General features: G+C 40.0%; 2 protein-coding genes across 2 annotated transcripts; both read right to left on the minus strand.

Annotated features, from left to right (window-relative positions):
- Nucleotides 1-27,012: 27,012 nt before the first annotated feature.
- Nucleotides 27,013-27,949, minus strand: LOC138432942 (mRNA turnover protein 4 homolog). The gene has a single exon (XM_069574690.1). The coding sequence runs from the start codon at nt 27,890-27,892 to the stop codon at nt 27,173-27,175; it is 720 nt and encodes a 239-aa protein (XP_069430791.1). The 5' UTR covers nt 27,893-27,949; the 3' UTR covers nt 27,013-27,172.
- A 5,095-nt stretch (nt 27,950-33,044) lies between these two features.
- On the minus strand, nt 33,045-223,111 carry SPHKAP (SPHK1 interactor, AKAP domain containing). The gene is made up of 12 exons (XM_069578388.1): nt 222,291-223,111; nt 169,233-169,338; nt 143,387-143,494; nt 75,249-75,308; nt 72,862-72,996; nt 67,430-67,685; nt 61,415-65,186; nt 51,437-51,622; nt 49,570-49,656; nt 47,339-47,391; nt 47,067-47,251; nt 33,045-34,923 (listed from the first exon to the last, which is right to left on the minus strand). The coding sequence occupies exons 1-12, from the start codon at nt 222,770-222,772 to the stop codon at nt 34,780-34,782; spliced, it is 5,574 nt and encodes a 1,857-aa protein (XP_069434489.1). The 5' UTR covers nt 222,773-223,111; the 3' UTR covers nt 33,045-34,779.
- Nucleotides 223,112-288,358: the final 65,247 nt, after the last annotated feature.

The raw sequence follows: 288,358 nt of genomic DNA on the forward strand, positions 1-288,358 counted from the left end.
CAGAACTGTCATATAACCCAGCAACCCCACTGCTGGGCATACACACCAAGGAAACTAGGATTGAAAGAGACACATGTACCCCAATGTTCATCGCAGCACTGTTTACAATAGCTAGGACATGGAAGCCACCTAGATGTCCATTGGCAGACAAAGGATAAGAAAGCTGTGGTACATACACACAATGGAATATTACTCAGCTATTAAAAAGAATGCATTTGAATCGGTTCTAATGAGGTGGATGAAACTGGAGCCTATTATACAGAGTGAAGTAAGTCAGGAAGAAAAACACCAATACAGTCTATTCATGCATATATATGGAATTTAGAAAGATGGTAACGATGACCCTATATGCGAGACAACAGAAGGGGCACAGATGTAAAGAACACTTTTGGACTCTGTGGGAGAATGTGAGTGTGGGATGAGTTGAGAGAATAGCATTGAAACATGTATATTACCATATGTGAAATAGATCGTCAGCCCAGATTTGATGGATGAGACAGGGAGCTCATGGCCGGTGCTTCTGGGATGACCCTGAGGGATGGGATGGGGAGGGAGAGTCAGGATGGGGAACACATGTACACTCATGGCTGATTCATGTCAGTGTATGGCAAAAACTACTACAATATTATAAAGTAATTAGCCTCCAATTAAAGTTAAAAAAAAAAAAAGAATCCGCCTACCAGTGCAGGAGATGCAGATTCAATACCTGGGTTGGAAGATCCCCTGGAGAAGAAAATGGCAACCCACTCTAGTATTCTTGGATAATCTCACAGACAGAAGAGTCTGGTGGGCTATAATCCATGAGGTCATAAAAGAGTCAGACATGACTTAGGGACTAAACAACAATTAAGGCTCCAGCATTTAAACTTCTTGTAGCATCATCAAATAAGTAAATTACTGTTGCTTATTATGCTTCTTTCTCTCTCTTTCTTCTATCTTGTATTCATCAAAATATAGTCACATGTGTAAGTAAAATATATATATGTATAAAATTCCTGTTACAAAAAAAAAAAAAAAACCAAAACCCTTTTGGCAAAACACATCCTGAGCACAGAGTGGCCTTTTCCAGTGCTGACGTTCTGTGAAGTTGTTTATGAGAACACCAAGGCCTGGCTGTGAGTATCAGGCAGTAGCAACACCAAGTCGTTGATATCAATGCCTAACAACTTTGGTTCCTGTAGGGCATCTGCAGAGAATGCAGTGCTTAGAGACTGAGATGGATGTTGATGATCTTTTTTCGATAATTACTGAAGAGAATCACAAAGGGATGATGAGCAACACTGAAAACCACGGATTTGCTGTAGTCATTTGCATTGGGCTTGTGTGACTCTCATCCCTGGTGCTTGGCCACCCAGCACAGGTATGAAGAAGGGACATTCCGACACTGGTCCTGGCCTGGGGTTTTCAGAGAGACCAGGATAAAAGAACAGGAGTTCAAACTTGAGAGTGAAGGTGAGAAGAATTCCGTTGGTTTGCTGTGAGATATGGGCAATGCAATGAATAACGACAGACGATGAAGGAATTAACCACCAAGAGAAATGGGAAACTGAAAGTCATTTAGAGGACTTTCTGAGTAGAAATTCTTCTGGGTTGTGAGACAGTCTTTGGCTGGAAAGAATTCAGGACATTGGAAATGAAGGGGTTGGGAAACACGAAAGCTGAAAGCCTGCAATGCAAAAGAAACTAAGCAAAAGGACTTTAAAGTCTCCCTGGGCCATTTTGGATTTGTCAGAACTCCTGCCTCTTTCAAGCCGGGATGCAGGCACAGTGACAAGTATTCTGCCACCATGACCCTCACCTTTCCCTCATCTGATAGAGGATATTCTCTCATATCCCATTTTAGAATCTGTTCCGCTTCACGTGAAGATGATACCTTTTGGCACGGCCTCCGTGTTGCGGTTTGCAGCATGGTTTCTGAAGCAGCTCTGCCATTGCCCTGTGTTTCAGATATTTTTATGTTGGACAACTTTATTTTTGCTTCTTCTCCCTAGGGCTCTAGTACAAGTTCAAGGACGGGGAAAATCTAGTAAGCACATACTCACAGTTTTTACAAAACTCTGTCTCCTCTATCAGAAACAGATTGTCTTTGGAATAAACCTCAAAGCCCTTGGAAAGCCGACTGTTAGGAACTTAGTCATGCCTAGAATGATTTGCAACCTCAGGAGAGCATCTCACAGCCTCTCAAGCTGGTTCCACTTTCAGAAGAAGGTTTCTCTTCAACTCTGAGCTTCTCCAAAATGTGCTGTGGTGAACGTGTTAGTCGCTTAGTTGTGTCTGAGTGTTTGCAACTCCATGGACTTTGTATCCCACTAGGCCCCGCTGTCCATGGGATTCTCCAGGCAAGAATACTGGAGTGGGTTGCCATTCCCTTCTCCAGGGGATCTTACCGACCTGGAGACTGAACCTGGGTCTCCTGCATTGCAGGCAGATTCTTTATGGTCTGAGCCACCAGGGAAGCCCTGCTATGGTAGATTGCTCTAAATAGGTAATGATTGATTGATTATTGAGCCATGAAATTAAAAGACGCTTATCCTTGGAAGGAAAGTTATGACCAACCTAAACAGCATATTAAAAAGCAGAGACATTACCTTGTCAACAAAGGTCCGTCTAGTCAAGGCTATGGTTTTTCCAGTGATCATGTATGGATGTGAGAGTTGGACTATAAGGAAAGTTTAGCTCCGAAGAATTGATGCTTTTGAACTGTGGTGTTGGAGAAGATTCTTGAGAGTCCCTTGGACTGCGAGGAGATCCAACCAGTCTATCCTAAAGGAGATCAGTCCTGGGCGTTCATTGGAAGGACTGATGTTGAAGCTGAAGCTCCAATACTTCGGCTACCTGATACGAAGGACTGATTCATTTGAAAAGACCTTGATGCTGGGAAAGATTGAGGGCAGGAGAAGAAGGGGATGACAGAGGATTACACAGTTGGATGGCATTACCGACTCAATGGACATGGGTTTGGGTAGACTCCGGGAGTTGGTGATAGACAGGGAGGCCTGGCTTGTAGCAGTTCATGGGGTCGCAAAGAGTTGGACACGACTGAGCGACTGAACTGAACTGATTGATTAATAGAGTGAATGAAGACTGCTATGGCTAATTACTTTAATGCTGATTTTCAAATGATGCTTTGTGGGACATTAACTGTTCTTTAGAGGAGGAAGCCAGAGGCTGAACACACAGAACTGTGTCCTCTGCATATTTCTTTAACCAGAGGAGCTTTGTTAAAAAATAGGATCATACAAAGAACAGACTTATGGTTGCAAAAGGGGAGGCCAGAGGAGGTAGGGAAGGTTTGGGAGTTTGGGATTAGTATTGTATAGAGGATAGATAAACAACAAGGTCTTACTATATAACACAAGGAACTATATTTAATATCCTGTAATAAACCTTAATGGAGAAGGAAATGGCAACCCACTCCAGTATTCTTGCCTGGAGAATTCCATGGACAGAGGAGCCCGGTGGCTACAATCCATGGAGTTACCAGAGTTGGACATGACTTAGCTACTAAATCATCATCATCAATAAACCATAAAGTAAAATAATTTTATAAAATACTTTCTTCCTGATTTTCACCTACAAGTAAAGTATATTTGGGGAAGTGAAGTGAAGTGAAAGTCGTTCAGTTGTGTCCAACTCTTTGTGACCCCATGGACTGTACAGTCCATGGAATTCTCCAGGCCAGAATACTAGAGTGGGTAGCCGTTCCCTTCTCCAGGGGATCTTCCTAACCCAGGAATCAATCCAGGGTCTCCTGCATTGCAGGTGGATTCTTTACCAATTGAGCTATCAGGGAAGCATTTGGAGAAAGGTTTTATAATCGCTAAGGGAGAGAGAGATCATCAGGTGAAGAATACAGTTCTTCATTTAATCATGAAAGACTGGTCATGATCTATTGTTTAACTCACATAGATCTGATGCATTTGAACTGCAGTGTTGGAGAAGACTCTTGAGAGTCCCTTGGACTGCAAAGAGATCCAACCAGTTTGTTCTAAAGGAGATCAGCCCTGGGATTTCTTTGGAAGGAATGATGCTAAAGCTGAAACTCCAGTACTTTGGCCACCTCATGCGAAGAGTTGACTCACTGGAAAAAGACTCTGATGCTGGGAGGGATTGGGGGCAGGAGGAGAAGGGGATGACCGAGGATGAGATGGCTGGATGGCATCACTGACTCGATGTACGTGAGTCTGAGTGAACTCCGGGAGATGGTGATGGACAAGGAGGCCTGGCGTGCTGCGATTCATGGGGTTGCAAAGAGTCGGACATGACTGAGCAACTGAACTGACTGAACTGAACTGATCTGTTTGCTTACATGATTTCTTTATCTAGTTCAACTGATCTAATATGCCATACAGCTGATCTCAGTATGCCACTTCCAATCTTTATATTATTTTCCCTGATCTCAAACCTTCAAAATCAGCTCATTTCACACCTTCCTTAATCTCCATGGGGGGATGTGCTTGTTCCTTGTGCGGAATTTCACAGGATTTACTGAGTTTCGTGGTCCACTCTTTAGGTTGCATGTTTATTTCCTCACCATATTATTCATTCATTCAAGTGCTCACTGATGCCTGTTACGCACCAAACATGTTGTCAGGTTCAGTTCAGTTCAGTCCAGTCACTCCGTTGTGTCCCACTCTTTGCTACCCCATGGACTGCAGCACTCCAGGCTTCCCTGTCCATCACCAACTCCTGGAACTTACTCAAATTCATGTTCATCGAGTCTGTGATGCCATCCAACCATCTGATCCTCTGTCGTCCCCTTCTCCTCCTGCCTTCAATCTTTTCCAGCATCAGGGTCTTTTCCAATGAGTCAGTTCTTCGCATCAGGGAGCCAAAGTACTGGAGTTTTATATGTCAGGTACTGAGATTCATAATGAATAACATGGATACCTCTGCCTTCAGAACATACAGTTTAATTGGACTTGAGGAGTGTATTTGATTTCCGAGGAGGCTCAGTGGTAGAGAATCCACTTGTCAATGCAGGAGACACAAGAGATGTAGATTTGATCCCTTGGTTGGGAAGATCCCCTGGAGGAGTAAATGGCAACCCACTCCAGTATTCCTGCAAAGAGTTGGGCATAACTGAGCAACCAAGCACTCACAAACACAGGGACCATATCAGTCAAAGTTCAACCAGAGAAATAGAATCAGCAGGAGATACACTGTGAGATTTACTACAAGGGACTGGCTTATATGACTGGTGAATCTGAAATTCTCAGGACAGGCTATCAGGATGATCAGGGTGAAACGCTCAGGCACAAGCTGAAGCTGCTGTCCACAGGTCAAAATTCTTCTGCTGGCAGCAGCAGTTCTGATCTTAGGGGCTTTAACTGATTGAATCAGGCACATTCGATTATTTAGCAAACTATTCCATACTTAATGTCAGCTGATTAGACCTGTAATCCCCACTACAAAGTACCTTCACAGCAACTGCTATGTAATGTATGATTCAATAACTGGGGACTGTAGCCCAGTCAAGCTGACACATAAAACTGACCATCACAGGAAAGAACACTAAACAAACCACACAAAAATATCACAATAAGATTCAAGAAAGAGGAGAAAATATTTCTATATGCTTTTGTCTAGTTGGAAGCTTAAAGATAAATTTAATGGTTAAAGACTGAACTTTAAGAATTTAATGCAACTATTGAATTAATTGAATGTCAAACGAGGTATCTTTGAAAAATAACAATGACTTGACCCTTCTCTGGACCAATTAAATCAAAACTTCTGGAGATTAGTGCCCTGGAACTTGTGCTTTGAAAATGTTCTGCCAGGCAGATCTAATACGCAGCTAGAGTTAAGAACAGCTGCTCTAAAGAGATTGGATTTTTTTTAGTTGTCCTGGTTTATATGTGTTCTGATATTGAAATGATCTTTTCATCATCTTCAGTTCAGTTCAGCTGCTCAGTTGTGTCTGATTCATTGTGACCCCATGGACTGCAGCATGCCAGGCTTCCCTGCCCATCACCAACTCTTGGAACTTACTCAAATTCATGTTCATCGAATCAGTGATGCCATCCAACCATCTGATCCTCTGTCGTCCCCTTCTCCTCCTGCCTTTAATCTTTCCCAGTATCAAGGTCTTTTCCAGTAAGTCAGTTCTTTGCATCAGGTGGCCAAAGTATTAGAGTTTCAGCCTCAGCATCAGTCCTTCCGTGAATATTCAGGACTGATTTCCTTTAGGATAGACTGGTTGGATCTCCTTGCAGTCCAAGAGACTCTCAAGAGTCTTCTCCAACACCACAGTTCAAAATCATCAATTTCTCAGCACTCAGCTTTCTTTGTAGTCCAACTCTCACATCCATACATGACTACTGGAAAAACCATAGCTTTGACTAGACAGACTTTTGTTGGCAAAGCAATGTCTTTGTTTTTTAACATGCTGTTTGGGTTTGTCATAGCTTTTCTTCCAAGGAGCTACCATCATTTAATTTCATGGTTGCAGTCACCATCTGCACGATTTTCAGTTCAGTTCAGTTCAGTCACTCAGTCGTGTCCGATTCTTTGTGACCCCATGAATCGCAGCACACCAGGCCTCCCCGTCCATCACCAACTCCTGGAGTTCACTCAGACTCATGTCCATTGAGTCAGTGATGCCATCCAGCCATCTCATCCTCTGTCGTCCCCTTCTCTTCCTGCCTCCAATCCCTCCCAGCATCAGAGTCTTTTCCAATGAGTCAACTCTTCACATGAGGTGGCCAAAGTACTGGAGTTTCAGCTTCAGCATCATTCCTTCCAAAGAAATCCCAGGGCTGATCTCCTCCAGAATGGACTGGCAGTGATTTTAGAGACCCCCGAAATAAAATCTCTCACTGTTTCCTTTGTTTCCCCATCTATTTGCCATGAAGTGATGGGACCAGGTGCCATGATCTTTGTTTTCTGAATGTTGACTTTTAAGCCAACAGTTTTCACTCTCCTCTTTCACTTTCATCAAGACGCTCCTTAGTTCTTCTTCATTTTCTGCCATAACGTGGTGTCATCTGCATATCTGAGGTTACTGATATTTCTCCTGGCAATCTTGATTCCAGCTTGTGCTTCATCGAGCCTGGCATTTCACATGATGTACTCTGCATATAAGGTAAATAAGCAGAGTGACAATATACAGCCTTGATGTACTCCTTTCCCGACTTGGAACCAGTCTGTTGTTCCATGTCCAGTTCTAACTGTTACTTCTTGACCTGTATACAGATTTCTCAGGAGGCAAGTCAGGTGGTGTGGTTTTCCCATCTCTTGAAGAATTTTCCGCAGTTTGTGGTGATCCACACAGTCAAGGCTTTGGCATAGTCAATAAAGCAGAAGTAGATGTTTTTTCTGGGACTCTCTTGCATTTTCGATGATCCAGTGGATGCTGACAATTTGATCTCTGGTTCCTCTGCCTTTTCTAAATCCAGCTTGAACATCCGGAAGTTGATGGTTCACATACTTTTGAAGCCTGGCTTGGAGAATTTTGAAGCATTACTTTGCAAGTGTGTGAGATGAGTGCAGTTGTGCAGTAGTTTGAACATTTTTTGCCATTGCCTTTCTTTGGGATTGGAATGAAACGTGACCTTTTCCAGTCCTGTGGCCACTGCTGAGTTTTCCAAATTTTCTGGCATATTGAGTACAGCACTTTCACAGCATCATCTTTTAGGATTTGAAAGAGCTCAACTGGAATTCCATGACCTCCACTAGCTTTATTTGTAGTGAAGCTTCCTGAGGCCCACTTGACTTCACATTCCAGGATGTCTGGCTCTAGGTGAATGATCACACCATCTTGGTTATTTGAGTCATGAAGATCTTTTTTGTATAGTTCTTCTGTATATTCTTGCCACCTCTTCTTAATAGCTTCTGCTTCTGTTAGGTCCATACCATTTCTGTCCTTAATTGAGCCCATCTTTGCATGAAATGTTCCCTTGATATCTCTAGTCTTTCCCATTCTGTTGTTTTCCTCTATTTCTTTGCACTGATCACTCAGGAAGGCTTCTTATCTTTCCTTGTTATTCTTTGGAACTCTGCATTCAAATGGGTACATCTTTCCTTTTCTCCTTTGCCTTTTGCATCTTTTCTTTTCTTGGCTATTTGTAAGGTCTCCTCAGACAACCATATGGCCTTTTTGTGTTTCTTTTTCTTGGGGATGGTCTTGATCACTGCTTCCTGCACAAAGTCATGAACCAACATCCATAGTTCATCAGGCACTCTGTCTATCAGATCTAATCCCTTGAATCTATTTCTCACTTCCACTGTATAATCGTAGGGGATTTGATTTAGGTCATACCTGAATGGTCTGGTGGTTTTCCCTACTTTCTTCAATTTTAGTCTGAATCTGGCAATAAGGAATTCATGATCTGAGCTACAGTCAGCTCCTGGTCTTGTTTTTTTCTGACTCTATAGAGCTTCTCCATCTTTGGCCACAAAGAATATAATCAATCTGATTTCGGTATTGACCGTCTGGTGATGTCCATGTACATATGGACAAGAGTCTTCTCTTGTGTTGTTGGAAGAGGGTGTTTTCTATGACCAGTGCATTCTCTTGGCAAAACTCTGTTAGCCTTTGACTTGCTTCATTTTGTACTCCAAGGCCAAATTTGCCTGTTATTGCAGGTGTTTCTTGACTTCCTACTTTTGCATTCCAGTCCCCTATAATGAAAAGGACATCTTTTTGGGGTGTTAATTCTAGAAGGTCTTGTATGTAAACCTAAAGAACTAGAAGTTCTTGAACTAGAACTGTTCAGCTTCTTCAGCATTACTGGTTGGGGCATAGACTTGGACTACTTTGATATTGAATGGTTTGCCTTGGAAACAAACAAAGATCATTCTGTTGTTTTTGAAATTGCATCCAAGTACTGCGTTTTGGACTCTTTTGTTGGCTATGATGGCTACTCCACTTCTTCTAAGGGATTCTTGCCCACAGTAGTAGATATAATGGTCATCTGAGTTAAATTCACCCATTCCAGTCCATTGGAGTTTGCTGATTCCTAGAATGTCAATGTTCACTCATGCCATCTCCTCTGACCATCTTAGAAACTAAAAATACATAAATTAGAAAGAAATAATTATTTTCGTTTAAAAAATGGGTTCTTTTTAAAGCCACTGAAATGCTTGAAGTCACCTTCCTGAACAGTAAGTCTAATGAAGGCAAGTAGGTGGTTCAAACAGTAAAGAATCTGCCTGTAATGCAGGATACCCAGTTTCAATTCCTGGGTTTGGGAAGATCCCCTGGATAAGGGCATGGCTACCCACTCCAGTATTCTTGCCTGAAGAACTCCATGGACAGAGGAGCCTGGTAGGTTACAGTCCATATGGTTGCAAAGAGTGGGACATGACTGAGTGACTAACATGCTTACTTTTCACTATCAGTTAGAATTGATACCAGTGTGCTCCAATTAAATAAAACCCCTAATTTCTCAGGAAGTTAAAAAAAGAGATTTATTTGTCACTTATTAAGGTCTGCCTTATATGAGTCTAGGTGACTCTCCAGGGCAGCTGTTCCCTCTGGGTGGCTCATTAATAAGATCTAGTCGATTTGGTTTCATATCTCTGCATTGAGCCGAATAACTGGCTCATAGTGAGGACTTGTTAAATATTCTGAGACTTCACATTCTTTGTTCTTTGATATGTGTGTGTATGTATGTGTGTGTGTTTGTGTGTAGTGGTTGAATCCTTCTCTGTGGAGAGGTGTTTCTCAGCTCATTAGCTCTGCAAGTCTACCTCTCCACAGATTTGCAACTTCATATCTGTTGCCCTGAGACATTTGTGATCCCAACCACAATGATCGCACCAGTAAAGGAAAGTTCCCTTGATACCACAGACTACCACTGACCCTCACCTCCTCAGACCCAATAAAAGACAAAGAGAGCTTTCAGATATTACCCAGTTAAAGAAGTCTGTTTGCAATGAACCTGGCTAAACTCTGGAGAGAATCAGCAATGCCATTCCCTGGTCAGATTAATGTCACTATCCTGCACTGTCCCCAGCAGTTTCCCAGTCTTCACAGCTCTGAAGAATGGAGGCTTCCCTGGGAAAGAGAAGCTAGACCTGAGGTCAAATCTTTTCTAGACCATGCAAGCTTCTGCATGTCTCAGACCCAGCTGTGTGAGATGTCACTTAATAGTAAGTTTTGGGGACATCCCTGGTGCCCATTGACTAAGACTCTGTGCTCCCAATGTGGGAGGCCCAGGTTTGGTCCCTGGCTATGGAACTAGATCTTATATGCCATAACTAAAAATCCTGCGTGCCACAACTAAGAGCTGATGCAGCCAAATAAATAAATAAATATTTTAAAAAGTAGCCATGGTGTTTTCATTTCAGGATAAGCTCTTTATCTTCCTAAACTGCCCATCCTGTATGGGAATGCTGGTGTTAAAGATATGTGTATACTCAACTGAGTATCTGTTACAAAAGACAATTTTCCTAAGCCTACGTGAACGATTTCCAATATAAAAAAAGCAATCTTCTTTGATTTCAGTTTCATTAATTGAGGGCATTTGCAGAGGGTAATCTGAAAATGTATTTTTCAGGTTTTAAAATAGATCCCAATTTTAAACTTACCATGTTGATGCTGTATAATTATTCTTCAGGGTTGCCCAGTGAGCAACAGCATGTGGTACTGGGGAGGTAAATAAAAGCACTCTTGTTCTAGGAAGATTTGTTTTGTGAATTATGCTTTCACAAGTTATTATGAATAAATATGTCTGAACAAGTTAGAGAGGGGATATAGAAGTATTTCTATTTTGGCCTTTGGAAAAGAGTAAAGCTTTTGATCAATTATGCTTACCACTTTGCCATCAAAAAGAATCTGAGAAATGATCTACTTTGAGGATATGCAAGGATTATCTTTTCCCTTGGTTATTAAGTAAGAAAAAAATTTGTTAGTCAATTATTCCAAGTCTGTTTGCCTCAGCTTTGAAATGGTGTGACCAAATAAGTCATCGCTCTTGGCCTGGTACGTCAGTTTTCTAAAACTGGAGTGAGGAGTAGAGGACTTAGTCTCCAATTGCTTTGAATTCTTATACAATAGTGTTGTTGATGAGCATCTCTTGTGCAAATATTCCAGATTTTCTAGCATCACAGTCCTAACTGGATAAAGCTGTGTTTGGGATGCAGATATATTTTTAAGTTATTGGTAATAAGGGAAGGAAAAATAAAGATATGTACATTTTTTTTTTTAATTGTACATTTGTTTTTAAGTATCTAATGTGTCGCAAGTAATTTGTAAAGCCGGTTGCTTTTCATCTTCACAGACTTCCTGAATTTAAGAAGGTAAGTTCAGTTCAGTCGCTCAGTCATGTCCGACTCTTTGCGACCCCATGAATCGCAGCATGCCAGGCCTCCCTGCCCATCACCAACTCCCGGAGTTCACCCAGGCTCAACTGGCCCCAAACAACCCCGCTTGTGATGACAGCGGAGATTTGAACCCGAAAATGTCTGCTTAAAAATCTTGCACATTTTCCAATACATCATACTGCCTAAACTAGTTAAGAATTACCCCCTTATTAAAAGAAAATTACTTATTTGGCTGTGCTGGGTCTTAATTGCAGAACTTTAGCTGCAGCCTGAGGACCTTAAGTTGCTGCATGTAGCATCTACTTTCTTAAGGAAGGATTGAACCTGGGCCCCTGCTTTGGGAGTGCAGAGTCTTAGCCACTGGACAAGGAAGTCCCTATCCCTTCATTTTGAAATTTAATCTATATGGCCCCTAGATGCTAAAAAAGGATTCATAGAGCCTTTATATTACACATCATAAGGTCAACATTCATAGTTGTAAATAATAGTATCCCCAACTCAATGGCTATGAATTTGTAAAGCCACTATCAGGAGATAGTGGAGGACAGAGGACCTGGCGTGTTGCAGTCTATGGGATAGCAAAGAGTCGTATACAACTCAGAGACTAAACAACAAACAGTAGTTATTTAAACTCCACTGCATTTTTATATTCATTTGTATCCTGAATGACTCTCATTTAAAAGCTATCCTAATTATTTCTAGGAGTTCCTGTGTTTCTTGCCAGCTGAATTTACTCACAGTGTTTTGTTCTGGACTGCCTTGAATATGCCCTTGAACTTGAGGGTAATCATCCACTCTGCACATCTGCCTGTGTGTGTTAAGTCACATCAGTGGTGTCTGACTCTGTGACCCTATGGACTGTAGCCTGCCAGGCTCTTCTGTCCATGGGATTCTCCAGGTGAGAATACTGGATTGGGTTGCCATGCCCTCCTTGCAAATCTGCCTAGTGGGTACCAATTAGTGAAGACAAGTCACAGGTTGGCTTCCCTGAATTTCCCAAGCTGCCAGACCTAATGATGATAAACGACCTTTTGCTTACAGCCCTATGCCTCACCTCATTCCCTGCAAAAACACTTCCTTCAACTTTTGTCTGCAGACTCACCTATCACAGGGCATGGGGGTAGATGTCATACTCCTTTCTGTTCTCTTTCACAGTCTAACTCATAAACTCCTCACTTCTTGCAGATTATCTTTACTGAAATAAGAGTACTGCTGAGAGGCCCACTTGGCAGGTACTGTCAGACATGCCCCCCAATATCTATATATGCATATATATATATATATATATATATACATATATTACAGAGGAAAGGTTCAAGCATGTTTGATTTTGAGCAGCATATTATTTTAAAAAATATACTTGGGATATTCTATCATGACTTTTAATCTTCCCAACTCCCACTCAATATTCCTAACTAGCTTTACACATGAATCTTTTTTTTTTTTTAATTCAAATGTTAGCATTTCCATCATCTGGGAGCTTGTTACAATGTAGACTTCTGGTCTTCACCCTAGACCTACTGAATCAGAATCTTCATTCCTGTTGACAATACCACCATTTAACAAGGCACCAGGTGAACTGTGTGTGTCTTAAAATTTGAGAACACTGGTCTCTGTTACTCTGCCATTCCCTGATTTAGGTAATGGTGAGTTGGGTAGTTTAGGCCACACTACCACTGACATAAATAAATAAAAAGGTCAGGATAAAATACAAAGTAGCAGTCTGGACTGAAAGACTTAAATGCCAGGCAGAGCAAGAAAAAAATTCTCACTCATGGAAGGTTCACCATCATATGCCTAAAATTATTTATACAATAGTTTTCCAAACAGAATACACAGGTTGCTATAAAAAATATCAGATGTATAAGGAACCAGGATGACATGAATGAGAACCAACAGAACAGTGGACAAGCCCAACGTGACTTCAGATCTAGGAAGAGGTTGCTTATAACAAGCAACCTAGTGGCACAATACATTTTTACTGTGCTATAAAATCCTGTGGGTTAGGAATTTAGACAGTACGCAGCAGAGATGATCTGCCCCTGCTCCACGGCATGCGGTTCTTGGTCTGGGTGACCTGAAGGCTACACTCACTGGGATTGACAGCAGGGTGCCTGCACTTGGTCTGACCAGCCTGGTAGTTTTTGACTAGTTTGATTTTTTATTTGACAGCTGGATTCTCTCATAGTGAGTACTCAAGAGCACCAGGCAGAAACTGCTTGTCATTTAATTATCTAGCCTTATCAATGACATGGCATTGTTTTACTAAGCACTTTTTGCGTGAAAGTGTCAGCTCCATGCTCAGATTCAAGTACAGGACATAGACACTGCCCAATGGTTGTTTTGAAAAAAAAAAAAAAATCACCTTATCAAATGACAAAAAGCTGGATATAAACTAAGGACAACTCTTCTTAGAGTCATAAATTATTGCATTTACTTAAACAAAATTGGTCTGATATGTCCTTCAAGGTGCTTTATTGGGCATCTATCATAATCGGCTTATAAGGCTACTGCTTACCAGAAAAGAGATGCCCAGGCCTAAGTACATCTTGTTCCACAGAAAGATATCATGGGAACTCTTTAAAGACATATTTAATGAATTTCTTGACCACTGGGTTTCTATAACAATTAAACTGTTTCTAAAATATTGTCAGAATGATCCTGCCATGTTTAGAAAGGAATACATGCCAAGAAACATCAGTTTAATATGTAATACCAAGAATCCATTGGCCCGTGCAGGAGATGCAAGAGATGTGTATTCGATCCCTGAGTCAGGCACTGGAGAAGGAAATGGCAACCCATTCCAGTATTCTTGCCTGGGAAATCCCATGACAGAGGAGCCTGGCAGGCTATAGTCCATGGGATCTCAAAAAGAGTCAGACACAACTGAGCACGCACACACACACACACATACACACACACACACACTACAAATGTTTAATGAACATGTTAGAAAAATGGAAAAGTAAAAACAAACAAGCCCGTTTTTCCTGATACATCTATTTAGTAGACTTAAAGAGTCACTTTAATGAAAACGAAGATCATGGCATCTGGTCCCATCACTTCATGGGAAATAGATGGGGAAACAGTAGAAACAGTGTCAGACTTTATTTTTTTGGGCTCCAAAATCACTGCAGATGATGACTGCAGCCATGAAATTAAAAGACACTTACTCCTTGGAAGAAAAGTTATGATCAACCTGGATAGTATATTCAAAAGCAGAGACATTACTTTGCTGACTAAGGTCCACCTAGTCAAGGCTATGGTTTTTCCAGTGGTCATGTATGGATGTGAGAGCTGGACTGTGAAGAAGGCTGAGCGCCTAAGAATTGATGCGTTTGAACTGTGGCGTTGGAGAAGACTCTTGAGGGTCCCTTGGACTGCAAGGAGATCTGAAGGAGATCAGCCCTGGGATTTCTTTGGAAGGAATGATGCTAAAGCTGAAGCTCCAATACTTTGGACACCTCATGCGAACAGCTGACTCATTGGAAAAAACTCTGATGCTGGGAGAGATTGGGGGCAGGAGGAGAAGGGGATGACCGAGGATGAGATGGCTGGATGGCATCACGGACTTGATGGACGTGAGTCTGAGTGCTCTCCGGAAGATGGTAATGGACAGGGAGGCCTGGCCTGCTTCGATTCATGGGGTTGCAAAGAGTCAAATATGACTGAGCGACTGAACTGAACTGAACTGAACTGAACTGAAGAGTCACTCAACCCTTGATTAACACTCTAGGCTCAGTTGTATGTCCACCCCTGAATCAACCACTGGGGCCAATGAAATAGAAAGCAGTGATTGGGTTAGCCTAGCCTGTGTCAGCCCCTGGGGGCTTGGCAGGTATCTGTTTCCCTTTAAGCAAGCAGATACAAGGGTGGAAATTAGAAGTCATTGGCATGGGAAAAACTGATGCTTGAAGATCCACTATCTATGATGGGAGAATGTATAGTCCAAACAATAGAAAAAATAGCTTGTGTAAGTTTCTCTATGATCATGTATTGCTTGTGGGTAATGGCAAGGAACTGTATGGCTGGAGTAAGTAGTACCTAATATCTCTGCCCACAAAAATACAGGAACCAGGCTATAATTATGTCACACTGAAGGATGATTACATAATTGATTCATTATCAACACTTTCAAAATAAAACAGAAACATGCATTTTCATGGAGCTGAGATATGAGACTTGGAAAATATAGGGAATAGGCAAATATAAATGCAGAAATTTTACATAAAAGTTTCATTAAAGAAAAAAACACTTATGTTCTCCAAGATCTTAGCAACTGTTCTTTAAGCTAAAGTTGACTACCCTCAATTATAGGTTCTATTCATGGGCTCATGAACTTGACACTTGAAAGCTTCCCCTGAGAATCATCTGTCAAAAGTATGCTTTGCCCAGCTGCAAACTAGATTTACAAATACTTTAGCCTGTTTTAACTCTGTCTCAGTAGACTTATATGTCATTTATAAGCAGGCATCAATTGATGTGACCTTTCCAAAGGAGTCAAGGATTCAGGAATCACATTGACACTGTACCTTGGATAGTGCCTTTTACTTACAAAGCATACTTGTAAACGTAGTCATATCGAATATTTACAAGTGTGTAATGAATATATATATTTGATCATTTTTATTAATATATTTATCTTTTATTGGAGTATAATTGCTTTACAATGTTGTGTTAATTTCTGCTGTACAACAACATGAATCACTTATATGTATACATATATTCTCTCTCTCTTGGACTTTCCTTCTTCCTCTTCCTACGGGCCCCCTCCCACCACCCCACCCATCTAGGTCATCACAGAGCGCCAAACTGAGCTCCCTGTGCTATACAGCAAATTTCCACTAGCTATCTATTTGATACATAACAGTGCATTTATCAAACCTAATTCCCCAGTTCATCCCACCCTCCCCTTCTCTGCCTGTGCTCACGTGTTCTTTCCCTATATTTGCATTTCTCTTCCTGCCCTGGAACCAGGTTCATTTGTACCATTTTCCTAGATTCCACATACATACATGTGTTTGTATACGATATTTGTTTTTCTCTTTCTGATTTATTTCACTCTGTGTGATACAACATTTGATCCAACAATCCCACTATTGGGCATATACCCTGAGAAAACCATAATTCAAAAAGATACATGTACCCCAGTGCCCATTGCAGGACTATTTACAATAGCCAGGACATGGAAGCAACCTAGATGTTCACTGACAGATAAATGGATAAAGAAGATGAGGTACATATACACAATGGAATATTGTGTGGCCATATAAAGGAGTGAAATTGGGTTATTTGTAAGACAAATGTATGTTGATACCCATTTTACAGATGAATAAACTGAAGTTCAGGAAGGTTGGTGATTTTCCCAAAGTTATACAGATAGTCAGTGGCAAATGAATCTCAAGCCTAGACTCGCTTATTCCAAAGCCAGCATTCTAACGGCTGTCACTTTTTCCTATCATGGATAAAGCAGGCATTATCAGAAGCTTCTCCCTTATTAAAGTATGACTTGAATCACAGAGTATGTATGTTTTAACCTATTCCACATAACTGGAATTATAGCAATAATTTGCCTATAATCAGCATATTAGGATAATAGAAAATGCAAGTAACATACTTTAAGAAAAAGCTTCCCAGGTGACACTAGTGGTAAAGAGCTGCCCTGCCTACACAGGAGACATAAGAGGTTCGGATTCTATCCCTGAGCTGGGATGATCCCCTGGAGGAGGGCATGGCAACCCACTCCAGTATTCTTGCTTGAAGAATCCCAGTAGACAGAGGAGCCTGGCGGGCTACAGTCTGTAGGGTCTCACAGAGTCGGGCATGACTGAAGAGACTTGGCATGCATGCACACACTTTGAGAACAAATGCATATAAAACACCATACTGCTTAGATGAAGTTGTGTATTCAAGACCTTCCAAGTTTTGTCTCCAACCTCTTCCAAATCATAGTTTCCCATTCTCCCATCTGTATTGTTTGTATCCTGTATTGTCTTGGCTTTGATACCCATCCTATTGCCTACTCTCTTCCTTTTGCTTAACATTTTCTTCCCAACATGTCTTCCATTTCTGCTTTTCCAAATCTGATTTGGGATTTGAGGAACAACCACATGGAACTTGAAAGTCTCTATTCCCCAGCTAACCCCTCAAGTTATCCCACTGTAATTCTTCTCCTGTCCAACACCATCCCTCTGTCTCAATATATGTGTGTGTGCACACGCATGGGCACACGTGTGTGTGTGTGTATGTGTGTGTGTGTGTGTGTGTGTGTAATAGCAGGAAGGTTGATGGGAAAATCACTGAAATCTGAAATCATCTTGGTCAGTTTGGGCTGTTGCACCAGAATCCCATAGGCTGTAAGTCTGATATCAAGGCACCAAATGATCTTGTGTCTGTTGAGGGAATGCTTCCTGTTTGCAGATGGCCATCTTCCTTCTGTATCCACTTGTGGTAGACAGAGAGAGAGAGAGATGATCTCTCCCACAGTTCTCCTTATAAAAGGCACTAATCCCCCTTTGAGTGAACTCCGGGAGTTGGTGATGGACAGGGAGACCTGGCATGCAGCGATTCATGGGGTCGCAAAGAGTCGGACACGACTGAGCGACTGAACTGAACTGAACTGAATCCCACTTAGGAAAGATTCACCCTCATGACCTAATTAGCTACCAAAATCTCTGCTTGCAAACACTATCTCATTGGGGATCAAGGCTTCAATATATGAATTTTGGAAGGACAGATATGCAACCTGTAGCATTTTGCCTCTAGCTTCCCCTAATTTATGTCCATGAAAGACATCTATTCCATCCCAGGAGACCTAGACATCTTAGCTCATTTCAATAGCAACTTAAAATCTAAAGTCTCATCTGAATGCCACCTAAATCAGATATGAATGAGACCGGAGGTAAAATTAATCCTGAGGCAAAATTCCTCTCCAGCTGGGAATCTGAAACCAGACAAGTCAAATGGTTCTAAAACACAGTGGCGAATAGGATAGACATTTCTATTCCTGACGTGCTCAGTTGCGTCTGACTCTTTGCGACCCCATGGATTGTAGCCTGCCAGGCTCCTCTGCCCATGGAATTTTTCAGGCAAAAATACTGGAGTGGGTTGCTATGACTTCCTCCAGGGGATCTTCCTGACTCAGGGATAGTACCCGCATTGGCAGGAGGATTCTTTACCTCTATCGCCACCTAGAGGTATGAAAAAGAAGGACGACACGGGTTTGCTTGCTGGGTCCCAAGCAAACCCAGTACCTAACAAGGTAATCAGTCCTGAATATTCATTGGAAGGACTGATGCTGAAGCTGAAACGCCAATACTTTGGCCACCTGATGCGAAGAACTGACTTATTTGAAAAGACTTTGATTCTGGGAAAGATTGAAGGCAGGAGGAGAAGGGGATGACAGAGGATGAAATGGCTGGACTCAATGGACATGAGTTTGAGTAAACTCCGGGAGTTGGTGATGGATGGGAGGCCTGGCATGCTGCAGTCCACGGGGTCGCAAAGAGTGGGACGTGACTGAGAGACTGAATTGAACTGAACTGAACAAGGCTAACTCCATGAGCCGTTAAGGCTCAAGAATTGTCCTTTTTGGCTTGCTGCTCTACGTTCTGGACTCAGTGGGTCATGTAACCTGGGCCTCACACTTAGGAAAGACTTGCACTTGGTTTAAGGTTCTGTTGTTGCAATCTGGAAAAATCTTAACAATTTTCACTTTGCACTGAAGCTTGCAAATTTTGCAGCTCTTCCTGCTTCCTTGATTTTAATTATTCCAACAAGTTGTCATGGAAGGGAGGGAGAAGGAAAGAAACAGTCATCTCTTGTTTAACTGGCCAATTTTGAAATCCCCTCTCTCTTGGTTGGCACTGTTTCTCCGCCCAAAACTGTTTTCTAGAAACAAGACAGGCAAGGCTGCACAGCTGTATTGCTCCAGCCACTTCAGCCACCCTGGTTTGTTGTCAGCTGCATGACTAGTGGGTCATCAACCTGGGCTCTCCTCTGTCTCGCCCTTGTGCGGATGGTATTTTTGTTTCTCTTTCCTTGAAATCCCAGGAAGGGGCATCAAGATGAACCAAGATCCACCAGGAAGGCAGGGATTCTGATTTACTTACTTTTGATTGGCTGCCTGTTTGGACAGCCAACTTGATGATTTCATTTTCACACATCTGAGTGGAGAAGAACATTCCAGAGAGAAGACCCAGCTTGGATGAGGGAGAAAGAGGAACAGCTTTGGTGCAGATAAGATTCTTCCTATTCAGTGTCATGCATTTGCCAAAGTTCATTGCAGACATAGGGGTATGTGACTGTGTTTGAACTATTCTGATGGTACGCACCCATGAAGTTGTCTATTAAATATTGGAAACCAGGTGCAAGAGGCTTGGATGGGGCAGGGAAGAGAGAGAGAGAGGGGTCATATGAGTGTGGGCCATATGAAGAAAAAGTAAAACTGGAGTTAAACTTGTGTCTTCTGTTGTTTTTTTTTTTAAATTTTAACCTCTTTATTCTTTTCATCTTTTTATTTTTTTAACTTTTTATTTTATATTGGAGTATAGCCAATTATTAACAACAGAGGAGGAAATGGAACCCATTCCAGTAGTCTTGCTTGAAAAAATCCTATGGAGAGAGGAGACTGGCAGGCTACAGTACATGGGGTTGCAAAGAGTTGGACACCACTGAGCGTCTGAACACACATAGCCGATAAACAATGTTGTGACGGTTTCAGGTGGACAGCAAAGGGACTCAGCCATACATATACATGTGTTCATTTTCCCCCAGACTCTCTTCCCACCCAGGCTGCCACATAATATTGAGTAGAGTTCACTGTACTATACAATAGGTCCTTGTTGGTTATCCATTTTAAATATAGCAGGGTATCCATGGCCTTCCCAAAGTCCCTAACTATCCCTCTCCCCAGTCTTTCCCTCTGGCAACCATAAGTTCATTCTCTAAGTCTGTGAGTCTGGATCTGTTTTGTAAATAAATTTATTTATATAATTTCTTTTTAGATTCTGCATATTAAGGGTGTCATATGATATTTCTTCTTGTCTGACTTACTTCACTCAGTATGACAATCTCTAGGTCCATTCATGAGGCTGCAAATGGCGTTATTGCATTTGTTGTTAAGGCTGAGCAATATTCCACTGTATATATGTACCACAGCTTCTTTATATATTATTCTGTTGATGGACATTTACACAGCTTCCATATCTTGGCTATTGTAAACAGTGTTGCAATGACGGCTGGGGAGACTGTGTCCTTTCAGATCGTATTTTTCTCCTCATATATACCCAAAAGTGGGATTGTAGGGTCATATGATAGCTTTCCTCCAGGGAAGATGCCTTGGAGGAGGGCATGGTAACCCACTCCAGTATTCTTGCCTGGAGAATTGCCATGGACGGATGGCACAGAGATGGACATGGCTGAAGCAACTTCTGCTTCTGTTAGGTCCATACCATTTCTGTCCTTTATCAAGCCCATCTTTGCATGAAATGTTCCCTTGGTATCTCTAATTTTCTTGAAGAGATCGCTAGCCTTTCCCATTCTGTTGTTTTCCTCTATTTCTTTGCACTGATAGCTGAGGAAGGCTTTCTTATCTCTCCTTGCTATTCTTTGGAACTCTGCATTCAGATGCTTATATCTTTCCTTTTCTCCTTTGCTTTTTGCTTCTCTTCTTTTAACAGCTATTTGTAAGGCCTTCTCTGACAGCCATTTTGCTTTTTTTTGCATTTCTTTTCCATGGGGATGGTCTTGATCCCTGTCTCCTGTACAATGTCATGAACCTCCATCCATAGTTCATCAGGTACTCTGTCTAGCAATACATGAACCATGAACTTCCAGATGTTCAAGCTGGTTTTAGGAAAGGCAGAGGAACCAGAGATCAAATTGCCAACATCCGCTGGATCATGGAAAAAGCAAGAGAGTTCCAGAAAAACATCTATTTCTGCTTTATTGACTATGCCAAAGCCTTTGACTGGGTGGATCACAACAAACTGGAAAACTCTGAAAGAGATGGGAATACCAGACCACCTGACCTGCCTCTTGAGAAACCTGTATGCAGGTCAGGAAGCAATAGTTAGAACTGAACATGGAACAACAGACTGGTTCCATACAGGAAAAGGAGTACGTCAAGGCTGTATATTGTCACCCTGCTTATTTAACTTCTATGCAGAGTACATCATGAGAAATGCTGGGCTGGAAGAGCACAAGCTGGAATCAAGATTGCCGAGAGAAATATCAATAACCTCAGATATGCAGATGACACCACCCTTGTGGCAGAAAGTGAAGAGGAACTAAAAAGTCTCTTGATGAAAGTGAAAGAGGAGAGTGAAAAAGTTGGCTTAAAGCTCAACATTCAGAAACGAAGATCATGGCATCCAGTCCCATCACTTCATGGGAAATAGATGGGGAAACAGTGAAAACAGTGTCAGATTGTATTTTTTGGGCTCCAAAATCACTGCAGATGGTGACTGCAGCCATGAAATGAAAAGACGCTTACTCCTTGGAAGGAAAGTTATGACCAACCTAGATAGCATATTCAAAAGCAGAGACATTACTTTGCCAACAAAGGTCCATCTAGTCAAGGCTATGGTTTTTCCTGTGGTCATGTATGGATGTGAGAGTTTGACTGTGAAGAAAGCTGAGGGTCAAAGAATTGACGCTTTTGAACTGTGGTGTTGGAGAAGACTCTTGAGAGTCCCTTGGACTGCAAGGAGATCCAACCAGTCCATCCTAAAGGAGATCAGTCCTGGGTGTTCATTAGAAGGACTGATGCTGAAGCTGAAACTCCAGTACTTTGGCCACATCATGCAAAGAGTTGACTCATTGGAAAAGACTGATGCTGGGAGGGATTGAGGGCAGGAGGAGAAGGGGAGGACAGGGGATGAGAAGGCTGGATGGCATCACGACTCAATGGACATGAGTTTGGATAAACTCCGGGAGTTGGTGTTGGACAGGGAGGCTTGGCGTGCTGCGATTCATGGGGTTGCAAAGAGTCGGACACGGCTGAGCGACTGAACTTAATTGAACTGAACTGAAGTGACTTAGCACATGTAGCACACAGTAGTTTTATTTTTAGTTTTTAAAGCAATATCAAAACTGTTCTCAGTAGTGGCTCTACCAATTCGTATTCCCACCAGCAGTGCAGAAGGGTTCCTTTCTCTCCACACCTTCTCCAGTGTTTATTGTTTGTGAATTTTTTGATGATGGCCATTCTGACTGGAGTCAAGTACTTGTGTCTTCTATTCAGAAAAATATGTTCACCATGATCCAACAAGGCCTTCTAAAACACATGTATCCCATGGGGAGAGCAGATATTAGCGTTCCTGCTCCAAGAAGTGCATCACCAGTGGAGTGACATTAACAAAATAAGCAATCACATTCAACAGAGAATTGCAGTTCAATTTCCAGGTAAAATGAGAAACGTCTGTCCTGCTTCCTTTCCTTCCCCTACTGCCTAACACTGACCAGGATGGAACCAGACAAGGTTGGGGAGGAAGAACAAAAAAACAGCAGACACTGTCCCTTTTCCAAATTCAAGCTCCTCAGGCTGAAGCCTAGCTGGTGCTTAGCAGACGGAAATAAGAACTTTAAATCACACACCAGAGCCAGGCTACAAATTGGATTAGACTGGCTGGGGAGTTTAGTAATGAAAGAGAACAGAAACTATGGGATCTGCCCTAGATTTATCATAGGATGGCAAAAATATATTTGACAGAACACAGTTGGCCCAGTAGTTGAAGGAACTTAAAAAAATGCATCATGTTTTGTTTGCCTCATGTAATTCAGGTCGTTTAATAAACATTTGCAGTTTACTTCCAGAAGTAGCCAGAGAAATACTTTTCTGTTCACTTTTTCTCAAGAGCTGGAGAAAGATACATAAAATCTTCTATATAATTTCTTCCCTTTGGCTTGGGAAATTTAGGTCCCAAATTTACTCCTGATCTGATAAGGATTCTAACAAGGGAAGACTGGCTCCAATGGGCTTAGTCTAGCCTGTATCCATCCACGCTTTGAGATGGAATTAGTTTCTCCTACATTATATGGGTTATGTGGAGGAACCTGAATTCCTTCACATCATCAGGTAAGGAGGAGGGAGATGCTGCTGCCTAGGCCACCAAAACTCTCCACTGCGTGGGGCCACCATATGTGATAATCATCTGCCTCCATTTGGTGGTGACCCAGTTGCCCTGGCCCGTTTCCTGCGGGCTGCTCCATGTCAAGGATCGCTCCATTCCTCACAGTCAGTGGGAGTTGCTCATGCCGATAAAGGAAAGCCGGGTGTATCACTTCCAGCAGGTAATTGCCGACCAAAGGCCTGTGTGCCCTGGTCAGTTAATCACCCTCACTCTTCTCCCCATTGACTGGCCTTCAGAACGGTTGTTCTACCTCCCAGATCCATCATGAGTCAGCCTTGGCATTTGTTTCTTTGAAAACACTCTTCTTTTAATTTGTTTTCTTTTTTCTTGCTATCTTCCGGAGTCATGCTCTAAAAACAGAATTAAAAATTCATCTCCCAGTGTGTCTCTGTGATGTTCATTCTCCCCATGCTGAATATTTGGCTGGCACTCACTTCCTCTGTGCTTCGTAGAACAATTCTACTCTTTAGTTCACTAACTTATTTTGAATAGATGAAAGGTATGTCATTATTGGTTTCGAATGTTTAATATAACATTTTAAAAAATGACCTATCACTTAATATCTTAAAAACATTTCTGGAAGCATTATGAGAGGAGCCAAATACTTATTATTTTTTTTTCTTTTTGATGATTTAAAAAGAAAATTTTATTGTGATTTTAAACTTTTGGGAAACCTCTTGTAACCTGGTGTTTATCCAGGTTGAGGACATCTTTACATTTTGCAGTTAAGTGAAGTGTTTATCTGGAGGGAGGTTATGTGAATAATCTAGAAGTGCGGTCTCTTTGCATGGAGATATTCTAAATAAGGAGTCCCCAGTCCCAAGACCATGAACTGGTACTGGCCCCTGGTCTGTAAGGAAGCGGGCCACAGAGCAGAAGGTGAGTGGCGGGTGACCAAGGGGAGCTCTGTCTATATTTACACTTACTCCCCATCACTTGCCTAAGCTCTGCCTCCTGTCAGATCAGCAGTGACATTAGATTCTCATAATAGTGCAAACCCTACTGTGAATTATGCAAGTGAGGGGTCTAGGTTGAGCACTCATGAGAATCATCGTGAAACCACCCCCAACCCCCTCGTCTGTAGAAAATTGTTTTCCACGAAACCAGTCCCTGGTGCCAAAAAAGGTTGGGGACCACAGCTCTAAAGAATTAACCCAAACTTTTAGTCGTCATCTCCACTTTCCCAGCCTTAACTGCTGTCAATGTCAAGTAAGTAACACAGAGCTCTGTTCATCTTTTCTCTCTATTTGGGGAGCATAACGGTAGCTGAGAAAGGATGCGATTGAACCAATAAGGGTGATTTGTGGTTTGTGACTGCTTCTTCTCCTGTCTGCCTTGTACCTCCTTTGACCCGGCTCACTTCTCATTCCTCTAAGTTATACTAATTTAAAAACCTTGCAGCAGAAGTTCAGAGTCCAGGCTCTGATCTGTCTGGGGGTAAATCCTGCTCTACCCGTTTCTAGGTCTGTGATTATAAGCAAGCTACTTCTTACCATGTTCCAGATTCTTCAATAATGAAATGATAATAATAATACTTTATTAATTCAGAGGGCTGCTGGGGGGATTAAATAAGTTAATATATGCAGAACACTTCACATGTGTCTGGTTCGTGGATCAAATGCTCAGTAAATCTTAGTTGCCAGTTATTTTTCTTATTATTCTTTGAAACCTTGATTAAGTTCTCTTTCACCCCTGAATCTCTACTTTTTCACCTGCAAAACTGGAGCCATATTTTTTTTTCCTTACTCAGAAGGCTTCTATGGACCTGAACGAGGAGCACAGAGGGAGTGGTCCTTAGTAAAGTGTTGGTGAATTAACACCAGGAAGCTTCATACCAGGGCTGTCCTCTGTTTTCAGAATCATCAGAAGTTGACGAGGGTCGAACTTCAGTTAGACGCTAGCAGATGTCACCATCTTCCAACTCAAGGGCTTGCCCAAACCTCTAATGCTGAGTATGGAAAATTAATTTTCTCCCAGGATGAAACTCATTTATTTTAAAATGTTACTTATTCTTTAGCCAGAGGAATTCTGATGATGACAGTATTGCCCTTGACATTCGAAAAGATGAGGTTCCAAACCTCAGACAACAGTGTACTCAAGGAGCCATCAACCCATGCATTCCTGCAGGGCAAGGAAATATACAACCTGATGAGGATGGGGCAGCAAGAGTTAGAGATAGTTCAGAAAATGTCAGGAGAGAATGTATTGGGATCTTAGCTGAAAGTGGGAAAATATACTTTCTGAGAAACGTGGGGATGAGAGGGAAAACTACCCAAAGAATAAGGACGTATTGGCTCTTGCAGATTTCTGTTCTTTTTAAAAATTAAAGAAAATGTTTAAATTTTTATTGAAACATAATTGATTTACAGTGTTCAGGTTGGGAAGATTCCCTGAAGGAGGAAATGGCAGCCCACTCCAGTATTCTTGCCTGTTCAATCCCATGGACAAAGGAGCCTGGTGGGCTGTTTTCCATAGGGTTGCAAAGAGTCAGACATGACAAGTGACTTAACAAGCATAGTTTCAAGTGTACAGAAAAGTGATTAAGTTATACACATATATATGTATATTTTTTAAAATTACATTAAATAATTTAATTAAAAAATTTTTGACCACACTGTACAACTTGTGGGATTTTAGTTCCCCAACCAGGGATCGAACCTTTGTTGTCAGTGGCGAGATAGCAGAGTCCCAGCCCCTGGACTGCCAGGAAATTCCCTATATATTCTTTTTTAGATTCTTTTCCATTATAGGTTATTACAGGATACTGAGTATAGTTCTCTGTGCTATACAGCAGGACCTTGTTGCTTACCTTTTTCATATATAGTAGTGTCTATATGTTAACTCCAAGCTCCTGATTTATCTCCCCTCTTTTTTGGATTTCTTTCTCATTTAGGCCAATACAGAGCGTTAAGTAGAGTTCCGTGTGCTCTACTGTCAGCTCTCATTTGTCATCTATTTTACACATGGTATCAATAGTATATTTATATGTCAATCCCAATCTCCCATTCATCCCACCCCTTCTCCCTTGGCGTCCATACATCTGAGAACACCAGACATTCTGCCAGGTTTCTTTTCTTGGCTTTCTTTCCTGTGAGTTGAATACTAGTTGGATTCTGGGCCTAGGAAGTCCTGTGATGGAATACTGAGAAATGTTTAGTCAGATACTAACAGGCTCTTATGGACTTCCCAGGTGGTGCTAGAGGTAAAGAACCCGCCCACCAATGTAGGAGACATAGGAGACTCAGGTTTGATCCCTGGATTGGGAAGATGCCCTGGAAGAAGGCATGGCAACACACTCCAGTATTCTTGCCTGGACAGGGGAGCCTGGCTGACTACATTCCATAGGGTCAGAAAGAGTCAGACATGACTGAAACAACCTATCACGCACACATGCAACAGGCTATTATGGGCCCAAGAAGTTGGTGGTAGTGGTTTGGTCATGTCTGACTCTTGCGATCCCACAGGCTGTAGCCTGCCAGGCTCCTCTGTCCATGGGGGTTCTCCAGGAAAGAATATTGGGCTGGGTTGCCTGTTTCCTTCTCCAGCACAAGTAGTTATGACTTCCTGTTTTTTCAGAGCTGTGTATAGGAGTTCTGTTTTAACTGATGCATTTTTTTTTTTTTCTGAATGACAAAGTCTCATTATTTACAGGAAAGTCACCTGTGCTCGCCCCCCTCGCCCGTGCTCCTCCACAGCAGACACACAGCCGCTCGAGGACAGCGCTGGCAGTGCCTGCCGTCAGTCCTGATGGACTCGGAGGCCCTGGCCCCTCAGCTGTCGTCGTCTTCCTCCGACTCGCATTCTGACTGAGGCGCGCTCTCTGGCAAGTCATCTCCCATCTGCTGGAACCTTCCGGACTGCGCGTCCCACATGTATTTGATGCTCACCTTGAATTCAGCCATCTCATACCCGAAAAGCTTCAGGACGCGGGCCTGCTCCGGGGTCAGCACATCACCCTCTTTGCACACCTCGTAGTCGGACAGCAGGGTCACCACACCTTTCTTGAGGGCCGTGGGCAGGCCCAGCTGCCTCAGCTGGGGCTCCATGGAGTGGGGGAACTGCTCCAGGGGTCCCGGATCCAGGTTCACAGTGAAAGTGGCTTTGTTCCCCGCTCGGGCATAGTCCATTTCCGTGTACTTTGTGAACCACTCGTCCACTTCCTCCTTAGTGCGATTGGTGAAAAGGAGGCCAACTTCACCCCTCAACTTCTTGCTGACCTGGTGCAGGTTGTCTTTGTACTCGTCAGACGGGCTTCGGCCCAGCGCCACCATCATCACTTTGTTTTTGCCAAAGAACATCCGACTGTGCTTCCAGGCGTTGCGGATGTCCTTCAGCTTGCTGTTCCTCATGTTGGCCACGGAGAAGATAAAGAGGTACTTGTACGTGTCCACACATTTCCGAAGCTCTTCTATCAAGTTCTGCTTCAGTTCCAAGCCTTTCTTGGCAGTTTTGGTTAGGGAGACTTTCTTGTCGCGCTTGGACTTGGGCATCTCGCCGCGGCCACGTGGGCGGAAGACGCTGCTGCCGGTCAGGCCCTCCGCGCGCGGGGGCCTAACTGATGCATTTTTGAATGATGTTTTTTATTATGGTGAAAAACATGGAATTTACTGTCTTAACCATTGCAATTGGTGCATTTTTAATGACAAGTAATACACTTCATCTACTTTGAGTGGCAGGTGGTTAAAATTGTGATCATTGTTTTTCAACAAACCTGGATGAAAGAACGAAAGTGAAAGTGATGGTTGCTCAGCTGTGTCAGGCTCTTTGCGACCCCACGGACTATACAGTACCTGGAATTTTCCAGGCCAGAATACTTGGGTAGCCTTTTCCTTCTTCACGGGATCTTCCCAACCCAGGTACTGAACCCAGGTCTCCTGCATTGCAGATGGGTTATTTACCAGTTGAGCCACAAGGGAAGCCCAAGAATACTCTTCCCAACCCTGGAATCCGACCAGGGTCTCCTGCATTGCAGGCAGATTCTTTACCCACTGAGCTATCAGGGAAGCCCTAATGAGGGGCTTTCTAAGTGGCGCTAATGGTAGAGAACCTGCCTGTCAGTGAAGGAGACGTAAGACGTGTAGGTTCGATTCCTGGGTTGGGAAGATGCACTAGAGGAGAGTATGGCAGCCCACTCTAGCATTTTTGCCTGGAGAATCCCATGGACAGAGGAGCCTGATGGGCTAGAGTCCATCAGGTTTGCAAGAGTCAGACAGGACTTAGCATGCACTCAGATGAAAGAACAGATTCTCATGGCATGATTGGGGGAGTAGCAGGCCCTCAATCCCTAGGATTTGAAGAGAAACTAGAAGTTCTTGGAGCTGAATGGAAACCTCTTTAGGAACCATGAATTATTTTCCTGAGACACTGAATTCCACAGAAGTGTTGGTATCATCTTTACATTTACATTTCTCTCTGCCAAATAGCAATCTGTAGAATGTTGTAGTTTGAACTGTTCTCATATATTGCCTTATCTGCATCCTTTATTTGTTATGTTAAAAAACAAAACAAAAATGTTTCAGAAACATTTAGTCCTGTGCTAGAGGGTACATGCAGCTGGGATTTAAGTTATTGATTTTTCTATTGTATCTTTGCCCTTAAATTTTAGAAGGAGATCCTGATGTCAAACATGAGGAAAGAAGGAAATAAGTGAACTAATCTGATGAAGCTTTATTAGATATTTCTATGAGTTTCACAAAAAGCCGATATGTGGTCTACTGTCTCTTTCACTGAAAATGTTGCTAGGTGTAAAATAACTGTCCTGTTATTTGAAACAGTCGGCAAGAGTAACCTTCACAGATGGAACATGTGACAATGGAGGAGAATCCAGTGCGCTGGAAACTAGAGGCTCTCCTGGTAGCATCCATCTTTATTCTGTCTTAACAAATGGCAATTTGATTGGAAATTGCCAAAAGGAAAACAGTGCTTGCTCCTACTTTATCTGTGCCACATGCTACTGTTTGTGACATGATAAGAGAGAAAAATGTTGCATGTGTATAAGTATTTGGACCAGGTGTTCAGCCCAGACACAACACAATCTGCTGTAAGACAATCTTTGTACCTGGGTTTTGTGGTGCTCAGAGCATCATGGTAGAATCTGGAGTCCTTGCTACATTCTGGACCAGAAACAGGCAGAGCAGAGAGTAAAGTGGCAGATGGGACAGAATTCAACAATGCAGAGGGAATCTCCCAAAGGCAAACAAATAATTGTTGATATCAACTACAAATTGGCACTTGCCATCTTCCTCTACAAGGATTAAACATGTGCTGTTGCAGTTGTTGATTTTCAACACCCCCTGAAAGGAGTTCAGGTTGGAGAGCAAAAATAAGGCACTACTGTGTTTTGGGAAAAACTGGCATAACAAGTCTTCGGATACGGTTAGGAGCTGATTTTATGAGCTCAATTCTTATAGCTCTTCATATACAGACAAGCACTGAAATCATGGTGACAATTGCTCCTTTTGATGAACAGAAATCTGCAAAAATAGGTGCTTGATTGCATGTATTCCCCCTTCACCAAAATCACATGTAATACTGACCTTTCTTTCTAATTCTTTGGAGCAGTTTCTCAGAGCTATCTGAGGTGCTATCCCCAGGCTATAGTCCTCATTTTGCCCCCAAATAAAACTTGACTCCCAACTTTCACATGCATTTTTTTAAGTCAACATTGATAAGCTTTAATGAAAGGCTGTTTTTAAGGACAAAAGCGGAAGAAATGGGAAGGAGATATGAAACTGAGAAGAAGTGAAACTGGATATGGGGCTTTGCAAGGGTATTTTTGAGAGGATTATTTCAGGAAAAGAAAAACTTAGGTGGTCAAAGGATTCTTACATCAGTAACAGTGGATTAGCATTTTGTTCATTTGTTTGAGCACAGAAAATCTTTACTGATAGGAAGGGAGAATCAAATGATTCTTCCCTTTGTCCATCTTGTTCAGACCTAATCTGCACCCAACTGGCCTCTAAGTCTTGCTGATAATGTCCTGGATATCACTTAAATTCATCCCAGTACCATGAAGACATTCTCCTTTCTGTGACTGAATGTTCTAATGCAACTAAAATAAAAGGCAAGTATTTTTAGAAAGTTTCACTTACGTAAGTAAAAATGTAACTTTATACAAGGTCTTGAGACATTTAATACGGACATTTAATACGGCAGGTCTTTGGAAAACTAAGGAGAACTTTAGAGTAAAATTGTGTTTCTCAAATTAATGGTTGACCATCATTAGATGTAAATCAAAGCCTCAATTATCCAAGGTCCATTAGCTTTATCAGTTCAATTCAACATCTACCATGGACAAGGCATTGTGCTAGAGATGATGAGCACGTCCATACATGAGTTAAAGATGGCTCCATCCTCAAGAAGCTTACAATCTGTGATGGAGACATAGATATTCAACTTCTCATGCTAGACGGCAGACTGAGATGGTTAACCTAGAAGGCCTTGGAACTCACACATAGCTCTTCCTAAAAGAGGTCTGATTTCAGGTCTTGCCCTTGACTGGCTCCTAGGAGCTGAGCTCTGAGCCTTGAACCCATGGAAGCCCCCTTGTTCACAAGGACCCTCCAAATTTCCATTCTTGGTCTCATAAATCATTAGCTGAACTATTTGTACTCACTGATCAACTAGAGGAATATACTTGTTAACCAAACTTTAGTTAAGCTTCTCGACTTTCTCCAGGCTCCTTAACTTTGATCCATCCTTGTTGGCAGGATCCAGTAGATAGTGTCTCCTTAAAGAATCCCTCCTGAGAATAGACTGAGCCCAGCATAAAGCATTCTCTCATCTACTCCCCATCATAACACCTGCACTGGCTAGTCTCATTCTCCACACCTGGCTCTTTCTAGTCCTTTTCTCTCTGAAATAAAACTTCTTTTTTGGCCCAGAACACTTGTAGATCTCACAGTTGGAGCGTTCTTACTTTGCAATAGAAAGAGTCCCCCTTCCTTCTCATTGTAACAGTCCTTTTCCCCTTCTTGTAGTAATCCTTTCAAATAAAGTCATTCCTTACTAATGCCTAGAGTTTATTTTTATTTGACATTGTCCTCTGGTAGATGGAGAATTCTTTACATAAGCATATCCAAGCCTCTTTATTAGTGAATAAAGTAAAATGCTCAGATATCTCAATACTTTCTTTCTATAAATCTAATAATTTTTGATGTTGAATATGTTTTTATTTATGTGGGCTGGTGTTCATGGTGAGTGTTTTTTTCAAACATAATTAACTTATAGAAAAAGAAAATGTTTTGTTTCATTAGTCTAAATATCTGAATAGTCAGAACACACACACACGCTGTCTCATACATAAATTAACCTCAATGAAATAATTTTGATTATAAGAGATGCATTATAAATTTTTACTAAATATGGCTTTGCAGTTGGAAAACATCAGACTGTAATTAAAATCTTGATACAACTGTCTAGCTATTTCTATACAATCTTTCCAGTTTTCATACAGGTATTAGGAAAACAGGTTTTGTTTTAAAAAATTTTAGATCTTATTTCATTTACTCAAGTTATAAAAATAGCACATGCTCACAGCCAGAAGTATGGTACAGTGGTTCAGATTTGCAGTCAGACTGCTTGTGCTCAAATTCTTCATAGTTGTGGGAGCTGGAAAAAATTAGCTCACCTCTTTCAGTTTTATCAGACCCCACTTTTGCCCCTCATTGTTTTTAAGCATTGTACAGATCATTTAGGTTCTCTATATTTTAGCTTTCCACTTTTGGAAAATCATCATAAAAATGTCAACTAACAAAACTGTTGAGAATAGTAGATATGTTATCCTTATTTTTAATTACCTAAATAATCTTTTTTTTCCTTTGCTATATATCTGCATCACAATAAATCCTAATGAGTTCAAAGAGCACCAGTCCATTTGTCTCTAAGACTGAACATTTACCTCTAGCTTACTTGCTTCTAGGTTGGATTAGCCCCAGGTCTGGAGATGCCTGGTTGCCTTGTGCCTCTCTCTCTTATCGCCAAGACTTTCTGTAAAGGCCACAGCCCAGTCAGTCCTGGGAGGGTGTGGTGAAAGTGAAAAGTGAAAGTCACTCAGTCTTGTCCAACTCTTTGCGACCCCATGGAATCCTCCAGGCCAGAACACTGGAATGGGTAGCCTTTCCCTTCTCCAGGGGATCTTCCCAAAGCCTGTTTCTCAGGTTCCTACTGGGGTTCTCCAGACTAGGGGCTATACAGGGCCCTCCTTTACCCTAATGCCTCCTAGAGCCTCAGGCTCTGCCTTTTCAAGGCATTATTTACACCAAAGATCCTCAACCAATGGCGATTTTGCCCCCCAGGATCTACTTTTTTGGTTGTCGTAACTGGGGGTAGACAGTCACCGACATCTGTAGGCGGAAGTCGGGGGAAGGGGCGCCACTAAACATCCAACAACATGAAGGACAGTGTCCCCGCCCCCCCAACAAAGACATCCAGCCTTACCTGACAGCGGTGCTAAGCCTGAGAAGTGCAGGTTTATGTAAATACTCCTGATCCCAACAACTCAGTCAAAGAGTATCTGCTTATTCAAAAATTGAAAGTGGACAGTGAAGTTGTATAAAAGATAAATCTACCTTCATCCAATCACACTGTGACTACTTTTCCTATGAGGCACTTAAGCTCTGGGAGAAAAAAATGATCAACCAGTTGGCAACAAAAATTTATTGATTAGTTTGCAACTTTAGATACAACATATATTTCATCACATGGTTATAATTCAGTATTTGTGCTTTGTAGGATAAGTAAACATTCGAGCACAACAAAAGTCTACACACAATATTACAATCTTCTGGGGTTGTTTAAAAAATAAACATATCCTTTTCCATCTAGTATCACAAAGAACTTTCACTTTGAGAGGATGGATAAATGTTTAAGTTTGGTATTTGTATAACATATCAATTAAATATATAACCCAAATTTGGACTATTTTTCTATAGTAAATGCCTAATGAGTCCTGGAAAGGATTCTGGGGGTGGGTGGTAGGGAGGATGACTTCCAATAAAGTTTTTTTTTGACATTTCAAGAAATGTCAATTTCTTGTCAACGTGGATGACACAGAAAGCTGGCATCGATGGCATGGGACTTTGTTCACATTTAAAATTACTTGACAATCTTAAAAATAGTGTAAAATCATAGCATTTCAAGAAATCTTTAATAAACACTTCTTTGATTCAAGAAAATAAAAGCCAGTCTAGCTCATTTAGCTGAAGGGGAAAAAGACCTATTAGGGAGAAGTTAAATACCTTTATCTTTCAAAAAAGTAAATCTCTGTTTTTAAAATACTTCAATGTGATAATATTTTATTTTTCAGAAATTAAATCCCAGTATCCTTAAATTAGGAAGTATATGATCCTATCTGGAAATGTCAAACCCTGTTATAAATGTCATCTGACTAGCAGGTCTGCCATACGGGGAACCAGCGTGTTTATAATGAAATCATAGGGCTCAAGTGTCAATATACAACTTAATAATCTCTTTATATTTTATGAACCTCTAAGGCTAACTTGATATATTATTTATGATAGTCTCTTCATAATTTACAATAAAAATCAAAGTTTATATTTTATATAATTTAATATACAAGCAGATTTTCTCTCCAAAGACTCTCTTTAGTAGGAAAGCTTTCCCATAGAGTAAGAGTTCTGTAACCATGTCACTCATGTAATAAACAGATGGAAATAAGACAGTCTTCCACTTTTCTCTCTGTCAGCTGAACACCAAGAGTCTTTTGATTAGCTGGGAACTCAAGACATTGCTGGGGAGATACGAAATACTTATCAGTGGGCTAGAGTGAGCAAATGAACTCACCTCTATGGGCAACACTGATATATCCTTGCATCTCTGTTAATATCCACTGATAATGGTCTAAAACTGAAAAGCTTTTATATTAAAATTTTGGAAATTTCTCACCTGTATCTTAAATCTTTACCTGGGCTGATAGACCCTTTAAGCTGCTCAAAAGAGTAAAACAAAGATTACAGCAGAGTTTATAAAATGATTTTGACCAGTGATGTTGTTTCCACTTGATTCACATAATTGGAGATATTACATGACATTTTATGTTATTAAAAATATGCAAGTGCAACTTCCTGGAGTTTAGGCCTAGCCCTAAGTTTTCCATTTGGGCCCATTACAATTTCTGTTTCTCCAGCCATTCTAACACAAGCTCTTTTAAACTCACCTACAGGTTGTGTTGATTTGTACAGACCTATATTTTGCTTTCCCTCAGATTTATTCCGTGTGCAACAGACTTGAGGAGCAGATTTTTTCCTGGCTCTGTTAATGTGATGTGATGTTTTGAGAAAGTTTAGAGCATTTAGAGCAAACCACTGTAATCTAAGCTGGAAAGAAGGAAAGGGACACTCTGCAGGAGACTGCTGCCTTATCCCAGTTCCAAGAGCCAGTCAAAGAGACTTGGGGTCCCATCCCTCTGCTCCTCGTGTATCTTGCAGTACTGAACCACTGCATGGAAGATATCCCCCACCTTCCAGGACTTCTGATGGACCAGCCGCACGACATCTAGAAACTAGAGACAAGCAGAGAGTCAGGACTCACATATCACAGAGGATGCTCAAAGTCATCTCATTCAACCATTCCACCAGAGCCAATGGCTCTCCAGGCTACTTTTGAATACCTCTAGTGGCAGGGAACTATATTTCAGGGCAGTCTACTTTCTTTGTAGACAGTCCAGATTATTAGAGGGTTCTTTCAACTGAACTGAGATTTTCCTCACAGCAGTCGCCATCCACCAATTTTGAGAGTCTACATGGAATTCTTCTTTCAACATCTTATCTTTTAGGTATTTGAAGAGTTCCCTCAGATCCACCTTTCTCTGGGTTAGACTCTGTCTAATGGTTCTGTATAGCATGGTTCCCAGTCCCTTCTGTCAGTGTCATACACAATCTTTCATAGGATGTACCATTTAGGCCAAATAAATTGTATTAAAATTTTGGGTGCTGGAGAAGATTCTTGAGAGTCCCTTGAACCGCAAGGAGATCAAACCAGTGAATCCTAAAGGAAATAAACTCTGAATATTCATCGGAAGGACTGATGTTGAAGCTCCAGGACAATACTTTGGCCACCTGATGTGAAAAGCCAACTCATCGGAAAAGACCCTGATGCTGGGAAAGCCTGAGGACAGGAGGAGAAGGGGGCGACAGAGGATGAGATGGTTAGATATCATCATTGACTTAGTGAATATGAATCTGAGCAAACTCCAGGAGACAGTGAATGAAAGGAAAGCCTAGCATGCTGCAGTCCATGGGCTCGCAAAGAGTAGGGCATGACTTTAGCGACTGAACAACAAACTTTTGGGTAGTTTTACTTACTGGTTCCTCATTCCACTTTGAAAAGTTCCCTCCTCAAGAGACACTGTCTTTCCATTGGAACAGGAAAAGGAAAGATTGAGGAAACATCCTAGACTCATCACCTGGCTAATGGTATCATTTTCAATTGGCCAGAACTTAGAAAGTGTCTGACTGCAGGTTGAGTTGGAGCACTGGAAGACGGGAAAATCATTACAGATGGTCCCCTGCATGAAACTGTAGCCTAAAGCTCAGCATGAAGTCCTGTCAAACTCCTTAGTCAGATACGTATAAAGAAAAGTAACAACTAGTAACCAAAACCTGTAGGAAGTACCTTTCAAGCATGTAATCTCATTTAATTCCATCAACAACCCTGCAAAGCAGGTGTTTAAAGATGAAATATTGTGGGTTTGTGAGATGAAAAGTTGGCAGTAAGATGGTCTTCATTTTTTAATGTGGATCATTTTAAAAGTCTTTATCAAATTTGTCATAATTTTGCTTCTGTTGTCTACATTTTGTCTTTTTGATCACAAGCTATGTGGGGTCTTGACCAGAGACAGAACCCACATTGGAAAGTGTAGTCTTAACCACTGAACCACCAGGGAAGTCCCAGGATGCACGGTCTTTTGCAGCCCAAAGCTCTTTTTGCTACAGTACCCCATGCCTTTTGGTGGTAGGAGAATACGCTAAGTCACTGCAGTCGTGTTCGACTCTTTGCAACCCTATGGACTGTAGCCTGCCAGGCTCCTCTCTCCATGGGATTTTCCAGGCAAGAAAACTGGAGTGGGTTGCCATTTCCTTCTCCAAGGTAGGATAACAAGACACTAATATTTATTTGGAACATTGGGATAAAGGAAAGGCTGGGACTCTAGTCTCATTTATTGAGGAAGAAAAATCTATTTCTTAAAAAGATGAGAGATGTGCTTTAGTTACTATTTCTTCAATGTTTCCTTCTAGAATTTCTTTGCCCTGCTCATTTCACATTTGCTCAGACTTTGAAGATGAGCCAGAAATTGGAATGCTATTTTTTTTCTGATCTTCCCCCGCCCCCTTCAGTTTGAATTTGCTAATTCATTTCAATTACTGAGAAATTGTTTCCCAGAGAGCTACTATTAAATTATGTTTCTTCTTCCAGTTGCTGTGACAGCACCAGCTTCTGCAGTTACAGAAATCAGTGCTTTTTTGTACTCATTTGCCTTGTGTTGGCTTAATCAGAATAAAGAGGCTGGAAAATAAAATGCTTAACTTTTAATACACGGAAACATAAACATCATCTCAAAGAGTTTTAGGAAGATGCAAAAAGGGAGACCAGTGGGAAGCTGATGGCAACAGTATTATAGACTGCAATCTCCCTGGGAAAGGACACCATCTCAACTACCTCTCACATTTTTTTTTTTTTTGGCTTTACCAGGTTTTTGTTGCTGCACGTGGGCTTTCTCTAGTTGAAGTGAGCAGGGGCTACTCTGTTGTAGTGAGAGGGCTTGTCATTGCAATAGCTTCTCTTGTTGGGGATCACGGGCTCTGGAGTACAGGCTCAGTAGTTACGGTGTACCAACTGAGTTGCTCTGCAATCTGTGGGATCTTCCCAGACCAGGGATTGAACCCATGTCCCCTGCATTGGCAGGTGGATTCTTAACCACTGAAAGTTAACCAGGGAAGTCCTTAATCACTTAATATTGGTAACATCTTATGGAAAAAACATGAATGAACTGTTTGCCCAACCCAATATCTTGTGCCTGCACCTACTAGGGACTCAATAAATATCTGCAGAAGGCAGAACACCCAAATGTGAGTCAAATATATCAAATGCATTCAAAATGATCAATAAGACTACTTGAAATATGGAGTGACACCCAGAACCACTGAAGCTGAACCTTGTCTAAATATTCATTCTTGAGTTTTACACATTTGCACATACACCATTAAAAAATTACCAGGCACATCTTGGGGCTGCTTACTCAATAATTTCCTACTGATAGGATGCTCCAAAAAATGAGTCAAGGCTGAGAATCTAAGCAAAGGCAGAGCCTCAACTGGTGCCATGGTAGTGGCAAAGAGCAAAGTCAGAGAAGGTCATGGGGCAGGTGTCTCATCACCTGCAACTGGGAGTGGGCATGCATGCTGTGGAGGTGGGGTGCCAGGACCCCTCTTCACTGGTCATTACAACAGCCCTGGAAGGTTGGCTCCAATCAGTTCCATCAGGCTCAGTGACAGAATTTCAGACTGTTAGTTGTCCGGTATCCCTCACAATTCTGTTGAGCTTTCTGTCTGTCAGACTCCTGAAATTTTAGAGAACTTAATCCTTTAGGTTAAGACTTTGCTCAGAACACAAACACTGTCAGAAAGAGGAACACTCTAGGTGATTACTAGTAAATTCATGGAGCTGCATAAAAATAATTTTGTGAGCTGTTACTTGTATGTTGGTGTGTATGAAAGATAACAGGCATGCATGTTTGTCTATTGGACTAGGTGGCAAAAACACGCAGCCTCAGGAAAAAGGGGAGAAAGGCTAGGATGTCTTTGCATGATTTTGTTAATCAGACTTTTCCAGTTCTTACTGGAGAAAGGTGCTCCCAGTGCAGAAGGTTTGAACATCAAGTTTCTGAGGTCTCACTGAGAGAGGCTCATATTAATAATTCATTGACTTCTTGTCAAGATTTTCCTCCTGGGTCTTCAGTGGTCTTAGACCAGACTTATCCCTTGAGGGTGTTTTCTTTAGCATGTTTTATAAAGATGTAGTATAAAGTACAAAGAAATATAAACAGTCTCAGCACTTTTTTTTTTTTCATTCTGTACACTCTAGTTTTCTGGGCCACCATCTTATCCTCAACTTTCATCTCAGTCATTGCTTTGAGAGAGAATGAAAATTACAGAGCAGAGGTCAATATTGGCTACACTCTTCCCAGAAGGCTGTCTGCTTCAGACCTTTCTGGAAGGTGTTAGCTACTTTCCAATATTAGCTACTTTCCATCTATTTTGGGCCTGCTGAACCAGGGTTTCCCACTGTGGTCTGTGATGATGACCACAGGCTGTTGTGAACTGACCCAAAATTGTCAAAATGTCCTACCAACTAGGATACTCTACCAGTAGTTTGTGAAATGGCCACATGCTAGAATCTGTCTCATGACTTCTAAAGTCAGGTTGATATCCCAATAAACTGGAAAAGGAAATGGAAACCCACTCCAGTATTCCTGCCTGGAGAATCCCCATGGACAGAGGAGCCTGGTGGGCTACAGCCCATGGGGTTGCAAAGAGTTAGACACGACTGAACGGCTAAGCACATCCCAATAAAGTGATTTTTAAAAATGTTCTGGTCCCACTAAATATAGCATGCTTTTAGTCTGTGATGGGTTCATCTCAGACATTAAGACCTTGAAACATCGGTGGGGTTGATGAGTAAGGAAGGTCTTACACTTTCTTTTCTTTCTTTATTTAAAAAAAATTCTAGACAAAAATGAAGCTAAGATTGTAAATAAACCAGAAAAGGACACTTGCAGTTCATTACTACAGTCTTTAAAAACTGTGTTCTATTTAGCAGCTGTCCCTATATCTTTCACTGTGTCTGTCCACGCTATGGACTCGTTAATCAGCTTTAGGATGTCAGGGATCTGAGTTTTCCTTTCCAACGCACTGACAAAAGTAAACAATTTTCATTTTCTATCATTTCACAATTAATAACAATTAGTTTCCCTTCCTATGTATCATAGTTGCCATTTCCTTGAACAAATGTTTCGTTTTAGGAAGCTAGAAGAATTTACATCCTGTGATGGTATGTTGTAGACCTGTTTGAAGGAAAGTATCACATGGTAGGTACCTTTTATATTCTCAGGTGCATTTACTCAATTAGATTACTCGTTTATAAAATCATATGGTGGGATCTACGGGTTGTTGTTGTTTAGTTGCTAAGTTGTGTCTGACTCTTGGTGACCCCATGAACTGTAGCCCCTCAGTCTCATTTGTCCACGGGATTTTCCAGGCAAGAATACTGAAGTCGGTTGCCATTTCCTTCTCCAGGAGATTTTCCTGATCCAGGGATCAAAAGGAATCTATTGGAGTTGTTGCAAATTGTTTAGATTTTTTGGGAAACACTCAATGTAGATTTCTGAAAGCAGCTACCTTCTTTTGTTCTAAGGCGGTCCATTTCATTAAGCACAAGTGAGCTGGTCTTTATATTGCTCCCGCAACTATGGCCTGTAGGAGTCGAGATTCTCAGCCTTGGCTGTACCCTGGGACTCTCCAGGGATCTTGAGAAAACCCCAAAGCCTGGTTCATCCCAAGAGAAGAGTTTGATTTGATTGGCTCGAGCACTGGGCCATAAAAGCATCCCCCAGGTCAAGGGGATGGGGCTCCCAGGATGGAATTCATGCCCATCTGAGAAGATGAAGAGATAACAGAGCTGGCTCTCTGCCATGTGACAGCACAGAAAGGAAGCTGTCCCTCATCAGGAAATGCACCTACTGGCACTTTGATCTCACACTTTCTAGCCTCTAGAACTCTAAGAAATAAATGTCTGCTGTTCAAGCCACTGCCTGTGTTATTTTATTAGAGCAGCTCAAGCGGACTAAGACAATATTTAATTCTTTATTTTTCCTTTGTCATGTAGCGTTTTCAAAACTGAGACTTTAAGTGTAGTATTTTGGGGAAAGTTGACTTGACAGTAAACGCCATCAGTATTTTCCCTCTCATTCTCTTTCCTCTACTTTGCTTGCGGAAAAGAGTAAGACGTTAAAGGAGAAGCGAGTCTTCTTCTGACACCCACTTTCTTAGGAAGGTACGTATACATCTATTTCCTCTTAGGACATTCTGTTCTATGCACTGCCCTCAAGAGAAGGATGTAATTCCCCAAATGAGCTTAATGATGAGGAAGAAAATCTAAAATACAGTTTATAAATTTAATTCACAGTGACCTTGACATCAATTAAATTTAATTGACTTAAATCATGGAGGGGAAAAATCATGAGAGCCATTTTTTTAAAAAAAGGATATCAATTAACTAATTGTTCTGCTTTGTGGAGGCAATGTATTATTGTTCTCCAGCTCTTTTAGTTCTATTTAAATTCAATAATTGGGGAGCCGGAATGAGCTGATGACTGGCCTCATAGTAAATCAGTTACAACTGATGTCAAGGTCACTGTGAACTAATAAACTGTATTTTAGATTTTCAAGTGCTATGATTCTCAGCAATCTTTCCTTTGGAATTTAGCGTACTTAAAAGCCACCTCAAATCCTGCCACTCCTTCAAGATATTTCTTATGTAAGTGTTAGTTTCTCAGTCATGTCTGACTCTGCGACTCCATGGACGGGAGCCCTCCAGGCTCCTCTGTCCATGGGATTCTCCAGGCAAGAATACTGCAGTGGGTTTCTATGCTCTTCTCCAGGGGATCTTCCCCATCCACGGATCGAACCCACATCTCTTAATGTTTCTTGCACTGGCAGGTAGCTTCTTCACCAGTAGAGCGACCTGGAAAGCCCATTTCTTACGGAAGGGAGTCTCAAACTTTAGTGTTCATCAGAATCATCATACTTGAACAAATATGTTAAAAAAGCATATATCTAGGCCCCACTCGTAGAAAGGGAGCTCCAAGAAGGGGCCTAAGATGTGAGTTGTAAGTTAGTGTCCCAGGTGACTCTTTGCATTTGGCTCATGGTTTGCAGGGCATAAAGCACTGTTTCAGTGTGTTTCTCATCTTTCCTTATTCAGAATAAGCTCCCATTACATTTCAAGTTTGGTCTTTACAAGCTGAGCCTCCTTTGGTTTACCGTCTCCCTGCCCTGGGCCCTTCCTAACCTGGAATATGAACTCCCAGAGGGTAGAACATCTTGCCTCTTTTGTTCCCTGTGTCCCCAGAGCCTCGAACAATGTTGGCATGTTGTACATATTCGATAAACTTTTGATGAATGTCCTGAATGTATGATGTTCAAGTGCACTTAGAATTTTAATAATTAGATGGAACACTAAAAGAGAAAGCCTGAGAATAAAGGTGTCATTTACTGGAGAGGAGTGACAGTACTTTGGGCACCCAGAATGTTTGGAATTCATCTTTTGAATTGAAATAAGATTGCAGGTAGTTATAAGCTGATATTAGGTGTCCTTCCACTCCAAGGCCAAGTTCACAAGCAGTGGTGAGACAGATAAGATGCTTCTGTATTCAATCATGACATCTCTCAGAACTTGCTCAAACTCATGTCCATTGAGTCAGTGATGCCATCCAACCATCTCATCCTCTGCCGTCCCCTTCTCCTCCCGCCTTCAATCTTCCCCAGCATCAGGGTCTTTTCCAAGGATTCGGCTCTTAGCATATCAGGTGGCCAAAGTATTGAAGTTTCAGCTTCAGCATCAGTCCTTCCAACGAATATTCAGGACTGATTTCCTTTAGGATTGACTGGTTTGATTTTCTGGCAGTCCAAGGGACTCTCAAGAGTTTTCTCCAACACCACAGTTCAAAAGCATCAATTTTTCAGTGCTCAGCTTTCTTTATGGTCTAACTCTCACATCCATACATGACTATTGGAAAAACCATAGCTTTGACTAGACAGACCTTTGTTGGCTCTGCTTTTTAATACTCTGTCTTGGTTTGTCAAAGATTTTACTCCAAGGAGTAAGTGTCTTTTAATATCACGGCTGCAGTCACCATCTGCAGTGATTTTGGAGCACAAGAAAATAAAGTCTCTTGTTGTTTCCATTGTTTCCCCATCTATTTGCCAGGAAGTGATGGGACCAGATGCCATGATCTTAGTTTTTTGAATGTTGAGTTTTTAGCTGGAGTTTTTACTCTTAAAGGCTCTTTAGTTCTTCTTTACTTTCTGCCATAAGGGTGGTGTCATCTGCACATCTGAGGTTACTGATACTTCTCCCCGCAATTTTGATGCTGGCTTGTGCTTCATCCAGCCTGCCATTACTCATGATGGCATTATAAGTTAAATAAGGAGGTGACAATATACAGCCTTGACATACTCTTTTCCCAATTTGGAATCAGTTTGTTGTTTCACGTCTGGTTCTAACTGTTGCTTCTTGACCTGCATAAAGGTTTCTCAGGAGTCAGGTAAGGTGGTCTGGTATTCCCAATTCTTTAAGAACTTTCCACAGTTCCACAGAACTTTCCACAGTTGTGATCCATAGAGTCAAAGGTTTTAGCGTAGTAAATGAAGCAGAAGTAGATGTTTTTCTGGAATTCTCTTGCTTTTCTATGATCCAACAGATGTTGGATCAATTTGATCTCTGGTTTCTCTGCCTTTTCTAAAATCAGCTTGAACATCTGGAAGTTCCTGGTTCACATACTATTGAAGCCTAGCTTAGAGAATTTTGAGCATTACTTTGCTAGTGTATGAGATGAGTGCAATTGTGTGGTGTTTGAACATTCTTTGGCATTGCCTTTCTTTGGGATTGGAATGAAAACTGACCTTTTTCAGTCCTGTGGCCACTGCTGAGTTTTCCAAATTTGCTGACATATTGAGTGCAGCACTTTAACAGAATCGTCTTTTGGGATTTGAAATAACTCAGCTGGAATTCCATCACCTCCACTAGCTTTGTTCATAGTGATGCTTTCTAAGGTCCACTTGACTTTTCACTTCAGGATGTCTGGCTCTAGTTGAGTGATCACACCTTCGTGGTTATCTGGGTCATTAAGATCCCTTTTGTATAGTTCTTCTGCGTACTCTTGCCACCTCTTCGTAATATCTTCTGCTTCTGTTAGGTCCATACCATTTCTGTCGTTTACTGTGCCCATCTTTGCATGAAGTGTTCCCCTGGTATCTCTGATTTTCTTGAAGAGATCGCTAGTCTTTCCCATTCTATTGTTTTCCTCTATTGTTTTGCACTGACCACTGAGGACGGCTTTCTTACCTCTCCTTGCTGTTCTCTGGAACTCTGCGTTCAGATGCTTGTATCTTTCCTTTTCTCCTTTGCCTTTTGCTTGCTGAACTTAGCAGAGACACTTTTGTCACCTTTTCCAAGCTGATGGGGAGCTAATGAGACACCGCTGCTTTCAAGTGACACAGCCTCCTGGGTGGGAAGCCACAGTCTCTCTTTCATACCACCTGAAAATGGACACTTAACTCCCTGACCAATTAAAAGACAGTCAGAATGAGGGCTCCAAATAAAAGACAGGATATCAAAATTCTACATAAGGGTTGGCTTTATTTCAGCAGTTCTGTCACAGAACTGGGCACAGGCAGTGCCCTTTTATGGAGAAGCCATTACCTGTAGAGAATTTTAACTGACTCAGAAAAAAAAGATGATTCAGTCCCTAAAATTATATTACTTAGAAATAAGTCCCTTGAGGTAATGCTAAATAGGAGTGAAACATCATTTAATGTATCTTGACATACTAATGGAACATTTATTCTTACAGAAAAATTGTTATGAGCAAAGACAGGTATCCCCTTTGATAACTGGAAATCACTGGGCAGAAATAAATATGTCAAAGCATTATTTACGTAATTAAGGTGTTAGCGACATATTCCTTGTCCTTTCATCTAAACAAAAATTTATTAGACCTATATTCACATAGAGTGTTACACTGTTTCTTCAAAATGGACTGTATAAAAATCAGTGGGACAGGAATGTGAGCAAACTCTGGGAGAGAGTAGAAGATGGAGGAGCCTAGCATGCTGCACTCCATGGGGTCCCAAAGAGCTGGACACAGAGCAACTGAACAACATAAAAATCTGTTTCATTAAGAAATCATCTAAAATACACCATGCAATGCTTTTATTCAGGAAGAGGCTGGGGATAAAACTAGAACCCAACCTGCCTTTCGTTTTTCCAGGAAACCAAGGACTCTGGCTAAAAGTGTCTTTGTTCTCCTCCCTCCACAGGGGATCTTGGGATTATGTGTGTCAGGAGGGAGGGGGCAAAACTGAAGCACTCTGTCACTGCACCCTCTGCACTGGCTGGCCGGATGGTAAGGTGGGAGGGGAATTTATAGTGAACCATTACAGTGAACCACTCATCACCTTGAAAATAAAGGTGTGCCAAGTATGGGGTAGTATCTAGATTTAGAGAAGACAGAACTGTAGGCAGTCCTAGGCATAAACAGAAACACAAATCACTGGCTAGAAAGAGAAGCTGAAGTGGACAAGTGTATGGAAAATAAACGAAGTCTTCTCAATTTTTCCAGTAGCCAAGACCATTGTCTGGGGAGGCAGAGACAGAGAGAAAGAGAGAGAGATGCTAGTCTAACTACCGTGTACCTAAGCCTGAGCCAGAGAGTAAAGGACCTCTCATCTCAGGATGTTTCAAGATGCTAGATTTTGGCAATAAAAATTAAAATGCAGTTACACCTTTTAAGAAAATCTAGATTGTAACTCCAAGGCAATTTAACTTGAGAGAGATAAACTATCGAGAAGTATATGTAGAAATAGTGAGGTTCTAGGACTAGGCTCAGCCATCACTATCTGAGGACTCTCATGGACCAGCCTCTCTGAGTCCTTACTTGTTCATCAGTATAAAAGGAATGATAATATCCATTCTGCTCTTCTCACAGGGATGTTGAGAAACAAGTATAATGAGTATGTGGAAATACTTTATAATAATAAGACATTTGACGACCCTGTATGCAAGACAGGGAAAGAGACACAGATGTGTATAACGGACTTTTGGACTCAGAGGGAGAGGGAGAGGGTGGGATGATTTGGGAGAATGACATTCTAACATGTATAATATTATGTGAATTGAATCGCCAGTCTATGTCTGACGCAGGATGCAGCATGCTTGGGGCTGGTGCATGGGGATGACCCAGAACGATGTTATGGGGAGGGAGGTGGGAGGGGGGTTCATGTTTGGGAATGCATGTAAGAATTAAAGATTTTAAAATTAAAAAAATAAAAAACTAAAAAAAAAAAATAATAAGACATTTAAAAAATGCACAGTGGTAATGATAGGCAGTATCCTAAATTAGCTCCCCAAATTTTCTGCCTAATCCTCAGTACCATGAATAGGATGAGACAATTAATGCCCTTATTAGGGCATATCTTAAATGTTATCTTAAATGGAAAAAGGGATTCTTCGGTTACTTTTGAGTTAGTCAAAAGGCAGACTATCTGGTGAACTTAATGTGTGTAATTTGATGGAATGAACCCATTAAAAGCAGAGTTTTCTCTGGCTAGTGCAGAAGAAGCAATGGAAACTAACAGCATGGGGGCACAAAGGGACCACATTACAGGAAACTGTACAACTCCAGAAGCTGAGAGTGGGCTTCAGCAAGGAAATGGACTTCAGTCCTACAACCCCAAGGCACTGAGTCAGGACAACAACCCTAACAAGTGTGGAAGCTTATTTCTCTCTGCGGCTTCCAGATAAGTGCCAAGTCAGGCTGGCAAGTTGATTTCTGCCTTGTAAGTCCCTCAGTAGAGAGAATGGAATTCACCCAAACTTCTAACAACAGACCTGGGTGTTGCTGTTTTAAGTTAGTAAATTTGTAACACAGAAATAGAAAACCAATAGAGCAACATTATTTTTAATTATTTTAAAAGTATACTTTTAAATTATGGAAATTGATCTTGAAAACATTGGTGTGCGTGATTAATAGTTCAGTCATATCCAGTTCTCTGTGCCCCCCTGGACCCCCTGGACCATAGTCTGCTAGGCTTCTCTGTCCAGGCAAGAATGCTGGACTGGGTTTCCATTCCCTTCTCCAGGCGACCTTCCTGACCCAAGGATGGAATCCGTGTCTCTCGCATCTCCTGCATTCTTTACTACTGAGATTTACTACTGAGGTAGGCAGGTTCTTTACTACTGAGCCACCTGGGAAGTCGTTGGTAGTTGAATCCTTGTTTTAAACTTTAATAACTGATATTCTATAACAGTAAGTGATTGGTCTTAGAGAATAGGAATTAGAGTGACAGTTGCTGTTAATTTTGATGTTGGCCAAAGATCTATTCCTTAGCTTTATATATTTGGTAGGTGGAGAATAATAATAAGAAAATCCATCCAATGCAAATCTGTTCCATAAGGAATGAAAAATGCCTTCTCTTTGACACCATGACAGTTTGTTTTGATTATCAGTGTGACCTCACTTTGGTCTAGTATATATCAAATCTTTGCTTCTCTACTTTTAATTTAAATGAATATAGGAAGAGGTCAGTTCAAGAGCAAGGAAACACACCTAAAGATAACAGACTCTTTGAAAATATTCCGTCTCCTCAGTTTACTTTCTCATCATCCCCAACTAGTGGAAACAAACTGCCAGTCAGAGAGTTGTCATGATTACATTTATGCAGGTGGAAGGCCGCAAAGTTCTAATCAAAATTCTAAGGTGAAAAGTCAAGAACAAAAACATTCAAATGGGCCAGCTGGACATTTACTCAGTTTCAAGCAGGGATAAAAACACAAAGCCTTATGACATCCAAACAGGGGTCAAGGTACCTTTTCGATTCTGTTTTCTTGAGATTTCTTAAAGTAGATGGTGGGGATACCAAGTTCAGACGCAGCTATCCACTGCAGAGTGGCTCGCAGCTCAGTGTCAGGACACTCTGGCTCCAGGTCAAAGTTGATCACCAGCAGGCTCCCCTGGCGGCTGGCTGTTCCCACTGGTGTTCCAGAGGCATGTTCTGAACACAGACATAACCACCTTACTCCACTTTCCATAGGAAGATCACAGGCAAATTGCGTCTCAAAATTTTGGGAAAGTGGCTTACCCTCCATGGTTTCTGCCTGTCCTTTAAGAATCTCCTTTTCTTCTACCAATTCACTTTGGGAGAAAACAACAGTATATGGTTGGTAATGTTTAGGAAGAACAAGCTGTAAATGGAAGATGAAGTGATGGGTCTTATTGATATAAAAGCTCTTGAAATATGTTTATGGTTTTTGTGGAATAAACGAATACTAGAGAAGTACTAACATGGCTGTTATGTCGGACTACTGGGTCTGAAATAGATATTCTCGCCCCTAAAAAGAGGGCCAGATAAACTGCATGGTTTTAGTTGAGATGATAGGTGTGGGAGAAAATTTTCAATTCTTCTCAACCTCCCTTCTATAAACCCTCACAGGTTTGAATAGTCAAGAAAATATTTAGTAGGTAACTAGATCCGATTGGAGGATTTATCCTTCTGCATTTTATTTGTCATTTAAAGGACCTTGTATTTCCATCTCAAGATTGATTATTTTTCTATAGCATGATAGCAACATAAATTTGCATTTTAGTCTGAGAAAATATTTTTCTACATATATCTGGTTCTTTGACCTGAAATGAGAAAAAACACAATCACAAACTTTCGATCTTAAGTTGTATGACAAAATATCTCAATTAGTTGAAAATTTTCTTTTTCTTTTTATTGGGAATTGTTAGCAGGCTGAGGCTTGTGTAGAACTAGAGACTCATAACCGAAGTGAGTTCAGTTCAGTCGCTCAGTCGTGTCCGACTTTGAAAACCGAAGTAAGGATCTCATTAATATAGGCGTGTTGAATATCTGAGGTATTCTCATTATAGTCAGTACTTATTAGGGAGCCTTGCAAATAGTGGGAAGATTTAGTAAATGATTTTAAAATTAGAGTATATGTTCCAACAGCTGAAAGCAAGTGGCCATCTTGAGAAACTCATCATTGTCCCGTATTTTTGTCCTGTCTAGAAATTAAACAGCAGGTGCTCTTAAAAATGTGTCTCTTTATGCGGGAGGATTCTTCCTTATATTCTGTTACCGCTAAAATCTGGCTAGTAAATTCCATTGTATTCCTAACGTCCAGAGAAAGTACAATTGTTCTTTCACGAACACCTATTTATTTGTGGAAGAATGGCCAATTTCCCAAAGGGTCTGTATTTTTCGGTAGCTCTCTATCCAAGGAACATAAGTGAAATGATCTACTAGATACAGTTTTTGCTGTTATGAAGCTGCAGGATGCTAACAGGGGTAGTAAAGATGGTCTGGTTTGCTCTTTCTGTTTTCTGTGGGGTCCTAGACTCATACTGGGGAGAAAGATGGACAACTAAACAAATGTCTGAAGGAGAAAAATAAATTTACCCCAAAGTAGTTTTGTTTGTTTTGTCTCCTTTCAAAATCAAAACAGACCCCCAGATAATGTTTATGTTCATCTCTACCTGCGAGTTATGGCTGTGCGGCACAGGAAAGGATGCCCTGCAGCTTACAATCACTGAGGAATATTCCTGCAGGCAGGATACTGATTAAACAGTGAAATAAAAGTGCTTTCGCTATGGATAATAATAATAATAATAAAAAATCGAACAGGGAGAAGCTTTAGCCCTATATCTCATTTTTATTTTTCTGAAATTTCAGAAATCTCCAAATAATGTCATAATGGTCAAAAATAGCTTTTGGTTCATTTAATTTTCCAGAACAATCACAAATTCTAGATGAAGTCCTGACCTTATGTTGCTCTCCCTTTATATACCATATTTCATGCCTTACTTATTGTACTTTTTTCCCTTGGTATTTTAGAAGGGCCTCATAATGTGGGGAGCAGATGATGTTATCTCCATCATAGTGCCGTTTGGTATTAGACTCATTAATGGCAATAATCCCAGGTTTCTACAAGAAAAGGAAAAGCCTCTCACAGTATATTCTATTGAACAATAGTCTTTGTTGGTTGGTATGGTACAATTTAAATGGATTTTTGGTTCTCTGTATCCATCTAGGTAAAATGACATATATATCTGAATATATGGATAAGCTTTATCCAAAACGATTATAGTATAAGGGATAGACTTGAAATATAGAAAGCGGTTGATGGTAGGGTGAGGCTACGGCACGCCTGAGTTCTTACTCCAGTGACATGAAACCACACGTCTCCAGGAACCTTGGTAGGACAGACATGATGAAGCCGGTGGTCGGGCACAACCTGAATGATCAAAATGGATTGCCAGATGGAATCAGAGTAGTGGGCTCACAATCACTGCATCTCAGCGGCTACTTACTTAATCATGGGAGAAGATGGCATGCTTTCCTGATAAATGTCCAGGTCCATAATGCCAAGACTGCTAGTGGCACTACTGTTGCCATTGCTGACAAAGCAAAAGTTTACATATTAATGCCAGTCTCCGCCTCCTGGCCACACTGCTGACACTGACGTTCCACCATTCTAAGAGGTCCTTTCTTTGATCCCCAGGAGATCACTGCTTTGTGTCTAGGACCCCTAAATTGATGTTTATTTCTGACCAAATCAGGGGGAAACACAATAAAAGACTCTTTTGACTCACCACCATCATCCTCATCATCAGTATTTTGTAATTTCTGCAGTGGGCTCAGACTTGGTGGATCACACCTGGTGGGTGACAATCAGCATAACCCCTTTCTTCCCCATTCTAGTAACAGTGAGGATGTTTATCCATCAGCAACAGGCTTCTTGGGTATACCTCCAGACACTAAGAGACTTCTGAGAATGCTAGCTTGGGGGAGATCTTCCTGCTTCTTGGCTTTTGACAGAAACCAGAGGGTTTTCCCTTTGCCATTCAGGGGATTTTTCTGAGGCACATTCCATAGGATATGCACTTGTCTCATTTTTTTGTTTTTCCTAAGGGGCTACAGAATTTGTAAGTACAAAGTTGGGTAATGCCACAGTTTTATAGCTCCTTTATCTTAAAATCTTTGAGAAGGAGCCACATCTGATACTTCCTGTAGAGCAGGGGGAATTATATATCATATCATTTTTTGTGGGTTGCACAATCAACATATGGTCTAGTTACTAGCCTGGAATCTATTTACTGAAACACAGAAGAGTTGAGCCCATTTTTAGGTTGTCTGTACTCGCACAATGGAATGTATCCAGTTTCACCAAACTCACCATGTGTCCTCGTACCTTCTCTAATTTCCGATGACTTCTCTTGCAAGTACGGTTTCCTAAGGATGTGTGCTGGAGTGTTGTGTAACGGAATGGTCTTCCCTCTGGAGTTCTATGAATAAACAACTGAACCCCCTCATTTCCAATTCTTGTCTTGGGTTTCACGTGGGGGGTACTGAATGTATTCACTGATTGAAATTTGATGACTCAGACATTATGCTGGAGGTAATTAACTGTATAAACTTATGGTAAACCCAAAGATTCAAATTCTCTTTGCTTTTTATCATTATACTGCAACATTTCCACCAGTGTTTGAAATTTTCGATAAATCATTTAACACTGTGACATTTTCCAAGTCTAAACAGACGGAACTGCAGGAAAAAAAGAAAAACCTTTCCAGCAGGCATACACTCAGCTGCAACTGAAGCCACTTTCCAATTGATTTTTCTGGAAAGTCTTTAGACTTGCTGGCCTGGTATCAAACAAGATTTGGGATAGAAACGTGAAGATTTTTTCATTTTCACCTCACTGAGGACTAGTTTTTAGTTTATGTCTCCCGAGTGGCTTAGGTTCTCCTAAATCTAATCTCTCTAAGGTCCTGTCTAGTTTTCTAAAGCAACAATACAGAGGGCAGGGCAGAGAAAGGGAGAACAGTCAGTCCAAAAAACACAACACAGTGTGAAAACACTTGCTTCATGTAAACCCAGCCTGTCTCGCATCTGAAACACAAATGAACCAGAAAGAAGGTATCACAGTTGTCACATAATTGAATGCACTAGCAGAGAAGGGAACACGGATGACTCTCAACCTTGGTCGAGCTAATTGAAACCGTAACTGGATATTAAGAGCTCTCAGCACAAATCATGACAGGCAGGCACTTGGTCCTAGCAGGAGCTATCCTTTTTGCTCTTATTAGGGATCCTTTGAAGAGAATGATTTAAAATGCATTTCTGGAATTTGCGCTGAGACTTATTTCCCTGGGAAGTCAATTAAAGAGCAGGTACCTCATGGATCGCTCACTGAGCTGCAGGAAGCTGCTTGTGTCGTCTGGGTTGTCCTCCTCGTTGGCGAGCTGGGACCAACTGTCCATGCTCTCCCCACTGCTGCCGGGAGGACTGCAGAACTCATCCAGGGCTCTGCCTTCTTTTGAGACTTCAGCCTCCGGTACATCTCTGACATCAAGGGTTTCACTGTAGATGGTAAGACATTACTAAGAGTGTAGGCATAAGTCTGAACTTTTCCAGGGAACTTCACTGCCCCTAGTGTATATCCCATGGACTGTAGCCTGCCAGGCTCCTCTGTCCATGGGATTTCTCAGGAAAGAATACTAGAGTGGGCTGCCATACCCTCCTCCAGCGGATCTTCCCAACCCAGGAACTGAACACAGGTCTCCTGCATTGCAGGTTCTTTACTGTCTGAGCGACCAGGGAAGCCATGAATGAATATGCTATTGTTAAAACTTCCTAGTTCATAATTAGATGCATACTCTCAATTTAGGTAGCCCTACCTGTAAAGTCCCAAGTGGAACGATCTGGATAACTACAGTATGGAGATACGGCAGTTTCTATCACACTCTAGGCAGAAGAGTTGGGCACAACGCACTGACTAAAAAACAACTGCTGCTAACACTTGGTGAAAGAGGGTTCTTGACAAGCTTGGCTTTCCATTTGTTTGCCTGGCAGTTATATACACACATACACAGGTGCTCTTGATTAGGGATCAGACCATTTCTTTGCATCCATTTCCTCAGCCTGCGCCAATTTCCTAATACACACTGCAGATGTAGTGAGGTTTGCACCACAGGAGAGGAGGCTCAAAATTAAGATGCTAGGACACATCTGCCTCCTTTTCTTCAGGGAGAGAGGGGAGAGAGAGAGACAGAAGAGAGAGAACTTTGCTCTAGATTATAAATAAATTGAAATCTTCTCTGCGGAGAGGAGTTGGTGTCACCATCCTGGAACGTAAACAACTAGCTCTAGGAAAATGAAGCTCTGTATCTCTCTAGAATTCTTTTAACTTGAGGGTTTGTAACTGATCAACCATCAATCCAGGTGCCAGGGCTCTTTGCTCAGAGAGCCAAATGTATAGAAATGGGGAGAGACTCATGCAAACATTTCTCCATAGGCTCATCGAAAACTAACAACATGGAAGAGAAGGGCTTTAATGACTGTAAACAAAAAGCAAGAGTGTATTTCTCAGTTGACGATGAAGAATAAGGTAACTCAGTGAGTGGATACTGGAATGCTTCCCTTGGCCATCGTGCACTGGCTGTAGAGAGTATTGAGGGCTTCCAGTGAGGACTGTCCTCAGGTCTGAAATTGTCTTGCCCAGGTTATACCCTTTCCCAGTGAGTACCCCAAGGATGCGATGATGAAGAGCTACAAAAACCTACGCATTGGTTCCCTTTGCACCAAGCCTGACAGACTATCCCAGCTTCAGGGTTTCCTGTAGACAGCTCTCAGTTGCAAACACATTTGGGAGGGGACCATCTCCCTCTGTCTAATCTCGTCGTCCCCTGCTCCTTACACATGGCTGTCGACTTTTCTCTGGAGAGCACTCTAAAAATTCTCTGTCTGCTGCTCTCTTCAAGGTCTGTTCTCTGGGAAATACAATTTAAGATACTTGATCAATTTCATTCAAAATTCTTGTGTTAGGTAGGAAGTTAGGCATGAGCAGCAAGGGTGGCCTATGGGAAAAGGTTGCAATCTGATCTCTAAACCTAGACTTGCCCAGGAGAGCACACAGTGGATACACACTAACTACAGGGGCTTCCCCAAGTAAACTTAGGCAGCTAGAAGCCCATTAAGGGTTCATGAATATTCTATACTGATTATAACAGACCGAATTATCGGAAGACACGCACAACAGAGCAACTGTCAGTCGACCATGAGCATATGACCATCTGCATTCCCTTTCTTGATTGGTAGTGGGTACAAGCCCTAAAAGTCTACATAATTTTCCTCAATCTTAGAATGAGCACTGTTATTCTTTTTCCAAAAATGATTGTATTAAAAAAAAAACAAACTCAGTTGGTAAAGAATCTGCCTGTAATGCAGGAGACCCTGGTTTGATTCCTGGGTCAGGAAGATCCACTGGAGAAGGGATAGGCTACCCACACCAGTATTCTTGGGCTTCCCTTGTGGCTCAGCTGGTAAAGAATCTGCCTGCAATGTGGGAGACCTGGGTTCGATCTCTGTGTTGGAAAGATCCCCTGGAGAAGGGAAAGGCTACCCACTCCAGTATTCTGGCCTGGAGAATTCCATGGACTCTATAGTCCATGGGGCCGCAAAGAGACAGACATGACGGAGCGACTTTCACTTCATTTCACTTCACAGAATTTCAAGTGCTTAATTTTGGGGGTGTGATTAAATACCACCTCTCAAATGTGAACGTGTCACCTTGGTAGTTTCACACAAGATCTCAGATTCCTCGCAGCATCTGGACAAGTGCGGTGTTGGGGTGTGGCTGCTTCTAGTGCAATCTGCTGCTAACATTTGGTGCAAAGAGACCATATAAACTTGATCTTTCTTTCAAAAATGTTGAGATTTTCTAAACTGAGCAAGGAAAAGGGGTGGGGGAGGAATACATGCAGCCAAAGAAACATTTACTGAATTTAACTAAATTCAAATGAAAGAGAAGTCCATTGATGACAAATGGAAATAATATACATGTTCCCCCAAGTGGAAATGAGCCAAGTGTTGAGCACAAAGGAGAGAGAGCCTAAGCCAATTGTTCATTTGGTTAAAAAATAATTTCCTAGACCAATTCCTTACTGAGTTAGGACCTTATATTATTAACAAAATTCATTCCAGGACATTTCTTACTAAAGCAGAAGTTAAATCTCAGTGATTGACATTAAACATTCAGGTTAAAAAATGAAGCTGTCAGAATATTTTATTTTATCTCAATTTCACACTCTATTTACAGTAAACTTCATATCCCATGTTACATAACCAGGAATTCAGAATGAATAATGATTATCTAAAATAGTAGTGTTTATTTTCTTTTGAGAGAAATTTATAGCTTTGCTCATTTATTTATGAATAATGCACATATGTGTTTTGCAGATGTATGTGTTGGCTTTTTTCCCTACTCCTGATCTTATAGTTCACACACAGTACTTTAAAGGACCATACTTGATCTGACATCAAATTGAACTGTAGAATTTCTGAGTTGGCAGGGACCTCAGAGACCACCTAGTTCAGAGTTCCTCCAACTTCATTTGCTAGCAAACCGTTGTCATAATTTTTGCCATATTTGCCTTACCCTTTATAATAATAATAAAAATTTTAAAATTAGTTTATATAACCAAAATATGTTTATTTTAGAAAGAAAATTTGAGTCATTACTATAAATAGAAAGCAGAAATCACTTGCCATAGGTAGACAGGAACAATAATCCTAATGTAAGTGATGGAGTCTGGGTGAAAATGATGTATTATGTCAGCTTATTAGCTGTAACAAGTGAACCACTGGTATATGATGGTGATAGTGGGGGAGGCTATGCTTATGTGGGGGCAGCGGACATGGAAAATTCTCTGTTCTATCTACTTTACTGTGAATCTAAAACTGCTCTTAAAAAATTAAGCCTATTTTTAAAAAATGAAAAAATAAGGCTATCAATAAATAGCAATTTTTATTTAACAAAATGTCACTAGGAATTTTGCACAGTAAGAAGTGCAGTGCAAGTCCTTAGGCGGAAGGAAAATAATACTGATTGGAACTTGGATACACAGAAACAAAGAACACCACAAATAGTAGATAATTTTCAAGATGATAATTGAAACTCAGGCATGCTGATAAGTGCATTAATTTTTTAATGGTCAAAACACTCTAACAAGAAGCAGAGATTGTCATTTTGGTTTCAGATCCTTCCATTTTCTGCCTCTGAGATTGTCATATGATTATGATTATTAAGTTCAGCCCTAGATTTAAAAAGATGTTTATTATACTCAGTCTAGGATTTCTAGGTGATTCATCCTGGGACAATTTTTGTCTGTCTAGAACACAATGATGTTAAAGATTCAGTTCAATTCAATTCTTCATATCACTGGTATCATTTTTCTCTTTTTTCACATTTTGTCTCAAATGCCAACATTCCATCTTAAGAAGCCACTCCCCCCAACTAGTTATTTTCTATCATATTACTCTTCTTATTTTCCTCTCATCACACTCTACAGTAATCTTTTTCAAAAGGGTTTTTCCATGCACACTGTCTTTATCTCCTACTGGTGTGCAAGGTAACCCTCCAAGCTCCTCTGTCCATGGGATTTCCCAGGCAAGAATACTGAAGTGGGTAGCCATTTCCTTCTCCAGGGGATCTTCCCGACCCAGGGATCAAACCCAGGTCTCCTCCATTTCAGGAAGATGATTTACTGCTTGAGTCACCAGGGAAGCCCAAGAGCCATGGGTGCAGGCACTAAATCTTTATGTTCTCTTGTTTTTGCAGCTCCAGTGGCAATGTGTATCACAGATGAGCATGCAAATATTCGTCGGGTGAAAATTTTTTTTCTTGAAGCAAACAAATGAATATACAATATATTTCTAAAAAATTATATAAGGTGAGTGCAACATGTGAATGATCAAAATTTTCAGTTTGGTGTTTATACCTTGGTCTCCAATTATCAAAAAGTTAGATAATTGCTTTTCAATAATCTCAAAGAAGGTTGTTGAGTTAAGAACACATTGTTGTTCACCAATAGGATAATATTTTCCCAGAAATCAAGAACTGAGCTATCCTAAATCACTTAAGCTGTTTAAAATTGATATAATTCTGTACGTGGACAAATGTGATGGCCTGAAATACAATAGCAGCAGTAGTAGCGTAAGTTGCTCAGTCGTGTCCGACTTTTTGCAACCCCATGGACTGTGGCCCACCAGGCTCCTCTGTCCATGGAATTCTCCAGGCAAGAATGCTGGAGTGGATTGCCATTCCCTTCTCCAGAGGATCTTCCCAATCCAGGGAAAGAACCTGGGTCTCCTGCATTGCAGGCAGATTCATTACTGTCTGAGCTATAGTATTTCTATTTGGGTCTGATGGCCATGATGAATTCTGGTTTTACATAACAAAAAAGTAAGAATGTGATTTTTATTTCATTATGTTGAGCTTTTATGAAGCTTTTAGTAAGAATTATGAAAATGTCCCTCAGAGAATAACCTAAAAAATATCTTCAGGACATGACACCTCCCCACTTCCAAACAATCTAATGTGTGCCTATGTCATTTCCCTCCCTCTTGTGTATAAGTGGGTAGGAAGCCTTTCATAGGGAACTGAGCTCCATATTTAGGTATTTTGACATGTTAAATCCCCTGATAACAACCCTGAACTTAGAAAATGTGATCTAAGTATGACTAATTTCCCTCTTGCAAATCCTGAGAATTCTCTAGTTTTAATAAAATTCTCACACTGTTCATAACAGGTTTCTCTTGGGAAAAAGATCTTCTGGAATAAAAGCAACCATGTACCTTAAGCCCAAACAACAACTATAGAGTAAACATTTATTGAGTGTTTATAATAGACTAGGTGCTGAGTTAAGAGCCTGTCTACTTTTCTTTATGTAAAACTTCAGAATCTTCTGATGATGTAGTTCTTACTATTATTACCCCCTACAGGTGAGACAGAGTGCCTGAAGAATGATGGATGGAGGTTCATAACATTGTACAGGAGGCAATGATCAAAACTATCCCCAAGAAAGAGAAATGCAAAAAGGAAAAATGGTTGTCTGAGGAGGACTTATAAATAGGTGGGAAAAGAAGAGAAGCAAAGGCAAAGGGGAAAAGGAAAGATATACCCATCTGAATACAGAGTTCCAAAGAACAGCAAAGAGAGATGAGAGAGAATTCCTAAGTGATCAACGCAAAGAAATAGAGGAAAACAATAGAATGGGAAAGACTAGAGATCTCTTCAAGAAAATCAGAGATACCAAGGGAATATTTCATGCAAAGATGGGCACAATAAAGGATAGAAATGGTATGGACCTAACAGAAGCAGAAGATATTAAGAAGAGGTGGCAAGAATACATAGAAGAATTATACAAAAAAGATCTTCACGACCCAGATAACCATGATGGTGTGATCAGTCACCTAGAGCCAGACATCCTGGAGTGAGAAGGCAAGGGGGCCTTTGGAAGCATCACTATGAACATAGCTAGTGGAGGTGATGGAATTCCAGCTGAGCTATTTCAAATCCTAGAAGATGATGCTGTGAAAGTGCTGCACTCAATATGCCAGAAAATTTGAAAAATCCAGGCCACAGAACTGGAAAAGATCAGTTTTCATTCCAATGCCAAAGAAAGTCAATGCCAAAGAATGTTCAAACTACTGCACAATTGCACTCATCTCATATGCTAGCAAAGTAATGCTCAAAATTCTCCAAATTAGGCTTTAACAGGACATGAACCATGAACTTCTAGATGTTCAAGCTGGATTTAGAAAAGGCAGAGAAACCAGAGATAAAATTGCCAAAATCTGTTGGATCATAGAAAAAGCAGAGAATTCTAGAAAAACATCTACTTCTGCTTCATTGACTATGCCAAAGTCTTTGACTGTGTGGATCACAACAAACTGTGGAAAGTTCTTAGAGATGGGAATACCAGACCACCTTACCTGCCTCCTGAGAAACCTGTATGCAAGTCAAGAAGCAACAGTCAGAACCGGACATGGAACAACAGACTCAGGGCTATATATTGTCACCCTGCTTATTTAACTTTTATGCAGAGAACATCATGAGAAATGCCAGGCTGGATGGAGCACAGGCTGGAATTAAGATTGCTGGGAGAAATATCAATAACCTCAGATATGCAGATGATACCACCCTTAAGGCAGAAAGTGAAGAAGAACTAAAGAGCCTTTTGATGAAAGTGAAAGAGGAGAGTGAAAAAGCTGGCTTAAAACTCAACATTCAAGAAACAAAGATTACCTCATCCAGTCCCCTCAGTTCCTGGGAAACAGATGGGGAAACAATGGAAACAGTGATAGACTTTATTTTCTTGGGCTCCAAAACCACTGCAAATTGGTGACTGCAGCCATGAAATTAAAAGACACTTGCTTCTTGGAAGAAAAGCTATGACAAACAAACCTAGACAGTGTATTAAAAAGCAGAGACATTGCCAAGAAAGGTCTGTATAAAAGCTGTGGTTTTTCCAGTAGTCATGTGCGGATGTGAGAGTTGGACCATAAAGGTGAATGCCGAAGAATTGATGCCTTTGAGCTGTGTTGTTGAAGATTCTTGAGAGTCCCTTGGACTGCAAGAAAATCAAACCAGTTCATCCTAAAGGAAATCAGTCCTGAATATTCATTGGAAGGACTGATGCTGAAAGCTGAAACTCCAGTACTTTGGCCACCTGATGCAAAGAGCCAACTCATTAGAAAAGTCCCTGATGCTGGGAAAGATTGAAGGCAGGAAGAGAAGAGGATGACAGAGAACGAGGTGGTTTGATTGCATCACCAACTCAATGGACATGAGTTTGTGCAAGCTCCAGGAGCTGGGGAAGCACAGGGGAACCTGGAGTGTTGCAGTCCATGGGGTTGAAAAGAGTCTGACATGACTGAGTGACTGAACAACAGCAGGTGAGTCAGGTCTTTCCTGGTGCCTGAGTGGTGAAGAATTTGCCAGTGAAGGAGACATGGTTTGATCCCTGGGTTGGGAAGATCCACTGGAGAAGGAAATGGCAACCCATTCCAGTATTTTTGCTGGAAAATCCTAGGGACAGATTTGCCTGGTGGGCTATCATGCCCCCTGCACTGAAAGCACTTGGCCTATAGTCTAACCCCTGGACCACAAGGGAAGTTCCTATAATTCTTTTATATTGTGCCACAAAGAAAAATATATTAAATGCTTAGTCTGGATGCTTTGAGAAAAGATTTAGCTCTCGAATTTCTAAGGCTGATGATTCTACCACGTTTTTTTCTCTTTCACTGTTGGAAAATTGAATCAGAAATCCACATCATGAGATAGTATGTGTTTGGGTCATTTATTGGGAACACAAACTAATTCAGTTGGAAGTGTTATTCATGCCTATTTCCCAACCTTTTGGAATGTTCCTAGGTTGTACCTATTTTGAGTATCATTTGTGACATTTAACTCAAAATTGTAGAATGCATGGTATCTAATTTCAGTGACTGCCACTATTAGATCTGAGCCTACAACTATGAACCTTGTTGAACTACTGGCTCAAGAATGCTCCCTAGCTAGGTGATCCTCTTTTACTAAGAATCTCAGCTGGAGTTTTCATCCAAAACAAGTCTTTAATCACAATTGATAACTTGTCATGCATCATATTTCCCGGAGGTGATGAACACTATGGTAAGGTATGGTACTTCTGGAAGATTTTGACAAGTATTGTCTGGAGAATTACAGATATGTAAGAACTGGTCTTCTTAGTCAGTCTGGCCTGTACTTCATTTGGTTTATGTTCTTTTGCTTGTAGGTTTTCATGCTTTTGTCCCTCGGCATTCTTCTAGGATTTAATCCAACTGGAAAGCTAAGTTTTTAGCACTAAGTAGCTAAGAAAGTACAACTGGAGCACCCACTGCCCATAACTTGTCAAGATGCTTTATAAAGATGGTGAGCTTTAGTACCTGAAGATGGATCCATTTGGGGGATTTCTCATTCTTGGTGGGGGTGTGAATGTCCTAGGGATTTTCCAGAGCGGACAAAATTTGAGGAAGCCTGTGTTCAACTGGTTAATTGCAGCTAAACACTTAAAAATCATAAGCTGTCTGAATGATAGATGTATGTCTCTGAAAAGATAATGCAAGCTATTTCTCAATTTATGTTTCCCAATGCCAGTAGATTAATTTTTGTCTTTGTTTACTTCTGTACCTTAAAAAAAAACTTTAAGTATATATCAAATTTTTAAATGCTACAATAGTTTCATATTCAAGAATCCTATGAATTTGCTACAGAAAACAGGAGCTGTAAAGGGAACTGATATTTCTTGAAGGTGCCTGAGAGAAATAATCACCTTCTCTCAAATTAAAAATCACTGTCACCTGCATTATGATTTTCTGGAAAAAGAACTATTGAAACAACATTCCAGTGGTTTTTTTTTTGCATTTATCCTACCATGATTATGTTGAAATTTAGTCGCTAAGTCATGTCTGATTCTCTTGCAACCCCATGGTCTGTAGCCTGCCAGGCTTCTCTGATCACAGAATTTTCCAGGCACAAAAACTGGAGTGAACTGCCATTTTCTTCTTCAGGGAATCTTTCCCACCCAGGGATCAACCCGTCTCATGGATTGGCAGGTATTCTTTACCACATGCATGGAAGCCTGTATTATACTATGAATCTAAAGAGTCAGCACTGTGGGACATGGTGTCCTTACAAAGATCTTTAGAGTAAGACAAGAAAGAAAAACTCAAGAGAACCTGGGGGAAAATTATACCAAAATATTTAATGTCAGATTCCAATATTAAAACTTATTTAAATTTAGCTTTTTTTCAAGTGAACAAGTTGATGTGTTTTCTTTTTTGCTTGAAAGTTGCCATGAATTAGTTTCAAAAAGTAGCTTACTACAGGAGATTAATTTTAATGGGGAGAATGATATCTCATTTCTTTTATTATACACAGAAATCTAATTTGTTTTAGAAATTAAAAAAAATTTACTTCCACCTTTCTATTATATACATGCTAAGTCACTTCGTGTCTGACTCTTTGCCACCCTCTGGACTGTAGCTCACCAGGCTCTTCTGTCCATAGGATTCTCCAGGCATGAATACTGGAGCGGTTGCCATGCCTCCTCCAGGGGATCTTCCCAACCCAGGTCTGAACCCATATTTCTTATGTTTCCTGCATTGGCAGGAGGGTTCTTCACCAACCAGCACCACATGGGAAAGTGTCTATTAACTCAGGGAGGCCAATGACTACCTCAGGAATTCAGTTCCTGCACCATTAAGTTCCTAAGATTTAGAATAAATACTGATTAAGGTGCAAACTGCAGTCCCATGCACCCTAGTTCGTCTAAGAGATCACTCACTCACCTGGGGTTCTGGCAGGCACTCAGGGCAGCGTCTTCACCCTTCCCTGCCTCTGGGACCTTTTCTTCTTCCAAACACCTTTCTTTTTCCTCTAGGGGGCTGCATTCGGAAATAACGTGTTCAGGTTCTCCCACACATTCTTCTCTCTGATCTGTTTCGATCTGGATTAAAGGGACTTCCCTTGAGCAAAGTGATCGCTGGGTGTGGCTTAGAGGGACCGCATGGTGGCATGAGGGAGTTTCCTTTTTAAAATCTAAACTGCTGTGACTTGTAAGAGGAGCAGCTTTGTTTGGGGACGACCCTGGGAGATGGCTGCTTTCTGTGATTGAGTTTTTCCTCGGATAATCCACGGACTCCTGCACAAGCAGAGCTGGCCCACTTTGCACCCTGCCCGAAGCTAACCTGCCTGCACACTTTTCCACTTGCAAGGAGGGGCCCCCTGAAGCAGGTTCAGCGTCAGCCGCGCCGGCATCATCCACTATAATTTTGTTCTTCCGCATGAGAGCCTCGATTGAGTTTGCCCACGTCTCGTGAATTAACATGTTTGTGATGTGGTCAGCCCCACCTCTGCGATACAGGCAAGAGTCAGATTTGCAGAGACCCGAGGAGGAAGCGCCGCCAACTGGCTGGACGCTGAGGAAGTCTTGCTGGCTGTGTTGAGAAAAGCCGTCTAAGGAGTTGGCTTTGATGGGCACGTTCACCGTGAGCCTGCCGCCCGGGGATCTGCCGTCGGGCACAGACGACTGTCTATAGTACAAGGGGGATCGCAGAGAAGGAGAGAGCAAGCCAGTGGTCCAGTCCTGGCTGCCTCGCCTGGAGGAGGGGCCGTCTTTGCCCTCTCGTTCAATGTCCCTCAGCATGTACCTGTAGAACTCCTCGGTGATGCTCTCGGTGCTGGACTGCTTCGAGGGACAGCTTGGCTTCACACTCAGGTGGTCATTTTTCCGGCAGGCCTGTTGCACAGCTGAGTTCAGGATGCTGCTGGCATTCTTGCCTGCGTAGTAATCCAGCAGTAACTCGAAGCCTCTTCCTTCATTTTCCATCTGGTTCACCATGAACCTGGAAAACTCATCGGTGATGCTCTCGCAGCTTGACTGCTTGGAGACAGAGCTGGCCCGGCTAACTGGCTGACTCAGGGTACTCATTAAACCCAGGCTGTTCACATAGGCCCGGGTGTTAGAGTCCTCCTCTGGAATGCTCTCGCAGCTGGAGGCCTTCAGGCGGTTCCACCTGTCCCCACCCAGTAACCGACTCCGGGGGTAGCCCTGGGCTTGCCAGACACCGTCCACCAAAGAGAACTCTGTGAGGTTCATGATCTTGGCTGCCACTTCGTTTGCAAAAATACTGACAGAGTCTGGGATGTCCTCGAGGTTCATGGGCTCGTCCACCACCCTGTTCATCAGCTTCTCTTTCAGTTCCGGGTGCTCATCGGTTTTCCTCTTGATCTCGCTGAGTCGCGGGGGCTTGTGTTTCCTCACAGTGGCCCCGCTGGCCTGGCTCTCTTTCTTCCTCTTCAAGGATCGGCAGGAGATGTTGGGGGTAACCAGAAACTCATTCCCTCTTTTCCATGCACAGAACCAGGGTTGTTTTCCATTGGAGTTGTCAAGGCAAATCGCTGCGATTTCCGTTGCCATGGAGACGATCGTCTCTGCTAATTCTTCTGCGAAGTCTGCAATGCAGTATATGTCTGGGTCTTTTTCTGGTAGTGTGGATTGAGCAGGAAGCAGCAAATCATCCCCCAACAAAGACGGGCAAACTTGAACTTCATTGTTTAGAGGCAAGGCGCCGTTGTACTTTTCTTGAGCATTTGCAATGATGCTGTCCTCAGTGTCCTGAGAACTGGTGCTGTACTTGCCAACTGTTGGTGTCATTTCTTCCTCTGGAGGGGCTCTGCATTCATTCTCATTATCACTGGGTGGTGGAGGAGAGTTTTTCATATCCTCCACCACCGATCCTTTCAGATATATTTCCTCTGGGGGTGTTTTAGCAGACATGGTGGTACTGCAGGATAATTCAGATTGCTGTGTGGGGATCTGGGAAAGACCTAACTGTGCTGAACCCTTGCTATCTTGCTTCAGATGTCCAGCATCTACGAGATCATTGATAACAGGACTGCTGATATGCAGGTTGTTAAGTGGATGGCAACTGGAGTATTCAGTGGCTTTTGTCCATGCTGGACAAATGGCTTGATCAGTTGGCTGGAAGTCTGGTTCGGTTTCCCTCCATTTCATGGTCTCTTTAGAAAGGACAGGGGGACATCCCCCAAGCTGTACAAGGTGGCTTATCTTCTTGAACGTGAAGTGTATCACATTGAAGAGCAGCTGATTTACACTTCCCATTAAGGATTCCAAGGTTTCAGATGAGTCCCTGTCATCACTGGGCTCTATTATTTTATTTTTCTGGTGAATTTCATCAATGGAATGCTTCAGGATAACATTAGACAGGGTCTGTGCCAGTTCATTCCCAAGGGCATTTTCTGAGCACAAGGTCTGAGACTTTGAAACAGCTTCTACGATCCTCCTATTCACTGACTCCATGAGGTCTCCGATGCTGCTGTAGGCATTAGGTCTTGTTAAGACCAAGGCAACCTCCTTGAGCAAGGCCTCTGCAATGGCTTCATTCCCCAGCTCCATGCTCTTCTCTGTCACCAAACCACAAAGTGAGGGGATGGCTGCAGGGGCCTCCACTGCAGACAGGAAGCCACCGGAAGCCACTGGGCACTTCACCTCTCCCGTTTCCCCCAGGCCACAGACAGCAACAGCACTGGCCACCTGAGTCATGCCGCATAAAGCAGACGGAAACGAGTATTCACTGAGGGAGGGATCCTTGAGTACTTGAGAGGCCTGAGTGTGCACTGGCTCATCACCTCCCGGTGGATGGTGTGAAACCAGGGGTTCTTGCTCCATTTTGAATCTTTCTGTGGCTTGGGGGCTGGAAATGGTTCCAATAACAGTGGCTGCACAAGCTAATGCTACTTCTAGAGCACTCTGGGGGTGTCTGCTGGAGTTCTCTCCAGAAGGGACGCCTGAAGTTTCACTGGAGACTTTTGTCTCGGGCCACGAGGGGATGCCTGGCTCAGGGCCAGCATCACTGCCTTCTGGACTCTGGACAATGACGATTTTGGGGAGCTCGTTCCATGACTGAGGTACCACGATATCTTCTGTGGAAGAGCCGCTGGGGAGCAGAGGACTTCCTACAGAAACACTGACTGCAGATTCCTGGGGGAGGGCAGGCTGAGACTTAGAGAGTCGAATAAATGCATCTTGCAGCACAGATTCCGCTAAATTCGTGGCATACTCGCCTGTGGTGGCTTCTCCATCCTGTAAGGAAAGAAGAGAGCTTGTGTGGCCTTCATGGTCTCCTGGGTCTAAATTGCTGTCATGCTCAGAGAAAGTCCCACATGCAGAAGGTCCGTCCCTCTTAACCATCTTTGAGAAATAAGCATTGCCTGGAATACATAGTGCCTGTGGTTTTTCCTCTTGACTTTTATACTTTTCTGAATAATAATCCTTTGTGGCTGACTGCTCATTCCCCACAGCTTCACCTTTCCACTTTGGTATCTCGGCTGAAGGATCTACACTCTGCAGACTTGTGTATTCTGCCACTCTTTCCAGTGATCCTTCTGTTTTAACCAGTGGTGTATGATATTTGCTAACATACTTGTCTTCCAATGTATAAAGTAATTTTTCCTTGCTGTAATTCCATTCCTCCTTAGTGGTTTCCTTTTGCTTTTTATTTTCCAAGATACTGGTTGAGACATTTATATTTTCATAACCTGGTGAAGAGAAAATGGTACTACTTATTTATTTCATTTAAGTAAAAATATTATTTATTTTTTCACTTTTGATCATCTGCTTTTATTCCATTTTTTGCAATTCTGAATACTTTTTTTTTATTGGAGTACAGTTGATTTACATTGCTGTGTTAGTTTTAGGTACACAGAAAAGTGAATCAATTATATATATATATATATATATCTATATCTATATCTATATCTATATCTATATCTCCAGTCATTTTTAGATTTTTTCCCATGTAGGTCATTACAAAGTATTGAATATAGTTCCCTGTGCTATCCAGTAGGTTCTTATTAGTTATCTATTTTATATACAGTAGTGTGTACATGGGGCTTCCCGGGTGGCTCAGCTGGTAAAGAATCCACCTGCAATGCAGGAGACCCTGGTTCAATTCCTGAGTTGGGAAGTTCCCCTGAAGAAGGGAGAGGCCACCCACTCCAGCATTTTTGGGCCTACCTGGTGACTCAGATGGTAAAGAGCCCAATTGCAATGCGGGAAACCTAGGTTCGATCCCTGGGTTGGGAAGATCCTCTGGAGGAGGGCACAGAAACCTACTCCAGTATTCTTCCCTGGAGAATCCTGAGGACAGAGGAGCCTGGCTGGCTACAGCTCATGGGGTTGCAAAGAGTTGGACATGCCTGAGAGACTATGTACAGCACAGCACAGTGTGTATACATCTCTCCCGATCTCCCAGCCCGCCCCCCGACCACTTCTACCTGGTAATCATGAATCTGTTTTCTACATCTGTGACTCTATTTCTGTTTTATAAATAAGTTCATTTGTACTATTTTTTTAGAGAAAGGAGAACAAACAAAACCCACAGTTAGTAGAAGGAAAGAAATCATAAAGATCAGAGCAGATATAAATGGAACAGAGACAAAAAGAAAAAAAAAACATAAAAAGCCATAATTCGAGAAGTTACATGCACCATTACTTTTTAGACAGCAGGTTCACATGAGTCTAAAATAATCTTTATTTCCAAAAATGCCTTAAAGGATTAGTTATCTTTTTTTTTCTGTTTTTTGTTAAAATAGTATTTTGAATATTTCTTCAAGAAATATGAATCTGAAAAAGCTTTCGAGTTTCATTGTGGACTGCCCTCAACAGACTGGCTTTCAATGTGGAGAACAAATGCCAGTGGCTAGAGTGGAAGAGGGCATTTGGGAGCTGAGGGCTGGTCACCGTGCTTTGGTGAGAAAGTAACCAAGACAACTGTGTCTTGCAGCTGCCCAGTGGGTACAGAGGGAGAAGGCAGGATATGCAGGATATCATGGGCCTTGTTGAGAGAGTTTCTCTGAAGCTGGCATAGGACGTGCCCCAAGGACAGTGAGAACAAAATCTGGAGTAGCCCTTTCTCTTTGGGGAAGAGTAACTCATTGTTCACTGAGCTCTATCAATGAGTCAAAAGAAAAAATTAATAAACACATGCTAAGCACTTTTCTGGGTTACTTCCTCCTGCCCTGGAAAAATAACCATGCTGGCTGTCATGTCCGAATCTTTTGTGACCCCACGGACTGCAGCCTGTCAGGCTCTTCTGTCCATGGGATTTCCCAGGCAAGAATACTGGACTGGGTTGCCGTTTCCTCCTCCAGGGGATCTTTCCAACCCAGGGATCTAACACGCATCTCCTGTGGCTCCTGCATAGGTAGGCAGATTCTTTACCACTGAGCCACTTGGAAAGCCCAGAAATGTAACAAATATGTATTTTAAATGGCTAAATATAATACATATAATAGTTCTAGGGGCACTGTTATACTCCCAAATTATGGATAAGGAAACTGGAGCTCAGAAAGACTTAGATCACTGGCCCCAGCTTTCACAGCCTCAAAGAGGCAGCGCTCGGATTCAGGCCAATCTCACTCAGCCTCAGCTAACAGATGGCTTTAATGGAAATCTTAGGGAAATTAACTTTCCTCCAAGTGATAGTCTCCATCTTTTGGCAGGCAGGAAGATTTTGTTTTAAAACAGAGATTTCCTTCAGCATCCCTAAGGCATCTTTACGGAGAATGGGGCCATCTAACCATTAAATCTGTTAAAGTGCCTCCATCAGCATCCTCACTAGTGTTTTCTTATTCTCTCTCCCTCCTGAAACTTCTTACATGAAGATTGTGATGCGTCAGCCAAACTGATGTGGCCTGAAACTTTTCTGAAATGTAACCAAGACATTTTTATAGGGTGACTAATTTCAGGATGCACATTCATTTTACAGGAAAGTTCTCACCGTTCCTATACTCTTCCACTTCACTTTCCTCCTCCAAGTGCTCGGATGCAGTGAGAAAGTCTTCTTCAATTGAAGACAAGGAACAGTTCGTGTCATCCTCCACTTTCAAGATGTTTGTCTCAAGGTGGAGCTGCCGCTCCTGTACCAGTTCCAGACCAATCAAAAATTTGTTGATTTCAAAGATGATGCAGTTGGTACTGTTTGGTCTGTTCCCTCTTGCACACTGGACCAAGCAGACATCTGACATCCAAGGACACTGCAAGTAGAGAGAGAAAAAGGCATTTGTTAAAAACAACAACAAAAAAAAAACCACGGAGATTCTTGGGGGACGCTAGTGGTAAAGGATCCACCTGCCAATGCATGAGATGTAAGAGACGCGAGTTTGATCCCTGGGTCAGGAAGATCCCCTGGAGAAAGAAATGGCAACTCACTCCAGTGTTCTTGTCTGGAGAATCCCTTGGACAGAGGAGCCTGGTGGGCTACAGTCTGTGGGGTTGCAAAGAGTCTGACACAACACCACACACACACACACACACACACACACAAGAAAATATAAAATCTGACCTTTCTTCTATTAGTCTCTCCCATTAGAAGGAATGGTGACCTTTAAAATACTTGGAATAACTTCAGGGCGTATATTGATGAACTGCTTGAAAAAATTCAAATGGTGCTTTGGAACACAGGGCATCTAGGAGAAAAGTTGACTAGTCGTATCCCATATTTTTGTTCTCTCCTGTCTAGGTGAAAATTGCACTGGGCAAAATTCAGCAGGCACAGAAGACCTCACTCAGAGCTTTTAAAATAAGAGAAGGAGGCCAGAACTGAGTGGGATCACAACTCCAATGAAATAAAAAAAAAAAAGGCAATAGGGTTTTGAAGAGCTGGTGCAGGAGGACTGAAGTCCATCTCTGTTTGCTTAGGAAGAGGAAACTTCTCTCTTCTTGGCTGGAGGTAGTTTTGTAAATTGGAGCAAAGTGCCTGCAGAAGTTAGCCTCCCATCCTTCCAAAGACATAGGGACACTAACTCCTTTGATGACATTTCCAAGAGATGGGTCCAAGGTCCTTGAGAAAGACATTCTTGGGTGGTACAGTGTCAAAAGGCTTTTAAAAAATGATTTATATCTCATTGGGGCAGAGAAGCAATTTATAAAAATAAGTTCTCTAAAATCAATATTGTAAGAAAAGGGAAGTTTAGGGCCCAGAGTTAGGAATAAGGCTGCCTAAAATTTAATAAAGCTGAGGGGAAAGTTAAGACTGTCTTGGGTGCTCCTTTTGATTAAATGATTTCCAGGTTCTCAGACCAATATTTTTTCTGCCTTGGTGATATTCAATACAACCTCTCTGCTAGTATTTCACACAGATGGAAAGTGTTCTATCAACTATGGTTACATTTTATAATTTGTAGTGTTCATTTGAAGAAGCGGCCAAAATGAGATGTAAGAAAATCCACTGAAAGTGATCAGATTCTCTCTAAAGGCCAGGTTTATGGGCCAGCAGTGAGGGAGGCAGGGACATTGGAGAGTGTCCCACGGAGACCTGCTAATTCTCCTCAGTTCCAAGGCTACAGGCTGCCTCCCCATTCTCCACCCCACATTTTCACCACTCACAATGTCGTTCGTTAGAATTACAGTACAAAGTCTCAGTGGCCCTTGCACAGGTTACTAGTAAGTCCCAGATATGTCTTGTGCGTTGGGGTTTTCATCTTTGTAAGAGGAACAATATAATGATTTCTAGCAATTTTTAAGAGAAAGTTATTTGCATAGAAACAACAGTGGGCAAAGGGAAGCTAAATAAACTTATCTCAAGATGGAATTTAAAATGCTTGGGAGTATTTTATGTCTACATGTTCCTCTTATAAAAAGAGATTATTTAAAACACATGCTTATCTCTGGTTGGAGGTAATTAGGTCTCATCCTAGTTATCTTGCCAGCTTGAAATGCTTGAGTTTGAACGTAGATATCTGAATGTATTATATATATGTATGTGAGTATATATACGTGTGTGTGCGAGTGGTGAGGATGCATACATGCAGAAGAACACATACACACAGATATTTATTTGTATCTCTGAAAGCAGTACATCTTTTTTTGTGTAAATATCATTTATCAATCTCTTTGATTGAATACTATATATAATTAGAGTAATTCTAGGACAGATGATTATAAAATGAAAAATTCAATCATTCTCTGAGTCTAGGGGTCCCTAGGAGGCTCAAAAATAAGATTTATCTATGTGCTTAAGTGACTGGGTCTTTTCTCAAGGAAGGTGGCCCATAACTTTGCTTTTCAAAATGCGGTTTGTGTACTACCAGCCTTAGTATCACATGGGAGCCTGACAGAAATATATAATCTCAGACTCCACCCAGATCTACCACATCAGAATCTACATTTTCAAGAAAACTTTTGGTGATTCCTACATGCATTAACTTTTGAGAAGTACTGGTCTATAGATTCTGTGAAATTCACAAAGAATCTGCGATCCCCCAAATGGTGAGGACCCACTGCTACAGAGTAATGGTGGCTAACTTGATTACTTTTCTTTCCACTGAATTCAGAAGTAAGACAATATAGTAAAATTTGCCAGATATTTTCTGAGTGCCTATTATATGCAAGATATGCTGAGAAGTACAAGTTCTGTTCAGTTCAGTTGCTTAGTCTTGTCCGACTCTTTGCGACTGCATGGACTGCAGCACACCAGGCTTCCCTGTCCATCACCAACTCCCAGAGCTTGCTCAAACTCATTCCCATAGACTTGGTGATGCCATCTAACCATCTCATCCTCTGTCATCCCCTTCTCCTCCCACCTTCAATCTTTCCCAGCATCAGGGTCTTTTCCAGTGAGTTGGCTCTTTGCATCAGGTGGCCGAAGTATCAGTCCTTCCAATGAATATTCAGGACTGATTTCCTTTAGGACTGACTGGTTTGATCTCCTTGCAGTCCAAGGGACTCTCAAGAGTCTTCTCCAACACCACAATTCAAAAGCATCAGTGCTTCAACTCTCAGCTTTCTTTATGGTCCAACTCTCATATCCATACATGACCACTGAAATAACCCTAACTTTGACTAGATGGACCTTTGTCAGCGAAGTAATGTCTCTGCTTTTTAATATGTTGTCTAGGTTTGTCATAGATTTTTTTCTATGAAAAGGCGGTACAAACATGAATCAAATAATTACTCTAGGGAATATGGTACAATAGATTCCCAGTAGATCACACAGGAATAAAAATCATTACAAAGTTGAACCATATGAAATTGTCACATATACAGATTAAAAGGATTGGTTATTTTATATCATTTAGACTAAATATAAATAATACAAGGTGAAATGGGACAGAAATCAAAAGGAATGTTAACAAAGTAATATAAGCAGTTAAGTCATACTTCAAGACAGATTTAGGGAAAGGGTGTTACTAAACATGCGATGTTACACAGATGTGGTACCCTTAGGAAGAAACTCTATTTTGTTTACAATCTTCTTGAAAGTAAATAAACATCCTGGATGTCTTAGGTACATGATGGCAAACAGTAGAGGCTGGAAAATAATGGGAGATACACCAAGGGGAAAAGGGCTATGGGTAGGAGGAATTGGGAGATTGGGATTGACACATATACACTACTGATACTATGTATAAAATAGATTACTAAGAAGAATACGCTGAATAGCACAGGGAACGCTATTCAATGCATTGTGGTGACCTAAATGGAAAGGAAATCCAAAAGAGAGGGGATACAGGTATTAACATTTGTATGACTGATTCACTTTGCTGTACAGTAGAAACTAATAACAGCAGGGTAAAGAAACTATACTCCAATAAAAATTAATTTAAAATAGTGGCAGATATTAGTATATGATTTTCATAATAGTCTAGTAGGTGCTTTGTATATCTTATTGCCTCTAACATTAACCACTTTCTACAAGGTTGCTGGTGCTACTGCTCTATTACAGATAGAGGCACAGGAAGGCCAACTGATTCTTTTTATACAAAATTTTTTACTGGAGTCTAGTTGCTTTACAGTGTTGTGTTAGCTGCTGCTGTACAGCCGAGTGAGTCAAGTTATGCATACATATATCCGCTCTGTTTTGGATTTCCTTCCCATTCAGGTCACCACAGAGACCTGAGTAGAGTTCTCATTAGTTATCGATTTTATACATAGCATCAATTGTGTATATGTGTCAATCTCTGTCTCTCCATTCATCCAAGTCACAGGAATATAAAGGGGAAGAACCACCGCTGCAGTTCAGGTCTGCTGGACTCCAGTTCCTGTGTTTTTTCCAACTCTCCTCATGGAGAGTTTAATTAGAAATCATAACTAATAAGTCTGGTGCAGAAACCACTCTTAAAACTCAGGTTTGAAAAAATACGTTTGGTTATCATGGCTTTGCCTAATATAAATAGACAGCACTTAGGTCCACTTCCATATTCTCTTTTCAAACAATTAATTTTCTCACCAAAGAAATGTGTTATTAGATTGACTGGGAATAATCTTGTTCTAATCTTGAGGAGCAAATTGTAACAGGCTGTGTGTAGATTTTCACTGAGCATCTGAAGTATGGAAAGAAATAGTGGGTGGCCCACTAAACGTTTTTTGATATTTTGAAGGATTAAAGAATAAAAGAAGATTTAAAAACTTTCCAGCAAAACTAAAACACAGGAAGAACAATTTATAGAGGAAGATAAATGCTCATTATTTTAGTCTGTAGTTATCAATCACTATTCACGTATCTTATGCGAGAACATTCACAGTCTTTTATACAGTATGTCTTGAGAAATTTTATGTAAATTGATTAAAAATTTAAAATGTTAAAGTTTTCTTCAGCATTATAATTATTTATTTAATAACAATGAACATTAGTTTAATAGATTGAATGATAATAGTATTTTAAACTCTATTTTCAGTAACATTCTTTTCTTCTGGGAACTTTATTTTGGGCCTAGGAAGCTCCATTTTCATCTTTGGGACTGCTATCCTGTATTTATTAGCTTGGCGGGTTTGATATAGCCTAAAAAATAAATAGCATCCAGAAAGAAGAAATTATGCCATTTTGGCATCACATGGTATGAATTAGAATTTTGCTATTTTTTCCTGAAACAGAAGACAATTCTGGTTTTGATGACTCAGTAGATTAGTAGAAAACCAAGCTAACCAACCAATGCCTGGTGTCTCTGCTCTAGTTAAAGTGCAACTTAGTACCATAAACTTGAGAAGATAATATATGTTGGAAATCAGTGTAAGGGAAACTCTGTCAAACTTTAAGGGGTAATATTTAAAAGAAGTACAAGTAAAGTCTATTATAGGATACAAAGACGTTTAGATTCACATGCTATGGGAGTCTACATACTGCATTCATTTGGGCCTCTTACTGGTTTGTGCCAAGAGCAGAACACAGATAACTTACTAGTGAATTGCTTATCAAGAGCTACTATTTCTTACCTGTGAAACTTCAAAATCTGCCCGTAGGTTTCCAGATGTTAACCCACTTAGGAGGACAATTTCATTTTCTTTTGGCTGTTGGACATTCATGGAGCTTATAAGTTTTGGAAGATCTGGTGAAACACTGACCAACTTCTGTAGAACAAGAATCTTTATTAGTTGAGATAATTTATTTTCACTTCCAAAATACTACCTCAAAATTATTTTACTTGCAAAACTAATATACTCATATAACTATTCATAATATAGATGACTGAATCTACTAAGATTATTACGAAAAGAGATTGTATAAAATTGAAGCATAAAGGTTTAGATTGGAATAGAAAATTTCCTAAATATAAAGATTTAACAATTTTTAGCTTGAAGTCTCCCTAAGTAAACACTTAATGATTTTATTGTGACACCACAGGCATCCGTGGTAGTTTGGGAATTTTCTTCCCTTTTAAGTCCTTGAATAAGAGATTCATTGACTAATAATCATGTGTTCTAATGAAGCTAATAATAATAAAACTGCATGGTAAATCGCTTCAGTCATGTCTGACTCTGTGCGACCCTGTGGACTGTAGTCTGCCAGGCTCTTCTGTCCCTGGGATTCTCCAAGCAGGAATACTGGAGTAGGTTGTCATGCCTTCCTCCAGGGGATCTTCCCAACTCAGAGAACAAACCCGAGTCTCCTAGGTCTCCTGCATTGGCAGGTAGGTTCTTTACCACTAGCGCCAGCTGGAAAGCCCCCAGTAATAATATTAATAACAAAATAATTACTGGCATTGATTTTTCTCTATATGTGAGGTACCATATTAAGGACTGCATGTATGTTACATTGCTACACTCAGTCACTGCAATACCCCTAAATGAATTAGGTAGCACTATCACTTTATTTTCACACATAAGTATCCTGAAATCCAGAAAGATGAGATGAACAACTTTATGTAGCTAAATCAGCTTATGTACGCCCTTAGGCAATAGCCAAAGACTGTCTCAAATCAGTCATAAATTTGTTAAATACAGTCTTTTATTTTTGCTTTAGTCTTTTATTGTGCTCGACATATATACTTTTTTTTTTTCATATCAAACAAAAGAATGTTTATTTGATACAAAAAAATAATCAAAACCTGAGAACACAGAGAATACTAAGAGATTCATATACAACAGATTAATTAGAAATACACATCTACATATTTATTTTATACTCTGAAAATGTAATTTTCATAATATTACCAAATTTTCATTTCACATATAAAAATCTCATTAAAAATTAATATCTATCATCTATTTGCATATTTAAATACTGCAATAGCTGTCCCAAAGATCACTGCTGAAACATTTTTGTTTCCATGAAGATCATGTTAATTGGGGAAATAAAAGTGGGGAAAATGCTGTTAAGTTATAATGCATATTTTCTATATCATAAAGTTTGATGGAAACACACAGTTCTTAAGATGATAGCTTGCTTGTTCCTTCCTGCTCTCTCTGGTGGACTTAGCACCACAATTCTATAAAATGAAATTATTTGTATAATTTCTTTTGAAAATCTCTATAGTACTATACAGATGAGGGATATTTGGGGCTCAGTGGAAATCTGTAATAAATAATCTGTATGGACAATTACATTTGAAAATCTTCAGGTGCAGCACTGTCAAGAAAAAAAAGTTACAGGAGTAACTGAGTAATTTCAGATCCACCGTCCTATGGCAATCAAGATGCAAATGGTATACTATTATACATTAAAGAATGTTGTACCAAACAGTCAAATCAAACCATCTTCAGCTTTGGGCATGAAATGATAAATCATATCACACTAATGAACCCTTCCCCTTGTACCTACAGGCTCTGGTTCCAAAGGATTGAGTGAATCTTCAAGTTTTTGGATATTGTCAAGGATTTACATCAGAAATCTCACAACCTTGGATAAGTCTGGAATATTTATCTGCCATAGAATGCAAAAAATGTGAGTCCCAGATGAGTGTGGGGCTGAGAAACTGAGGTTAGATACAGAACATTTGATGAGAGCAGCAAGAAGGAGGAAGCCAGAGGGAAGGGCTAGCTGGTATCAAGCAGGTTTTGGAAAAACTTTGGAAAAGTCATCACAGAAAGAGTGCTTGAGTGCACAGAGAGGGGCAGTAGAAAAGTCACTCCTAGGCACTGGGGGTGCAGGAGAAAGAGACTGCTTAGGAAACAGCCTAGTCTACTTGGGAAAGCAATTCTCAAATGTAAGGAGAGCAAACTGTGTAGAAAAATGTCAGGAAGAGGTCAGGGAGATGGGCTGTGATGAAATCATCTAATTAATGAGTCTCCTACAAAGCATCACTGAGGCAGAGTCATGGTAGGTCTCCCATCAGTGAGCCAGCCCTTGAAGGGAGCTCCCGGAGTTCAGTTCCCCGAGTTACCTGCTGCAGGCGCTCCGTGCTGCAAGCATCCTTGTTCACATCCAGGTTCACAAAGCAGACCTGGGGAAAGGGCAACAACTGTCAATTAAGTGAAAACCAGGACAGTCCTTTTGAAGAAAGCAGGAATTAGTTGGGCGCAAATGATTCACGAGTCAAGTATTTTCGTATAGTTGATCTGGCATAGAAACAGCCGTCTTACCTTTGAGCTTCTGCGTGGGTCTCTAATATCCTACTCATGATTCTCACTGATTCCACTGAATGCCCTCTGCCTTTCATGACCCAGCAAACAAAACAAAACCACTTTGTACAGAACCAGTGTAACAGTCTCAACAAAATCTTCAGGTTTTCAGAGGGCTGTTAAATCTCATGAAACAGAAAAAAAGCTTTTAATAGTTGCAAACTCTTTATAATTGCAGCAAATATTTCTTGCTGGTTCTCCCTTTTCTCTTATTTCCTGCTCCCTTTCTCCACCTACTTTTCATACCATGTACTATCAATGGAGTTCTCCATGTCTCATTATTTTAGTTAATTTTTAATGTATTTAATCTTGTTGTAAACTCTGACACTTTTGTAGCTATCTTAAATAAGTGTCTGGATAAATAAGAGTGTAAAAACAATAGTTATAAGATTAAATAGTAATTCAGAGCAACAGTCAAAGAATTGTTTTAATTTAAAACCATCACATGCAGACTTGGAATAACAGACTGGTTCCAAACTAGGAAAGGAGTTATGTCAAAACTGTTTATTTCCACCCTGCTTATTGAACTTCTAGGAAGAGTACATCATACGAAATGCAGGGCTGGATGTAGCACAAGCCAGAATCAAGACTGCAGGAATAAATAACAACCTCAGATTTGTAGATGATACCACTCTAATGGCAGATAGTGAAGAGGAAATAAAGAGCATCTTAATGAAGGTGAAAGAGGAAAGTGAAAAAGCTGGCTTAAAATTCAGCATTTAAAAACTAAGATCATGGCATCTGGTCCCATCACTTCATGTCAAATAGATGGGGAGAAAGTGGAAACAGTGACAGATTTCATTTTCTTGGGCTTTAAAATCACTGTGGATGGTGACTGCAGCCATGAAATTAAAAGACACTTGCTCCTTAGAAGAAAAACTACCTAGACAGCATATTGAAAAAGCAGAGACATCACTTTGCTGGCAAAGATCTGTAGAGTCAAAGCTATGGTATTTACAGTAGTCATGTACGGAAGTGAGAGTTGGACCATAAAGAAGGCTGAGCACCGAAGAATTGATGCTTTTGACCTGTGGTGTTGGAGGAGACTCTTGAGACTCCCCTGAACTGTAAGGAAATCAAAGCTGTCAATCCTAAAGGTAATCAACCCTGAATATTCATTGGAAGGACTGATGCTGAAGCTGAAGCTTCAATACTCTGACCACCTGATGTGGAGAACCAACTCTTTGGAAAAGACCCTGATGCTGGGAAAGATTTAGGGAAAGAGGAGAAGAGGGCTACAGAGGATGAGATGGTTGGATGGCATCACCGACTCAATGGACATGAGTCCAAACAAACTTCAGGAGATACTGAAGGACAGAGAAGCCTGGCGTACTGCAGTTCATGGGTTCACAAAGAGTTGGGCACGACTTAGCAACTGAACACAGCCACAACCACATCACATTCATTAAAATGAACTACCATGGGTATTACTATACATGAAATAGATAACTAATAAGGACCTACTTAATAGCACAGGGAACTCTACTTGGTGCTCTGTGGTGACCTAAATGGGAAGGAAATCCAAGGAAAAGGGGACATATGTGTGTGAGTGGCGGGTTCACTTTGCTATACAGCAAGAAATTCACACAACGTGGTAAAGCAACTATACTCTAATTTAAAAAAAAATAAAGGAACAAAAACAGTAGGACCATAAAAAACTGGATGAGAATATTAATTACCTGAAGAGTTAGTGAGATATTTGGACTTAAGCAGATACCTGAAAGCATACAGGGGTTTCTGATTTCAGTTAGTTGTCTGGGGGCATGCTTTCTTAGAGTCCATCATTTTTCTTTTTGGGGTTGGAAAAGAACCATAAGGGAAAGATTTTGGGAAAGGCCTTAAAAATTAAAATAGTTATATATTGATGAAGTATAAAGCTCACTATTGTTTTAATCCTAATTATTGAGAGATTTCTTCGAGTTTCCTGGGCTCACAATATCATTGCAGTACATTTCTTGGATACAGTATTTGCTTCTTAAGAATAACTTGATGGACATTTGGAATAAGGAAGGGTGTGAAATGCCACCCACACTCTCAATCTTTTGGTTAATAGGGAGGATTTGGGCATGAGACCTTTTGCATACAGAGCAAATGGAAGCATAAAGAATAGGTTCTTCCTGGTTTACAATCTAGAGCAGTTTGAGAATATTCATATAATAACAGTAACTCTGCCCTTGGATAGCTGGTTCAGTATCCATTAGTACTCAGGGACTTTTCATTACAGGCAGCTGGGATGGCAGTTATTGAATTGATTAGACAATTTTTCATTCACCTTAAAGAAAGGTGCATTACCTGGCCCCTGGGCGTCACAAAGCTCTATTATCCTATTTTACAATGAAAGAGGGCAAAGCAGAGAGACCCAAGAAAAGCATCTATAATAACCATTTCTCTGCCCTCTGATACTGTATTTCGTTTCTGAAGATGAACAGTTTTTAGAATTAATTTTGTGTTATAATGTGAAACTCTGCCTGTGTTTGGAGGAGGAAACTCTCCATACTTGCTGGCTGGACTAAGACTGGAACAAAGCAAGACATAAGCCAGTTGCTTGCTTATATTGTATTGAGTCCACACATCTTTCTGGATGTTGGTGGTAGGGGAAGTTTTTAGGGCCTGATATACATACAATTTTGGGAGACATTCCTTTAGAAAAAGAATGATAAAATCGAAAAGTTTAAATTAGATGTGAAAGTGACTATTTATTTAGAAAGAGAGAGGAAATCACAACAAATCTCAAATTTAAAAAGACTGACAAATACCATAAACACAAGAACTTTCTGAAAAATGCTATTTTTATTAATAAACAGCCTGGTACACCTACATAATATTTTCCCCTACAGTGCTGGCTCAATACTCTGATTATCTCTTCATATAAAAGCAGTTTTATAATATCATTTTCTCTAGCAAGAATAGAAAGATAATTCAGCCCCAATACTGTTGATTTTCATTTTTTCAGCTTCACAAACTTATATTGATAACGTCTTGCACATTTTCCAGGTTGTTGTCAAATCCAGTGAGAAATCACTAAATAATTTCTTTCACATATAAATGGCTATAGGTATATTCATTCATTTTAATACTATTAAAGCTTATATTCTACAAACTAACATTTGGATAAATTCTCTTTTGATTCCTACTGAAAAAGAAAGACAAGGACATGGTACATTTATAATTTTCAATGCTATGTTACTGAATTTTCCACTGGGGAGAACGTCTGTGTTGTCTAGACACCAATGGAACCCAATCTTGTATTTGTAATTTTACATGTTTGGGACTAGAATTCTTCACAGACTAGCTCCTGGTATGTAAGCCTTGTTTACTATTTTATATTTCTGGTATTGGGGATGGTAGGACACATTCAACTGGAAAACTGTCTCTCATCTGAAATCTTGTTGGTGCAGTTCTGGCTGGGTTACCCTCTGTCCATGACAGGAGAATTCAGGAAGGCATTCCTACATTCCTACATGGATGTGATCTCAAACTACATAAACATATCTCAAGGAAATACAAAGCCACTCATTTTCTCTTGAGCCAGACCCCACACATGTCTGGGGTCACTCTGATGACCCTCCACATGAGAAGAGGTAAGATGCAGGGAGTCTGAATGGAAAGAGACAACTGCAGTTTAAATATCTTCAATCTGAAAATCACAAAAACATATAACTTTGTGAATACCTACGAGGGGATCCTATGTACCCGAGGAGCCCTGAATTTGAAGCTTTGATAGTTTTACTTTAAGTGCAGTTCACAGTGAAATGGTCTCTGTGATGGAAATGCTCTTAGGATATGCTCACTCTCTGTGACTGTGGACTGTTTACTTGAGATTCAGCCATCCTCTGATGCTGAACTCTGAGTGGAAAGTGTAAGACAAGCCTCTGTCCAGTAGGACTGGGGAATGGTCGCTATGGAGTGGAGATTGTATAGGTTGTATAGGAGACTGTAAGGGCCCTACACATCCGAGGTTCATGGCTTGGTGCTGGGTGCTGAGAAGACAAACAGATGTTTTTCTCGCTCTCAGAAAGTTTTGGTCTGCTGAAGACTGAACGCATCCCTGCAAGGATGACCATGCAGTGTTACAGAAGTAACAGGCACACGTACTGGTGGAGGAAGCTGGGAAAAGGGATTCATCACAAATGGCATCTCTGAGAAGACAGATTTGAGGTGAGCTTGGCAGGCAGGCAGGCAGGACCCATTTAATTAGCAGAAGAGGGAAAATGGTACAAAACAATGAGTGGATGGTTTTCCCCTGACCAGCTGTTGAGAAATGAATGATAAGAATCTCTGTATTAAGCACAGTCTGACGAGAAGGAGAAGACAGAGGTTGTGAAATCCAAGGCAAGGAAAACTTTCTAGAGGAACTCGAGAGTCCTTCTTTCTGAACAATAAAAGACTCTGGGAATAATTCAGCAGACTTTTAAAAGATGAATGAAAGGGGAACTCATAACTTTGTGATACACTTCCTGTGCAACAAGAACTGGGTTAGAATTAGGTATTTCCATTCCTGCAAGTGAGACTGCTCCCATGTTATTACAGGAAGAAACTTAAACAGGAGGATATTATATAAGGAAACTTGGTAATAGGAAGTTAAAGTTTCTAACAGCTTAGGGTGAGAGTAATGTATGACCAACATTAAAGCCTGGGAGATTATTCATTATGGTTTAATGGGCTGCATGGAGGCTGAGTCTGTATGTCTGAGACATCATCCAATTAGGAATAGGTGTAACTGCTCTGTGTTGACACTTTATCTCAATCTGGAGTGATGTTACTGTTCAGTTCGGTCATTCAGTCACGTCCGACTCTTTGTGACCCCTTGGACTGCAGCACACCTGGCTTCCCTGTCCATCACCAACTCCTGGAGCTTGTTCAAACTCATGTCCATTGAGTAAGTGGTGCCATCCAACCATCTCATCTTCTGTTGCCCCCTTCTCAATCTTTCCCAGCATCAGGGTCTTTTCCAATGATTCAGCTGTTTACATCAGGTGGCCAGTGTATTGGAGCTTCGGCTTCATTATCAGTCCTTCCAGTGAATATTCAAGACTGATTTCCTTTAGGACTGACTGGATGGATCTCCTCGCAGTCCAAAGGACTCTCACTGAGTTATCTGTCAAATGACTGTATGTGCAAATCCAAATACAGTAAGTCCTCGAAATATAAACTTTAATTTGCAGACCTTCAAAGATGTGAACATGCCATCCATGATGAGAAAAAGAGAGCTACTACCCAGACATCACCGGATCATTTTTTCCAAAAGGTAGATAGATTTGAATCCAGCAAGGAATCAGAACCTGTGTCATTAATGTCAGAGGTGAATGAAATTGCAGCTTGCCCTCCATCTGCTATTGCTGACAACCCCTCATGTCTACCTTCTCCTCACCTTCTCTCCCTCCTCCAGTCAGTAACTCTTCCTGCCTGTTCACTCAATGCCAGCCCTTGCTTACCAGCTGTTGCACTACACTACTGTGCTTTATTTTTTTGTATTTCATTTTTGTGTATTATTTGTGTGAGAAGTATTATAAACCTACTATTGTACAGTACTATATAGTCAACTGTGTTAGTTGGGTACCTAGGCTAACTTTGTTGGACTTACAAACAAAGGGGACTTAGAAATGTGCTCTTGGAATGGAACTTGTTTTTTTGTAGGAGGCTTACTGTATGTCAAGTGATATGGGGAAAATTTTTTTAAATTAATTTATGTATTTTAATTAGAGGCTAATTATTTTATAATATTATGGTAGTTTTTGCCATACATTGACATGAAATAAAGTATTGGTGTTTACTTAATTACCTTTGTTCTTGAGCACAGTTTATTTCCTTCAGCCTGGACTATTCATTCATGAGGTCAGAGTCTGGTCATCACTGTATTCTTAAGTGCTTACAATAGCCTGGCATTTCACAGATGCTCAGTGAATCCTTGTTGATAAATGTATATGTGTGAAGTGAAAGTAGTGTCACAGGTGATAGGTGTAATAATCATCAATTTAACTAAATATTTTCCTTATTTTCTGCATAGTTTACTTCTAACAAGAATGTAAGAAATTAAACACAGAAGTTATAGGATGATTAACTGTGCTAATATGAATTAGGCTGTTGATATTGCTTAAAGTGCTTAAAAATTGGCTTCTTTATCCCCTAATAAGGATTTGCTAAAAAAGAGAAACAGGCAAAAAGTTGAGAACCATAATCAGTTCAGTTCAATCGCTCAGTCGTGTCCGACTCTTTGCGACCCCGTGAATCGCAGCACACCAGGCCTCCCTGTCCATCACCAACTCCCGGAGTTCACTCAGACTCACGGCCATTGAGTCCGTGATGCCATCTAGCCATCTCATCCTCGGTTGTCCCCTTCTCCTCCTGCCCCCAATCCCTCCCAGCATCAGAGTCTTTTCCAATGAGTCAACTCTTCACATGAGGTGGCCAAAGTATTGGAGTTTCAGCTTTAGCACCATTCCTTCCAAAGAAATCCCAGGGTTGATCTCCTTCAGAATGGACTGGTTGGATCTCCTTGCAGTCCAAGGGACTCTCAAGGGTCTTCTCCAACACCACAGTTCAAAAGCATCAATTCTTCGGTGCTCAGCCTTCTTCACAGTCCAACTCTCACATCCATACATGACCAAAGGAAAAACCAGAGCCTTGAATAGATGGACCTTAGTCAGCAAAGTTATGTCTCTGCTTTTGAATCATAATAAATACACATAAAATGTACTAGCCTTTTTTTGGACTCAAGGCTCCTTGTTCTTTACATAAAATGCATTCCACATTGTGTCTACATTTGTCCTTGTTTAGAGCATCTGCAGATACATTCAGTTAAAGCAGATGGAAACACAGTATCATCAAGAGAACACAAACAACTTTTCTTGCTAATTTTATGGTTGTGCATAACTTTTAAATTCAAAGGTTCTCTTCTGTCATTATTATGGTTTTAAAATGAAACATTGTAGGAATAAGTATCACAGAAAATTATGCCACTTTATGATTTCAACTTTTAAATAATCTAATAAAGTATTCTTCAAAGGTACTCACACGTAGTAAACAGCTGCCATCTATGGAGCTGCACAGAGTCAGACACAACTGAAGCAACTTAGCAGCAGCAGCAGCAGGTGATATACTGTTTTCTCTGGATTATTAAGTCAAGCATTTTACCTATAAGTCTACTTTCATAAATGGAGGATGTAGGCATGTAAAAATAAAATTTTACTATATTTTATTAGATAGTGATTTAAGTTATTTGGATGAAAGCTACTATGAGAAAAGTTTAACCTTAAACTATATTAAGATAAGAAAATATAAATAATTTTAAGTAGATTGTAATTCATAACATGTGAAGTCAAGTAGGCAGATGATACCACTCTAATGGCAGAAATTGAAGAGGAACTAAAGAGTCTTTTAATGAGGGTGAAGGAGGAGAGTGAATGAGCCAGCTTAAGACTAAATATTAAAAAATACTAAGATCATAGCATCTGGCCCCATTCAGTTCAGCTCCGTTCAGTCGCTCTGTCGTGTCCAACTCTTTGTGACCCCATGAATTGCAGTACGCCAGGCCTCCCTGTCCATCACCAACTCCCGGAGTTCACTTAAAATCACGTCCATCGAGTTGATGATGCCATCCAGCCATTTCATCCTCGGTCGTCCCCTTCTCCTCCTGCCCCAAATCCCTCCCAGCATCAGAGTCTTTTCCAATGAGTCAACTCTTCGCATGAGGTGGCCAAAGTATTGGAGTTTCAGCTTTAGCATCAGTCCTTCCAATGAATACTTAGGACTGGTCTCCTTTAGAATGGACTGGTTGGATCTCCTTGCAGTCCAAGGGACTCTCACAAGTCTTCTCCAACACCACAGTTCATAAGCACCAATTCTTTGGTGCTCAGCTTTCTTCACAGTCCAACTCTCACATCCATACATGACCACAGGAAAAATCATAGCCTTGACTAGACGGACCTTTGTTGGCAAAGTAATATCTCTGCTTTTGAATATGCTATCTAGGCTGGTGATAACTTTCCTTCCAAGGAGTAAGCGCTTTTAATTTCATGGCTGCAATCACCATCTGCAGTGATTTTGGAGCCCCCCAAAATAAAGTCTGACACTGTGTCCACTGTCTCCCCATCTATTTGCCATGAAGTGATGGGACCAGATGCCATGATCTTCGTTTTCTGAATGTTGAGCTTTGAGCCAACTTTTTCACTCTCCTCTTTCACTGTCATCAAGAGGCTTTTTAGTTCCTCTTCACTATCTGCCATAAGGGAGGTGTCATCTGCATATCTGAGGTGATTGATATTTCTTCTGGCAATCTTGATTCCAGCTTGTGCTTCTTTCAGCCCAGCGTTTCTCATGATGTACTCTGCATAGAAGTTAAATAAGCAGGGTGCCAATATACGGCCTTGACGTACTCATTTTCCTATTTGGAACCAGTTTGTTGTTCCATGTCCAGTTCTAACTGTTGCTTCTTGACCTGCATATAGATTTCTCAAGAGACAGGTTAGGTGGTCTGGTATTCCTATCTCTTGAAGAAATTTTCACAGTTTATTGTGATCCACATAGTCAAAGGCTTTGGCATAGTCAATAAAGCAGAAATAGATGTTTTTCTGGAACTCTCTTGCTTTTTTGATTATCCAGCAGATGTTGGCAATTTGATCTCTGCTTCCTCTGCCTTTTCTAAAACCAGCTTGAACATCTGGAAGTTCTGCATGGCAAATAGAAGGAGAAAATGTGGAACTAGTGACCAATTTCCTCTTCTCGGGCTCCAAAATCACTGAGGATGATGACTGCAGCCATGAAATCAGAAGACGATTGCTTCTTGGCAGGAAAGTGATGACAAACCTAGGCAGTGTCTTGAGAAGCAGAGACGTGCCTCTGCCAACAAAGGTCCCTATAGTTAAGGCTATGGTCTTCCCAGTGATCATGCACAGCTGTGACAGCTGGACTGTAAAGAAGGCAGAAGGTCAAAGAATCGATGCTTTTGAAATGTAGTGCTGGATAAGACTCCTGAAAGTCCTTTGGACAGCAAGGAGATCAAACCAGTTAATCTTAAGGAAATTCAACCCTGAATATTCACTGGAAGGACTGATGCTGAAGCTGAAGCTTCAGTATTTTGGTCACCTGATATGAACAGACGACTCACTGAAAAAGTCCCTGATACTGGGTAAGACTGAGTGCAGAAGGAGAAGAGGGTGTCAGAGTATGAGATGGCTGGATGGCATCCCTGATGTGATGAACATGAACTTGGGCAAACTTTGGGAGATGGTGAGGGAGATGGAGGCCTTGTGTGTTGCAGTCTATGGGTTGCAAAGAGTTGGACACAAAACAACTACAAAGAAACAATCCATAACAGCTTTTCTAAGTTGAGTGATTGTGATTGATTGAAGTCGCTCAGGCGTGTCCGACTCTTTGTGATCCCATGGACTGTAGCCTACAAGGCTCCTCTAATAAAGAGTGAAAAAGTTGGCTTACAGCTCAATATTCAGAAAACTAAGATCAAGGCATCTGGTCCCATCACTTCATGGGAAATAGATGGGGAAACAGTGAAAACAGTGTCAGACTTTATTTTGGGGGGCTCCAAAATCACTGCAGATGGTGATTGCAGCCATGAAATTAAAAGACGTTTACTACTTGGAAGGAAAGTTTTGACCAACCTAGATAGCATATTCAAAAGCAGAGATATTACTTTGCCAACAAAGGTCCGTCTAGTCAAGGCTATGGTTTTTCCCATGGTCATGTATGGATGTGAGAGTTGGACTGTGAAGAAAGCTGAGGGTCGAAGAATTGATGCTTTTGAACTGTGGTGTTGGAGGAGACTCTTGAGAGTCCCTTGGACTGCAAGGAGATCCAACCAGTCCATTCTAAAGGAGATCGGTCCTGGGTGTTCTTTGGAAGGGCTGATGCTAAAGCTGAAACTCCAATACTTTGGCCACCTCATGCAAAGAGTTGACTCATTGGAAAAGACTCTGATGCTGGGAGGGATTGGGGGCAGGAGGAGAAGGGGACCACAGAGGATGAGATGGCTGGATGGCATCACCGACTCGAGGGACATGGGTTTGAGTGAACTCCGGGAGTTGGTGATGGACAGAGAGGCCTGGTATGCTACAGTTCATGGGGTCGCAAAGAGTTGGACACGACTGAGCAACTGAACTGAACTGAACTCAACTGAATAAATAGTTTTATTTCAATGCAAATTAAGTCAGATAAAAACAATACTAATGTGTGAAGTAAAGAATTCAGATTTCAGTCTTTGAACTGATCCACTGTACGTGGACAGTTTTATTTTTTCACGTATTCATTTTAGTCAACATTTTGGATTGTTCAGATAGTCAAATGGAACAGTTGAGAAATGCCAGTACATAATGCACCCAGCATAAGGAAATCGCTGTGCAAGAGGATATATGACAAGTGGGTTTTAGCCCAGAATGTGGGAACTATGCTTTTCTTTCCTGGATATGTTTTCATCTCTCCTGAAGTCAGCTAAAATCTATTTCTATTCTTATGGAGATTCTGCTTAGAAAATGTTAACAAAGATCATGATGTCAAATTGCTTTGGAAATCTAGGCATTTGAATGTGTACTCTGACCAAATATATACTTAGGCTTTATCTTAGAAGAAACCCAATTCCTTTTTTCTGCAGCTTCTAACAATACAGCCATCTGGCCATGTGGTGATGAGAGGATCTCTTAATTTGGTGGTTTAAAATGCTGATCAACAAATCTTTCAAAATAAAAATTGCCTCCTCTCTTCCTCAAACAAGATTTCTGCTAGATTCAGGATCCAGGACCACGGTTACCTTTTAAAGAAGGTGCCTTTTCCCCTGGTTAGTCCTTTCGGTTGATGATAACTAAAACGGAAATTTATATATCAATGTTGTCAAGCCACAGAGCTGTCAGACATTCTAGAACATACTTGACTGTTTGGAATGACACTGCACGTGTATTCAGTTATTGTTTTGAAATGATTACAGCAATCACACAAAATAAAATAAGAAGTTTTATTTACACTTGAGACTGTCAAATTTTCCTTTATTTTCATTGTCAATTTTTATTTTAAATAACTTTGAAAGCTGTTGGGGGATAGCTATTCAATTAAAGAGCATAGACTTCCAAGCAATGACAGGCATTTTAACTAGCCATACGTCAGGCCAATTTTATTGCTAACCTAAAAAATAAAGGAAAAATAAGGATGCTACTCTAGAGTAGTTATTCATTGTCCCAAAATTTTTGTTGTTTTAAAGACAATTCTTTTGGAGTATGAGGATAAATTTAAATATAATGTCTGATATACATTTACCAGATAAAGAAGACATGATATTTATTTTAGATTTCCACTTAAAATATGCTTTACTGAGATATAAATGGATATGACTTATCCATGTAGAATGGATGCTTCTATGGTTTTTATATATTCACAGAGTCGTGCAATCATCACCACAGTAAATTTTAGAATATTTTTACCATCCACGAAAGGAAATGTACTATTAGCAGTCAATCTTTATTTCTCCCCAGGTACCCTCTCTCTAGCCCTATACAATCACTCATATACTTTATATCTCTACATATTTGCCTGTTTCGGACATTTCAGTTCAGTTCAGTTCAGTCGCTCAGTCGTGTCCGACTCTTTGTGACCCCATGAATCGCAGCACGCCAGGCCTCCCTGTCCATCACCAACTCCCAGAGTTCACTCAGACTCATGGCCATCGAGTCAGTGATGCCATCCAGCCATCTCATCCTCTGTCGTCCCCTTCTCCTCCTGTCCCCAATCCCTCTCACCATCAGAGTCTTTTCCAGTGAGTCAAATCTTCACATGAGGTGGCCAAAGTACTGGAGTTTCAGCTTCAGCATCATTCCTTCCAAAGAAATCCCAGGGTTGATCTCCTTCAGAATGTATTGGTTGGATCACCTTGCAGTCCAAGGGACTCTCAAGAGTCTTCTCCAACACCACAGTTCAAAAGCATCAATTCTTCGACCCTCAGCTTTCTTCATAGTCCAACTCTCACATCCATACATGACCACTGGAAAAACCACAGCCTTGACTAGATGGACCTTTTTTGGCAAAGTAATATCTCTGCTTTTCAATATGCTATATAGGTTGGTCATCACTTTTCTTCCAAGGAGTAATCATCTTTAAATTTAATGGCTGCAGTCATCTGCAGTGATTTGGCAGCCCCCCAAAATAAAGTCTGACACTGTTTCCACTGTTTTCCCATCTATTTCCCATGAAGTGATGGGACCAGATGCCATGATCTTCGTTTTCTGAATGTTGAGTTTTAAACCAACTTTTTCACTCTCCTCTTTCACTTTCATCAAGAGGCTTTTTAGTTCCTCTTTACTTTCTGCCATAAGGGTGGTGTCATATGCATATCTGAGGTTATTGATATTCCTCCCGGCAATCTTGATTCCAGCTTGTACTTCTTCCAGCCCAGCGTTTCTCATGATGTACTCTGCATATATAAGTTAAATATGCAGGGTGACAATATACAGCTGTGACGTACTTCTTTCCCTATTTGGAACCAGTCTGTTGTTCCATGTCCAGTTCTAACTGTTGCTTCCTGACCTGCATAGAGGTTTCTCAAGAGGCAGGTTAGGTGGTCTGGTATTCCCATCTCTTTCAGAATTTTCCACAGTTTATTGTGATCCACATAGTCAAAGGCTTTGGCATAGTCAATAAAGCAGAAACAGATGTTTTTCTAGAATGCTCTTGCTTTTTCAATGATCCAGCAGATGTTTGAAATTTGATCTCGGGTTCCTCTGCCTTTTCTAAAACCAGCTTGAACATCTGGAAGTTCACGGTTCACGTATTGCTGAAGCCTGGCTTGGAGAATTTTGAGCATTACTTTACTAGCGTGTGAGGTGAGTGCAATTGTGCGGTAGTTTGAGCATTCTTTGCAGCCAAAGATGGAGAAGTAGAGGCACAGAAGTTGAGAATAAACGTATGAACACCAAGGGGGTGGGGGTGGGATGAATCCAGAGATTGGGATTGACATATACACACTATTGATACTGTGTGTAAAGTAGATTGCTAATAAGAACCTACTGCATAGATTAGGGAACTCTACTCAATACCCGGTGGTGACCTAAATGGGAAGGAGTTCCAAAACAGAGGGAATATATGTATACATATAGTTGATTCACTTTGCTGTACAGTAGAAACTAACACAACATTGTAAAGCAACTATAAGGCAATAATTTTTCTAATTAGTGAAAGAAAATGCATGAGATTAAAAAATCATATTATTAATAAAAAAGTCATTCTTAGAGTCCCAGAAATTTTTCCTAAAGAATTTCTTCTCTGGAGTTTTGATATAGCAGAACAAATACTTGTGATTAAAGAAAGAATAACATTAAATTTTTTAAAATAAACTTTTACTTCTCTATTTGGAATCGAATATATACAAGAACTGTGTGTTACCGTATTTTTCAAGTTATAAAACATTTTATTAGGAAATGCCTTCATTCTTTTTCTCAGGGGCATTTATGACTTATTCATCTAAATACCTGCAAGTGCTATGGATGATACTGTTATCACATGCCATAAAACCAGTGGGTGATTGCAACAGAGATGAAATTGGGAAACAACTACACGTAAGGAGAGTAAAAAGATGATAATTTGCAGAAGAAATGTAGACATGTTAAAAACATCAACCACTGCTTAACCAGCATCACTTACTAAGTTCCTTAACATGAATAGTGCTGTTTGAGGGAACTTATATGGATCTGCAGGCAAAACAGACTCTATTCTTAGAAATAAATATCTTTGATGAGAATGAGAAAACATAAACTGTTATACATACATATCACCCCATTGAATCCAATGCATGATTTCAATTTCTCAATATAGCAAATGAAAGCATATACAGGGTAGCTTTACTTTAAAACATTTAAAAAACCAGCTGAGAATGCACTTTTCATCAATGTTGAAAAGCTGATCAGTTAATTGACAAAAATCTTCCTTTAGGCATGATAAGAATATTGAGTTTTGACTATGGCATGAAATGAATGCAATCAAAATGCATTAGATGATGCACGTTAGAACAAAATGCAATAGATAAACTGAGCATAAACTGAACAAAAATACTGCATGGCTTTAAATTTTGTAGAATTTTATGTTTTAACTCTTTAAAATTCTATTAAAGTTATTTCTAATTTTCACCTGTAAAGTGACAAAGTCACATTTTCCTCTTCTCAGAGTCATAAATATTTATACAAAGAAATGTAAAAAGTGTAGAATCTGGATGTTTGTAGCCTTAGCAGCTCAATTATGTTAGAGTGGATGAAAGGCCTTTTAAATACTTACAATCACTGGGAATAAATGATAGTGAACCTAGTTTTAAAATACAAATAATTCATCTAAACTAGATCTCTAACTAGCATCTCTCATATTATGTGACAGCCAAACTAACAAATAACTCCAAGCTTTACTTCTCCCGAATGCCTTAGGCATATTTGAGCAAACACTGTGTGCCTGCCAATATTTAAGGGATGCTGTCATTCCACTGCTATACGTAAAAAGAAAAAAAAGTATAAAAAACAAAAATTCAACAGCAACTGCTGAATGTGCATCCTGGTTGATGCCACACAGAAAAGTTAATTATTTAGATAATTTAGTCTCAAATCAAGCTGCTAATGGTACAGATGCACTTTTCCTTCCTTTGAAAAGAACTGTTCAGATTCACTATCTGCATTGAAAGTTGTTCTCAATTCTATTTCATTGGGTTTGTAAGAACTACTTTGTTTGGCCTGCTCTGTGGCTACGTATTAAGTCATTAGCTCCAAGCATGTATCTGAATTACTGCTCCCTATAGCTTGGATTCCTAGAGCTCTTCAGAGACTCATTAAAGTAAAATGTTCTAACAGACTGGCAAGTGCTTAGATGTAACTTGCTTTTCAAATAAATGGCCATTAAAGCCAAGTCTTTGAAAATTGGAATTCTGAAGTCTGTCATTTTCACACAATGAATAAATAATCAGACAGATAGATAAGGCAATTAGAAACAAAAAGATACCAAAGGGGATTATCTGTTGTTCTGAAGAGGATAAAAACTAGTCTTTCACATTTGTTTCCTTTGACAATGATTTTGATTAATTATTAAAATATTCATGTTTCAGAAAGACTTTCTGCATGATGAATGCTGTGGTTTTTTTTTTTCCTTTGTTGGATTTTTGTCTCTGTTGGTAAAACTGACATACATCCTAATTCTGGCTTATTTTCCAATTTACTTTCTTGAACTTTATTCATTTAAGGCAATGACTTCTGGAAAAATGACTTTCTTAATGGAGGTGTTAATTCAAGTTAGCTCTAGGCTTGCTATTAACAAGACATGACCAATAAACTTCTGAATTTAAGCTTTGATTATGGGATCAAGTGTTTGAAATAGATAGGTGACTCAGATGCTCTTCAAACACTTCATATTCTCTGACCTCTCCAGAAATCATTGACAGCAATAGAGCAGGAAAGTGTTTTTTTGTTTGTTTTGTTTCATTTTGTGTTTAGACTAATATTTCATGGTTTCTGACTTCAATCATTGAAGCATTCATCAAGAATTAAAAAAAATTTTATTATAGTTTCTGTCTGAGATTCCAAATGTCAGCTTTTAACTGAAGGGTTCTATGAATTGTCTACTTTTGTGGAGTTGGAGAAGACTCTTGAGAGTCCCCTGGACTGCAAGATGATCAAACTAGTCAATCCTAAATATTCATTGGAAGGACTGATGCTGAAGCTGAAGCTCCAATATTTTGGCCACTTGATGCAAAGAACTGACTCACTGGAAAAGACCCTGATGCTGGAAAAGATTGAAGGCAGGAAGAGAAGGTGACAACAGAGGATGAGAAGGTTGGATGGCATCACGAACTTGACGGACCTGAGTTTGAGTAAGCTCTGGGAGTTGCTGATGGATGGGGAAGCCTGGCATGCTGCAGTCCATGAGGTTGCAAAGAGTCGGACATGACTGAGCAACTGAACTGAATTGAGCTTTTGGAAAGATTAAAAAATGCACCCTTCTCTGTGCAAAATAAGAGATAGTAGTGTCTGGGTGAGGACAGCTGGAGCCCTGATTTTTGTTCCTTTGTAATGTCCACACCTCATCATCATGCTTTGTCTGTTGCCAGCTAACATTTTCTTACTTGAAAGGAAAGAAGAGAGCACAAAAAATATTCCTGGGTTTCAAATCAGTCTTGTCAAATAAATTTTTATTTTACTAGGAGTAAATAAATAAAAATTTGAAATTCCAAGTTGAAAAATCATTTCACTCAAAAATTTGAAGACATTGCTCTGTTGTTTTCTAGCTCCCTTGCAAGCTATGTCTGACTCTTTGCAACCCCATAGACTGAAGCCCGCCAGCCTCCTTTATCTATGGGATTCTCCAGGCAAGAATACTAGAGTGGGTTGCTATACCTTCCTCTAGGGGATCTTCCCAATCCAGGAATCGAACCCACTTCTCTTAAGTCTCCTGAATTGGCAGGCTGGTTCTTTACCACTAGCGCCACCTGGTAAAGCCTCTCACAAGCTGTACTCTATGGCAAATCTTGGTCTCTTGCAAACACCAACAGTAGTATTTAAGGACTTAAGTACAGTTCTTAGAGATTCCAGGATCCTAAGTTGTTACTCCAGTTCCTTGGGGCACCTTGCTGCCAGTGTCTTCAACAGTCCAGAGACCCCAGATGTGAGAAACAGCCAATGGGAGTTTGACAAAATAGTTCTTATGTTGCTCACAGATGGAGTTTTCTATTTTTGTGTACTTGATCTCCACATTCAGTCTTGAAGAGTGGGGTGAGGGTCAGATTTCTTCATATCTCTCAGACCTCCTTACAAACTACCTTGTCACAGTGAATTTTTCTGACGATTCTGCTTTTTGCTTATAGCACCATACAATTCTCCTTCACAGCAGTCATTACAATTTGCATAAACATTTTAAAATTATTCCTGTCTTTTCCCCCAAATATGTGTGTGTGTGTGTTAGTCACTCAGTTGTGTCCAGCTCCTTGCAACCCCATGGACTGTAGCCCTTCAGGCTCCTCTGTCTATGGAATTTTCCAGACAAGAATACTGGAGTGGGTTGCCAGTTTCTTCAGGGGATCTTCCTGACCCAGGGATCAAACATGCTTCATTTATGTCTCCTGCATTGGCAGGCAGGTTGTTGACCACTGGTGCCACCTTGGAAGCCCTTTTCCCAAACAGAAGGTAGGCTAGTGAAGAGTGGGACCACTGTCTTGTCAGTGTGAACTGTGCATCTCCCCAAGTGCACGGCACAGCAGATGTCCAGCCAACAGCTGCTAAGTAAATGAAGAATGACCAGGTCACAGATGAAGATATGGAGATCTTGAATTGGCCATATCAGTGGCCTATTTTAGCCCCAATCTGTGTTTCACTGGACTATCACTTCCAGCCCAACTTGATTTGGAACTATGTGATAGTGAATCTTGGCCTAATCTAGGGGGACCTGTTTTCCCTAAGCACTGAGAGAGCAATTCTTATTCTTTATGACTTAAGAGGTTCTTTAAATGTTTATTTTTCCCTTTAAATGTGAAGAGAGTAAAATAAATAAAAGCTAATATCTCTGATCTTTATTACATATGAGCATGAGCCACAGGAAATCATATCTGCACAGGGAGTAAACAGTGGATAAAAACTTGCTTATGAAGTATTGGCAATTGTACTTTTAAGTCAGTTGTCAGGCAGCTTTGAAGTCGAAGGAGGCATAATTACCTTCATATTCCCTGCAGCTTGCACTACAGGGGCCTTGTTTACTTTGAATGACTGTATGTGTGAATGTCTAGGAAGAGTTTGAGATGGGCTGGTCTAGTAGTATTTCTGAGAGTAGCTTAGATGGCTCCCATGGTTAAGAAAGGAATAAATCATAAATCATCAGTGCTCAAAAGCATGTCTGACTTGTTCAGTGGACTAAGGCAGTTGCATCAAACATCTGTATTTGACAGAGGCATACATTCTTAAATGCCACTGTATGATTAGGAAGGGAGACATGATTGAAAGTAGAAATTGACTTGACTTGACATGCTGCTTTTTTCTTTAAAATTATCTTATATACCATACATGTAGAAAATGTTCTGATGTTCTTCACAAGTATTCTAGATTATTTTTAAAGAGAATACTATTGAAAAGTATACTAGAAATCTTGCCATAGGAAATAAATATTAAATAAGTCTTTTTATTCATGTAACACCTATTATTCACTCAAAATACCTTGACACGTATCATTGAAGGTACATTATTTTTATTGAGCTTGTAGGCAAAAAATTCTCAAATGCAAAGAAAAGTTGTCTCGCTCAAAGTGTATCTTTCCCAGTGTTCCTCCATTTCCACCTGTGTATCTGAAGCATAAGCTGGAGTCAAGATTGCCAGGAGATATATCAATAACCTTAGATATGCAGATGACACCACCCTTATGGCAGAAAGCAAAGAAGAACTAAAGAATCTCCTGATGAAGATGAGAGGAGAGTGAAAAAGCTGGCTTAAAACTCGACAATCAAAAAACGAAGATCATGGCATCTGGTCCCATCACTTGACAGTAAATAGATGGAGAAACAATGGAAACAGTGATAGACTTAATTTTCTTGGACTCCAAAATCCAGATGGTGACTGCAGCCATAATAGTAAAAGACACTTGCTCCATGGATGAAAAGCTATGACCAACCTAGACAGCATATTAAAAAACAGGCATTACTTTGCCAATTATTACTTTGTCTGTATAGTCAAAGTTATTGCTTTTCCAGTAGTCATGTATGGATGTGAGAGCTGGACCATAAAGAAGGCTGAGCATCGAGGAATTGATGCTTTTGAACTGTGGTGTTGGAGAAGACTCTTGAGAGTCCCCTGGACTGCAAGGAGTTCCAACCAGTCCATCCTAAAGGAAATCAATCCTGAATATTCATTGGAAGGACTGATGCTGAAGCTCCAATACTTTGGCCACCTGATGTGAACAGCTGAGTCATTGGAAAAGACCCTGATGCTGGGAAAGATTGAAGATAGGAGGAGAAGGGAACAACAGAGGATGAGACGGTTAGATATCATCACTGACTTGATGGTCATGAGTTTGAGCAAGTTCTAGGAGATGGTGAAGGACAGGGAAGCCTGGTGTGCAGCAGTTTATGGGGTCACAAAGAGTTGGACATGACTGAGCAGCTGAACAAGAACAATTTGAAGTTCAAACTTATGAGATGTTTCATTCATCCCTTGAGAAAATATTTGAGTCCCTATGAAAGTAATAACTGTAAAATGAAAACTGCAAGGAAGAGTCCACAGATTGTGTGCCAGATGATACAGAACAGATAAAGGAGGGAGGGGAAGGCTTCCTGAGGAGGTGAAGTTTGAAGGAAGATCTGAAAGTCTTAGAGGTGAAGTCAAGGCATAGATGGAAGATGAGTGGAAAGGCGGTAAGCTAGGAGAGGATTCTGGATAGACAAGTAACATATGTCAAGTTTTTAAAAACATAATGCATTTAAGAAGTGGTAAGGAAGATTGGTGGAATGTAGGGAGTGAGCAGATAAATGGGACACTCTGAGGCCAGAGGAATAAGGTTTTGGAGTATGGGGAATTTGGAGGGAATTTTAAAGACTTTGTCTTTATCTTGAATGCAATGGAACATCAGTAAAGAGAAAGACTTTGAGATGAGAGGAGACATAACTATATCTTTGTCTGTAATGCAGGAGAACCAGGTTCAGTCCCTGGGTTGGGAAGATCCCCTGGAGGAGGAAATGGCAACCCATTCCACCATTTTTGCCTAGAAAATCCCACAGACAGAGGAGCCTGGTGGGCCAGAGTTCATGGAGTGGCAAAGAGCTGGACATGACTGAGTGACTAATACTTTCACTTTCAAATATATCTTAGCTTGTCAAAGCTGTAACAAAACCTGTAAACTGGACAGCTTATCAACAAGAGAAATCTATTATATTTCTTGCAGTTCTGGAGGCTGGAAGTATGAGATCAGGGAGGCACAATGGCCAGACCCTGATAAGAACCGCCTTCCAGACTGCAGACTGCTGACTTCTCATTGCACCCTCACAAGGCAGAGGGTCTTAAGATTCTCCTAAGGGGTTAATCCCATGCAGAAGGACTTCACATTCATGATTTTATCAGATCCTAATCACCTCTCAAAGGCCCCACCTCCTAAGGCTGCTGTCACACTGTGGTGATAGGATTTCAACACATGAATTCTGGAAGGACACATTTATTCTATGACATCATGTTTCTGTTTTGGAAAGACCACTCTGTGGGCAGTTTCTTTCCCCTGAGCTCTACATTGCTCCACAATTCTAAAGATCAGATTAAAAATTAGTTTCATTCCTTGAACAATCTAGAGTTGCAGACACAAGTCTACATTCTGTTTTGTTCTTGCTGCCATTGCCCGATTCAGAACATTTCTCTGTAACCAGGAGCAAAAGCCTTTAATTAGGATCCCCAACAGTAGCTCCCTCAGATCTAGCCCATTCTGTGTCCTGCTGCTCCCAGCCTAAGAAACTTCCATTTCCCTTTAATGTCTAGAGAAATCTCAGTAAGTGCTATGAGTCACTCCATGTCTTAAGTGCTTAACCATACATTATACAGACATTATATTACATTTTACACCCCTTAATCTTCACATATATTATACCACTGTACATGCATTATATCATTATATCATTTAAACCTCACCACCCCCAGGCAAGGTAGGCACTATCATTTCAGTGCACTTCACTTGTCAACCCTGTTTTCTAAGCTCCAGGCAAATGCCACCAATGTTTGCTGAATATACCGAGTCTTCTTCCCTCTGTACTTACTCTCATACCTTTAGCACTGCTGGAATGGGGAGATGTTACCTCTGCTCTGCTCCCCAACCCCTCAAAAGAACATCCATTCAGACATGAACTAATATGCTACCTTCTTCAATACCTCCACTTGCAGATTTTCTGAAGTGTTCCTCTTAGCATTTGTTTTTAAGAACTCCTATGTAGCATTCACATCAATAAATAGAAAGGTTTTCTTTTAGTAGTTCATCACCTCCCTATTAGAAGGGTCTGCTTATTTACTTTCTTAATTCTTAAATTTATGTAGAGTAAAATTTACAGACAATAAAGATGACACCACCCTTATGGCAGAAAATGAAGAGGAGCTAAAAAGCCTCTTGATGAAAGTGACAGAGGAGAGTGAAAAAGTTGGCTTAAAGCTCAACATTCAGAAAACGAAGATCATGGCATCTGGTCCCATCACTTCATGGGAAATAGATGGGGAAACAGTAGAGACAGTGTCAGACTTTATTTTTTTGGGCTCCAGAATCACTGCAGATGGTGACTGCAGCCACGAAATTAAAAGACACTTACTCCTTGGAAGGAAAGTTATGACCAACCTAGATAGTATATTCAAAAGCAGAGACATTACTTTGCCGACTAAGGTCCATCTAGTCAAGGCTATGGTTTTTCCTGTGGTCATGTATGGATGTGAGAGTTGGACTGTGAAGAAGGCTGAGTGCTGAAGAATTGATGCTTTTGAACTGTGGTGCTGGAGAAGACTCTTGAGGGTCCCTTGGACTGCAAGGAGATCCAACCAGTCCATTCTGAAGATCAACCCTGGGATTTCTTTGGAAGGAATGATGCTAAAGCTGAAGCTCCAGTACTTTGGACACCTCATGCGAAAAGTTGACTCATTGGAAAAGACTCTGATGCTGGGAGAGATTGGGGGCAGGAGGAGAAGGGGACGACCCAGGATGAGATGGCTGGATGGCATCACGGACTCAATGGACGTGAGTCTGAGTGAACTCCGGGAGATGGTGATGGACAGGGAGGCCTGGTGTGCTGCGATTCATGGGGTCGCAAAAAGTCGGACACGACTGAGCGACTGAACTGAACTGAAAGTTCATTTTTTTATGTGTACATATCTACGCAGTCTTACACATGCATACATTCCTGCAACCTTGAGAAGATATAGAACACTTTCAACATCCCCAAAGAATTCCCCTGTGCTGCTCTTTTATAGGCAGGCCCTCTTTCCCTCCTTAATCCTTACAATCACTGACCTGTTGTTTATTCCTATAGTATTGCTTTTTCTAAAATGTTGTGATAGTGGAATCATATAGTATATAACCATTTATATACCTGATGGGAAGAGCTGATCATTGGAAAAAACCCTGATGATGGGAAAGATCGAGGGCAGGAGCAGAAGGGGGCCACAGAGGATGAGATGGTTGGATGGCATCACCGACTCAAGGGACATGAGTTTGAGCAAACTCCAGGAAGTAGTGAAGGACAGGATAGCCTGGCATGCTGCAGTCCATGGGGTTGCAAAGAGTTAGTCACGACTTAGCAACTGAACAACAATGACAACTACATAATCATTTGAGACTAGGTTCTTTTGCTCAGCAAGCTGCATTTGAGATTTCTCCATGTTATGTGTATTTACTGTTTGTTTCTTTTTATTGCTGGATAGGATGCTATTGTTTAGATGCATCATGGTTTATGTCTTCATCTGCTCAGTCACTGACTACAGGTTTGCATATAAATATAAGTTTTCATTCAATTTGGGCAATACCTATGAATGGGATTACTTGGTTTTGTCGTAAGTGTATGTTTAACTTCTAAGAAGAGGCCAAATTCTTTTCCAGAGTGACTGTATTTTATCCCCTGCTTATTCACTTTTGTAATTTTTTAATGTGGATGAAAAAATCATCTTCCCCAATCATTTTGTTAACTGACTTATACAAGTTGCAAGACTGAATTGCAGTCATGGTGTTGAAGAAGAAACTGCATGTGCTGGCTAAATATTCCATCCAGGGAGTGCAAAGGCTGACTGAGAGGAAAACAATTCTCTGAAAAACAGAATCTGAAACATGAGCTCATTATTTGTTACCGTATCCTCCAATTCTTGCTTTTAGATTATGTGAAACTTAAAATATAGCAAACAGCTTTCAGGTATTCCTATATGGAACTGATGGTAAATTTTATCTTACAGAAACCAAGCAGGAACCACCCACCTCCTTGTGACCTGCAACCTGATTGTAGAAAACCTTTTAGGCTTTTCAGAGTTTCAAAGAGAAAATTTAATCAGAAAACTGAAAAAAATGCAGAAACAAAGGAAAACAGTCAAGCAAGATAAAATAATAACAGTTTCATCATAAAACAAAGTCAAAGACCTTTAGTTTCTCCTCAAGGGTTACAGATAACATCCTGAGCCATATTCTCGTGTTGCTTTACAGATATTAAAACCCCTACCAGATAGAAGAAGAAGTTAACTGCATGCTGACCACAAGCCTATTGATATCAACACAATATACCACATTAATACATTTAAGAATAAAAATCATATCATCATCTCAAAAGATGTGGAAAAGTTTTTGGCATTAGTTAATATCCACTCAAATAGATGGGGATACCAGACTACCTTACCTGCCTCCTGAGAAACCTGTATGCAGGTCAAGAAGCAACAGTTAGAACCCAACATGAAACAATAAACTGGTTCCAAATCGGGAAAGGAATATGTCAAGGCTGTATATTGTCACCTTGCTTATTTAACTTATATGCAGAATACATCATGAGTAATGGCAGGCTGGATGAAGCACAAACCAGAATAAAAATTGCCAGGAGAAATATCAATAACCTCAGATATGCAGATGATACCACCCTTATGGCAGAAAGCAAAGAGGAACTAAAGGGTCTCCTGATGAAGATGAAAGAGGAGAATGAAAAAGCTAAGATTCAAAAAACTAAAATCATGGCATCTGGTCCCATCACTTAATGGCAAATAGATGGGGAAACAATTGAAATAGTGACAGACTTCATTTTTTTGGGCTCCAAAATCACTGTGAATGGTAACTGCAGCCATGATATTAAAAGATGTCTGCTCCTTGGAAGAAAAGCTATGACAAACCTAGGCACCATATTAAAAAGCTGGGACATCACTTTTCTGACAAAGGTCTGTGTAGTCAAAGCTATGGTTTTTCCAGTAGTCAAGTATGGATGTGAGAACTGGACTATAAAGAAGGCCGGGCACCAAAGAATTGATGCTTTCAAACTGTGGTGTTGGAGAAGATTCTTTGAGAGTCCCTTGGACAGCAAGGAGATCCAAGCAGTCAATCCTAAAGGAAATCAACCTTGAATATTCACTGGAAGGACTGATGTTAAAGCTTATTAAAGCTAAAGCTGTAATACTTTGGTGACCTGATGTGAAGAGCTGACTCACTGGAAAAGACCTGGATCTGGGAAAGACTGAAGACAGGCGGAGACGGGGGCATCGGAGAATGGGATAGTTAGATGGCATCATTAACTCAACAGATGTGAGTTTAAGCAAACTCTGGAAATTGGTGATGGACAGGGAAGCCTGGCATGCTGCAGTCTATGGGGTTGCAAAGAGTAGGGCTGGATATAACTGAGCTACTAAAAAACAACAATATCCACTTAGGATTAAAAACTCTCAACAAAGTGGGTATAGAGGAAACACACCTCTACATAATAAAGACCATATAAGACAAACATACAGACAGCATCATACTCAACGGTGAAAAGCTGAAAGCGTTTCCTTTAAGATCAGAATGAACAAGGATGTCCACTCTTGCCACTTTAATTCAACATAATATGAGGCCTTGGGATGAAGGTTAATTAAATGTCTACAGAAATTCAAACATTGATAGTTAGACATAAGTTAATTAGAAAAAGTTTTCAGGCAATTTATACAGGAGACATAAGAGATATGGGTTCAATCCCTGGTTCAGGAAGGTCCCCTGGAGAAGGAAATTCCAACCCACTCCAGTATTCTTGCCTGGAGAATCCCATGGACAGAGGAGCCTGGCAGGCTATAGTCTGTAGGGTCACAAAGAGTCGGACATAGCTGAAGTGACTTAGCATGCACGCATACAGGTGCCCATTTTAGACCTTCAGAACTAATGTGATAGCAGATACTTTCATTATGCATCTTCTCAGGCAGACATTTGGTCCTCACAAAAATCCTATAAAGATGCCATTATGATTCTCATGTCAGGAATCTAAGACACAGAAAAGTTAAGTAACTTGTGCAGAGTCACAGAGCTGCTGAGTGGTAGGGTTCATTTGCAAGTAGTCTGTCTCAGAGGTCTGAGACATGTTATATTATCTTTTTAACATAGTATTTATTATATGCTCTATCATAATTATATAATATATGATGTTACACATGTTGTGTGACATACTATATTATATATATTTTTTACTATGTTGTTTTTAAAAGATGAATTGGATAGACTGCTAAGGGTTCTAGTTCAATTAAAAATTGCATATATTCTCAACATTTCATTTTAGTAGTCTAAGATGGTCTTTCTTTAAAAAAAAACCATGGGTTAGTGATTGGAATGTGATGTTTACTTCCAGGTCTTTTATATATTTATGATTGAAGCCATGATGGTTGCTAAGAATTTTTTTCTGCATGCGGCATCTCTTGTCAATCTCAACTGTGATTTGGTTAATCCCAAAGAGCTTGAAATAGGAGCCAAGATGTATGGCAGAACTTGGGAGAGGTATTCCCCAGGGAGAGGGTGACAGCTCTCAGGAAGTATTCTGAGTTTGATGGTTGATGGAGAAAGGACCAAGGGAAGAAGAGACACCACCAAGAGCAGCCCATGAGAGGGGAAGGCAGAGGCTTCATCTCTAAGGGCAGAGCCCAGGGTGAAGCGGGAGGCTTCATTAACCACACTGGATTTAGCACTAAACTTGGACAACTTTTGGTGAATCTTGAAGTTCTCCATTTTCATGTATGTGCTTCAAATATGTGTGCGTCCGACTCTGCAACCCTATGGACTGTGGCATGCTAGGCTTTCCTGTCTTTCACTATCTCCCAGAGTTTGTTCAAACTTATATCTATTGACTAACCAACCAGCTCATCCTCTGTTGCCCCTTTCTCCTCCTGCCCTCAATCCTTCCCAACATCAGGGTGATATTTGGACCAAGGGAATTATACTCCTGTAATTCAGGAGATCCAGGTTCGATCCCTGGGTCGGGAAGGTCCCCTGGAGAAGGGAATGGCAACCCACTCCTCTTTTCTTGCCTGGAGAATTCCGTGGACAGGAGAACCTTGTGAGCTATAGTCCATGGCAGTCTCAAAGAATTGGATATGAATGAGCTACTAACACACGCATTTATACTCTGAATATCCAGGACATGGATTTTCTTGGAAAAGAGCATTAGCTGTAGCATCTACATGCACCCTTTGCAACTCTTTGCAACCCCATGGACTATACAGTTCATGGAATTCTCCAGGCCAGAAAACTGGAGTGGGTAGCCTTTCCCTTCTCCAGGGGATCTTCCCAACCCAGGGATTGAACCCAGGTCTACCGCATTGCAGGCAGATTCTTCACCAGCTGGGCCATGAGGGAAGCCCACAAAAAAGACAAAAAATTCTTTTCCTTGAAAAATTAATGGATCTTATAGTGACTGAATCTAGACTCCAGCCTTATTAGCCCTGATAGAATGAGTATCACTCAATTCCTTTCACATGTTGCAAACTGGCATTTTCACTCCAAAATCAGTTGATATTCAGCCTAGAAAATGTGTAGTGTGCATAGGTAGTGTTTTAAGTAAAATCAAGGTAACATTAAACAGCTGAGTGATTTTTCATAAAAGTTTTGAATTTCCAACCTCTAGAGAAACTCTGGGACAAAACCCTTCATTTCCATATGACAACTGTCCCCAGATCCTTTTAAGAGTGTCACGTCCTCCACCAGTTCCTATTGTATTCTGGACTCTGAAGTTGCATGGTAAATGCCATGTCATTGGTTTCTGCATTGGTCATTTTTTTTAAGGACAGAGAAATATGTCTCTGTACCCAAGTGGAGAAATAAAAATGCCAAGATCGTGAGTTTAAAGAAAAATGGTACTGAGCCTATTTCTTTGTGAAAGTGAGTGCTGGATCCACATGTCTGATATGCAAAGTGTATCTGTGTTTAAAGGAAACAAGACAAAATCATTAAATAATATTATGAAATCATTCATCATAAAGAACCACACAGGTATAAAGAAAAGATGCGTGATGAAACAATTGGTGATCTGTTGAAAAGGACTGAACATTTAAAAGCGTTTGTTTTGGATGTGAGTAAAATAACTGATGCTCCTGTGGAATTAGTTATGCATTAGGGGAAATAATTTGTCTGTGCAATTGCTTTTTACAGATGACAGGTTTATTAAACAAATGGTACCCCACTCCAGTACTCTTGCCTGGAAAATCCCATGGACGGAGGAGCCTGGTAGTCGTGAAGAGTCGGACACGACTGAACGACTTCACTTTGACTTTTCACTTTCATGCACTGGAGAAGGAAATGGCAACCCACTCCAGTGTTCTTGCCTAGAGAATCCCAGGGATGGGGGAGCCTGGTGGGCTGCTGTCTATGGGGTCGCACAGAGTCGGACACGACTGAAGCGACTTAGCAGCAGCATTGAGTATAACAGAAATCATCTGTTCTGAACAGAAACAAGTTTTACAAATAAAATTCTAGCTGGAAATAATGCTGCTTGGCATACTGAAGCTACTATTAAGATTTTACTGCATACTTTACTTGGAAAATGTTATTTGTGGGCTCAGCTCAAAGCACAGATTGATTCCTAGCTATCTATAAATCATATCCATCTATCTGTCTATGTAGTACCAGCCAGTTATTTATATTTGTTCTTCGTATTTTGATGATTTTGATTTTACTGAGAACCTTTGGATATAGTGTCCCTCATGGCATAATATCAGGAAATGAGCTACTTTACCTAGAGAAGTCGAATAACTTATTGTAGACTGGTCAAAATTGGTTGAGTGGTATTGCTGCTGTGGTTGGTATTAAAGTTAGACATTAGGGAACTAACATATATACAGGGTAGTAATAGTTTCCAAGAATGTAGAATTTTAATTCATGTAGTACATTATGAACTAGTATTTCTTTTGGTTAAAAAGTTAATACTACACAATACTATGAACATTGTCATTAACTCCATTAACTCAATAAACTCCTATAGCTTGAGCCAAAGTGAGATTTCTGGATGAACTGGACAGGTAGTAAGACATAGTTTTTTAATAGCTTCATATGACAAAATACTGAGCAGAGTTTTAACTGTTCAAACATTGACTTATTCATGGAACCTTGACTGTATTAAGGATCTGGCTGTTGAATTTGCTGGTACAACTCACTTAATCACTGAATATTTATCAAAATGCATGATTTCACTGCACCAGTAATCCTGAGATGATGTGTTTGGAGATACCATCTGGGAAGAAATTATCTGGTCCACTTTTATATGCTAAAGTCAGTCTCCCTAATGAAATGGAACCACATATTCCACACTATGATTTTGAAGTTTGATGTTTAAAAAGATTTCTCTGGCTGATGTTAAACTGCAAGTAAAATTAATTAACATCATTCAGTTTCTATCTCTTAATATTTCCACTTGTGAAGTAAGAACTACTGTTGGATACTACAGAAATACAGGATCTTAAAAATCATTAAGTACTAGCATCTAACATATCAATGTATGGCAAAACCAATACAGTATTGTAAACTAAAATAAAGTAAAAAAAAAAATAAAAAAATAAAAACGATGACATTGGGACACAGTAATTCCATCTCTCCCAGATGGAATTACCTAAAATACAAAAATTTACAGGTCTATATGTCTGGGAACAGTTGTTTTCCATTATGGAAAGCAATAAAAGTAAATATCACACCCAGCTAGAGGAACCATGACTGAATCTGATATCACACATTGTAAACTGAAATAAGAAACCTGCTATTGACATGGTGTGTAGAAGAAAAAGTTTCCGACGTTTGTTTTTTTTTTTTAGTTTCAGAACAAGTTCTACTAACTTACAACACAAAAATGTAATAATGGGACGTTTCTATTTTTTAGAGTATATAGTTTAAATGTTGGCTTTAAAATTATTTTCAGTATCCATCCATACTATGTTAGGTATTTTTGTCTTTGCTCAGTAAAAATGAATGGCAGATGATTCTGTTTCTGGCAGATGCTGGTGTGTTTCTTCCTGGTGTGTGTCACTCATTTCAGTACTTGCTTCACCCCTGTAGGTATCTGAGGTCGTGTTCCCTGATACAGATGTGAATTAAAGCACAAGATTATGAAGAGAAAGAGTATGTAGAACAAGAGGAGAGGAGGAGTCAACACAAAATTCATTAAAATGCTCACATAGGGGCAGAGTAAGAGAACAGACAGAGGACAGCAGGAGAATGTGGGGCTGCAGGGCTTGAGGGAAGACATTGTTGGCAGAGCAGAAGCTATCTACCATGAGCCCTGCGCATGTCTGTCCATGCTGGGTACACCAAAAATGCAGGGTCTGAATTCTCTTTCCTAGGGCCATTTCTCAGCCTTGTGCCTGCAGAGAGCAGTCTTAAAGGATGAGGTTAATGTCTTCCTTCCCCACCGACAGAGTGCAGTCGCTCCTGGTTCATTATGAAAGCAGCAGATGCCGCACACTCAGCATTCCTTTATTGCAGTGCAAACTCACTTTATGCATGGCGTCACGTGGGACCCACCCGAGTCATCCCCATGGCTCTTGGGAGGCAAGGGAAACTGACGCGAACATACTGACTCTGGCTACTGCTGTGCTGTGCGTAATAAAGCACTTTTTCTCTGACCCGGAAATCTCATGTCTTTTCCAAGCATTCACCTAACAGTAACTAAGCCAGCTTGAAAGTAGGGCAAAATCTCAGCTCTTTCACAGTCCTAGACACTCATTCAGGAGAAGAGCTACCAATGCTGCCAAGTGTTCAGAAGCACAGGAGGCTCAGCTTGGTGCTCTGTAAGGACCTAGATGGGTGGGATGGGAGGGAGGTGGGAGGGGAGGGAGGTGGGAGGGAGGTCCAAGAGGGAGGGTATAAATGCATACATACAGCTGACTCACTTCACTGTACAGCAGAAACTAACACAACATTGTTAAGCAATTACACTTCAACAGAAAGGAAACAAATGATAAGTAATTTAAAAAAAAAGAAAGGTAGACATCAAAAAGGGTCTATTGGTCCTTAATAAATTTGGCAAGGAACAGTTTCCATGGAGTGCTGAGGGCCAAAGAGACGAGTCTAACTATTGTAATATGTTTGGCTATACATGAGAGTACAGAAGGTAACTGCTAAAAGATGATATAGGGTCAAAGGGAGGATTCTAATTCCTGGCAGCAAGTTTCCAGTTATTTAATGATTTTGTTTGGGATTCTTGCTAAGACAGCTGGTCTGGTTGTGCAACTGTGCTTTGTAGTATAATTCCAAGAGGCCAAGGGGTACCATTTACTTTCTAGTTACAATGCAGTTGTAGGGTTATTATAATAGTTTTCTGAAGAGAAGCATTATATTAAATTGAGGAAGGAAACCCCTTTGCATTTGTGGTGAGGCTGCCTCTGGGGGACACTCAGGAGGAATCTGTCCCCAAGTAAACCATCCCTGGACTATAGAGGTGACTTCCTTGCCTGCACTCAACATTCTTATTGTGAGTCACCTAAGTACCAAGAATAGTACTGGGTGACGATACTGGGGTGTAGAAGATGATACAGTTCCAGTCTTTAGAGTTCCAGAAGCCTTCAGAGAGATGCTGCCTAAGATGAGCTGTGAAAATGAAGAGCTATTAGTCACCAAAGTAGGGAATAGAGGGTCTGGAGAAGTGTGAATAGTTTCTGTAAAGACTTTGAGTCAGAATGATCCATGTAGGATGGGCTAAAGAGCAGAGAGGTGGAAACTTCAAAAAGCATCCTTTATCCCAGGAGGCTCCTGTTTAGGTTTTGTTGCTGTTTAGTCCCTAAGGAATGACCGACTCTTTGCGACCCTATGGACTGTAGCCTGCCAGGCTCCTCTGTCCATGGAAATCTCCCAGGAAAGAATACTGGAGTGGATTGCCATTTGCCTCCTCCAGGGGATTTTTCTGACTCAGGAATCGAACCACTGTCTTCTGTATTGGCAGGTGCGTTTTGCATTAGTGAGCCACCAGTTGAAACCCACCGTTTCTGTTGGAAGGGAATAATTTACAGTGGAATGTAAAAATGCCCTTAGGAGCTAAAGTGAAAGTGTTAGTGGCTCAGTCGTGTCCGACTCTTTGTGATCCTAGGCCACCAGGATTCTCTGTCGATGGAATTCTCCAGGCAAGAATACTGGAGTGGTTTTGAGTGCCCCATTTCATGCATTGAACTTGGACTGGTGATCTATCTCACATATGTTAATGTAAGTGTTTCAATGCTATTCTCTCAAATCTTGATGGACATGGAGGCCTGGCATGCTGCAATTTATGGGGTCGCAAAGAGTCGGACATGACTGAGCGACTGAACTGAACTGAACTGACCACCTGATCTGCCTCTTGAGAAATCTGTATGCAGGTCAGGAAGCAACAGTTAGAACTGGACATGGAACAACAGACTGGTTTCAATTAGGAAAAGGAGTATGTCAAGGCTGTATATTGTCACCCTGCTTATTTAACTTGTATGTTGAGTACATCATGAGAAACGCTGGGCTGGAAGAAACACAAACTGGAATCAAGATTGCCAGGAGAAATATCAATCACCTCAGATATGCAGATGACACCTCCCTTATGGCAGAAAGTGAAGAGGAACTAAAAAGCCTCTTGATGAAAGTGAAAGAGGAGAGTGAAAAGGTTGGCTTAAAGCTCAACATTCAGAGAACAAAGATCATGGCATCCAGTCCCTTCACTTCATGCGAAATAGATGGGGAAACAGTGGAAACAGTGTCAGACTTCATTTTTTTGGGCTCCCAAATCACTGCAGATGGTGACTGCAGCCATGAAATTAAAAGATGATTACTCCTTGGAAGGAAAGTCATGACCAACCTAGATAGCATATTCAAAGCAGAGACATTACTTTGCCGACTAAGGTCCGTCTAGTCAAGGCTATGGTTTTTCCTGTGGTCATGTATGGATGTGAGAGTTGGACTGTGAAGAAGGCTGAGCGCCTAAGAATTGATGTGTTTGAACTGTGGTGTTGGAGAAGACTCTTGAGCGTCCCTTGGACTGCAAGGAGATCCAACCAGTCTATTCTGAAGGAGATCAGCCCTGGGATTTCTTTGGAAGGACTGATGCTAAAGCTGAAATTCCAGTACTTTGGCCACCTCATGCGCAGAGTTGACTCATTGGAAAAGACTTTGATGCTGGGAGGGATTGGGGGCAGGAGGAGAAGGGGATGACTGAGGATGAGATGGCTGGATGGCATCACGGACTCGATGGACGTGAATCTGAGTGAACTCCAGGAGATGGTGATGGACAGGGAGGCCTGGCGTGCTGCGATTCATGGGGTCGCAAAAAGTCGGACACGACTGAGCGACTGAACTGAACTAAATATACATGTTTCAATGCTATTCTCTCAAATTATCCCACCCTTGCCTTCTCCCACAGAGTCCAAAAGTCTGTTCTTTATATCTGTGTCTCTTGCTGTCTCACCTATAGGGTCATTGTTACCATCTTTCTAAATTCCATATATATGCGTTAATATACTGAATTGTGTTTTTCTTTCTGACTTACTTCACTCTGTATCAGATCAGATCAGATCAGATCAGTCGCTCAGTCATGCCCGACTCCTTGCGACCCCGTGAATCACAGCATGCCAGGCCTCCCTGTCCATCACCATCTCCCAGAGTTCACTCAGACTCACGTCCATCGAGTCCGTGATGCCATCCAGCCATCTCATCCTGAGTCATTCCCTTCTCCTCCTGCCCCCAATCCCACCTTGCATCAGAGTCTTTTCCAATGAGTCAACTCTTCGCATGAGGTGGCCAAAGTACTGAAGTTTCAGCTTTAGCATCATTCCTTCCAAAGAAATCCCAGGGCTGATCTCCTTCAGAATGGACTGGTTGGATCTCCTTGCAGTCCAAGGGACTCTCAAGAGTCTTCTCCAACACCACAGTTCAAAAGCATCAATTCTTCGGCGCTCAGCCTTCTTCACAGTCCAACTCTCACATCCATACATGACCACAGGAAAAACCATAGCCTTGACTAGACGGACCTTAGTCGGCCAAGTAATGTTTCTGCCTTTGAATATACTATCTAGGTTGGTCATAACTTTTCTTCCAAGGAGTAAACGTCTTTTAATTTCATGGCTGCAGTCACCATCTACAGTGATTTTGGAGTCCAAAACATATAATAGGCTCATTTCATCCCCCTAATTAGATGGGATGGGGAGGGAGGTGGAAGGGGGGTTCAGGATGGGGGACACATGTACACCCGTGGCTGATGCATGTCAATGTATGTCAAAAAATCAACACAATATTGTAGAGTAGTGAAGTTGCTCAGTTGTATCCGACTCTTTGCAATCCCATGGACTGTAGCCCACCAGGCTGCTCTGTCCATGGGACTCTCCAGGCAAGAATACTGGAGTGGGTTGCCATTTCCTTCTCCAGGGGATCTTCCCAATCCAGGGATTGAACCCAGGTCTCCTGCATTGCAGGCAGATGCTTTAACCTCTGAGCCACCAGGGAAGCCCACTGTAAAGTAGTTAGCCTCCAATTAAAAGAAATAATATAATTAAAAAAATAAAAAAGAATGCTGGAGTGGGTAGCCATTCCCTTCTCAAAGGAATCTTCCTGACCTAGGGATCAAACTCAGGTCTCCCACATTGCAGGCAGATTCTTTATTGTGTGCCACCAGGAAAGAACAAAACAGAAACCTGTAGCAGTACAAGAAAGTAGGAAAGAATTTTGCTTAACTTTTTCCCCCCTAATAATCAGGCAATTAAATAAAAGCCAGAGAAGCTCCAAGTGGTTTTTTGTTTGTTTGTTTCATATTTTCTCTTAACTTTGGTCTCCGATTGATTTTCCAATGAAATGGGCATTATCCTACAGCTGAAATACGCCTGTGTTCAGAAACTCCAGGCTTGGCATCCCATCACACCTGACCTCATCATTAGCCAGAGGTCGCATCTTTTTTGCACCTTCCACTCAACCCTCTCCTGTGGGTTTCACCCCGACACAAGGTAATTAATTTTCTATAAAATGGTTATTTGTGTCTCTTCAAAATTTATCCTCTTTTAATAAGAAGGTTGTACAATTACCCTCTGTTCCCATTTAAGGCACAGTCAAGGTGTTGGAATCCACCCATGCAAAGTTCCCTTCACCTTCCGGAGAAGATACCTCTCAGGCCAGCTGGTGCCGCCCTGAGCGCACATTGTGTGGGGCAGTGGACACAGATCCCAGGGCTGTGATGAGCACATTGTTTCTAATTTCTAGGTTGCAGGTTGCTCTGACAGAGAGAAATCATACTCATTTCCACACCCATGCAAAAGAGAACATGTTTCTCAACTAGCAGAGTTCTCTGCAGCCACAGGAGCATCCATTTTTCCATGGTCAATTCTCATTAGAACACAAACCGACCAGAGAAGGTAATCTCTTAAAATTTCACCTGTTTTTAAGCACCCACTGAAACGAACTGCAGCCGCAAAATTAGAAAACGCTTGCTCCTTGGAGGAAAAGCTATGACAAACCTAGACAGTGTATTAAAAAGCAAAAGACATCACTTTGCTGACAAAAGTCCATATAATCAAAGCTGTGGTGTTTCCACTAGGCATGTATGGATGTGAGAGTTGGACCATAAAGAAGGCTGAGGGTAGAAGAATTGAGGCTTTTGAACTGTGGTGTTAGAGAAGACTCTTGAGAGTCCCTTGGACTGCAAGGAGATCCAGCCAGTCAATCCTAAAGGAAATAACCCTGAATATTCATTGGAAGAATTGATGCTGAAGCTCCAGTACTTTGGCCACCTGATACGAAGAGTCAACTCACTGGAAGAGACCGTGATGCTGCGAAAGACTGAGGGCAAAAGGAGAAGGGGGTGATGTGAGATGGTTGGATGGTGTCACCAACTCAACGGACATGAGTTTGAGCAAACTCTGGGAGACAGTGAAGGATAGGGGAGCCTGGCATGCTGCAGTCCATGCGGCCACAGTGAGTCAGACATGACTTAGTAACTGAACAACAGCAGACAGACATGTGATTGGTAGTGGGGAATGGATTGGGAGTTTGGGATTAGCAGATGCAAACTATTATATGTAGAATGAATAAATAATACAGTCCTACTGTGTAGTACAGGGGACTATATTGAACATCCTGTGATAAACCATAACAGAAAAGAATATGAAAAAGAATATATAAAAACTATATATATACACATATATACATATATAATTTGAATAACTTTGCGGTACACCAGAAACCAATGCAACACTGTAAATCAAATAACTACACTTCAATTAAAAAATATTTTCACTAATATTTTTACTGTAGTTACTTAGTAAACTATTTTTTAGAGATAATACAGAGACAGTTCTTAACTCTTTACTAAATTATATTTTCTGACTGAATGTGATTTAAATTAAAAGCTATTTCTGTTTTTTTTAATTAAAATTTTAAAAAAAAAGGCAAGAAAGCAGAGACTGTAAAAATGTGTTTTTCATTTATTATCCATCTGTCCTGTTTCACTGCTCTTTCTCCTTATTGTGAACATATCCAGGATTGACCTCCATCACCTAATCTGAAAATTCAGCTCTGGTGGATGTGACTTTAAAAGTGCAAACCACAGAATGTACGTTTCAAAGACTCAGCAACCTTGGCCTCAAGGCATGAGATTCTTCTGCTTCTCTCCTTCAGCACAGGAGGTAAAAAGCTAAGAAATGGAGAGAGCATTTGCCCTTTCTATTTGTGTACTCTTGAGGCTCAATTATTTGAATCCCAATGACTCAATGACACTTGCTGGGACTATTGATGGACTTTCCCAATCACAGTGAAAATGAATCTACTCTTGCAATCGCAGGATGAAATAAACTTGAGAGAAGCTAAATATCAAGCTTAAAAATGTAAAATTGTATACAAACTGCATGAAGGAGTTGGGAATCTGGGAAAGAGGAGGTAGCTCATTTCACATGCTCCAATTCAGTCACCCTGACTTAGTGCTGACAGGGCCTCCTGGGACTGAGCTAGCCCTCAGACAGACGGGTTCGTGTCAGAGAGACAGACCGCCACTCGGTCATCTGTCGTGTAACCGAGGGCCTCTGGCTAAGAGCTGTGAGTAGGTCTCATTCCAATCAGGGCTCTAGGCCTTTAAACAAGCTCTTCTCTCTGTCCTGTATATTGGGAGACAGATACGATTTCATTTGAAAGACACCAATGCAGAGCACATTCAGAGGCTGTGCTTGAATTATTTACAAACACATATGAATAATCACTGAAACTTCAGTGTGAGTTATTAAACATATAAAGAAACAGAAACCTGTCTTCCTCTTTGGCACCAAACACATTTTAGGAGTGTTAACTAAATCAAGTTAGAATATATTGGCCTAATAGTTTGAGCACCTTAAGATGGTAAGTTCAGAGGTTCTTCAGTTATCTTTAGAAGATGTTTGTTATTGCTTAAAGTTTCAAAGATTTTTCTCTCGCTTGTGGCATTTTATATTTTAGTACTTTGGATTTTAATATTACTCTGAGCTCTGTCTATGATGAAAACCAATTGCCAGATAATTAGAAAGCCATTGAGTTTTGGTTTTAAAATCACGAAAATCCAATAATCCTTTCTTTCAAAAATGCATTAGGGTCTTTAATGTATATTAAGCTTGGTGTACGAATATATGTACTTTGGTCATATTTCTGCACTTGACCAAAATTCTCTTTCCTGCCTTCTTTGTTCAGTTAACGTTTTCCTATTTTTCATGCTGTGACTTAAAAACAAAATCACATCTCAGACATCTACTTTGATGTGTAGCTTTTTCCATCACCTTCTCTGACCAGAAATAACTTTTGCCTCTCCTGTGATCCCACCTCCCTTATTTGTATCATTGGTGCTAATGTATCACACTGAAGTAGTTGAGAAAATCTGAAATTTCCCCAGCCCTGTGGAGTGTCTGGTAGATATGACTTATCTAGCATTATTTATTTTTAAAATGCTTTTATTTTTTACAGGTAATATGGTCATTACAATGAATAAAACAGAAAATAATAAGAGATATGTAAAGGTAAAACTGATCATTTCAACCTTCTCTCACCTCTTCCTTCTTCCAATACCTGCGAATGCGGTGAACAAATTTAATAGCTTAATTTGTACCTTTCTACATTCTTCTCCAAGCGAATCTATATCGATATATCTATGTGTTTAAAGATACAGATCTCTCTATCTCCATTTGTATCTTTATATCTTTAACCATTTATCAGTATGTGTATGTGTATATACCACTATAAAGATTTTATTTTGCAACAATATAATTTTACTATATATATTATAACATGCTTTCTCTCATGGACACCCATATATCTAACTTTCTATATAAATTTTTTCTTCTAGTGTTGTATACATAAACTATAGCTTTCAATAAATGAGGATCATAATACATGTTAAGCAAGTTAGAACTGGACACAGAATACCTGGCTGGTTCAAAATTGGGAAAGGATTTCATCAAGGCTGCATATTGTCATCCTGCTTATTTAACTTCTATGTAGAGTACATCATGCAAAATGCCAGGCTGCATGAATCACAAGCTAGAGTCAAGATTGCTGGGAGAAATATCAACAACCTCAAGTATGCAGATGATGCTACTCTAATGGCAGAAAGTGAAGAGGAACTAAAGAGCCTCTAGATGAGGGTGAAAGAGGAGAGTGAAAAAGCTGGCTTAAAGCTCAACATTCAGAAAATGAAGATCATGGCATCTGGTCCCATCACTTCATGTCAAATAGATGAGGAAAAAGTGGAAACAGTAACTGATTTTATTTTCTTGGGCTCCAAAGTCACTGTGGATGGTGACTGCAGCCTTGAAATTAAAAGACTCTTGTTTCTTGGAAGAGAGGTTATGACAAACCTAGACAGTGTATTAAAAAGCAGAGATATCACTTTGCTGACAGAAGTCTGAATGCTCAAAGCTATGGCTTTTCCAGTAGTCATGTATAGATGTGAGAGTTGGGGTCACAAAGAGTCAGACACGGCTTATCCACTGAACAATAATAACAAAGAGTACATGTTGGGTTTTTCATCTGCAATATGTGAGTGTGTATTTTGTGGGGCAGGCAACATGCTGAGGCAAAGTGCAATCTTCATTTTATCCGTTGCCTTTTTACTGAATTTACCACTCTCACTTTCATTTTTGTGTTAAATCTCTGTTCTTCTACACTGTGATCTTATGGTAAGAACTTGACATATAACATACATTCATGTGCACCTACATATGTGTATATATATGTATATCTGTGTGTGTATGCTCAGTCACGTCTGGCTCTTTGTGACCACATGGCTGTAGCCTGCCAGGCTCCTCTGTCCATGGGACTGTCTCAGCAAAAATGGTGGAGTGGGTTGCCATTTCCTTCTCCTGGGGATCTTCCCAACACAGGGATTTCACTCGAGTCTCCTGTGTCTCCTATATTGCAGGAGGATTCTTTACCACTGAGCCAGCAGGGAAGCCCTTCTTTAAATCCCTCCAAGAATAGTGACATATCCCCAGCTCATGCATTTGTATGACTGCATTCTGGCTTATGAGCTGAGGTAGGGTAATTTTTCCAAATTGTGAATGGGAATTTGCTTACAGGTTTGTTTGATTGTTGTTTTTTCTCCTGCTGCCATTGTGAAGAAATGCCATATTAAAGATTTTTCTTTTTGGTTACTTTTATGATTTCAACACACACACACACAAATGAGATTTGGGGGTTGAAGGGCACATAATTTAAGTTCTAACAAATGTTTTTTGTTTACTATTTAAACAGCTTCAGTTCAGTTCAGTTCAGTCGCTCAGTCGCATCTGACTCTTTGTGACCCCATGAACTGCAGCACGCCAGGCCTCCCTGTCCATCACCAACTCCCGGAGTTTACCCATTCATGTGCATCGAGTCCGTGATGCCATCCAGCCATCTCATCCTCTGTCGTCCCCTTCTCCTCCTGCCCCAAATCCCTCCCAGCATCACAGTCTTTTCCAATGAGTCAACTCTTCACATGAGGTGGCCAAAGTACTGGAGTTTCAGCTTTAGCATCAGTCCTTCCAAAGAACACCCAGGACTGATCTCTTTCAGAATGGACTGGTTGGATCTCCTTGTAGTCCAAGGGACTCTCAAGAGTCTTCTCCAACACCACAGTTCAAAAGCATCAATTCTTAGGCGCTCAGCTTTCTTCACAGTCCAACTCTCACATCCATACATGACCACAGGAAAAACCATAGCCTTGACTAGAAAGACCTTTGTTGGCAAAGTAATGTCTCTACTTTGAATATGCTATCTAGGTTGGTCATAATTTTCCTTCCAAGGAGTAAACATCTTTTAATTTCATGGCTGCAATCACCATCTGCAGTGACTTTTGAGGCCCCCAAAATAAAGTCTGACACTGTTTTCACTGTTTCCCCATCTATTTGCCATGAAGTGATGGGACCAGATGCCATGATCTTCATTTTCTGAATGTTGAGTTTTAAGCCAACTTTTTCACTCTCCTCTTTCACTTTCATCAAGAGGCTTTTTAACTCCTCTTCACTTTCTGCCACAAGGGTGGTGTCATCTGCATGTTTAAACAGCTTAGAACGATTTAAATGCCCATCAGCAATATGTGAAAACATCCCTTTCCATATAAGTATTATAGGAATATTGCTCTTTTAAACTTTTGCTTTTATCATTAAGTATCATAAAAGCATGCTTCCTTGGTGAAGTGTGTGGTCTTCTTTGCCTTTTTTTTTTTTAACAGTCTGCTTTTTAATGGAAGAATTCATTTCCTATGCACTTACTTGGCCATTTCATTTTGTTAACCCCCTCCAGTAGCTTGGCAAATCATTTAAACCTATAGATTAAGGTCTTTTTAAATTCAGGCAAAGATTTTTATTTAATTATTGTTTTCCTTTTATGTTCCTTTTTCTCCTTCAGAAGCTTCTATCATTCTCATATTTGATTTCTGAGGTTTTTCATATGGGTTTTTTTTTTCCCCTAAAATTAGCACTTAGAGATATTTCTTTTGCTTTCTCTCCTGTACTACAAATTTGAATCTCTATAATGACTGTCTCCCACTCAATGTATTTCTTTAATATTTAGTTAGAAAATGAGCATATTGAAAGCTGTTCTGTGGTACTAAGGTTTGAGGTAATTTGTTCGTGCATCTGTACTAACTAGAAGAGATGATTGGAAAAACACAGACTTTCAGAGATGGAAAAGAACTTTGAGAACATCTGGTTAAAGCAGCTTATTTTACAGATGATACAATTAGCTCAGAGAGTCAGAGTCATGTCCAACTCTTTGCGACCCCATGGACTATAGCCTGCCAGGCCCCTCTGTTCATGGGATTTTCCAGGCAATAGTACTGGAGTGGATTGCCATTTTCTTCTCCAGGGGATCTTCCCAACCCAGGGATTGAACCCACATCTCCTGCATTGTAGACAGACACTTTACCGTCTGAGCCCCCAGGGAAGGCTTCATTAATGGCACTGCAAAGGTCTTATTCTCCTTATGATGTGTGGGGAGAATGATGGTCTGGTAGAGAAAACATATATGAGTTATTGGATTGGAATAAACCTTCTCTCTGAATGAAAGTGAAAGTGAAGTCGCTCAGTCATGTCCGACTCTTTGCGACCCCGCGGACTGTAGCCCACCAGGCTCCTCCATCTATGGGATTCTTCAGGCAAGAATACTGGAGTGGGTTGCCATTTCCTTCTCCAGGGGATCTTCCCAAACCAGGGATCGAACCCAGGTCTCCCGCATTGCAGGCAGACGCTTTAACCTCTGAGCCACCAGTGAATGTTAGTTCATATAGTTTCAGATACCCAGCATGGGTTAGGCTGGACCAGTAAGTTCTGAGGTTCCTCAAAGTTAGTGCCTGCCTACCCACTAGGCAGAGCCAATCTCGAAATGAGAATTGCACACGTGTAATAAAGCACAGCAAAGAGTTGGACACGACTGAGTGACTGAGCTGAACTGAATAAAGCACAAGCTGGAATCAAGACTGCTAGGAGAAATATCAATAACCTTAGATATGCAGATAATGCCACTCTTATGGCAGAAAGTGAAAAAGTTGGCTTAAAGCTCAACATTTAGAAAACTAAGATCAGGGCATCTGGTCCCCTCACTTCACGGCAAATAGATGGGGAAACAGTGGAAACAGTGTCAGACTTTATTTTGGGGGGCTCCAAAATCACTGCAGATGGTGACTGCAGCCATGAAATTAAAAGATGCTTACTCCTTGGAAGGAAAGTTATGACCAACTTAGACAGAATATTCAAAAGCAGAGACATTACTTTGCCAACAAAGGTCTGTCTAGTCAAGGCTATGGTTCTTCCGGTAGTCATGTATGGATGTGAGAGTTGGACTATAAAGAAAGCTGAGGACTAAAGAATTGATGGTTTTGAACTGTGGTGTTGGAGAAGACTCGAGAGTCCATTGGACTGTAAGGAGATCCAACCAGTCCATCCTAAAGGAAATCAGTCCTGAGTGTTCATTGGAAGGACTGATGTTGAAGCTGAAACTCCAGTACTTTGGCCACCTGATGCAAAGAGCTGACTCATTTGAAAAGATCCTGATGCTGGGAAAGATTGAGGGCAGGAGGAGAAGGGGATGACAGAGGATGACATGGTTGGATGGCATCACTGACTCAATGGACATAGGTTTGCGTGGACTCCAGGAGTTGGTGATGGACAGGGAGGCCTGGCGTGCTGCAGTCCATGGGGTCATAGAGTTGGACATGACTGAGAGACTTAACAGAACTGAGCTGAATAGAGCATATGGGTATTAGGTGGAGGGTAGAGGGATGCAGGAATTTTTCCAACTCTGATTCAGCCGGATGTGTGAAATGGAATATTTCCTGCTGTATCAATAAACACTGATGTAACAGCCTACAGTGCTTTCAAACCTCGAAATGTTAGTGAGGGCCCCCCAAAGGGAAAATAAAGCCTGCAATCCAGCAGATATTGCCTCCCCCACCCTCCCATGGCAATTGCTGAGGAGCTGGGTTGTGGGAGGGGGAATATGAGAAATAAAAGAGAAAAGGATGCTGGCCCCAGATACCAGAGGTGCATATGAAAGGAGTGACTTCAATAATCCCAGACTCTTGCATCTTCCCATACCTAGAAGAGCACTACATTCCTTGAGATGCCTGGTTTTCCTTAATTAACAGTAATCTTTGATCAGACTGCCTGCCCTCCTTTGTTACAAACTTCTGTATATCCTGACTCCTTTCCCTGCCTCCTCAAGCAAGTTTTTCAGGGTTACTTGAGATGCTGCCTCCGGGGCTTGAAGTCCTAATGTTCCCACCAAACTAAAACACTCTCTACCTTCAGGTTGTGACTATATTTTTTAGTTAACATATGACTACTGAAGGAGAGTATCTACAAAATTTAGGTGAGTAGTCTAGAAAAACTGCATTTATTAATGCACTGCTGAACATGCAGAAAGGATATATGCCACAGTGCTCTCCAAATCACATCAACATATCAATAATTATGGGGCTCCCCTATTGTATCTGTGGTAAAGAATAAGTTTGCCAATGCAGGAGAGGTGGGTTCTACCTGTGGGTCAGCAAGATCCCCTGGAGAAGGAAATGGCAACTCACTCTAGTATTCTTGTCTGGGAGATTCCATGGACAGAGGAGCCTCGCAGGCTACAGGCTAATGGGGTTGCACAGGAGTCAGGTACAGCTTAGCAACTAAATGACAACAAATCAATAATTACATAATTTCTGGTGCACTCTGAAGTCTTAAACCATTGCCACGTGACCGCTATACTTTATCTGTTTAGAGTCAAACCTACTGCCTTTAGGATGATGTGGCCTGAAGGTTTACATGCCTCAGTCACTCTTGGAGTGATTTTAATATATGCTACTTAAGCAGTTACTCTTACTATCATTTGAAACAATTTTTTTTAAAATAAAATTAATGCCTTTGGATCTGAAGTTAGCAGTGATATGGTGCCATAAGAAAGACCAAGGAACCATTCCCAATGACCTGAGTTAATTTAGAAGAAAACAACCCAAAGAAATAGCAAAGAGAGTGTTAAGAAAGCTAGAAAAAAAAAATCACCCTTCAGCTAGACAAAGATAAATTTATGGAGATTAGCCCTAAGGTAGAAATTTCCATAATGTGGAACTTTAAGCTAAGCAACTTAAGCTAAAACAGGCAGTATTTTTTGACCATTTGAAAAGAGATCTTAGCAATGCAAAAATTTCTGTAAATATACACTGTGATTAAAACATGTATTTAAATGCAAAAATGTTCTATAATGGGGGTTAATCGATATAATCTCAGATCCATTATCTGTATTCTACGTTAATGCTCATAAAATGTTAATCTTGAATTAATGAAGTCTTCAGAAGTACCCCCAATTGTATGTAACCTTGCCGTTATTTCAGAAAGTAAAGCATCTGCCTGCAGTGCGGGAGAACAGGTTCAGTCTCTGGGTCGGGAAGATCTCGAGAAGGAAGTGGAAACCCACTTCAGTACTCTTGCCTGGAAAATCCCATGGATGGAGAAGCCTGGTAGGCTACTGTCCATGTGATCGCAGAGTCGGTCACGCAGAGAGTGACTTCACTTTTCACTTGCCTTTATTTTATTTGAGCCTGCCTGCCTTATTTTCTTCCTTCCCTCCCTCTCTCCCTCCTTCTCTTTCTCTCTCCTTTGTCCTTTCAACATGTATTCCTGCCAATCAATTTCCACTTACATAAGATAGCCAATATTATCATCAAAAAGTAAGATTCCAAAACCAAGAAAATTTTGGATGCAAAAAGGCAGAGACTGTGTCGATCTCAGTCACCACGATAGTTCCAGGGAGCAGTACAGTGCTTATTAAGGTAGGAAGAACATAATTATGGAAGTAAATTCAAATTACAGAATATCATCACTAAGATGGACCTCAAAGATGAAAACATTCTTACAATACCTGCATTTTTTCTTTTATACCATGGATGTTGAAAACCTTTAGTACAGTGTCTTTTGGTATACACAAATGTGTCTATTTTTCAAATTAATAATGACTTACTTAGGATGTATGTGCTTACTTAGGGTGTACTTAGGGGTGTATGTGCATACTACCACTAACTTACTTCACGAAATCTGATCACACTCTCTTTGAATTACCAAGGACTTGCTTTCCTTTTCTAAAGAGCTGACAAGCATTTGTTCTTCTTTCTGAATTGCCCTGCACGCATCAAATATTTCTCAAAGACCATGGCTTTTGTGACTTCTGGTAGGTTGTGATTAACAGGCAACAATAAAACGGGATGGCAAATTAGGGTTTACAGAACTAAAAATACAGTTAGTAATTATAGCTTTGAGATAAACAAAAGCTAGATTCATGCAGGAAGCAATACTGTTCTCCTAAAAGATGCCAGATTACTCTTCAGAGGGACAAGAAAAGGCAATATATCTGTCTAATTCTCAAGAGTAAGCCAGGAGAAAATGCTGTGAAACATGTAATTTCTTAGGACACTTGGACTAGTGAAATTGGAAGCCACTAAGAGCTGAAGCACAAAAAGGCTTTACTAAAGAGAAACGAAAATAACAGAGTTTGTGGGAAACAGCCATGGAACTATTCTTTGATAAAAATTTCAAAACATATCATGTTTTTGTTTTTTTTTTTTCCAATAGGGTAAATTAAGTATATTATTAGAATAAGGAAGTCAATTAAAAGAACCCAAAATTTAGGTAGAAACATGAAAATCAAATATCCTGGGGAATTTAAAATCCTAAGGTACAGTTCTCTATCAAGAAAATTTAAGACTTCAGTTAGAGTTCAGTCCACAGAGCTTATAGTCACGCTACTTTGCACAATTCAATACACCGAGAATCTTAAGTTTACTCAAAACATATCATGGTTTTAAATAATGGGAAGCAGAGATCCACAAATTAAAGTCTTGATGGTGAAAAGTAATATCCTTCAAACACTTGATGTATAACAGATCTGAGAGATTCCACAGATAGAACAGAAATAGTCTTGTTTTGACCCATACTAAATCAATAATGCAAAGAAGCTGTATTTATCTTTCAAAAGTTTTCACTGCATTTACTAACCTCTTCTGTGGTGATCGGGAAATAATCATAGGCAGTATGGAACAGAATGCATGTGACTGTGTCCCAATGAAATTATTTACAAAAACAAGCAGTGGGCCAGATTTGGCCTGAGGACTATATTTTTGTATATTTTTGTCAATTGCATCTCTAGAAAATCAAGAATGTAAAATCATAAGACCTTACTTTCCCAATTAATCGTTGCTTGGCAAATGTAATTGGGAGACCTGATTTCAAGCATTAAGTCCATCACTTTTTGATCCTAGACAAACATTAAACCTTTCAACACCAATGCACATTTCTTTACATAAAATAACTATTCTGGGTATTTCATTGGGTTTCTATAGAAATAATAAATAATAAAAAATAATATTATCATTTTCCCACTTTATCTTGCACAGATAGCATGTATAATGGCTTCCTGGCACTGATAGTATTAAAATTAAAGAAATTTAAACAAGAGATGACATTAAAAGCAGTATGGCTATGAATAAGAAGGCAAATAAATGCCTGCACAGCTGATCTGAAAGAAGTTGAAAGCCTTCAAGAATTTTTCCCATAATTATCAACACACTATGAAAACATCCATCTGTTAATATCTCATTTTTATATATTCATACATAAATATTAATATTGATTATTATAAGCCATTTAAGTTCTTTTGGTTTTGTTTTTCAAACAAATGATGTGATGTAAATTTTCATGCACCCTATTGTATCACCTTAAATGTCTTGTGGGATTTCATTTCAGGTAGTTTCTAAAATGTTCATGATTGATTAGTTTTCAAAAGTGTTTCATAAACTAAAAACTTCAGAGGATTTTGCCTGAACAAATTACATTTCCCTTCAGTTTCCAAACACATAAGCAGGGCTCAAGTCCAATTCTTTGCTTTCCCACTTTGAAGGAACTTCTCTTCAGATCAACGAAATCTCTGCCTATATGAAGAATGAGAAAGGGTTGTGATGGATAGAGGGGAAAAGAGCAACTTTACAGACAAACTTACTGAAGGAAAAAAATAATCAATAAAATTGAGTTGTCATAAGAATAGCTCAAAGCCTGTGACATTGATTGATGACTTCCCTTTGCAGTTACCAAGGTAAACCAAATATATGCACCTAGTTCTTTGCCTCCTAAGCAAAGCAAACAGACTGTGTTTTCATGCACTTACCAGCAGAACAACAGCAGTCTGCTGAGTTAACAGAACACCATGCTGAAATTCAGTGTAAAAAAATAAAGGCAGCAAAATTATGCTGTTTTCACTAATTAAGCACAGTATCACTTTCTTCCAATATTGCACTGTTAAGAATAATGATTCTGCTTTGACTGTGTGGATCACAATAAGCTGTGGAAAATTCTGAAAGAGATGGGGAATACCATACCACCTGACGTGCCTCTTGAGAAATCTGAATGCAGGTCAGGAAGAAACAGTTAGAACTGGACATGGAACAACAGACTGGTTCCAAATAGGAAAAAGAGTACGTCAAGGCTGTATATTGGCACCCTGCTTACTTAACTTGTATGTCGAGTACATCATGAGAAATGCTGGGCTGGAAGAAGCACAAGCTGGAATCAAGATTGCTGGGAGAAATATCAATAACCTCAGCTATGCAGATGACACCACCCTTATGGCAGAAAGTGAAGAAGAATTAAAAAGCCTCTTGATGAAAGTGAAAGAGGAGAGTGAAAAGGTTGGCTTAAAGCTCAACATTTAGAAAACGAAGATCATGGCATCTGGTCCCATCACTTCATGGCAAATAGATGGGGAAACAGTGTCAGACTTTATTTTTTTGGGCTCTAAAATCACTGCAGATGGTGATTGCAGCCATGAAATTAAAAGACGCTTACTCTTTGGAAGAAAAGTTATGACCAAAGAAACCTAGACAGCATATTGAAAAGCAGAGACATTACTTTGCCAGTAAAGGTCTGTTTAGGCAAAGCTATGGGTTTTCCAGTAGTCATGTATGGATGTGAGAGCTGGACTATAAAGAAAAGTGAGAGCCGAAGAATTGATGCCTTTGAACTATGGTGTTGGAGAAGACTCTTGAGAGTCCCTTGGACTGCAAGGAGATCCAACCTGTCCATCCTAAAGGAAAGCAGTCCTGGGTATTCATTGGAAGGACTGATGCTGAAGCTGAAACTCCAATACTGTGGCCACCTGATGTGAAGAGCTGACTCATTTGATAAAAGCCTAATGTTGGGAAAGACTGAAGGCAGGAGGAGAAGGGGACGGCAGAAGATGACATGGTTGGATGGCCATCACCAATTCAATGCACGTGAGTCTGGGTAAACTCTAGGAGTTGGTGACGGACAGGGAGGCCTGGCACGCTGCTGTCCATGGGGTCACAAAGAGTCAGACATGACTGAGCAACTGAACTGAACTTATCAGAAGAAGAATGAATAAGCATCTGAAAAGAATCTTCAAAATTGGAAGGAAGCTTTGTGTTCACATAGGCCAAGTCACTTGGGAATTTGTTGTGATAAATGAAACATGTCCCTTCATTTTAATATCAAATTTTTTAGCCTGCACAACCTACTTTTTATTAATGTTATTAGACAAAAATTACAGTGACCAGAGAATTTTCTTTGATACAGATATACCTATCTATGAATTTCTACTTGAAAATTCACAAAATTCTGCTGATTTCAAGGATACATGACTAAATTCTCTTGGAGGTTGACAATATAATTTTATCAGAAAAAAACGAATTATATGAATAGACAATTGGGTTTGCTATGCAATTAGTACTAGCGAGAATGACTCAGTTTTAGCTATTTCACATTTATCATCCTTTGCCAGACCTGATTTAATGTCTAAGTAGCTCCCAACCAAAAAGTATATTGCAAATCATTTCATGCAGCATCAAGAGGAATCCTTTACAGTTTATTTTTTAGGCTCATGATGGAACTATAGTCCTTAAAGTTGAAAAATCAGTGTTTAACAAGTTTTTAATGGATAGCTTCTCTAGACAACTGTGACATCTGTTAAATGTTTTCAGAATAAAATCAGTAGAAGCATTTCCTGAAGTTGAACTCCATCGATTATAGGAAACTTCTGTTTTTTTCCTGAGAAAAGTCTTGATTCTCTCCCCATTCACTTGTCAACTTTATATGAAAATTAGAAGCTCTTCTTTGGGGAAATTAGATTCCTTAACTTTTATGAAGAATGTCAGCTCTACTCTCAACAAGGCTAAAAGCTAAAGGATATAAAGAGATCTTTAACTGGTGATGAGAAATGCCTGACTCTATTTGCAAACCCTGCCTGGGTCACAAACTTGAACACCTCCAAGCGTCAGGCAGGTAACATAAATATAGTAGAAATTTCCAGGCCTGGGATGGCAGCATGAAGAGCTCTGTGGACCAACTCCTCAGCGAAGGAAGTAAGGGGCAGTTGGGGGAGGGACTATAAAAGCAAATGCTTTAATTCCCTAGAACTGTCATGAGAACACCGAGAAAAGGAAATATTTTCAAGAAAATCTACTAAAACTTGAAATAGAGAAAAAGTCTGTGGTATGTATATCACACCTCACTTTCTCCTTTCCCCTGCCTCTGCTTCCTGCAGTTCAATTTGACTGAGGCTCCATTTGGGTCTCCTGTCCCCTCAACACCCAAACAAGAGTTACTCTATCTTATCTCACCGAGAGATAGAAACTGCCAGCATTACTCATCCCCTCCAGATCCAAAGTGAAGAGGCTAAATACCTGGTGAGTGAAACCAAGAAACTGGGATCTTCTTTCTTCCATGAGGGCCCCATCCAGGTGCTACTTAGATACAGCAGGCTTGGAATACTAGGGCTGTTGCAGGGAAAAGTCAATTCTGACTCCATGTTGGAACTGTTGCTTCAACTAGCCTTTAGTTGCTTTTGTTATTATAATCACACATAATGGCTTCACACATAATGCCCCTCTGCTTAAACTAAAGTGCCTTTGCAGAATCCTGTCAACTTGTAGATGGCAGAAAGAAATTAACACATCCCCTGCCTGAGACTTGCCATTCTAGGAGATATTTGCAAGATCAATGTCCTTTTTACTTTGTTTCCTCACCTCCCCTCATCTCTGATCTATAAAAGAACCTGGCATCCAGACATGGATAAGATGATCATTTTGAGACATTAGTCTGCCATCTTCTTGGTCAGCCAACTTTCCAAGTTGTATTCCTTGCCTCAACACATTGTCTTCAATTTATTGGCCTGTCATGAGATGAGCCGAGTAAGCTTAGACTCACTCCAGTGTCTTGTAGAAAGTAGCAGTTCTAACTTAGAGAGGCAAGCCAAGAACATCAGAGGCTACTGTTACATTCAGCACCCTGCATGACCACTTAAGAGATATTGCCTAGGAGAAAAGGCAATCCATAAGAAAAGAGAACTCAGTAGCTCTTTCCAAAAGGCACTGAGATTATTTGAGACAGTGTCTAGAGAAGTTAAAGCCTAAGTGAATCCTTAAAAATAATAGCTTCTCTTAATTAAGATCAACAAGCTACACCATAGTCAGCCAGTTTATTAGAGTGAATTAGAAAGGTGTCTAAAAAGAACTCTCATGGGGTCAGAACAAAATTCAAAACTATAGAAACTATACCTGCCTAAGTTTAATTGCATCAGTCTACTGAGCAATTTATATTCCAAGGCATTTTTTTAAGCAATAGAATAACCAGCTGTCAAGTAGTGGAGTCTAACATGCAGGAATGTACTACCAAATGAAACAGGCAGCTTAAAAGAAAGATCTGAGAAAGACACAGTCAGAGAGAGAGACCTGCTAGGATCATGGTTGTCCTAGGTGATTGTGCACCGGCCCAAGGCTGTGCGTCTCTGGGAAGTGACACCAAAGACTTCACAATATGAAAAGGAAATAAACTTCGCTAAACCAATCCAGCCAAAAAACAAATTGAAGAAAACAACAACAATATAAGTCCAAGAGAGTGGGAGTGGACTCAGTATCCAGAATTATTATGGCATATTATTTAAAATGGGCTTCCCAAGTGGCTTTAGGGGTGAAGAACATGTCTGCCAATGCAGGAGACATAAGAGACGCGGATTGGATCCCTGGGTTGGGAAGATCTTCTGGATGGGGGAATGGCAACCCACCCCAGTATTCTTGCCTGGAGAATACCAAGGACAGAGGAGCCTGGCAGGCTACAGTCCATAGCGTGGCAGAGTCGGACATGACTGAAGTGACTTAGCACGCATTAGTTAAAATGTCCAGTATTCTGAGCTACTTAAAATGTACAGAATCTTTGCTCCTGTTTCCATATACCTCAGAGACTCTGCTGGAGTGGTTTGAATATCATAAGACTCGATTAATGTCAGCTGGAGGAGTAAGTGTAAGCACTGCACTCAAGGTTACCAAGAGCTATGTTGCTTTGGTTGATGGTACAGACATATCAAACTTAATTGTTGTTTAGTTGTTAAGTCATGTCCAACTTTTTGTGACCCCCGAGGACTGCAGCCCACTTGGCTACTCTGTCCCAGGCAAAAATACTGCAGTGGGTTGCTATTTCCTTCTCCCAGGATCTTCCCTACCCAGGGATCAAACCTGTGTCTCCGCACTGCAGGTGGATTCTTTACCACTGAGCCACTCAAACCTTAATGGCATTTATAACTATGAATGATATAATTATATGTGTCCCAGATATAATTTGACAGTATTATGTATACAAAATGTGACAATCTTAAATTTACTAAAAACAGTCAGAAAGCTAAACAACTTGGAACTTTTTAATAATTTAAAGTCTTCAGCATGGATTAGTAATAAAAATCTTTCATGCTTCAAATAAAAGAACCCTACAAAAGAAATTGTACATCTTATTACATTTTAATAAAATTATTATAGCTACTGTAGAAGGGGATCTACCAGAATATTGAAAAAGTGATGTATTAATTTTGCTAGGAACTGGTGGATATGGGCTTTAGATCTGGCCTTGCTGATAATTTAATCCGGGCTTTGAGCAATCCTTCTCCTCACTGCTATTTTGTTTTCTCATTTCAAGTGTAATGGGTAGCATATCTTCCAGATTTATTCCAGCCCTTGGGGTCTGCAATTTCACGAACAGAAGTTTAGTCAGTTCAGTTCAGTTCAGGTCAGTCACTCAGTTGTGTCCAACTCTTTGCGACCCCATGAATTGCAGCACGCCAGGCCTCTCGGTCCATCACCAATTCCCGGAGTTCACTTAAACTCATGTCCATCGAGTCGGTGATGCCATCCAGCCATCTCATCCTATGTCATCCCCTTCTCCTCCTACCCTTAATCCCTCCCAGCGTCAGAGTCTTTTCCAATGAGTCAACTCTTCGCAGGAGGTGGCCAATGTATTGGAGTTTCAGCTTTAGCATCAGTCCTTCCAAAGAAATCCCAGGACTGATCTTTAGAATGGACTGGTTGGATCTCCTTGCAGTCCAAGGGACTCTCAGGAGTCTTCTCCAACACCACAGTTCAAACGCATCAATTCTTCAGTGCTCAGCTTTCTTCACAGTCTAACTTTCACAAACATACATGACCACAGGAAAAACCATAGCCTTGACTAGACGGAACTTAGTCGGCAAAGTAATGTCTCTGCTTTTCAATATGCTATCTAGGTTGGCCATAACTTTCCTTTCAAGGAGTAAGCGTCTTTTAATTTCATGGCTGCAATCACCATCTGCAGTGATTTTGGAGAACCAAAATAAAGTCTGACACCAATTCCACTCTTTCCCCATCTACTTGCCATGAAGTGATGGGACTGGATGCCATGATCTTCGTTCTCTGAATGTTGAGCTTTAAGCCAACTTTTTCACTCTCCTCTTTCACTCTCATCAAGAGGCTTTTTAGTTCCTTTTCACTTTCTGCCATAAGGGTGGTGTCATCTGCATATCTGAGGTGATTGATATTTCTCCCAGCCATCTTGATTCCAGCTTGTGCTTCTTCCAGCCCAGCATTTCTCATGATGTATTCTGCATAGAAGTTAAATAAGCAGGGTGACAATATACAGCCTTGACGTACTCCTTTTCCTATTTGGAACCAGTCTGTTATTCCATGTCCAGTTCTAACTGTTTCTTCCTGACTTGCATACAGGTTTCTCAAGAGGCCGGTCAGGTGGTCTGGTATTCCCATCTCTTTCAGAATTTTCCAGTTTGTTGTCATTCACACAGTCAAAGGTTTTGGCATAGTCAATAAAGCAGAAATAGATGTTTTTGTGGAACTCTCTTGCTTTTTCGACGATCCAGCGGATGTTCACAATTTGATCTCTGGTGCCTCTGCCTTATCTAAAAGAGCTTGAACACCTGGAAGTTCACAGTTCATGTATTGCTGAAGCCTGGCTTGGAGAATTTTGAGCATTATTTTACTAGCATGTGAGATGAGTACAATTGTGCGGTAGTTTGAGCATTCCCTGGCATTGCCTTTTTTTGGGATTGGAATGAAAACTGACCTTTTCCAGTCCTTTGGCCACTGCTGAGTTTTCCAAACTAGCTGGCATATTGAGTGCAGCACTTTCACAGCATCATCTTTCAGGATTTGAAAGAGATCAAGTGGAAGCTAAAGTGGAAGCTCAACTCCACCACCTCCACTAGCTTTGTTCATAGTGATGCTTTCTAAGGCCCACTTGACTTCACATTCCAGGATATCTGGCTCTAGGTGAGTGATCACCCCATCCTGATTATTTTGGTCATGAAGATCTTTTTTGTATAGTTCTGTGTATTCTTGCCACCTCTTCTTAATATCTTCTGCTTCTATTAGGTCCATACCATTTCTGTCCTTTATTGTGCCCATCTTTGCATGAAATGTTCCCTTGGTATCTCTAATTTTCTTGAAGAGATCTCTAGTCTTTCCCATTCTGTTCTTTTCCTCTATTTCTTTGGATTGATCACTGAGAAAGGCTTTGTTATCTCTCCTTGCTATTCTTTGGAACTCTGCATTCAGATGCTCATATCTTTCCTTTTCTCCTTTGCTTTTCACTTCTCTTCTTTTCACAGCTATTTGTAAGGCCTCCCCAGACAGCCATTTTGCTTTTTTGCATTTCTTTTGCATGGGGATGGTCTTGATCCCTGTCTCCTGTACAATGTCACGAATCTCCGTCCATAGTTCATCAGGCACTCTATCTATCAGATCTAGGCCCTTAAATCTATTTCTCACTTCCACTGTACAATCATAAGGGATTTGATTTAGGTCATACCTGAATGGTCTAGTGGTTTTCCCTACTTTCTTCAATTTGAGTCTGAATTTGGTAATAAGGAGTTCATGATGTGAGCCACAGTCAGCTCCTGGTCTTGTTTTTGCTGACTGTATAGAGCTTCTCCATCTTTGGCTGCAAAGAATATAATCAATCTGATTTTGGTGTTGACCATCTGGTGATGTCCATGTGTAGAGTCTTCTCTTGTGTTGTTGGAAGAGGGTGTTTGCTATGACCAATGTGTTCTCTTGGCAAAACTCTATTAGCCTTTGCCCTGCTTCATTCCATATTCCAAGGCCAAATTTGCCTGTTACTCCAGGTGTTTCTTGACTTCCTACTTTTGCATTCCAGTCCCCTATAATGAAAAGGACATCTTTTTTTGGTGTTAGTTCGAGGAGGTCTTGTAGGTCTTCATAGAACCATTCACCTTCAGCTTCTTCAGTGTTACTGGTAGTTTGGCCAGGAGAACTCTAGTACATTCTGCTTGTTTAGCTTGTGTTGTAAATATACTTACCAAAGCTATTTTATTTGGGGGCTGCTGCTGTCTGCATGCATGCTAAATCATTCAGTCATGTCTGATTCTTTGTGCCCCTATAGTCTATAGCCTGCCAGGTTCCTCTGCCAGTGGGATTCTCTAGGCAAAATTACTGGAGTGGGTTGCCATGCCCTCCTCAGTGGGGTCGCAGAGTCAGACATGATGAATGCTTACATGGGGCTGCTGCTAGGCTCTGGCAAACGAATACTGTGATTGTATCTTCAATGTCAGAGAGTACCAGTATCAAAGTGCTTCTTCCTTGACCTGTCATTTTGCAATGCACTTTAAAAACTAGGAAGGGTATGCACATATTGCTACATTTAAGATGGATAACCAATAACGACCTACTATATAGCATATAGAACTCTGCTCAATGGTATGCAGCAGTCTAGATGGGAGGGGAGTTTAGGGGAGAATGGATACACGTATATGTATGGCTGAGTTCCTTTGTTGTCCACCTGAAACTATCATAACATTGTTAATTGACTATACCCCAACACAAAATAAAAAGTTTTAAAAAAATTAAAAAATAAAACCCAGGATAACAGGGTGAATCATACCCATATTCCCTTGGAATTCATATTCAATTCAATTAAAAACTAGAGTCATGGCCTTGAATTAGATACTGAACTGACTAAGGGGCCCCTGAGGAATTATGTGACACAGCATGGTAGCAGGGTAACTGGTAATGCAATTATTTGTAACACTAGAACCTTAAAGTAAGTCTAGGAATTTGATGCTACATGGGAACTCGGGAGAGAAAGATACCAAAATATCAGTGGACTTTCAAGATTGCTAAGGTCTTCTTTGTTTTTTTTGTCTCTTGTTTTCCCTGTTTGCTTTAGTTGCACATTAAATATTTAGAAGAAATATGTGGGGCATTAAACAATAAAGTAGTGAGAGTAAGGCTGAAAATGGCACAGCCAGAACTGAGAAATAAAAACAGCTTTTGATAATCAATTAGAGATGAAGCCTAAGAGAAAAATAAGATGAGTGTGGTTCTAAGGGCTACAGCCTGGGAAAATATGTAGATTACAAAACCATCAGCAGAAATTTTGGGAGAAGGACCATATTTTTGGATATTTACCCAGTTTATGTTGACTATGTGTTATTTTTGAGATTTTTCCGATGAGTTTATCTAACAGGCACTTGGAAAGAAGTCTGTAGTCCTGCGATGGCAGTCGTTTGTATATAGATGTGGCTAAAGCCATTAGTTATGGATGAATGACCCAGTGAGAGCTGTGAGAAAGAAAGGATGGGCTTTTACACAGACCTTTGGGAAAAGCTACATTTAAGTGCTAGGTTAGGAAGTTCAGGAAAAAGACAGAAGCAGAAGTCCAGGAAAAAGACAGAGGAGAAATGATATGAGAGGTAGGGAAATAATTAGAAGAGAGAATGATGTTCATGAAGCCATGGAAAAAAAATAACTACTCTTCAGAAGCTGGGTTGGGGGTATGAATTTAGTTTGTTCTGCTCAAAAGTGAGTAACATAAGCAGCGACAACACATCAGTGGATAAGAATTTCAGCAGAAAAGTAAGATAACCAGATAGTGGTCCAGATAGAACAGACAATATGCTTTTTACTAGTTTTTATGTTTGGTGGTCAAGAGAAGGAGGAACATAGGGAGAGTGGTTTCACAGGGAGAGGGTCAAAGAAAGTGTTTTGCTTGTTTTAATATTTGCTTTTTAAAGAGGATTTGGAAGAACATAATAATTAATATTTATAAGGAAGGAGGGGAAGCATGTATGTAAATGTATGTGTACATGTTAGGAATGCCATAGTGACGAATACTTTCATTAAGGATGAAGACATTTGATCGGCAATGGTGCTGAAGATTGGAAGACTCTCTTCTGGAAGAATTCATCCCTGGGTACCTAGCAAAACCACCTTAGATACTGCTGACCTGTGAAAGTGTTAGTCAATCAGTCGTGTCTGCTGACTTAGGCTGTCTCTTTAACGGTCCTATTAAATCAAACCTGATGCATAACTGTTGCTGTTCTTTAGTCGCCAAGCTGTGTCTGACTCTTTGCGACCCCATGGACTATAGCCTGATAGGCTCCTCTATCCAAGGGATTTCCCAGGCAAGAATACTGGAGTGGGTTGCCATTTCCTTCTCCAGGAGATCTTCCTGACCCAGGGATCAAACGTGCATCTCTTGCATTGCGGGCAGACTTTTTAGCCCTGAGCCACCTGGGAAGCCCACAAGGCATAACTTAGCAATGGACAAACTTTCCTTCACTCTTTTCAGCTAATTCAGATGATTCTGGCAAGTACACTGAATGCCTCCAGATAATCCAATTAAATTCCACTAACACCATAGAAGCTATGAACCAGCTGACCTGCCAGGCACTGTTTGGAATATATAGTGAGGGCTGTCTCTGGTCTTAAAAAGAGTGTAATATAAAGGGTAGAAGGGCAGCAGTTCTGCTTGAAGCACTTTCTCATCTCTAATAAAGGTCTAGGGGTGAGCTTGAGCTTGTATCATTATTATAAAAGAGAAATAATAGCCCAGAGGCTTGGAACTGAAAACAGACATCCTATGGTGGTCATTAGCAGGGCACACTTTGTTTCTTCCTCTTATTTATTTGTTTTTAACCTTTAGACTCTAAGTTATGAAAAAAAAATTAATGCTGTTACTTCTGACTAGTTTTCCTGGGATTTTGGAATAACTGATCAAAAAAGACATGTTACCAAAACAAATAATTCTGCTAAAGAGATACCTAAACTAGGTAATAAATATCCTTGAAGCTTAAAGGTATTTTAATGAGAAACAGTGTTTACTGCTCTTGGTTTTTGTTGACTGATTGGCTTTCTATTCAAAGGAAAATTGTTGTAATTGCAGGAATTGTTTGAACTATGAAATTCAAAGCTATTCTGAGCTATTTTAATAACGAGATTCTTCTGGCAAAATGAATTTTTTAAAAAAACTGAGAACGGTTTGAACAAGCTTAAAAGTTTAAAAGTACATTCAGATCTATTCATCTGTCTGTATTTTTAGTGACAAAAATAACCAGGATACATAAAACACTTCATTGTGTTTTTGAAATTCAGACTTACATGCTTAAAAAATAATCTCTTGCTTTCGGGGGGACCTTGGGAGATGGAGATCCTTGTATGAGCACTTATCAGAATACTCCAGCTCACAGTTATAAGCTCCCTTCTCCTACACACTCTCCCTGGTGTGACTGATCTCTGCTTTATGCCCTCAAATCCCTTCTCTCTCTCCTTAATCTTGCCAACAATTCCTATTTGTACATCCACCTACCAAGTTATGACATTTCTACCCAGATAATTAAAAGACACTCAGAATCATCTCCCTCCTCCTATTCCAACGACTTCTCCCTTTAGTGTCCCCCATTAAGGTAACTTAAATCCACCTAAGAGCTTATGTCAAAAACATAGCAGTTATCCTTGACTTCTTTTTTTCATTCAATTCATTAAAGTGTTTTGTTTAATGTGCACAGTTTCAAAGCATATTTAAAATAAATAATTACACTGGGAGCCTTGGTTTCTCTTAGAAATTATTACAAGTCTGATTCCACTTATTTAATGCTTAGATAAAATGGCAATCTACTTTTCTAACAAAAGTCCATATAGTCAAAGCTATGGTTTTTCCAGTAGTCATGTATGGATGTAAGAGTTGGACCATAAAGAAGGCTGAATGCCAAACAATTGATGTTTTCAACTATGGTGTTGGAGAAGACTCTTGAGAGTCTCTTGGACTGCAAGGAGAACAAACCAGTCAATCCTAAAGGAAATTAATTCTGAATATTCATTGGAAGGATTGATGGTGAAGCAGAAGCTCCAATAATTTGGCCATCTGATGTGAAAGGCTGACACATTAGAAAAGACCCTGAAGCTGGGAGAGATTGAAGGCAGGAGGAGAAGGTGACAACACAGGATGATACGGTTGGATGGCATCACTCATGACTCAATGGACATGAGTTTGAGCAAGATTCGGGAGATGGTGAAGGACAGGGAAGTCTGGGGTGCTGTAGTCCTTGAGGTTGTAAAGAGTCAGACCTGACTGAGTGACTGAACAACAACAACAATTCCAGTATTCTTTCCTAGGAAATCCCATGGACAGAGGAGCCTGGTGGGCTACAGTCCATGAAGCTGCAAAGAGTCAGACACGACTGAAAATCTGAGTATGTACATTGTAATTTCTGGGACAGTAAACAAAGTCAATGGTCTTAATTTTTATTATGTATCATTTTACCTACAACTTAGGAGGAGCCTGGTGGGCTGCAGTCTATGGAGTCACAGTCAGACATGACTGAGCTTTAAGACAGAATTTGCACTCAATTGTCAATCAAAGTAAACTTATAAAAACGTCTTCCTGAGCAGTTTCAGGATCTAAGACACTGATAAACGTATGGACTGAGCCTAAGACTTACTCCCAAATTGAAAGTCAAAGTGTGAAAGTGTTAGTAGCTCAGTCGTGTCCAGCTCCTCGCAACCCCCTGTTCATGGGTTTCTCCAGGCAAGAATACTGGAGTGTGTTGCCATTTCCTTCTCCAGGGGATCTTCTGACACAGGGATCGGATCCAGGTCTCCTGCATCACAGGCAGATTCTTTACCATCTGACCTCCAAACTACTACAGTACTCACTGGCCGCACAGTTTAGATTCAGCCCTCAAATTATTTATCAAAAGCTTCTTCTAAGTTTGATTGATCACTCTTCTAGGTTTTGGTTCCTTGCACATGACCTTCATAGATGTAGAGCCACCTAGTTGATTTGTGGTAAACTCTTTTCCCTACCATCCCTCTGTGTTATGCTTCACAATAAAGTGCCTTTCTAATTCACTAGCTTCTAAAAGCTTGGGAAGGTTCAGTGAAACTTTCATTTGACTGAGAGACAAAAGTTTTCTCCGGGATGCTTGGATTTTTAAGATGTCTCTGAAGCCACTGCCCAGGTGAGTGAGGTCGCATGGTCCAGCTCTACTGCCCTCACGCTGCTTTGCTTTGTCTGTTTTATCTAGAGCTTTTGTTTTGCTCAGTCTGTCTGACTTCCATCATCATCCTTTGATTTTTCACTTTTTGCAGGCAGAATGTAGCTTCTCCTTGAAAACTGCTGAATAAATATTTAAAGAATACCATTGTGCGGTGGGTAACTGAGTTCCTTGTCTAAACAAGGGTTTCTGCAACTCTGGGTTCCACTTGAATTTCAAATATTTACATTTCACACCGAAGTATGCAGGGATTAAGGGGCATCGTGTCATTCTCAAAAGTTTTAGGAAAAAAAAGCACCTATGTATATTAACACACAGATGCATATACATGCACAAAGGAGAGGGTGAAATAACTACAGTAACATTTTTGCATTTCAGGAATCTGTGAATTCTTTGCATTCTTCATGCAACTTTTCTGTAAGCCTAAAGTTAAAGAATTAAAAAGGAAGTTCCAAAGCTTATTCTTTTAGGGGGGAAAAACACATTAATAGTTCCTTGAAAACTTGGTAAATATCTGTACCAGATCATGTAAATATCTCTTCACATTTTATATTTCCTTAATTATGTAAACCTAGATTTTTCCGTAGATCAACTTATCAAGTGGGCTATTTGTCTCTTCCTTAACTTTTCTACTAAGTTTCAGAAAAGACTAGATACAGACATATTTGGAGAAATAATATACAATAAAAAGCAGTCATTCAAGATACCATTCTGTCATTATTGCCCCTGGGTTTCATTCACATCAGAGACCCATTGAACAGCTGTCAAATATCTTCCTAGTTTCACAATCATGTCTGAAATTTTAAAGACTGCTCAAAAATCTTATTAATTTATTCACAAATTTAAGGCAAATGCAAAACATTTTCAAATGCCAAGATTCATCAGTTAAAATGCATGCTAGAGGGTATAATTTATTTGTAGGGTGATAGCCAAAAGTCTTAAAATGATCAGTAAGGAAAGAGCTGACTGTAACTATGAATAGAAATAATGTGAATTTCAAGGCAATTTTAATGAAGCATTAAACCAAAAGATAGTTCTGGAAAAATTAGAAATTAAATTCTAGTAAAGAGCAAAATGATAAATCTCTTATCCTTATTCATCAAGGGGCAGACAGAATGAAAACCAGAATCACAGAAAACTAAGCAAACTGATCACATCGACCACAGCCTTGTCTAACTCAAGGAACCTATGAGCCATGCCATGTAGGGCCACCCAAGACAGATGGGTCATGGTGGAGAGTTCTGACAAAACGTGGTCCACTGGAGAAGGGAATGGCAAACCACTTCAGTATTCTTGTCTTGAGAACCCCATGAACAGTATGAAAAGGCAAAAAGATAGGACCCAGAAAGATGAACTCCCCAGCTCGGTAGGTGCCCAATATGCTACTGGAGATCAGTGGAGAAACAACTCCAGAAAGAATGAAGAGGCAGAGCCAAAGTGAAAAGAACACCCAGTCGTGGATGTGACTGGTGATAGAAGCAAGGTCTGATGCTGTAAAGAGTAATATTGCATAGGAATCTGAATGTTAGGTCCATGAATCAAGGTATTGGAAGTGGTCAAACAGGAGATGGCAAGAATGAACACTGGCATTTTAGCAATCGGCAAACTAAAATGGACTGGAATGGGTGTATTTAACTCAGATGACCATTGTATCTGCTACTGTGGGCAAGAATCCCTTAGAAGAAATGGAGTAGCCATCATAGTCAACAGAAGAGTTCAAAATATAGTACTTGTGTGCTGTCTCAAAAATGACAGAATGATCTCTGTTGGTTTCCAAGGCAAACCATTCAGTATCACAACAATCCAAGTCTATGTCCCAACCACTAATGCTGAAGAAGCTGAAGTTGAATGGTTCTATGAGGCCCTGATTCCCTGGTGGCTCAGATGGTGAACTTCTAGAACTAACACCCAAAAAAGATGTCCTTTTCATCATAGGGGGAGTGAAGTGAAGTGAAGTGAAGTGAATTGAAGTCGCTCAGTCGTGTTCGACTCTTTGCGACCCCATGGACTGTAGCCCTGTGGACTGTAGGCTCCTCTGTCCATGGGATTCTCCAGGCAAGAATACTGGAGTGGGTAGCCATTTCCTTCTCCAAGGGATCTTCCCGACCCAGGGATCGAACCCGGGTCTCCCACATTGGAGGCAGATGCTTTAACCTCTGAGCCACCAGGGAAGCCTCATCATAGGGGACTGGAATGCAAAACTAGGAAGTCAAGAGATACCTGGAGTAACAGGCAAGTTTGGCCTTGGGAGTACAAAATGAAGCAGGGCAAAGACTAACAGAGTTTTGCTAAGAGAAGGCACTGGTCATAGCAAACACCCTCTTCCAACAAGACAAGAGATGACTCTATACATGGACATCACCACATGGTCAATGCCAAAATCAGATTGATTATATTCTTTGCAGCCAAAGATGGAGAAGCTCTATCAGTTCAGTTCAGTCACTCAGTCGTGTCCAACTCTTTGTGACCCCATGAATCGCAGCACGCCAGGCCTCCCTGTTCATCACCATCTCCTGGAGTTCACTCAGACTCATGTCCATCGAGTCCGTGATGCCATTCAGCCATCTCATCCTGGGTCGTCCCCTTCTCCTACTGCCCCCAATCCTTCCCAGCATCAGAGTCTTTTCCAATGAGTCAACTCTTCGCATGAGGTGGCCAAAGTACTGGAGCTTCAGCTTTAGCATCATTCCGCCCAAAGAAATCCCAGGGCTGATCTCCTTCAGAATGGACTGGTTGGATCTCCTTGCAGTCCAAGGGACTCTCAAGAGTCTTCTCCAACACCACAGTTCAAAAGCATCAATTCTTCGGCACTCAGCCTTCTTCACAGTCCAACTCTCACATCCATATATGACCACAGGAAAAACCATAGCCTTGACTAGACGGACCTTAGTCGGCAAAGTAATGTCTCTGCTTTTGAATATGCTATCTAGGTTGGTCATAACTTTTCTTCCAAGGAGTAAGCGTCTTTTAATTTCATGGCTACAGTCACCATCTGCGGTGATTTTGGAGCCCCCAAAAATAAAGTCTGACACTGTTTCCACTGTTTCCCCATCTATTTCCCATGAAGTGATGGGATCGGATGCCATGATCTTTGTTTTCTGAATGTTGAGCTTTAAGCCAACTTTTTCACTCTCCTCTTTCACTTTCATCAAGAGGCTTTTCAGTTCCTCTTCACTTTCTGCCATAAGGGTGGTGTCATCTGCATATCTGAGGTGATTGATATTTCTCCCGGCAATCTTGATTCCAGCTTGTGTTTCTTCCAGTCCAGCGTTTCCCACGTTGAAGGTCAGGAATGGCGGCAGTAAGGAGATACCCCTCGTCCAAGGTAAGGAGCAGCGGCTGTGCTTTGCTGGAGCAGCCATGAAGAGACAGCCCACGCCCAAGTTAAGAGAAACCCAAGTAAGATGGTAGGGGTTGCAAGAGGGCATCAGAGAGCAGACACAATGAAACCATACTCACAGAAAACTAGTCAATCTAATCACACTAGGACCACAGCCTTGTCTAACTCAATGAAACCAAGCCATGCCTGTGGGGCAACCCAAGACGGGCGGGTCATGGTGGAGAGGTCTGACAGAACCTGGTCCACTGGAGAAGGGAATGGCAAGCCACTTCAGTATTCTTGCCTTGAGAACCCCTGAACAGCATGAAAAGGCAAAATGATAGGAGAAGCTCTATACAGTCAGCAAAAACAAGACTGGAAGCTGACTGTGGCTCAGATCATGAACTCCTTATTGCCAAATTCAGACTTAAATTGAAGAAAGTAGGGAAAAACCATTAGACCATTCAGGTATGACCTAAATCAAATCCCTTACGATTATACAGTGGAAGTGACAAATAGATTCAAGGGATTAGATCTGATAGAGGAATGCCTGAAGAACTATGTGACACTGTATAGGAGACAGGGATCAAGACCATCCCCATGAAAAAGAAATGCAAACAGACAAAATGGTTGTCTGAGGAGGCCCTACAAGCAGCTCAGAAGAGAAGCTAAAGGCAAAAGAGAAAAGGAAAGATAGACCCATCTGAATGCAGAGTTCCAAAGAATAGCAAGGAGAGATAAGAAAGCCTTCCTCAGTGACCAATACAAAGAAACAGAGGAAAACAACAGAATGGGAAAGACTAGAGAACTCTTCGAGAAAATTAGAGATACGAATGGAACATTTCATGCAAAGATGGGCACAATAAAGGACAGAAATGGTATGGACTTAACAGAAGCAGAAGATATTAAGAAAAGGTGGCAAGAATGCACAGAAAAACTATACAAAAAAGAACTTAATGACCCATATAGACATGATGGTGTGATCACTCACCTAGAGCCAGACATTCTCGAGTTTGAAGTCAAGGAGGCCAGAGGAAGGGTAACTATGAACAAAGCTAGTGTAGCTGATGGAATTCTGCTGAGCTATTTCAAGTCTTAAAAGATGATGCTATCTGTTAAAGTGCTGCACTCAATATGCCAGCAAAGTTGGAAAGCTCAGCAGTGGCCACAGCACAGAAAAAAGGTCAATTTGCATTCCAATCTCAAAGAAAGGCAATGCCAAAGAATATTCAAACTACCACACAATTGCACTCATCTTACACGCTAGCAAAGTATGTGAGCTAGCAAAGAATGCAAAAAAATCTCCAACAACAGTACGTGAACTGATAACTTCCAGATGGTCAAGCTGGATTTAGAAAAGGCAGAGGTCCAGAGGTCAAATTGCCATTCGTTGGATCATAGAAAAAGCAGGAGAGTTCCAGAAAAACATCTACTTCTGCTTTATTGACTACGCCAAAGCCTTTGTGTGGATTACAACAAACTGTGGAAAATTCTTAAAGAGATGGGAATACAAGACCACCTGACTTGCCTCCTGAGAAACCTGCATGCAGGTCAGGAAGCAACAGTTAGAACTGGACATGGAACAACAAACTAGTTCCAAATGGGGAAAGGAGTATGCCAAGGCTGTATATTGTTACCCTGCTTACTTAACTTACATGCAGAGTCTATCATGAGAAATGCCAGGCTGGATGATACACAGGCTGGAATCAAGATTGCTGGGAGAAATATCAATAATCTCAGATTTACAGATGACACCACCCATATGGCAGAAAGTGAAGAGGAACTGAAGAGCCTCTTGTGCAAGTGAAAGACGAGAGTGAAAAAGCTGACTTAAATCTCAATATTCAAACAATGAAGATCATGGCATCTGGTTCCATCACTTCATGGTAAATTGATAGGGAAACAATGGAACCAGTGACAGAGTTAATTTTCTTAGCCTCTAAAATCACTGCAGATGATTTTCATGACTGAAGTCATGAAATTAAAAGATGGTTGCTCCTTGGAAGAAAAGCTATGGCCAACCTAGACAGCATATTAAAAAGCAGAGAGACATTACTTTGCCAACAAAGGTCCATGTAATCAAAGCTACGTTTTTTCCAGTAGTCATGTATGGATATGAGAGTTGGACTATAAAGAATGCTGAGTGCTGAAAAATTGATGCTTTTGAGCTGTAGTGTTGGAGAAGACCCTTGAGAGTCCCTTGGACAGCAAGGAGATCAAACCATTCAATCCTAAAAGAAATCAGTCCTGAATATTCATTAAAAGGACTGATGCATTGGCCATCTGATGTGAGGAACTGACTCATTGGAAAAGACCTTGATGCTGGGAAAGACTGAAGGCAGGAGGAGAAGGGGATGACAGAGGACGAGATGGTTGGATGGCATCACTGACTCAATGGACATGAGTTTGAGCAAGCTCTGGGAGTTGGTGATGGATATGGAAGCCTGGCATGCTTCAGTCCTCCAGGTCAAAAAGAGTCAAACGCAACTGAGCAACTGAACTGAACTGAAAGAGAAATAGGGGGCTAAAGAGTAACTAAATTAGTTTTTAATTTAAAAATGTCAGGCTTCCTAAAACGTCCACTCAAGTTAAGGACCTCTTGAGTTAAGGACTTCTAAGATAATGCCTCAGCTTCTGGATTTAGATATTGGCTTCCAGTGTTATTATTCTACATTCTTCTTTTAAATAATTAGATTAAAAAAATCTCCAAGGCTGATATATGCTTCTTTCCCTCAGAAAGGCAAATCAGAAATAAAAAACCATAATGTAATTTCATTGTGCTCTGTGCTCAGTTGTTTAGTCATGTCAGACTCTTTGTGATCCTGTGGACTGTAGCCCACCAGGCTCCTCTGTCCATGGGATTCTCCAGGCAAGAGTACTGGACCAGGTTGCCATTCCGTCCTTCAGAGGATCTTCCTGACCAGGGATCGAATCCACACCTCCTGTGTCCCCTGCATTACAGCCAGATTCTGAACCCACTGAGCCATCTGGGAAGCCACCTCTATTTACAAAAGCAAAACCACAGTTTTCATATTTAATCTGTTTTGGAAAAAATATTAAGAGTGACTTTCAGGGAGCTTCTGAGTCAGATTTCTCTCAAGGTTGGCTTGTCTATCGCATTTCTTTTTTAATTTTACTATTATATTTTTGATTTTTAATTGGAACATAGTTGACTTAAAATGTTGTGTTAGTTTCTGCTGTAAGGCAATGCAAATCAGTTATACATATACATATATCCACTCTTTTTAAGATTCTTTTCCCATATAGATCATGATAGAGCACTTATCGTATTTCTGATAGTTTCAGACAGCTCACTAAGACACATCATTTTAGCTGTGAAGTGAAAGCAGTTCTTTACTGAGATAATGGTCAAATCTGATTTGTGAAGCTCGTTTGATGCTTGAGAACAAACAGCTGTACTGACCCATGCCCATAACACCCTGAAGGGTTTCCATGCCTGAGACTGTCCTTCGGTAAAAATTTTAAATGAACATCTTGTCTTCAGAAAATATCGGTACTCTGAGACACTTAGTTCTGAGAAACTGCAAATCCAGATACTTAGAGTTTAGCATGATGGATAACAAACCAACATATAAAGTTTGATCTGGAACAAATGAGTTAAAGAAGCAACAGTTAACACAGTGGAGGACCCCCTAGAGTTAGAACAGAGTACAAAGTAATAAAATATGAGGCAACTTTGCTAGAAGGTCCTCAGAATTCAGTTGTGATTATTAATAGATGTAGATTCAGGATGATCTCTTTAGAATAATTCTTAAACTAGACTTTAATGAAGATATTATTTAAAAACCATTATTATGGTTTCCTTAAATTATACTTTCACGTTTATCCTACTGAGGAGAATTTGTCTGGAAGAGGAATTGCGTACTTTTCCCCTGACCATGTGGCTACTTATTTCTAGTGTGTAGCTCTTTTGGGCAAGAAATTCTTGTCCTGTCAACCAGTCCTGTGTTGTTACTGTTGTTTGGTCACTAAATCATGTCTGAGTCTTTGGCGACACCATGGACTACAGCCCACCTGGCTCCTTTCTCCAGGGGATTTTTCAGGCAAGAATATTGGAGTGGGTTGCTGTTTTCGTCTCCTGGAGATCTTCCCTCCTGACCCAGGGATTGAACCCGAACTTCTTTCGTCTCCTGCATTGGCAGGTGGATTCTGTACTGCTGGGCCACCAGGGGAAGGCCAACCACTGCTGTAGATCAGCTCTGTTTCCCTCTAGATAACAGTGTCACTTCAGCAATGTCCAGGTCTAGACTCTGTCTCTATGTCAACTAAGAGAGAAAGGACTTGTAAACTACGAAAAAGTAAACTGCAAAGTACTTTTTAGGAGATTAGAGTTTATTTTTCGTAGAGATTCTGAAATTTCTTTAAAGTTTAGAGTCATGGGCAATTTTTAACATTGAGTCAGTTTCATTTATTATAAACTCTTGCAGAAAAATAAACCTTCCAGTATGTCTTTTATTTGTGTTTAGATTTTTCCCCTTTGGGGAAGAATAGAAAAACAGTATGAATCAGCTGGCTCAAACTCACCAACGTCATCTGAAACGGTAAAGGGACAAAGAATTAAGAAAGAAAGTCATACAGTTTTAAGTCCAAATGTGAGTTCCTTGAGATTGGGGCAGGGGTTGTGAACAGAACTTTCTTACGCTTAGGGAGATCTAAGATCCAATGGTAATCTTAACTTTTTTTTTTTCCTAATTGTAGATCTTCAATACAGATTCCCGAAATATAAAGTTTAGAAAAGAGCTCCTTGCCTTTTATTATGCAATTGTTGTGCCTCAACTTTTGTGCCTGCTGCAAATGACAGACTCCTTTACATAGGAGCTGCCTGGATGAAGCCTTTGACTGAAGTGTAGATGCTGATAGCTTTTCCTCTCCATTTCTCTCCCTTTTGCAATTCATAGCTGTATAATTAGAGATTAGTATCAGCAAATGCCTGAATTTTCTACCTCATCTTAGAACTGAATTTCCAAAGAAGGTATCCCTGTTAAATAACTCACCACCTAATCCTTTTTGTTTTCACCAAAGATTTTTAGCCATCAACTGTTTTTCTGGACAAAGGATTAAAAAGTCCCCCAAACAGCACAATCAAATCATTTTGGCTAAACAAAGAGATTGAATTAAGTGTGTTGAATGGACTCTGTTTTCCTTGGGCTAAGAGACTCTGCAGTGTGAAATGTTTTACATTCTCTGTCTGCCAGTTCTGGTTCTGCTCATTATATATAAAAAGCTTCTCCATCCCATTTTCAGCTCCCCCACCCCCCCCCCCTTTTTTTTTCTTTTAACAGAAATGCTGGCATGCAACTTACCTCTAGGAATAGCTCTGAGCTGATGCTCTCAACTTAGTCATGAGAATTACATTTCTCTCCTCTTTGGAAATATTCTCCCCCAATTTCTGTAATTATGACCCCATAAGAGCTCGGTAATTTCAGTTAAAATGAAACATATAGCTTTGTAGAACATACAGGAAGCAGACTACTTCATAAAGGAAGGAGAGATCACAGGGTTGATTTCTCATATCAATAATACACCTTTACAGTCTAAGCCACAAGAAACATTTATCTATAAGAACATCTCTTCCCTTGAAAAGGAGGCTTTTTATATGTAAAGCTCAGATACAGTACAGAATATTAAAACTCACGCTTGTAATTTCTTATGTTGAGAAGGTTTTCAAATAATGACGATAACATATAAAAGTGGTAGAACATTTTTAGTTTTCACATTGGAAAATACCTATTAGAAGAAGTGATAAAATATACTGAAAAGAATCTAAGAGAGCTCTTGACCAGGCTTTTGTTTCTCATCATGCAATTCTATTTCTGAATCTTTTTCTCAGTTTTAAAAATAAAAACAACATGGATAGAGAATTGGTAAGATTAATTTGCCTGTTGAAATGAGAAAAGCAGAAGAATCATGAGCTTTGGCCTGTCACCCTCTGTATAAACCAATTACGTATTTTCAAAAGGTTACTTTCCCAATGCTGTATTTAACGATTACGTCCTCATGAGCACAGGTTCGCGACTCCCCACTTTTTCAGCCCTCAGCCCAGGAGCTGTGTTTACTTACAGAAGCGCAGTTTTCAGACTTGTCTTCCACAAAACCAATCTGGCAGGGTGTTCTCTGATTCTGCAGCCAGTAGTCTGTAGACTCCAGCAGGCTATTACTGCGGAGAACCTAAGGGAACCAAGAAAACCTTCTCAGAGCTACTGGCAAGACTTCTATTTAAACAAAGAGCTCTTTTCTAAAGAATCTGGAAGCGTTTTGCTGACCTCAGAGCATCTGGATATCAGGGAAAAAAAATACTTCCAGGATAATAGCACCTCTAAAATGTGTAAAACAGTCAACCAAGAATCCACTTTAAAGGAACACACTGACGTCAATATTGTTGTTTCTTCTCCCATCTAATTCAACATCTGGAAACTTCAGTGTACCTGTGACTTTTGCATAACTTGCAGTCAAATGACTGTTTGGGGTATGGTTCAATTGGCAATGAGGATCACACTTCATTTAAGTGTTGGAGCTCTTTCACATTCTATGAATACTTTTGATTGAAATGTAGTGTTTCTCCATTTGGTGCAATAATGAAATTATTATTCTTTAGATTTCCAGCTGTGTTAACCTATCTATGAAATAAGGCACAGTTCTTAGTGTAGGGTACTACACTAAGTTTAAAAATTATTAGGAATAAATAAATGCATTACAACAACCATTTCCCTTGTAGAAACAGTATGGTAATGAAAAGTGAATTTCAATACACAAATTAACAACACCAAATATGGTTTACAAATGTCTTGTTTCTGGGCTTTGATTTTAAAGAAACAAAGAAAAATCTTATTTCTGAACTGAAACAGTTTCAAGATGTAGTCTCATAAACAACCAAATGATTCAGCTTCTGATATTTTAATGCAATTCAAATATTGTATAAGATTTTTCTCATATAAGATTTCCAATGCTCTTCTGGTACTCTCTATTCTATTAGGGCACATGTCTTCTTCTTTAACCACCTTCACTTAAATAATAGAATAGATTTAATCAGTTTGGTTACTGCCACAAGAATAGAATGACACTTCAATTATATTTCATTTGCACACTGAAGGATTGTCTTCCTTTGTTCTATAAAAATACTTTAATTTTTGTCTCTGCATACTGAGTTAACCAAATATAATTTTTGTATAACATTTTTCTATAACATTTTTGTGTTAGCAACATGATATTATTTTAATATTTTTCCCCCTCAAGGTTTATTATTCTGGAGATAACAAACTTGCATCATTCTTTTCCAGAACAATACCAAGAGACAGTGTGGATGGACTTCAGTTATGTAGATGAAAGTTGGAGATGAAACTTCTCAGGTCTCTTAGAGTTTATCTAAAAATTGTGGTACTTAAAGTGTGAGTTGGGACCCATAGAGGTCCCTGGGGTCTTTCAGAGAGTCCAGTGGTCAAATTATTTTTATAGTAATATTGTCTTTATTTTCTCTTTTCAATTGAATTGCCTCCTGAGTACTCAGTGGAGTTCTCCAGGGTCCACATAAGGTATGATAATGTAATAGGCTAAATGCAGAAGCAAATAGGAGCGTCTAGCTGAGTTCTTTTAAGTTAGATATTAAGGAGATCTGCTAAAAATGTAAAATAAAGTTACTCTTCTCACTAAACTGTTTTGTTTTGGAAAACATAGGTATTGGCCATAAAAATATGTATGTTAACATGCAGTATGTTTATTTTTATTTTAAAATTATTTTTAAGTAATAAATTATGGCTAAACTCTAATTGCTATTTCAAGATTAAAGAAATACGTATTCAGAATTTTCTTAGCTTTTTTTTTTTTTTATGAATTATACATTTATTTAGCTGCTTTAAGATTTTGTTGGGGGTTCCCAAGTTGCACCAGTGGTGAAGAACCTGCTTGCCAATGCAGGAGACATAAGAGACACAGGTTTGATACCTGGTTTGGGAAGATCCCCTGAGAAGGAAATGGCAACCCACTCCCATTCTTGCCTAAAGAATCCCATGGACAGAGGAGCCTGGTGGGCCACAGTCCATAGATTATAAAGAGTCAGTTATAGCTGAAGAGACTTAGCACACATGCACAAGTTTTGGTATTTTTGTTTCTATGTGGCATCAGACTTCATCAAAATATCCTGAAAATACAATTTAGCAAATAGAAAAAGTTATTTTTAATTTTTTTTAATTTAAAATTTTTATTTTATATTGAAGTATAGTTTATTAACAATGCATTAGTTTCAGGTATACAGCAAAGTGATTCAGTTATGCATGTATATGTATCTATTCTTTTTCAAATTCTTTTCTCATTTAGGTTATTACAGATTATTGAGCAGAGTTCCCTGTGCTATATAGTAGGTCCTAGTTGGTTATCTATTTTACGTAATAGGGTTCATATGTTAATCCCAAATTCCCAATTTATCCCTCCTCCAACCTTTCCTCCTTGGTAATCATAAATTTGTTCTTGAGTCTGTGAGTCTGTTTTGCAAATAAGTTTATTTGTATCATTTTTCTTAGATTCTGCAAGTGAGTCAAAGACAAATATGATATGATGTTGCTTATACGTGAGATTTTCTTAGGTTTAATTTATAATATGGAATACACCAATAAGAACAAGCCATATAATCAAAATTTTCACAAAGTCCCCAACATTTTTGTAGTGCAAAGGAGTTTTGATTTCAGAAACATTAAAATTGAGAACCACTGATCTAGATTAACTTTAATTGAAGTAGAAAAAGATTCTCAGTCCACTTCTTCCACTGCCATTCACTTTTACTTCCAGCATAGAATAGAATTTAAGAAAACGGACATTTGTGATCTGTGTTGAAATCTTATCCTGGTCATTAGTAGCAAGAAGACCTTGGATGGCCGATTTAAATTCTGTCTCAGTTTTTACACCTGTGAATGGAGACAGTAAATACCCACTTGGAGGTGGGATCACTGGGGTATTCAGCGAGATGACGTGTGTCAAACACGGGTAGTGTGCAAGATGGTACATCATGCTCTCAATACATGGTTCTCATTGTTACTGTTTGATATGAAGTACAAAGGAAAATAGTGCTTCCCTGGTGGCTCAGAGGTTAAAGTGTCTGCCTCCAATGCGGGAGACCTGGGTTTGATCCCTGGTTTGGGAAGATCCCCTGGAGAAGGAAATGGCAACCCACTCCAGTATTCTTGCCTGGAGAATCCCATGGACAGATTTGCCTGGTGGGCTACAGTCTATGGGGTCTCAAAGAGTCAGACAAGATTGAGCGACTTCACTTTCACTTTCATACAGGAAAACAGAAAATTGGATGTCTTTGTTTGAAATTAGTACATTGGAAACATTTCAGATGTGTGAAGACAAATTTTCTTTAGCAAATCTTCTGACCTAAAAAGTGTAAGTTCAGTTTCACATATTGCTGTGACCCTAAAACTGCTCTGAAAAATAAAATATATCAGGCATTTAAAAAATGACTAAAATGCAATCTATATCTTTCAATTGCTTGAGAACAAATACTTTGAAGAGAATGTCTCTTGTGAGAATAACCATTCCCTGTGTAACTTTAAAATGTGAATTTTATTCATCATAATTAAAAAATAGCTTACTTGATTTTATGAACAATTAAATTTCACTATTTATTTAGAGATATTTAAAGGTTATTCATTATTTAATACTTTATATTCTTTAATTCAGTTCAGTTCAGTCGCTCAGTCATGTCCGACTCTTTGCGACCCCATGAATCGCAAAACGCTAGGCCTCCCTGTCCATCACCATCTCCCGGAGTTCACTCAGACTCACATCCATCGAGTCCGTGATGTCATCCAGCCATCTCATCCTCGGTTGTCCCCTTCTTCTCCTGCCCCCAAACCCTCCCAGCATCAGAGTCTTTTCCAATGAGTCAACTCTTCACATGAGGTGGCCAAAGTACTGGAGCTTCAGCTTCAACATCATTCCTTCCAAAGAAATCCCAGGGTTGATCTCCTTCAGAATGGACTGGTTGGATCTCTTTGCAGTCTAAGGGACTCTCAAGAGTCTTCTCCAACACCACAGTTCAAAAGCATCAATTCTTCGGCGCTCAGCCTTCTTCACAGTCCAACTCTCACATCCATACATGACCACAGGAAAAACCATAGCCTTGACTAGACGGACCTTAGTCGGCAAAGTAATGTCTCTGCTTTTGAATATACTGTCTAGGTTGGTCATAACTTTTCTTCCAAGGAGTAAGCGTCTTTTAATTTCATGGCTGCAGTCACCATCTGCAGTAATTTTGGAGCCCCCAAAAATAAAGTCTGACACTGTTTCCACTGTCTCCCCATCTATTTCCCATGAAGTGATGGGACCAGATGCCATGATCTTTGTTTTCTCAATGTTGAGCCTTAAGCCAACTTTTTCACTCTCCTCTTTCACTTTCATCAACAGGCTTTTTAGCTCCTCTTCACTTTCTGCCATAAGGGTGGTGTCACCTGCATATCTGAGGTGATTGATATTTCTCCCGGCAATCTTGATTCCAGCTTGTTTCTTCCAGCCCAGCGTTTCTCATGATGTACTCTGCATATAAGCTAAATAACCAGGGTGACAATATACAGCCTTGGCGTACTCCTTTTCCTATTTGGAACCAGTCTGTTGTTCCATGGCCAGTTCTAACTGTTGCTTCCTGACCTGCATACAGATTTCTCAAGAGGCAGGTCAAGTGGTCTGGTATTCCCATCTCTTTCAGAATTTTCCACAGTTTCTTGTGATCCACACAGTCAAAGGCTTTGGCATAGTCAGTAAAGCAGAAATAGATGTTTTTCTGGAACTGTCTTGCTTTTTCCATGATCCAACAGATGTTGGCAATTTGATCTCTGGTTTCTCTGCCTTTTCTAAAACCAGCTTGAACATCTGGAAGTTCACGGTTCACATATTGCTAAAGCCTGGCTTGGAGAATTTTGAGCATTACTTTACTAGCATGTGAGATGAGTGCAATTGTGCGGTCATTTGAGCATTCTTTGGCATTGCCTTTCTTTGGGACTGGAATGAAAACTGACCTTTTCCAGTCCTGTGGCCACTGCTGAGTTTTCCAAATTGGCTGGCATATAGAGTGCAGCACTTTCACAGCATCATCTTTCAGGATTTGAAAGAGCTCAACTGGAATTCCATCACCTCCACTAGCTTTGTTCGTAGTGATGCTTTCTAAGGCCCACTTGACTTCACATTCCAAGATGTCTGGCTCTAGATTAGTGATCACATCATCATGAGTATCTGGGTTGTGAAGATCTTTTTTGTACGGTTCTTCCATGTATTCTTGCCACCTCTTCTTAATATCTTCTGCTTCTGTTAGGTCCAGACCATTTCTGTCCTTTATTAAGCCCATCTTTGCATCAAATGTTCCCTTGGTATCTCTAATTTTCTTGAAGAGATCTCTAGTCTTTCCCATTCTGTTCTTTTCCTCTATTTCTTTGGATTGATCACTGAGAAAGGCTTTCTTATCTCTTCTTGCTATTCTTTGGAACTCTGCATTCAGATGCTCATATCTTTCCTTTTCTCCCTTGCTTTTCACCTCTCTTCTTTTTACAGCTATTTGTAAGGCCTCCCCAGACAGCCATTTTGCTTTTTTGCATTTATTTTCCATGGGGATGGTCTTGATCCCTGTCTCCTGTACAATGTCACGAGCCTCATTCCATAGTTCATCACGCACTCTATCTATCAGATCTAGACTCTTAAATCTATTTCTCACTTCCACTGTATAATCATAAGGGATTTGATTTAGGTCATACCTGAATGGTCTAGCGGTTTCCCCTACTTTCTTCAATTTGAGTCTGAATTTGGTAGTAAGGAGTTCATGATCTGAGCCACAGTCAGCTCCTGGTCTTGTTTTTGTTGACTGTATAGAGCTTCTCCATCTTTGGCTGCAAAGAATATAATCAATCTGATTTCGGTGTTGACCATCTGGTGATGTTCATGTGTAGAGTCTTCTCTTGTGTTGTTGGAAGAGGGTGTTTGCTATGACCAGTGCATTTTCTTGGCAAAACTCTATTAGTCTTTGCCCTGTTTCAGTCCACATTCCAAGGCCAAATTTGCCTGTTACTCTAGGTGTTTCTTGACTTCCTACTTTTGCATTCCAGTCCCCTATAATGAAAAGGACATCTTTTTTGGGTGTTAGTTCTAAAAGGTCTTGTAGGTCTTCATACAACCGTTCAACTTCAGCTTCTTCAGCATCACTGGTTGGGGCATAGAACTTGGATAACTGTGATATTGAATGGTTTGCCTTGGAAACGAACAGAGATCATTCTGTCGTTTTTGAGATTGCATCCAAGTACTGCATTTCGGACTCTTTTGTTAACCATGATGGCTACTCCATTTCTTCTGAGGGATTCCTGCCCACAGTAGTAGATATAATGGTCATCTGAGTTAAATTCACCCATCCAGTCCATTTTAGTTCGCTGATTCCTTTTAATGTCGACGTTCACCCTTGCCATCTCTTGTTTGACCACTTCCAATTTGCCTTGATTCATGGACCTGACATTCCAGGTTCCTATGCAGTATTGCTCTTTACAGCATCGGATCTTGCTTTTAGTTATTATCTGAATTAAACACCTAGACTTATGAAGTGGTGGCTCACAGGTTAAAGCATCTGCCTGTAATGCAGGAGACATGGGTTTGATCCTTCGGTCAGGAAGATACCCTGGAGAAGGAAATGGCAACCCACTCCAGTATTCTTGCCTGGAGAATCCCAGGGACGGAGGAGCCTGGCGGTCTACAGTCCATGGGGTCACAAAGAGTTGGACACGACTGAGCGACTTCACTTCACTTCACTTCATGTGACATGTGCTTAAAATAGTTCTTGGCATATAGCAAGTGTTCAATAAACATCATTTCCATTCAGTTGCTCAGTTGTGTCCAACTCTCTGTGACCCCATGGACTGCAGCATGCCAGGCCTTCCTGTCCATCACCAACTCCCAGAGTTTTGGAGTTTCAGCTTCAGCATTAGTCCTTCCAATGAATATGTAGGACTAATCTCCTCTAGGATGGACTCGTTGGATCTCCTTGCAGTCCAAGGGACTCTCAAGAGTGTTCTCCAACACCAAAGTTCAAATGCATCAATAAACATCAGCTCTTATAAAAATTATTATTCTCTTTGCCCAGACTTCAAGGGATTTATACTTTTTCTTCACACTCTGTGAACCAGTCTCTCTGGTCCCAAAGCGCCCATAACAGATCGCTCCACTGCAAGATAGTAAAGTTACATAATTTCTCATCTTCCAGTTCTACCAAATATATGTCTATGCATTTATCCATTTCTCCCTCAAGGACCTGTTCTGGGTGGTCAGAAGGTTTGAGTCCTAGTTCTGGCCCTACTGTCTGTGCGGTCAGGTTACCCACCAGCTCCCAGGCTCAGTTTGTCCTTTGTACACAATGAAATCATGTGACCTGAAGCGCCCTTCTCTGGAACAACAGTAATTCTCTGCCTCTCTTCTCCCTTCATTCCTCTGCTCTTCCAATTCCCAAATATATTAAGAAGCAAATAAGCAAAGAGAATAAAAATGCAGGCATCAGTACACCATTTAGTATCATACGTTAAGCAATTTTGACCTGTGAAAAGCTTTTGGTGTAATGGTTTAGACAAATCATTAGAAAAAAAGAAGAATGCTTGAAAGAAGAATACGTGTTTGAGAGTGTCCTGATTTTAAAGCTTTATGAATATAATCTCCCTGTAGAGAGTTACTTTCTGAGGGGGGTAGGGAAAAAGAAAAACTCACCAGGGATTCCATGGCTCATTTATTTATCTGCTATTTTTAGCTGCAGGTTCAATTATTTCAGATGAAGAGCTAATGACAAACATGCTGTGCATTCACAAGTTTGAAATAATAATGACACATTTTCTCCTAAAATTTCATTGTGTCCTAAACAATGAAGAAAGATCATTCTGCTTTCCTGTACAGTGATTTTCCGTTTTTATACAGAAAACCAAGTTGCAGGAGTTTTGTACTGATGTGGAATCCATGCACCTGAACATGGATGGATTCTTGGTAACCTGAACACAGCTCTAAATATTACCAGGCAATGCTTTAAAATTAAGAAAAGTAATTACATTGGAGAAGACAGCAATTTAAGTTTAGTCACATTTCTAGTTCTATACTATCAAATACTGTCAAATTTTTTTCCTGATAATTGTAAGTATCGTGACGTAAAGCAACATCAAGGCTCTTAAAAGAGAAAATTTCACACACCAAAATACTGTATTTGCCTAATGTAGGTATCATGATTGGGGCTTCCCAGAACCCAGCTCAGAACCTTCTTAGCTGGGAAAGAACCTGCCTGCCAATGCAGGAGACACAGGTTTGATCCCTGGATTAGGAAGATCCCCTGGAGAAGGAAATGGTAACCCACTCCAGTATTCTTGCCTGGGAAATCCCATGGACAGAGGAGCCTGGTGGGCTACAGTCACAGGGTTGCAAGAGAGTTGAACACGACTAAGTGACTAAACAACAACAGCAACCAGAGGTATCACAATTAATGATGGAATTGTGCTTCACATTAACTGAATAACATCATCAGAACAGTGAACTCATTCGTCTTCAGCAGCAGATTTATTCTCCCTCCCACCCCCAAACAAGTGGACTCAGAAAAGCTGAGAAGTGCTGGGACTTTGAGACACTGATGCACTCAGCTATCTGAAGGCTGGACAGCACCTGGTTGGCCAATCTAGGGCAAGCACCCTTGACCATCTGCTTACTGGAGTTCCAAACAAATATTTTAAAAATGTGTATCATAATGTGGAAAAGATTTGGAAACACTGTTTAAAGAAAAATCATCCTTTCAAATGTGGTACACAGTTTCCATGGATGTGTCCTGGAGATAAGGAAAGAAATAGAGAGAGGAGCAATAAGATAAAGGAAGCCAAACAAGCCCATTAGGAGAGTCCTGAGTATTTCTCAGAGAAGACTCTCCAGACCCCTACTGCAGTTCTAGCCTTTTTTTAGGAAACTCAATTAAATTTTCCTTACACAAAGAGATTGTAAAGTGAGCAGGTCAATTAGATTTGCATAGTGAGATAACAGTGGTATCTCTACTGTGGATAACATTTAGAAATAGAGATAACACATTCCTATAAAATGCACCTTTTTGTATAAATTTCTATCAGTTTTGAAGAAACACAACCATCTCAATCAAAATGTAGAACAACTGTTCAGCTTCATCACCCCCCAAATTCATGTCTGCTCCTTTTAGTTGAAAGGCCGAAATCCCAAACTCTGGCAGTCTGATTTGATGTCTACTTCTAAAATTTGCCTTTTCTAAAATGTTGTATGTGTAGAATAGTAGTTTGTTGCCTTTTTGTGACCAGTTTTTTTTTTCCCCCACTGAGTGTAATGTGTTTAAGATTTATCTACATAGTTGTGTGTATTAATCTTTTATTGCCAGCAGTATTCCTTTTTTTGGATGTATGCATATTTTCAAAAACTATCCATTTTCCAGATTAAGAATATTTGAGTAGTATCTATTTGGGGGTAAGCTACCAGGGAAGCCCAAATATGAACACAACTGCTATAATTATATACTTACAGGTTTTGTCTGAATTTAAGTTTTTGTTTTGCTTGAGAATGAGATTAGTAAGAAACTGATGAACCATCTTCTAAAGTGAATTTGCTGTTTTCATTCCCATCATCAGAGGTCAAGTTGCTCTTGCATCCTTGTCAGTAGCTGGTATTGTCAGTTTTTGTTTTCAAATTTTAGCCATTCTACTTGGTGCACCGTGGTATTTCATCATGGCTTACTTTCCTTCTACTTTAAAAAGATTTTTCTCCTTTTTTAAAAATTAAACATTTTAATTTAGATTCTATATTGGTGCAAATCATATTCATCAATCATAAAGCATTAAATAGACTCTACATTTGATACTAACTTTGGGATATCATTTCCAAGAGAAGGATAAGCCATCCACGTTGCTTTCATTCCCTCATTCATTCATTCAATGGCTGCTTGCTGAACACCTACTGTTTTTAGAAGATGTGGCTTATTTACTAGGCAATCAGGGGTTGGGCAAAACAAAAATAATGAGAAAGCAGAGAGTTTGGTTCTCATTCTGCCAAGGGAGCACCTGCCACAATCAAATAAATTTTCCATATTTATATATGCTCTGTGAAACTACTGTGGCCACTGTGATGATAAAGCCAGAGAAAGAAATGAAAATGTAAGGGGTACTGTTTGGGGAAGTATTTTCTGGCCTCTGTGAGGGCGACACGGAGAAGAGATCTGAAAAAATGAAGTGCCAGCCAACACCCCCTGAAGGAAGAGCATCTCAGCAGAGATCACGAGCAAAAAACAGAGGCTCAAAGCAGAAATATGTTTGTTGATGCTGAAGAGCAGCAGACAATCCATCATGGCTGGTGCAGTGTGAATGGCTGGGGAAGGGATGGGAAAGGGCATTTTATCTACCACTGAAAAGAAACCTATGGCTAAGGGAGCCAGATAGCCTTTAATGTCATGAAGTACTTAACTTTTAATTTAAAAAATGTTTAATTATAATTTTTGGATATTTAGTTACTGGCTCATGCTGCCGTCTATGCGGTCACACAGAGTCGGACACGACTGAAGCGACTTAGCAGCAGCAGCAGCAGCAGCAAGTAATGCTTAATTGTTTGTTTAGATTTTTATAATAGCTTAAAAGCCTACCTCCACAAGATACACTAAATTAGAAGTCAGAAGATTTTGTCACTTTCAGTACAGTTCAGTCGCTCAGTCGTGTCCGACTCTTTGTGACCCCATGAATTGCAGCATGCCAGGCCTCCCTCTCCATCACCAACTCCTGGAGTTCACTCAAATTCATATCCATTGATTCGGTGATGTGATCCAGCCATCTCATCATTTGTCATCCCCTTCTCCTCCTGCCCCCAATCCCACCTTGCATCAGATTCTTTTCCAATGAGTCAACTCTTCGCAGGAGGTGGCCAAAGTATTGGAGTTTCAGCTTTAGCATCAATCCTTCCAAAGAACACCCAGGACTGATCTCCTTTAGAATGGACTGGTTGGATCTCCTTGCAGTCCAAGGGACTCTCAAGAGTCTTCTCCAACACCACAGTTCAAAAGCATCAATTCTTCGGCGCTCAGCTTTCCTCACAGTCCAACTCTCACATCCAAACATGACTACTGGAAAAACCATAGCCTTGACTAGCCGGACCTTTGTTGGCAAAGTAATGTCTCTGCTTTTCAATATGCTATCTAGATTGGTCATAACTTTCCTTCCAAGGAGTAAGCGTCTTTTAATTTCATGACTTCAATCACTATCTGCAGTGATTTTAAAGCCCCCCAAAATAAAAGTCTGACACTGTTTCCACTGTTTCCTCATCTATTTGCCATGAAGCGAGGGGACCAGATGCCATGATCTTCGTTTTCTCAATGTTGAGCTTTAAGCCAACTTTTTCACTCTCGTCTTTCACTTTCATCAAGGGGCTTTTTAGCTCCTCTTCACTTTCTGCCATAAGGGTGGTATCATCTGCATATCTGAGGTTATTGATATTTCTCCCAGCAATCTTGATTCCAGCTTGTGCTTCTACCAGCCCAGCATTTTTCATGATGTACTCTGCATATAAGTTAAACAAGCAGGTGACAATATACAGCGCCTTGATGTACTCCTTTCCCTGTTTGGAACCAGTCTGTTCTTCCATGTCCAGTTCTAACTGTTGCTTCTTGACTTGCATATAGGTTTCTCAAGAGGCCGGTCAGGGGTCTGGTGATCCACACAGTCAAAAGCGTTGGCACAGTCAATAAAACAATAACAGATGTTTTTCTGGAACTCTCTTGCTTTTTCAGTGATATAGCAGATGTTGGCAATTTGATCTCTGGTTCCTCTGTCTTTTCTAAAACCAGCTTGAACATTTGGAAGTTCACGGTTCACATACTGCTGAAGCCTGGCTTGGAGAATTTTGAGCATAACTTTACTAGCGTGTGAGATATGTGCAATTGTCTGGTAGTTTGAGCATTCTTTGGTATTGTCTTTCTTTGGGATTGGAATGAAAACTGACCTTTTCCAGTCCTGTGGCCACTGCTGAGTTTTCCAAATTGGCTGGCATATTGAGTGCAGCACTTTCACAGCATCATCTTCCAGGATTTGAAACAGCTCAACTAGAATTGCATCACCTCCACTAGCTTTGTTTGTAGTGATGCTTTCTAAGGCCCACTTGACTTCACATTCCAGGATGTCTGGCTCTAGCTGAGTGATCATACCTTTGTGATTATCTGGGTTGTGAAGCTTTTTGTACAGTTCTTCTGTGTATTCTTGCCACCTCTTCTGAATATCTTCTGCTTCTGTTAGGTCCGTACCATTTCTGTCCTTTATCAAGCCCATCTTTGCATGAAATGTTCCCTTGGTATCTCTAATTTTCTTGAAGAGATCTATAGACTTTCCCATTCTGTTGTTTTCCTCTATTTCTTTGCACTGATTGCTGAGGAAGGCTTTCTTATCTCTTCTTGCTATTCTCTGGAACTCTGCATTCAAATGCTTATATCTTTCCTTTTCTCCTTTGCTTTTCCCTTCTCTTCTTTTCACAGTTATTTGTAAGGTCTCCCCAGACAGCCATTTTGCTTTTTTGCATTTCTTTTCCATGGGCATGGTCTTGATCCCTGTCTCCTGTACAATGTCACGAACCTCATTCCATAGTTCATCAGGCAATCTGTCTATCAGATCTAGTCCCTTAAATCTATTTCTCACTTGCAGTGTATAATCATAAGGAATTTGATTTAGGTCATACCTGAATGGTCTAATGGTTTTCCCTACTTTCTCAATTTAAGTCTGAATTTGGCAGTAAGGAGTTCATGATGTGAGCCACAGTCAGCTCCTGGTCTTGTTTTTGCTGACTGTATAGAGCTTCTCCATCTTTGCCTGCAAAGAATATAATCATTCTGATTTTGGTGTTGACCATCTGGTGATGTCCATGTGTAGAGTCTTCTCTTGTGTTGTTGGAAGAGGGTGTTTGCTATGACCAGTGCGTTCTCTTGGCAAAACTCTATTAGCCTTTGCCCTGCTTCATTTTGTACTCCAAGGCCAAATTTGCCTGTTACTCCAGGTGTTTCTTGACTTCCTACTTTTGCATTCCAGTCCCCTATAATGAAAAGGACATCTTTTTTGGGTGTTAGTTCGAAGAGGTCTTGTAGTTCTTCATAGAACCGTTCAACTTCAGCTTCTTCAGTGTTACTAGTTGCGGCATAGGCTTGGATTACTGTGATATTGAATGGTTTGCCTTGGAAACAAACAGAGATCATTCTGTCGTTTTTGAGATTGCATCCAAGTACTGCATTTTGGACTCTTTTGTTGACTATGATGGCTATTCCACTTCTTCTAAGGGCTTCCTGCCCACAGTAGTAGATATAATGGTCATCTGAGTTAAATTCACTCATTCCAGTCCATTTTAATTCGCTGATTCCTAGAATGTCGACGTTCACTCTTGCCATCTCTTGTTTGACACTCTTGCCATCTCTTGTTTGACTACTTCCAATTTGCCTTGAATCATGGACCTGACATTCCATGTTCCTATGCAATATTGCTCTTTATAGCATCGGACCTTGCTTCTATCACCAGTCACATCAACAACTGGGTATTGTTTTTGCTTTGGCTCCATCCCTTCATTCTTTCTGGAGTTATTTCTCCACTGATCTCCAGTAGCATACTGGGTACCCACCGACCTGGGCAGTTCCTCTTTCAGTATCCTACCATTTTGCCTTTTCACACTGTGTCACTTTACACACTTAATTTTATTTTGATTTAATCTGCACCATAGGGAACTTTCTGAGAACTCTGTAATCTTTTATTTTCCACTCTGGGATAATATTTTTTTATTACCTCACAGGGAAACTCTTATGCTTTAGAAAGTACACTGAATTCCTAAGAAAAGACAAAGAAACAAACTGGAAATAAAATGATTGTGTGGAGAAAAAAAAGCAGCACAGAACACTCAGTGGTTTAGTCTCAGTTTCTCAGAAGGTTCAATGAAATATTAAGATAACATTTTCCTTTTAATGATGATTCTTCTGGCTGACTGCCTGTTTTTTTGTGTATTTAGCTTCCTTTGACAAAAAGGGGAAACTGTTTTCAAAGTATGCATAATCATGTTGGTTGGATGTGAAACATTCTTTCATGACAAGGTTGACACCTAGCACAAAGTAGCAATCTTATAACTGATTGCTGCAAAAGTATTGGAAAATAATGGAGTTCTGTTAAGACCTTGGAGCTAGCAATTCTGCGTTGTTAAGAAGGAAAGAACCTTGATAGCACCAGATCAAAGAAAGGTATTGTTGTTTTGGAAGTTTGGGAAGGAAATGGTTGGCAGTGGATCTGCAATTCTCTCTTGACTATGGAGCAGATTGGGAGGGAATAATCCCAAAGAAGAAAGAAGGTGACACTGTCATATTTTGTTATAGATATACTAACCTCCAGAGAAACTGCACTTTTATAGCAGCAGAGTCCTTATCTATGGGATGCTTTTAGCAATATGTACCTGGTCTAACTAAGCTTGCCTGTGGTAAACATGAAATATACTGATTTATACCAGTCTTCCCTGGTGGCTCAGGGGTTAAAGCATCTTCCTGTAATGCAGGAGACCCAAGTTTGATCCCTGGGTCAGGAAGATCCCCTGGAGAAGGAAATGGCAACCCACTCTAGTATTCTTGTCTGGAGAATCCCATGTATAGAGGAGCCTGGTGGGCTACAGTCCACAGGGTTGCAAAGAGTCAGACAGGACTGAGCTACTTCAATTCGCTTCACTTCCAACAAATGTCACAGGTACAAGTATCTCTCTGAGTATAAAATGGAAACGTTTCATGAACAAGAGGGCTCTCTCCTTTGAAGTTAAAGTTCCCATCTATGTAATCTGGAGATTTTGTACATTATCTTGGCCCAGAGTGTATCCTAATGCGTCAAGAAATGAACTAGGTAGGCAGTTTTAAGTAGCTTTCTGTTTTTCTGCACCACACAATTACTTGTATCCTGGAAGTTACATTGTATTTCAATGCAATCACAAGAATGGTATAGGAGCACGGAAGGACAATTTAGAAGTATCAAGCCATGCTGTTTATTTCTCCACACCACACAGATGTCCGCTGGCTGAAGAATGCTCTGAAAGCTGATCAGAGCTTTTTCCACATGAAAATGATTACCAAGTTGGTCTCAAGCATAAAATGCAAGAATTACAGAAACAGATATACTCAGTAAAAGCAATTATAGCATAATTTATGAATGGTCTGATTTAAATAGCATCAAAATAGACATAAATGGAAGACAGCCAATTAATTGCTGTTTAGTTTCTATTTAGGTGCCATGTAATGCTGTCATGTTGATATGACCTGTTATGGAAATAGGATTTTTCATGTTAGGAGAAGCAAAATACAGGAACAAAAAACACACATATAGGAAAATCTATAATGTACATCTGTGTGTGCTGCATGCTAAGTAGCTCCAATCATGTCTGACTCTTTGCAACCCCATGGACAGTAGCCCACCAGGCTTCTCTGTCCCTGGGGATTCTCCAGGCAAGAATACTCGAGGGGGTTGCCATGCCCTCCTCCAGGGGATCCTCCCAAGCCATGGATCAAATCCAGGTCTCTCTCATTGCAGGCGGATTCTTTACCATCTGAGCCACCAGGGAATCCCATAATGTACATCCAGGCCTGCCACTGACTTTGGATGATTTTTGTGTAAAGTGTACATGGTGCAGATTTGCTACTCATCAAAGGGACAGCGGGTTTGGCCATGTAACACTTGAGTATTGATATGTGTATTTGGCCTTTGGCATAGAGGGTAAAGCGTCTGCCTGCAATGCAGGAGACTCAGGTTCAATCCCTGAGTTGGGAAGATCCCCTGGAGAAGGAAATGGCAACCCACTCCAGTACTCTTGCCTGGAAAATCCCCGGCTACAGTCCATGGGGTCACAAAGAGTCGGACATGACTGAGCGATGACACGTTTAATTATAAGAAAGTGGCAGTTCTCATCTTGACTCTTTTCTTTGCAAGATGCTGCTGGGAACAACTACCTTCTAAGGTGTAAGCAGAGGGACACATACTTTGCTAAGGGACACACCTGCTTCTTGAATGCTCTTCATCCTTGAGAGGAAGAGCCCTCATCTGGGTCTTTCAAGATGGGTCTCCTTCTCTAGACACAGAGAAAAGCCTAGTAAATGCAGGCACACACAGCAGAAACTCAATCTCAGGGATTCATGAACCAGAAGGCTCTTAAGGAGGACTGTTCAAGTTTATCCGAGTCACATTTTTTCTTCCCACCCTGCCACTGGCAGAACTGAAAAGTGAGCACTTTTATCAGAAAGGCAAGCCTGGCAGGATACAGGGAAAGTGAATCCTCTTAGGACTGGTGGGGAACAGTGTTTACTCCAGGCTACAAAGTTGAGAGGGATGCTTAGATGGAGGACTAAGGGGAAAGTGAGAAAAAGCAAAAGGCTAGTGATGGGGAGCAGGGATGGTAAGATATTTTAAATGCCTGAAGGGAATAAAAGAGAGTTCTGAATGCCATATTAGATATTTTAAAAATATAGACCCCTTCCATTTTTGAATAGAGATTTTGAATAGCTAATACAAAGGTTTGGGGCAATTAAAATAATTCAAGGAAAAAAGAAAGATCACTTGCCTGGTTTCAACAGCACAATGTCACCTTCCATTCCACAAAATGTTCTAAGCTATTTTGAGTTTTCAGAGCCCTACTTTTTGGTTAAAAAAAAAAAGAAAGAAAAAGCACTGCAAAATCCTTCTAGGAGTTCTTCACACATAGCAGGGAGGATGCTCAAGGAATGAACCGTACAGAATAGAAAAAGACTAGCATATTGGCATCTCAAACAGTCTATATAGCAGTTGTTGGCAGGAAGGAGAGGTGGTGTGGAATCCTGAAAAGAAGTCCTGACTTTTGGAATAAGAAGCTGAATCACATTCAGATTGCAAAATGAGCCATAATTGATAGTTTTAAACAGTTTCCCACCTAAGATTACTGAACTGACATTTGTCAAAGAATAAACTCACCATGTAGCACACCTCTCTAGTTCAGAGTAGACTAGGCTGCTTTAAAGGCAAGAGAAGATGTTTATCATTTCAATCTGCTTTTGCTGAAGGCAGAGGAAATGAGTCCCCATCAGAGTCCTCATTATCTGTGTTCTGGCCTCAGAGCAACCTTGAAGCCTTCTAGATGTCAGCGTGGCTCAGGACAGGTAGATGTTTCCTTAGGCAGTCAGTGAAATGGCCCCCAGAGGGAATTTTGTGGCTGGCTCTTCAGATGCAACTGGGCTAAGTCTGAACCTGTGAACTCAATACCTTGTCTCCTAGCTCCTCTTCCCAATGACCTCAATGACTCACCATTCATGGATGTCTTGGCTCAGATAGAGTTCATGGTTCTGTTTAACTCTCAATGTTGTGGAATCCTATGGACCTTGCCTTCCTCATGTGTCTCGTCCCAGAGCTTGCTTTTCCTTCCTCCCACTTTCTGTATAGAGAGTCTGCCTCTCTCCTCCCTGCTTTCCCATCCATATAAGCTATGCTTCTTCTGGCATCCTAGATTTCACTCTCATTTTTCTCTAAGGAACTGCCTTTAGAACTACTAGACTAACAATCTTCAAATACCACTTTTAGGAATATATCTATTTCTTTTCTTAAAAATCTCCTTGTTTCATCAATGCCTCTGATTATTGACAATGATATTAATTATTATCAATTCTGATTAATAAAAACATCTTTAGAGAAAAGAATAGGATTCTGATAAAGCCTTTCAATTTGTATGCTTGTGCATGAACATATTAATTGAATTGCTTTTGTTAATTACATGTCATCAAAAAGATATGGGCTGAGATGAAATAAGGGCAATAAAATAAGACACCTTGCTGTTTGACAAAACTTGAAGAGGCCATTCTCTGGTATCAGAAGGTGCACCTGAACATCGCTAACAGGTTGCTTGATCAGAAGAGTGTTTATAGATCTGTGAGTGGTTTATATCCTAGAGGGAAAGCCTTCAAGAGAAAGGTGATTATGGCCCAGTTATGCTGGCCTTGTTTTAAATTTTAGTTACTTAGTTATATATATTTTAAAAGCCCTTCCTTCCTTTAAGGAAACAGCTTCTACAAATACAGACAATTATAGCTATTTTCCGTCATGTACTTCCTGGAGTTAGTATTACTACTGGGGCTTCTGGCCAAGAGCAATGCAACTCTGATTGATAAAAACATCTTTAGAGAAAAGGATAGGATTCCGAAAAAGCCTTTCAATTTGTATGCTTGTGCATGAACGCATTAATTGAATTGCTTTTGTTAATTACATGTCATCAAAAAGATATGGGCTGAGATGAAACGTATATTACAGAGCAGGGTAAAACATCAAGGGGCTTCCATTCTGTTTTTCTTCAGTTGCATCTGTGCCACTATTGACAGCAAATTTCAGTCAGTTTAAAAGAGGTCAGTCAAGCCAAAGCATGCTTTTGAAGCTTCAAAGAGATGATCAGATGTCATGTTAAGATCAAATCTTGCCTCTAGGAACCTGACGTGTTTTCAGTCTGATGCCTTTGCTAAGTCCAACTCTAGGGTGGATTTAATTAACATGACATAAAAAGAGAAGGATATTTGAGGTGTTGATTTTTCTCCAAAATTCTTTTCATACATTTGGTTCCACTATATGCTGAGTAGCAAATCTTCAGTCTGTGACGTAAAGCATGAATCAAAAATGTCCTGCTCTTGTGGACATATGATATTGACTATAGTGCTTTCAAGGGGCTTCCCTGGTGGCTCAGATGGTAAAGAATCTGCCTGCAATGCAGGAGACTCCAGTTTGATGTCTGGGACAGGAAGATCCCCTGGGGAAAGGAATGGCTACCCACTCCAGTATTCTTGCCTGGAGAATTCCATGGACAAAGGAGCCTGGTGGGCTACAGTCCATGGGGTCATGAAGAGTCAGACACAACTGAGTGACTAGCATTCTCACTTCACTTTCATAATGTTTTCAAACTAGAGAAGAGTCCAACAGATAATCAACATGATGAAAGCACATTGCATGGTACAACCAGATTCATTCGTCAATTCTACTTAAATAAATTTTACCGTGTGGGCTTCTTTGGTGGCTCAATGGTAAAGAATCCACCTACTAATGCAGGAGATTTGAGTTCGATCCCTGGGTAAGGAATATCCCCCGAAGAAATGGCAACACACACCAGTATTTTTGCTAGGGAAATCCCATGGAAAGTGAAGCCTGGTGGGCTACAGTCCATGGGGTCCAAAAAGAGTCAGATATGACTTAGCAACTAAACAACAACAACAAAAGATTATTTATTTTTTGGTTAAAAATAAATTAATTTTTATTAAGCATGAATTAAGTACTGAAGACTTACACAAAGCTTTTGGCATATAAATGTCATGTTATTGTTTGGTCACTAAGTCGTGTCCAACTCTTTGCAAACCCCATGAACTGTATGTAGCCTGTCAGGATCCTCTGTCCATAGGATTTCCCAGGCAAGAATACTGGAGTGAGTTGCCATTTCCTACCTTCAGGGGATCTATTCAACCCAGGAATCAGACCCTTGTTTCCTGCACTGGCAGGCGGAATCTTTACCGCTGAGCAACCAGTGAAAGGGAAGTGGAAGTGGATGTCGCTCAGTTCTGTCCAGCTCTTTGCGACACCATGGACTACAGAGTCCATGGAATTCTCCAGGCCAGAATACTGGAGAGGGTAGCCTTTCCCTTCTCCAGGGGGATCTTCCCAACCCAAGGATGGAACTCAGGTCTCCCGCACTGCAGGCGGATTCTCTACCAGCTGAGCTACAAGGGAGGCCCAAGCTCTTAAGACTCGTGATGTAACTTCTCTGACTCAGATGTCTTAAGGGTTGGTATGAAGGCTTTCCAACCCTTAAGACATCTGAGTCAGAGAAGTTACATCACTGGTCTAAGATCACACAGTAAAAGGAGAAACCTGAAATTTGACTTGAGACTTTGGATTCCAAATTCAGCTTTGCTACACAGCACTTTATTGCCTCTCCCCCCACCTTTTTTTTTTTCCTTTGGTTAGTGATTTTTTAAAATATAAATTTATTTATTTTAATTGGAGGCTAATTACTTTACAATATTGTATTGGTTTTGCCATACATCAACATGAATCTGCCACGGGTGTACAAGTGTTCCCCATCCTGAACCCCCCCTCCAACTCCCTCCCCATACTGCCTCCCTTTAGATAACAGATTTTGATTTATTATAAAGAGAATATTAAGGACACTTCACTTAGTGTTTCATAGACCAAAAAGGATAACATTTATGATAACTTAGCTTATTTAAAGGGAAATCCATATGATTCAGTTTAACAAAGGTGGTTGTATTTGTCTTGTAAGGAGGAATTATCCTATAACAGAAGGAAACATCAGGGAATGTCCAGGTGAGAAACAATTTTAAGAGACACCGTGGAGGGCTCCAGTGTCCCCTCTTCACCAGCAGCTTTCTTACTTTCTCATTTTTTTTCCCCCAGGCAGTATTTAGAATTTCATCATTTAAATGCCTTATATTGCATACCAATCCTAAAGGAAATCAACCTTAAATATCCATTGGAAGAACTGATGCTGAAGTTGAAGCTGCAATACTTTGGCCACCGGATGGAAAGAGCTGAGTCATTGGAAAAGACCCTGATGCTAGGAAAGACTGAGGGCAGGAGACAGGGCAACAGAGGATGAGATGGTTGGATGACATTACCAACTCAACAGACATGAGTCTGAGCAAACTTCTGGAGACAGTGAAGGACAGGGAAGCCTGGTGTGCTGCAGTCCATGGGATCACAAAGAGTTGGACACACTTAGCAACTGAACAACAGCAACACTGCATACATTAAAACTCCCCTGGGTCTGGTGGTTGTTCAGTCACTCAGTCATGTCTGACTCTTTCCAACCCAATGGACTGCAGCCTGCCAGGCTTCCCTGTCCATCATCTCCTGGAGCTTGCTCATACTCATGTTCATTGAGTTGGTGATGTCATCCAACCATCTCATCCTCTGTTGTCCCCTTCTCCTCCTATCTTCAATGTTTCTCTGCCTCAGGGTTTTTCTAATGAGTAGGCACTTCACATCAAGTGGCCAAAGTATTGGAGCTTCAGCTTCAGTATCAGTCCTTCCAATGAATAATCAGGGTTGATCTCCTTTAGGATTGATTGGTTTGATCTCCTTACAGTCCAAAGGACACTCAAGAGTCATTTCCAACAACACAGCTCAAAAGCATCAATTCTTCGGTGCTCAGCTTTCTTTATAGTTCAACTCACATCCATACATGACTACTGGAAAAACCATAGCCTTGACTAGATGGATCTTTGTGGATGAAGTAATGTCTCTGCTTTTTAATACACTGTCTAGGTTTGTGATAGCTTTTCTTCCAAGGAGCAAGCATCTTTTAATTTCATGGCTGCAATCACCATCTGCAGTGATTTTGGAGGCCAAAAAATAAATAAATAAATAAAGTCTGTCACTGTTTCCATTGTTTCCCCATCTATTTGCTATGAAGTGATGGGACCGGAAGCCATGATCTTCACTTTTTGAATGTTGAGCTTTAAGCCAGCTATTTCACTCTTCTCTTTCACCTTCATCAAGAGGCTCTCTAGTTCCTCTTCACTTTCTGCCATTAGAATGGTATCATCTGCATATCTGAGGTTGTTGAAATTCTTCCCGAAGGTCTTGATTCCAGCTTTTGCTTCATCCAGCCCAGTATTTTGCATGATGTACTCTGCATGTAAGTTAAATAAGCAGGGTGACAATATACAGCCTCGATGTACTCCTTTCCCAATCTAGAACCAATCTGTTGTTCCATGTTCAGTTCTAACTGTTGCTTCTTGACCTGCATACAGATTTCTCAGGAAGGAGGAAAGATGGTATAGTATTCCCATCTCCTTAAGAATTTTCCACAGTCTGTTGTGATCCACACAGTCAAAGGCTTTAGCATAGTCAGTGAAACAGAATTAGATGGATCTTGGTGCTCATTAAATTAGGATGACATCAAAGTTAGCTTAAATCGAAACTTGGATGGATTACTGCTTTGTGAGGAATAGAATTCCGAAATCATGTCCAGGCTCTACAGGCTCAGTTGCCAATGTCAGTTTAGGGAGGTGATAATCATACTAGTTCAGCAGTAGCAGTAGTTAAGTAAAAACAGATTTTATTTGTTACAACAACATTAGATGTGTAGTTACTAACACTGCAGTGTGAGTTTATCTGATAACTTTTCATAGCACTTAGAGGAAGGGGAGAAAGAAGAGAAGGAATGATTCTGAAGCTAGAGCTGGGATAATCATATGACACTGTGCATACCAGGGAATTTTTGAGAGCAAAAGGGGATTCTATCAACAAAATGCCAGGACAGTATATATCAGCTGGGATTGCACGGTATGGTAATCTTAGCTCTGGGGAACGACAGTCCCTCTCAAATAAACACATATATTAAGAAGTTAAATAAGAAGTTGTCCTTCAAATAAGACCACTAAATTCTTTTTCCTAATGGTATGGCCTTTTCACAGCTATGGCATCCAGTGACATATTTCCTTAACAACAAGAAACTAAAACAACTGAAGCTGGATAGGATTCCAAAAACCTCAGGGATTCACTGTCAAGCATACAGCATATGAAATGCATTTGGTCAATTTTCAATTTTTAAGAGGCTGATTATCCAACAAATGCATTATCTTTTGGACCCTTGTTTTATTTCTTCTACTGGTTAATTTAACAATATGTCAGTTATGATAAGAAGCTTTGATGGAGAAGATGAAGCTATTACATAAAATGAGTTTGGGGAATTACCAATAGATTTCAATCATCCATGTTACTCTTACTGAAGGCTGATTCATTGTGAAGAGTAGAGATTTAGCTGGACAGTCTTGCTGTTTCGAAGACAGAATTGTCCTTATGCTTTTTGTAATTATTGTACAGAACATATATGTGCAATTGTGAACATACAGATCCTTACCTTCCCCAATCCCGTGACCTGTGATTAATGCAATGGAAACATAATCATGATCACTTAAATCAACTTGTAGTAACATATAAAAATTAAATAAAGGAATTAAGTTTCAATATTCATGCTTTTTATAGTGGGACCATGGTCTTGATACAAAGAAGAAGAAATACTGGTGAGCTACTTTTTGGAAGGCAAGAAAAACAATTAGAGTCCACATGGTGTATAACCTATGGCATATAAGGCTACTAAATTGTCTTAAAATGCAATGTTTACGAGCTTAAGAATGAAAGGAATGTACCATGAATATTAGAAAAATATTGCCATACACAGAAGTATTGGCTTCTCCTACGTTAATTTGGCTTCTCCTTCTTAAATTTAGTTGGGTAATCTCTTCACTTATTCAAATCTTAATCATACTTCAAAGTCTAAATTAACATCCACTTCTCTTTTTGAAGGTTGTTATCTATTACAAATCCAGTGTCTCTCTGTGTTCTTAGCTATAAATACTCATAATGCTCATTTGTCACCTAATTTATACTATCTTGATATGTCACTGCAGTTGTATTATTTAACTTATTATTATTGCTTGACTTTTCACATCAGACACCAGTACACTCTCCCAAACCATATTGTAAATTCTTTTAGAGTGGGGGCCATTTGTGATCTAACCTTGTATCTTTCCGTGCATCAGACCTGTCCCACTCTTTGTGACCCCATGGACTGTAGCCCACGAGGATCTTCTGTCTATGGAATTCTCCAGGAAAGAATACTGGCGTGGGTTGCCATTCCCTTCTCCAGGGGATCTTCTCAACCCAGGGATTGAACCCAGGTCTCCTGCATTGCAGGCAGATTCTTTACCATTTGAGCCACCAGGGAGGCCCCTATCTTTCTTTAGGAGCTAACAAAATTTTAAATGTGTTTAAGTTGGATTGTATGAAATTACCCATATTTGGTCATTTTGGATAAATGATCAATAAAAAGTGAATTTTATATGGTTCAGCCTAATAACAGTTCTAGAAATAATTGTGGAATGAGTAGAATTATATTCAAAATTTAAAAAAAAAATAAATAAAAAATAAAATCATATATATATATATATATATACACACACACACATATATAATAGATCATTTAGAATAGATCATTGAATTTGTTTTACTTTTTCTAGAAGCTATTTAGTCCCAAATGGCTTTATTATTAGTTCATTAGCTTCTAGACATAACTTTTTAAAAAATGAATATGACTATTTTCTAGGGAAATAAGCATAACTGAAATAACAGATCATAAAGTACTAACTCTCTTAGCATGGTAATGCTAATATTGAATTTTTCTGGCACTGTTTACCAGTTGATAAAACCATTCTTTAGACTATTAGTTATAGATAATCTTTATTTTTGAATATATATAGTATCCCAGGCACTGTTCTAAGCATTTCCTATTGATGCACTCATTGAAGAACCTGCATCTCAACCCTATGAAATGGGTAATAATATCTTTTTTCAGATGAGCAAATTGAGGCATGAAGAGGTAATTTGCTCAAAATCACACAACTAGTAATCATAGAACTGTGTGTCAAATTCAGGCAGTCTGGCTTCAATCCTTCTTTTAAATGCCACTGGAATTCTAATCAATAGAAATAGAGTTATTCAAAAGTTAGAATAAATTAAAAATAATTTAGCCTTATGAAAGATATAGCATCTGGTGATGACTTTATAATTTAGAGTTACAGAGGTGAATAGACCAAAGCTGCCTGAAACCTGCAGCTTTAGTTTTTTCATAAGCAACTCAAAACCAGTTTGCATTACAGGGCCTCAGTTTTCTGCATTAAAATCTGGAATTTATAGCTTTGAATCCTCTACAAGAATTTTATAAGAGGAGAGAAAATAAGATTATGTAACACGTGATAGTAAGATAGGGTTATATAACATGTGTGCCTTAATTAATCAGGCACATTTATTTTTATATTTAGTTATGAATATATGCATGCAAATATTTTTTAAGATTATGTTTAATGTTACTTTTTAAATAATCAATGTATATTCTCTATTGAAGATATTTGATTTCTTTGATACTTGAAAACTATACAAAATCACACAAACAGAGAATACTGCTGATTTACTCCAAACAGTAATCAATAGACTGAAATATGTATGCATATATAATGTACATTATGTTATCATAATTAAATATACATATAAAACATGATCAGTAAAATAATTTGTCTTAATGTATAAACTATAAGCATTCTTTATAATTGAACTTTTTTTTAACAATAAATGAAATAATCCAGTGTGATTTTTCTTTGTTTTCAAGAAAAGAAATACACTTTCCTCTGGAATTCAGCATTAAATAATGACAAATGCATTAAATAGGTAAGTGAGCATTTGCCTTTAAATTTCTGAGCCTGAAATTGGGTTGGGTTGGCTTGAAAAATGGGACTGTTAAATTAGATGATTTTATGTTGTTCAAACGACAACTTTCTCCAAGTGTCTGAAAGCAAGACTTGTTTATCATTTCTAAAATCTATACTCTAGGAAATGTAATTCTGTTCCTAATAAAATAACCAAGTGTACCCTCCTCTTTAAGAAAACAGCTAAAATAAAACAGCCATGAATGTATTTTTCTTAGATATAGACTTAGGAACTTACTATAATAAGCTGAGTCATTCAAAATTTGTGAAAATTTTTCTGTAAGGAGATCCAAGAAGCCCTTATCCATAGTTAAGTTTAGGAAGAGCTAATAGAAAAGGTTGGAGGTATGTTGTATGACTGGAGGCTTAAAATTTTTAAATCAGACCTTTCTGAAACGCTTGATTTTTCTGATCATTTCCAGGAATTACATGTTTAATGTCATCAGGGGGTTATCCCCATGAGCAAACTGTGCATGAGTTTGCTGTGTGGTTTTACTGCTGTTTCTGCTTTAGAAAAAGTGCTTGAAAACTCAAACCAGTGTTCAATCAGCTCACTCAGTTCAGAGAAAGCGGTGTTAGAGGTAGTGTTACCTTCTTACACGCAGTGATGGAGCCGCCCAGGCTACTTCCCGAGCTGGCGCTGGCGCTGCCCTGCTGCGTTTCCGGAACCTGGTACATCAGGGGTGACTCCAAGCTGCTGTTTGTTTCCCAAAACACAAAAGAGAACACATTCAGTGAGTCATCTGCATATTCAGAAAGAAAGAAGCACAATGTGCTTTATGCAAAATCATCTTTTCAGATTGAGCTGGACACTGCAAAGCTTCTGCTGACATTGATGTTTGTTTCCTTGCTGGTTTCACTTTTGTATTTGGTGGAACCACGATGACCTATTCCATTCTGAATAAAATTGTGACCCATCGCCCTCCACGGACTGTGGATGGACACATCTGCATGATTTCTAGCAGAGTTGACACATTTTCTTAAGCAAGCAGTTTTAAAACCCAAGTAATATTCTTTCCATTGTCACATTATTTCTACTCAGCCAAAATGAATACATAAAAAATACTCATATTATTTTTTCAAATGAGAGGAAAACAATTTTAATTGGGAAGCAGTGTGGTACTATGAAAAGAACATGAGCTTTAGAAAACACAGGTCATCTTTTTATCATCCCTGTGACTGGAGACAGTATTTTAACTTTCTTGTCTCCAAAATTCTAGCCTTAAATCCTCCTCCCCTGTTCCCATCAAATCTTGGTGGGCTTGACTATATACAGGGGTGTATAAATATTTTTTCATAAATATTTTAAAAAATCTGAAATTGCTTATACAGCCTCAAGACATGATAAAAATCAAAATTATTTTTAGAAAATAGTTTTAGAATATTGAAGGGAACAGCTACCCACTCCAGTATTCTGACCTGGAGAATTCCATGGACTGTATAGGCCATGGGATCGTAAAGAGTCAGGCATGACTGAGTGACTTACTGAGCTGAGCTGAGAAATATTAAGATTCAGAGGGCTTCTTGTATATTTAAATTAGGCTGAATAATTTTCTTCTGAAAAATATGCAAATCTAGATTTTTAAAAAGTATACTGATATCTCAAGTCTACATATTTTATTTTTGTGGTTGTTGACCACATAAAACATGTACAATTCATTAAAACACATTTTTTGAAATATTGTCTAATGACTCTTTATGTAATTATCAACCCAACATATAGAATTTTTTTTCTTCAGATTAAAAAGCACGAAACAGAAGATCCGTTAAATGAACATTGTGTTTCTAAATAACCTACAAGCCTCATGCTTGAGGTTCTGAATTAGTCAATTTTCACTGCATTGCAATTAGCCATAAGTCAAATATTGCATGCATGTAGTCCATTTGTATTTCTGTTATTAACTACCATGAATAACATTCTTTTTTTACATGACCGCAGACAGTACTCTGTAACAGATCAAAAATTTGGGAAACAATTTTATAGAATAATTCAAGCAAAATCTATTTTGTTTTAAACATTATGTATTGTTTTCTGAGTAACTGCCACCTTGAGGAATAGAATGAAAAGACAGCATCCATATTATTTTTGATGAACTAGGGAAAGATTGGGAAAGGAAGGATGAAAGGAAGAAAGGAAGGCAGGGATAGAGGAAGGAAAGAAAAAGGAAGAAGGAGGGGGAGGGATCAGAAGGTAACTGACTCTAGATCCTGGTTCCAACTAGCTTTTCAGTGTCTGTCTCTTTTTCATGTATAAATGAAATGCTTGGAGTCAAGTCTGTGGTCCCTGCTAGCTCTGGACCTCACTTTCAAAGTATCATTGAGAGTCTGAGTTTTCAGCCCTGTTTTTTCAGGCTTCTTGCAATGTAGGGCCTATACCCTACTTACCGTCAGTAACTGATTCTCCCTCAAACCCAGTTCCAGACCTTCTGAATGCTTTCTCGGCTACAGGTGAGTTTGACTTTTATTCCAAACAGGTTATCACTGTGAGATTCTAAATCATTTACACATGGAAGACAGGATCACCGACCAAGGTAACTACAGTCTATAACAACTTGGCCCATGACTCAAAAGAAATTGAGTTATTATCCTTAGTAGGAGCCAGTCAAAGCTCTGTGTGCAGGAGTTCAGAGAGACAGGCTAAAGAGTCTACATAGCTGCCTGCCCTGCTTCTGCTATGTCCATTGGGCATCTTTAGTGACCTGGAGGATCACTTCCATCCAGGCCACCAAAGGATTTAAGTCCAGTGTTGGGACATTCCCCATGTCTCATTGCAGGGTTAGCAATCCTGAGAGCGGGAAGGAGGAAGGCTGAGAAATGAGATGGACATAAACCTGATACAAAACACAATAGAAATAGAGCTTCAGCAATCGGCATCTCTCTAAAGGGGGATCACATCTAACTTAGGGAAAGTTGGGTAGGTCCAAAATCAGGGAACCTAGGTTAGAGTAAAAGATCAGCCATGGAAGCTCCTTGTTTTCCCATAAAGCACATTGTGCATGGCTGCAGGTAGCCACATTTCTCAGCCGTGTCTGACTCTTTGGGATCCCATGATCTGTAGCCTGCCAGGCTCCTCTGCACATGGAATTCTCCAGGTAAGAATACTGGAGTGGATAGCCATTCTCTTCTCCAGGGGATCTTCCTGACCCAGGGATCGAACCTGGGTCACCCCCACTGCAGGCAGATTCCTTACCGTCGGAGACAACAGGGAGAGTAGCCACAATACCACAGTGATTATTATACACATAAAAGTTTAACTGCTGAGTTAGTCATGGATAAAGAAGAAACGCCAAGTCACCAGATCACCATATGGTCAATACCGAAATCAGACTGATTATATTCTTTGCAGCCAAAGACGGAGAAGTTCTACAAGTCAGCAAAAACAAGACTGGGAGCTGACCGTGGCTCAGATCATGAACTCCTTATTGCAAAATTCACACTTAAATTGAAGAAAGTAGCAAAAACCACTAGACACCATTCACGTATGACCTAAATGAAATTCCTTATGATTATACAGTTCAGTTCAATTCTGCTCAGTGGTATCCAACACTTTGTAACCCCATGGACTGCAGCACATCAGGCCTCCCTGTCCATCACCAACTCCCGGAGTTCACTCAAACTCAGGTCCATCAAGTCGGTGATGCCATCCAACCATGTCATCCTCTGTCGTCCCCTTCTCATTCTGCCCCCAATCCCTCCCAGCATCAGAGTCTTTTCCAGTGAGTGAACTCTTCACATGAGGTGGCCAAAGTATTGGAGTTTCAGCTTTAGCATCATTCCTTCCAAAGAACACCCAGGACTGTTCTCCTTTAGAATGGACTGGTTGGATCTCCTTGCAGTCCAAGGGACTCTCAAGAGTCTTCTCCAACACCACAGCTCAAAAGCATCAATTCTCCGGTGCTCAGCTTTCTTCACAGTCCAACTCTCACATCGATACATGACTACTGGAAAAACCATAGCCTTGACCAGATGGACCTTAGTTGGCAAAGTAATGTCTCTGCTTTTGAATATGCTATCTAGGTTGGTCATAACTTTCCTTCCAAGGAGTGTCTTTTAATTTCATGCAATTACCATCTGCAGTAATTTTGGAGCCCAGAAAAATAAAGTCTGACACTGTTTCCACTGTTTCCCCATCTATTTCCCATAAGGTGATGGGACCGGATGCCATGATCTTCGTTTTCTGAATGTTGAGCTTTAAGCCAACTTTTTCACTCTCCTCTTTCACTTTCATCAAGAGGCTTTTGAGTTCCTCTTCACTTTCTGCCATAAGGGTGGTGTCATCTGCATATCTGAGGTTATTGATATTTCTCCCGGCAATCTTGATTCCAGCTTGTGTTTCTTCCAGTCCAGAGTTTCTCATGATGTACTCTGCATAGAAGTTAAATAAGCAAGGTGACAATATACAGCCTTAATGTACTCCTTTTCCTATTTGGAACCAGTCTATTGTTCCATGTCCAGTTCTAACTGTTGCTTCCTGACCTATATATAGGTTTCTAGAGCAGGTCAGGTGGTCTGGTATTCCCATCTCTTTCAGAATTTTCCACAGTTTATTGTGATCCACACAGTCAAAGGCTTTGGCATAGTCAATAAAGCAAAAATACATGTTTTTCTGCTTTGTCAATGATCCAGCAGATATTGGCAATTAGATCTCTGGTTCCTCTGCCTTTTCTAAAACCAGCTTGAACATCTGGAAGTTCACGGTTCACAAATTGCTGAAGCCTGGCTTGGAGAATTTTGAGCATAACTTTACTAGCGTGTGAGATGAGTGCAATTTTGCAGTCATTTGAGCATTTTATGGCATTGCTTTTCTTTGGGATTGGAATGAAAACGGACCTTTTCCAGTCCTGTGGCCACTGCTGAGTTTTCCAAACTGGCTGGCATATTGAGTGCAGCACTTTCACAGCATCATCTTTTAGGATTTGAAATAGCTCCACTGGAATTCCATCACTTCCACTAGCTTTGTTTGTAGTGATGCTTTCTAAAGCCCACTTGACTTCACATTCCAGGATGTCTGGCTCTAGGTGAGTGATCACACCATTGTGGTTAGCTTGGTCATGAAGATCTTTTTTGTACAGTTCTTCTGTGTATTCTTGCCACCTCTTCTGAATATCTTCTGCTTCTGTTAGGTCCATACCATTTCTGTCCTTTATCGAGCCCATCTTTGCATGAAATGTTCCCTTGGTATCTCTAACTTTCTCGAAGAGATCTCTAGTCTTTCCCATTCTGTGGTTTTCCTCTATTTCTTTGCACTGATCCCTGAGGAAGGCTTTTCTATCTCTTCTTGCTATTCTCTGGAACTCTGCATTCAAATGCTTATATCTTTCCTTTTCTCCTTTGCTTTTTGCTTCTCTTCTTTTCACAGCTATTTGTAAGGCTTCCCCAGACAGCCATTTTGCTTTTTTGCATTTCTTTTCCTTGGGGATGGTCTTGATCCCTGTCTCCTGTACAATGTCACGAACCTCATTCCATAGTTCATCAGGCACTCTGTCTATCAGATCTAGTCCCTTAAATCTATTTCTCACTTGCACTGTATAATCATAAGAGATTTAAGTCATACCTGAATGGTCTAGTGGTTTTCCCTACTTTCTCAATTTAAGTCTGAATTTGGAAATAAGGAGTTCATGATCTGAGCCACAGCCGGCTCCTGGTCTCGTTTTTGCTGACTGTATAGAGCTTCTCCATCTTTGCCTGCAAAGAATATAATCAATCTGATTTCAGTGTTGACCATCTGGTGATGTCCATGTGTAGAGTCTTCTCTTGTGTTGTTGGAAGAGGGTGTTTGCTATTACCAGTGCGTTCTCTTGGCAAAACTCTATTAGTCTTTGCCCTGCTTCATTCCGCATTCCAAGAACAAATTTCCCTGTTACTCCAGGTGTTTCTTGACTTCCTACTTTTGCATTCCAGTCCCCTAGAATGAAAAAGACATCTTTTTGGAGTGTTAGTTCTAAAAGCTCTTGTAGATCTTCATAGAACCGTTCAACTTCAGCTTCTTCAACATTACAGGTTGGGGCATAGACTTGGATTACCGTGACACTGAATGGTTTGCCTTGGAAATGAACAGAGATCATTGTGTCATTTTTGAGATTGCATCCAAGTACTGCATTTCAGATTCTTTTGTTGACCATGATGGCTACTCCATTTCTTCTAAGAGATTCCTGCCCGCAGTAGTAGATACAATGGTCATCTGAGTTAAATTCACCCAGTCCAGTCCATTTTAATTCACTGATTCCTAGAATGTTGACATTTACTCTTGCCATCTCCTGTTTGACCACTTCCAATTTGCCTTGATTCATGGACCTGACGTTCCAGTTTCCTAAGCAATATTGCTCTTTACAGCATGGGACCTTGCTTCTATCACCAGTCACATCCACAGCTGGGTATTGTTTTTGCTTTGGCTCCATCCCTTCATTCTTTCTGGAGTTATTTCTCCACTGATCTCCAGTAGCATATTGGGCACCTACCCACCTGGGGAATTCCTCTTTCAGGATCTTATCATTTTGCCTTTTCATACTGTTCATGGGGTTCTCAAGGCAAGAATACGGAAGTGGTTTGCCATTCCCTTCTCCAGTGGGCCACATTCTGTCATACCTCTCGCCCGAGGCCAGGGGTGGCAGCCGGGAGGTGCTACCCCATGTCAAATGAGCAGTGGCTGTGCAGGTACAGGAGGGCTGAGAGGAGCTACTCCACGTTCACGGTCAGGAGGGGTGGTGGTGACGAGATACCCCTCATCCAAGGTAAGGAGTGCTGCTTCGCTTTGCTGGAGCAGCTGTGAAGAGATACTTCACGTCCAAGGTAAGAGAAACCCAAGTAAGACGGTAGGTGTTGCGAGAGGGCATCAGAGGGTAGGCACACTGAAACGATAATCACAGAAAACTAGTCAATCTAATCACACCGACCACAGCCTTGTCTAACTCAATGAAACTAAGCCATGCCGTGTGGGGCCACCCAAGACAAGCGGGTCATGGTGGAGAGGTCCCCAAGAAAAAGAAATGTAAAATGGCAAAATGGTTATCTGAGGAGGCCTTACAAATAACTGAGAAAAGAAGAGAAACTAAAGGCAAAGGAGAAAAGGAAAGATAGACCCATTTGAATGCAGAATCCCAAAGAATAGCAAGGAGAGATAAGAAAGCCTTCCTCAGTGATCAATGCAAAGAAAGAGGGAAACAATAGAATGGGAAAGACTAGAGATCTCTTCAAGAAAATTAGAGATACCAAGGGAACATTTCATACAAAAATGGGCACAATAAAGGACAGAAATGGTATGGACCTCTAAGCAGACCAACAGTTAGAACTGGACATTTCTGCTCCTTGGAAGAAAAGCTATGACCACCCTAGACAGCATGTTAAAAAGGAGAGATATTACTCTGCCAACAAAGGTCCATCTAGTCAAAGCTCTGTTTTCTCCAGTAGTCATGTATGGATATGAGAGCTGGACTATAAAGAAAGCCGAGTGCCAAATTCATGCTTTTGAACTGTGGTGTTGGGGAAGACTCTTGAGAGTCTCTTCGACTGCAAGGAGATCCAACCAGTCAATCCTAAAGGAAATCAGTCCTGAATAATTCATTGGAAGGACTGATGTTGAAGCTGGAACTCCAATATTTTGGCCACCTAATGCGGAGAGCTGACTCACTGGAAAAGACTCTGCTATTGGGAAAGATTGAAGGCAGGAGAAGGGAACAACAGAGGATGAGATGGTTGGATGGCATCACTGACTCGATGGACATAAGTTGAGCAAGCTCTGGGAGTTGGTAATGGACAGGGAGGCCTGGCGTGCTGCAACCCATGGGGCCGCAAAGAGTCGGACACAACTGAGTGACTTAACTGAGCTGACTGACCCTCATATATCCTGGTATGAAAATCTTTCTGCCTTTGAGATGATTGTGAGATTGAGATTCTAGTCAGAGGTGAAGGTGAAGAAGGGATTTGAAAGTGTTGCTTGCCTGCAGGGCTGGCTCCATGTGTTTAAGGCTAACCATCTATAGCAAAATTAACAATGTGCCCTCAATGCATCTTCTGCTCTCCTGAAACACATTATGAATCAATTTAATGATGCCTATATCTAAAATATATCTAGAGAGGTGCATCTTTTAAATCACATGACATGAATGTAAGTTTCCAGTAGGTGCTACAACCCAGCTCAATCTATTCCCATGCCTTTGGGAAGGAGATGGAATTTTCAGAGTATCTGCAAAAATATTTTCTCTCTAGAAGCAGAACACTTGCTGCTACAGGATGAGACAGCGATGGCAAGAACATGAAACTCATGCATTTATTAAAAATGAGCACAAACTGACATTGAAAGAACTGCTGTCAAGATACAGCACAGCCTTATAACTTGCTCTTAATGGGGAAGGATGTAAATACTTCCCTGGGACATTTTTGTTTGATTTTGACAAGTGTTGACAGTATTTATTAAGCACATCCTTTCCATCTGGTTTCACGCTGAAACTACTAAATGCATTTCAGTGAGGAGGAAGATCAAGCTAGGAAGGAAGGCACCAAAGCAGAATTTAAAGTAGCGACTTTAAAAGTATTATAGGAGGAGAGGCAGACACCTTTGTAGAACAATGTCGTATGTCAATGAGATCCTGAGTTGCCACCATACTGCAATCAATGGTTCATGCAATGTGAATAAGTAGGCCAACCTTTAGTGGTGAAAACAGCTTAAGGAATATTCAGTGATTTCACCAGAGAATGAAGTGACCCACTACTGGAAATTGAGTGGTTTTTATGTTGCTACTCAAAGTTCAGTCTATGTACCAGCAGCACTCTTGGAAGCTTGTTGCTACCCAGGATCTCATGACCTGCCTTAGAGCTACTGAATCAGATCTGCATTTTGACACTATACTCATGGGATTCACATTCTCATTAAAGCTTGAGAAGTATTTATCTAAAGTCTTAAGTTAAATATATATTGTTTTTGCCCTTGAGCCTTTGCACATGGTATTACTTCTTTTAGAAATGTACAGATGAACCTATCTTCAGGGCAGGATTAGGAATGTATTTGAGACGTAGGGAACAGACACACGGAGACAGGGTAGCAGATGTGAGGTGAACTGGGAGATTGGGACTCACATATATGCACTGCCATGTGTAAAACTGATAGCCAGTGGGAAGCTGCTGTATAGCGCACGGAGCTCAGCTTGGTGCTCTGTGATGACCCAGATGGATGGGATGGAGGTGGGGTGGGAGGGACGTCCAGAAGGGAGGGGACTGTTGTTGTTCAGTCATCCAGTCATGTCCGACTCTCTACAGCCCCAAAGACTGCAGCACGCCAGGCCTCCCTGTCCCTCACCATCTCCCAGAGTTTGCCCAAGTTCATGTTCACTGCATTAGTGACATTGTCCAGTCATCTCATCCTCTGATGCCCTCTTCTTCTGCCCTCAGTGTTTCCCAGCATCAGGGACTTTTCCAATAAGTCGCATCAGGTGACCAAAATACTAGAGCTTTCGCATCAGTTCTTCCAGTGAATATTCAGGGTTGATCTCCCTTAAGATTGATCGGTTTGATCTCCTTGTTGTCCAAGGGGCTTTCAGGGTCTTCTCCAGCACCACAATTTGAAGGCATCAATTACTTGGTGTTCTGCCTTTTTCACGGTCCAGCTCTCACAACTGTACCCGACCACTGGGAAGACCATACTCTTGACTATATGGACCTTTGTTGGCAGAGTAATGCCTCTGCTTCTCAATACACTATCTAGGTTTGTCATCACTTTCTTGTCAAGAAGCAATGGTGTTCTAATTTCATGGCTGCAGTCACCGTCCAGAGTGACTTTGGAGCCCAAGAAGAGGAAATCTGTCACTACTTCCACTTTTCCCCCTTCTATTTGCCATTTGGTCTTGGGGACAGACTTCCCCAGTGGCTCAGACAGTAAAGCATCTGTCTACAATGCGGGAGACCCGGGTTCAATCCCTGGGTTGGGAAGATCCCCTGGAGAAGGAAATGGCAATCCACTCCAGTACTATTGCCTGGAAAATCCCATGGACAGAGGAGCCTGGTAGGCTACAGTCTGTGGGGTCGCAAAGAGTAGGACACGACTGAGCGACTTCACTTCACTTCATTGGGGGCAGGTGCTATGATCTTAGGTTTTTTTAAATATTTAATCTTAAGCCTGCTTTTTCACTGGGATATATGTGTACATATAACTGATTCATTTCATTGTATAGCAGAAACTAACACAACATTGTAAAGCAACTATACCCCAATTAAAAAAAACACCCTTCCTGTACCCACCCCCCACCGCAGCCCACACCCCTGCTTCCTTCAGAATAATCTCTACTCTATCCTTTGAGTCTCCATTTATATATCACCTCTTGCACCTCTTTCTTCCCCTCTCTCTGCTAAGGAGACCACTGCTCCTCTCCAACCTCCAATGCCCAATGCACACACATGCACACACACATGCACACACACACACTCACATCCACACCCTCACATTTCCTCCACCCTCATCTTCCAAATCTCAACTCAACCCAAGAAATTAGATAGATACTCTTGTGAGTTTCAATAGCACTTGTCCTATGACAGCACTTGTCAAAATGATACATAATTGCATAATGTTTGTTTGTCTCCCTGTTTAGGCTATAAATAGTGCTTTCACTGTTAGGGATCCCTTACCACCTAGGACAGCACTAGGCAGTGATGGATGCTCAATTAGTGTTTATCAATGTTGTTTTTCCTTATCTTTCTGAGCATCCTGGTTGACCTCAAAAAATTATGCACTAAAGAGTGTTTGAATTTAATGCTAAATTTCCTGCAGTGGTGACAGATGGTGAGATAAGCCACATCTGAAAAGATAATTTAAAGAATTTCCCAGGATAATTCTAACAGAAAGGGATCCTGCTGCTGTTGTTGCTGTTGAAGTCAAGTAAACACAGTGAAAGTTAGATAATTTGAAGATTCTAAGAGCTAAGGTTTATTCTTAGCTTCTCCCCCACATAAAGAATGCTCTTAGTAAAATATGGTAATTGGTTTGATTGTCTCAATCCTATTAAGGATATCTATTCTTGGGCCTTACACTAAATCCTTTAATCTCAACACCAGAAGAAAAATAAAAACTCCTATCTATCAGAAGGGATTCTGAGCAAGAAATCAAGTGCCCCTTGTTAAAACCAGTTTAACAACAGGCCACAACCTAGAATGTAGAGGATTTTAAAATACACATTTGTGTGGTTCAAAATGAAAGTTTGCTAAAGTGAATGTCCTTATTTTACCCTTATCTAAAGGGATTAATTTGTTAGATGAAGAAAACGGGTTTAGGTCAGTCTTTATGTTTTTGGAAAACTGAAAACCCAAAGCAATCTTGAGAAAGAACAAAGCTGGAGGCATCATACTCCCTGATTTCAAACTATATTACAAACACCTATAAAACAGTGTGATCTTAGCATAAAAAACAGACACAGAGCTTACTGGAACAGAATACAGAACCAGAAGTAAATGCACTTATATAAGGTCAATTAATCTATGACAAAGGAGCCAAGACTATACAATGTAGAAAAGGCAGTCTCTTTAGTAAATGGTGTTGAAAAATGGAACAGCCACATGAAAAAGTATGAAACTGGACCCCCTACCTTACGCTGTGCTGTGCTTAGTCTCTCAGTCATTCCTAACTCTTTGAAATCCCATGGACTATAGCTCACAGGCTCCTCTGTCCATAGGGATTCTCCAGGCAAGAATACTGGAGTGGGTTGCCATGCCCTCCTCCAGGAAATCTTCCCAACCCAGGGATCAAACCCAGCTCTTCCACATTGAAGGCAGATTCTTTACCAGCTGGGCCACCAGGGAAGCCCAAGAATATCTGAGTGGGTTGCCTATCCCTTCACCAGGGGATCTTCCAGAACCAAGAATCGAACCAGGTCTCCTGCACTGAAGGCGGATTTTTACCAGCTGAGCTATGAGGGAAGCTCCCCCAAGTACCTTATATCATATACAAAAATTAACTTGAAATAGATTAAAGACTTGAAAATAAGGCCTGAAATCATAACACTCCTAGAAGAAAATAAAGGCAGTAAGCTCATAGATGATTTTCTAAAATCTGACACCAAAAATGAAAGCAAAAAAGCAAAAATAAATTAAAAAGATTCTGCACAGCAAAGGAAACCATCAACAGAATGAAAATGCAACCTACAGGAAGGGAGAAAATATTCGTAAATCATATATCCAATAACGGGCTAATATGCAAAATATGCAAAGAACTCATAAAGTTTTATAGCAAGAAACTGAACAGCTCAGTTAAAAAGTAGGCAGAAGATCAGAATACAGATGGCCAATGAAAAGATGCACTACAGCATTAATCACCAAGGACATGCAAATCAAAATAACAAAGAGATATCACTTCATACCTGTTAGAATGACTAACAGACAAAATAGCAAGTATTGGAGAGGATATGGAGAAAAGGGAACACCTGTACACTGTTGGTGAGATGTAAATTGATGCAGTCACTTATGGAGAACAGTATGCAGTTTCCTCAAAAAATTAAAAATAAAACTACCATATGATCCTGCAATTCCACCTCTGGGCATTTCTCCAAACAGAACAAAAACACTCATTTGAAAAGATGTATGCACCCCATGTCTATTGCAGCATTATTTACAAGAGCCAACCCATTCTAAGTACATCCATCAATGGATGGATGAATCCAAACATACAAGCATGTGTGCGTACATGCACACAGGAACTGGAATATTATTCAACCATAAAAACAAATGAAATCTTGGCATTTGCAATGACGTGGATGGACCTTGAGGGCATTATGCTAAGGGAAATAAGTCAGACAAGAAAGACAAATACTATTTGTACAATCTCATTTATATGTGGAATTGAAAACGTACATGTATATATGCATTTATCTATATCAACTGAACATTCTATTTAATTTTTCAGCACTGCTTTATTATAAGACACAGATTGCAAAAAATAATAACCTATTTGTATTGTAAGCTGAAAAGAATGAGAATCATAGAGTATTTCTGCAGCAATCTTCTGAGGATGGCAAGAAAAATAGACATTTCAACTGCGCCTTTAGATTCACAATCAGGTTGATGGAAACAAATAGCCCCAGGTCATTCACCTTAAAACCTAAGTAAAGAAATAAGCAGTTGGCCAATCAGAGGTATAGAATTGGTATAGAATTCAAAGGCTCAAGAGACAGTTTTCTATGACAGTTAACCTGGGCTATCCTCTAATGCACATTAATGAAGTCTCTTTTATGTACAGTTGGGAAGGTCCCCTAGAGGAGGAAATGGCAACCCACTCCAGTATTTTTGCTTAGAGAATCCCATGGACAGAGGAGCCTGGTGGGCTACAGTCCATGGAGTCGCAAAAAGTCGGACACGACTGAGTGACTAATATATAATATTTTTATATCATCTGCATCTATAAACAAAAGGGAGAGGTAGGCGGAAGAAATGGGTGAATGTTTTTTGCTTTGTTCTTTACTTTTTAAATAAATTACATTAAAACTGGTTTGCTTTAAAAATCACATGATCTGTAAATTTCTTCGTCTTCTGGCTGATCTATTGACAAATACTCCCTCCTTGGCCAAGCTTTAGTCAAGTTCATTACACTGTTCATGAATCAGAAATCTCAGCCTTGTGATACTGTCAATGCTGCTAATGAAACCCTAAGGCCTGATTTCCCAGGTGGCTCAGTGGTAAAGAATCTACCTGCCAATGCAGGAGACATAGGAGATGTGGGTTTGATCTCTGAGTCAGGAAGACTCCCTGGAGGAGGAAATGGCAACCCATTCCAGCATTCTTGCCTGGAAAATTCCATGGACAGAAGAGTCTGGTGGACTACAGTCCATGGGGTCGCAGGGTCGGACACGACTGAGCATAAGCACAGATTGTGATTGTCAGTTGCTCAGTCGTATCTGACTCTTTGCAATCCCAGGGACTGTAGTCCACCAGGCTTCTCTGTCCATGGAATTCTCCAGGCAAGAATACTGGAGTGGGTCCCCATTCCCTTCTCCAGGGGAACTTCACGAAGCAGGGATAGAACCCAGGTCTCCTTCATTGCAGGCAGATTCTTTACCATCTGAGCTGAAAGACTGGAACATGACTGAGCACAAGCATCAATTAGCTATACTCTAATTCAATATTGTTTTACTAAAGCAAAAACAATATCCAGCTGTGGATGCGACTGGTGATAGAAGCAAGGTCCGATGTTGTAAAGAGCAGTGTTGCATAGGAACTTGGAATGTCAGGTCAATGAATCAAGGCAAATTGGAAGTGATCAAACAGGAGATGGCAAGAGTGAACGTCGACATTCTAGGAATCAGTGGACTAAAATGGACTGGACTGGGTGAATTTAACTCAGATGACCATTATATCCACTACTGTGGGCAGGAATCCCTTAGAAGAAATGGAGTAGCCATCATGGTCAACAAAAGAGTCGAAATGCAGTACTTGGATGCAATCTCAAAAATGACACAATGATCTCTGTTCGTTTCCAAGGCAAACCATTCAATATCAACATAATCCAAGCCTATACCGCAACCAGTAATGCTGAAGAAGCTGAAGTTGAACGGTTCTGTGAAGACCTACAAGATCTTTTAGAACTAATACCCAAAAAAGATGTCCTTTTCATTCTAGGGGACTGGAATGCAAAAGTAGGAAGTCAAGAAACATCTGGAGTAACAGGCAAATTTGGTCTTGGAGTACGGAATGAATCAGGGCAAAGGTTAATAGAGTTTTGCCAAGAGAATGCGTTGGTCATAGCAAACACTCTCTTCCAACAACAAAAGAGAAGACTCTACACATGGGCATCACCAGATGACCAACACCGAAATCAGACTGATTATACTCTTTGCAGCCAAAGATGGAGAAGCGCTATACAGTCAGCAAAAACAAGACCAGGAGCTGACTGTGGCTCACATCATGAACTCCTTGTTGCAAAATTCAGACTTAAATTGAAGAAAGTGGGAAAAACAATTAGACCATTCAGGTATGACCTAAATCAAATCCCTTATGATTATAGGGTGAGAAATAGATTTAAGGGACTAGATCTGAAAGACAGAGTGCCTGATGAACTATGGAATGAGGTTCGTGACACTGTACAGGAGACAGGGATCAAGATCATTGCCATGGAAAAGAAATGCAAAAAAGCAAAATGGCTGTCTGAGGAGCCCTTACAAATAGCTGTGAAAAGAAGAGAAGCGAAAAGCAAAGGAGAAAAGGAAAGATAAAAGCATCTGAATGCAGATTTCCAAAGAATAGCAAGGAGAGATAAAAAAGCCTTCCTCAGGGATCAATGCAAAGAAATAGAGGAAAACAACAGAATGGGAAAGAGTAGAGATCTCTTCAAGAAAATTAGAGATACTAAGGGAACATTTCAGGCAAAGATGGGCTCGATAAAGGACAGAAATGATATGGACCTAACAGAAGCAGGAGATATTAAAAAGAGGTGGCAGGAATACATAGAAGAACTATACAAAGAAGATCTTCACGACCCAGATAATCACGATAGCGTGATCATTCACCTAGAGCCAGACATCTTGGAATGTGAAGTCAAGTGGGCCTTAGAAAGCATCACTATGAACAAAGCTAGTGGAGGTGATGGAATTCCAGTTGAGCTATTTCAAATCCTGAAAGATGATGCTGTGCAAGTGCCGCACTCAATATGCCAGCAAATTTGGAAAACTCAGCAGTGGCCACAGGACTGGAAAGGTCAGTTTTCATTCCAATCCCTAAGAAAGGCAATGCCAAAGAATGCTCAAACTACCACACAATTGCACTCATCTCACATGCTAGTAAAGTAATGCTCAAAATCCTCCAAGCCAGGCTTCAGCAATACATGAACCATGAACTTCCAGATGTTCAAGCTGGTTTTAGAGAAGGCAGAGGAACCAGAGATCAAATTGCCAACATTCGCTGGATCATGGGAAAGCAAGAGAGTTCCAGAAAAACATCTATTTCTGCTTTATTGACTATGCCAAAGCCTTGTTGGATCACAATAAACTGTGGACAATTCTGAAAGAGATGGGAATACCAGACTACCTGACCGGCCTCTTGAGAATCCTACATGCAGGTCAGGAAGCAACAGTTAGCACTGGACATGGAACAACAGACTGGTTCCAAATAGGAAAAGGAGTACGTCAAGGCTGTATATTGTCACCCTGCTTATTTAACCTATATGCAGAGTACATCATGAGAAACGCTGGGCTGGATGAAGCACAAGCTGGAATCAAGATTGCCAGGAGAATATGCAGATGACACCGCCCTTATGGCAGAAAGTGAAGAGGAACTAAAAAGCCTCTTGATGAAAGTGAAAGAGGAGAGTGAAAAAGTTAAAGCTCAACATTGAGAAAATGAAGATCATGGCATCTGGTCCCATCACTTAATGGCAAATAGATGGGGAAACAGTGGAAGAAACGTCTGATAGCCCATCATAAGTAGATATTATGCACAAAGCTCTATTATAATAGAAAAGGTAAACAATAAGCTGCTTAATATAATACAAGAACTGCACTGTAGAACAGAGTGTATTGATGATTATATACATAATACAAAAGCATTTATTGAATGATAGTCTGTGTGTCAGATGCTTTGCTTTGAAAATTCATATACTATCTCTGAGTAGATAGATGACAGCAAGTAATGGCCTCAGGAATTTCATCACTTCCATAGGGGTTTATTTTTATACTTTAAAACTCAGTTTCACAATCTTAGCCTTCACCAACACCCCCAAGAATTAACCTTGAAAATATAACTCCTTGTTCAGAAAAGAGGATCAAGCCAAAGACAATATAGTTTAGCTTTCTCCTCCCCGCCCCCCTTTTTGTTAACAGGAGCTATGGGAAACTTTTGAAAACATATGTCCCACAAATGGTGTATGGAAAATATTATTTTAATGTCAGACAAAAGGTACCTATCACTGCTAAGTTAGAGTTGCATGAATATGCACTATGAAGGCCATTAGATGATTACTATTGACATACTTGGAGAAGGCAATGGCACCCCACTCCAGTACTCTTGCCTGTAGAATCCCATGGACGGAGGAGCCTGGTGAGCTGCAGTCCATGGGGTCACAAAGAGTCGGACACGACTGAGCGACTTCACTTTGACTTTTCACTTTCATGCACTGGAGAAGTCAATGGCACCCCACTCCAGTGTTCTTGCCTGGAAAATCCCAGGGACGGAGGAGCCTGGTGGGCTGCTATCTTATGGGGTCGCACAGAGTCGGACACGACTGAAGCGACTTAGCAGCAGCAGCATTGACATACTTATCCCAAAGTTCTTTACGTCTTAAAAAAGGCTCAAGTGATATTTGTTTGGATGGTCAAAACACATCATGTATGTCACTGCATTCTGCTGCATCTAGATTTTAGTTCAGATACATTAGTAATATATGGTATAGTATCCACCTCCATTTCCAACTAATTTCTGTTCTTCCACCAAACCACCTGGGCAAGTGCTTCATTCTGTTATACAATCTTCTCTGCTGCTGCTGCTAAGTCACTTCAGTCGTGTCCGACTGTGTGTGACCCCATAGACGGCAGCCCACCAGGCTCCCCTGTCCCTGGGATTCTCCAGGCAAGAACACTGGAGTGGGTTGCCATTTCCTTCTCCAATGCATGAAAGTGAAAAGTGAAAGTAAAGTCTCTCAGTAGTATCCAACTCTTAGCGACCCCATGGACTGCAGCCTACCAGGCTCCTCCGTCCATAGCATTTACCAGGCAGCGTACTGGAGTGGGGTGCCATTGCCTTCTCTGACAATCTTCTCTACACTGCTTCTAAACATATTGCCACCATTTAACGCATAGCAGATGCTTAGTGTCTATTGACTACTTTACACTGTCTTTTAATTATACCCCTTTTAATGATCAGGAGTTAGAGTTTAGTGTAATCCAAGTTTATATCCCTGGTAAATAACTGCTCTGTGATTTGCTCTGCTTTTCTTATCTCTACATCATGCTATTTCCCATAGTAACTTCTAATTTTCCCTCTAATCCTTGGCTTCCATGACCGTGTCCTGTAAATGAGCCCCAACGGAGCCAAAACCTAGTGCTTTGGTATTTGAGAAAGTCTAGGTTCAAGTTTCTACTTTAGTACTTATTAGCAGGGTGAAATTGGACATGTGACGTAAACCTCTCTAAGCATTCATTTCCTCATCTGTAACATGCAGATTGTAACAGAAGCTGTGTCATGGAACTGTTCTGGTGGTTAAATGGGGTTATTGTCTTGTAAAGCAGTAGCATAAGGCTGGCACAGGGAAAGAACTAGATATTAAATTGAGAAATGATACTATGTTAAGCTCCATAAATTGACTTATTCTTAAGATTCTCCTTATCAGTTTTTAAGCATATTTTGATAATAAATTAAACACAATATGTGCAGACCTTTTGAATAAATGCATAAGCATTTAATACTTGTGATTTTCTTGTTTAAATTTTTATTGTAGTTGCTGTACAATATTGTGTTAGTTTCTGTTGTACAGTAAGGTGAATCAGGTGTACATATACAGATATCCCCTCTTTTTAGGCTTTCCTTCCCATTTAGGTCACCAGAGCACACTGAGTAGAGTTCCCGGTGCTATGCACCAGGTTCTCACTAGTTGTCTGTTTTATAAACAGCAGTGCATACATGTCAATCCCAGTCTTCCAATTCATCCCAACCTCCCCTGTTCCTCCTTGGTGTCCATACATTTCTTTTTTACATCCGTGTCTCTATTTCTGCCTTGAAAATTGGTTCATCTGTATTATCATTTAGATTCCACATACATGCGTTAATACCCAGAGGCGGTCATACAGAGACAAGTAACTCAAAAAGAGAAATAAATACTTGTTATAGTGACATTTCTCTTTTCTGTTCTCAGGCCTGAGTTTCTAAAATATATACATACTTATGCTGTCTCTTGACTGTCACCATGAGACTATAAAATAAAGAGCAATGAACTGCTTTTAAATCCAAGGAAACACAGAATTCATTCAATGAGTCTAAAGCTGAACAAATATATGGCCTATTCAGACACACAGTATTTTATTTGTCAACAGGGGGAAATATTCAAGCTTACAGAGGACTAATATGACTTCAGTGAAAATTTGAATTGAAAGTTTTCTTGAGGAAAGAGGTATTGCTATTTTAATCGAAAAAAAATGAATACTTTAATAAATACACAAGAATTACTTTTCTCTACAGTGGGACTACATGTAACTTTGTTCTGTATATTCTAAATCTCCTATACCTGTGTTTTCATGTGTTCATAATTTAAAAGATAAAAAAAGAATTACTTTTCTAAGACAATTTATGTATACTTCCCTCTGTTTCTGTTTGCCTTCTTCATTTGCTTGGCAAACCCTTTCTTCTGAGATACTGGGAGTTACGCTTCTGTGAAGCCTTTGCTTCAGGTATCATCGGAATTTACTGCATGACAGAAGGAGTTCAAATCTGGTGCCCGGTGACAATGTAGAGGGGTGGGATGGGGTGGAAGGTGGATGGGAGGTTCAAGAGGGAAGGGACATATGTATACCTATGGCTGATTGATGTTGATGTACGGCAGAAAACAACACATTAATGTAAAGCAATTATCCTTCAATTAAAAAGAGAGAGAGAGAGAAACATTAGGAGAGGGAGGAGAGGAGTCATGCTGGCTTGAGTCATGTATGTTGTTTATTTACATTGAAAGTCAGTTATATCTAGATTTTCCTGGTAGGTCCAGTGGTTGAGACTCTGCAATGCCAGTGTAGCAGGTATAGACTTGATCCCTGGTTGAGGAACTAAGATCCGACATGCTGTGCCATGAAGCCAATAAATAAATAAATACGACAATGATTCACTAAAGAAAATCAGGCCACTTATGTGAAAGTGGATTAATGAAAAAAAAAGGAGTGAAAGAAGAAAGGTAAGAAACGTAGGTGTGTGTGTGAGAAATATGGGCCTCCATCATTCTGATTCTGATTGTTGTATGGATTTTAAGAAGTCTTTTTTGATAAATAAATGAGTCTCCTATTTGTTGGTCTCAAGTTTAAAAACTGACATATTATTCTGTTGATCAAAGTAATGTCATCTTTTACAAGTTGCTTCTGACGGCATAAATGTATGTGACACTTTTGGAAAACAATCTGGAAGCACATTTCACGACTCTTCTTCTTACATGTTACTCGGTACTGCCACTTAAAAGAATTTATGCTAGAGGACTGACAGCAATGACTGAGATAAAGACTCGTGTGTTGAGATTTCCACTCAACATTTTGAATAGGGAAAACTGAAATAAAGAATACATTCACTAATGGGTACATTGATGGAACCAGTATGCTTCTTCCCCACAAATACAAACTTGGGGAGATGCTCCCCTGTTGAATGACCACAGTTGAACACAAAATGTTATACAATATGACTATTGACATAGGTGGCATCCTTCTAAAATGTAAGCTTGATCAGGTTATCTTTATGCTTAAAACTTCGAGCAAAATTGTAAGTCATTGCCATGGACCACACAGCTCTACATGCTTGGAATCTCATCCCCTCTGATGCCTTGTGTCCTTCACATTCCTCCTCTCCCCACTCTGGCCACACTGGCCTTCTTGCTATTCCGAGAACAGGACAGGCACACTGCTGTCTTAGTCCCTTCTCTAGCTGTCCTCTTGCCTGGAATGGTCTTTGTCTGCAAAACTCCTTCATCACCTTCAGGTCTTTCCCAAATGCCCCTTCTCAATGCGGGTTTTCTTGACCTCTCTTGTAATCACCCAGACCTCCCTACACTGGACTTCCCAATCTCTCCTACTTTGTTCTATTTTTCTCAGTATCAATATCATCTTCTAACATTCTATAGGAGGTATTATTTACTACATTTATTATTTATTACAGGTCTCTCCTCCCTGCCCTTCCTCACTTCACCCTGCTGGTTGTAAATTCCCAAAAATGTGGGGATATTTGTTGATTTTTCATGATGCATTCTCAGTCCAAGCATAACATCTGGAATATACAGGAGCTCAGTCAATGTTTGTTGAATCAATGAGCTACTTAAAACAAATGTATACATAGTTTCATATACACAGGAACGTACTGGAGTGGGTTGCCATTTCCCTACTCCAGGGGATCTTTCTCACCCAGGGATGAACCCATGTTCCTTGTATCTTCTGCACTGCAGGAGGATTCTTTACTGAGCCATCAAGGAAGCCTCTGAAAATGTAAAGAGAACTTATCTTTGGCTTATGGGATGACTTGTGACATTTTCTTTCTTGTTCTTTGCTACATTTTCTAGATTCTTTACATACACATGTGTGTGTGTGTGTGTGAATCAAAAGAATTCTCTATTTTAAAATGTGTGATCTCTGTAAGCTCTGAAAACCCAGGGCTTCTGAAAAAAAAAAAAAAAAGGAGATGCAAAATTGTATTATATCTACAGTCATAAGGAATTTACCTGGTTATTAAATTTTTTTTCCTTCAAAATAAATGAAAATTCCCATGTTAGCATATAGGTTACTATTTTAGTAATAAGTTCTCATGGGTCCCATCAAAGGTAGCAGACAATCCAGCTATCAGGAACTAATGTGACTGGTAGAACCAGCAAATGCTGCCTTTAACCACAGGTAACTTCCATGGCAAAGCTTTTATGAAGAACCCTTTATCACGGATGACTGGGTATGAGCCTACATCTTGTTTTCCTTACATCTCTGGGGGATAAAGATGTTGAATGGTTTCATAGTTGTCTACGTAGATAACAGGCAAAATGAAATTAAACTTTGACAACCCTATGGAACACTTCACTGATTCTGGATAATAAGACTTAGATCAGGAGCAGAAGATGTTGGAAGCTGCTGGATGGAGTAACCTACACAAGTTAAAAGAGCACCATCATGCCAAAATACAGATCCCCTCCAAAGAACTAGCTCCGGTTCTCCTGATGGGTGAGGACAGCCAACACTAATGGCTTCATTTCTCTGAAACCATCAGAATAGTCTAATGGTTTTGTATTGAACTCTTTATTGGGTATACCAGATTGTCTTTTAAAATATCTAAAGCCTGTAGGAAGCCTTTCATGTGTTAGAATAACACTGAATAACATTCCTTTCAAAGGATAGAGGAATAACCTTTCCCAGATCATTTTTGCTCTCAGACTTGCTGCAAGTACATTTGGATTTAATAAATGGATCTTCTAAGTGAACCTGGAATTTGTATTACTACAATTATAGATTTTCATAGAGTCCAATTAACTTAATTCCTTAGAGATGAATGTATTTTCATTTTATGGCTTTAAAAGGTACAGCTTGTTAAATGTCAAAAATTTATGAATAGAACAAAATAAACTTAAAATTGAGGTAATTTTACATCCCAAACATTAGGCCATGAGAGAGTTTAAATAGAATCCACAAACTGGGCAGTATTAAAATATTTTAAACTAGTTGCCAACTTTTGAAAACTGAAAGAATGTGCCTTAAAAGGTTTGAGTTTTGTCTCCTCTTGAAATATTTAAACCAGGCTACCTTGGCAGAACTTGTTGAGCTTGGGACCTGTTTAAATTCAGCATGCTTTTTTAGTTTCAAGTGCATAGCAAAGTGACCCCATACACATTGCAAATCAACTATACTCCAATATTACATTTAAAATTTAAAAATAATTTCAGCATGCTTTGTAAGCATGCTGTTGCACTCATTTTCATTACAAGTGTCAGCCTGGAAAATATTTGATCAGGCGACTTCAGAATAAAAAACATTCTTGACATTTTCTTTGCCTCAGATTTTCTTCCCTCAGATTTTTAGAATTGTAAAACTATGCCTTGAGTTGCATTTTGAAATAGAACACTCCGATACACACTTTTGTTAGAGTTTGAAGAAGTCTTTTCTGCTGTTATAGCAGAGATTTCATAAGCTATCCAGCAGGCTACTTTTACAACTAACAAAGAGTTGGGTTTGTATTTTCTTGGAGAGAGTATCTGGAGAAATCCCAATTCAGACAATACTAAATATATATGTATATTTGTATGTGTATCAGCTTCCCTAATGGCTCAGCAGGTAAAGAATTTCTCCTGCCTGCAGGAGACGCAGGAGATCCAGGTTCAATCACTGGGTCAGGAAGACACCCTGGAGTAGGAAATGGCAACCCGCTTTCCTGGGGAAAGTCCATGGAGAGAAAAGCCTTGTGGGCTACAGTCCAGGGGGTCTCAAAGAGTCAGACACACCTCAAGCAAGTAAGTAAATCTTTACCTATAAACGTTAATGTATATGAATCTCCATTTTATGGCATAATTATATTTTATATTGAATGAAGAAGGAATTTCCAATTTAGCTGAGGTTAAATTTAAACTGCCAGATTTTACTTCCAAATTTGTTCTTCAGTTCTTGAGGTGAAAAGGAGCATCTGATTTGCTATTGAACCATACAAAACACTTGGCACAATGTCTGCCAATTAGGCAGCACTCAATAAATATGATAGGATCCAAAAATGGCACCACAAAAATTGTAGTGATCTATCATGTGAAAGGTTGACTCATTGGAAAATACTCTGATGCTGGGAGGGATTGGGGGCAGGAGGAGAAGGGGACGACAGGATGAGATGGTTGGATGGCATCACTGACTCGATGGACCTGAGTTTGAGTGAATTCCGGGAGTTGGTGATGGACAGGGAGGCCTGGCAGTTCTGCGATTCACAGGGTCGCAAAGAGTCGGACACAACTGAGTGACTGAACTGAACTGAACTGATCCGCGATTGTCAGATAAAGGCGAACATGGTCTTTTATCTCCATGTCTTTGTCTGTGAGAATCTATAGTCCTGAAATATAAATGTTAGTAAAACCAACATTTAGCTAGAAATAGTACAAATAACCTGTAAGTGGAACTGTCATTTTTTAAAAATCAACAAAAAACTCATGTAAATTATATTTGCAATATTTGAAACCAGTAGAATGGAGAAATGTATAACATCCACACACTAAACAATAGTCCATGAGAATAATTACAATTAATATAAATATATATGGCAAAATAAAAAAAGTATTCTTGTGATCTAGTAACAATACTGCTGTGTACTGGAAGGTAGAAGACTTGAGTTTGGGTCACTTTTACTAGCTCGATCTTGGGAAACTTACTTAATCTCCCTGAGCCTCACTTTCTCATCTGTCAAATGGGGCCAATCCTATCTACAAGATTTGCTGTTAACGAAAGGAGTCTCAGTTAATGTTAATAGACACACTTGGCCGAGCACCCACTCTACCTTAGTTGCTGTGATAGGACCTTTACGTCCGTCACTTCATAGCTTCAGAGTAGGGGAGATGCTATTGCCCTATTGTATTCAGAAGAAGACTGAGACTCAGAGGTTTGGAGTTTGCTAGGAGCTACACAGTTAATTAAGTGGCGTAATTTGGGATTCAAGCCTAGGTGACCTGCCCTCAGTCTGTGCTTTTTCCCTTAGAAAACTTTCCCCTAGAAAACATGCTAACTTTCTCAAGAACTGTGTTTTCCTTAAGGTCTTCCATTTCATGGGGATCCTGGAGCCCAGAGAAGAGCAATGCAGACAAGGGTGAAGGTTTGCAGGAGGAGACGTTGCTGCTGCACCAGACTAGATGGGCGCTCCTACGGAGGAAAGAGGAGACTTGAATCATAGAGGAGCATCGCCAAGCATACTACCAGGCCTAGACCTGCATGAAAATGAAATAGGAAAACATCCTTCTTGTGTGATTGAAAGAATGAGGAAAACTGTGTAACCAAGCCTGTCTAATCGACATGATGGAATCCCTACTAAAATTAAACTAGAAGAGGGTAGAAGGACCCCAAATGGATGGAGTATAGAAAGGGTAAAATTTGAGAGTTCAAAAAAGAGGTCAGGTGCACAGGACAATTTGCAGTTTGGCAAAAGTGGCTCCTTGAACCAGGAAGCCTGCAGAGTCAGGGTCAAAATCTGGGGGGTTGGGAACCAGGGCACCAATGGAATGCTGGCATGAGAGAAGGGGTCCTGGTCACGACTTGGCTGTATATTTCCCAGGACCCCACACCCCATGACCAACCTGGATTCCTGGGAGGGTCTCCTGGCAGACAAGGCAGCAGAGAGGCAGGTAGGTGAGTTTGGTCGACTACCCACATGGCTGATGGAGAGGACCACACCCACAATAAAGGTGTTACATATACCAGCAGATTTGGAGAGGACACGGGAGAGGAGAAGAGTACAGGGGGGAAAACAAGTTTTAGTATCATTCAAGAAGAAAGACATACTCTCAGCAGGCTGTCTTTAAAAAGAACAAAAACAGCTAAACAAGAAATTGTAATAATTTTTAAAAACTCAAAAACGTGTTCCAAAGTTGCATGCAGATAGTGCCTGTCTTGGGTAATATGCTGGATTTGTATCTGAGATGGGGCCCAACATCTTTGATGCATCAAAAGGCAAATTACATCTAGTAGATAAGAATTCTACAGCCTTCCAACCTGGTTTATGGGTATGTTTAGGTGAGGAGCTCAGTACATGCTACTCAAACTTACTATTTTAATATTAAGGTTAATATTAAGAGAACAGTAGGGCAACAGATTTTTATAGACATTTGTTATAGCTTCTTTAAATGCCTCGTAATTAATTTTCTATACAACACTTACCTGTAAGCATGCTCTGGCACCTTTTTTTCAGTCAAAATGAATGGTACATTACCTCAAACTTCAAAGGCTATAAAGTCATTATAGCTATGAAAAACTAACAGTATCAATATATACTGGAGCACAAAATAAATGAGAAGTCAGTGAAATTATCATCACATCTCCACCGCTGGTAGTGATTTATACGTCATTGGTGGGTTAGTCACTAAGTCATGTCTGATTCTTTCAATCCCATGGACTGTAGCCCACCAGGTTCCTCTGTCCATGGGATTTCCCAAGCAAGATTCCTGGAGTGGGTTGCCATTTCATTCTCCACCAGGGATCTCCCTGACCCAGGGATTAAACCCAAGTCTCCTGAATTGCAGGTGGGTTCTTTATCAAAAGAGCCACCGGGGAAGCCCTATGCATCATTAGAATTCAAGAAAATTTTACTTTATGGATGAAGATGTCAGAAAAGCAGGGCAGTAAAATATCAGAGCTATCAAAGCAGGAGACACTTGTTTTAGAGGCATGGGGTAGGGCACCACGTGTCAATAAGTGACCATTTGTGGTCATATAAAGTCCAATCTGGGCTCCCCTGGTGGCTCAGTGGTTAAGAATCCACCTGCCAATGCAGGAGACCCAGATTCAATCCCTGGGTCTGGAAGATACCCTGGAGAAGGAAATGGCAATCCACTCGGATATTCTTGCCTGGAGAAATCCACAGACCGGGGAGCCTGGCAGGCTACAGTCCAACGGGTCACAAACAGTCACACATGACTTCCATATCTTTTACTTTTTGTTTCTCATTATTGTCTTCCTGCCTTGGCTAGGATCTTCAGAGAAATGCTGAATAAAGTAATGAAAAAAACACCCATAGGGTTACACCAATGTGTATTGTATTTGCTATAGAGTTTTACTAAGGAAGTTTCGCCTATTTGTATTTTTCTAGTTTGTTTTTTTCAATGAATTGGAAAAGGGTGTTGCTTCTTATTGACTGCTTTTTTGCATTTATTGATATAACCACATTTTTACCCTTTAGATTACCAATTTGATGGATTATAAAAATTGAAGTATAATGTTAAATCAGTCTTGAATTCCTGAGCTCAATTTAACTTCATAGTAATAATTACCATTTTTATATGTTGTGAGACCTAGATTGCTGATCATTTCCTTGGAGTTTTTTCCCCTTTGTGATCATGAATGAGATAGACTGTATTTCCTTTCTTCGTTTATCGTGTTGGTATCAAAGTTATGCCAGTCTCATAAAATATATTAAAGCTATTCCTTTTTTCCTGTTTGCAGAATGAGTTTGTGTAATATGGAAATTATCTATTGTCAAATGTTTGGCAGAAATCTAACAAAGGGAGATGGAGCTTTTCTGTTGGAAGGGTTCTGATCATAGAATAAATATCTTTGATGTTTACCATGGTTTCTATTTCTTCTTGAGCTACTTTGGTAAACTATATTTTTATTCAAAATTGTCCATTTAATCTAAGTTGAGTGTTTATGTGTTGACATAATGTTTTACAATATTATCATAATTTTGTCTGTGATACATGTAGTGATGTTCACTTTTTTCTCATTTCTACATTGTTTTTGTTCTTCACCCCCATTTTGAAATGAATAATCCTAGGGAATTAATAAAGTGTTTATATATAGTTATGAACAGTGTGAAATCAAATGCGCTTTAGGAAGCATCACTATGAACAAAGCTAATGGAAGTGATGGAATTCCAGGTGAGCTATTTCAAATCCTAAAAGATGATGCTGTGAAAGTGCTGCACTCAATATGCCAGCAAATTTGGAAAACTCAGCAATGGCCACAGGACTGGCAAAGGTCAGTTTTCATTTCAATCCCAAAGAAAGGACATGCCAAAGAATGTTCAAACTACTGCACACTCGCACTTATCTTACATGCTAGCAAAGTAATGCTCAAATCCTTCAAGTTAGGCTTCAACGGTATGTGAACCGAGAACTTCCAGAAGTTCAAGCTGGATTTAGAAAAGGCAGAGGAATCAGGGATCAAATTGCCAGCATCCACTGGATCATTTAAATAGCAAGAGAATTCCAGAAAAACATCTGCTTCATTGAATACACAAAAGCCTTTGCATAGATCACAACAAACTGGGAAGTTCTTAAGGTGGTGGGAATACCAGATCACCTTACCTGCCTCCTGAGAAACCTGTATGCAGGTCAAGAAGCAACAGTTAGAATCAGACATGAAACAATGGACTGGTTCCAAATTGGGAAAGGAGTATATCAAGGCTATATATTGATACCTTGCTCATTTAACTTATATGCAGAGTACATCATGAGAAACGCCAGGCTGGATGAAGCATAAGCTGGAATCAAGATTGCCAGGAGAAATATAAATAACCTCAGATATGCAGATGACACCACACTTATGGCAGAAAGTGAAGAGGAATTAAAGAGCCTCTTGATGAAGGTGAAAGAGAAGAGTCAAAAAGCTGTCTTAAAGCTCAACATTCAAAAAATGAAGATCATGGCATCTGGTCTCATCACTTCATAGCAAATAGATAGGGAAACAATGGAAACAGTGACAGACTTTTTTGGGGGGGATCCAAAATCACTGTGGACAGTGACTGCAGCCATGAAATTAAAAGATGCTTGCTCCTTGGAAGAAAAGCAATGACAAACCTAGACAGCATATAAAAAAGCAGAAATATCATTTTGCCTACAAAGGTCTGTATAGTTAAAGCTATGGCTTTTCCAGCAGTCATATATGGATGTGAGACCTGAACAATAAAAAAGACTGAGGGCCAAAGAATTAATGTCTTCAAACTGTGGTGCTGGAGGAGACTCTTGAGAATCGCTTGGACAGCTAGGAGATCAAACCAGTCAATCCTAAAGGAAATCAACCCTGAATATCCATTGGAAGGACTGGTGCTGAAGCTGAAACTCCAGTACTTTGGCCACCTGATTCGAAAATATGACTCAGTGGAAAAGACCCTGATGTTGGGAAAGATTGAAGGCAGGAGGAGAAGGGGACAACAGAGGATGAGGTAGTTGAATGTCATCACCAACCTAATGGACATGAGTATGAGCAAACTCTGGAAGATGGTGATGGTGATGGACAGGGAAACCACTGCAGTCCATGGATTGCAAAGAGTTGGACGTGACTGAGTGACTGAATAACACCGATAAATAGCACTCAATGTCTTTCTTGAAAAGCAGTATACTTTCGAAGAAGTTTACCTCTAGGTAATATATCAAAATGCCCATGCAAAGAACACATATTATGTGGATTTATTAATAATCTTATTAAATCTTATTTTTTGTTATAAATTCATTATACCAATATTTTGTCATTGTGAATGTCTCATTTTCAGAAAAACCTTAAATAAATAGCTCATGTACAAAATTCAAGTAGGATGCATGCTGCCTCCCTGCCAGTTTTAAATTGCTTTTCCGACAAAAACATTGTTACCCTAATGAAAGCTGAGTAGCACAATCCAACATATTAGAGAGGCAGGTAGAATGGCCAATTTTTCTATGACTCTTATTCTAGTTCAGTTTAAAAAAATAACTTTACAACTATTAGGTTTTAGAATGAGATGTAAAAATGGAAATAAATATTTATTTTCTCTTTTTTCATGAATTTATTCAACTAAACAATAAGTGAATGAATTAATAAAAAGACAGATAAACCAGCTTATCATGCTAGGTCCTAAGCTATAATGCTTAAATACATTGGCTTTTAAGCTAAAAAATAAATACCTCTATATTTTTCACTTCATGAAAAAAGTATGTGAGTCAAGGGACATGTAAAACATTTTCAAAGTGCAAAGAATATTAGGGAGATTTTATAGTACTCCTCTAAGCTTTTATATTAAAGGGGAAATTTTTTCATTAAAAAATGATACTTTAATTTGAGTAACATTTCAGAAATTGTGATAACAGATATTATCAGCTAATTTATACCTTTGTATAACTTATAGATAAAATTTTAAGCCAATTATACCAGCATGTCTGTTGGAAGTTTAGCAATACTCCTTCTACCCATTCAGCAGTAGCTATTTCTAAGATAAGACCTGGTAAGAGTAAAACTTCTTTACTTTCTAAAAGTAGGTGATGAGAATAATGCAGCTAGAACCCAAATTATTAAATATGATAATCTATATGCAACTATTATTAATGAGAACTTCAAGTATTAGGCCACATATGAATTATAGCAACATAAAAATGTTCACTAAAAAGGCCATAAGATAAATATGATATAAATAAACTCTTCAGACTTTATAAATCTATGGATGCCCAAATCACCAAGATTCAGGAAACTGTCATTTGTTCTTGGAAATCACATTTCATCCTTTCTAGGTGAAGCAGAGCAGAGAATTTTAGTGAGGCTGAGCAGATGAACATGTTTCCTCATTATTAGGACAATATATCCATTCGCACAGGAGATTTTATCTTATTGCCTCATGAGGTGCTACTGAGAAAGGTGAGCTGAGAGCAGACAGTGAACAAATCCCACTAGAGGGATTATGTAGAGACATCCAAGCTGCTTAAGGGCTTAAAACAATTATTCCCTTATTTCAGTGTTCAAGAGTGCTAAAAACATATTTCTGAGAGAAATCTCATAAATTTAATATTTATAGCAAATTATCATTGCACACAGGAAATAGAGCTTCTATGCAGCACAGGCAAAGAGAGCAGGCAATGCCTCAAAGTTTAGGAAACGTTAATCATGGCTCAGGGAGGGCATGCAGCGGGCCATCTAACTCATTAGCCAGTTTCTTGGCAGAAGAGAACAGAGTGTGTCCTATATAGAAGATCACCATGGTGAGTAATACCTTCCCTTGTGAAAGAATTAAGCTAAGACATGCCAACTAAGAGAATAAGACTCCTTCCCCCTCATCAAGACCTTCTTTGAAATAAGGTTGCTTTCTTTTATCTATAATGTCTACATAATGTCTACAGGATTACCCCCGAAATCTGATATGCATGTCTCAAATGTGTCAAACCAATCAGTCCTAAAGGAAATCAACCCTGAATATTCATTGGAAGGACTGATGCTGCAGCTGAAGCTCCAGTATTTTGGCCACCTGATGAGAAGAGCCAACTCACTGGAAAAGATCCTGATGCTGGGGAAGATGGAGAGCAAAAGGAAAAAAGGGGCAGCAGAGGATGAGATGGTTGGATGCCATCCTTGATTCAGTGGACATGAGTTGGAGTAAACTCCGTTAGATAGTGATGGACAGGAAACCTGGCGTGCTGTGGTCCATGGGGTCGCAGAGGTGGTTATGACTTAGCAACTGAACAAAAGCTGTGGGAGAACTACAAACAGGAATCATGAAGAAGCTTTATTTATATCAGTATTGCTGGTCTTCTCTGCTGACTCAGCAGTAAAGAATCTGCCTGCAATACAGGAGCCGTGGTTTCGATCCCTGGGTCAGAAGATCCCTTGGAGAAGGAAAAGGCAATCCCATGGACAGAGGAGTCTGGCGGGCTACAGTCCATTGGATCGCAAAGAGTTGGACACTACCTAGCAACTAAACAACAATAGTCTTCTCCACTAAAGACAGAATTAAGTTTATCCCTCCAACTAAAATTACAAGTGCAAGGGTTAACATCAATAAATAGTCATAGATACATATCTCAGACCTTCTGGTCATTGATTCAGATTTACTTCTGAGCTTCTCATTTTCTAAGGCAGGATCTAGAAACACAAATGTTTCATTTCTTCTGAAATTCAATCAAAATGAGCTCTCTTTCTAACAAGATATTAACAGTTCCATTAACCACTCTGTAAGTAGAAAAAGCAGAAGAAATATACTTTCTGAGCAACTATAAAACTGAGCAGAAAACTGAATTCACATACTTTTATTCTTTTAACAGATAACTACTGAACACTTGCAGTAATAAAGTGGACAAAAAAAATCATCATTTTCATGGAGTTTATGCTGTATTGGAGAAGAAAGAAAAAAGTAAAATATAAAATTAAAAATATGTAAGAGACTAAAAACATTTAAATGTTTATTTTATATAGTGAATATTTTCATTTAGGTTGCCTAGGTTTTTTGTCCTTCAAACAAATAATGAGAATCAGGTCAGGAAGCATTAATAGACAACTTCAGGATAGGTAAACAATTTTGCTAAAATCACACAGTATCCCAAAAGATATGATTTCATCTCTGTCTTCCAATTCCATGCCTGGGATTTTTCCATTATAAAGCATTGTCTACACAGCAATAAAAGTAAATTAAATGTTCACAAAGAGTTGTGTACTGAGACTCATTGAAAGAGAACAGCCAAACAAACTGAAAAATTGAATATACATCTGAATATTTCAGAGTCCTCCACTCATTGTTTCAAAGAAAGCAGGACTCAATGAGAAAAAAATAAAGCAACTGTATAATTTGCAATAGAACACTTGTTATTCTCTTTTTACATTTTTTTTATGGTACTTGCTTTGAGAGGATTTTTGAGTCTGTTTCATTGCATGTGCTTCTATTACATATTTCTATCGATACAAGGGATAAGGAGATAATATTTCGGGTGGGGAAGCAGTGGAAGAAAACTCAGGAACAGCATAAGTACCTAAGAACAGGAATAGCCAACAGAGACCACCGGAATCTGGGTGAGTCTGCCTATTCTACAATTTCTAGGACAGCTTCATTGGATAGATTCGGAAATAAACATCGATGCTGAAATATTTTCATAGGCTATTTAGATGGCCACAGATGAGTAGTAGTTGTTTTGTCTAGGTAGAATAATTATGATTCTTGAAGGGAAAGTAAAATTACCATGGAAAACAGGAAATCAAATTTTAAATAGTACTGCTTTTTATTAAGCCATCGTTATTAGCCTGCTTCAAAATGCAGAAGACTGATGTGGAGATGCCAAGGGCACAACAACATGCCAAGTGTATTGAAGTTAATTATGACTGATGAGCTTGCAAAAGGTCAGGAATTAAATGATAGAATGGACAACACACTCGCAGATTTGCTTCTTCTAGGACTGCACAAAGGCAGAACAACAGAGAGAATCGAGCAATTAATTATCCAGTGAATTTAATCAGTGCTTTCAGTGTTGATCATCCAAGCAACTTCCTATTTCCTGTCCAAATGGTCCACTAACTACATTCTTCACCTACTTTCTTCTTTTTCAGACCTCAGAGGGCTATGTGAAAATGAAACAGGCACATGTCAGATAATTGTGATTGTATTTTACTTCTTTCTTTCCCAGCATAGACGGTATTATTTTACTGTGTAAAATAAGGCCAAGAGATCAACCAGATCCAGTGCAGGAGGTGGTTAAAATAGCCAGGCATGGGAAAAACCAGGGGCAAACGTAAGGTATGTCCTAGGGAGTATGAAAATCAAGTCCAAGAGACTTAATTCTATTGTCATTTCTACAGAGTGAACGTGGGTCCACCAGGAAATTAAATATATATATATATTTTTAGATAGATAGTTATGGGCTTCCTAGGTTGTGCTCGTGGTAAAGAATCTGCTGCCGATGCAGGAGACGCAGGAGACATGGATTCAATCCCTGGGTCAGGAAGATTCCCCTGGAGGAGGGCATGGCAACCCCCTCCAGTATTCTTGCCTGGAGAATCTCAAGGACAGAAGAGCCTGGCAGGCTTCAGTCCATGGGGTTGCAGGGTCAGACAGGTCAGAAGCGACAGAGCACACACATGTATGTATAGTAGGGTGCATATGTCAATTACAATCTCCCCATTTATACCTCCCCTCCCTTCCTTGGCTTCTCTGGTAGTTCAGATGGTAAAGCATCTGCCTGCAACGCGGGAGACCCAGGTTCGATCCCTGGGTCAGGAAGATCCCCTGGAGAAGGAAATGGCAACCCACTCCAGTATGCTTGCCTGGAAAATTCCATGGATGGAGGAGCCTGGTGGGCTACAGTCACTCCCTTCCTTGTTCCCAGGTAACCATAAGTTTTTTGCTTTTTTGTTTTTGTGTTTACACCTGTAACTCTGTTTTGTTGATAAGTTAATTTCTGCGCTTTTATTAGATTTCTCATATAAGCAACATCATGTATTTTTCTTTGACTTACTTCACTCAGTATGACAATCTCTAGGTCCATCCATGCTACTGCAAATGGTATTATTTCATTCCTTTTCCTGGCTTAGTAATATCCCATCGTATCATGTACCACCTCTTCACTATCCATTCCTCTATTGGTGGACATTTAGGTTGCTAAGGAGAGCTATTCTTAGTTAACCAATTTACCCAAGAGATCTCATACCTCTGATATATTCGTCTAGATTCATTCTTTTACTCCAAACTTCTCCCTTGAGTTTCAGATGTGAAAACTCAACAGCCTGCTGAATGTCTTCATCTATATGTCTTGCACCTATCTCAAAGTCTACTTATTTCTACCTGACTTGCTTTTCCTCATTAATTTTCAGTTCAACTTTTGCTATCATAAACAACTCAAAATTCCCAAACTAAAACAACTTGGAATTTATCTTTGAATCCCTTTCATCTCATCTATAATATCTAATCAATTACCAAACCTTTCCAATTTTATTCTCTAAATATGTCTTTCAAAACAAATACATCTTTCATTCTATCCCATTCTTTCCATTATTATAATATTACCTCTGAAAGAATTCAATGCCTGTTCATGTGTCATAGATGAAGAAATTCAGACTGAGGGATAAAGTAATTTACGAATGAGCAGTGGTAGAGACAGAATTCTAGTTCAGGTTGTAGGACCTCCAAGTCTGAGTTCTCCACCACTATCCTAGTAACTTAGACAAAGTCCAGGTTCTTAAACATAATCTCAAAGCTAATTTCTACCAGACAAAGTTAAACAGGTAAGACAAACTTTATTCAAAGTTATTGCAATAGGGGAGAGAGACCTGAATGCAGTCCAAACTCAATTCCATTGAAACAAAGGGTGAAGATTGTTGAAGAGCAGGGATGCTGATGGTTGGTGGGGGAGCACAGGCCATTTGTATTTGTTAATTGACCTTACCCAAAGGAAAAATAAACTCTCATATCTTCATGACACAGGATAGTTTTATAATTTGGAGCAAGATGCTCACATAATCCAGGCTCCCCTCTCCCACAGAAGCTATAAGATAGGCACACTATCTCCCATGATGCTTACAATTCAAATAGATGACTTCTAGATCCTCAAGAAAGATATTCCTCCTTTGTAAAACTGGCAAGAGGCTTTTGAGAATATTTTCATTCCAGAGAGGCAGAGAAAGAATTTCTAAGGTTTTTTTTTGTTTGTTTGTTTGTTTTTTTAAAGGCTCTAAGAAAAGAGAAGTCTGCTCCCAGAGTCAAGAAGGTAATTACTAGTGTAGTCAAGATGAGGAAAGTGTTAAGTTCATCTTGGTCAATGGACTGTGCAGCTTCCATTGTGGAGACCTTGGCTTCTTCTCCATCCTCATTTCTCATCACAGGATACCATGCCCTTCACTTCTACACCATCTTCACTATATCTGAGGAAGTAATTTCCATATAAATGTGTCTTTAAATTCTCCCTCCAGATGGGTGCTGGGAACGTGGTCTGGTGCTAGGAGCCTGAAGCCACGTGTTGTTGTTCTTGTTGTTAATAGAGGCTCAGTCATGTCCAACTCTTTGTCACCCCATGGACAGCAAAAGGCAGGCTGCCCTGTCCTTCACTATCTCCCAGAGCTTGCTCAAATTCATGTCCATTGAGTTGGTGATGTCATTCGACCATCTCATCCTCTGTCACCCTTTTCTCCTCCTGCCCTCAATCTTTCCTGGCATCATGTGAGTCTTGTTCATTAGGAAAGGGAGCAAAGGGAATTTGGCATTCACTACCCTTCTTGGAAGAAAAATTATGACGAACCAAGATAGCATATTCAAAAGCAGAGACATTACTTTGCCGACTAAGGTCCGTCTAGTCAAGGCTATGGTTTTTCCAGTAGTCATGTATGGATGTGAGAGTTGGACTGTGAAGAAAGCTGAGCGCCGAAGAATTGATGCTTTTGAACTGTGGTGTTGGAAAAGACTCTTGAGAGTCCCTTGGATTGCAAGGAGATCCAACCAGTCCATTCTGAAGGAGATCAGCCCTGAGATTTCTTTGGAAGGAATGATGCTGAAGCTGAAAGACCAGTACTTTGGCCACCTCATGAGAAGAGTTGACTCATTGGAAAAAGCTCTGATGCTGGGAGGGGTTGGGGGCAGGAGGAGAAGGGGACGACCAAGGATGAGATGGCTGGATGGCATCACGGACTCGATGGACGTGAGTCTGAGTGAACTCCGGGAGATGGTGATGAACAGGGAGGCCTGACATGCTGCGATTCATGGGGTTGCAAAGAGTCGGACACGACTGAGCGACTGAACTGAACAGGGACTATGGGCTTCCCTTGTGGCTCAGCTGGTAAAGAATCTGCCTGCAATGCAGGAGACCTGGATTTAATCCCTGGGTTGGGAAGATCCCCTGGAGAAGGGAAAGGTTACTCACTCCAGTATTCTGGCCTGAAGAATTCCATGGACTTTATAGTCCATGGGGTTGCACAGTCAGACACAACTGAGCGACTTTCACTCACTCACTCACTCAACGACTATGAAGGATTAGACATGGAACTGTTTCACCAAGGTCCTGGTCACCACAGACACTGTCTAAAGATCCACCACATGGTTTTAATCCTGTTGGTCTACTTGTTGCTTGTAGACTTTGATCAACCCAGTGGTCTTGCAGAAAGGGTAAAGAAGCAGACTGACATTTATCCTGGAACACCGTTTGGTGCTTTTCATTCATTCACTTCAAATGAATACCTGTGCATTAAAAAAGGACTAATAACTGTGAGATATTTTGGAAACAGAAAGACCTCTGCAGTCTTAAAAACAGTGGATAATTTCCCAGAAGGATAGGCTTTTGAAACAGTCAATTTTATCTGCATGGCTTCATTAGATAATTCACTCATCTGTAAGAAAATGTTTGGGAAAATGGAAAAGATTTTCAGCAGTGCCTTCACTGGAGAAAATCTGGTATATTTAAAACCATTGGAAAGTGTCCTCCTAAACATCAGATGTCCTTGTTATTCATGTTCCAGTCTTTGTAATTAAAAGATTGTACAAAAAAATCAAACACTTTATTAACTAACAGACTGACAGCTCCCAATTAGTCTCCAGTGAGGATTCCTCCCAACCAAACTTGAGTGTTTATCTCTGCCCATGGCATCAATATCTTTGGTAGTTGCCTGTTGATGATTTAAGAGGCTGTCAGTTTTATTTAAATAAAATGTTCATAAATTAAGGTGAAAAATCTTGCAGAAAATGCAGAACTTCAAGAAAGAGAAGAAAATGATGAGGAGAACTCTTTATCACAGGTCTAACTGTTGATAAATGAAAGTCTGTCTGAGTTAAGATCAGTTAAAATTGGAAGAAGGGAAGATCAGGGAGGTTGATGACATGATAGACATTTCCCAAGGCACTGATCTGAGAATCAACGAAGTAAAGGAACAACCGGCAAAACTTATGAGGCTCTTGGATATATTTACAAACTGACTTCTTTATTCTTCATGTGCCATGTTAGCATACCGTTTTGAAGGAAAAATTATGATCTTCCAATCCAATCAATACCAAATTCATTATTCGATCATTTTAATTTTTTTACATTATTGATCCCATTATTTATTTATTTTTGGCTGTGCTGGGTCTCAATGTGTGGGTTGTAGAGGTGGGGGCTACCCTCTAGTTGCCTTGCACAGGCTTCTCAATGCAGTGGCTTCTCTTATTGTGAAGCAGGAGTTCTAAGGCTCTTGGCTTCAGCAGTTAGGGCTCCTAAGCTCCAGGGCACAAGCTCAATAGTTGTGGTGCTCAGCCTTAGTTGCTTGATGGCATGTGGGATCTTCCGGGACCAGGGATTGAACCCATGTCTCCTGCACTGGCAGGCGGATTCTTTACCACTGAGCCACAAGGGAAGCCCCATTATTTGATTATTACATAATTCATGCTTACTTTTTATTTTTAAAACATCAATAAAGTGAAATGATTTTGAAATATAAATGTTATTATTGTTAAAGATACATTTCCAATCAAACTGGTTAATTTTGTCCACTATTTAGCAGCATTAAATCTTCACTGTAGGAAATTTATGTGACCTTTTACAGGTTCCAATTGTCCTCACACAATGAAGATGGCTTTGAAGTCACTAAATTTCATTCTTTGCTATCAAGTAAACAAGAAAACCCTCCCTCTTACTTTTTTCCCTTCCATTTCCAAACATCCACACCAGTTCCATATAATCTACAAGCTTAAAACTTGTAAGAGAGCTCACCTTTTTGGATTCATTCTTTATAAATGTTCTTATCTGTATTATGGAAAAATATGAAAACCAGTAAAAATACTGAGGAAAATATCATCGTCATTAGCAGTTTGTGCATATTGTTCTCCTTCATAAAAAATGATTACAATCTAAAAGGCCTGAGGGTGACTAGGGTTAGGATAAAAGCTTCTCTAGATAACAAGTTCTCTGGATCACGAATCTCTTCTCTGGACACTTCTTTTACAGTGATTCATGTGATGAAAGTGCAGCTCATTATCCAAATGACTTGATTCTGATGAAGTCATCATATTTTATCCATCATTGCAAGAGAGGAAAACTAACAGTTTAACAGAATGTCAGGTCAGATCACTGACCATTGATAATTACACAAGTAAAGGGCATGCATTTTTAATTGCTATTTTGAAGCATCGTTGATTCATTCAGAATAAAGTTAAATAAGAGGTAAAAATCATCAGGTTATACTAAGTGTATGAGTCAGCAACGAGCACAGTAGATGGAGCCAATATTTCACTTAGAAAAAAATGTCTCCAATCGGTCTTTGATTTTTATATAATTTTTGTTTTGAATTAACCAGATAAATTATTTGTCTTCTTAAATTAAGTGGAAGAGTCAGTTGTTCAAACTGTAATTGAACAGATCATTCTATTCATAGGCATAAGGTATCAAAAGTCATTTATTGAAGTCTTATTGTGTTCTTTTTAGTTAAAAATAATAGATTTTTACAAGAGAAGCAACTAAGTGTGTTGTTTAACTTATGTTAATACTGAAGTATGTGAGAAAATTATCAATTCTCCTTGTATCTTTCAAAGCAAAAGTAAGTATTTTAAAATTCTTATTATTTTATTTAATGCATTTTAATCCCTGAGCAAAGTACTCTAAAATATAAAATGTGCAAACTAAAAATGGCACTTTTAGCTATTAATATCCTTGATACAAATTGAAATTTATTACTTATGCACATACATTTAAAATAGATGTGTAACATCATATTTGGGCTTCCCTCATAGCTCAGTTGATAAACAATCTGCCTGCAATGCAGGAGACCCAGGTTCAATCCCTGGGTTGGGAAGATCCCCTGGAGAAGGAAATGGCAACCCACTCCAGTATTATTGCCTGGAGAATCCCATGGACAGAGGAGCCTTGCAGTCTACAGTCCATAGGGCCACAAGAGTCAGACACACTTAGTGACTAAACAATCATAACATCATGTTTAACAAATAATTGAGAATTATGTTTCACAAAGCTTTCACACTGTATTTTGTATTTATTCTAAAACAGTTGGTTTTGCTTTAATGTTAATCTTCTAATAATCATTTTGTAGAAATTGCTTATAACATTTCACATACGATAAGTCTGTCTTTAAGGTAGGTTTAATTAATACATATAGGCCATTGATTCATATGAGTTCCAACTTGCCACAGATCAATTTAATTCCTCTAATATTCAGGAACATTATTCTTTTTCATTGCTTATAAAGAAATCAATTGATTGACTGCATGATTGGTTTAATGATGTATATTCCATCTTGTTCCACTAAAAATATATGACAACTAACAGAAAACATGGGCTTCCTAGGTGGTACAGTAGTAAAGAACCCGCCTGTCAATACAGCAGACGTGGGTTCAATTCCTGAGTTGGAAAGATCCCCTGGAGTAGGAAATGGCAACCCACTCCAGCATTCTTGCCTGGGAAATCCCATGGACAGAGGAGCCTGGGCAGACTCAGTCCATGGGGTCACACAGAGTTGGACAGAGCTGAGCACGCATGGGCACACACAGAAAATGTATGTACAATAAAATGATCAGACATAGTTTAAAACTTAGGGCTAAGGAAAATAGACATTATGACAAGTGGTTAGTATCATAGTTAAAAATGGCATAGATATTTAAGTTGTAAACTCCTAATTTGCTGTTATAATCAAACTTTTGATTTGTTTCTGGCATTACTGGCAGTTGAAGTGAAATGGAGACATAAGCAATCATAGAAACATTGTTTTTTTAAGGAAAAATAAGAAAGGTATATAGACACAGGTGATTGACAAGTTCTATAGTACTGGAAAATGCCAAGAGCTTCCAACTACATTTTGGAGTTGATTATTATTATTATTTTAAATAAATCCAGTGCGGTGCTAAGCATAGGAATCAGGAGCTTAGGGATTCATTCTTGGCTCCCTGACTCTACCAAGTGGCTCAGTGGTCAAGATTCGCCTGCCAATGCAGAAGATTCAGGAGACTCGGGTTTGATCCCTGGGTCAGGAAGATTCCCTGGAGAAGGAAATGGCAACCTACTCCAGCATTCTTGCCTGGGAAATCCCATGGACAGAGGAGCCTGGTGGGCTAAAGTCCATGGGTCTCAGAGAGTTGGATGTGACTAAGCAGGCACACACGCATCTCTAAATATCAACATTTGTGCAATTTGATTAATTCATTTAACTTTTCCTGAATTCAGTTTTTTAATCTGTAAAGGAAAAGGGTTGAGCAAAGTGGCAGTTATCAACATCTTTATAGCTACAACATCCCACTCTCAGTGGGTTCCACTTTCTCAGCAGAGAGAAAAGAGCATGGTATTTCAAAAGGTCTATGATTTAGGTAAGTTTCTCATTAGGGAAAACTTGTTTTAAAAGGTTAGGGGTCACCTCTCCCTTAGGTCAATGCACTCAGAATCAGGAAGAGAACTGATCAGTTTGGTTAGCCTGAGAGGGCCCTCAAGAAATGAAGAGGATCTAGTCACTGGGTGCTGTGTGTCAACTTCCCAGCACGTCTCCTTCCTCACAAAGTTCAACTGCCACCAAGACGAAATGCAATGAGGGCAGGAACTGGGTCTTACTCCATCCCAGGATGGTGAAGGAGCCAGGAGAGAGTGCTGCCTGATTAACTTTCCAGTCATCCTCTTCTTGTGGTGACAGGTTACCAAAATCAGTGTTTTGACAACCACTGGGAAGCAGAGAAGCAGCTAATGTGAGATTTCAGGTCTAATGTCATAGCCTATCTTGAAAATTGTGTGGAGTCAAAATAACCTTTGAAAATCCTTTAAGAAGCTTATAAATCATGGCATGTTGGATTTTGCAAAAAAAAAAAAAAGCCCAATAAAGTGGGTTTTTTTTGGGGGGGGGGGTGTATGCTATATAGAAACGTGCAATGTGACAGAAATACAAGCTAACATTAGTTTACCTTTTTTTTTTTTTTTTGCCTTTTCATACTGTTCATGGGGTTCTCAAGCCAAGAATACTGAAGTGGTTTGCCATTCCCTTCTCCAGCAAAGACTCTTGAGAGTCCCTTGGACTGCAAGGAGATTATATCAGTCAATCCTAATGGAAATCAACCCTGAATATTCATTGGAAGGACTGATGCTGAAACTGAAACTCCAATACTTTGGCCACCTGATACGAAGAACTGACTCACTGGAAAAGACCCTGATGCTGGGAAAGATTGAAGGCGGGAGGAAAAGGGGACAACAGAGGATAAGATGGTTGAATGGCATCTCGATGGATGTGAGTTTGAACAAGCTCTGGGAGTTGGTGATGGACAGGGAAGCCTGGCATGCTGTAGTTCATGGGGTTGCAAAAAGTCAGACATGACTAAGCGACAGAACTGAACTGAACTAAACTGCACTACCATTTTTTTAAAAATGAAAGAGAGAGAGAAATGGGAGAATGAAAAGGGAAAATGAACATGTAGTATTGAATTTGCATGAGTTAAGTACGTACACGATGCAGTTGTTGTTGTTCAGTCACTAAATCATGTCCCACTCTTTGTGACCCCATGGACACTAGCCTGCCAGGCTCCTCTGTCCATGGGATTTTTCAGACAAGAATACTGGACTGGGTTGCATTTCCTTCTCCAGGGGATCTTCCCAACCCAGGAACTGAACCCATGTCTGCTACAATGACAGGCAGATTCTTTACCACTGAGCCACCTGAGAATCCCATATGATGCACTACATATGTCCTTAAATAGCAGCAGCTGTGTGAGATTGTGAAATGGGAAGGGTGTGAACTGACATCAGGATGAGTGAGACTCCTAGTTCACACGCCATGTCCTTAGGATGGGAGATCTACAGGCCACACTGTATTTATTGTCATTACTTGGGGCTCGTCCAAAGGACCTGGTTCCTGACTGCTTCATGGATTAGTCAAGGTGAATTCCATTCCTCCCTTTCTCCAACCCCATCCTTGTATCACTACACCAAGAGTATACGGTTAGATAGTGATGGGGATCTTTTGAAGTTCAGAGCAAGGCAAGAACCTGTGAGATCCTTTGAAAACCTTCACAAGCGAGCCACCTACCCACTGGACCACCTACCATTCCAAACCCAAAGGTGGCAGGGTCAGACATAGTGGGTTGAGTGATGCTGCATTATCAAACAACTCCAAAATCTCAGGGGCTTAAAATGACAAAGATCTATTTCCTGCTTATCCTACGTGGCCATCATGATTTAATGGGGGCTGTGTTCCAGATTGTGTTCCTTCTGAAAGTCAGGCTGATGTGAACTCTGTTATGTAGCATAGCAGAAAGCAGAAGTGAAATAAAATCATATATGGGCCCTTTAACATGTCTACCTGGATGAGACACATGTCTCTTCTGCACACCTTGCATTAAAGTGAAATGAAGTGAAAGTTGCTCAGTCATGTTCAACTCTTTGCAACCCCATGAACTATACAGTCCATGGAATTCTCCAGGCCAGAATACTGGAGTGGGTAGCCTTTCCCTTTTCCAGGGGATCTTCCCAACCCAGGGATCAAACCTAGGTCTCCCGCATTGCAGGCAGATTCTTTACCAGCTGAGCCACAAGGGAAGCCAAAGTATAATGGAGTGGGTAGCCTAGCCCTTCTCCAGCAGTCTTCCCGACCCAAGAATCAAACTGGGGTCTCCTGCATTGCAGGCAGATTCTTTACCAACTGAGCTACGAGCGAAGCCCCACCTTGCATTGGCTCAAGCAAATCATGTGGATCATATCTTGTACAAAGGAGACAAGCAAGGACAACCTGGCTTTACGCTTAGGAACACAATCGGAAATATTTCCTGACTATCACTAATGACCATTGCAATAAAGAGATGTGCCAATGAGTGAATTCCATTAGGTCTTCAAGTACACCCCAATCTGGCCTTATGTTATTGAATAAGATTCTGGAATTGGGTGGTTGTTTCACTTTGGTCACACTGAATGAACTGCATATTGCAGTGGAGGAATAAACAGTCCTATCACTTTTCCCCTTTATTTAAAAAAGAAGGAGGATGAGGAGAGAGAAAGAGGGAGAGCGAAATTACTCCTAGTAGTAGCCTTTCAAGTGCAATTTGAAAGCCAGCATGATACATTTTTTTTTTTAGTTAAATTAATGCTTGTGATAGAAAAATGGGCCTTAAAAGATGTTCATGTTCAAATCTCCACTACCTAGGAATATTGCTACGTGGCAAAGCAGAATCAAGACTCTAGATGGCATTAAGGTTATTAATCCATGACCTTGATATACAGACATTATCCAGGATTGTCCGGGTGGATCCAATGTAATCACAAGGTTTCAAACGTGGAAAAGAGAGGCTGAAGAGGAGGTCAGAAGTTAGAAGAATGAGATGTAAGAACTCAACCCACCATTGCTGACTTTGAAGACAGAGGAAGACAAGGACTTCCAGCAGTTTCCAGAAGTGGGAAAACACAAGGAAATACATTCCTCCTAAACCTTCCAGATGCTGAAGCTGAAACTCCAAAACTCTGGGCACCTGATGCAAAGAACTGACTCATTGGAAAAGACCCTGATGCTGTGAAAGATTGAAGGCGGGAGGAGACGAGGAAGACAGAGGATGAGATGGTTGGATGGCATCACTGACTCAATGGACATGAGTTTGAGTAAGCTCTGGGAGTTGGTGATGGACAGGGAGGCCTGGTGTGCTGCAGTCCGTGGGGTCGCAAAGAGTCAGACATGACTGAGGGATGAACTGAACTAAAACCTTCCAGAAAAGAATGCAATCCTGCTAACACTTTGATTTTATCCCAGTGTGGCCCATGTCAGATTTCCAACATACAGAATTATAAAATAATATATTTGTGTGCTAATCTACTGTTTTCTGGTAATTTGCTGAATTAATATAGAAAATGAAAATAATATCTTGATATTTTTAAAAATTGTTGGCCATACTGCAAGGGATCTTAGTTCCCTGATCAGGGGTTGAACGTACGTCCCCTGCAATGGAAGCACTATGTCTTACCTGCTGGACTGCCAGGGAATTCCCATATGTTTACATTTCTAAAGACTAACTTTATTTCAAAAGCCACGGATACTCTAAGAATTTCTGTTAACTATTTCAAGATATCAATAATATGTATCTAAAATGAAAGGAATAAAAAGAAGTACATTGGTCTGCATGCTATTTTTTCCCAAGAGAAGTTCTCTCAAGCCATTTGTTTGGATATGCCACTGTTTCTATCTCAAGCAGGAATGAAGCATGGTTTTCAGGTAGAGGTGTTAGCATCTAAATTTTTAGACTCCATTGGATACAGATACAAACCTTTAATTTAATGTCTTAATTTTTTCTTCCATCATGCTCTAGGTTTCCATTGCTTTCTTATGGCTAACTCAAAATTTTTTTGAGCTTCCACCTGTCCCTGCAGTTGCTTTTGATTCAGAGGCCATATGTTGGAAAAGATGGAATCAAAAGGCATTCAGAAAAAATAATGACATTTTAAATCTACTTGGTGACCTTATGAAGGGCAAGAACCATTTCTTACTCATCATTATGCATGCTTCAGTAACTTTCTTGGGGATAGGAGGTCAAAAATGTCTGAAATAAATGAAGCCATGTGGCATCAGTAAGCATCCTGGAGGCCTCCAGAGTGGGAATGTACATGCATTAGGAAGTAGAGAGAAACAGTGATATAGTCAGACAACACGGGATTTGGAGTGTAAAAACCAAGGGTGAAGCTTGGCATCTTTCACTCACTAGTTGAATGACCTTGGGCGAGTCATTTAACCTCTCGAAGCCTAAGCATATTCTTTTGCATTAAATAGTAGCACTGACTTCCAGTTTCCACTTGGGGAAATGTTATCCTATCAAGGTATCTGGGTTTCAGTAAAAACATTATAAGCCACATGAAAAGGCAAGGTAAAAATGCTCTTCCAAGGGATAAAGCAGCATATCGAACCAGCCTATTACAATTTTAGCTTAATATTTTCAGAATTAATAATAAGACACCAAACCACAGAGAGAAGCTCAGAGAACACCAGGCAGGATAATTATAACACACACACACACACACACACACACACACACACAAACATACATACTCACTCCTTGGCATATCACATTAAAACTGCTCCAAACAAAAGACAAAAAGAAAATTTGGAAGACAGGCAGGGGAAAAAAAAACCACATGTGACATAGAAAGGAACAAAAAATAAGAATAAAAACAGTTTCTTGGCAGAAACCACAGAAGCCCAAATACAAAGGAATGACATCTTTAAAACAATGAAAATAAATTTTTTTCAACCCAGGACTCCATACTCATAAAAAGTATGATTTGAAAATTAAAGGAAAAGTAGACATTTTAGATAAACAAAAACTGAGAGAATTCACTGCCAGCAGGCTGGCATGATAGCGATGTGAAAGGGAGTTCTATGGACAGAAAGAACATACAAGATAGAGAATCTTGCCTCTATACAAACGAAGTGTCAGAAACTGAATAAATGAGGGTAAAATAAAATCTACTTCTTCTTATTTTTGATTTTCTAAAATATCCAACTTTTTAAAGCAAACGTAGAAGAAGGCAATGGCACCCCACTCCAGTACTCTTGCCTGGAAAATCTCATGGATGGAGGAGCCTGGTGGGCTGTGTAGTCCATGGGGTCGCTAAGGGGCGGACACGACTGAGCGACTTCACTTTCACTTTTCACTTTCAGGCGTTGAAGAAGGCAATGGCAACCCACTCCACTGTTCTTGCCTGGAGAATCCCAGGGACGGGGGAGCCTGGTGGGCTGCCATCTATGGGGTCGCAGAGTTGGACACGACTGATGAGACTTAGCAGCAGCAGCAGCATTAAATAGTGTTTATAACAGAAATAAAAATAAAATATATGACAATAGCACACAGGATCAGAGAAGACAACTTGGACATATAATTGTAAGACCCTTACACTGGGTGTGAGGTAGTATATTACAATTTAAAGGTATATACTGTTAAAGTGCTGCACTCAGTATGTCAGCAAATTTGGAAAACTCAGCAGTGATCACTTTACCAGGACTGGTAAAAGTCAGTTTTCATTCCAAATCCAAAAAAGGGGGTTTGGATATCCTGCCATTTGTTGTTGCAAATGACAGGATTTTCATCTCTCTCATGGCTAAATAATATCCATGTATCTTCCACAGTCCAAGGGGTCACAAAGAGTCAGACACGACTGAGTGACAAACACTTTTACACGTCATGCATATAAATATTCATTTACTTATTCACTGTCGATGAACACTTAGGCTGTTTACATATATTGCCTATTGTGTATAATGCTGCAATGAACACTAGAGTGCAGACATCTCTTTAAGATCCTGCTTGCTTGCTTTCTCTCTCTCTCCACCCCACCACCCCACCACCCCACCACGTCTCTCTTTTTATCTTCACGTAAAATGAGATGGCTGGCTCAAATAGTCATTCTACTTTCAATTTTTGGAGGAATCTCCATCCAGTTTTTCATGGTGGCTGTACCAATTTACTTTTCTACCAACAGTGTAGAGGGTTCCCTTTTCTCCACATCTTCACTACCATTTGTTATCTCTTGCCTTTTTAATGATAGCCATTCTAACAGAGGAGCCTTCCCTGGTGGCTCAGATGGTAAAGAATCTGCATGCAATGCAGGAGACCTGGGTTTGATCCTTGGGTTGGGAAGATCCCCTGGAGAAGGAAATGGCTACCCACTCCAGTGTTCTTTTCTAAAGAATTCCAAGGACAGAGGAGTCTGGCCTGCTACAGTCCATGGGGTTGCAGAGTTAACATTTTAACAGATGTGAGGTGAAAGCTCATTTATTGCTTTGATTTGTATTTCCATGACAATAAGTGTGTTGAGCACTTTTTCAGGTACCTGTTTGCCATTTGCACATCTTCTTTGAAAAATATGTTTATTCAGTTTTTCTGTCCATTTTAAAACCAGATTGTTTAGATTTGTTGCTGTTGTTGTTTGCTATTGAATTGTATCAGTTTTTATATACTTTGGATATTATCTTTTATCAGATATATGATTCATAAATATTTTCGCTCACTCCATGTTTGCCTTTTCATTTGTCGATGGTTTCCTTTGCTGTGCAGAAGCTATTTAATTTGATGTTATCTCATTTATTTTTGCTTTTGTTGCTTTAGTTGGTGGCTTTTAATACAGCCCTATATAGAATCATAATGTGAATAATCCAAATTTAAGCACATCAATTAACAGATTGTCAGATAAAATATAATAGTAAGATACAATACCCTGTCTATAAGAAACAATTTTAAATATGAAGAGATAGATTATAAGCAAAAAGATGGAAAATGGTAACCCAAAAGAAAGCTGGAATAGCTATGCTAATGTCAGACAAAGTAAATTTCATCTCTGAGTTATGTGGGCTATTCAACAACTAAGACAACAAAAGTAGTAAGTGGTAGAACCAGGATCTTAATCACCATGCTATAGTCTTTATAAAAAAGTAAGCTTATTCTGCCTTCTGTGGGCTCTTTGGAGGGATTTAAAAACAAACATTGATTCTCTGAGCTGGAATTTTTTTAATGGATTAGCATTGCTTCGGTTCTTTTTCAATGCCTTGATTTTGCTTGTATATTTCAAGAGGACGATCTTATTCATATCATGTCCAGTTGAGACATGATACAGTAAAAGAAAGAAAGAAAGTGAAGTCACTCAGTCCAACTCGTTTCAACCCCATGGACTGTAGCCTCCGTTGCCATTTCCTCCTCCAGGGGATCTTCCCGACCCAGGGATTGAACCTGTGTTTCCCACATTGTAGGCAGACACTTTACCATCTGAGGCACCAGGGAAGCCACCAATAAAGGTTCTGTACAATAAAGGTCATGGCATTATAGAAGGTTAGAAGTGAGAGGGATTCAGATCAGCATATGTAGAGTATGCATTACTGTAAACAGGAGGAGGTAGAGAATCAATTAATTCCGCAGTTACAGCCATTAATTTCAGAACAGAACCAAGCACTACATGTCCCAATAGTCTCCTAATGTCAAATACACCATTTTTTCCTCTTCCTATAATTATTTTTAGTTGTAAGGGTTAGTTAGAGTAAAACTCCATTCAAATAAATATTAGGCAAATGGACCCTTTGTAAATGAGACATTCTCTAATAGTTCATTTACTAATTGACTATTTGGCAGCAGATACATATTTTTCAAAAGGAACCAAAAGGATGGAGGTCAGGGGCCCCTAAAAGGGTCAAGGTATGAAATGCAGGATAAATGGTGGGTTTCAAGACTTTGAAAAATAATGTTTCTGTGGGAAACTGCCTTCAGAGTTCCCACCTCTTCCCCAGATGTTTATTACCCTTCCGCAACGTAGGATCTGAGTCCTGAGCACCAAGACTTACTAATTCCCAGGTTTTTTTCCTCTGTAAGCAGCAGCACCTCCTGAGCAGTGCTTCCCTGAGAATTGTAAATTAGAGGATATGGCCACACTAGCCCTGGTCTTGTAAAGAACATGCATTTCAGTCAAGAGAATAATCTCAAATTTTGATTTAAGACAGAATCTGGTATTTGTCCCTGATCCCCAATTTGTTAAGAGTGATGGATTCTTTTTTCTTAAGAGTTTCTGATAAATAAAAAACAGAAATGTAAATGTACTCTTAAATTTCTCTGTTTGTTTTGAACTCGAATGGAAGACTTTCATTTACAGCATTGGGTTGTTAGCTCCATTTAAAAAACAGCTTTTTTTTTTCCCCTCTAGTACTAACATTCTCAGAGACAAAATTTTGATTCTGATGGGCTTTAGTGAAATATTGCTAGGCTACACTTAGGCTTGATCAAACTAAACTGATGGGAAATTTAAATTAAAATATCTATTTTTTCAAACATCTCTCTTTAAGTTTTTCTCATTCAGAGTGCCATGAGTGGGGGGAGGGATACACTGGGAGTCTGGGATTAACATACACATGCTGCTGCTATGTCGCTTCAGTCGTGTCCGACTCTGTGAGACCCCCTAGAAGGCAGCCCACCAGGCTCCTCTGTCCCTGGGATTCTCTAGGCAAGAATACTGGAGTGGGTTGCCATCTCCTTCTCCAATGCATTCACGCAGGCTAAGTTGCTTCTGTCGTGTCTGACTCTGTGCAACCCTATGGATAGCAGCCCACCAGGCTCCTCTGTCCACGGGATTCTCTAGGCAAGAATACAGAAGTGGGTTTCCATTTCCTTCTCCCTATACACACGCTAGTATACATAAATAGATAATCAACAAGGACCTACTATACAGCACAGGAACTCAACTCAATATTCTGTAATAACCTAGATGGGAAAAGTATCTGAAAAAGAACGGGCATATGTACATGCATAACTGAATCACTTTGCTGTACACCTAAAGCTAACACAATATTATAAATCATCTATACTCCAATAAAAATGAATTACTGAGACAGAACCCAGTAAGCCAAACAGAACAAAAAGAACAAAATTAGTATAAATGCAAGTGATTTAGAAAATAAAACGCTTCTTTCTTAAATTTGAAGTTCAAGCTCAGACATGGTCAAGGTGACAAATTATTTCTGTTTGCAAAAACGGTATTTTCAGCATTTGTTGGCTTTAAACAATACTCTGGCTTTTAGGCTGCCCCCATGTGTTCTAATGATATCAGAGTTTGTCTAAACTGTGTACCGGGATCTCTTCTCTACCCCGCTTAAAATAATGTGTGAATTTTCAATCAATACAAAAAAGGAAATTGAACTTGAAGTCAGAAGAACTTGTAGATGACTGAGCTTTCTTACATACTATTGTATAAATTTTAAAATCTAATTATTTTCTTCATTTAATTTCTTTTTACTTCAATTTTTTTTCAACAAATTAGTGGAGGCAATTATATTTGTTATAATTAACTCACATGGATGTGATGATCAAATACTTTAATATATGGGATGCTCTCAGTCACTCAGTTGTGTCTGATCCCACAGACTGTGATCCCACAGACTGTAACCCACCAGGCTCCTCTGTCCATAGAATCCCCCAGGCAAGAATACTGGAGTGATTTGCCATTTCCTCCTCCAGGGGAATATATGGGATAACACAATAAAATACCAACTTGACCATTCACACACTTCCCTGGTAGCTCAGCTGGTAAAGAATCTGCCTGCAATGCAGGAGACCTTGGTTCTATCCCTGGGTCTGGAAGATCCCACAGAGAAGGGATAGGCTATCCACTCCAGTATTCTTGGGCTTCCCTGGTGGCTCAGATAGTAAATAATTCACCCACAATGTGGGAGAGACTGGGGTTCGATCCTTGGGGTAAGAAGATCCCCTTCCCCTGGGCTAGGAAGATCCCCTGGAGAAGGGACCAGCTAAACACTCCAGTACTCTTGACTGGAGAATTCCATGGACAGAGGAGACTGGCAGGCTATACAATCCATAGCAAAGAGTCGGACATGACTGAGTGACTTTCACTTTCAACTTTACCATCCACACAATCAGCTCAGTTCCGCTCACTCAGTCGTGTCCGACTCTTTGCGACCCCATGGACTGCAGCACACCAGGCAGCACGCCAGGCCTCCCTGTCCATCACCAACTCCCAGAGCTTACTCAAACTCATGTCCACTGAGTCGGTGATGCCATCCGACCATCTCATCCTCTCTCATCCCCTTCTCCTCCCACCTTCAATCTTTCCTAGCATCAGAGTCTATTCAAATAAGTCAGTTCTTTGCACCAGGTGGCCAAAGTATCACCAATATAAGTCAGACCAATTTTCCTTCTGTGAGAGGTAACTACTGCATTGTAGCGTAATGTGCTACAGTAATACAATACATTTTGTCAGTCTGGGATTCTATTCTGTTTTCATAAACCCTAGGTATGTGGCCTTGGCAAATCAAATAAACCGTTTGTAAAAGACATGAAAGAATCTCTATCTAAACTTTTAGATCTAAAAAAACCCAAACTTTTTTGTTTGTTTTTTAGATTTTGTGTGTTTGTTTGTTTTTTCCTTGAACTGGATTATTAATCAGAAAACACTTAGGTTCTGGGTCTACTATACAACTAACACAGAAACATTTTATGTTTCCATAGCTTAGCTTCCCTCTTTGAGACACCTTCCAGCTTTAATAAACAGTAGTTTTAAGAAAATTGTAATATAATCCACATAACTTATTGGAGCTTTCACAGAGGTAAGGTAATATAGTGTAATAACTCAAAAAAACATAAACAATTCCTTTCCAAAAAACCATCCTTCAAAATTTCTACAGTATATGAATCAAATAACATCAATCTCTACAGAATATTGTTTGATTAAAATTTCAGTCAATTTTATCTTTGATTCATTAAACATTTTAAAATCTAAAGGCCCACATAAAACGTATATTCTTTAATTAACTTGATATATTAAAAAATCTTTTTGTTTTATCTTTCCAATTGTTGGAGCATCACATTGCTTTTATAATTCTTAAGAGAAACGATGATTTATAATCACTAACTTAATTTTATTAAATACTGCAAACATATCAGATTTAGACAACATGAATTTTGATTTATAACAAGTTGAGTTTTCCTCTTTATTTTCATTTTCTTGAAAAGTTTGTAGAGATCCAATCATCAATTATTTAAATTTCAAAGTTTTGTGGAGAAGTGGTACAATGAATATAATTTCTACACACTGTTTTTAAATTCTAGTTTACTTTTTGCATATCACTATGACTTCCAATTAAATATTGCATGAAGAAGTTCTGGTAAATGAAATAGGGGTTAAACAACTATTTTTATATTAATAAGGATGCTCATAAAGTAGCTGAATTATTACACTAATGTGTTGCATCTTGGCAAATAAGCAATAATATTCAAAAGGTTTGATAGCTGAAGCTGGTGTTAATTCTATATTAACATTTTTACAGGCCACTACAAGATACAGAGCAATTTCATGGGAGTTCATTTGCTCTTCAAAAGGTCATTTTACAGTCGTGCAGAAGAAATAATTTTAAGGAGTTATTGGTATAAAGAATTTCTAATATTTTAGAAGATGCCTCAGCTGTTTAATAGATATATAATTCCGATTCAAGCACCACTGTATTGATCAGCAAAACTGGATTTAGAGTAAACAATCTCCTATCAAAAATGTCTCTATTTTATTGGAATGTTGGAATCACACAGCTCACCCTTTCCATTCTAAAGACCTTAGGTAGTAGACCAGATGGTGTAGAATGTGAATCCCCAGTTTGTTCGACTTTAAAATGTTTCACACTTAAACCCAAACTAAGTGACAATATATACTTTTAAGCTTTAAAAAGTTTTCCTGCGGTTCTTATCGTCCTTTTCGTGCATTAGGATAGAAAGGAATGACTTAGTGGTACTTTGACTGTGTTTGGCTCCACAGATATTGTAGCAGCTTCAGGCGAGGCTTAGAAACCTTTGTAAGAGCCCTTTGCTAACCCCCAGGGAAGGGATGTTTAAGAGGAAATGCCTGTGGAGTTGGAAAAGCTCTACTTCCTTACGGAATATAAATATTAACACTTCAAGTCTCTAGATGGCAGCCTGCAACACGTTTGAAAAGCGGTGTCCATCCACCCCGACTCCAGCCCCACCCCCGTCGCGGCTACTCGGCAACATAGTACCGGCTCCGTGTCTGCTTCAGCCGGTGCATGGTGGATTTAGGAGCTCTCCAGGAATTCGAGTTCCAAATGTTTATTCCAGAGCCTGACACTCGGCTGGAAGCTGCCTAGATGTTTGCTTGGGGGAAATGAGGAAGTAAGGGATGACAAAATAGTCCACACGGAGCTCCTTCTGCCTCGGAAAGGTGGGGCTGTGCGGGCGGCAGAGAGACACCTGCATCCGCGAGCAGCGTCCTCTCCTCCGCGGGGATGGACGCTGCGCGCGGTGCACAGAGAGCGCAAAAGCCCACCTGCCCGGCTGGCGGAACCCCACCAGCGCGACGGCCTCAATTCACCCCTCAGGTTTACGCGGGTAGAAATACTAAAATCTGTTTCCTAAATGCGCAAAGGACTGAGTCTGAACCGAGCGCGGAGCACCGGCAAAGCGAGGAGACAGGACGCAACGCCTATCAGGGAAAACATGTTTCTCACCCGGGCAGCGCCTAAGGTGGCCTCCCCCCACCTCCTGGCGTGCGGACCCCAGGGCTGGGGTAGTCAGAGAACGCTAGAGGCCAGAGATGCTAAGGAGCCTGGCAGGAGGCGTGGGGGCCACTGAGGCGGGTGGGACTGGGGCGGACAGAGGTCCTTTTTGGTACAGGTCTCCGGCGGGCGCAGTCTAGTCGCTCGGGAGTTAGAGGCAATCGCCCCCACCTCGACCTCCCCACCAGCCACCGCAGACACTCGCCTCGGGGGTCCGGAGGGACGGGATGCAGGGGTGCTTTACCCCAGTCCTGCTCCCTTCCTGTTTTCATCCCTACCTTGGAACCGCTCTCCCCTCAAGGCGCAAAACCTCTCCGGGCCGGGTCCGCAGAAAGTCCGGCTCCTGGCTTCGCGGGGCCCCCGCCCTAGAGGCGGACACGAGCTTGCCCCCACCGCGTGCGGCTCCGGCGCGCAGGCTCACCCAGCAGCGAGCCCCGCGGGCTAGTTGACAGGGACCACGAAGCTCCTCGCACCCCTGCAGCCGGACTTCCTGTAAGTTCCGAGTCCTCGGTGTCCTGGGGAGCCCCGCGCCCGCAGGGCAAGCTCGCGAGCGACTCGGAGCAGAGAACCGAGTTTGACGCGCGGCAGCATGTGCAGAGGCGAAAGCGGGTCTTACCTTGGTGCGGAGAGCAGGGAGCTGCCATCCATTGTCTGGGGGCGAGTCGAGAGAGGCAAGACGGAAAGTGCGCGCGAGGGATGGGAAGTCTGCGGTGCTAGGACCCGGTTCCCAGAGCGCCGAGACGGACGCGCGCTGGCACTGAGGCGCGCGGGCTGAGACCACCGCGGCGCCGGGCGGTCGGAGCCGCGCTCCTCCCCGGCAGGGAAGCTTTGAACCCCAAGGCCGTCAAATAGTCTCCTCCCAGTCGTCCCCTCTGAGCTTGCAAGTGCGCTTGGCCAAAGCTCCAAGCGGTCTACCCAGCTTCTGCCCTCCTCCGAGGCAGCCCGGGTCTCGGTAGCCAGAGGCGCCTTAGGAGCTTCCCCTGCCTCTGCTGGCGCCCAGCTGAGGTGACTCCGACAGAATTTCTCTCTCCCCGCCTCACAACCCCGTCCCCTCGTCTCTCTCTGGAGTAAAGCCGTCTGAGCCCTGAAGTTGTTCATCCGCTTTGCCACATTCAGGCTCAACTCCTGGCCGTGCCCCCACCCCCCACTGGTCGCTCACCATTCCTTTGAACTGTCTCCCTGAATTTTAGTTCCGTTCGTCTTCTACCAAGTCATGGCTCTTCGCTCAGAGCAATGCTCTTTGATCTGCCAGCTGCTTTTGCCTTTACCTGGGCTAGATTTGATTCTCAGAATTCTGCATCGAACTCATTTGGCTTAATTGTGACTCACTGATACCTCATCTGTTAGAAGCCTGTGTGCGCAGAGATTTCAGAAGCTATGACAGTGGTCATCTGTCAGAGGCCAGCACCCAGACACTGGAAGGAAGGGCTGTCAGTCAGTTCAGTTCGGTTCAGTCGCTCAGTCGTGTCCGGCTCTTTGCGACCACACCAGTCATACACACACACACACACACACACACACACACATCTGTAAATGCCTGCTTCAGTGTCTTCTTGAGCAAAAAAAAAAAAAAAATGATACTTAAGAAGGAAGACACTGATGACTGCAAATGACTGTTAAGATGAAGGTACTCTTGATTCTGCTTTCAGTTCAGTTCAGTCGCTCAGTCGTGTCCGACTCTTTGCAACCCCATGAATCGCAGCACGCCAGTCATACACACACACACACACACACACACACACAAATCTGTAAATGCCTGCTTCAGTGTCTTCTTGAGCATAAAAAAAAATGATACTTAAGAAAGAAGACATTGATGACTGCAAATGACTGTTAAGATGAAGGTACTCTTGATTCTGCTTTCAGTTCAGTTCAGTCGCTCAGTCGTGTCTGACTGTTTGCGACCCCATGAATCGCAGCACGCCAGGCCTCCCTGTCCATCACCAACTCCCGGAGCTCACCCAAACTCATGTCCATCGAGTCGGTGATGCCATCCAGCCATCTCATCCTATGTTGTCCCCTTCTCCTCCTGCCTCCAATCCCTCCCAGCATCAGAGTCTTTTCCAATGAGTCAACTCTTCGCATGAGGTGGCCAAAGTACCGGAGTTTCAGCTTTAGCATCGGTCCTTCCAAAGAACACCCAGGACTGGTCTCCTTTAGGATGGACTGGTTAGATCTCCTCACAGTCCAAGGGACTCTCAAGAGTCTTCTCCAACATCACAGTTCAAAAGCATCAATTCTTCGGCTTTCTTCATAGTCCAACTCTCACATCCATACATGACCACTGGAAAAACGATAGTCTTGACTAGACGGACCTTAGTCGGCAAAGTAATGTCTCTGCTTTTGAATATGCTGTCTAGGTTGGTCATAACTTTTCTTCCAAGGAGTAAGCGTCTTTTAATTTCATGGCTGCAATCACCATCTGCAGTGATTTTGGAGCCCAGAAAAATAAAGTCTGACACTGTTTCCACTGTTTCCCCATCTATTTCACATGAAGTGATGGGACCAGATGCCATGATCTTAGTTTTCTGAATATTGAGCTTTAAGCCAACTTTTTCACTCTCCTCTTTCACTTTCATCAAGAGGCTTTTGTGTTCCTCTTCACTTTCTGCCATAAGGGTGGTGTCATCTGCATATCTGAGGTTATTGATGTTTCTCCCAGCAATCGTGATTCCAGCCTGTGCTTCTTCCAGCCCAATGTTTCTCATGATGTACTCTGTGTATGCATTAAATAAGCAAGGTGGCAATATACAGCCTTGACGTACTCCTTTTCCTCTTTGGAACCAGTCTGTTATTCCATGTGCAGTTTGAACTGTTGCTTCCTGACCTGCACACAGATTTCTCAACAGGCAGGTCAGGTGGTCTGGTGTTCCCATCTCTTTCAGAATTTTCCATAGTTTATTGTGATCCACACAGTCACAGGCTTCTGCTTTAGTTTTATTAAATTAAAAAAAAAAAAAAGATTTAAAAGAAAGCTATGGGACTTCCTGGCTTCCCAGGTGGCGCTAGTGGTAAAGAACCTGCCTGCCAATGCAGGATACATAAGACATGCGGGTTCTATCTCTGGGTAGGGAAGATCCCTTGGAGAAGGAAATGACAACCCACTCTGGTATTCCTGCCTGGAGAATTCCCATGGACAGAGAAGCCTGGGGGCTACAGTTCATGGGGGCTCACAAAGAGTCAGACAGGATTGAAGTGACTTAGCACATAGGACAAAGGGGAAGGTGGAAGACATGCACTTGCCCCTCCTCCTCCTGGTAAAGCTCCGGAGATTGTAAAACAAGCATAAGAAGACCAAAAGTTGGACAGAAGAAGGCTGACAAACTAGAGACCTTGAAACTCAAGGAATGGCATGATCTTGAGTTCCTTCTTTTTTTTCCCCGTTGTCTCTTATGTTGTAGACTTGGAACTGAAGCAGCTGAACAAAACCAGAACATCCATAAGTGCAGACAAAAAAAAAAAAAAAGCCTCCTCTTTTTAGCCAAAGGACCAAGAAAGGGACAGCCCAGCAGACAGAAAACTGTCTGGCAGAACATCAAATTTAAAAAAATCCTGTGGTCCCTCTCAACCATGCCATCAAAGGCCAAGTGTGGCCCCTAGATTTGTTCTACTGTTTCTAGGCTCTTAGGAGGCATCCCAAACCCCCAGCCCAGGTTGGCTCAGTGAAAGCTGAATAGGGAGTCAGGACTTTCACCTCCAGAAGGATGTGCCTTTGTGTCACTGAAGCCTATACGTTGCTGCCACATAGCAGCAACGTGTCCCTCTCCCACTCGGCACTGGGGGAGTGAAAGAGGAGCCATGGTGGAGAGTCAGAGCTTCCTCCACTGCCTGGAAGAATGAAGCCTCATGGGAACTGATGCCTAGGCACTCACATCACTCCCAGTATCAATGGAGGTTTAGTGGAGGATCCTGAGGCCCCAGTCTGTGCCTAGTAGCAAGGGGGACACCCCTCCTCTCAGGTGTTGAAGGAAGTTATGAGGACACCCTGAATTCTATCCCCTAACTTAACTTCCCTCACCTCCCCGGAGGCAGTAATGAGGCAGTACTTCCCCATTTGCCGCTGCATCCTGCAGGAGCACTGTTGAGAGATGCCCATTATAAGAAGAAATGAGATTCAGTCTCCCAGATAATACCCTAAATGTACAGGCTTAATAGAAAATTACTCATCTTGCCAAGAATAAGATTTCAAACAATGTTTTTGAAAAACCAATAAATTAAGATAACAAAGAGGTCTCAAATTATCTGACAAAGACTTTAAAGTAGCCATAATAAAAATGCTTCAATAAGTGATTACAAACACACTTGAAAAAAACTGGAGAAATAGAAAAAGGAAAGAAAGAGAGGTGAGGGAAGGAGGAAAGAAGGGCGAGAAGGAAGAAGAAAAGAAGTCTTACAGGTAAACAGAACACATACATAAAGAAAAATTGAAAATTTTAGAACTGGAAAATATAGTAATCAAAATATAACACAATGATTTTAACAACATAATAAAGTGAAAAGAAGAGAAAATCAGTAAGCTGGAATATAGAGCAATGTAAATTATCCAATCTGAACAAAAGAGAGAATATGTTCTAAGAAAAGAAAGGAAAAAAAACAGAGTCCCAAGAACATGTGAAGAAAAAGAGTTGAAAAAAATGTCCCCAAATTTGGCAGAAGACTTCAAAGTATAAGTTCAAAAAGTGGAGCAAAATCCCAATGTAATAAACACAAATAAATCTACATAAATACATATCATAGTCAAACATCTAAAAATTAAAGACAAGGGCAAAATATTGAAAGCAATTGTGGAGAAACATCACCTTACCCATAAGGGTTTTGCTGTTGTTCAGTCACTAATTTGTGTCTCTTTGCTACCCAAACTGTAGTCTGCCAGGCTCCTCTGTCCATGGGATTTTCCAGGCAGGAATACTAGAGTGGGTAGCTGGTCCCTTCTCCAGAGGATCTTCCTGGACCAGGAATCAAACCCATATCTCTTGCATTGGCAAGTGAGTTCTTTACCAGAGACACCCGGGAAGCTCACCCATAAGGAAAAATGGTACAAATCAATAGCAAATTTCTTGTCAGAAACCACGGAGGCAAGAAGTAAGTGCAACAATATTTTAAAACTGCTGAGGAAAATAACTATCAACACAAAATCCTGTGTCCAGTAAAAATATTCTTCAGGTGAAATCAAGACATTCTTAGATGAGGGAAGACTAAGAAAATTGGTCATCAGTGCTAGTGGTGGTGATTTAGTCACTAAGTCATGTCCAACTCATGCAACCCCATGTATGGTAGCCCTCCAGGCTCCTCTGTCTATAGGATTTTCCAGGCAAGAATACTGGAGTGAGTTGCCATTTCCTTCTCCAGGGGATCTTCCCCACCCAAGGACTGAACCCGGGTCTCCTGCACTGGGGGCAGATTCTTTACCAACTGAGCTACCAGGGAAGCCCAAAGAAGTTCTCCAAATAGAAAAGAAACTATAAGGAAGGAATCTTGGAATATCAGGGAAAAAAATCCAATACACAGTAAGCAGTAGTATGATAAAAAAACAATAGGTTTCCTTTCTCCTCTTGGGTTTGCTAAATCATGTTTGACAATAAAGCAAAAATTATAACATTGAATGATGCATATGCAGGGAAACATTTAAGACAATGGTATTGTAAAGGGGAGAAAATAAAGGGACACAAGAGTCATAAGTTTTCTACACTTTGTTCAAACTGGTAGGTCGCCATTCTGTTTTCCACGGGATCTTCCTGACCCAGGAGTTGAACCTGGGTCTCTTGCATTGTAGGCAGATTCAATACCATCTTAGTCACCAGGGAAGCCCAAATTAATACCACAGAAGACTTTAATAAGTGATGTGTATTTAATGCAATATGTAAAGAAATCGCTAAGAAAAAGCCATACAAGTAAATATGCTCAAAATACTATGGGTAAATAAAATTGAAATAAATAATGTGAAGTAACCCACAGTAAGACAGAGGGAAAGAGATTAGAAACAAAAAGAGAAAACAAATTTTTAAAAATACAAAAGAATAGTTTCAAGCTCTAATATATCAAAGATTGGGCTTCCCTGGTGTGCTAGTGGTAAAGAACATGCCTGCCAATGCAGGAGACCCAGATTTGATCCCTGGGTCGGGGAGACCCCCTGAAGGAGGGCAGAGCAACCCACTCCAGTGTTCTTGCCTGGAGAATTCCATGGACAGAGGAGCTGGTGGGCTGCAGTTGATGGGGTCGCAAAGAGTCTGACATGACTAATGCGACTTAGCATGCACGCACACACATATCAATGATTACATGAAATTTCAATGATCTAAATACCAATTAAAAGACAAAAATTGGCAGACTGGATTTAAAACATTCAATTATATGCTGTATATAAGAATTAATTTCAAATATAGCTCTATAAGAAAGTTGGCAATGGATAAGAAAGCTGTGGTACATATACACAATGGAGTATTACTCAGCCATTAAAAAGAATACACTTGAATCAGTTCTAATGAGGTGGATGAAACTTGAGCCAATTATACAGAGTGAAGTAAGCCAGAAAGAAAAACACCAGTATAGTATACTAACACATATATACGGAGAAGGCAATGGCACCCCACTCCAGTACTCTTGCCTGGAAAATCCCATGGACGAAGGAGCCCAGAAGGCTGCAGTCCATGGGGTCACTGAGGGTTGGACACAACTGAGCGACTTCACTTTCACTTTTCACTTTCATGCATTGGAGAAGGAAATGGCAACCCACTCCAGTGTTCTTGCCTGGAGAATCCCAGGGACTGCGGAGCCTTGTGGGCTGCTGTCTATGGGGTTGCATAGAGTCGGACATGACTGAAGTGACTTAGCAGCAACACATATATATGGAATTTAGAAAGATGGTAATGATAACACTGTATGCGAGACAGCAAAAGAGACTCAGATGTATAGAACAGACTTTTGGACTCTGTGGGAGAGGGAGAGGGTGGGATGATTTGGGAGAATGACATTGAAACATGTATACTATCATGTAAGAAACAAATCACCAGTCTAGGTTCGATACAGGATACAGGATGCTTGGGGCTGGTGCACTGGGATGATATGGGGAGGGAGGTGGGAGGGGGGTTCAGGATTGGGAACTCATATACACCTGTGGCAGATTCATGTCAATGTATGGCAAAACCAATACAGTATTGTAAAGTAAAATAAAGTAAAATTTAAAAAATAAAATAAAAACAATAAAATAAAATCAGTCAATGGAAAAAAATAAAAGAAAATTGGAAAAAGGTGTACCATGCTAATATTATTCAAAAGCATGAGTGTCTGTATTAATATCAGATACAGTAGATCTCAGAGCAAAGAAAATTACTAGAGACAGAGGGGGAGATTACTCAATGATAAAGAAATCTTTCTAAACTGTACAGCTACATGTAAAAGAATGAAATTAGAACACTTCCTAACACCATACACAAAGATAAACTCAAAATGGATTAAAGACCTAAATGTAAGACCAGAAACTATAAAACTCTTAGAGGAAAACATAGGCAGAACATTCAATGACATAAATCAAAGCAAGATCCTCTATGACCCACCTCCTAGAGTAATGGAAATAAAAACAAATGTAAACAAGTGGGACCTGATTAAACTTAAAAGCTTTTGCACAGCAAAGGAAACTATAAGCAAGGTGAAAAGACAGCCCTCAGAATGGGAGAAAATAATAGCAAATGAAACAACTGACAAAGGATTAATTTCCAAAATATACAAGCAGCTCATGCAACTCAATACCAGGAAAACAAATAACCCAATCAAAAGGTGGGGAAAAGGCCTAAACAGACATTTCTCCAAAGAAGACATACAAATAGCTATCAAACACATGAAAAGATGCTCAACATTGCTCATTATTAGAGAAATGCAAATCAAAACTACAATGAGATAGTAGTACATTCCTCACACTGGTCAGAATGGCCATCATCAAAAAGTCTACAAACAAATCCTGGAGAGGGTGTGGAGAAAAGGGAACGCTCTTGCACTGTTGGTGGGAATGTAAATTGATACAAACACTATGGAAGATGGTATGGAGATTCCTTAAAGAACTAGGAATAAAGCCACCATATGACCCAGCAATCCCACTCCTAGGCATATACCCTGAGGGAACCAGGGTTGAAAAAGACATGAACCCCATTGCTCATTGCAGCACTTTTTACAATAGCTAGAACATGGGAGCAACCTGGATGTCCATTGACAGATGAATGGATAAAGAGGTTGTGCTACATATACACAATGGGATACTACTTAGTCATAAAAAGGAACACATTTGAGTCAGTTCTAATGAGGTGGATGAACCTAGAGCCTATTATATGAGTGAAGTGAGTGAAAAATAGAAAGATAAATCTACTAATGCATATATCAGAATCTAGAAAGATAGTACTAAAGAATTTATTGATAAGGCAGCAGTGGAGAAACAGACTTAGAAAACAGACGTATGGACACAGGGAAAGGGAAGGAGAAGGTGAGATGTATGGAGAGAGTAACATGGAAACTTACACTACCATATGTAAAATAGGTAGCCAACGGGAATTTGCTGTGTGTCTCAGGAAACTCAAATAAGGGCTCTATATCATCCTGGGGGAGGGGTTGGGGAGGGAGATGGAAAGAAGGTTCGAGAGGTAGGGGATATATGTATACCTATGGCTGATTCATGATGAGGTTTGACAGAAAACCACAAACTTCTATAAAGCAATTATCCTGTAATTAAAAATAAACAATTTTTTTGAAAAAGCTACCAAAGGAGTGAAATAAAGCAAGCTATATTTATTTCTAAAAAAAAAAAAAATGAAGTTAATCTATTAAAAAGACATAGGCACTTTAAATGCCTATGTGCAAAACAACAGAGCTGCAAAATATGTGAAGCAACAAACTTGTGGAACAGACAGGAGAAGTCGACAAATTTGCAGTTATAGTTGCACACCTTAAGCCCTTTTCTCAACAACTGATAAAACAACTGGACAAAAAGTCGTCAAGGATATAGAATGACATAACAAGATCATAAACCAATAGGATCTAATAGAACACTGCATCCTGGGTTGGGTACAAAAGCAAAGGTACCCACCCCCCGCCCTCCTCTGAGTCTCTTCCTCTCTACAGCACTATCTATAATGACTGTACTGGTTACCAGCACTGAGGTTTTTCTTCCAAGATATGTGATAAGCACAATATACATTTCTCCATTTAAAACTAAAGTTTAAAAAAAAAAAAGAACAAGTATTAGGGGGAAAAATCACTGATGTAGAGAAGGGTTCAGTGTGTAATTTTTATGTTGCACATTAGGGCATAGTACTTGTTCAAAGACAAAGAAAATATCTATGTGCATTCAAAGTCCTAGAAATCTCTTGATTCCTGAGACTCAGAGTCTTAATTTGCAAAATAAAGAACATTCTTGTGCTTTGCAATTGCAGTGATCACTGCACCTGTTTAAAAAAAAAACTAAGCAATGAAGTTCTGAAAGAATTAATAGAAGATATTTGTAACTTTTTGTACACTACATTAACATAAATAGTTGGGAAGTTTATGTTTCAAAAAAACAAATGAAAGGTATGGCATCATGGACACCTCAAAAAGATTAGGTTGAAACCTCAAAAAAAAAAAAAAAGGCTGAAATCTTCCTTTCCAGTTTTTTAGCTTTGCCAGTGTTCTCAGCTTTGCCAGTGTTCTCGATTTTTGTGCCTGTGGCAATGCTCTCCAAAGTGTAAGCATCTACCAATTATGAGAGCAGGAAAAGGGAGGTGCAATTAGGCATATGGTACTGGATGATAGCCATCAGAACTTGAGCTTCTGATGGTGTGGGAGGGCGCCAGGTGCTGTTCTTTTAACGTGGTCTCAAAACATAGTCAGAAATTAGTGGGTTTGTTTCAGATTTCTAAAACAAGGCTCAGTAGCTAATTGTGAAGATTTTGACATTTCAGATTCAAGAATGGATCGATGGTAGTCATGGAACTTGAAAGGATATTGTGCAGGTTCAGCAGTTCCTGAATGCATGAAGGTGACTGATATCTATCTATGTTGGTGTAAGCAAGCAAACCTACTTACCTTTAAGGATGTAAGTGTAGAAGGCAAACACGTGAGGGGTGAGGGTTATTTAGCAGCTTAAGGAGTTTGGAGATGGCCAGGGTCAGTGTACTCAGAGGCAGTAAAATGGGACGACATCCCCACAGAGCCCAACTTTGCCCACTCTTTTCTGTGCAGCCTCTCAGTGTCTGCAGCTGCATTGGTGATATTAATCAACTCAACAGGACACATAGCAATATGATCAACTAAATGTGATCCACATCCAACTTTCAACAGTAAGAAGCCAGACATTGTAACACATCCATAGAAGATTGCTTCTGAACATGGTTGAACCGTGAGCTTTGGGTCCGTGAGTCTCAGTCCTAACTATAAATCAGTGCTTAAACTCTACAAAGATCAATTAAGTTAGAATCTTTGGAGATGATGGCCTTTCCAGGAAGCATCATTTTATAGAAGTTTCTGATGTGATTCTAATGTGCTCAGTCTAAAAGAATTTCTGCTAAGTCTATAGCAGCTTTTGAAAAGCTTTTTACCAAAAACATTATTTTATAGAACAGAAGACAAATCTAAGGAAAAGATTACTTGCTTAAACTTTCAGAATGAGTTAGGTGTACAGGCAGGCCAAGAATAGAATTGTTCTAAATTTTGCCATTTGAGAAAGCCATGGTAGTGCTTGTGAAAGTGCCAGGTCATGAAAAGCAAATATAATTTTACTTTTAATGAGCCTTTAAAAGAGTCCTTCATACATCCTTAGAGTTTCCAGTAAGTCTTATAAATTTCCATGTGCATGCATCTAAGTTACTTCAGTTTTGTCTGACTCTTTTGCAACCCTATGGACTGTAGCCTGCCAGAATCCTCTGTCCATGGGAATCGCCAGGCAAGAATACTGGAGTGTGTGGCCATGCCTTCCTCCAGGGGATCTTCCTGACCCAGAGGCTGAACCGACGTCTCTTATGTCTCCTGTGTTTACATGTAGGTTCTTTACTACTACCACTACCTGGGAAGCCCATGTAATGGTATATCAACAGTTACTTTGCATTTAACTAATAAAATGGTGTTAAACATCTATTTTGTGCTGCATTGCCATCCACACCCTTTAATGAAGAGTCTGTTCAAATTTTTTGCCCAATCTTGTTAGTTTGTGTTTTATTGAAACATTGTTGAGTTCCATAGTTGGGAACATTGTTGTGTAAACACACGTGCACATTTTGGATATAATACTTTGTCAGGTATCAGATTAAGGAGTATTTTATCCCAGTTTATAGGTTGTATTTTGTTCCTTTAACAGAATCTTTTACAGAAAGAGAGTTTTTCATTTTGAAGAAGTACAGTTAATCAATTTTTTAAATTTGATGAACCATGATATTGGAGTTGTGTTTAAAAACTGTTTCTCTAGGCCAATTTTTCTATTGTTTCTTAAGAGTTTTAGAATTATACATTTTATATTTAGATATATAACCTTATTTTGAGTTAATTTTGTGTAAAGAATAGACTGTTAATCAATGTTAATTTTTCAATGATGTCTAATGTTCCAATAGAGCATATTTGATTGAGCCACCTTTGTACTTCTGTCAACAGTTGATCATATTTGTATACATCTATTTTTGTGCTTTTTGCATCTATCCTTTTGTCAGTACTATACAGTCTTGATTACTGTAAGTCATAGTAAGTCTTAATAAGTATAGTGTGCATTATTTAACACTGCTTTTCTTTATCAAAAGTGCTTTGGCTATTCTATTCTAGTTTCTTTGCTTCCTATGCAAGGTTTTAGAGTTAGCTATTAACATTGTGTTAATCAGCTTAGGCTGCCATAGCAAAATATAAAAAAATTGTATGATTTTAAAAAACCAAAATTTATTTATCACAGTTCTGGAGACTAGAAAGTACAGGTCAAGGTGCTGACCTATTGTGTTCTTACATGGGATGGAGAGAGAGAGAGATAGCAAACTCTTATCTCTTCTTGTTAGGACACCAGCTCTGTTGGATCAAAGCCCAACTCTTATAACCTCATTTAACCTTAATGACCTACACAAAGGCTCGTACCTCCAAATAGTCAGATTGGGGGTTGAGGCTTCAACATATAAATTTAGAGAGGATGTCTACACTCTGTCCATAACAGATATCTATGAGAAACTTTGCTGGAATTATGATTAGTATTGCATTGAATTTATAAGTCAGTTCAAGGAGTGTGGTTTTGAATTGCTCATTCTTATAAGGAAGAGAGTCTTTTCTTACCTTCTGGAATGCTGTATTTCTTCTATCAGAGTTAAATGTACTTTGAATGTTTAATTCTTTCTAACTTCCAAGTATTAGGAAAACATACATGTGGAATAACTAAGGTGGTTTCTGGCAGTGAGTAACAAAACCCCCATATCTGTGAAGTAATTACCACATGATATGTACCAAATCAGAAAAAAATGTGCAGGCTTGATATTGATATATAGAGGAAATACAGTGAAAAATAATTGTGTATTTATGAAAGTATAAACTTTTTATTTATGCAGAATAATTAAAACGTCTGTACCGAAAGTTCAACAAATGGGTACTTGTTGTCATTTATTGCCTCTGCTTTTGTTAGGTTTTGTGCACTGTTTAATAGTTAACCATTTTATAGTTGTTTTACATGTTACGTGAAAAATATTGGCCTTTTTTGGATTTTTCAAATCTTCTGTTTGAAAAGATCATTTGAAAGAAAACCTTGCATTCTACTTATATTGAAAATAAATTAGGGAGTTAGGGATTGACATGTCTATACAGCACAAGGAATTCTGCTCAGTATTATGTAACAATCAAAATGGGAGAAGAATGTTCATCGCAGCACTGTTTATAATAGCCAGGACATGGAAACAACCTAGGTGTCCATCAGCAGATGAATGGATAAGAAAGCTGTGGTACATATACACAATGGAGTATTACTCAGCCGTTAAAAAGAATTCATTTGAATCACTTCTGATGAGATGGATGAAACTGGAGCCGATTATACAGAGTGAAGTAAGCCAGAAAGAAAAACACCAATACAGTATACTAACACATATATATGGAATTTAGAAAGATGGCAATGACGACCCTGTATGCAAGACAGGAAAAAAGACACAGATGTGTATAACGGACTTTTGGACTCAGAGGGAGAGGGAGAGGGAGAGGGTGGGATGATTTGGGAGAATGGCATTCTAACATGTATACTATCATGTAAGAACTGAATCGCCAAAAAAAAAAAAAAAAAAAAGAATTGAATTGCCAGTCTATGTCTGATGCAGGATACAGCATGCTTGGGGCTGGTGCATGGGGATGACCCACAGAGATGTTATGGGGAGGGAGGTGGGAGGGGGGTTCATGTTTGGGAACGCATGTAAGAATTAAAGATTTTAAAATTAAAAAAATAAAAAACTAAAAAAAAAAAGGGGGGAAGAATGTGAAAAATACGTATATATATATGTACATGTATATACACAAATGAACATATACACCTGAAACTAACATGACATTATTAATCAACTATACTGTAAAATAAAAAAAGATTTTAAAAAGAGAAAAAAAAATGAGGTGAATTCTGGGAAAGTAAATGGCATTGCAGAAGAAATACAAAGCAAAGATCAAGTGATCAGAAGTTGGGAGATCTTTCCCTCTACCTCTAAAATGCTAAATGATGCTAGATCAGTCCACCTTCCACCCAGGTACACTGGCGACATCTGTTGCACCTGGAAAAGTGCACCAGTGGAGGCCCTGTGCTCCAGTGGTAAATAATAAAGCTTTACAGAAAATGGGTTTTTATCCTTATGTTTCATTAAAGTATCTTCACACTGCCTTAGAGGCCAGGTTCTCATATGCCTCCAGGTTCCAAGAGGGAACTTGTCAGGTGAAGACAGAGGAGGGGTCCTGCCCTGCAGAGTCTGCCCCTTCCTCAGCCACCCTCCTTGCTGGGGAACCCATTGTCTTCAAATGCTTGTGATGATGCCTAGTGTTTAGGGTGAGGGCTGGTTTACCAGATGGCTTTATTCAGTGTCTGTTGCACTTTCATCTTTATATTTTCTCTTTTTTCTGTCCTCACACTGATTTGCCTCTTTGCTCTTGCAATTACTCAAGCCATGCGCCATATTCCTGTTACTCTACACTTGTTGTCCTGGTGGTATATGGAGCGGTAGGGTGCATTCTTTCACTTCTGATTAAGCCTCAGCCTCAGGCAAGCGGTGTGAGCCTGGGTCTCCTGGCTCTGTCATTGCTCCCTCCTCCAGGTGTAGTTCCGAGCCCATCTTGGTATTCTCATGGTATTCCTGCTCCTTCCTTAGGGGCAGAAATGTTTTTCTGCTCAAATTCTCCATTTGCAAAGGATTATAATAGGGCCTAAGGCTTGTCCTCCTTCCTTCCTCCCAATATTAAGGGTTTCGTTCTTTGAGTCATGTGAGGTGGTTTCGCACCTTTTCTGTATACATTTGTTGTTCCTCTCCCCCAGGCTGGTACCACAGGGACATCTTTCCAGGACTCTCAGCAAACATTTTTGTGGGATCCATAGAGAAAAGCCCATAAGAGGGTGAAAACTCTCAGCACAGCTACAGTTCTTCCCTCGCTTGTCAGACCCACTTGATTTCCATCAATGCCTTAATTATTTCAGCTGGATTTTTTCTACTAGTGTCTGGTGTGTCTGCCTCAGGTAAACAAGAACTTTCTCTCCATTTCTTTCTGAAGTACCTGTCTTTCCCTAGATTTTAGGCTAGTTACCCAGGGCTGTGGATCTCTGATGGATTCAAAGAAAGTCATAAACTTGCTGCTTCTCTGCTTTTGTTGTTGTCTGAAAAGTGGAAACAAGGACGTTTTCAGCTTACTACATTGGATGGAGGGTGGGGAACCTACTATTACCTTCTAAAGAGAAAATACCTAAAAATAAAAATGTTAATAATGGTTATTTATGGGTAATGGGATTATAGACAATTTATTTTCTTCTTTGTTGATCTGTGTTTTCTAATTTTTTCCTAATAGATATTACTTTGTTAATCAGAAAAGACTAAGAAGCATTATCTTAATGCAAAAATGTAAAAAATATTAAATGAGACTGTGAATTTACTTTATGGGATGAATCAACTTTTTGCTTCTCAGACATACCAGCCAGCTAACAATGCAGTTTGGCTTTATAACTGAGGAACCATTTGTCTTCTCCCTACCCCAAGGCTAGTGATTGCCACGCTTTGGAAGCATACATTGTTCATGGGTCAGTTTCTTCTTAGTTAAGTACTGGAGACCAGCTGGGAGGCTGCAAAGTGGGGAGATGCTTGATCAACAAGCACAGCAGACCAAGATGACACAAAATCATACATGTCTGTCAATTTTTCTTTTTAACTGCATGCTTCTGTGACCCTCCTATTCCCACCCCTTTTGTTCTTACCAGGCATAACTTCTGTCATTATTCAGGTCTTAGACCCAACATCTCTGGAATACCTTCTCCATACTCACACAAATAAAACCATTACTTGGATATCCTCATGCTTAATTTAATGTATTCTTTATTATTCATTGATAAAATTTAAAATTAATTGATGCAATTAGTTAATGCAATATATCTTTAATACATAATATAATTTGTACTAATTTATAATTAGTACAACTTTTATGTACTGACTTGCAGGAAAATAAATTTTAGGAAGCAAATAACTTCTTTAAAAGTTACTCTCTCGTTTCTTTTCTTTTCTTTTTTTGGGTCAAGTTTATTTATAAAGAGAGAAGCTTCATGATGCTAAAATCTTATATCAGTTCTTACCTTCATCTACTATACCCTCTTTATTATCTTTTTTACCACTTTATATATTGGGCTAGTAAATTGAATTCTCATATCAGCACCAACACATTTGGGAATGTGGAATCAGAGAATCTCTCAATTGATAAAAAGCTCTTGGTGAAATATATTCTTGTTATTCCTTACAGTCTTTTTGTATAAGTTATGCAGACAATAGATATGAATAATTAAGGCTTAAATTTTATGCTTGTTCATTCGTGTCCAACTCTTTGAGATCCCGCGGACTATACAGTACATGGAATTCTCCAGGCCAGAATACTGGACTGGAGTGGATAGCCTTTCCCTTGTCCAGGAGATCTTCCCAACTCACGGATCAAACTCAGGTCTCCTGCATTGTGAGCTGATTCTTTACCAGCTGAGCCACAAGGGAAGCCCAAGAATGCTGGAGTGTAGCCTATCCTGTCTCCAGTGGATCTTCCAGACACAGGAATCTAACTGAGGTCTCCTGTATTGCAGGTGGATTCTTTACCAACTAAGCTATCAAGGCTTAAACCAGAGGCAGAAATCCATAAACAAAACGAGATTCATTGTCAATGCAGGGTCAGCTGAGGCCCTCTACTAACCTGTCAATGCAATGGACATCTGTTTTTATTCTTTTAGATTTTCTCTCTCTCTCTTTCTTTCTTTCTTTCTTTTTTTTTAATGAAGAAAGGACAGGATACTTATGGAGAGAAAACAGTGTTTTTTTGAAGGTAGAAGGTCTAGTTTCATTCCTTTACTGCTTTCTAGTTGGGTCAGCTTGGACAAATCTCATGTTTTTGAGCTTGTTTCTTTACCTAAAAAATAGTAGAAAATATAACCTTGGTAACAATACTGTGAGATAGGTATTAAAAGAGAATTCATAGAAAGACAGAGGGAAATTTATACAGCATTGCTGTTTGCTTTTATGGAGTAGTTCTGCAAAGACTGTGCAGTGTTTATAATCCTTCTGATTTGGAAAATAATTTATATGTTGACAATATACAGTAGCTGCAACTTGTGAATAATGTGGTTATTGCTTTTATTGGTGGCCATTATTTAGCTTACCATAGTGACTTTTCACTTTCATGCATTGGAGAAGGAAATGGCAATCCACTCCAGTGTTCTTGCCTAGAGAATCTCAGGGATGGGGGAGCCTGGTGGGCTGCTGTCTATGGGGTCACACAGAGTCAGACACGACTGAAGCGACTTAGCAGCAGCAGCAGCAGCAGGAGGAGATTATCCATATACAGTTTTTATAACTTTAAAAGTATAACTAAACTACTAAACTTGGGTTTAGAGTGTATGTGTGTGTGTATAGTATATAACACAATATTATATATATTTCAGATAGCTCAGCTGGTAAAGGATCCACCTGCAATGCAGGAGACCCCAGTTCGATTCCTGGGTCAGGAAGATCCCACTCCAGTATTCTTAGGCTTCCCTGGTGGCTCTGACAGTAAAGAATCTGCCTACAATGTGGGAGACCTAGGTTCCACCCCTGGGTTGGGAAGATCCCTTGGAGGAGGGCATGAAAACCCACTCCAGTATTCTCGTCTGGAGAATCCCCATGGACAAAAGAGCCTGGAGGGCTACAGTCCATGGGGTCACAAAGAGTCAGACAAGACTGAGCGACTAAGCATAGCACAGTACAGAAAAAAGGAATATGGCATCTGGAAATAGCTCATACACTATCTGAATGAATTTATAAGCTGCTGTATTAATGTATTACAAGAGCTACATTTTCTCTAGACATAAGTACTTCATATGCAAACAAAGTAATTTTGCTATAGATGTTATAGGTATATATATGTATATAATTATATAATATAAAATATAATAATATATTATATAGTATATTTGTGTATACATATAATATAATATATATGTTTGTGTATAATAATATAACTGTAGGACAAATACACACTATAAGGAAAATAAATTAGATACTGCTAGAAATTAATTGTAATCTGAGTGAGTAGAGGTCTGTTTACAGTACATTGTCAGGAAAAATCTCTCAGGTGAGGGTTGAAAAATTATTTTCTTTTTTTCTTTTTACATATAACTTGTTTTTAACTCTTCTATATTTTTATTTTTTAATTTTTAATTTAAGGATAATTGCTTTACATCAGAGAAGGCAATGGCACCCCATTCCAGTACTCTTGTCTGGAAAATCCGATGGACAGAGGAGCCTGGTGGGCTGCAGTCTGTGGGGTCACTAAGATTCGGACACGACTGAGCGACTTCACTTTCACTTTTCACTTTCATGCATTGGAGAAGGAAATGGCAACCCACTCCAGTGTTCTTGCCTGGAGAATCCCAGGGATGGGGAGCCTGGTGGGCTGCCGTCTATGGAGTCTCACAAAGTCGGACACGACTAAAGCGACTTAGCAGCAGCAGCAGCAGCTTTACATATTATGTTGGTTTCTGCTGTACAACAACATGAATAACCCATAAGTATAGACAGCATATTCAAATGCTGAGACATTACTTTGCCAACAAAGGTCTGTCTAGTCAAGGCTATGGTTTTTCCAGTGGTCGTGTATGGATGTGAACGTTGGACTGTGAAGAAAGCTGAGCACTGAAGAATTGATGCTTTTGAACTGTGGTGTTGGAAAAGACTCTTGAGAGTCCCTTGGACTGCAAGGAGATCCAACCAGTCCATTCTAAAGGAGATCAGTCCTGGGTGTTCTTTGGAAGGACTGATGCTAAAGCTAAAACTCCAGTACTTTGGCCACCTCATGTGAAGAGTTGACTCATTGGAAAAGACTCTGATGCTGGGAGGGATTGGGGGCAGGAGGAGAAGGGGACGACAGAGGATGAGATGGCTAGATGGCATCACTGACTCGATGAACAAGAGTTTGGGTGAACTCCGGGAGTTGGTGATGGACAGGGAGGCCTGGCGTGCTGCAATTCATGAAGTCACAAAGAGTCAGACACGACTGAGCGACTAAACCGAAATGAACTGAACTGAACTGATACATATGTCCCCTCCAGCTTGAATCTCCCTCCCACTCCCCAAAACTACTTTCTTGGCATTATAGAACATACGTTTGAAGAAGAGAGAAGTATGGTAAACATCTGAAATACCACAAAGAAGCTGGCAACTTTGCATTGCTGTAGAGGCACTGGTTGAATCAACCCATTTCCCAGCCCAGAATGGTTCACAGATTTTTGAAGGGGTAGAAATAAGTGACTTACAAACACATACATATTCTATGATGCCAAGAAAGTAATTTTTCAGTCCTCATCTGTAAATAAGAGATGCTCGCTCTAGCCACTAAGCAAGTCAGAAGGCTCTTACTTTGCATTTGTATATAAGTGTAAAGGGAGGCATAGAAAAGAATGGTAACTTTGTTGCTGAAAATGGACTTTTTAATTTAAATGCTAATTTCAGCAATGAAAGTGCTTACTGATATCAATATTAAAATAATCTAGAATCCAATCCATTGTTGATAAATATTTTATATTTATTTTAACATTTGATAGCTGAAGTTGTTGTTTTAGTTGCTCATTCAATATAAGTTAACAGTGACTAACACATACAGATGCATTGCATTTGGGCATTATGGATACATCAGTAAACAAAGAAGTCACGATTCATTTCTCTATGGAGCATATGTCCTAGTTTGGGAGGCATCCAGACCAACAAAAAAACCAAAAACAACTATGATCAAATAACCGTCTGTTTGTACAAATAAATATACTGATAAAAGTCATATTATTTAAACTCCCTTGCCATGTTTTCCCTTTTTAAAAAGTATTAAGTTGCTAGGATTATTGAAGGCATTAAAATCTAGTACTTAATTCTTTCTTTTCATATACCTAGTATTAAATTAAATCTTGCTCTAAGTATTAATTATTGCAAGATACCTGTCTTAATGTTTAGCTTCATTTTTGATGTTTCCATTAACAGAGGTGCTGACATTAAGAGATTTCCAACACCCCAAATGGCCACCTTCTCCAATCTTCCAGTTCTCAGAAAATGATAGTAGTTACTCAGTAGTCCAAAATAATACCTTAACATCATTTTTGATCTGTCTTTCTCTCCTTTTTAACCTTTATATTCATGGACAGAGGGCAGTCAGTGGGCAAGGAAGGTCAGGACAAGGAGAAATGCTGAAGAGTTGCTGGTTCCTATGCAGTTTTGATCAATTCTTACAGCTCTGCTATGAGTGTTCCAGGAACACATAACATGACTGCGAAGGCTGTGAAGGTTGAGAAAGTTCTATGTGTTTTCTATTCTAAGGAACTGCAATAAGATGAGACAGCAATGAATCAAACTAGAATCAGGGGCAGACCAATCATGTATCTAGAAGGGATTTTTTTCAAGTATTGATGGAGAATCTGTAGGAATTGGAGGCAATTAAGACAGAGAAAACCAATGAGGTACAAGTGGATATAGTGGGAGTGACCCTGTGTCTACTTCAGAGAGGCATCAGAGAAGAGTGGTTGAACACACACATACCTTCTAGTAATGGGGTACTGTGTTCTAACCCAAAGTTTGGCACTTGGAGTTTATCGTTTGTTGCCTCATTTTCCTCATCCTAAAATGAGGACTGTAACTCTCTATCCTAAATACATGCTCTCTCAGCATTCCATAAATGTATCAGATGAGATAATGTAGGCAAAGCACTTTGCATATGCTTGACAACCGGTTGTCACCAGAGGTGGAATTACTGTGATGCTCATAAATCTTAGCCTTCAGGGGCTGTCTTATTAGTGGCCCTTTTTATGCCCTTGTAGAGATTTATGAGGTCATGTTTGGGATAAAATTAGTAACAGTAAAATATTTAACTGTAAGTTATTGTCTTCTATTTCTTTCCACCCTAGCTACCTTTCTTTTGGGTTTCCCTTTGTTTCAGAGGGTCGTTATAAAACTACAGAAATGTGTCTTGTGGTGGGGGGGTACTCAAAGGAGCTCCAGTTCTTTATGTCTTAACACAGAAAGAATTCAGTGAGAGGCAAAGTAAGAGATAGGTGATTTATTAGAATAGAATGCTTGTGAGGCTTATAAACAAATAGACGAGGGAGTGCTGCACTCCCAAGAACTTAGTGGGCTACAGTTTTAAAATCAAGGGAAAAGGGAGGGGGTGGGGTAGAAGACCACTTCTTCCTCATTCTTGAGTAGACATCAAGGCTTGCATCATTAATTCCTCCTCCAAGTCAGGCAAGGGGGTTTTCCTTTCCCTACCTTGTCAAATTGGGTCTGTCATGGCAACACTGGGAATAAGCAAAAAGGTGGTAAAATTTACTAAAAATGGTAAATCATCTCAGGTTTCAGCATAATGTCTCCTTTTCTTTATATTTTGTAAATTATTTTTACAAAAGTAGGTGTGATTGACAATGTTGTGTTAGTTTCTACTGTACAGCAAACTGAGTCAGTTATACATATACACATATGCACTTTTTTGAAGATTCTATTCCCATATAGATCATTACAGAGTATTGAATAGAGTTTAGTGTGCACAGAGGAGCATCTCCTGGGAATCACGAAGTTATTGAACTCCCTGGGCGGGATGTGGATCTCATCCCACTATTGTTTTATTGTTTTGGGGGCCTATCCCATGCTTCTGTTTCATGCTTTTTTAGCTAAGCAAGCCTGCTTGGTTTTATGATTAAGCAAATTATTACTGAGTGATCATTAGCATACAGGGGTTTCCCATAATTTTTCCTTTACTTGTGATCCCTTAGTGATGCTAGTCACTCAGTTGCGTCTGACTATTTAAAACCCTATGGACTGTAGCCAGCCAGGCTCCTCTATCCATGGAATTCTCCAGGCAAGAATACTGGGGTGGGTTGCCCTCCCCTTCTCCAGGGAATCTTCCCAACCCAGGGATCAAATCTGTATTTTTGCAGTGCAGGCAGATTCTTTATTGTCTGAGCCACCAGGGAATAGGATTAATTATTTAATCACCTACTTTGAGCCTTTACTGTCTCTACCAGACTGCCTGTAAGGAATAATTTGAAAAAAAGTTTAAAAGAAAGCAATCTCAGAAACATAAGGCTCAAAGAAAAACAGGTTCCAAGGAAATTTTAATAAGACATATCAAAGAAAGATATATAAAGAATCAGAAGACTGAAAATTAAACAGGGAAATTGAAAAAATTTCATATAAAAAGTGGTTAAAATGGAAGCCAGGAAAAGAAGTTCCAACACACATGAAATACGAGTGTGGAGGAAGAAAAGCAAGCAAATAAATAAAAAATAGATCAGAATTAATATTCAAAACTGTAATCCAATAAAATTTGTTTTAGAAATAAAATATTGAAATAGTTTAAGAAAATTGACTTGGTGAAAATAAACTCTAACACTTTCCTTAGTAAAGCTCATAGTCTTTAAGAATAAATAATAAAGGATTCTCAGGACCTTAAAGCAGAAAGATCAAGCTCTTCATAAAGGTAAAGAAAAATCAGGCTGGCATTAGATTTCTCAAGAACTAAATGTAAGGCAAGGGAATAGTAGAGCAGCATTTTCAAAATACACAAAGAAAAAGAGCATGAGCCAAGAATGTAATCCCAGCGAAGCTGTATTTTAAATACTGAGGCTATAGAAAGGCAGTTTTAAATATTCAGTAAGTCAAGGAATACTAAACACATCAGCCTTTCCCAAAGATTTGAATATATGATGCATTTCATTCTAGCAAGAAATAACTGGAGCAACTTCAGTAAAAAGACTAATGGAAATGATTTAATATATGTAGATGTAGAAATATGACTAAAGTGATGTTGGTAACATGGGTGGGAGACATCCAGATAAATATATGTTCTGAAATGGTGGAATGAATGAAAGTAAAACAGGAGGAAAAAGGAAAAAAAGAAGGAAGTAGAATAAGATCATTAATTATTTTAGGGCTAGTGTCAAAGCAGACTAGTTAAAACCAACAAATCAGATGGTAATAGATTAAGTTTGAAAATGGGAGATTAAAGATAACTAAAGGATTTAAATACAAATATTTCTACTAGAATGAAAAGAAAGCTTCCTAAATACAAAATGACATTTTGAAATATAAAAGATGATATGCCATTTAGAGAAATATAACAAATATTATATAGTACACACAGTAATGGCCCCATAAAATACCTTGGCTGTGTGGATCACAGCAAACTGCAGAAAATTCTTAAAGAGATAAGAATTCCAGACCATCTTACCTGCCTCGGGAGAAATCTATGCAAGTCAAGAAGCAAAGTTAGAACTGGAAATGGAACAACAAACTGGTTCAAAACTCAGAAAGAAGTATGCCAGAGCTGTGTATTGTCACCCTGTTTATTTAACTTATAGGCAGAGTATAACATGTGAAATGCCAGGCTGGCTCAATCCCATGTTGGAATCAAGATTGCTAGAGTAAATATCATCAACCTCAGATATATAGATGATACCATTCTAATGGCAGAAAGCAAAGAGAAACTGAAGAGCCTCTTGATGAAGGTGAAAGAAGAGAGTAAAAGAGCTGGCTTAAAACTCACCATTCAGAAAATTAAGATCATGGCATACAGTCCCATCACCCCATGGCAAACAGATGGAGAAACAGTGGAAACAGTGACAGACTGTATTTTCTTGGGCTCCACAATCATTGTAGAGGGTGACTGCAGGAATAAAATTGAAAGACACTTGCTGCTTGGAAGAAAAAACCATGCCAACCTAGACAGCATATTAAAAAGCACATTGCCACCAAAGGTCTGTATAGCCAAATTATGGTTTTTCCTGTAGCCATATATGGATGTGAGAGTTGAACCATAAGAAGTTCAGTTCAGTTCAGTTCAGTCGCTCAGTCATGTCAGACTCTTTGCAACCCCATGGACTGCAGCATACCAAGCCTCCTTGTCCATCACCAACTCCTAGAGTTCATTCAAACTCATCTTCATTGAATCAGTGATGCCATTCAACCATCTCATCCTCTGTCATCCCCTTTTTTTCCCACCTTCAATCTTTCCCAGCATCAGGATCTTTTCCAATGAGTCAGCTCTTCACATCAGGTGGCCAAAGTATTGGAATTTCAGCTTCAACGTCAGTCCTTCCACTGAAAACTCAGGACTGATCTCCTTTAGGATGGACTGGTTGGATATCCTTGCAGTCCAAGGGACTCTTAAGAGTCTTCTCCAACACCACAGTTTGAAAGCATCAATTCTTCAGTGCTCAGCTTTCTGTATAGTCCAACTCTCACATCCATACATGACCACTGGAAAAACCATAGCCTTGACTAGATGGATCTTTGTTGGCAAAGTAATGTCTCTGCTTTTGAATATGCTATCTAGGTTGGTCATAACTTTCCTTCTAAGGAACAAGCATTTTTTAATTTCATGGCTGCAATCACCATCTGCAGTGATTTTGGAGCCCCCCAAAATAAAGTCTGCTGCTGTTTCCCCATCTATTTCCCATGAAGTGATGGGACCAGATGCCATGATCTTAGTTTTCTGAATGTTGAGCTTTAAGCCAACTTTTTCACTCTCCTCTTTCACTTTCATCAAAAGGCTCTTTAATTCTTCTTCACTTTCTGCCATAAGGGTGGTGTCATCTGCATATCTGAGGTTATTGATCTTTCTCCCAGCAATCTTGATTCCAGCTTGTGCTTCTTCCAGCCCAGCATTTCTCATGGTGTACTCTGCATGTAAATTAAATGAGCGTGGTGACAATACACAGCCTTGATGTACTCCTTTTCCTATTTGGAACCATACTGTTGTTCCATGTCCAGTTCTAACTGTTGCTTCCTAACTTGCATACAGATTTCTCAAGAGGCAGGTTAGGTGGTCTGGTATTCCAATCTCTTTCAGAATTTTCCAGTTTGTTGTGATTCACACAGTCAAAGGTTTTGGCATAGTCAATAAAGCAGAAATAGATGTTTTTCTGGAACTCTCTTGCTTTTTCCATGATCCAGCCGATGTTAGCAATTTGATCTCTGGTTCCTCTGCCTTTTCTAAAACCAGCTTGAACATCTGGAAGTTCACAGTTCATGTATTGCTGAAGCCTGATTTGGAGAATTTTGGGCATTACTTTACTAGCTTGTGAGATGAGTGCAATTGTGCAGTAGTTTGAGCATTCTTTGGTATTGCCTTTCTTTGGGATTGGAATGAATACTGACCTTTTCCAGTCCTGTGGCCACTGCTGTGCTTTCCAAATTTGCTGACATATTGAGTGCAGCACTTTGACAGCATCATCTTTCAGGATTTGAAATAGCTCAACTGGAATTCCATCACCTCCACTAGCTTTGTTTGTAGTGATGCTTCCTAAGGCCCACATGACTTCACATTCCAGGATGTCTGGCTCTAGGTGAGTGATCACACCATCATGATTAACTGGGTCGTGAAGGTCGTTTTTTTGTACCATAAAGAAGGTGTAGTGCCAAATAATTGATGCTTTCAGATTATGGTGGTGGAGAAGACTCTCAAGATTCCCTTGGACCACAAGGAGATTAAACCAGTCAATACTAAAGAAAATCAACCCTAAATATTCATTGGAAGGACTGATGCTGAAGCTGAAGCTCCAATCCTTTAGCCACCTGATGCAAAGAGCTGACTCATTAGAAAAGATCCTCATGCTGGTAATGATTGAGGACAGGAGAAGGGGGCTGCAGAGGATAAGATGGTTAGATAGCATCACTCTCAATAGATATGAGTTTGAGCAAACTCCTGGAGAGAGTGAAGGATGAAGAAGCCTGATGAGCTGCAGTTTATGGGGTTGGAAAGAGTCAGACACAACTTAGTGACTGAACAACAACGACAACAAAATACTATAATGGAGGGAGAAAGATTCCTACTCAGATTTAGAAAATTGCAAGACAATGTTGCTATCAGCTTAACAACTAAACCAATTATCTATATCAGTTCAGTTCAGTTGTTCAGTTGTGTCCAACTCTTTGTGACCCCATGGACTACAGCACACCAGGCTCTAAATAATCATGTTTTCCAGACCCCAAAGGAACTGAGGGCACAAGAATAGCTAATAAACCAACTTTCAGAAACTAACATAATCTTTTTGTACTGTTTATTTTTTATTATTATTTATTTATTTATTTTAGAACCTTTTACTGGCATATAGTTGGTCTACAATGTTGTGTTTGGTTCAGATGTTCAAATGAACTTATTTACAAAATATGATCTTAACAACAGATAAGGAAGAATAAATTTCTTATGACAGAATGGATGAGCAGAAGGGAAATCCACTCTAGGAGAGAGAAGATGAAAACCAGCCTTATATGTAACACATTTTAAAACTTGCATTGGGACTGGCATCACAGGTGTGTCATGCCAGGTCCAAGAATTGCCTCAGTTCAGTTTAGTTGAGTCCAGTCGCTCAGTCGAGTCCAGTTCTTTGCGACCCCATGGACTGCAGCATGTCAGGCCTCCCTATCCATTACTAACTCACAGAGTTTATTCAAACTCATGTTCATTGAGTCAGTGTTGCCATTCAACCATCTCATCCTCTGTTGTCCCCTTCTTCTCCCACCTTCAATCTTTCCCAGCATTAGGATCTTTTGCAATGAGTCAGCTCTTCGCATTAGGTGGCCAAAGTATTGGAGTTTCAGCTTCAGCATAAGTCCTTCCAATGAATATTCAGGACTGATCTCCTTTAGGATGGACTTTTGGATCTCCTTGCAGTCCAAGGGACTCTCAAGCGTCTTCTCCAGCACCACAGTTCAAAAGCATCAATTCTTCAGCGCTCAGCTTCATTTATAGTCCAACTCTCTCATCCATACATGACCACTGGAAAAACCAAAGCCTTGACTAGATGGACCTTTGTTGGCAAAGTAATGTCTCTGTTTTTGAATATGCTGTCTAGGTTGGTCATAACTTTCCTTCCAAGGAGTAAGTGTCTTTTTATTTCATGGCTGCAATCAGCATCTGCAGTGATTTTGGAGCCCCCAAAAATAAACTGACACTGTTTCCACTGTTTCTCCATCTATTTGCCCTGAAGTGATGGGACCAGATGCCATAATCTTAGTTTTCTGAATGTTGAGCTTTAAGCCAACTTTTTCACTCTCCTCTTTCACTTTACTCAAGAGGCTCTTTAGTTCTTCACTTTCTGCCATAAGGGTGGTGTCATCTGCATATCTGAGGTTATTGATATTTCTCCTGGCAATCTTGAGTCCAGCTTGTGTTTCTTCCAGCCCAGCGTTTCTCATGATGTACTCTGCATATAAGTTAAATAAGCAGGGTGACAATATACAGGGTGACATACTCCTTTTCCTTTTAGAACCAGTCTGTTGTTCCATGTCCAGTTCTAGCTATTGTTTCCTAACCTCCATACAGATTTCTCAAGAGGCAGGTCAGGTGGTCTGGTATTCCCATCTCTTTCAGAATTTTCCACAGTTCGTTGTGATCCACATAGTCAAAGCTTTGGCCTAGTCAGTAAAGCAGCAATAGGTGTTTTTCTGGAACTTTCTTGCTTTTTCGATGATCCAGGGGATGTTGGCATTTGATCTCTGGTTCCTCTGCCTTTTGTAAAACCAGCTTGAACACCCGGAAGTTCATATCCCTAAAAGAGTGACAGACTTCCATGAAGTACCTCTTCCTCATTAGGAAGGCCTGAAAGCAGGATTCTTAGCAACTTTGCTTATCTATGCATTTATTGTTTAGTAGAGAACAGAATATTCTTGCTTTTTCATAAGGCCGTTTTGCCGTAATTTCCCATTGTCAATCTCTTGACATGAGATTTGATTTCCTTGTGTCTGCTTCATAGGAGTGCTGTAAAAATTAAATGAAATAACCAAGGAAGAGTTTCCCACAGTGCCTGACATACAGTGAGGGCTTTATGAATGCTAACTACAGAAATGATGATTATTAGAGACCATCTTTTCCCAAGAAGGTGCAGAGAGGAGCATTCTTTAAGCCTTTCTAACACCTCTTCACAATCTACATTTCAGGTTCATATAATTGGTGACTCCCTGAGGCAGTGAGCTTCCTGGCTTCCATTGACTTCCCTCAAAACCCAGGAGAGGAAGTGCTTGTTTGTTGTTTTTCACCTCAAGGCTGATTCAAATCGGGGTTAAACCATTTTGTATCAATAGAGACAACAGAAAAACTGGTCTGGCTCAGGAGACGTGATCTGTGGTCAATTCTCGGTTCAAAGAAACTGTTCTGATGGTTTAACTACTTTATAAAAGTGTATAGCATAAGTTGTATTATTGCAATAAACACTTTCCAGTCAGTCTAAGGCAAATTGTTGATAAATCATGCTTGGTCTTCCCATTTCTTCCCTCCTGTTCTTTTTACTTCCCCCATCTTTCTAGCTATTCTGCATTTTTTCACCCGTACTTTTAGCTTCGTCTATCCCTTCCTTCTAAAGAACTAGCTGATAAAATTTTAGATTTGTTAATCATTTCAGTTGTGTTTCAACTCACAGATATTTGTAATACAAAATGAGAAAGAAAGTTCTTCAGGTCTGGACTCCAAGACAACACTGTTAATATAGTTGGCTTACATGTAATTCTCATTTTCTTCCAGAAAACTAAACAGTGTCTGAGAATTTTGCTACATATATGTAATTTCTCGTATTTTACCCTGTGTCTCAATCACACTGGGAAAGGTAATTGAATAAAGCTATATGGCCTCAAGCAACTTTCTGAACGTAACTTCTTCAAACTTTCTTTTTATTGTGTACTCTAGAAGGAAATGGAAAGCCACTCCAGTATTCTTTCCTGGATAATTCCATGGACAGAAGAGCCAGGAGTGCTGCAATCCATGGTTTTGCACAGAGTTGACATGACTTAGCAACTAAACTGCCACCACTCACACTCAGCTTTCTCTGACAGGGTGATCCTCAAAGATTCATCATCTCTAGATAGTTATTTGGTGATCTGCACAGCAGGTAGACATAAGACTTCTTAACCCAAAATGTTTTTCAAAGATCTGTGTGTGTGTTTGTGTGTGTATGAGAGACAGGGAGAGAGAGAGGAGGAGAAGGAGGTGATGTTTGCTTGGAGTTTCTCTTACTGGTGAAGAATCTTGCCTCTCATGGCCAGGCTTTTGCCAGAAAATTTCTCTAATTCAATTCTAATACCTTAGGATATAGAAAATGTGAAAGGAAATGGCATTCTAAGACTCTCTCTAGGAAAAATAAAAACAATAAAACATAGAACAAAAACAGTAGCAAAAATAGGGAATACTTGAAGGTGATTTTCAACTGAGTCCTAGAATTTTTTAGAATGGATTCAAGCTTCAAATATGATTCTTTGGAAGATGCAGCAGATTGACATGAAAGGGAGAATAACATTTTTTCTTTTGGTTGGGGAGAAGACCGATATTCAGAGTTATTTCTGAATATGCAAAGTAAATAAAAGATTTCAGAATGATAGTATTTCTGTATGTATTCTCTAATGAAGATGGAGAGGGCAAGACATTTCTAACACAGGAATTCATAAGATAGGTAAACCTCTTGAAAGAGGTATTCAAAATTAAATAGATTAGTATTAAATAAGTCCTCATTGTGGACATGCATATAAATATAAAGAAGAATAGAATATATCATGAAAAAAATAAGACTGAGTCCACCTGTGACATTTGTAATAAAAAGATTAGTACATTTACATTCCCTGGTCCTACACTTTAGAATTAAAGAACTGGGATTTTATATATTCCGACCAATTTTCCCATTAGATATATATATCTCAGTAATGAAATTTGTATCCTTTTCTCAACTCTTGAAAGCCCCACAATCAGTTTACTTCAAATATCAAATATTTGAGAGATAAAAGAGAGTGAAGTTTTAACACACTTTAAAGACACTAAAAGTGACATTAGCATTCTTTTGTCATGGAAAACACACAGGTCCTGTCTTTCATTTGTTGGTAGCATTAAATCAGGGAAGGTGTTGGCAACATCCAACAGTTGATGGTGCAGAGTCTGCCTACTGACACTACACAGAGCTTAAGAGCAATTGACCTCCAGAACCCTCAGTTCTGGAGCCCTGAGTAGCACATGGGCACAGCAGGCACCTCAGACATTTCAGTCCTCTCCTCAGGACCTAAGAGAACCAAACTGAATTTTCAGTCAATGTATTACTCGCTGCTGTGGAACACAAATTTGCTTCTATTCTTTTAACACTTTCAGAAAGAAAGTGGATTATTGATCTTGGAATTCCTCAAAATGTAGCTGTAGTCACCCTGATATTTGGAATGTGCTGCTAGGTACATAATACACTGCCTCTCATAAGTAGTAAGAGGTGGATTGTGAACTGTGCTCTTCAGAAGTGTTTTATTTTGGGCTTATTGACAAATACACCATGATGGCTCTTGGGTTAATAAATGAAGCATTATCCTTTATGACTTTCTCATTCTTTCGTCTTTTTCAACTGAATAATAAAATATTTAGATTCTTTGAATTAAACAATGTAGAGAAGCACTCCAATTGAAATATGTGAATCATTCAGTTTACACAACTATTATTTAAAAGTGAAAATTTATTACTCAATGCAAACAGCAAGCCTGAATAACTAATAAATGTAAATACAATTATTTTTCTGGATAGATTTTTTGCTCATTACTGCTGGTTAAATATTCCTTTACATAGATTTTCTGTTTTTACCCTGATCTTAAAAAGAACTGTAGAAAATATGGAACATGTTAAAAAAAAGGTTAGAGCAATATAATGGAAATGACCTATAATCTAAACAATCAGAAAGAGCAAATACTGATCCTCGATTAAAAGAGTGAAAATCAGGTTGGCTGGAGGAAGAAACACAGAAGCTTATTAATCAGGCCCCAGGACAGATGTAAATAAAGCCAGCTGCAAAGTTAGCAGGAAACAGAATTTCTCCTGGGTCAGGCAGCAGCTGTGAAATGCCATGATGACCCCCTCTTGGGGTCTTTCTGACTGACTCCTATTTTCTTGCCAGTAAGGGCTCCAGACCTCCTTTCCTTTCCCATAATTGCTGGAACACAGTTGCTAAACTGCTCTCATCTGGAGCCAGCGTGAGGAACTCCGCCCTTGGCAAAGGTCATGAGGAAGGAGGCTCGGCATACGCAAAGGCAGGATTGAGCCTCAGGAAACTCCCTGTTCCCGAGCATCTACCCCCAAAACCAGAGTCTGTTTTATGCTCTCACATACACCTCTGACTTTACAGGGGGCTCTCCCCCATCACCATTTCTCTCAGAGAAGGAGTTAACTTGCAGCTCCAGTTAATAAAAATTCCTGGGCACAACAAGAGTGTTTCAACTTACAAACTCCTCTGAAGTTTCTCTAGCCTGCCTGAGCGGGTTTGTCCGGCCACATGTGATTGTTTACAGCCTCCCAACCGTGAGAGGCAGGAGATGCTTTAAACTTTCTATGTACAGACTCTTTTGAAAAATTAGAAAATTATTAGTATAGTATAGTGGGTTGATTAGGAATTAATATTGGTGAAGGGTTTTTCATTTATTGTGCCAATAATTACTGCTAATTCCCTGCCCTGGGTGTGACAAGGGTGTCTCAGGTCAAACCTCTCTGCTGGCAGACTAGCTTGTGTGACAGGATTATCCATACTCCTGCCAAACACATGATTGTTTACTACCTCTCAACCATAAACAGCACAGAGAGTTTGGAGTATTTTTAAAGTCTTAATTAGCATAGGGCTTTTCTCATTGTTGAGTCAATGATTGCAGCCAGGCCTCCATATCCTTAGGCACCTGGGAATATATTGATCAATGTATTTGGAATATAGAAAAGGAAATATAGTAGTTTTTGATGTTAGCAATACTAGACTTTTTGAATTAATGAATTTTCTCTTTTGTTATAGATCACTGTACTTTGTTATAGATCACTGTGTCCTTGCTATGTAAAAATGTAACTTTATCACTATCTTAAGACTAAATAGATCTTAAGGGGAATACTGGTGAAGGGTTTTCATTTGTTGAGCCAATATTTGCTGCTAAATCTCCATATTCCTTGCCCTTATAATGAGTATAACTAGTATATAGGAGAAATAAGTATTAACCTTTAAGATTAACCATGTTAAACCTTAGGCTAAGTAAATTCCTTTCTTGATTATAACCCACTACACCCTCACCCTATAGGAATGATACTTTATTTGGAGAGTGGTGCCTGGTTTAAGAAAAATTCACCCCTGGAAAAAATAAGTTTTCTGGTTGACTGACTGTTATCAGAAAGGGCTCCAAAATGTCAGCAGGTCTCATGGCCAGAAGATGATGTAAAACCCATAAGACCTTTATATAATTTTATATGAAGCACCTGATTGTGACACGAGTCAGGTCTGCTGACCCCATGTGACTCTATTCATCCCTATGTATAACAAAAAGTATATAAGCAAACCTGAAAAATAAAGAAATGGGATCAGTTTCTGCAAAGACTGATTCCCCCATGTCATTCTCTCCCATTCTGGCTGAATTCCCATCTGGTAAGTGGGTACTCACCAAGCCCGTTAATTCTGCCTGGGCTTCTAAGATCGGACCGGGGAGGCCTCAGTGCCTCCTCTCCTTCAGGAGAAAGGAAAGACGCCTGTGGCCTACGTAGGTGGTGATTGGTATTCCACATAAACCAAGTTATTCAGCCTCTTTTTCTCCACTAATTTTCCTACTACACTATCCGTTTCTAATCTCTCTATATATCTGTAATTAAATAAGCTTTTTCCTAGGATGCCTACTCCTTCTCCCCTTTGAATTACCCTGGATCCACCGAGGCTGGACCCCTGCACTCATCTCTTGGCACCCAATTCTTAACTCGTCCCACTTCTACCACTGCCTCAGAAATAGTAATCAGCAAAAGGTACAAACTTCCAGTTATCAGATAAATAAGCCCCGGAGTTGTAATGTACAGCATGGTGCAAGCGTGCATGCTTAGTCGCTCAGTCATGTCTGACTCTTTACAACCCCATGGACTGTAGCCCTCCAGGCTCCTCTGTCTGTGGTATTTTCCAGGCAAGAATATTGGAATGGGTTGCCACTTCCTACTTTGGGGGATCTTCTGAATTGGCATACCCATTCTTTTTTTTTTTAAATCATTTCTCAATATATATGTATATCAAATCATTACGTTGTACATCTAAAACTAACTAAATGTTATATATCAGTTTTGTCCCCAAAACATGCTAGAAAATTTTTAAAATTATCTGATGTAATTGAAATAGCTATCATATTTAAGATGGGACATTATGCAATTGCTGCTCTTTGTGCTGAACATATTTAAGTCTCCTCCAGTATTAAAGCATGCAGGGGGCACTTAATCAATGTTGGGCTTAATGAGTGAGAAAAAAAAAGGAAAGAGACAGGAAAGGATCCCGCCCCCTTTATGGACCTGTCAGGAGAACTCAAACTTTACAGTAAACACCTCCTTCTTCCCTTTGTCTTGGTTAACACTGAGCTTCTCCAGGAGTGTCCTCTCACTGTATTAGGTTAATAAATTTACTTTTGCAATTTTTTTCTATGCAGTGGCTTTCAAAATGATTTTTTAGATTTATTTTTTTATTGAAGGATAATTGCTTTTCAGAATTTTGTTGTTTTCAGTCAAACTTCAACATGAATCATTCCCTCTCTTTTGAAACTCCCTTCCATCTCCCTCCCCATCCCACCTCCCTAGGTTGATGCAGAGCTCCTGTTTGAGTTTCCTGAGCCATACAGCAAATTCCTTTGGCTATTTATTTTACATATGGTAATGTAGTTCCCATGTTATTCTTTCCATACATCTCACCCTCTCCTTCCCTCTCCCCATGTCTGTAAGTCTATCCTCTTTGTTTCTCCATTGCTGCCCTGTATATAAATTCTTCAGAACGATTTTTTTAGATTCTGTATGTGTGCATTAGAATATGATATTTATTTTTCTCTTTGTGACTCACTTCACTCTATATAATAGGTTCTAGGTTCATCCACCTCATCAGAACTGACTCAAATGTGTTTCTTTTTATGGCTGAGTGAAGAAGAACTAAAGAGCCTTTTGATGAAAGTGAAAGAGGAGAATGAAAAAGTTGGTTTAAAGCTCAACATTCAGAAAACAAAGACCATGGCATCTGGTCCCATCACTTCATGGCAAATAGATAAGAAAACAGTGGAAACAGTGACTTTATTTTTCTGGGCTCCAAAATCACTGCAGATGGCGACTGTAGCCATGAAATTAAAAGATGGTTACTCCTTGGAAAGAAAGTTATGACCATCCTAGACAGCATATTCAAAAGCAGAGACATTACTTTGCCAACAAAGGTCCATCTAGTCAAGGCTATTGTTTTTCCAGTGGTCATGTATGGATGTGAGAGTTGGACTATACAGAAAGCTGAGCACTGAAGAACTGATGCTTTCAAACTGTGGTGTTGGAGAAGACACTTGAGAGTCCCTTGGACTGCAAGGAGATCCAACCAGTCCATCCTAAAGGAGATCAGTCCTGGGTGTTTATTGCAAGGCTGATGTTGAAGCTGAAACTCTAATACTTTGGCTGCCTGATGTGAAGAGCTGACTCATTTGAAAAGACCCTGATGCTGGGAAAGATTGAGGGCAGGAGGAGAAGGGGACGACAGAGGATGAGATGGCTGGATGGCATCACCGACTCAATGGACATGGGTTTGGATGAACTCTGGGAGTTGGTGATGGACAGGGAGGCCTGGCATGCTGCGTTTCATGGGGTGGCAAAGAGTTGGACATGACTGAGTGACTGAACTCAACTGAACTGAATACTGCACTGTGTATATGTACCACAACTTCTTATCCATTCACCTACTGATGGGCATCTAGGTTGCTTCTATGTTCTAGCTATTGTACATAATGCTGCAATAAACAATGGGATGCATGTGTCTTTTTCAACCCTGGTTTCCCCAGGGTATATGCCTAGGAGTGGGATTGCTGGGTCATATGGTGGTGCAAGAGCGGTGGCTGTGCAGTGCAGGAATGGCTGAGAGGAGCTAACCCGCATCCAAGGTCAGGAGCAGTGACCGTGAGAACATACTCCACGTCCAAAGTAAGAGAAACCCAAGTAAGATGTTAGGTGCTGAGAGAGGGCATTAGAGGAAACGACAATCACAGAGAACTAGCCAATCTGATCACATGGACCACAGCCTTGTCTAACTCAACGAAACTAAGCCATGCCATCTGGGGCCACTCACGACTGACGGGTCATGGTGGTTGACAGAATGTGATCAACTGGAGAAAGGAATGGCAAACCACTTCAGTATTCTTGCCTTGAGAACCCCATGAACAGTATGAAAAGGCAGAAAGACAGGACACTGAAAGATGAACTCCCTAGGTAGGTAGGTGGCCAATATGTTATTGGGGATTAGTGGAGAAATAACTCCAGAAAGAATGAAGGGATGGAGTCAAAGCAAAAACAACACCCAGTTGTGGATGTGACTGGAGATAGAAGTAAGGTCCCCTGCTATAAAGAGCAATATTGCATAGGAACCTGGAATGTTAGGTCTGTGAGTCAAGGCAAATTGGAAGTGGTCAAACAAGAGATGGCAAGAGTGAACGTCGACATTCTAGGAATCAGTGAACTAAAATGGACTAGAATGGGTGAATTTAACTCAGATGACCATTATATCTACTACTGTGGGCAGGAATCCCTTAGAAGAAATGGAGTAGCCATCATGGTCAACAAAAGAGTCTGAAATGCAGTACTTGGACACAGTCTCAAAAACGACAGAATGATCTCTGTTTCCAAGACAAACTATTCAATGTCACAGTTATCCAAGTCTATGCCACAACCAGTAACGCTGAAGAAGCTGAAGTTGAACGGTTTTATGAGGACCTACAAGACCTTTTAGAACTAACACCCAAAAAAGATGTCCTTTTCATTATAGGGGACTGGAATGCAAAAGTAGGAAGTCAAGAAACACCTGGAGTAACAGGCAGATTTGGCCTTGGAATGTGGAATGAAGCAGGGCAAAGACTAATAGAGTTTGGCAAGACTAATAGAGGTTTGCCAAGAAAATGCACTGGTCATAGCAAACACCCTCTTCCTACAACACAAGAGAAGACTCTACACATGGACATCACCAGATGGTCAACACCGAAATCAGATTGATTATATTCTTTGCAGGCAAAGATGGAGAAGCTCTATACAGTCAACAAAAACAAGACCAGGAGCTGACTGTGGCTCAGATCATGAACTTCTTACTATCAAATTCAGACTCAAATTGAAGAAAGTAGGGAAAACCGCTAGACCATTCAGATATGACCTAAATCAAATCCCTTATGATTATACAGTGGAAGTGAGAAATAGATTTAAGGGCCTAGATCTGATAGATAGAGTGCCTGATGAACTATGGAATGAGGTTCGTGACATTGTACAGGAGACAGGGATCAAGACCATCCCCGTGGAAAAGAAATGCAAAAAGGCAAAATGGCTGTCTGAGGAGGCCTTACAAATAGCTGTGCAAAGAAGACAGGAGAAAAGCCAAGGAGAAAAGGAAAGATATAAGCATCTGAATGCAGAGTTTCAAAGACTAGCAAGAAGAGATAAGAAAGCCTTCTTCAGCAATCAGTGCAAAGAAATAGAGGAAAACAACAGAATGGGAAAGACTAGAGATCTCTTCAAGAAAATTAGAGATACCAAGGGAACATTTCATGCAAAGATTGTCTCAATAAAGGACAGAAATGGTCTGGACCTAACAGAAGCAGAAGATATTAAGAAGAGATGGCAAGAATACACAGAAGAACTGTACAAAAAAGATCTTCACGACCCAGATAATCATGATGGTGTGATCCAGACATCCTGGAATGTGAAGTCAAGTGGGCCTTGGAAAGCATTGCTACGAACAAAGCTACTGGAGGTGATGGGAATTCCTGTTGAGCTGTTTCAAATCCTGAAAGATGATGCTGTGAAAGTGCTGCACTCAATATGCCAGCAAAATTGGAAAACTCAGCAGTGGCTACAGGACTGGAAAAGGTCAGTTTTCATTTCAGTTCCAAAGAAACGCAATGCCAAAGAATGCTCAAACTACCGCACAATTGCACTCATCTCACATGCTAGTAAAGTAATGTTCAAAATTATCCAAGCCAGGCTTCAGCAATACGTGAACCGTGAACTCCCTGATGTGCAAGCTGGTTTTAGAAAAGGCAGAGGAACCAGAGATCAAATTGCCAGCATCTGCTGGATCATGGAAAAAGCAAGAGGGTCCAGAAAAACATCTATTTCTGCTTTATTGACTATGCCAAAGCCTTTGACTGTGTGGATCACAATAAACTGTGGAAAATTCTGAAAGAGATGGAAATACCAGACCACCTAACCTGCCTCTTGAGAAACCTATATGTAGGTCAGGAAGCAGCAGTTAGAACTGGACATGGAACAACAGACTTGTTCCAAACAGGAAAAGGAGTACGTCAAGGCTGTATATTGTCACCCTACTTATTTAACTTCTATGCAGAGTACATCATGAGAAACGCTGGACTGGAAGAAGCACAAGCTGGAATCAAGATTGCCAGGAGAATATGCAGATGACACCACCCTTATGGCAGAAAGTGAAGAGGAGCTAAAAAGCCTCTTGATGAAAGTGAAAGAGGAGAGTGAAAAAGTTGGCTTAAAGCTCAACATTCAGAAAATTAAGATTATGGCATCTGGTCCCATCACTTCATGGGAAATAGATGGGGAAACAGTGGAAACAGTGTCAGACTTTATTTTTTTGGGCTCCAAGATTACTGCAGATGGTGATTGCAGCCATGAAATTAAAGGACGCTTACTTCTTGGAAGAAAAGTTATGACAAACCTAGATAGTATATTCAAAAGCAGAGACATTACTTTGCCGACTAAGGTCCATCTAGTCAAGGCTATGGTTTCTCCTGTGGTCATGTATGGATGTGAGAGTTGGACTGAAGAAAGCTGAGCACTGAGGAACTGATGCTTTTGAACTGTGGTGTTGGAGAAGACTCTTGAGAGTCCCTTGGACTGCAAGGAGATCCAGCCAGTCCATTCTTGAAGGAGATCAGCCCTGGGATTTCTTTGGAAGGAATGATGCTAAAGCTGAAACTCCAGTACTTTGGCTACCTCATGTGAAGAGTTGACTCATTGGAAAAGACTCTGACGCTGGGAGGGATGAGGGCAGGAGGAGAAGGGGACGACTGAGGATGAGATGGCTGGATGGCATCACTGACTCAATGGACGTGAGTCTGAGTGAACTCCAGGAGTTGGTGATGGACAGGGAGGCCTGGCGTGCTGCGATTCATGGGGTCGCAAAGAGTAGGACACGACTGAGCTACTGAACTGAACTGAACTGAGGAGGTTGGTCATAGAGGTCTTGCTTTGATTTATGTAATCTAATGTTCTGCCTATGTTTTCCTCTAAGAGTTTTATAGTTTCTGGTCTAACATTTAGGTCTTTAATCCATTTTGAGTTTATATTTGTGTATGGTGTTATGAGTGTTCTAATCTCATTCTTTTACATGTAGCTTTCCATTTTTCCCAGCACCATTTATTGAAGAGCTATCTTTGCCCCATTGTATATTCCTGCTTCTTTAGTGAAAAATAAGGTACCCATAGGTGCATGGGCTTATTTCCGGGCTATTTATCTTGTTCCATTGGTCTATATTTCTGTTTTTATGCCAGTACCATACTGTCTTGATGACTGTAGCTTTGTAGTATAATCTGAAGTCAGAAAGGTTGATTCTTCCAGCTCCATTCTTCTTTCTCAAGACTGCTTTGGCTATTAAGGGTCTTTTGTGCTTCCATATGAATTGTTAAATTTTTTTGTTCTAGTTCTGTGAAAAATGCCACTGGTAATTTGATAGGGATCACACTGAATTTGTGTATTGCTTTTGGTAATATAGTCATTTTCACAATATTGATTCTTTTTACCTAGGAACTTGGAAAATTTCTCCATCAGTTTTTATGTTATCTTTGGTTTCTTTAATCAGTGTTTTGTAATTTTCTGTGTACAATTCTTTTGTAACCTTAGGTGAGTTTATTTCTAGATATTTAATTTTTTTGTTGCAATGGTGAATGGGATTGATTCCTTACTTTCTCTTTCTGATTTTTCTTTGTTAGTATATAGAAATGCAAGCGATTTATGTATATTGATTTTATGTCCTACAACTTTGCTAAATTCACTGATTAGCTCTAGTAATTTTCTGATACTATCTTTAGGGTTTTCTATATACAGTATCATGTCATCTGCAAACAGTGAGAGATTTACTTCTTCTTTTCCAGTCTGGATTCCTTTTATTTCCCTTTCTTTTCTGATTGGTGTAGCTAGGACTTCCAGAACTATGTGGAATAATAGTGGTGAACGTGGACACCTTTGTCTTGTTCCTCATCTTAGGGGGAAATGCTTTCAGTTTCTCACCATTGAGAATAATGTTTGCTGCAGCCTTATCATATATGGCCTTTGCTATGTTGAGATAGGTTCCTTCTTTGCCATTTATTGAAGAGTTTTAATCATAAATGGGTGCTGAATTTTGTCAAAGGCTTTTTCTGCATCTATTGAGATTATCATATAGCTTTTATCTTTCAATTTCTTAATATGGTGTATCACATTTATTGATTTGTATATATTGAAGAATGCTTGGATTCTTGGAATAAGTCCAACTTGATCATGGTGTATGAGTTTTTTGATGTGTTGCTGAATTCTGTTTGCTAAAATTTTGTTGAGGATTTTTGCATCTCTGTTCATCATATTGGCCTGTAGTGTGTGTGTGTGTGTGTGTGTGTGTGTGTGTTGTCTTTGTCTGGTTTTGGTATCTGGGTGATGGTGGCCTTACCGAATGAGTTTGGAAGTGTTCCTTCCTCTGCAATTTTTTGAAAGAGTTTTAAAAAGATAAACATTAGTTCTTTTCTAAATGTTTGATAGAATTCTCCTATGAAGCCATCTGGTCTTGGGCTTTTGTTTTTTGGGAGATTTTTGATCACAGCTTCAATTTCAGTGCTTGTAATTGGGTTGTTCAAAATTTCTATTTCTTCCTGGTTCAGTCTTGGAAGACTGAACTTTTTAAAGAATCTGTCCATTTCTTCCAGGTTATCCATTTTATTGCCATATAGTTGTTCATAATAGTCTCTTATAATCCTTTGTATTTTTGCATTCTGTTGTAACATCTCCGTTTTCATTTCTAATTTTGTTAATTTGATTCTTCTCTTTTTTTCTTGATAAGTCTGGCTAAAGGTTTGTCAATTCTGTTTATTGTCTCAAAGAACCAGCTTTTAGTTTTATTAATCTTTACTATTGTTTCTTTAATTTCTTTTCCTTTTATTTCTGCTTAGATCTTTATGATTTCTTTCCTTCTACTAATTTTAGTTTTTTGGGGTTTTTTTGGTTGGTTTTTTTTTTTCCAGTTGTTTTAGGTGTAAAGTTAGGCTGTCTATTCAATGTTTCTCTTGCTTCTTGGGGTAGGATTGCATTGCTCTAAACTTTCTTCTTAGAACTGCTTTTGCTGCATCCCATAGGTTTTGAGTTGTCATGTTTTCATTGTCATTTTTTTCTAGAAATTTTTTTATTTCCCTTTTGATTTCTTCAGTAACCTGTTGGTTATTTAGAAACGTGTTGTTTAAGAAACACGTGTTTGTGTTTCTTACAGTTTATTTCTTGTAATAGATATCTAGTCTCATACTGCTGTTGTCAGAGAAGATGCTTGCTACAATTTCAACTTTCTTAAATTAACTGAGGTTTGATTTGTGATCCAAGATGTGGTCTATCCTGGAGAATGTTCCATGCGCACTTGAGAAGAAGGTATATGCTTTTGCATTTGGATGGAATGTCCTGAATTTATCAATGAGATCCATCTCATCTAATGTATCATTTAAGACTTGTGTTTCCTTATTAATTTTCTGTTTTGATGATTGGTCCATTAGTGTTAGTGGTGTGTTAAAGTCACCTACTATTATTGTGTTAGTGTCAATTTCCCCTTTTAGTGTTTGTCTTATGTATTGAGGTGCTCCTACGTTGGATGCATAGATATTTACAATTTTAGTGTCTTCCTCTTGGATTGATCCCTTGATCATTACATAGTGTCCTTCCTTATCTCTTGTAGTCTTCTTTATTTTAAGGTGTGTTTTGTCTGATATGAGGATTGCTACTCCAGCTTTCTTTTGCTTCCCATTTGCATGGAATATATTTTTCCATTTTCTTACTTTCAGTCTATATGTGTCTTGAGGTCTAAAGTGGGTTTCTTGTAGACAGCATATATATGGGTCTTGTTTTTTTATCCATTCAACCAGCCTGTGTCTTTCACTTGGAGCATTTAATCCATTTACATTTAAAGTAATTATTGATATATATGTTCCTATTGTTTCTGGTTGATTTTGTAGATCTTTTTCCTTCTCGTGTATTTCTTGACTATATAAGTCAGTTTAACATTTTTTGTAAAGGTAGTTTGTTAGTACTGAATTCTCTTAACTTTTGCTTGTCTGAAAAGCTTTTGATTTCTCCATTAATTTTGAATGAGATCCTTGCCAGATACAGTAATTTTGGTTGTAGACTTTCCCTTTCAGTACTTTAAATATATCCTGCCATTCCCTTCTGGCTTGCAGAGTTTCTGCTCAAAGATCAGCTGTTAAGTGTATGGGGTTTCCCTTGTATGTTACTTGTTGCTTCTCTCTTACTGCTTTTAACATTCTATCTTTGTGTTTAGTCTTTGTTACCTTAATTAGTATGTGTCTTGGCATGTTTCTCCTTGGGTTTATCCTGTATGGCACTCTTTGTGCCTCTTGGACTTGACTATTTCCTTTTCATGTTGGGGAAATTTTCAGCTATAATCTCTTCAAGAATTTTCTCATACCCTTTCTTTCTCTTTTCTTTTTCTGGGACCCCTATTATCTGAATGTTGTTGCACTTGATAATGTCCCAGAGGTCTCTGAGACTATCCTCAGTTCTTTTCATTCCTTTTACTTTGTAGTTCAGTGCCTCAGGCATTTGATGGGCCAGCCTCTCTATTGTTTAGCTGCCAATGCTGGTGTGTGTCGGGCAGAGAGGCTATGATGGTGGCTCCACCATCCCTATGCATGATTCAGCAATATCACCTTGCTTCCAAGGCTACCGGGCTTTCCTCCATTCCTCCACAGGCATTTCCCAACACACTCTCCTCCTTCACATCCTCTCAATCTGCCTCTCTGCCGTCAACAGGAGCCTTCACCCTGGGATTGCTCCACAACCCCTAAACTCCAGGTCCCAGCCACTGTGCAGCAAGGACTGTCGGATTCTCATTCCATTTAGGCTGCCACAGATCAGCTGTTTCCCTCTAAGCCTTAAATGTTTCTCCTCTGACTCAGACAATTGCCCTGGTGTGGTGATCGGCCCCCTGCTTCAGTTCTTCCACCTGCCTAAGGGCAGGTTTAGTCCTACTAACACTCTCGTTTCCCCCCCCTAGTTCCTTCGTCCTACAGAGTTTTGTGTGGGTCTATATATTCTTTTCTGCTGGTCAGGTACTTCTGTGCACTCTCAGCTGGTGTTCTGCATGTACTTCTGTGTCTGAAGGTGTATTCCTGATGTATCCATGGAGAGAGATGTATTCCACATCCAACTACTCCTCCACCATCTTTTTCTGGTGTTAATTTTATTTTTCTGGTGCTAATTAAATCAGGGGCATCATCAGAGTTCAAGCATCTGGAGTTTACATGTAAAGCTAGTGCCCTGTTATGCAGCTGGGCTGGCGTTGAATCCACCTCTCCCACGTCCTTCTGCAGATGTGATGAACTTGACCATGCTTGCCCTCCAAGGAAGCCTGACTAGGGCCCTGGCAGCTCCAATGCTGGTGCCTCAGGTGCCAGCTGCTGGGACTCTCAAACCGATTTTTAATGACAAAATACAAAGGACTGAAAACTAACTAGGAATGTAAGGCAAATTTTTAACATACATCAGTATTACCATGGTTTCTAGATAAAAGGAAATTATACTTGACTTTTTGAAACTACAGCAAAGTAAAACTTTATCACTAAGTTATCAAAAAACAATTATGAGGAATAAATCTTTTTGAAAATGAGAAATATAGAATTGCCTTGGTTATAATAGTTGACAGAATGGAAGAAAGAGAAGAGGTAAACAGAATGAGGGAGGTTTACCAGGCGACTCAGTGGTAAAGAAACAGCCTGCCAATGCAGGATACACAGGAGATGCAGTTTCAACCACTGGATTGGGAAGATCCACTGGAGAAGGAAATGGCAATATTCTTGCCTGGAAAGTCCCATGGACAGAGCCTGCTGGGCTACAGTCCATGGGGTCACAAAGAACTGGACATGATGGAGCAACTGAACATGCATACGCTTATGAGAAAGGACACCAGAGTGAACCCGCCACACCCTAACCATGTGAGGATGTAGTGAGAAAGTGGCCACCTGCAAACCAAATAGTCTTCACTGGAAACCAAATCTGCCAGGACCCTAATCTTGGACTTCTCAGCTTCTACAACTGTGAGAAGTGTCTGGTGTTAAACCACCTTGTCTATGGAGTTTCTTATAGCAGCCCTAACTAGATAGTATATTCAAAAGCAGAGACATTACTTTGCCGACTAAGGTCCGTCTAGTCAAGGCTATGGTTTTTCCTGTGGTCATGTATGGACGTGAGAGTTGGACTGTGAAGAAGGCTGAGCACTGAAGAATTGATGCTTTCGAACTGTGGTGTTGGAGAAGACTCTTGAGAGTCCCTTGCACTGCAAGGAGATCCAACCAGTCCATTCTGAAGGAGATCAACCCTGGGATTTCTTTGGAAGGAATGATGCTAAAGCTGAAGCTCCAGTACTTTGGCCACCTCATGAGAAGAGTTGACTCATTGGAAAAGACTCTGATGCTGGGAGGGATTGGGGGCAGGAGGAGGAGGGGACGACCGAGGATGAGATGGCTGGATGGCATCACCGACTCGATGGACGTGAGTCTGAGTGAACTCCGGGAGTTGGTGATGGACAGGGAGGCCTGGTGTGCTGCGATTCATGGGGTCGCAAAGAGCTGGACATGACTGAGTGACTGAACTGAACTGAACTGAACTAACTCAGACACTGGGTTTAGGTCATAGATATGCAACTCATTACTATGTGATTCAGGGGCAGTTCATTAATTTTATTATTCTCAGTTTCATACTAGATAATATCTCCCTCTCCAGATTGTTTGTAAAGTAGAGAAATAATGTGTGCAAAGCAGCTAATACAATCCAATTAACCATTGCATGCTCGTCCTGTCCAACTCTTTTGAAATCCCATGGACAGAGGAGCCTGGAGGGCTACAGTCCATGGGATTTCCCGGGCAAGAATACTGGAGCAGGTTGCCATTTCCTACTCCAGAGGATCTTCCTGACCCAGGGATCGAACCCCCACATCTCTTCAGTCTCTTGCATTGGCAGATTCTTTACCACTATGCCACCTAGGACAGCAATGAACAGCAGTTAACCATTACAGGATGGATAAATGGCAGTAATTTTTTCCTATTTTTATAACCATCAGGTTATCATGCAGCTCTGTACGCATACACACATACATATCAATGCCTAGATTTTGTTCCCCACCTGATTAATGACTCAGCATGCACATACACACACTTACATCTTCTCTCTGGCATTTGGGGACAGAGTTCTCACTTTTGTAAAATTGAGGTTTTATGAGAACCCAACCACTTTAAAAAGCAGTGAGAGATGCAATCAAACACCTGTTGTACAGCCTTTGCACTTCATCTATTTAATGGGTGCAATAAGACAAAAGTCCCAGAAGGTTTTGGAAATTCTGTCTTTAGTTTTAGAACCTGGAAACCTAATTTACTTACATAACTATTTCCCTTCAATTAAGAACTCACCTTGCAATAACAGAAACATTATCAATGAAAATATATTAACTAGGCATGATTATATATTAATCATACATAAATTAACTTACTTGGTCTTTATATTTCATGCTATATTGTCAGTTGATTTTTAGTTATTGTAAACATAAGTCTCAAAGTAAGTTTGGCTTCAGTTACAGGTGAATAGATATAATTTTCAGGGTGTGTACCTTCCTCTGAGCATTGAAAATTCTTTATTCACTCAACAACTGGTGCCTACAGGAGATTGACTCATTTCTTTTAGAATTTTGGGGTCTTTTAAAATGGGAATCTCTGTGGGAAGATAGTTCTAGATGTGCTAAAATTCTTTATTTGGTATCTGAGAGTAAGCTTTAGTTGGAGAAAAGGAGAACTAGTGTGAAGATACTGGACATTAGAGAAGAGTGGACTAGTTTTCTGACTAGTGAAAGAAAATCTTCTACCAAATTAGTCAAGTGATGACTCCAGAAAGCAATCATCACTATTTCATAATTGACTGGTGAAACAGAGACCCTGGTTTGTCTGTATAATGTGATTATTTATGGATAGGCTAAGACAGGTGGCTAGTGGTTGCCTATGTACAGCAGATATTACCACAGGTTAATTCTCATCATTTAGAAATTTTGTCAACATTATCTTCCTGGTAGGTAATAGGTATATAGTACCATGTTCTAAACATTAGGTTAACTAGGATGCAGGTGTTTTCTCAACAACACTACCTGCCAATAACCCAATGAAGAAGGTATGTATTATTCTCATTTTACTGATGTGGGTCAGACATAGAATATTTACATAAATTGCTACTAATATCAGGGATATAAAGTGGGAAAACTAACCTAATTGTATATAAATACAAAACTTGGAATTATTTTTTTTACCACCTTGATATGTTGTTTTATTCCCTCTGATGCTTTTCTTAAATTTTTATTCCATTTATTTAAACTGGAAGATATTTCTCAGACTTGATGCCTGGGAAATGAGGTTGGGATGTCTACCATGACCCTGGCATCTTTCTGGGAAGTCTACTTTATTCTTTTCATGATACCATACTATCACATTTACAAAATACTTATTTGAAAAGTGTTTTGAATTTTCAATGAGCTGCAAACTGCTTGAGACAGACACCAAGTGTTATTCATACATATCTCACTTTCATCTAGCAAGAAGACTTTAAATTAGATGGAGCTGCAGGAATTTATTTATATTTATTCATACATATTCATGTAAACTCTAATAATGGGTGAATCTAGGTAAGCCTGAAATTTTGCCTGAAGTGAGGATAAAAATCCTTAAGCTACATATTGTAGCTTGATAACACTCATCTTCGTTCAAAAAAAGATCTCTAAATAGGATGGATGGGAGTTGCATATAAGTAGATGTAAAACAATAAATTATTTTAAGGCCCTTTTTTGAAATGAAGCCCAGAAAATGCCAGTGAGTTAGTTTCAATGGAACTAATCAACCTTTTATAGAGTGTAGCAGCATTTTATTCTGATAACAGAGTGATCAGTTGTTCTTAGGTATTTCCTAGAAAATGAAAGAACAAGGTACCTGGAAACTTTGCCAAGAACAGTTTGTTAGTCTTTGAAAGACACAGAGTTTATGAGTGATAAATCAGTATAAAGAATGTCATGAATATACAATTTTGGCTTAAGATTTTTCAGAAGTTTTAAAAATATGCTATAGGAGTTTTCCCTGTATATATTCACATATCCTTAAATGTATAATAATTTTATAGGCAATAGATACAATCTGAATCACAGAATTGGAAAGAGACCAGTTCTCTTCATTTTCAGATGGGAAATTGAAGTCTACAGAGTTCAAAATATTGGCCCAAAGTCATAAGCTAATTATTGATAGAAAGAAAAAAATCACAATTTCTGACCTCTAATTCCCTGCTTTTGGCTATAGCATACCAAACATGAAGTATTATTAAAAGAAAATGTTCTTACTTGTAGTGTTGGTTTGCTTTTCCTATAATAAATTTTACCCCAAACGTCACAATGTATGTTACAGGCCCATATATATTCCCTCAGTGATATTCATTTTTGTGATCATTTGCTTGTTCTGTTGTCCTCAATAAACTTCTGGGAGGGCAGCAAGCATGTATCCCATCATCTACTGCTGAGTAAATACCAGCTGAAAGCTAGTTACTTGGAAGACCAATTTATTACTATTCCCTGTAATTCAAAGAACTAATGGACTCCACTGGGAAATTCATGCTTTGGGTCCTTCATATAGTTGAAGTTAAGCATGAAGTTAAGCAGAAAGACAGATTCATTTGAAGACATCTTGTGGCTCAGCTGGTAAAGAATATGCCTGCAGTGAGGGAGACCTGGGTTTGATCCTTTGGTTGGGAAGATCCCCTGGAGAAGGGAATGGCTACCCACTCCAGTATTCTGGACTGGAGAATTCCATGGACTGTATAGTCCATGGGGTTGCCAAGAGTTGAACATGACTGACTTTCACTTTCACTTTCCATCCTTTATGGTGCTGGGGCTGGAGCAGCCAGAAACAGGCCAAGGCTGACACCCGCCACCCTCATCCTTTCACCTCTCTCTTTCTCTCTTCCCATATTTTTTACACATGGCTAGCTTTGGGCTTCTTCAGGAATGGAAATTTCAGGATAGTTGAAATTCTTACATGGTGGGCTCAAGATTCCACAAGCTAGTGTTCCAGTAGGCAGGAAGTAGAAGCCTTACATGGAACAACTGACTGGTTCAAAATTGAGAAAGGAGTATATCAAGGGTGTACACTGGCTGTATATATCACCCTGCTTCTTAAACTTATATGCAGAGTCTATCATGCAAAATGGTAGGCTGGATCACTTGCAAGCTGGAATCAAGTTTACTGGGAGAAATATCAACAAATTGATATATGCAGATGATATCACTCAGAAGGTGAAGAGGAACTAAAGAACCTCTTGATGAAGGTGAAGGAGGAGAGTGAAAAATCTAGCTTAAAACTCAACATTCAAAAAGCTAAGATCATGGCATCTGGTCCCATCATTTCATGGCAAATAGATGGGGAAACAGTGGGAACAGTGACAGACTTTATTTCCTTGGGCTCCAAAATCACTGCAGATGGTGACTGCAACATTAAATTAAAAGACGCTTGCTTGTTTGAAGAAAAGCTATGACCAACCTAGAAAGCATATTAAAAAGAAGAGACATCTTCTTTGCTGACAAAGGTCCATATAGTCAAAGCTATGGTTTTTCCAGTAATCATGTGTGGATGTGAAAGTTGGACCATAAAGAAGGCTGAGCGCTAAAGAACTGATGCTTTCAAATTATGGTGCTGGAGAAGACTCTTGGGTATCCCTTGAACAGCAAAGAGATCAAACCAGTAAATACTAAAGGAAATCAACCCTGAATACCCATTGGAAGGACTGATGATAAAGCTGAAGCTCTAATACTTTGGCCTCCTGATGCAAAGAGTCAACTCATTGCAAAAGACATTGATGCTGGGAAAGATTGAGGGCAGGAGGAGTAGGGGGTGGCAGAAGATAAGATGGTTGGATGGCATCACTGATTCAATGGACTAAAGTCTGAGCAAACTATGGCAGAATGTGAAGGACAGGAAAGCCTGGTGTGCTGCAGTCCATGAAGTCACTAAAAGTGGAACATGACTCAGCAACTGAACAACAACAACAAGAAGCCTTCAGTCTCTTAAAGCCTGGGCCCAGAATCTGACACCAATTTTATTATATTTTATCGAGCAATCATTTAGAACCTATCTATTTTCAAGAGAAGGGGGATTTTGATTCCATCTTGCTATGGGGAAAATGAACATATGGGGAGGGAAGACATTGATGATGGCCATCTTCAAGGCCAGCTGCCATAATCTGTTTAGGGTAATCATTTTATTGTTAGTACCTAGCACTGTATCCAGCCTGGAGTAGACACTCAAGGAATATTTGTTTAATAAGCAAATAAATGAGAATACTGAATATCAGACTAGTAGGGTAAACTGTACAAGATCTGACATCTGGTAAATGGGGGGATGAGAAAAAAAAAGTGTTTTCACCTGAAACTTGGGACTTCTTTCTGGTGCTGCGGTAAGACTTCATCTTCTAATGCAGGGTTTGATTCCTGGTTAAGGAGATAAGATCCCACATGCTGTTGTTGTTCAGTTCCTAAGTCATGTCTGACTTTTTGCAACCCTGTGAACTACAGTGCTCCAGGTTTCCCGGTCCTTCACTATTTCCCGGAGTCTGCTCAAATTCATGTTCATTGAGTCAGTGATGCTATCTAACCATCCCATCCTCTGATGCCCCATTTTCCTCCTGCCCTCAATCTTTCACAGCATCAGGGTCTTTTCCAATGATTTGGCTCTCGCATCAGGTGGCCAAAGTATTGGAGCTTCAGCTTCAGTTTTAGTCCCTTCAGTGAATATTCAGGATTAATTTCCTTTAGGATTGACTGGTTGGATTCCAAGGGACTCTGAAGAATCTTCTCCAGCACCATAATTTGAAAGCATCAATTCTTTGGTGCTCAGACTTCTTTATGGTCCAACTTTGACATCACTTTGTCAGCTCTGCTTTTTAATATGCTAAGTTTGTCATAGCTTTTCTTCCAAGGAGCAAGTGTCTTTTAATTTAATGGCTGTAGTCACCATCCATAGTGATTTTGGAGCCCAAGAAAATAAAATATGTCACTGTTTCCACTCTCTTCTCTTCTATTTGCCAGGAAGTGATGAGACCAAATGCCATGATCTTAGTTTTTTGAATGCTGAGTTTTAAGCCTGCTTTTTCACTCTCCTCTTTCATTCTCATCGAGAGGCTCTTTAGTTCCTCTTCACCTTCTGCCATTAAAGTGGTATCATCTGCATATCTGAGGCTGTTGATATTTCTCCAGGCAATCTTAATTCTAGCTTGTGAGTCATTCAACCTGGCATTTTGCAAGATGTACTCTGTGGCCAAGAAAACAAAACATAAAACAGAAGCAATATTGTAACAAACTCAATAAGTCTTTAAAAATGGTTCCCATCAAAAAATCTTTTAAAAAATCTAATGCTGTTTTCATGACATTGCACTATACAAATAAGTGGTCAGTGACGTGAGCATGGATAATCTGAAAGAGTTCAGAGGCATTCCTGGGAGATAAAGCCTTGAGCCAGGATTATTGTTGGACTGTCCTGCACAGGAATGGACTAGAAGGAGGCATGGAGACAACAAAGGTGTTAGGAAACACTTAGCACAATACTCTTTTTCAACTCTTTTCCCACCAGAATTAGTACTATTGGCACAAACCGTCAAATTCCTTTCAATGGTTTCCCCTTCAAAGGAAATTAATGAGATATTATATATTGGAAATGATTCAGATCTTCTGACTGAAGCCTGGCAAAAACATTATTCTCCACTAGTGAAGGTGGCAGGCAATTCATATATTAATGTGCTGTGTGTAAAGTCACTTCGGTCATGTCCAGCTCCTTGTGACCCCATGGACTGCAGCCCACCAGGCTCCTTTGTCCATGGAATTCTCCAGGCAAGAATACTGGAGTGGGTTGCCATCCCCTTCTTCAGAGGATCTTCCTGATCCAAGTCAGATCTCCCTCATTGCAGGCCTGAGCCACCTAAGCCACCAGGGACGCCCCTGCTGCTGCTACTGCTGCTAAGTCACTTCAATCATGTCTGACTCTGTGTGACCTCATAGACGGCAGCCCACTAGGCTCCACCATCTCTGGGATTCTCCCGGCAAGAACACTGGAGTGGGTTGCCATTTCCTTCTCCAATGCATGAAAGTGAAAAGTGAAAGTGAAGTTGCTGAGTCGTGTCTGACTCTTTGCGACCCCATGGACTGCAGCCTACCGGGCTCCTCTGTCCATGGGATTTTCCAGGCAGGAGTACTGGAGTGGGGTGCCATTGCCTTCTCCAAGGGATGCCCCTACTTGTCTATAAACAAACCTGGACTCCACAGGGGAGGAAAGTGTATTATGCAATATTCTCAAATGTGATGCAGAGCTTGGGATTGCCCGTGCAGAATTTCCCAACTCATTAAAATCTGGAAATGTAAGAGACTTTTCTAAAAAACCTGTCCTTGAAAAATTTCCAGCCTAGTTTGTAAATATATTTCATTTTGTGCAACTTTCAGCTTCATGAGCATTTGATCAAGCCATATTTACTCCCAGGAGATTATCACATGGCCAGTAAGCCTTCGCTTTTGTCATCATGTCTTTTGTTGAGGATTTGAGAATGATGAAGAAATTTTAAGGGACCAGGGCTTGTAAATCACCACATATGACACTTTAGAACATCGTCTGAATGTCATGCCAGAATCTTTACAAAATGCAAGAGTTAATCTCCATGAATAGCAGGATTACTTGGGGATAAAGGTCTGACAATGTTGTTCCAGTTCACTCAAGCAGAAACTCCTGTTGCCCTAAGCATCGACTGGGGAGCATTTTAACTGAAGCATTTATGTTTACTGATTATGTGTGCAGATGCACCTATGGGAAGAATAGCGTCCAGTGTCCCTGATTGGAACCTTGAAGGCCGATGTGTGCTCTAGCATATTTGTAAACTACTTTCACCCCTGATTCACAACCCAGTTTTGTTCAAAGACCAACCTATAAAATTCCAGGTTTAGATTTTTTTTTTTCCCCAGCAAAGCAACACTCACTGGGGCATCAGCTGTCTTCTATAGCTAAAGAACAAGATGACACAGGAGGCTGATTTCAGTGAGGCAGGTGGATCCTGCCTAAATGATCCACCCTCACCTTGAATGCAGTTTCAGATATTTCCAATAGCTGCCTGAGATATTCTTAATATCTGTACTGACATGAATGGGATATCTCAGGAAAACAAACTGCTGACCAACACAGATTAGTTTTCAGCACAGATGGTCCCACAGAATTGCTTGTTGAGTCAACAATGATAAAACATCACGCCCTGCACGTCATTGTTGGAAGACCAGACACAAACATTTATGCTCCACACTGAAAAGTTTGCTCATATCACAGCAGCTAAGCCTAGGCACTGCTGCTCCAACTTTTCTTGGTCATTTTTGTTGTTCAGTCGCTAAGTTGTGTTCGACTGTTTGTGGCCCAATGGACTTCAGTAGGCCAGGCTTCCCTGTCCTTCAGTATTTCCCAGAGTTTGCTCAGATTCATGTCCATTGAGTTGGTGATGCTTTCTGACAATCTCATCCTCTGCTGCCCCCTTCTCCTTTTGCCTTCAATCTTTTCCAGCATTTCTTGGTAATAGGGATGCTTTTTAGTTTATATAGAAAGAATTCAGAAGAAATATTCCCACTCATTTATGGAAACAATTTTTCATTAATACGCAAACTTTAATAAATAATTGTATACAATTTTAACAGGTAGATGTGACTTTAAACTGTATTCTGTGATCATAACACAGGGGGATAAATTCCTTTTATTTACTCAGTCAACAAATATTTATTCAGCATCTAGTCCATACTCACTGTGTTATTATAATTGCTGAAAGCTACATTGTGAAAAAGATACAGTGCAAGGGTTTATAATCTAATTAATCATTAGATGGGTTATAAATTTAAAATTAAACCTTTCTGATGACTTTATAAAGTTATCTTACACATATTCTATCTTGTGATACCCATGACCACCTAGTGATCTTAGTAAAACAGATATAATTCACATGTTTACGGATGAGGAAAGAAAAAGAAATTAACCATTAGGTGATCTCAGAAATGGAACCAAGTTTTAGTTTTGTTTAAAAAAATTTTCAACATTAATCCTTTTAATTACCAGAAGAGATAATTATATTACTCTAGGTTCCACAAAAAATGTCTTACTTTTTTCAGACATAATTATTTTAAGCAACTCTTTTTTTATTCTAAAGGTAAAATATCTTACTAAAATTTCACAAAATAATATTGCAGAACAAGCATATTTCATAGACTCTGTCATTTCTATAGCTATTAAACATAGATTAAAAAAAACTTTTAAAAATTACCTTTATTGAGATTTAACACATAGATAATATGATACTCTTTTAAAGAATAAAATTTAATGCATTTTGGCAAGTGTGTACATAAACATCTAACCACATCTCAAATCAAAAGTATAAAATAATGGACACAGATTTTAATCTTTGAGTTTTCCCACTATCCTCTCTTGGACTTGAACTCAGTCCTTGAATGTAGGTTTCTGGGGACCCCAGGGAGCCAGATGTGGGGGTGCAGTTGACTCAGTACAGCCAGTCTGAGGCATTTCAGCTCTAACTCTACTTCCTTTCCACATTGCCCCTTGACTGGGCCCCCTGCTTCAAAGCCCACTGTGGTAGACGGCAAAACAAGACCCTCTGGGGAAAGTGCAAGGCAACATTTTTATCCTAAATGCCTTCAGGGAGGAAAACCCTTTAAAATTTTTTTCTGGGTCCATGTTCTTATTTCTTCAGACTTTTTTCCCCTCACTTTCTTATTACTTTATACATTATCAGAGAAAGCATCTCTTTCATCTGAATAACTCTGGTTACCCATTGCTTAAAAGATGAATGTTCTCATGCTACCTTTTTCTGTCTGGAGACACAGACAATTTTAGATAGGGAGACCGTTGGTAACTGGGGTGATATTTCTGCCAAACATAACTGAAAATATACCTGTAGGTAAGAGGTTTAGAATGCAATTGCTAACTCATCATCAGGAAGCTGTTCTGCAAATTATCCCTACATGAAAATGGGAATTACAGTCTTTTACCTGAGACGTCTATGTGGCTCATCTGGTAAAGAATCCGCCTGCAATGCAGGAGACCTGCGTTAGATCCCTGGGTTGAGAAGACCCCCTTCCCCTGGGCTAGGAAAATCCCCTGGAGAAAGGGCAAGCTACCCACTCCAGTATTCTTGCCTGGAGAATTCCATGGACTGTATTGTCCATGGGGTTGCAAAGAGTCAGACACGACTGAGTGACTTCTACTTTCACTTTCACCTGAGATGTCAAATGAAAGTAACATGAGAGTCATCTTAGATGGCTCAAAAGAAAAATCACCCTGCAAACATAAGGAAGTCAATCAGGAACAAATAGCATTTCAATAATAGCAGCATTTGTCACTTAAGTGAGCAACATGAAAGTGCTGCCTGTCCTTCCCTATGTGTGAAGATAAGATGTTTCTGCTTTTGCAAACATGCAGTGCTGCTCCTTGATGAAAAGCAAACGAGGAAAACATTGACTATGGCATGCATTCATGCCACATTGAAATGGATGTTACTTACTAGTGAGCTAGGTGTGGGAAATTCACATGTGAAGTATGAAAATAAAAAAAACCTTTTTTTGTTTCATTATGAAACACACTAAACTCATCAAGGAATTGTTTCCAGAGATGTGTCAAGCTGTGGACTGGGCAATTGAAAAGAGAATTAAGAGACTAAAAATAGCAGAGGTGATATTCTTCATTTAAGAAGAGACCATGAATAAAATAGAAGCAATAGAAAGGAAGGTGTCTTTGAAACTGGTTACTTGGACTTGAAGAATTAGAACTTTTCCTTCCAATTAGCTACCTGAGATATAGTTCACCTATGTTTTCAAGTAATACGATAGGCTCCTTAAATCATAACTGATAGCTTTAACATTTAAAAGCAGTATAGGAAAACTTTATATAAACATAAGTAAATGTACATAAGTATATAAAACATATTTAAATGCACAAATACATGAATATGTATGTACATATATACACATAAAAAAATATATATGGATGTGTGCCAAAGAATGCTCAAACTACTGCACAATTGTACTCATCTCACATGCTAATAAAGTAATGCTCAAAATTCTCCAAGCTGGGTTTCAACAGTATGAGAACCGTGAACTTCCAGATGTTCAAGCTGGTTTTAGAAAAGAGGAACCAGAGATCAAATTGCCAACATCTGTTGGACTATCAAAAAAGCAAGAGAGTTCCAGAAAAATATCTATTTCTGCTTTATTGACTATGCCAAAGCCTTTGACTGTGTGGATCACCACAAACTGTGGAAAATTCTTCAAGAGATGGGAATACCAGTTCACCTGATCTGCCTCTTGAGAAGTCTGTATGCAGGTCAAGAAGCACAGTTAGAACTGGACATGGGACAACAGACTGGTTCCAAATAGGGAAAGGAGTACGTCAAGTCTGTATATTGTCATCCTGCTTATTTAATTTATATGCAGAGTACATCATGAGAAACGCTGGGCTGGATAAAGCACAAGCTGGAATCAAGATTGCCGGGAGAAATATCAATAACCTTAGATATGCAGATGGCACCACTCTTATGGCAGAAAGAGAAGAACTAAAGAGCCTCTTGATGAAAGTGAAAGAGGAGAGTGAAAAAAAATTTGGCTTAAAGCTCAACATTCAGAAAACTAAGATCATGGCATCTTCTCCCATCACTGCATGGCAAATAGATGGGGAAATAGTGGAAACAGTGGCAAATTTTCTTTTCTTGGGCTCCAAAATGACTGTGGGCGATGACTAGAGCTGCAAAATGAAAAGATGCTTGCTCCTTGAAGGAAAAGCTATGACAAACCTAGACAGCATATTAAACACAAAGACATCACTTTGCTGAGAAAAGTCCATAGAGTCAAAGCTATGGCTTTTCCAGTAGTCATGTATAGATGTGAGAGTTGTACCGTAAAGAAGGCTGAGAGCCAAAGAATTGATGCTTTCAAAACTGTGGAGCTAGAGAAGATTCTTGAGGGTCCCTTAGAGAACAAAGGAATCAAGCCAGTCAGTCCTAAAGGATATCAACCCTAAATAGTCTTTTAAAGGACTGATGCTAAAGCTGCATTACTTTGGCCACTGGATGCAAAAGGCCAACTAACTGGAAAAGTGAGAAAGATTTTTCACTGGGAAAACCTTTGGGAAAAATTGAGGGCAGGAGGAGAAGAGGGCTATAGTGGATGAGATAGTTATATAGCATCACTGACTTAATGAACATGAATTTGAGCAAACTCCAGAAGAGAGTGAAGAACAGGGAAGCCTGGAGTGCTTGCTGCAGTCCATGGGGTCACAAAGAGTAGCACACAACTTAGTGACTGAAGAGCAGCAATTGTACTACTGAATAGAAACTTGCTGTAGAAAATCACCTGTGCACATTGGGGGCTGCTGTGGGGCAAAATACTGTATGTGGAATTTGGGGAAAGCCTCATAGGCACATGCTAGATTTAGGGTTTATATGAACATCAAGACAAGTTCTTGATACTCTGGAGAATTCTGTAAGCCTGACAAGAACAGGCAACATTCAGACAGCCCATTTTCCTGGTATTTGAGATTCCAAGAACTCATTAATTTTTCTCTGATCTTAGTGGATACACATAAAAAAAACACCTGGTTCCCTACGTAAGAGGATGATCTTCCAAGAATCCAGCTTGGAAGGCTGTGGAATATACTTCCAAATACAAGTCTAGATGGGAGAGTGATAAATGATGGTAACAAGTCATTTCAGCCACATACTGAAATTGTGCAAAGCAAAACTCTGGAAGAACATCTCAAGGAAACCAAGTCCTGGAGCCATAAAATGTTGGACAGCAGACATTAAGCACAAATTCCAATGGCCGAACAAATAAGCAATGCGTCTGGGCCCTTTTCTTTAATTTTCTTCCTCACACCTTGGAGGTTATTAGACATAATATGATGGAAAAAGAAAGAGCAAGGAGGAATAATTCAAGAAAGAAAAGGCACATTCTTTGTCTGTGATGTAAATGAGAGTGACGCTTGGACCAGATCCTTTTTTTTGGTTTAATTTTTGAATGGAGGGTACTTGCTTTACAATGCTGTGTTAGTTTCTGCTGTACAGCTGTGCAAATCAGCTGTATCTCTACATATATCTTTTCCCTCTTGAGCCTTCCTTCCACCTTCTACCCATCATACCCCTCTAGGTCGTCACAGAGCACCATGCTGAACTCCCTTTTGTATACAGCAACTCCCACTAGCTATTTTACATATATATATATATATTCTTATATTTATATAATTTATATTTACAAATATATATATATTAATGGTACTCTCTCAATTCGTCCCGCCCCCCTCACACCCCCCCACCCCCCGCGCCCCCCACCCCCCGCCCCACCCCCGATGGCTATGTCCACAAATCAGTTCTCTACATCTGCATCTTGGCCCACTGGTCAGAATGGCCATTACCAAAAAATCTACAAACAATAAATGCTGGAGAGGTTGTGGAGAAAAGGGAACCCTCTAGCACAGCTGGTGGGAATGTAAATTCATACAGCCACTATGGAAAACTTAGTGGAGTTTCCTTAAAAAAAAAAAACTGGGAATAAAACTATAATGCCTGAGCATGCTAAGTAGCTTCAGTCATGTCCAACTCTTTGTGACCCCATGGACTTTAGCCCACCAGGGTCCTCTGTCAATGGGACTCTCCAGGTGAGAATATTGGAGTGAGTTGCCATGCTGTTCTCCAGGGCGTCTTTCCAACCCAGGGATTGAACCAGTGTCTCCTGTGGCTCCTGCATTTCAGGAAGATTCTTTACTTTGATGAGAAGGCGTAAAACTGCTATATGACCCTGCAATCCCATTATTGGGTGCATACTTTGAGAAAACCAGATCATATTTTTAACCTCCATAAGCTTATGAAAGGATTGTTCTTGATAGAAATAATCTTGAAAAATAATATGGTAAGCAAATAAATGCAGACTGTGAAAATTTCCTTTAATTGAATTTCATATATGTTACATATAGTCATGCTAATTAAAAAGGTAAAAGAAATTTAAAAAATGAAAGCTGTTATAAAAAAAGAAAAAGTGATGATTTGATACTTTTAAATTGCATTACTATATTTTTTAAAAGGCTTCCCTCCTGCCTCACATGGTAAAGAAACTTCCTGCAATGTAGGAGACTTAGGTTTGCTCTCTGGGTTGGGAAGATCCCCTGAGTAGGGGGAATGGCAACCAACTCCATTATTCTTGCCTGGAGAATTCCAAGGACAGAGGAGCCTGATGGGCTATAGTCCATAGGGTTACAAAGAATCAGACATGATTGAGTGACTTTCACTCTCTCACATTTTTTAAAAAGAAGAAAATTATACATCTATATTAGTCTACCCCAATAATGAATGATATTATAATTTCAGTTTTCTCCAAATTTTCAATGCCTATTAAAACTGTTCTCTGAAAGGTGTGTTCACATCTGATTGATGAATTTCACTATTTATTCTGATGAATGTATTTTATTCATTTTAATCAGGAAATGTTTCCCTCACATATAGCAGCTATCTAAAAATAGCTAACAAAATCTTACACATGAGGATGTTTGGCATAAATTCATAAAAATTCCACTTCATAATAAATCCAAGAAATTGTGACACTATTTAGATCTTTATTTCATCAGAGTTGATTTCAGAGGCAGTCAAATAGGAAACATTTTCCACTAGAAAATTCATCACACACTTCTATTATATTTGAAATAATCTTCCAATTGTTCTTTCTTCTGCAAAAAAGAAGAAATTTGCTTGATTCATTGATTTAGAGCAAGTGTCCAGTTCTTAGTGAAACTGATCTAAGCGTTCAAACATTGCCTTTCTTGTGGCATTTTTTGAATTTTTTTCTGTATATAAATTCTATGTCCTTACATTTTATTGTTGCATAGTCAGTCCTATTCTTCACAAGGGACAAAGTTAAAGCCCATTGTATCACTGTACATTGTTCAAGTCTAATTCAGGCTATTGGAAAATTTGTATCTGAATAGCTTCATCTAAAACTTCATATTGAAAGAAAAAGTAAATTAGAAAAAGAAAACCCTGTATACAACTTTCACTATTTATTCTGAATCTCCTGTTCACACCAAAGAATATGAAGGGTTTCCAGACATGAACTGGCCTACTCAAGCTGGAACAGTAACAAAACTTCCCCAATTTACTCTTGACTGTTTGTCCCTAAGTCTGTGTGTGTTGGGTGTCAATGTCATAATTGGCAGTTCCCCAAATTATCTTCTATGTAGACTACTACATTTATTAATGTTATATTTATTAAAGGAAAGTAAGACACATCTGCTCATTTGAAGCATATATATGTATTATTAAAACTTGGCAGTAACCCTGGCAACTGTTTACAAGTTGGAAGATTTTTGGGGGAACAGAAATATTTCATTACTGACATTATTTAAAATTGCTAATTGATGGTGAATTTTAAAAAAAAACATGATTTTTCATTAGTTGCATTATTTTAAAATTAATTTTATTTTGTTTTTAATTCGAGGATAATTACTTTACAGTATTGTGATGGTTTCTGCCATACATCAGCATGAATCAGCCAATAGGTATACAAATGCCCCCTCCCTCTTAAACTTCTCACCCATCTCCCTCCCCATTCCACCCCGCTAGGTTGTCAGAGAGCTCCAGTTTCGGGTTCCCTGTGTCATACAGAAAATTCCCACTGGCTGTCTACTTTACATATGGTAATGTATATGTTTCCATGCTGCTCTCTCAAATCATCCCACTGTGTCCCACTGTGTCCAAAAGTCTGTTCTCTGTCTGTATCTCCACTGCTGCCCTATAGGTAGGTAGGTTCATTGGTACCATCTTTCTAGATTCCATGTATATGCGTTAATGTATAATATTTGTTCTTCCCTTTCTGACTTACTTCACTCTGTATATAGGTTCTAGGTTCATCTACCTCATTAGAACTGAATCAAATGCATTCCCTTTTATGGCCGTGTAATACTCCACTGTATATATGTACCACAGCTTCTTTATCCACTTATCTGTCCTTGTTGCTTCCATATTCTAGCTATGTCTTTTTCAGTTATGGTTTCCTTGGAGTATATGCCCAGTAGTGGGATTGTTGGTCATATGGTAGTTTTATTTCTAGTTTTTTAAGGAATCTCCATATTGTTCTCTATAGTGGCTTGTATCAATTTGCATTCCCACCAGCAGTGCAAGAGTGCCCCCTTTTCTCCACATCCTCTCCAATATTTATTGTTTGTAGACTTTTTGATGATGGCTATTCTAACTGGTGTGAGATAATACCTCATTGTAGTTTTGATTTGCATTTCTCTAACAATGAGTGATGCTGAGCATCTTTTCATGTGTTTTTTAGCCATCTGTAGGTCTTTAGAGAAATGTCTGTTCAACTCTTCTGCCTACCTTTTGACTGGGTTGTTTGTTTTTGTGGTATTGAGCTGCATGAGCTACTTGTATATTTAGGAGATTCATTCCCATTGGTTGTATTATTGCCCTACCCTGGGCCTATTGTTACCATCTCCTTGATCAAAGTATTCCTAATCCTAACTGTTCCTCATGCCAGGTTGGGCTTGAGGAAGATTTGAGCTGGATGTGCAAAGGAAGTTTTGACTTAGATAAATGTACCTTTAATATCCAAACATTGACATTAGCACAAAAATGAGATTACTATAACAAGTGATCATAGGCTATAAGATCTACCTGAGATATTGTCAAGAGATGAAGAAGAAAATTACAGCAGAGTAGGGATGCATGCAGTGAATGGGAAAAAATGAAGTATATGCTTGTAAATTATTATTATTAAAAATTAATTACAAAATTTATGCTATTTTCTGGGGCTGCAAATTATTTTTTAATCTCATATCAATTTTTCAATCCAAATGAAGCATAAAATAAATACCAAAATTAAAATACATCAATAATATTAAGTCAAATGCTAGCACCACATGCATGTTAAGTTGCTTCAGTTATGTCTGACTCTCTGCAACCCTGAGGACTGTAGCCTGCCAGGCTCCTCGGTCCAAGGGATTCTCCAGCTAGAATCCTGGAATGGGTTGCTATGCCTTCCTCCAGGGGATCTTCCTGACTCGGGGATCAAACCCATGTCTCTTATGTCTCCTGCACTGGCAGGCAGATTCTTTACCACCAGCACCACCTGCATAAGAATGGTAATATTAGCATTACCATTCTTAATTCCATGCTATTAAATCATCATCTTATGGTTTACTAACAGCAAGATACAGGTAGAGAACTTACAAGTTTTCTAGATCTTTAGGGCCATGATTAAAAGTAAAAGGGGAAGATATTATTTTATGTGTGTCATGAATGACTATACATTTTCAGGTAATGGACCATAATATTTATGTGTATGTCTGGGGGAAGAAAAGGAGAGAGGGAACAAGTTTGACCAATGGCTGATCTTTTTTTTTTAATGACACATTTTTATTTCTATGTTTGCAGTGGCTTTTAGCACAGTAAGGGTGTCCCTACTGGACCTCTCCCTCACCCAGCACCACCGCTTGAGCCCTTGTTAGGGTGTAGAGGAAGCCCTTCAAGGGACCCTACAGTTTTCTCAGGATTGAATATGATGACACAGATATATGATTAAGTGAATCTGCTACGTGGAGGAGTCAAGACATGGAAAGTGCATCAGCTTTAAGCTCTCAGGTGGGAGCCACACTCAGGATCCCTTCCTGGGTGGGTGCCCACCTCGGATCCCTGCAGCAGTGGTGACCAGCCTAGAGGGCAGGGTGTGGGCTAGCTTGAGAAAACTGGGTAAGTGGTGGGTAAGCAATATGTATTTGTATAATTCCATGGACAGAAGAGATAGTGGGCTGCAGTCCATGGGTTGCAAAGAGTCGGACTATGACTGAGTGACTAACACTTTCACATTTGTATAATAGTTCTCTAATAAGGACTCTCTAACCATGGTCAGCCTTTGACAGCTTTTAAAGGTGCCTGTGCTTCTTGCTCTCCACTTGTTGTCACTTCTCCCTGAGATTTATTCTCCATCATTTTCTGCCCTGGTCAGTGCCCCAAGGGGACAGACCTTAGCATATCAACTTATCCAGATCCCATGACCCTGCTTCACACTTTGTTCAGCTAATAGAAGATGCTGGCAGGAGATGAGCGTGTAGGAGCAAGGAGAGATTAGAGGATATCTTTTGCCTGCAATGGCTGTCTCTCTTTGACTGCAACATCAGTCATGTGGCTCTGAACTCCCAAGGGTCCTGCTCATGTTAGGGTTTTCTCCTTTCACTTCCCCAAGGGTGCTTGCTAGTGCCAGTGAAACTCAGCATCCCATGTTGATTTCCTTGAACTTTCCCCAAACTCAATTTTAAAACTCCATTCCTAAAGGTTGAGCCACAGTCACAGCTGAAAAACTTTTATATTCTTTCTGGGACTCTGATGAATGTGATGTCTTTTGTTCCCTTTCAGGAATCCCTTTATAAGACCCCTGATCTGACTGCCTAAATGTTTCTCAGTTATAGCTATTCTGTCTTCCCTTGACATGTCATCTCTGGGCTACATTCTGGGCTGGATCCTTAGATGAAATAAATTCTTTGAATGTCAGTTTTCTTGTTTGTCCAACGGAAAAAATAATATGTATTAAGTTGTTGTTGTTCACTTGCCAAGTCGTGTCCAACTCCATGATCCCATGGACTGCAGCACGCCAGCCTTCTCTGTCCCTCACCATCTCCCAGAGTTTGTTCAAGTTCATATTCATTGCATTGGTGATGCTATCCAACCATTTCATCCTCTGTCATCCTCTTTTCCTTCTGCCTTCAATCATTCCCAGCATCAGGGTCTTTTCCAATGAGTCGGCTGTTTGCATCAGGTGGCCAAACTATTGGAGTTCCAGCTTCAGCCTCAGTCCTTCCAATGAATAGTCAGGGTTGATTTCCTTTAGGATTGACTGGACTGATCTCCTTGCAGTCCACGGGACTCTCAAGATTCTTCTCCAACACCACAGTTCAAAAGCATCAGTTCTTCAGCTCAACCTTCTTTATGGTCTAACTCTCACATCCATACATGACTACTGGAGAAACCGAAGTTTGACAATCCAGACCTTTGTTGGCAAAGTAATGTATCTGCTTTTTAATACTTTGTCTAGGTTCGTCATAACTATTCTTCCAAGCAGCAAGCGTCTTTTAATTTCATGGCTGCTGCCACTGTCTGCAGTGATTTTGGAACCCAAGAAAATTGCAGGGGTCCAGCCCTGGTGGATCCACGGTAATTCGAAGGGTGGACGGAGTTGGCGAGGAGAGATTTATTTAATTAGAAATATAAGATTAGATTAGGAAAAAATAGTGTAGTAGGAAAATGAGTGGAGAAAAGAGGCTGATTAACTTGGTTTACGTGGAAAACCAATAAAGTTCCAGACAAGGAACTTGCACCGTCTACATTGGGCCACAGGCGCCTGCTTAAATAGCAGAGAGTGCCCCGCCTTGGGCTCCCTCTTGCGTGGGTCTCAGAAGCCTGGGCAAGTAAGTAGACTCGGTGAGCCTCCACGTTCCAAGGGATCAGCCTGAAAAAGAGAGGGAAGGAGAGGGAGCAAGAGAAAGAATCGACACAGGGGAGGCCAGGCTTGTGCAAAAACCCCTCCAACTTTGTTATTTAAAAGGTGTTTATATACTCTAAATTTTACATAATGGAAGATACAGAGTCATGCAGGGGCAACAGTCCTGACCCTTTCTGTATATCTTTTTGTATACAAAAGGTCTCAGGTGATTTACATTATCTTCTGGCCAAGAGGCTTGTTAACACTTTTTGGCTCTCTTCCTTAATGAATGTTAATCTCGTTTCCCCTGAAGTGTTTTTCTTTAATCTGCATCTCCTTAAAGCGCTAAAGTAGGTGCAGTGGGTTATAACAAAGAAGGTACTTCACTCAAAGATCTAATGTTGCTACTTGTTTTTTCTATATATCAACTATATCAACAAATAAAAGATGAAAATTTGGCAGCAAGTATTGGCTCAACAGTGAAACACTTGATCAGTTTTATTCTAATGATCTTGACACCTCGGAAGCCCCTGCATTCCTAGGATGTTTTAAGCTTCCTGTGCCTCCCGTGGTTGGGAGACTGTAAACAATTTACAAACTGTAAAAAGTCTGGGGGAACCTGTTAGGCAATCTAGAGAGTTATCAGAGGGGGTTTGAACTGAAACATCCCTTTCAAATGCAGAAGACTAAAGCCCTGAGTTAACTTTTTCCAGAGTGTGTTAGAAGAGTGGAAAAGCACAGTACAATAAGGCAGGCAGATTCTGGTTTTGGGGGTACATGCTCAGGAAATTCCAGGGGGAAACCCTGAGGCCTGACTCGCCTTGCCCATCAGGCCTCTCCACATGACCTTGTTATGGGTGGGATTCCTCACGCTGGCTCCCGGCAGAAAATAAAGTCTGTCACTGTTTCCATTGGTAATAATACTGTACTATTGTTAATAGCACTGTAGAAAATCTGGAAGAACAGTCTTCAATACCTTATATTGGCCTCAGTTTGTAATGGCCTACTCCATCTCTTTGTTTTGAGTCTTAGTTCCCTCTGTCCGTACAAAGACCTTAATGTGTCTTTTCTTCTCCTTTGGAACTGAGGTGCATAGAACTGGATAATCATAAACTCCATGGTCATGTCACACTGTCTTCATTTGGTCAATGTATGGTCCCCTTGTACTTATTCAGTTATTTCTAATGGTATAGTAAGCACCCTTAAGGTAACCACTCAAATAATAGTGAAGTTCTTGATGTAACTACATGTAATCTTCTAGTCCTTCCTTCCTCTACCCACCTGATAAGAACATCATCTTGAGTCTCAAATCCATCATTCCTTTGCTTCCATTTGGTCTAGATTTAGTATGTCTGTATACACTTTTAAAATGTAAGTATATTTTATTTTAGTTGTTTTAATTTATAAAAATGGTAGGTGGTATGTAATCTTTTGATCTTTTCTGATTATTATTTTCACCCCTTTTTATTTTTCTAAGATTCTTTAATGTTGGTTGCATGTTTTCACAGTTCACAAGTTTTGATTATTATGTAACACTCCATTTTATGAATGTGTGTGTGTGTGTATACTCAGTAATGTCTGACTCTTTGCAACTGCATGACTGTTGCACACCAGGTTCCTCTCTCCTTGGAATTTCCCAGGCAAGGATATTGGAGTGGGTTGCAATTTCCTACTCCAAAGTATCTTCCTGACCCAGGAATCGAGCCCACATCCCTTGTATCTCTGTATTGGCAGGCAGATTCTTTACTACTAGTGCCATCTGGAAGCCCCTCATTGTGTGAGCAGTTTACTCATTTACTCTCTTTGGGTGGACACTTGGGTTGTCTCCAAGTTTTTGTTATTGTGAACAGTAATGTTACTGATATACCTTTTTTGATTCCTTGGGTTCTTGTGCAAGGATGTCTCCTGGGGTATTCCTATGAGTGAAATTATTGGGCCTTAAGTATATGAATATTCAAATTTAGGAGGTAATGCCATATTTTCTAAACTACTTGTACCAATGATCACTTTTAGTAGCAATGAACAGTAGATTCTGTGGTTCAAAATCCCTATCAATATTTGGTTTTCTCAGACTTAAAATTTATCAGTTGAATGGCATATCCCATGAAATGATTATAACTCATTGTGTTTATAATGTACTTTTTCACTAATGATGTTAAGCATCTCTTCTTAGAGATTTTTTTTAGCTTAATGGAATCATTTTCCCCTGAAACTGATTTTTTAAAAATATTTTTCTTTGTATTGTGTTATTTGTGCTTTTAAAATACAATTTTATAATTCTTTAGAATTATTCTTCTTGGATTGTGTATACAAGCTTGTAACTCATGTTTTTATCTTCTTTAAAGCATTTTTGATGAATAAAATTAATTTTAATATAAGCAATTGATTGATGTTTCCACTCTCAAAGTTTTTGTGTCTTGTTTAAAACTTACTTACCTAAAATCTAAAAGATATTCATCTATATTTCTACTGGGGACTTAAAATGTTGTTTTTGACATTTAACTAATGACCATCATTTTAAAAGGCTGCCCAGGTGGCCCTACTTGTAAAGATCCCACCTGCCAATGCAGGAGACATAAGAGACATGGGTTAATCCCTGGGTCAGGAAGTTTCCCTGGAAGAGGGCATGGCAACCCACTCCAGTACTCTTGCCTGGAGAATCCCATGGATAGAGGAGTCTAGCAGTCTACAGGGGTCACAAAGTGTCATGAAGAGTCAGACACAACTGAAGCAACTTAGCACAAGCATCATTTTAAAAACAAAAATTTGGGGTATCAAAATACATGTTTTCATTACACAATAAAAAGTCTTAAAATATGTAGTTTGAAGGTTCATATATAATAGTTTTAGATACATGTTGATTTGAAAATAGAGCTGCATGTTGATATTGTAATTATCACTGTTCCTATTTGTGAACAATGATAAACATTTGTTTAAACATTAAGCAAATATTTAAGATTTTAAACATTTCTCCAAATGCAGTCAGATTCTTTCAAATATTCCTATAAGCAGTTTTACTTATTATGACCACTAGATTGCCCTCATTTCAGCTTGTTTAATGGTATTGAGTACTAATTCTGGGTAATCCCAGTTCCATTAAATGCCGATTAAATCTTGTCTCAGTTAATGAATACACCTGAATTTAAAGTAATCAAAATTTTGTATGAAAAAAGTATATTTTCTTTCATAGATTTTTCAGATTTGAAATGCAAAATGGTATTTTTTATGCTACAGCTGAATATATTTGAATATGTTTTGGAAGAATCTGAAAATAATTACCTACCTTTCAATAATTTTACTTATTGCTTATTCCCCCTCACTTCCTTTTTTAGTTCTTATCTTTTCCAACCTATATTCACATGTAGTTTTCTAACTGTAAGTTTGAGATGTACAAAAAATTCTTTAAGGCAAGTACTTTGATATTTTTTCATTTTGTTGAAGGTGATTATTTTAAACCTGCAACTGAGACTTGGTGAATCAACAACTATATTATATACATAAATAAATATAGAGCATTTCTTTTTTGAGACAACACATTCTTTTTAATGAGAATTCACTTTATCAAGCTGCCGGTCTGAATTCTTCAATAACCTTGACATAGAATTAAATGAAAAAACAAATACAATTGTATTTCGCTATACTTAATATTTGTAACATCAAATAGTTTAATTTTCATGTCAAAAAATGGCAAGGATCAGACTCTAGTTCACACCATCTGCTGAACTTTTGAACCTGAACACACACACACACACACACACCTGTATGTTTGCTTTGAGAGGCGGCAGATTATGCTCAAAGACTGAGATTGTCCTTGCCAATAATTTATTTAACACAGGTTCACTGTGGGAATTATAATAATTTCACAAGACATACATATAGTATGATGGTTTTTAAGACGATAATAAAATAATATACTTTGAACAAGGGATAGATTAATCATGCTGTGTTCCAGACAAGGAGAGTTGGAAGGAATTACAGCACAAATTTAATTTGAGGTATGTCTTTATTTGAGTTGGTACTAGGGAGGGGCAGCTTAGCCAATCAAGAGCTGTAGGGAAAGGAAAGTGAAGTCTTCTGTTGCTAGGGAAAATTGCTAGGGAACAATGGCATGGGTGTTGGCTAGCTAGATCTTCATGTTGTATGGGCCACATGGTTTTCACCAC

This window comes from Ovis canadensis, chromosome 2 (assembly GCF_042477335.2).
Source record: "Ovis canadensis isolate MfBH-ARS-UI-01 breed Bighorn chromosome 2, ARS-UI_OviCan_v2, whole genome shotgun sequence".
In the NCBI taxonomy this organism is placed as follows: Eukaryota; Metazoa; Chordata; class Mammalia; order Artiodactyla; family Bovidae; genus Ovis; species Ovis canadensis.

Coding starts and splice junctions, on each gene's coding strand:
- SPHKAP (XM_069578388.1), bottom strand. CDS start 222,772: ATGAACAACTTCAGGGCTCAGACGGCTTTACTCCAGAGAGAGACGAGG. Junction 75,309..143,386: donor AGTCTGAAAACTGCGCTTCT/GTAAGTAAACAC, acceptor CCCTTTCCCCAG/GTCTGCTTTGTGAACCTGGA. Junction 47,252..47,338: donor ACAGGCAGAAACCATGGAGG/GTAAGCCACTTT, acceptor GTCTGTGTTCAG/AACATGCCTCTGGAACACCA.
- LOC138432942 (XM_069574690.1), bottom strand. CDS start 27,892: ATGCCCAAGTCCAAGCGCGACAAGAAAGTCTCCCTAACCAAAACTGCC.